Raw genomic sequence first — 260,845 nt, forward strand, 5'->3', positions numbered from 1 at the left:
TTGGAGCACCCGTCCCCTCCATGTTGTATTTATGAAAAATGCAGGCAGCTCCATCCCAGCAGCTGCTCAGCCGGGGCTGAGCTCATTTCGTTTAATATTCCCTTTTTTCGCCTCTCAGAGTTTTATATTATTCAAAGTGAATTTGGCAGCCTTTGAAGAGGTGCTCAAAGCTTCTCCGCTTTTTTTAAAAGGGAGGGAGGAAAGAAGGGAAAATCCCCCCTCCCAAAGCCCCTCTCCCTGCTTTCCTCCTTTCCCAAGACTTAAGAAGTTTCCACATTCTCAGGGTGGGAGGGGGAGAGGGATGGAGAAATATGATATTTAACCCAAAAGGAAAATCTCTTTCCCCATGAGCAACTTTTGAGCTTTATTTCCTCAAGGGAGAAGTGGACATTTATTTATTTGATTCCATTTACGAATGGCTTCCAGGAAAGCATCTCGAAGTGATTGCACAGTCCGTAAAAGCAATTAAAAACGATTTCAGACAGAAGGAAAATTCCGTATATTAAAAAAAAAGTTTCAAATCCAATGCTGATAAAAATGGGAAAGCCTTGGGGTGGGGTCACCCACCTCTTCCCCAAGCAAAATCATGAGCTATGCTTTTGGTTTTGAACATTATTTGATCCAACAACTATGTTCTGATCCGTGCATTAATTCAGGAAGTACAAATGAGGTCAGCTTCCTTAAAAATGTGGGCTAAACAAATTTATCACCATCTTTCTAAATCTTCAGCTAGCATCCACATGGAAAGAAAGGCGATTCATAGAATAATTGAATTGCAGAGATGGAAAGGATCCTGAGGGTCATCTAGACCAGTGTTTGGTCTCCAGCTGTTTTTGGACTACAACTCCCATCATCCCTAGCTAGCAAGACCAGTGGTCAGGGATGATGGGAATTGTAGTCCAAAAACAGCTGGAGACCAAAGGTTGGGAAACACTGATCTAGACCAACCCTCTGCAATGCAGCCGTCTCAGTTTTACCTCTTTCTCATGACTGGAACACACATGCACTCAAGTGTTTGAGTAATTGAAGTCACCTATTATTGCATGTTTTGGATGCCTCCTTTTTCTCATTCTCCATATCAAGATCTCCCTGGGTATTTTGGTCAGGTCCCCAGTACTGCTTTATAATAATACTAATAATACTAATAAGTTCCATATGGTTAAAGCTCTGGTTTTCCCAGTAGTGATGTATGGAAGTGAGAGCTGAACCATAAAGAAGGCTGATCGCCGAAGAATTGATACTTTTGAATTATGGTGCAGTCGTTAAGAGTCGTCAACAGGCTCATCGCAGCTATCTGCCAATCACCCATTCCCACCACCCTTCTGAGTAATACCCCTCCCCACCTTCTCACTATATAGAAAGGTCCGGTGACTTCTGTTTCAGTGTATCTGAAGAAGTGTGCATGCACACGAAAGCTCATACCTAGAACTAACTCAGTTGGTCTTTAAGGTGCTACTGGAAGGAATTTTTTTATTTTGTTTTGACCATGGCAGACCAACACGGCTACCTATCTGTAACTGGTGCTGGAGGAGACTCTTGAGAGTCCCATGGACTGCAAGAAGATCAAACCTATCCATTCTGAAGGAAATCGGCCCTGAGTGCTCACTGGAAGGACAGATCCTGAAGCTGAGGCTCCAAGACTTTGGCCACCTCATGAGAAGAGAAGACTCCCTGGAAACGACCCTAATGCTGGGAAAGATGGAGGGCACAAGGAGAAGGGGACAACAGAGGACGAGATGGTTGGACAGTGTTCTCGAAGCTACCAGCATGAGTTTGACCAAACTGTGGGAGGCAGTGGAAGACAGGAGTGCCTGGCGTGCTCTGGTCCATGGGGTCATGAAGAGTCGGACACGACTAAACGACTCAACAACAACAACAACAACAACAACAACAACAACACTAATACTAATAATCACGTTTGTCTCCAATAAGCCCCTTTTTCAAAGGAAAACAACCCAAGCAATTTCTTCGCGAGGAATTTTGCACCACTTGGGAAAGAGCAGAACATGTAAGAACATATTAGTGTCCATGCAATCTAGAGTCCCTCTCATCAATATGGAATTCTCTTCCCCTGGAGACAGACTGACACCTGACCCTGAGAGTTTTCCCCTCCGAGAATCAATACGTAACCTTTCTCCTTGTACTGCAGCCTACTAACAAGGAGTAATTCTAGCTCGCTGCATCTTTAACTCGTTTTATTCAACGGTACTATAAGCACATGCTTAAAATGTTTGTTAACAACACCAACAAATCCTCCGAGACCAGGCAGGTTAATAGTTCGAATGCATGCACGAAATATTCCCATTTTACAGGTGGGCAGCTGAAGGTCATGGAGGTTCTGCTGTTCTGAATTCCCGCAGTGAGCGGAAGCCGTGCTGAGCTGCAGCCTGAATTTCATATCCCAGCACTGCATGCTGGTTACGGGAGTATAAGAAAAGCCTGCCCATCTAGTCCAGTGTCCTGCTCTCACAGGGGCCAACTAGTTGCCCCCATTCTGGCAAGCAGGATTCGACCACAAGAGACCTCTCCCCTCCTGGGGTTTCCAGCAACTAGGATTCAGAAGCATGGCTGCCTCCGACTGTGGAGGCAGAACAGAGCCAACCTGGCTTGTAACTCGGGTTGCCAGCTTTGGTCAGGCAAAATATGGGTCAGGTTGGGGGTGAGGGACACACGCAGTCTCATGACACCCAATCCCCTCCTTGTGGAGTAGGGTTCCCCAACGTTAGCTACCTGCCCTCCTCAGACACACACCCAGTCACATAGTCGTTTCCGAGCACAAGTTAAAGTGTTGGTGCTGACCTTGAAAGCCCTAAACGGCCTCGGTCCAGTATATCTGAAGGAGCATCTCCACCCCCATCATTCTACCCAACACTGAGGTCCAGCGCTGAGGGCCTTCTGGCGGTTCCCTCCCTGCGAGAAGCCAAGTTACAGGGAACCAGGCAGGGGGACTTTTCGGTAGTGGCACCCTCCCTGTGGAAAGCCCACCCACCAGATGTCAAAGAGAAGAACAACTACCAGACTTTTAGAAGACATCTGAAGGCAGCCCTGTTCAGGGAAGCTTTTAATGTCTAACAGACCAATGTATTTTAATACTTTGTTGGAAGCCACCCAGAGTGGCTGGGGAAGCCCAGCCAGATGGGCAGGGTATAAATAAATTATTATTATTATTATTATTATTATTATTATTATTATTATTATTATTTAGTCGACCGGTTCCCATGGACAACTTGAGCTGCAGCTCCAGCCTCACAAGCATTCTGGTGTTGGAAGAGACACGAGTGCAGAGGAAGAGGCAGGAGGAGGGAGGAGGAAGGAAGGAAGGGCAAGTCAGGTCAGGTCAGGGTGGCAGAAGGGGCCAAGCAGCAGTGGACCTGCACCATGTTAGACTGGCAGCTGCAGCTGAGGAGCAGCACAAGTGAGAGGGAAGGAAGGAGAGGCGAGGCGAGGGAAGATGAGGTCACTCCTTTCTCTGCTGTTACTTGTGCCAACCTCCTCATCAGCCACACCAACAGCAAAGCAACCGCCATTGTGGGCCGGCCGAGATCAAATACAGGTAAGAAGGCGCCCTGTTTGAAGGCCAAACAGAAAAGAGGACACGTTTGTCCAAGAAAGGGGGTGACCCCATTTTTCTAGGGACGGGTGGCAACCCTATTGGTAGCCGTCAACAGCTTTCTCCTCTGCGAATGTGCCTTGAACCTGTGGTAAGAATGGACTTCTACACAGTGGCGTAGCGTGGGGGTGCAGGGGGGGCCAGCCGCACCGGGCGCAACATTGGGGGGGGCGCTCGTACTCGCAGCTCTCTGCCCCGACCTGGCTCACTCACTCTCTCTCACTGCAGTGCTGGCTGTGCGAATCTGATCCGAGCTGCCGGGTCACCGCCCACTGTGGAGGGGGAGGGTGCCAGGCGTGCGTTGTGGTGAGGAGCGGAAAGAGAGCGAGGGAGGGACTATCTGGGGGAGGGACAGTGCAGCAGCCGCCCAGCGCAGCGCTGAGCGCGGGAGAGAACCACACCCGACCAGCCCAGGCAGCAGCAAGAAGAAGCTGGCAGCGGCGGCAGGTTAGGGGTTAGGGGTGCAAATTACTTGCCTTGCCCCGGGTTAGGGGGCGCAAATTACTTGCCTTGCCCCGGGTGCTGACAACCCACGCTACGCCGCTGCTTCTACACCACCTGTTTGTTGCCCAGGTGAGGGAACACCTTTTAAACAAAACACAGAACCAAGGGAAGAATAGGAAGCATAGCTGTCAAATAGGACCCTGTGGTTGTTCTGATGGAACCGCCAGTTAGGAAGGACTGCTTCGAAGGAAAGCCGTAACAAAGCTTATATACAGGATTCAAACACAGCACACGAAGAGTCGTAAACTTCCAAACATTCTTCTACATACATCAAGAAAGTTTACAGGCTGTGGGATGCAAGCGTGCATGGCTCCATACTGAGAGCTCCATTTGCCCCAAGACATTTGGTCCCAGCTAGCACACTTTGACCCAGTTGCCTTGGCAACCAGACCTTCAGTCGGAGCTGTTGACATGTCATGCCCATATCTTACTTCCCTGTCCCTGGAAGATGTGGAGGAGCTCCAAGGAGAGGCTGGCTTTAAATCCCGGCATTAGCTCAAAACAGACATAGCAGAACTTCCTGGCTGGCCATCTGTGCCACTTTTAGGGTCAGATAAGATTGCGGAAATGGGACACGGGTGGCGCTGTGGGTTAAGCCACAGAGCCTAGAGCTTGCTGATCAGAAGGTTGGAGGTTCGAATCCCCGCGACAGGGTGAGCTCCCGTTGCTCAGTCCTTGCTCCTGCCAACCTAGCAGTTCGAAAGCACCTCAAAGTGCAAGTAGATAAATAGGTACCGCTCCGGCGGGAAGGTAAACGGCGTTTCCGTGCGCTGCTCTGGTTTGCCAGAAGCGGCTTAGTCCTGCTGGCCACATGACCCGAAAGCTGTACGCCGGCTCCCTTGGCCAATAAAGCGAGATGAGCGCCGCAACCCCAGAGTCTGCCATGACTGGACCTAATGGTCAGGGGTCCCTTTACCTAAGATTGCGCAGGAAAGCATGAGGGTTACAAAATGCAGGCACACAGGAGTCATTTATGGTGTTCTTTCTCAAGGCTAAATGCAATTAATACTGAAACACAAAAGCAAAATTTATATCTAAGGTCTAATCAAATATCAAAATTCTACATCAGGTCCATCTGAGTTGGGGGGGGGGCATCACTGCTTACCGTGGCAGTGAGTTCCACAGTTTAACTCTGCGCTGCGGGAGTTGATCACGGGAGGCTGTGTTTTAAGTGCAGCAAAAGGAATGGAAGAGGCATCTTGTTTCCTGTGCAGGTATTGTGGCTTTTGTGACTCAGGTTGGTTTCTTCCTGTGCTGGCTAAACTGGAGGCAGCGTCTGATGTGATATCATGCATTCCCCCCTCTGATCCTTCCAGGTTAGCAATGCGTCTCCAGCCACAGAATGGTCAAATCAGCAACTAGAGAATTGCTGGGAAATCACTTGCAAAAATCCCGGGGGCCGTTGCGGGAACCTGGTTTGCAATTAAGAAAACGATAACTAAAATTAAAATGGCTTTCTTCACCGGGCTGGGTACTCAATAATTAAATAAGAGAGACCTGAACAGGCGGGGGCAGCAAAAGTAAACACGCGCCGCAGAGAAGCCCCACAGCTCAGGGAAACCCACAGAAGCTCTCGGAATAGGTGGATGTGCTGATGAACAAAATGCTCAGCCAAAGGTGCTCTGGCCAAGAGGGAGGCAGGGTGGTTCAGTGGTTAGTGGTTTGTCTGACCTGGGAGAGCAGGATTTGAATCCCCACTCAGCCATGAAGCTGGCTGGGTGAACTTGGGCCAACTACTGCTTCTCTCTCCGCCATACCTACCTCACAAGGTTGTAAGGTAAAGGGCAAAGGGACCCCTGACTGTTAGGTCCAGTCGAGGTCGACTCTGGGGTTGTGGCGCTCATCTCGCTCTCTAGGCCGAGGGAGCCGGCGTACAGCTTCCGGGTCATGTGGCCAGCATGACTAAGCCGCTTCTGGTGAACCAGAGCAGCGCACGGAAACGCCGTTTACCTACCCGCCAGAGCGGTACCTATTTATCTACTTGCACTTTGACGTGCTTTCAAACTGCTAGGTTGGCAGGAGCAGGGAACAAGCAATGGGAGCTCACCCTGTCGCGGGGATTAGAACCGCCGACCTTCTGATTGGCAAGTCCTAGGCTCTGTGGTTTAACCCACAGCGCCACCCGCGTCCCCACAAGGTTGTAGTGAGGATGAAATGGGGAGGAAGAGAAGCACATACACCACACTGAGCCTCCTTGGAGGAAAAGGTGGTGTGCAAATGTCATAATGAACCAACAAATGGTGGAAAGAGGGGCGGGTGTCTTTTAAACCAAAATGGCAATCCCAGAGACTTGACTGAAAGCAATGCTATTTCAAGAATAGGTACCCAGAGGTAACATAGTGCAAATTTTGGGGTTTCTTTGATGTTCTTGTTGTTTTTAAATGAAATGCAGAGTTTCAGACTCTCACATACACGGATAAACTCTGCAAGAACATGACCCTAAACCTGTTAGATAATTAAATGTGTGCATGCTTTCAGGAAAGTGTTGTCCGTGCAATTAAAATACAAAACAGTATGAAAAATCAATAAATAGGAGGTAACAGTTGCTGGCTCCGTCCCCCTGCAGTGCTGGACTGATAAGACCCAGATTCGAATCCTGGTTTATGCGCAAAGCTTCCTGGGTGACTCTGAGCAACTTGTTGTCTCTCAGCAGAGCCTACCCCACAGGCCTCTTGTGAGGATACAACAACCTTGGTGTGTTTGTGCACGGGGAGATTCATGTGCGCTGCTTTGAGTTCAGTGCATTAGCAAAAGAGTTAGAAGACATGCCTGGAGGAATGGCTCACAGATAATGGAGGGGAAATACGGACCGAAGGGATGGCGGACTCAGCGTCGCAGCAGCAAGAGAGGGAGCGAAAGTCCAGGAAGGGCGCAGACCAGAGGTGGTTAATAAGGACTTGCTTAATTAAATAAATGTTTCGTTTTGAATAATTCCAGCCGAATCTTTACAGGCAGCGGCAAACTTTGTTAGCAACTTCTTCCTATTATTAAAGTGCTCCATCTTCCATTTTATTTGCAGCGGATGTGTCACACGCATCGACCGGGTCCGCGCTTGGTTATTTTCCATGCATAGCCTCTTCTGGAAGGAAAAAAAGCAGAAGGGAGGTTGATTTGCCCACCTAGCCAGAGCACACCAGGCAGCGAGGGGTGGTGATGGCGCCGGGAAAATGCTTTCCAAATATAGCTGACAGAGCCGGGTTGATTTTATGCAACCATTGACAAGCTGCACAGAGCTACCTCTGCATGACCTTTCGCCGCTTCGCTCAGGCTGAGGATCTCAGTGGGAGACGGTGGGTGAACTTTTAAACTGTGGCGGAGCTGTTGCGAGGAGCACAGTGGGGTCAAGACCCCTGCTCCATCTCACTCGGGCTCTACACGGCTTTGAGCATCAGTCCCTCTGGGGGGTTCAGGCAGGAGAAGCTTTTCCCTCGCCTGTTGAACCTCGGCCTGTTTGCATGCAAAGCCTGCGCTCTACCGCCAAGCACCACGCAAGGCTGGCTCTCTCTCATCCGCTCTGCTCCGCAGGAAGTTCTCTGCCCTGGCTGCCCAGAGGATTCTGCCAACGGCACGGCAAGTTGCTAAGGAGATTCTTGCCGAACTGCTGCTGGAGGTTTTCCCTGGGCTTGTCGATAGCAGGCCGGCCGCAGCGCTCTCCAAACAGCTTTCCCTTCGCCGTGCCAAGCTCTGAGCGTGTCCACATGAATCGCTTTTGGATGCAGCCGCTGCTCTCTGGGAGTCAAATCTCTTCTCCTCAAGTTAATACCTGACTCTAAATCCTACACAACCCACGTATTTCAATTTTCCAGACCAGCAAGCGCAGGAGCATGGCTCCGGAGAAGGGTTGGATGACTTCCCCAAACTTTCTGCCAGTCGTCGGGGAGAGCGTCAGCAAGCCCCCGTCCTGGAAAGTGGGCATCTGGAACAAGCACCTGTCTTTTGCAGGCAGGGCTGGGCAATTGCAAGCCGTGTTTACCCGGGAATGTTGTCTCTTGCAAGCCCCATCGGAGGGAACGGAGCCCCAAGTATGAGGCTGTGCACTTTCCCTTGGGATCAAGGAGCCGCATGATGGTACATTCCCAGTGGGCTGGAACCACAATTTTCATAGAATCCCAGAGATGGAAGGAACATCAAGGATCATCTAGTCCAGCCCCTGGCAATGCAGGAATCTCAGCTAAAGCATCCAAGACAGATGGCCATCCAACCTCTGCTTAAAAATGTGGGAATGTTCAGGGATGCAGGAGAAGATATGTTTGATTATAGCCTTTCCAACTTGTGTCAACAAGTTCACAATTTAGCAGAGTAACATTCCCCCTTTTAAACTCACAGCAGATGCGTTAGCTCAGGCTCACTAAAGCCTCTATAATAACTGTTCTGGTATTTTCCCCTTATTCCCTCATAAAAGATAAGACATGACACAGTCTTCTATAAAAGTATAAAGAGAGTTTACTCACATTCTGTTCACAATCAGATCTCAGAAGGCAGACTTAGCTTAGAAAAGTAACATACACCTGGAAACTATCTCATAAGGAGACAGTCCCTTTGTCCTCTCTGGGCTGGAAGTCAAGACAGCATCTTTGGCTAAGCAGATGTTGCTTCTTCGATGCATGTAGTCAAAGAGAGAGAGAGATGGCTGCCCTGTGCTTTTGTCGTTACCTGCACAGGTGAGGCCACGCCCACCTCTAGTCACATGCAAAGGAAGTTTGTCCCAGCCCAGAAGGAAACAGGAAGTTTACCTGCTGGCTGGACAAACATTCCTCCCCATGTGTAAACATGTTCACTCTAGGAATGTTGTACTTGACTGCTCTTGTGTTTCACATCCCATAAAAAACCCACAAGGAAGGAACAGAGTCCAGCACCTCCCGAGGGAGGCTATTCCGCTCTTGAACAGTTCTTACTGTCAAAAAGTTCTTCCTGATGTTTAGTCGGAATCTCCTTTCTTTTAACTTGAAGCCATTGGTCTGAGACCTACCCTTCAGAGCAGGGCAGATTCTATTTTCACAGAATCATAGAATTGTGAAGGACACAAAGGCTCACCTAGTCCAGCCTCCTGATACAGAAAACTCATACAGTGTCAAATCTCAGGGGCGCATTTATTTTCGTATGAAGGCAGATCTGAACATTTATATAGATTTATTCAACAGCATTCATCTACTGAGGACTCTCCAAGCATCCCTATTTTCCAAGGATGCCCCTGATTTAGAGAAGCCGTCCCGATTTCTGATTTGATCGCAGAATGTCCCACTTTCCCTTAGGCTGTCCCTGTTTCCATTGGAGAAATGTTGGAGGGTATGGAGTTATCTGACCCCCGAGCCATCTGAAGGCAATCCTGTATAGGGAAGGGGTTTTTTTATGTTTATAATGTTTTATTATGTTGGAAGCTGCCCACAGTGGCTGGGGCAACCCAGTAAGATGTGTGGGGTATAAATAGTAAAATTGTCATTATGGAATGGGGGTGTCCCTGTTTTTATTGGAGAACTGTTGGAGGGTATGGTACTAATCATCAATGCCTCTAAGCCAGCCTTTCTCAACCTGTGGGTCCCCAGATGTTGTTGAACTACAACTCCCATCACCCCTAGCTAGCAAGGCCACAGCTCAGGGATGATGGGAGTTGTAGTCCAACAACATCTGGGGACCCACAGGTTGAGAACTGCTGCAGTGGTCTACAAAAAATACAAAACATACATTAAAACTACAAAAAAAACCCAACACCCAGCCATTTAAATAAAGTTAGGCTAAAAATAAAATCAGCTGTTTTGAAAAAAAAAATCTGAAATCCCCTGTGAAATGTTACTTAAACAGAAAGTTTTTAGCAGGGGCTGAAAACACGGCAGAGGCGCCTCCCTAATTCCAATGGGCAGGGAGTTCCAAAGTGCAGAAACCAACACCTGGAAGGACTTATTCCTCGCAAGCACAAAACGAGAATTATGCGTCACTTGCAAATGTGTCGGTTCTGCAGAAGCACAGGCACCAGTCTCTAAACAGTTGTTCCCATTGCACAGCTTTGGGGCAGGAGGTGCCTGGTGAAGCTGGTCCTCCTGCAAAGGTGATGGAACGGACTTCTTGCTTCCTCTCTCCCTGATGGAATGGCTGCCCGCAGGTAACAAACGGAAGAGATCGGATGGAGCTGGTTTGGGGCAGCAGAGGCAATGGAGGGAGCTCTGGTTGCTTGGGAATGCAAGCAGCGAGGTCCGTAGCTGCCCTGCTGCTTGTAGACCACCCAGATGCACTGGCTTGGCCACTAAGGGGAACAGGAATCCAGACTGAGTAGGGCTTTGGCTCCAAGTTAATTGCAGGGATCCAGATCCACTCCTGTGTAGGGCTGCGATATGCAATACGTCCGTCAAAAAGTGGCGTCCAAGCAAATGGCAGCCCATATCTGCTGCCGTCTTGAGATCTTGCAAACAAACAAACCCTCAACAACTTTTGTGTCCGGATTTTGACTCTTTGAAATCTGTCAACCCTACCCCTCCTTTTTCATGGACACGCTCCAAAACCGGATTTTGTAAGCTCCGGAATGGGAGCTCAAAACCTCCCCAAACATCAGCCCAGCCCACCACCGACCGCAACCTTCACACCGCCCTGCAGATAAATATGTTCTGTTTAAGCATGAGGGGTTTATGACTTAAAGGTCAAGCAGGTGTTTCTGGCTGTCAAGTTTTCATCATGACAGCTTAGCGGATGGCGTGCGAAGTGAGGCCTTGAGACACAGAGGATCGCATTGTACCTGTCAAGGCCAAAACAATAATAGTAATAAAATTTATTTGAGGTCCAGATCAAACGTGCGCGGCATTCTCCAAGCTACTGAACCCCAATTTCTGCTTCGTTTTCTCCATGCAATTTAGATGGTGTGGAGCTGTGCTCAATGGTACACCATCAAGTTCCCCGATAGTCCTGTCCTCCCACCCTATGCAATCCACATCTTAGGTGCTTGTTTAAGAGGAGATACCTGCTGAGAACATGTGGGATTTCAGAGACTTCCGGGTTAGCGCCTCCGGCAATGGTGGAATTCCTCCGATCGGGAGGAACTTGCTCCGTGGAATTCAGGGTCTGGCCACCACGGTGAAGGCAGAGACCCACTAAAAATCATGGGCGGGAGAAGCCTGTGAACGTGAGATTCGGCTGGCACCTTTTGCGCCTCCCCTATTCGCGGGGAGACCCGGTTTCGGGGATCCGGAGCGATGTGGGGTGAGCGGCGTGGTGCTTCAAATTGACTGCTTCTTTCACGGAGTGAAGCCACATTGCTGTTGTCGGAGAGCGCTGACTTTTTCCTGTGGACAATTTGATTCTAAACAACTACCCGTGAGTAGAACAGAAAATTGGATTTTTAAACGTCTTAATTTGGCACCGAAACGGGGAGGTTTCAAACAGGAAGTCCGCCTTCCCCTTTTGTAAAGAGATTGAAGCAAAGAATTTGCAAGCTAAAGTCTTGGAAAGTCCTATGTAAAGGATTAAACTTCCATCGGCTAAAATCATTAAACCCCCCTTGGAGGCAGGAGAAGAGGGGTAAGCCTGCAGGAGAGAGTGAAGAAAGTTGGATTACCACCGCTCTGAACCTGGAAACCGACTGCTAGTAAGATTGACGTTTTCGGGAAAGTTCATTGACTGTGACAGGTAGTTAAATAAGAGAAATACACTGTTTCCATTGTCTCCTGCGTTTAAAAAGGAGTAAAAGTAGCTGAAAATTGAAACTAATTTTACTGCTTGAACTGTGCTTAAAAGGATTGATACAAACAGAAATTGTTTCCCTCTAGAGGGAGCCTTTGAAATTGTTACAAGAGTTGGGCTGGTGGAATCCCCAGCTGCAAGAGAAAACCATGAGATTGACCTTGAATCACTTGAGAATGTCGACAGAAGAAGCTTTAGTGATTGCACTATGCAAGATAAGTCAGTCATTGGAACAGCTCCATAAGAAGATGGATGTGATGAATATTAAAATTGATATTTTGGAACAAAAAGTGACTAATTTGGGACAACAAGTGAACATCTACACACAAACTATTCAGGAACCGATACAGGAATCTACTCTGACATGCCAAATGGTGGAGAAAGCGAGGGAGAAAGTTGTGGTTGTTGAACCTAAAGTATCACAAGTGGAGAGGGAGAGAGCCCCAGCCTTACAGAGGCAATTTGATGACTACAAGTTGTTGCCCTCTATGATTGAATTCAGAGAAAGTCAGATTGGAACCCTGCTTGGACTGGAGAAGGAAAGTTGGATAGATTATCTCATGCAGGGATTTATTGACCTTTGGGATCTGGACCTGGGTCAGAAGGAAATGGGAGTTGTGGAGACCTTCAGATTTGGAGGGATTTTGAAACACGTCCTGAAATATCTTTTGGATTTTAGTTTTAACCATGGAGATGTGGATGACATGTCAAGAAGGAATAAAAACATTGCTAGGTTGGAGCTCCCCTGAGACCTACTTTTCAGCATCAAAGAAAGGAAATTAAGAACAAAATCAGCAGAAGACAAAGTAAAGTGTATGTATAAATATGAAGAAGACTTGCAGAAGGGACCTGGAAAAGAGTTAAGAGCCTCAGACAGAAGATCACCAGGTTGGAATTGACGGAAATGACTGGCAGAATCCGAGACCAGGGAGAAGAGACGGTGGAAGAAGATTGGAAAAAGTTTAAAGTTTATTTATAGAAATATGGTAAAATTAATGAGTGCTAGAAAAATGTTGGAATGAAATTATATGGCTTTAGTAGAAGTGTTATAAGGAGTTAAGCATAAATAAGTATTATAGTATTAATGGAAAATAAGGTTAAAATAAGTTATGATATTTATATGACAGAAAATAGTGAAAGATGGAAAGGAATTGCTGAAACAATTAATAGAAGTGGAATACAAAAAGGGAGGTGAGAGGAAGTCGATGAAACAAGGGAATGAAAGATAAGGCATTGAAATGGTATGATGTATGTCTTTTAAATTGTTTTTGTTCTGTTTTGTTTAGTTTAATGCGTTAATGTTGTGTGGTGTATTGTTTATATATTATATTGTATTGTTTTTTCTTTCTTCTGTTTTTCCTTCTTTTTTCTCCTTTCCTTTTTCTTCTTGTTTGTAAGGTTTAAAAGCAATAAATATTATTTTTTTTAAAAAGAGAACATGTGGGATTTCTCTGTGATTAGGGAAACCTAGTTGTGCACAGAGACATGAGGGGAAATGGATCAATATGATCAGGTGGGAGTTGCACGTGCTCAAGACTGTGCCGTGTTGGGGTTGTGCCAAAGCATTCGCAGAAAGTTAGGTTTTGTGCAAAGATTTGCACTCAATCGTGGACTGGGAACAGGGATCATGATCAGATCATGCCGGACTGATTTCCTGGCCCGTTGCTGGATTCCAGGGTACCGCCTGTCTCCACCAGTGCCTTCCCATATGTGAAGACCTTGATAACAGCATAAGAGGATCCTGCTGGATCCCTGTGGCAAACCTGAATGCAGGATTTGAGCACCTGTGGTTTCCAGCAACTGGCATTTGGAAGCATTTCTGCCTCCGACTGTGGAAGCAGAGTGTCAGAGAACTGCCATCAGCTCAGAGGCGAGAGGTGGAAGGGCAGTTGTGCTACAGGGAGCCCCCAAAGATCTGGTGAAGCAGTTCTTCCTCTGGAGAGGAGGGAAGCCCCACCTTCAGTGGGGAGGGGGCGCAGGGATCAGAAGATGCTAGGGAGAGCCCCAACACTGAGCCCGAGCATAGCGGAGGGGAGGCAAGTCCCCCTTTGCCAACTCTGCGCAGTAGGTTTGCGCGCAGAGAGGAGAAGGATGGGGGTCACACGACTGTTATGTTGGGGAAGGTATAAGGTCCGCCCACTCCCAGATTCTGCCAGCGACTGAGCAGACATGGACTTGCGACGCTCTGCGCTGTAAATAGCTTTGTACAGTTAATAAAGCCTGGAAAAGACAGGTTGGAGTCTTGCTTCTTTGCTCTCGAGTAATCACATCAGCATATAACAGCGAGCATAGCCATTCTGGCTAGAATCCATCAACTGCCCTCTCTTCCATGAATGTATCTAATCCCTGATCTTGAAGCACAGCCGGTCGCAACTGGGGAAAGGGCCTTCTCAGTGGTGGCACCCCAGCTCTGAAATGCTGTATCCTGGGAGGCTCGCCAGGCATGTTGTCATTTCACTTCCAGGAAAAAGCACTGGAAAACAACACAGGCCTTTAATGCAATGATCTACTGTATTTTGGGTTGAGTGCCTGGGTTTTGCATGACTTCACCGCTTTTTGCATTTTAAAAAATTCATTCCCCCCTCCTCCCGTGTTTTTGTAAGCCACCCTGGGAACGGCAAATGAAGAATGGGGGCATGCATCCCTGGAAGAAAGGAAGAAAGATCAGATGTTTGAGAAGGGTCGTGTTGGAGTTCCAGGCAAAATAAGCAGCAATGGAAAATCTTTTCGAGAGAGCTTCAGGCGGCTTAGAGTGCCGCGAACGGCAATGGAAAGGCAGGTTCGGGGAATATTTTTGGAATACCAACAGTGCAGCAGACATCCAGCCTCACCAAGCGGAGCCCCCGCCCCCCGCCCCCCCAAGCATGCTGCTCAAAGTTTAAGACTGCAGAGGGCATGTGGGAAGGAGCAGCTCCCCAAAGCCCCGTCTGGGGAGTTGGTTAACATGTCACAATCCCAGGCAAAGTTATTTTTAAGTACTGTAAATCTCCCGCTATTATTTCTCTGGCTTGATGTAGTGAGCCATGTCATTTGGAAAGGAAATACATAACAGTATATTAAAGAAATCATGGATCTTCTCATTCATGTTTAAAACAAATTTATTACAATGTAAGAAAGCCTGAATAGCGCAAATTTATTATGATGATTTAAGGCCCCGAGCACTCGAGCTAAGAAGGCCTCCCGATAAATAATTTTTCCTTTGGAAAAACACAGCAAATTAATATAGTTTACCATTTTCCAAAGTTATATATACAAAAGTGAACAGTCTTAAATCAATATAGCTCCGGGTAAGTTTACTGCACCCTCAGCAGGCAGCTCAGACATGCGTCCCAGCGATCGGGGGGAAGGAGGGAGGAGAGGATGTCCCTCCCTCTCTGGGCAAAACTAGCTGCCATGTTAAATGTGGCACAATCTCTCATGAGACAGAGAATTGGAGAGTTAGAAGAGATTCCGAATGGTCACTGCACTGCAGATGACAACCCAACCTCTGCTTAAAAACCTCCCATTCTATTAACAGCGGAATGCTTCTTTCAAGTCAAATTTCAGCATCAGGAGAAGACCCTGTGGGCATCAAGAAGGACATCTGTCTCTGCATGTTTGATAGTGCAATGGTCGCCCTTGAGAGGTTGTGGAGTCTCCTTCCTTGGAGGTTTTTAAGCAGAGGTTGGACGGCTATCTATAATGGATGCTTTAGCTGAGATTCCTGCATTGCGGGGGGTTTACTAGATGACTCTTGGCTTCCCTTCCAACTCTACAATTCCATGATTCTATGTGTGCCTGCAGGCACCAGGATGATCTATGACGATGACCATTACCTCAAAGGAGACATGGCAGGTGCTGGAAGCATCAGGGCCACTATCTTAAAACCAAGGCTAGTCCTACAAATGACTGCGTTAACAGGACTGTCATCAGCAGCTGGAGAGGATCAAGGTAAAGGTAAAGGGACCCCTGACCATTAGTTCCAGTCGCGGACGACTCTGGGGTTGCAGCGCTCATCTCGCTTTATTGGCCGAGGGAGCCGGAGTACAGCTTCCGGGTCATGTGGCCAGCATGACTGAGCCGCTTCTGGCGAACCAGAGCAGCGCATGGAAACGCCATTTACCTTCCCACCGGAGCAGTACCTATTTATCTACTTGCACTTTGATGTGCTTTCAAAATTGCTAGGTTGACAGGAGGAGGGACTGAGCAACGGGAGCTCACCCCGTCACAGGGAATCGAACCGCCGACCTTCTGACTGGCAAGCCCTAGGCTCTGTGGTTTAGATCACAGTGCCACCCGTGTCCCAGAGAGGACCAAAAAACCTTCCAAAGGAGAGGATCTCCCAAGGGTATCTCTGCTCCATGAGGGTCTCCTGATGGCTCAATCCTTGGAAGAATTCCTAGAATCATAGCTATCGTCAAGTAATGATGAGGGTGCATTTGTGAACCGGCCCTAATTCACAACATTGCCTCCGGCGTTTTCTTGTCCTGTCACTCGGGAAAGCCGGCTGCTTTGCAATCCCATTTAGGCAGCTTCCCCCACGCGTTTACACCCTCCTGCTCTTTCACTTTGAAGGACCCTTAACTTTATCAGGCTATCATCTGCTGCTTGGACAGATATAACACACAAAACTGAGATGGGCTTTGAATGCTTGCATCGCAAGAAAAGCAACTTTTGCCTCCGGCGTTTCCAACGTTGCTCGGCCCAGTGCGTTGTTTGGTGTGTTTGTCAGTTGGGGGCCCAACAAAGAAGATGAAACATTTTCTTTCTTTTTTTAAGAGTACCTGCCAACTTTCCTCTGCCTGGACGTGTGTGCTTCGACACAAAGGGAAGGGGAGAAACATCCAGAAATTCCGCACGACATGCCAACTCACATAACGAGGCGAGAAATAAAGAAACGAGACAGATAAGAAAGGGGGAAATCCACCTTGATAATTTATTAAATTAAAACATTGCATGTGTTTATTTTTAAAGATCCAATCAAGTTTCAGGTAGTACTTACCAAACATAACCCAAGAAGTATTTTGGAGGGTGGGTGGGGAGGGGTGATTGTTTTTACAGATCCATTTCTTACAAAGTGCACATGTGTGTTGGGGGGAGACAAAGACGAGAACAACAACAACAACAACAACAGGCCATTGTGGCAGAAGCAAAACTCAATGCATGAAGAGCCGGACAGCGCAAGAATAGCTGCTCCAGGACCATTCTGATTCTACCCAGCAAGGTTTACGTGGAGTAAATCTTGGACAGAGTCCTCCCCCTTGCACTTTGCTGTCTCTGGTTGATGCTTTCAGCTACAGGAACTAAACTGCACAGGGACAGCACATAGCTGTCAACGTTTCCCTTTTTTTAAGGGAAATTCCCTTATTCCAAAAAGGATTCCTCGCAAGAAAAGGGCAAAGTTGACAGCTATGCAGCACTATGAGACTTCCTGGGCTAGTTTAAGTTTCGATTCTCTTCTATTGCTTGAGAAGACAGAAAAAAAACAATTTCCACCCACAACCGCTCATTTTGGTCTTTGACAGTCACTGATCTCCCCCCACCCGGTTTACCTCTGAAGCTGTAAATATTTTTTTAATAACTTCGGCTTTATAAAGCCTTGTGACAAAATGCCTTTGGCTTCCAGAAAGGATTGCAAGTTGAGCCGAGGATGTACATATGAAGCAGTCGGCGTAGTGAACGTGCAGACACTACGGCGCCTGAATGGGGCATTTTCCATAATGTGCTGTCAATGTGCAGAGTCTCCAAATTATGCTGGGAAATGTGCAGACGGAACACCTCACCTTGCCCAGCCTTCATGCATTATTCCTTGCTTAGCCACATTCACCAACTGACGTCTTGGTGGGTATCCTCACTTATGCAGGTTGTGCAGATTGACTGGACAATGTACAACGTTCCCGGTTGATGCTGCTCACATGTGCACAAAGGCAAGCACTGATTCAGTGTCTCCACTGAATCCCACGAGCTGCCATCTGTACACCAAAATGGCAGCCACCCTAACTGACTGCATGAACTTTTGAACAATTGAATTTGGAGCGCTTGGCCCAACTGTGCAAACAACCCTCTTGGACCCTCCTATTCCTTTTTTAAAATATTTTTTATAAAGTGCCTCAGAGATAGGTTTTTTCCTATGCGTGAATCTTAGCCATTATGGATAAGGGTTTGAAGTTGAACCCTTGACAATGGTCCTTTCAAAAGACATTGATGACCAAGGTACAATTTGACACAAAAATCAACAGCATTAATCCGACCTGTTTATCAAGAGCTTTATCGAAAATCCTAGATTCAATATTAAAAGAGCTTAAATATTGGCACTGGCTAAGAACTGGAGACAAAAAAAATCACTCTGACAAGAGAGAGCTGTGGAATGTAAATCTGAAGGCACCGCTTAAGGTTGATAGTGGCATCTTAAAAAGGCAAGCAGAGGGGCAACCAGGCAAACAAGAGAAGGCTAGAAATTAAAAGGGAAAACGATTGGATTCGTTCCTGAAGAGGGACTGTCTAAAAAGGAGAGGGGGGGAGAGAGAGCTTAGGAAGAAATCCTGTTATTTTATGTTGCATTCGTTCTCCTGTTTTTGGGTAGCTCCTATGTTAATACGAATCGCTGTGCTCAAATGACAGAAATATAATAAAAATGTCATGATCTGAGCTGGAGGGCAGCAATATGCAGCCCTAAAGACCATCTTGCCTAGTGAAACTAGAGACCGTGACTGTTTCTGAGCTGAGGCAGAAATAGCAGCAAAAGCCCGTAAGGTGCCCCGTTCCTGAACGCTAAAGGCCAGCATTCAAGGAATCAAACGATCCACGCATTACTGCGACGCTGGAGGAAGCCCTAAATCTGCAGCATTTTTAAAGAGTTCAGTGTTTCCTACTTGGACCTGTTCGTTTCTTCCTATAGTGCATACCTGATCCTTGGGTCAGTGGAAGAACTTCAGGCTCCCTTCAACTTTGATAAAAGCAGCACACCCAAAAAACTAGAACCTGTGCTAATCCCCATGGGGAACGTCACCTTGTGATCTGATATGGGGTGCTGAGACGTCCCTCCACTTGCAGAATTAAGGCAATGGATAAGGGACCCTCCTGCGAACTTGGGGGGGGGGGGAATAGCAGCTTCCCAGCCCACCTCAAGGACATAAGCAGAGAGGAAGGCAAAGGCCGGAGGAAGAAGGGGAAGAAGGAGCATGTCAGAACTGTCTGCCCTGCCTAAAGCTGTCCGTTTCCCTTTGCAGCACACGCTCTTGCTCCACCTTTGGGCTGCAGAAAGGGGAGTTTCAGAGTCGGGCTTCCATGAATTCATGCCTGTGGCTTCTGTTCTGCTAAAATACGAACGCTGCATGTGATTGTTGATTCCTGCAATCCGCAGCTGTTTCCACTAATCCCGCACATTTCTTTAAATAACTGAACATGCAACTTTTCGGGGGGGGGGGTTAGCATATTTTAAAAACAAAATGAAATAAGATATGGCACAAATGATTAAAGCCAGAAGGAGGAATGCACGTCACATGTGGCAAATGGGATGAATTACTGATTTGTCTTTATTTACAACACCCAGGAATGGGTAGGGGGTTAAAAATAGAAAAAACCGGAGCGGGGGTGACATCAGAGATAACACTCCATGAGCTGGTCTCACCCTGTAGCACTTTTCAGCATGGAGGAGTGGAGAAAAAAAATAGCAGGTTAGGCTATCAAAATGCTTGATTTTGTTCACACAGCTTAGCTGTAAGGGGCATGCTCTCTCAGTAGATATTCTATGTCCAATACACCCTTAAAGAAAAACGGAGAGAGAGGCTTATTTCGTAAGAGATTCATTAACTGAGAAATGTCCATTAGTGTTAAGAGAAGGCTGCCGGTTACCCATCTTCTACCCCCACCCCCGTTAAATGGCACAACACAGAATCTGACAGACGGTGCTGGAAATTCATTAGCTAAATATATAGGGAGCACCCTCAATTTTAACAGGCTACTTGGAAAAAAATGATAAAAGTTGGAATGTGCTTTTGTGTATGAGCAAGCAATGAAGCTCTGGGAAACTGGTTTTCACAGCTAAAAAAATAAATCAATAATGAAATACTAATCCCTTCCACAATGGCATGAATTTCTTTTCCTTTAAAAATTATTACCTTGTAACCGTGCAGAGAAAGAGCCCAGAAATGTCCTGCCTACACTTCGGCCAGTCTGCTTGAAAGGATGCTTTTTAGACATGATTTGGAAATTGGGACAGGGGAACTATCGTGTTAAGTTTTTTCTAAGGGGTGGGGGGAGTTAAGGAGACAATCATTCGTCAATCAAATAATTTAAAAGCAATATCCCGATGTGTAAACATGCCCATGTTAGAAAGGGAAGACAGGTCCTTGGGTCCACCCGGAAGGAAAGGCTGCAACCACTGGGCCCCTCAAATGAAAAATATCTCCTCCAGAATGCGGCTCTCCTCTAGCTCAGCCATGGTCCCATTCATGGCACAAGTCGGGCTCTGGGTCCATCCAGGCTTCCTCCACCTCCTGCTTTGAGGCACAAGCACTTGGCTCTGGTTGCAGCTTTCGCTGGAGTGATGCTGAAGCCCTGGGCTCATTGCTTCCACCAGGTCAAAGAGAGAGGACTCGTACCTGGAAGGAGAGAGGACAGGAGAGACTCTATTAAACACACAATGTTCTTGCGGTCCTAGTAGACCAGAAGTTTAATGTGAGTCAAAAGTGTGACGCATCGGCAAGAAACAGCTAATGCAATTCCAGGCTGCATCAGCACAAGTCTAGTGTCCACATCAAGGGAAGTAATAGTCCCACTCCATTCAGCCTTGGTCAGGCCACACCTAGAATACAGTTCTGGGTGCCACAATAAAAGGAGGTCTGGTCAGGCCAGACCTTACGCCAAAGAATAAACGGACATAAATCGGACATCAGGAATCACAAGACAGAGAAACCAGTAGGAGAACATTTCAATCTCCCAGGACATTCTATACAAGATCTCAAAGTAGCTGTTTTACTACAAAGGAATTTCAGAAATAGACTGGAAAGAGAAGCTGCTGAATTACAACTTATCACCAAACTCAAAACCATGGAAAAACCTGGTCTGAACAAAGACCTTGGATTCTTATCTCATAATAATAATAATAATAATAATAATAATAATAATAATAATAAATTTTATTTATATCCCGCCCTCCCCAGCCGAAGCCGGGCTCAGGGCGGCTAACAACAATCAACAATCAAACAATCAGATATTCACACATTCTAAAAATATTACATTATAAAAATCAATTAAAATCAAATTAATGGCAACTAATTAAGCAAGATTCTAAGCAGGTTGCCAGAGGAGGGAGTCAGGCTGCGCCCTGACCAAAGGCCTGGTGGAACAACTCTGTCTTGCAGGCCCTGCGGAAGGATGTCAGGTCCCGCAGGGCCCTAGTCTCTTGTGACAGAGCGTTCCACCAGATTGGAGCCGCAGCCGAGAAGGCCCTGGCTCTAGTTGAGGCCAGCCTAACCTCTCTGAGGCCTGGGACCTTGAGGATGTTATTATTTGCAGACCGTAGGTTTCTCTGTGGGGCATACCAGGAGAGGCGGTCCCGTAGGTACGAGGGTCCTAGGCCGTATAGGGCTTTAAAGGTTAAAACCAGCACCTTAAACCTGATCCTGTACTCCACCGGGAGCCAGTGCAGCTGGTATAGTACCGGCTGAATGTGATCTCGCAGCGAAGACCCCATAAGGAGTCTCGCCGCGGCATTCTGCACCCGCTGGAGTTTCTGGGTCAGTCTTAAGGGCAGCCCCACGTAGAGCGAGTTACAATAATCCAGTCTGGAGGTGACCGTCGCGTGGATCACAGTGGCTAGGTCAGGGCGAGAGAGGTAAGGAGCCAACTGCTTAGCTTGGCGGAGATGAAAAAATGCCGCCTTTGTTATAGCTGTAATCTGCGCCTCCATAGAGAGGGAGGTATCGAAGATTACACCCAAACTCTTAACGGACGGTGCTGGCACTAATTGCACCCCCGCAAGAGATGGGAGTTGCCCCCTCAATCCCATATCATCCCGCCCCAGCCAGAGGACCTCTGTCTTCGAAGGATTTAACTTCAACCGGCTCCCACGTAACCATCCAGCCACAGCTTCCAGACATCTCGCCAGTGTATCGGGGGCCGAGTCAGGATGGCCATCCATCAACAGATAGAGTTGGGTGTCATCGGCATACTGATGGCAACCCAGCCATTATACATGACAAAGCCATTTTTCACCTTTTCACCCCTTGCTTTTTCCTGTAAGACCTATTGCAGTCGTTAAGAGTCGTCAACAGGCTCATCACAGCTATCTGCCAATCACCCATTCCCACCACCCTTCTGAGTAATACCCCTCCCCACCTTCTCACTATATAGAAGGGTCTGGAAACTTCTGTTTCAGTGTATCTGAAGAAGTGTGCATGCACACGAAAGCTCATACCAAGAACTGACTTAGTTGGTCTTTAAGGTGCTACTGGAAGGAATTTGTTTTGTTTTGACAATAAAAGGAGGATATTGACAAGCTGTAGTGTGTGCAGAGGAGGGTGACCAAGAGTCTGGAAACCAAGGAATGGCTCAGGGAGTTGGGGATGCTTAGCATGGAGAACAGAAGACTGAGATGAGAGCCATCTTCAAATATCTAAAAAGCTGTCAGGTGGAAGATGAAGCAAGCTTGTTTTCTCCTTCTCCAGAGACTAGGGCCTGAACCAATGGATTCAAGTCACAAGAAAGGAGATTCCCACTAAGCATTAGGAAGGACTTTCTGATGCTAAAACATGTCTGATAGTGGAATGGACTCCCTTGGAAGGTGGTGGAATCTCCCTCCTCGGAGGTTTTTAAACAGAGCTTGGGTGGCCAGGGATTTTTTTGCTGCGATTCCGGCATTACAGGGAGTAGCAAGAGATGATCCTTGGGATCTCGTCCGACTCTACAACGATACTATAATTCTAGGAACAAGCATAGAGATGGGTAGAAGTTTGTCAGTAGTCTCAGATATCACTGCCCAATGGAAAGCTGTTACCCCAAAGCTTAACACTTCCAGGCTGCAGAGAAGTGCAAAGATCCACTGAAACTGGCAACAGAAATGGGCAGTAGAAGGCTAGAGAGAGGCACAGCAATGGCTCTGAACACACTTGCATCTCTTAAGGATTCACCTTTGCATGTGAAACTCCAGAAATGACTTCTACTCCAGCCTTAGCCCACCTGCTGCAACTTCCACCAGTGGCAGTCACAGAATACGGCAAAGGCTGCATCATCTCTTCATGCAATTCCATCAGGCACAAACAGTAGTCTGGATGCCATCCTTTCAAACCAAGGATTAGTTTGCGGGGGAAGGGAGAAGAGGAAAAGTCACTTGCAGGCCAAGCGAACACGCCATGCCTGTGTTTCAGCTGCAAGCCAACTTGGAGTTAATTTCTGCTGTAAGTTTATCTAAGTTTTACAGCATTTCAGCTATCGGGAAAATTAAATGATTTGGCAGATTACAAGAGCAGCAAATGCAGCAAAGATTATTTAAAAGACCAGGCATTGGAAATCAGTCTATTTGACATCAGGGCTCTATATGCAAGAAAGCAAACTCGCTCTGCTCAAACGACCTTATCTGATGGAGAGACCTCTCCTTTCGGCTATTTAGTGGTTAATCCCCCGATAATACAGTTTGTCCTGGCCTGTTGAGGTGCCATCAGACAGCATCTGGCTGCAGGCAAGGGAGCTCACCGAGCCAATTTCCTCCATGCTTATTTCTAAGGAAATATTTTTAAAGGGAAACTGCCAACATGCTCTGGCTCCAAAATGGATCTCCCTCAGAATGAAACTTGACCATATATTGAATACAGCAGCTGCTACTGCAGTTAGCACTGTGGCTTTGAAAGGGACCAAGTTGTGAATTTTCTAGCACAAGCCTCTGATTTAGAACAGGATACCTGCTCCTAAATGGGACGCTTGTGGCGCTGTGGGTTAAACCACAGAGCCTAGGACTTGCCGATCAGAAGGTCGGCGGTTCGAATCCCCGCGATGGGATGAGCTCCCGTTGTTCAGTCCCAGCTCCTGCCAACCTAGCAGTTCGAAAGCACGTCAAACTGCAAGTAGATAAATAGGTACCACTCTGGTGGGAAGGTAAACGGCGTTTCCATGCGCTGCTCTGGTTCGCCAGAAGCAGCTTAGTCATGCTGGCCACATGACCCGGAAGCTGTACGTTGGCTCCCTCGGCCAATAAAGCAAGATGAGCGCTGCAACCCCAGAGTTGGTCACCCGCGTCCCTCAACTTTGGGGTAAAATCATATAAAAGCTCAACTACTTGGTTGGCCCTTTGGTCGGTCCCCATGGCCCTTCACTTCATCAAATCTTGCCCTCTTTCAAAAAAAGTTTGGACACTACTAGGGATTGAACCTGCAACCTTTGTGTTAACAGCACCACGCTCTAACCAACAGAGCTATATCTCCTCCCATGGAACTGCTGCTCCACTGGGAAGATGGTGTTGGTCCATGGAGCAAGTCCTACCCAGCTGGCCACGCCCCCCATGTGTGTGAGCCAATTAGATCCTTCCCCCTGCCCTCTTTTGGAAACTGCATTGGCTGGGAGAAATTTTAAAGGACACCAGCCTCTCATACTAAGTTCTGCTCCATGTGCAGCAGGCTGGCTGAGGAGATGATGGGAGAGGAAGAGCAGAAGAGGTTTTTAAATACTGGTATGTGTGTAGGGGATGGGTGGGAAGAAGTCTGCACAGAAACGCTTCAAGCATTTTTCGACAGCTAACCAGTGGAAAACTGCACAAACTTACTATTATGAAAGTGCAACCAGACACATCGTTTGTACATTTATCTGAAACAGCTTCAACTCACAATGAATATATTGATATTTGGGGAATATGACGCTGTATTTTGGATGCATTTCCGTCACTAAGTGTCAGCATAATGTGATGCTTCATGAACACAGTACAATAGTTTTTTATATTTAAAAAAAAACCCCAACCCCTATATTTAGCTGCATTATATTTTCGTCTTGCACCACCTGGCTTAAATAATAAAATGATTTTGCTCCAGTATGCAGAAAACGGCACAATTTCAAGCCAATCTGATATTTGGTGGAGTCAGTAAGAATTCTATCACTAGGCAAAAGTAATGAGATTTATTGGCGTCATAAATGCTCCGGCAGTAAGATATATGTATATTTCCTTAAACAAGCAGTGTCAGATATTATTTGATCATCATGTTCAGCGATATCTTTTCATTTACAGTCTCTGAAAATTTATTCTTCAACCATAAATGTCTAGAAAACACACAGCTCTGGTTCTTTGAAAAGGTGATGGCATTTCAACAAAACGTTCGCGCAATATGGCATCGGAGATTAGTAACTGTAGAGGTTTGCTTTTATTTAAGCGCATGTTCCCAATGAAATAAAAAGGTTTATGTCAGAAATTTGAGTGGAAACATAAAAATAAACCTCCAAGTGATTTATTAGTGGTACACGAATTGCCTTTGGATTCAAGCAGGCTTTCCGACTGATATAATGCCGCTTTGTACTTCTAACACACCTTCAGCTCCCAAGTACTTTACAAACATTAATTACAGATAATAAAACGCTTATGATAGTGTGTGCCGGTTTTACAGAGCAGGAAGCCAAAGCTTTGGTTGCTTAAATCACATGTTTCAGTCAACGGGGATGATTCAAAGCCACAGACGTCCCAGTGTGGAAAGTCTGGGAGAGGAAAGAACATGGCGTGCTCAAAATATGTTTTCTACTCTTCCACCAAATGAAAATCAGGGCAGGGCTTCAAAAGACGGCACCTATCTTGCCACCATCCTCTTTCTGAGATATTTCATAACTGATGTCTTGCTTCATGAGGAAGAGTACAAGTTTTCCCAACATCAAGACCCAATTGTGACTTTGGAAAGAGAGATAGAATGATTAAAGAAGTGAGTTTATAAATAAAATGACACATATGCGAGTCCAGTTTTCAGAGGCTGGTACACAGGCTATTTCATGGCCCATGAAGCCACCAGTATCTCAATTGCCATTATGATTGTGTTGGAATTCTGGAAGCCAAGATTCAAGGCTACTCTGTGGAATTAACCCCTTCATGCACTAATGAGGCTCAAGCATGCTGCTTCTATGAGGCTGGTCATCCCTTCAGCATGTTTCAACCTGCCCTCTTCTTCACACCAGTGGCTGTGATTCAACCCTTGAGAGCTCTTGTGCGGTGTGTCAAGAAGGGGGCATCAAGGTTTAGCTGGAAAGCAGCAAGTGATGTCATCGATATTCGGAGCCAGCTCTTGCATTTAATAAGTAAACAGGTAAAAAACCAAAAGCCAACTGCACTCGTCACTCATTACTTGCTAAATTCTAGTTCCTCACTAAGGTGGTGATTCTGCACCTGGGCTGTGCTAGAGGATCATGTGACTGAATGCTCTCTCTCTCACACACACACACATTTCTCCCTGCACACTGAAAATTAGCATCAAATGGTCCTAACCCTGCCTTCTTTGTGACATGATAATTTTCTATGAGAAAGGATTAAAAGAAAATGTATGGGAAAGCATACTGCTTTACCAGCCTTCGTCAGAACTGGGCCACAGCCTCATAGATACTCACATTTTAACCTTGCTCCTCCCGATTTTTTTAAATTCATAAAATACATCAGCAGAAGTCTAGTGTCCAGATCAAGAGACGTCATAGTCCCACTCTATTCTGCCTTGGTCAGACCACACCTGGAGTCCTGTGTCCAACTGGGCACCACAATACAAGAAGGGCATTGGCAAGCTGGAAGGTGTGCAGAGGAGGGCGACCAAGGGTCGGGAAACCAAGCCTTATGATGAACGGTTGAAGGAGCTGGGTATGTTTAGCGTGGAAAAGAGGAGACTGAGAGGAGATATGATAACCCTCTTCAAATATCTCAAGGGCTGTCACAGGGGAGAGGGAGCATGTGTGTTTTCTCCTGCTCTGGAGAACTCAAACCAATGGCTTCAAGTTACAAGAAAGGAGATTCCGACTAAACATTTGGGAAAACTTTCTGACAGTAAGCGCAGTTCAGCAGTGGAACAGACTCCCATGAGAGGCGGTGGACTCTAACTGAGGTTGGATGGCCATCTGTCATGGATACTTTAGCTGGGATTCCTGCGTGGCAGGGAGTTGGACTAGATGACCATTGGGACACCTTCCAACTCTAAGGTTTTATGAGTCTATTCTATGATAAAATACATGGACAATGACTTGCAGGACTCAACCATGTTTCCCTTCAATGTAAGGCCAGAAGTGAGCCCAGTGAGAGATTCAAAGGCATCAGCTGCAGAACCACCAGGATCTAAACAGCAGCAATCTCTACTTTCCCTTAAAAGTTCCAAAGGGAATTCTTCTATCTGTAGAGGCGCCAGTGCAAAATATACGAGGAATCACCAGCTTTATGGTGTTGTGTACATATTTTTAATATTTGGCAGTGGCAGAGAGAACACAAGAGATGGATATAAGTGTTGGGGGAACCCAAATCCAAGTGCTTTCCTTCCCACAACCAAGATCAATCCTTACGACTCAGTTAAGCACACAGTGCACTATCCCTCCCTTTAGCTCCCAGCATTAACACCCCTCGACACCTGAAGGCTGTTACTGCGCCTCTCCCAATCACTGTTTCGCAGGCTAGACGTATTTTATCGCTCCCCATACATCAACACTTCCTAGCCTGGCGATATCTCCTCTGAGCGGCTGCCTATTTATCATCGCTCCCTTTGGGATTTCAGTGCCCAGAGATGAGGACCAAACTCCCCGCATGCCCTAGAACAGTCTCGGGAATGCACAACTCTGTTCGTGTTCTCTCAATCTCTCTCTCTCTCTCTCTCTCTCTCTCACACACACACACACACACACATACACACACTTTTCTGAGGCCAAACAGCATCAGATTCTTTTGTGGTTGTACAGCATCACAAACTGATGACCAATTTTAATCTATGGCACCACCTGAAGCATAATACATCACAGCCCACTGTAAAACCTGACGTGCAGCTCTCACAGGCTTGCCGCCCGTGGGGTCACTGGCAATAAAACCGAAGCTTGTAACAATGCCATCGGAGACAACTGTCTTTCACAGGCACCGGAGAGGGAAGAGCCAATTTTGATATTAGTGTTGCAGTCTTGTGAACCCGAAAAGGCAGCGTTTGGTGTGGTTACAGGGCAAATGCTTCAACGTGAGAGGCCTTGGCTGAAAAGAGGCTCAGCTCTGCTGGAGCGTTTGGACTAAGGCAGAGAAAGTGATCTGTGCAATAAAGGGATAGTGCAGAAGTTTGCAAAAGAATGAGTGTGCAACACATACTTGGCTGCTCAGTATTAATAAAGGCCATCACCTGCAGCAGCAGCAGCAGCTTCCAACACTTAAAGAAGTTAGCACAAAATCAGATTAAAATGGAAGCACAGGTGATTGGCTCCATCGCTTTGCTGAGCTCAGTCTTGGCTGCTGAAAGGCAGCCCATCCACACCAACACACACAGGTGGTACAATGAGGCAATGATTGGATGTGCCAATGAATGATGTCTTCCATAGCGCCAGGGAACGACCTGATAACAGGTCCCTCAATGAAGCTGTTTGATAAGAGGTTCAGGGCTGACAAAAAAGAGCAGTACTTCTCCAATTCTCTCCAACTCGGGCTGGAATGAAAGGGGGAAGGCGTGTGTAATCTTCAGCCGCTCACCAAAGTGGTACTTTGAAAGAAGAAGCCCAGATGCAAGCTGACAGAACTACATGAATCAAGACAACAAACTCTTGCTTTGTAAATCTTCCAGCACCGCAGCGATGTTTTCTTTCTGCTTATTAGCATGCACTTTGGAGAGCTCTGGGCACCTCTGGATAGGCATTCAATCCCGTTTTCACGGCTGCATTACGGAAACATGCATTTGGCATCAATAATTCAGAAACACTTTGTTTGAAAGTTTAGATTTGGGGAAACACACATGAAGCGCACGCTTTTAAAAACAGATTATGTATCCTAATAATAACCAAGTCACTCTATTTTTAGCGTGATTTGAACAAAAGCATGTGAGATGAAGCTTACACACAGGGAGATATCTAAAACACGATGAGGTTTAGAAGTCTCCATGATCGGTTAAACAACTTCAGGATAGGAGGGAAGGCATGGGATCTAGAAGACCTTCACACAATTACCTATCTCAGAAATCCCTGCCTAGCATATCCAGTAGATCCATATTTGATCCCAATGTATCCATCCGTGCCTCATATTTCCAGGATCCTTCCATTTGTTTTAGGTGAAAAGGTTGCAGAAATTGGATGTGTGTCCTTATGTCCCAAACGCTCTCTCTCCTACTGTGCAGAGTATTCTTCCAGGAAGACAATGATGTTAACTGTTCGCAAATCCTCCCGGGTCTGCGTCTCTTTGCCTCTATATACTTTTGGCTCCTGAATGTGCTGGGCTTTCTCTTGCCCTGGTTCAGTCTCTGCAACTCTTCTCCATGCAACTCCTCTCATTATACTTCCCCCAAATTCTTCCCCCTCCTGAGGCATCCTAGCCTTCACTGTCACATGTTTCCTAGCCCATCCCAACAATCAATTTCCCCCACTACGCCGCAGGGCAGGATCCAAACACAATCTATTGGCTTGAACACAGCCTAGAAGGGTACAATATGCATGCCAAGCTAAGCTCCACGTGCACCTTCTCCATGGCAAAAGATCTAGAAAATAAAAAGAGCCAGCTGGATCAGACCAAAGACTTATCGAATCCAGTATATGGTTACCAGATTTTTTTCAATGAATCCAAGGACACTCTTTTTTTTTCCTTTTTTTTTTTTTTTTTTTTGAAGATGAGTAGCAACAGGGAATCAGTAGCGGGGATGGTGAGGCAAAAGACCCTGGGCCCAAGCACACATGCATATTGTATAAAGGTGCAAAGCCCTTCTTTCGCACCCTGTGAAACAAATGCGCGAAGTTTTTAAAAAACTGGGCAATGGCGTGCCGCCCGCCCGTGACTCCCGAGCCTCCCCCGATCTATCAAAACAAAGGGGGCAGGAGATCTGTACCGCTGGATGTCCCTGGTTCCCCCTCGGCAGTGGCGGAGGCAGCGAGCAGCTCCTGAAACCAGCCAGAGCCAACTGCGCTACCAGTTGCAAATCTGGGGACATTCCGGGGACGAAATTTGTCCGGGGACAGATTTGCAAATTCAGGTACTGTCCCCGGAAACCGGGGACATCTGGTAACCCTGACCCAGTATCCAGTTTGCCAGGGCCCAACCAGATAACTCTAGCACCTACAGGCAGGCGTCTTTGGGTGTAAGGCACAAATTCAGTGCTTTTAAGAAGGCTCCAGCTATAAATGAAATGTCATGGGATACAGGTGGTGGCTGGGGTGGGCGTGGGGGTGGCGCAGTGTGAGTCCCCTGCCATCCAGAACAACTGCAGTACGATTAACAGCGTAAGCTTTTTATCAAACACTCCCTCAAGAGAGAGGAATGCAAAACAAGAACAGGATGTTGGGGGGGGGTCCCCATGTCACCGTCTTCATAAAGCCTATTATCAGCATTCCCGCTGCCCCCCATTTGGGGGGGGGTGGAATAGGAATACATTTGTGGAATATGTATTACTTGCTTTGGACCAACATTTCACGTAGGCTCACCCCAAGCTGGAATGAGAAAGACGCCAACTTCCCAATTGTAAACTTCTATGGTTCTGAAGTTGGAGTGTCAATGCTGCCTGGAGGTTAGTTTCCCCACCCAGCTGCCCCAAAGACCCATTTAATTAGCAAAGAGTCTTAGCTCCACATTTCTGACATACGGAGGCCTCCAAGAAAACATGACTCAAGCCAATCCAAAATGAATGTGACCCTTCCGTGCCCATAGGAAGAGAGAACAAAAGACTGCGAAGGCTGCAGGCCGTGAAATTAAAATGTTCACAGATACAGTGAAGTAACAATGCCATGTTACGGGGGGGGGGGGGAGAGACGTCTTGGAGGTTTAAGTGCACAGCGAGAACGAGAGAAATAATTTATGGGACAAACAGAAGGAAAAATGGAAATTTCTCACTGCGGATTTCTACTCCCAGGGGCTCCTGGAGGGCAGTCCTGGAACTTCATATCCAGGGCAGGATTCCGGAACAGAAAGCCATGTTTGGTCTGTGCTCTGTGACACCTTTTCTCTGAACGCTGCCCCTGCACATGCCAAGGATTTGATCTCCCACAGCTTGGAAAAGTGGGGGCGCCCACATGGTTGACCAACAGTTTTCCAGTGAGTGGAAACATCAACTGAATGCCACCAAGGTGGAAACAACCCATAGAGGATGCGCTGTAAGCCCCCCAGGAGGTGGAGACTTCCCCAGCACCATACAGTGTTTTTAAGCCAGTGTGATAATGAGATAGAAGAAAGCTGCCTAGATCAGTGTTTCCCAACCTTTTTTGGGCAAAGGCACACTTGTTTCATGAAAAAAATCTCGAGGCACACCACCATTAGAAAATGTTTAAAAAATTAACTCTGTGCCTATATTGACTATATATAAAGTAACTCTCTTTAATAGGAATCAAATAAACACAAAGAAAGTATTTTATAATTACTTTATTATGAAATAGTAAGTAAACAGAAATATGAAAAATTATAAAATACTTTATTCAGTGCGCAACCTGGGCCACAGCCCCCCCTTCCTCCCGACCCAAATATTGTCTCTGTCGGGAAGCACTTTAAAATGACTGGCTGATTCCAAAAAGCCCCCCCCCCCTTCCCACCAACAGCAAGCAGATGGGAAATTCCTGGGCCCCCGAAAGCAAGATCGTCCTTCAAACTACACCCCGCCCCGCAATCACCTTGGGTGCAACTTCCGTAATGCTTGTGCAAACCTCCTTTTCCTGGCCGTTTTGCCCGTCTAAACGGCGCGCCTCTCCCCCTCCCGCATCAGTGACACCAGTGACAAAAAGGCAGCCCCTGGAAGCTGGCAGTCATGTTCGGCTCGCTCGCACGCACGCACGGCGGAGGGAGGCAGGCGGGCGGGCGGCTGCCCCCTTTGGCTCCGAGGCAGCTAAGCGCCACCGTCCACCCCCCCCGTCCGTTTCCGTGATCGGAGCCCAAGCATGCGCACGGGGGGGAAGGAGGGCGCGGGGTGGGTGGAGGCGCTTCCCTACTTCTCTCTCTCTCTCTCTCGCTCGCTCTGCTGCTCCTGCCGCCCGGGAAGGAATTATGCACCGCGCGCAGAGATTCCTGCGGGCGGGCGCCGCGATCCACAGACACTCCCCCGCCCAGCTTAAGAACGAGCATGTCCCCCCCCCATATTTTTTTGTTTTGTTTTCTAGGCGTCCGTGCAGATTGCGTTCTCCTCCTCCTCCTCCTCGCACGGAGCCAGAGGGCTCCTCCGCTTCCCAGCCCAGCCTCTTCTCTCCTTTGCAGTTCGACGGGGGGGGGGGGAGATGGCGCCGTGTCCTACTTCAGAGTGAGTGTGTGTGGCCAGCGCCAGCGAGGAGACCCAAGTTAGTCAGAGGCTTTCCGCGGGGCGGAGGCAGAGAGAGAGAGAGAGACACCGAGGAGTGCGCTCTTCCGACGGAGCTCCCGACCCACAAGCAAGGCGGCTCCGGCGTCCCCACAAGCGCACACACAAAACACGCCCGCGGCCAGAGACGCGTCTGCCCGCACAAGCCTTAGTGACTCCCACGGCACACCAGGCAACGTCTCGCGGCACACTAGTGTGCCGCGGAACACCGGTTGGGAAACACTGGCCTAGATGTGCCCCCTACCCCCTCGGAAACAAACAATGCCCCCAACGTCCAGAAACACAAAGTCCTATCAAGACAGAAATAGACATCTAAGGTGCACCAATGCTTTTTCTGGGAAGATGAAGGATTTGGAGAAAATGGCAGAGGGACTACCTCTTGGGACTTATGGAACAGTGAAGTGATTTTGGGCACAAATGAAGGGTCCTGCAAGAGAATTGATATGTTGTAAACTGCTTAAAAGCCTGCTTTGGTATTAAGTGATATAGAAATTGAGCAATAAGATGATGATGATGATGATGATGATGATGATGATGATGATGATGCTGGGAAGTTGCACCTGATGACCTTCTGGATAAAATGCTGCCTGCATGATACAGTGTTTGTCAGCAAACCTCTGGATTCCTACAAATTCCATCATTTAAAAAGGTTTGCTGACAAACACTGTATCATGCAGGCAGCGTTTTATTTCCTCAAGTGAGAAGATCTCTGGGCTAATAAATTGCAGTGCCGCTCATAAGTTATGATGCCGCTGAAATGAGATTGACAGGCACACGCGCCGTCTGCAAAATGCATTTACTGTGTCCAACTGCAGGGGAATGGGATTAGAATGCAGCCCCCAACCCTTTGCCCAAAACAGCGGGAGAAGGGCAGGAAGCGAGTTCCAAACGCAGACAAAGAGAGAACTCCTGGCAATGTGAGGTGTAGGCAGAACTCATCCTGCTGGAAAATCACCCGAAAGAGAGTCGGTCTAACAGTGCAAAGGTCATTTCTGACAAGGCATGTTTTTCACACCCTATTGATCCAAGACAGCACATAAGGGGGAAGAAAACACACCGCTGAAATGTGCCCGTGTTCTGTCTGCTACACATTTAATAAAATCTGCAGGGCTCCGAGCTTATTACATTCTTCAAACTTTTACTCATTTCATCCCAGTGATTTCATTAAGTTAGATGGCGACATCTTTATTAAAAAAATAATCAAAATTGAAATGTTTCAATAAACCCAATTTTGGTTTTAAGTAGTAAAAGATGATTCAATGCAGACGAAGCAAAAATGAAAGTTAAAAAGTACAATAGCATTAGAGTGTTTGAAAACCTCTTCTTTAAAAAAAAAGGAGGAAGAAGACTTTTAAGAAAGCCCCAAAGGAAATAAGGGGCTTTTTGGAGGTTGGTGTTTCTATTCATTGACCCTGCTGAGAAAAAAGAACAAATTTCACACACGCACACACCTTAACAAGTTACTCTTGCTAACTATTCTAGGCATGCATGCATCAAAATCTTGCCAAGTTTATAAGACGGAAAGAAGCAAAGGAGCTGAGGAAAAGAACACAGGTAATTCGGCATCAAGCAGAAACCGCAGGAGCAACAGCAGTGCCAGGAAAACGCATGATATTTGTGCAAATAATAAAATCTGTTCCAAATCCACCCAAATAACCAACTTTCAATCCCTTTCCTTTCAGTCTCAGGGGGCGTGGGGAACCAGCTTGTGTAGTGTTTTGTATTAAATTAGCAAGCACAAAAAATACATCAAGCCACCTTAGTTAATGAGAAAGGGTGAGGAGAGGAGAGGCAAAAGAACAACTATGGTACAGTGGATGTAACACAGTGTTGGAAACACCCAGTTCCGGAGCAGGCATCACGCAGAGACTGCCAAAATGCAACACATAACCACTGCCTCTCTCTATGTGTTATATGGAGAGAGAGAGAGAGAGAGAGAGAGAGAGAGAGAGAGAGAGAGACCCAGTTTGCACGTCAAGGTAAACCACAGTTAATGGCTTACTATGAATGAGCAGATAGATCTTGCTTTGGTTCCTGCTCTAGCACGAGTGAGAGCAAAAATATTTCGGAGAACCAGAACAGCAGCAACCGTCATTAATTCATGCCCCCAAAGCCAAGTCTAGACTGCCCTGTCCTGGTCTCTGATCCATAATTGACTTCTGACTTCTGCTCAATGATTGAAACTAAGACCTTCACGTTGAATCTATGGACTAACATGAACTTGTCTCTACTCATAAACTCTTATCTCTAATGTATTATTGTGTTATACATATCTTCATGAGTTTGTAATCTCTTGTTAGAGATTGTAATCTCTATTTGAGTTTATAATCCTTGTCGGGATACATACTTTTGAATGGATCAGTTTTTTGTTAAAATTGACTTTTGATTAGCGAGTAGGGACCACTCCCACTATTGAAAGTTACATTGGCCTGAGTTCTTGGTGTGCTTTTTTCTTGGTATATTTAATAACAAGAACTCCAACTTAGTTAAAGTCTAGACTGCCAACAGCATGTGCGAAGCCCGCATTTCCTCCAAGGCAACAGAGATTTGGCCTATCCAAGTAGCATAAAGTCTGGCAGAAATGAGGTTGTGAAATGAAGTGTACTATTTAAGGTAGCAGGTGGCGGGGCATACATGTTATGTTCCTCGACGTTAAAACAAAGCTAACCTCTCCACGAACAGAAAGTCATTGCAGCAAAGGAGGCAGCTGGACCTCTGCTAGGACAGCAGCAACCAAGATGGTGCCCTCCAGCTGTTGGGATGAGGATGCTCATCAATCCTGACCGTTGGCCTGTTGGCTTGGGCTGAAGGGAGCTGGACTCCTGACAACATCTGGCCGACAGCACATTTGCTACCCCTATGCAAGTGCGGGGTGTTTTTCTGGGGAGGGGGTATACAATGGAGAGCATTCAAAAATGGTGTACCCCACCTCTGTAGTCTGAAGTAGCATGGGCCACTCCATCCCTTCCTAAATCTGCCACCTCATCCTGCAAAACTAGGAGACAGACAAGGCAACTTATGAAACTGAGACCTGGTTTACACGTTTACATGCATACAGGTAAAGTGTGACTGATGAAACACATGGAATAAGACAGGTATACGGTATACCTGACTACACTGGGGAGTCAAGACTGGCTGCAGTTTTCATTTGCACCCTTTGTAGCAATTGCCAACCAATATTTGACACGACCTGAAATCGCATAGTCTGAGAAATGTACTCATTGGGTGAAAGTTTTGAGCAGGGTGTCAGATTTAGGGGGAAATGGCAGAGGCATCTTGTGGGGGAAATGGATGCTTTCAGCTTAAAGAAAAACGATAATGTGATAAATGGTGTGGGTGGGTGTAGAATGATGCATCAAGACAGCAAAAGATAGGAAGGAATGAAAGCATGGGCAGTTTATTTTTCACACTTGGAACATACACAAGGCGACCCACACCATACCATTCAGTCTAAGGTTTAAAATGTTAACATTGTTCTCTGGATTTCAGACATGCTGCTAGAGGTAAAGGTGAAGGTACCCCTGACCATTAGGTTCAGTCGCGGACAACTCTGGGGTTGCGCGCTCATCTCGCTCTCTAGGCCGAGGGAGCCGGTGTTTGTCCACAGACAGCTTCCGGGTCATGTGGCCAGTATGACTAAGCCGCTTCTGGCAAACCAGTGCAGCACACGGAAACGCCGTTTACCTTCCCGCCAGAGTGGTACCTATTTATCTACTTGCATTTTGACGTGATTTCGAACTGCTAGGTTGGCAGGAGCAGGGACCGAGCAACGGGAGCTCACCCCATAGCGGGGATTCGAACTGCCGACCTTCTGATTGGCAAGTCCTAGGCTCTGTGGTTTAACCCACAGCACCACCCGCGTCCCTGCTGCTAGAGGTAGGTGAGCATTAAACTGTATTGTCTCAAGACCTCAACTAGATCAAGGGCTTGTCCTGTTGAAACAAATATAAAATGAATGACCAGAACTATACTATACTTAAAGTGGGTGGTTGGATGCTTGGCGTCAGTGCAGGGAAAGCAACGTATGGATTTTGCAGGGCACTGCAGATGTGCGTTTTGCAACAACTGATTTGTTCATGTAACAGCTTAATAATAATATTTTCTCAGGTAAGTGCAGTTTCTGCCCCTCTACAATCCTCCAACATGGCTGTTTCATGCACCTTTTATCTTCAGACCTGGAAGTGGAGACAAGGCCCATTTTAGGCCCTTATCCAGGCTCAGCGTAAGAACATGCAGTGATATAAGAGCAACTTTGGGCATGGAAAGAGATATGGGGGCACAACTGAGGGAAAGGGATTGATGTGATTCATAATCTGCTTTAAGAGTCACTGAAGGGGAGTCCCAGAAAAGTAAAAAGCCTGCGACAATTAGGGTGTACGTGCCGAATCCTTTTCCAACGCTGTGTCAAATCACTGCAACAAATGCAAAAGGGGAAACTCTGCTATTTTATTTTATTTTTAAAACATTTTTTAGGCACTGTAGCACTGCTTAAGCCAACAGGAACATGAACAGGGGGGAGAATCATGTAAGATGCTTGTTTCAGACTTGCTGCATTTCTGAGGGGTTAACAAACCACCAGAGTTATCAAGAAAAGGAGTGCAAATGGCCAGTGAACTTAGCCCTAGAGCTCCTTGCTTCTCTTCACTAAGAAACACCCATCCCTGCTCCTTCCACCTTGTCCACCATCTTTTTTTCTGTCCATTAATGTTTCTGGGACCATTCTGCTCCCTGACTCTATCCACTGCTCTATAACTCATTCAACATGCCTTGGTGACAAGACTCCTGGATCCTTCCCCAAGCCCTGTAATAAAATCTGAGAAGTTCTGCATTTGGCGTGTTTTTTTTAAACCCACCACAGGATTAGATACAATTTGGACCTGGGGAAAGTGGCGCGGGAGAATCTCCGAGCCCGACATCGAACAATGCAGCTCTTCCAAAGAAGCAGCCCTAAAAAGAGTTAAGCCAGCTCTCTAATGTGATTTGCACTTTATTTTCCCCGGCTTATTCTTAGTTTCAAAACCGTAATCAACTTATTGTCACACCACTGAGTGACGGAAACCTTGCCAAACTACTTCAAAAATTGACAAGGTTTCAGTTGCACTCAACAATCCCAGAAGACACATCCACTCATTTTAATATAAAATCCTATCAGAGTCGCATAGCTGAATAGCGGAGAAAAAAATGAAAAAAAAAGTTTAAAGGACAAGTAGCTGAAAGAGAGCTCTCCCCTCCCAATTCTCCTTCCAACCACACACCAGCAAAGTTTGGAAAAAGAGATGATCAAAAAGACTCAATGATCCAATGCTAGATTAATGCAAATATCTGCCTGCAAGCAAGTGTACTATTTGATTAAACTGGCATACATCAAGTACAATTAGAAAGGTTATTTATAACTAAGAAATACATAATTCTGTATTTTAATGAGGGTGACAATTACAGCCGACAGTTGCTAATTAACATTAATCCATTTGCACTGGGAGTCAGGGCGTTCCTGGCAGGATTTCACATTCTCGGCAATGGACACAATCCGTTGCGTCAAGCTGGTAATGGTGGGTGGCCCCTGAGATGAGCAAGTTGCCATCTTAAGCACAAAAGACACCTCGCTACACTGTGCCCAATTAATTCCAAAGCCTTCATTGCCCACATGGAACATCATGGCTTCTTTTTGCTGTTGCCTTATAAATGGAGGCTGGATTTTCACGCTCCCTGTAGATTTGTTGAGTTTCAGGTCACATTACAAGGAAAGCGAGAGCCAATTTTATTTCCTAAGCCAGCCATGGGTTTATGAACAGTTCTGAATGGTCCAAAGGAGGTTTGAAGCACTGCTTCCTTCTCTCATTGAAGGAGACCAGGAAATCTCTTGCTGGGAGCGCTCATACCTTAGTGCTTTGTGATTTTCGAAGGGAGCCTTTTCAGAAAAGCTCAAGCTTAGAAAATGCTGCGTGCACACCTTGAACCCATGCTCCAACAACGTGCCAACACTGCATGTGACCACCATCACTCCAGTCCACTCTTGGTTTATTTGACCCTGATTCGAAGGATCAAATGGGGCGAGGTTCAAATACCAGTCTCTGTTACATGTGGAAGTTAATGGTGATGGAAACCTGCAAATGCTGTCTAAAGCAGCGGTTCTCAACCTGTGGGTCCCCAGATGTTGTTGGACTACAACTCCCATCATCCCTGATGATGGCCTTGCTAGCTAGGGGTGATGGGGACCTACAGGTTGAGAAAGGCTGGTCTAAAGGGTGACTCGCATTTTTTCTTGAAACAGCTTCCATGAGGGACAGCACCACCACCATTTCTGATGCGGACTAATTGTATATGGAGTGATTTTAATGGAGAACTAGGCTCCCTTTGAAATGCCAGGCTCATCAGAATAGGACCGTTGGCCCTCCCTGCTTCTCTTGCAAGACATGGATGGTTCAAATTTTATAGTGTTGCAATGCCTGGCTTGCCTTGTGACTGGAAGAACTTGCTCACCCATCTTTGCTCCCGGAAGAATCTGGTGGCAGCTGTAGCCACGAACACCTTCTGTCTATCAGACAAGCTGGCTGCATCTCTGGCCTGGAACAATGATCTGGCAACTTTCATTTATGCCTCGGTAATCTTGTGGACTATGCATGGCTTCCCTTGAGAAGCTTTGACTGGGAGGAAAACAGGGCTGCACACCACAGGACCCCGATCCAATCCCCAGCAACTCCAAGGCTGAGCCAGGAAACACTTCTCCCTGAAATCCTAGGAGCTGCTGTCAGGCAGTGAAAGGACTGACCGGGTACAAGGTAGTTTCCTATGCTTATCTTCTTCCTTTCCAGGCCACCTATTAAGATATAGGTACAGGAAGGAACATTGTGCTCTGGGTTCCATCTTTATATGGAACACCATCAGTGAAAGTCTGGAGAACATAAAAGCAGTCCTTAATGAGAGAGGCCTTTGATGAGTGATAGGGCAACCGCTCTGATCTTCATTCTAGCTTGTTTTAACCTATTTTTTTTTTCCAAAAAACAAAAAACCTGTTTCTGCTCACAGGGCCTGCATTTTATATTGTATTCTGTATCTTTATATTTATTTGGTGTGATTTACGTGGAATTGAGCTACAGGAAAAACAGTACATAAATATGATACATAAATAATGAGGGCACTTATACAGTCAGATGGAGACAATGAAAGGGCAGAAATTCAAAGAGAAAAGCAGAATAAAAATCAAATATTTAAGATGATCTTGGAAGGATGAAGAGGAAACATCAACGGGTGTCCTGAAAACGGCACAAGCAGCAATGGCTTTGTACCATGGAGAGAGGCTTTAGTTAAACATTCAAAGGACATCTTAAATTTAAGAGCAGCTCAGCAGCAGAGGAGCAAACTGTTTGCAGGGCTTGCAGAATCTTTTGCCTTAGAAACTGGAGGCACTGCAAAGGCAGGAGTTTCTCTTTCCCCAGCGAACCCTTTTTGACTTGCAACTTGTCCATCACGTGCTCTCGTTGCAAAGCACCCTTCCACACTAGGACAAATCCAGGCCTCTTTCTCTTTCACCCGCCACCCTACTTAGTGCGAGGGAATAGAGAACTCATTCTGCACTCCCTATGGTGACCGAAGGAACTCACTGCCGGGGATGACTGTGCAAACCTCCCTCAGGGAAGGTAAGTAATCCCATTATTTATGATCTCACTAAGGAAACCCAACCAACAGTTTGAAAACTGCTGGGTTAAGGTGCATGAAAAAGGGTTGGCTGAGTTGTGCCAGTGTGCCACCGTCAGGAAACTACAGGCCATGCCAGCTCCAAATAGGAACTTTAGGTGGTTGGGCATGGCTAGTGGTGTATTTTATTCTCTGCAACTTGAATAAGCTACGAAATAAGTGAAGGCACCATGAACTTGTCTAAATCCAGATCGCAAACTTTTGGAGCTGTTGGGTTGCCCGGCATGAAACTTTTGAATGCAGACCACCCATAGATCTCCGAATAACGGGCAAGGAGTTGGGCTAGTTTGCTTGAAAAATCCAGCACAATACAATCCCTAATTGTCACTCCATTTCCTAGCAAAAGTTACAGGCAGTTTCCCATTTGGGGAACAATCCACCAGGAAGTTCTCCTGTGGGTCTGGACCAGAGATCTTGGGTGCCACTGTCCATTTCTATTGGTTTGTGGCTGTGTATCAACATAAATGAATTCATTTCCACAGGAAACCTTTGAGGAAAAGGGGCCACCAAGAAGCTACTGACCATTTGGGTTTTCTTCCTGAAATGGGATCATGGCACAGGTTAAGGTGGTGGCAGCAAGGGAGGTGTGGACGCTCGGATTTCTACAAAGTACCCTATAATGCACCATTTACAAAGTGCTGTAAATTCCATATTTATTTTGCGAGCGCAAGATAGATAGCTTATTTCTGCATACAGAGGTTGCCGGCTAAAATCAGGATAAGCAGTATTAATGTCCTATGGTCAGTATTATTGAACCTCCAAAGCAATAAACTACGAGTCGATAAATATTACATTTGCAACATAGTTAACATTCTCCTACTGTCTCTGGCACTTATTACACATTGTAACCGCAAGTCTACAATACATTATTCATATTTGGGGTGTCACTGAGTGATGGATTGCTGTAAGAGAGGCTGTCCTTTAAATAAATCAACAAATAAAAATGCAAATGTTAACATTTTCAGCCACAACTTTTCCCCATCTTGAATGGGGGGAATGAAAATTTCACATTATATCGACAGCAAGCAGAGAGAACAATTAACAACCTACACAGTGAATAAGAGAGATTAATTTGCCAATGTCTGCTTTTATCACTCGCATACGGAACTATATTGGACTTTTCATGATGTTAGTTCTCCTAAGGGAAAAAAAGGGGGGGACTTATCTCCTCCCCTATTCAGAACTTAATTCACCATCTTCCCCCTCACAAATCTTTTCTCCTCAAAACGTTTAGAAATTAGATCACCCCTCCCCCTTTAATATTAAAATTTTGACTGAGAAAGGGCACTTCTCCTGAAGTTTCCACTTAACGAAAGATGTCTGAAGAATGCAAGAAGCCATGTCAAAAAGCAGAAAACAGTTCCCCGAGACGACGAAATCTCAAAAGCTGTTGCCGTTCTAGGCACAGCTAATTCATATTTTTATTTACTACAAAGCGTTCAGTTCAAAGGATCCAGCATGATAATATGGCACTGTGGACTTATTCAATATACAGCTCTGGGCATTGCATTTTACATCAAATATTAATTTGTTTAAAAGTCCCCAAATGCACATCTACCTGATCGGAGATGTGCTGGGCAAATCATGCCATTCCTCCTAACAGCCCCCAAACACAAATTTGCACAACGTAATTTGTTTTTCTAAAAACTCCAAAGGATGCAGCCGTTGCGGATCTCTCCGACGATAGTGTCTCTGAGTTATTACTTAATATGTGCGCTACAGGAATGTGCAAGGACGGGCTCTTCATTGCAACGTGAGCCAAGTTGACTGCAAAGATAAAACTTTTGGTCAGGGGGAAGGCAGGCAAACCGCAGGAGGAATCCTGCCACTCCAGGCCCTGGATGCCTGATATTAACCAATCCATTTGGTCTGGGATGGCAAAAGATGATGCGGGGGTCACGGGGGCCAAAAATCGGAGGGGAAGGCAGCAGCTTACTTTTATTCTGTTTCAGTTGTTTGCCCTCATACTCTTAAGCTATTTAAATATGACTTAATACTCCTCAGGAGTGGGACACCAGCAGCTTGACTTCTCCATCCTTGAGGGACACCACTGGCCAGGCCGTGGCAGTGAAGCAGATGTGCCCAGAGGCAAGAGCTGGCAGAAGATGTGCTCCCCATCACTGCCCTATTGTGGCCACTGCGTAGGACCACGACATACTGTATTTTTCACTCTATAAGATGCACCAGACCAGAAGACGCACCTAGTTTTTGGAGGAGGAAAACAAGAAAAAAAATATTCTGAATCCCAGAAGCCAGAGCAGCAAGAGGGATCGCTGCGCAGTGAAAGCAGCAATCCCTCTTGCTGTTCTGGCTTCTGAGATAGCTGCGCAGCCTGCATTCGCTCCATAAGACACACACACACACATTTCTCCTTACTTTTTAGGAGGGAGAAAGTGAGTCTTATAGAGCAAAAAATACGGTAAGTAGTTTGACCAAGATCATTACAAAAGTAACCATAAAAAGTGGCTTGCCACTGTAAAATGAGAAAGTCAACTGTTTAGAACAGGGGTCAGCAAACTTTTTCAGCGGGAGGCTGGTCCACTGTCCCTCAGACCTTGTGGGGGCCGGACTATATTTTGAAGGAAAAAAATGATGCAAGAGCACCACAAGCCCCGGTGGCTGCTTACCTGTGTCTTGCGAGCAGCAGGGGCTAGCAGCGGGGGGTCGATGAGCGGCGTGTGGAAGGGCTCCGGAGAGGGGCTACTTAAAATGGCGGCCGCTCAAGCGCTGCTGCTGCTGCTGGCACTAACAAAGAACAGCCCCCTTCCTCCTCTAGGCAAGGTGGGGAGAAGCCAGGAGGAGGGAGGAAGGAGGTGCTGCCACCGTGTGAGGGAGAGGGAAAGAATGTGTGAGCATGTGATCCATGTGGCGATTCCCGGACCATCCATTGGCTGGATCCAGAAAGCAACTGGGCCTGATCCAGCCTACGGACCTTAGTTTGCCCACCCATGGTTTAGAACAGCATGTGATGGCTGATGGGAGATATAGTTCAAAACATCTAGAGGGTACCAAGTTGGGAAAGGTGACTGAGAAGAAGTTGTAGCTACCGCTTCTCCTTTACCTTCTGGGCAAGATGGCACCACCGTGGTGACAGCTGGAGAAGGGAAGGAGGGAAGAAGAGGCCACTACTGGGAGCTGGACGATGACAGCTCACCCAGGCTGCTCCTTTCTTTTCCATTCCCCGCAGGGCGGTTCAACAGGTACAGCTGACTTCTCACAGATCTGCATCTTTTGCTTTGACATCGCCCTGCCCAGCTCCCTTCAAGTATTCCTGATTTCTGCTTGCCTTCCCAAATCAGTCTCAGGAGAGGAGAGGAAAACGGAAAGAGATTTAGGTAGGTGGGGATGGGGGATTTGTTTCTCCAGAGCCTCTCGCCCCAAAAATTACCAGCAGTGATTACCTGGCCACAGAAAAGTTAAAGAAATGGTGTGTGTGGGGGGGGGGAGGTAACACAGTATGTGCATGCCATAAACACGTGTGAAGCAAACAGACAGAGCAGAAAGTGTCTCTGCACATCTGCTACTGGGAAACTGGTGCTAGTAATACAGGGAGCACTAAGTTGAGAGCACTTTGAGTGATGGAAATCTGCCAGTGGCTGCAGGGACCCAGCACTGGCACCCACCTGTCTTCTCCTCCCTGCCTCCAATGCTTCTTTGATGGCATTTATTTGGTCACTGTGAGACCAGGATTCTGGACCAGATGGTCCATTGGCCTGATCCAGCCCAGGATGCTGGGCAGCCCAGGATACTGTACTGTACAGTGGACGTTTGGGTTGCGAACGTGATCCGTGCGGGACGCATGTTCGCAACCCGTGCCTGCGCATGTTGCGATTCAGCGCTTCTGCGCATGTGCAAAGCGCGATTTAGTGCTTGTGCGCATGGACGACCGCCAAAACTCGGAAGTAACCCATTCTGGTACTTCTGGGTTTCAGCAGTCCACAACCCGAAAAAACACAACCTGAAGCATCTATAACCCAAGCTATGACTGTACAAATTCATTCCTTTTGCTTTGTCCCTCCTCTGTTTGGGAGACCAAGCTCATCTGTCCATCTCCCCAACCTGCTCTTCCCCGACCCCCTCTTGACGGCTTCCCACATGGCCACAGTGAGAACACGATGCTGGAGTAGATTGGCCACTGGCCTGATCCAGCAGGCTCTTCTTACTTTCTTATATTAAGAATCAATTCCTACGAAAGCGAAGGCAGCTTCTGTCGCTGATGCTTGCCAACGCTTTGCATGAAACCTGGCTTGGCTCTACTTGCAAGAAGTTTAAATAGCCAGAAGTAATTACATATACTGCAAACTCAATTGGTTTTCTGCCTGCCGCTCTCCTTCTCCCTCTCCTTCTCCCCCGCCCCACAGCCCTCCTGTTAAGGCTCAAGTTTTGTTCAGCAAGTTTCAGCCCCAAACAAAGCAAACCATTAGGGTTAAACCGTTAACTGTGGATTCTAACAAACATGCTGACAGATCTTTAACTTTAGTGGCACACCAGCAGCTATAATTCTCCATATTGATTAATTTAGTTAGTTAAACCTGCAATCTAAGCTTATAACCCATTCAGTGATAAATTGAGACTGACCTGCTGCCCAAGCAGGTTTCGTGGATGAAGAATAGGATTGGGTTTAGGTCTCCCACAGAAATACTTGTCCATTTACCATTTTCAATTAGAGAAGCCCATGAGTAAGGGAAAGCAAAACAAGGCTCTTTAACCTGGTCAATTATACTAACACGCTGCACCAAAAGGGACGGTGGGAGGGGCGAGAAGGGAGAAAGAAAAAGCACACTCAAAGGGAAGGCAGAGAAGATTCGGGAAGAGCAGGCACCACACTGGACAATCATTTATTGTTGTTATTATTATTTAGCACAAGATGTAGAAAGGTCTGAAACCAATTTAAACACAAGAATGTAGCTGGACAGGATAGCAGGCCATGAGGTCATCAGCTGGGCTCTGAATTCCTCCAGGTCTCTCTGCCCCTGGCCGAGAAAGTAGGAATGAGTTCAAGGGTAAGACAGAAGCTCACCGCTCAACTTTTACCTGCTACGAAGCAAAAACCAAAAACAAACCTCTCTCCTTCATCATCAGCACCAATACCAGAGTAATCTACCCAGCCAGGAGAAGACGGTGGAGAAAAGCTCTGTGTCCTGGCCACATATGTTTTCAGGACTGCAGCACAGTGTGTTCCCTCTCCTGATGGGGGATGACCAAGGTGGACAGACAGAAGGAGAAAAGCACACTGGTACTCAAGACCCCAGAAGGATCCTGCCTACTCAGCCTGCCTATATATGGGTAGACATTAGGAGCTATGGTGACATATTTTGTGTTGAAATGAATGTTTCAAATCTAGCACAGTCTCCTAGTCTATGGCAGGGGTCAGGAATGCCACATTTGGCCCACCACCATTTTTGCCATGCCAGGGAATGCTGCGACTGGGCCCAAAAGGGGTTGCATAGCCCCTTGCAAGGTGCTTTGAAGACCCAGCTATCAGCAGGTGTGGGGGGCTTCAAAGTGCAGCGTTGGGCTTTCTGCAAGCACCAAGGATCGGCTGGTTGTCAGCACTTCAAGAAAGCTTTGCACAGCTGAAACCCGGGCAAGCTACAACCAGATTGTCAAGCAGGCATCACATCAGGGAAGTTTTTCAGAAAATGAATGGCCACAATGGATCCTGATACAAGCATGAAGAGAAAGCCAGTCCATGAACAGTCAAGGACTAGGGGGACTCCCTTGCTATAGTATTCAGTTTGGCACCAATGTATGCAGCCAAAAGGGACAAATCGGAAAGCGTTCCCAGCCTACAGGCCTCTTTGGATCTAGGTTGGCGAAACAACCTTTTGCATTGTTCATGAAGGAAGGAGTTGCGAATTCTCCAGAAGATACTTACCCTTTCAATCACCCTCTTGATCAAGGAAAAAGTAAGTTTCTGTTGTACAAGTTTGTCAGTCAGAGCCTTTAACCTACTCCTAAAATGCTTGAGTGCTCAGCCATTCTGTGCAAACACTGGATGGGATGACTGAACAGGTAGAGACATTCCACTACTGAACCCCTTTACAATCTATGTTAACATGCTCTGTTTTAAGTCTTCTTTCACAAGACAGAATCCAGCAATATCCAAAGTCAATAGGCTGTGCATTAAAAACACTAACAGGGAAGCTGATTTTGTAAAGGCGGGGGGGATTTTCAGATACAGTGGTGCCCCGCAAGACGAATGCCTCACAAGACGGAAAACCCGCTAGACGAAAGGGTTTTCCGTTTTGGAGGTGCTTCGCAAAACGAATTTCCTATGGGCTTGCTTCGCAAGACGAAAATGTCTTGCGAGTTCCTGCAGGGTTTTTTTCCTCCCCCCCCCTTTTTCTAAGCCGCTAAGCCACTTATCTGCTTATCTGATAAGCCGATAAGCCACTAAAAGCCGCTAATAGCGCTAATAGCACTAATCCGCTAAGCCGTCAATGGGCTTGCTTCACAAGACGAAAAAACCGCTAGACGAAGAGACTCGCGGAACGGATTAATTTCGTCTTGTGAGGCACCACTGTACTACAAAACTTGAATCCATTTTGGCCCAATGCGAGGGCCCAGCACAGTATGGTTTAAAAATGGGCTCTGGAACAGTTGCTCACATTTTTTGCATGAGTTCCTGAACTCTCCCAGTAGTTAAGTTTTTCAGAAGCCTGCACCTTAAGAGAACAGGCCCCTCTCAATGGTGGTGGCCACATGTATGGAACTCCTTGGCATGTATCAATTCAATTGACACCTGCTTCAATGGCTTTAAGGAACCAGGTTACACACCCCTGAATTACCTTGTCAGCCATAAGCAGAGTCCAGTGTTACATGTGCACCAATGCTGAACAGGATTTGAAACCAGGGTTTAAAATAACCATGCAAACCCCAGTCTAGGAGGAAAGACAGTTGGGTTGGGCAGATGTAATGGTGAGCCATGATTTGAAACTGGCAAGTGATTTATGTCCAAAGAGAAAGTGAAGGATGGAGCACCATCTCCCTAGTCTGTTTCCAGATTTGCAAAGAGGCAGAATAACATAGCAAACACACTGGGTCAAAGGGTCCCTGCTCCAAACTGGAAGTGCCCACATCTCTTGCCATCAGCACCCCCCATTTTAAGCTGACCATTTGATGTCCAAAGCTAGGATTCGTTTTCAAACCGGGCTGAGATTTTCATATAATACATTCTCAGCGTTGAGAAGACCAAAGTAAAGGCAATTGCTGTTATTAACCTTATTAGCCCAGAAGAAAAACAACTCTGCTTTTATCCTTCTGTAGTTCTTCACAAGAGCAATATTGCCATTTAAGGTTTCTGAAGGTGACTTATCAGAACTGCTGACTTAATGTGATTTTGTTGCTTGCCGTTAAACAGCAAAATAACATTTGTATAAAATGGCTTAAAAGAAACACATCATGATAAAATGTGGTGCAATTTGGTGGGAGCGAGGGCAATGACACTGGGAGGATTAAAAAACTTAAAGTGGACTTTGAAGGGAAAGAAAGGTCTAAACACAGTGAACACCATCCCTTTAAATTATTTACAAATGTATTAAATGTGTCAGGACTTATAACTTAAAAATACTTTCCCCCTCTCAGGCTCTAAGTAAAAATTAAAGCATTAGAACTTGGCATATTCCTGCATTTCTTATTCTAACAAGCAATTTAAGGCTTACTATAAATGTCACAGGATATGGCAGTTCTAAGTTTATATTATCCAGCTTGAGCAAAACATGAAATATCACAGAAACTCAGCTGCTTCCCCTCGTATCTGGGCGAATTTGATGGTTGCGTCTGAGGAATCTTAAACCAGAGATTACCAGTCATCTTACCGTGAGGTGTCATGCTGGATTGGGGAGGTGGCCGCAGTTACAAGCTCTTTTCTGCTGCCTGTCAGTCCGGGAGATGTAGCCGCATCCTTCCGGGAGGCTGAACTCATCCCTGCAGAACACGATGGAAGACAATTACAATGGGCGTTAGAGGCCGAAAAAGTTCTGGACAGCCTTTCTTGCATTATTTCAGAACGCAGGGCCCAAGTGCCGTGCTACTCCTCAGGGAACTTTCTATATGGTGAATCGGCAGCCAAAGGAGTCGTTACTGTTGACAGGTATGGAGTGGAATATATATTTTCAGGGCCGCCTGGAGTCATAATTGCATAATACACCACCCACAACAGACTTTGTGTCAGCACTGTGGTTTTAGCAAGTGACGGGCTCCCATCCCCTAGTGATCATCCGGCCAATCCTCGCAAACATCACCCCCAGATCACCAGCATTCTCCGGAAACCAGCAGAGAATTCTCAGTGCTATTTTAAATATGCACAGTTATTCTCAAAAGCACAAAGAACTGTCTCCTCTACATTCTGCTTTTATTCTGAGGCAGACTCATTTCTTTTGCAATGCCAAAGCCTCGTATTAGCTGGACATCTGCAGCGTAGAAACCAATCTTGAAATCAACCCACAGGGAAAATGAATGGAGGAAAGGGCCACTTTCTTTGAGAAGCATATTGTGTATACAGAAGACTAGAAGACGTTAGAATCTGTTCACAAAGCACATATAGAAAACATGTGAAATAAGGCAATAACTTGCCTAGAAATGGGTCTGAAAGAGATGTTTTCTCTGGGAACCAGGTTTGTACATACTTAATTTGGACGCTTTAATTAAGAGCTGTGGTACATCACAGTAAAAGCTGGGCTCTCGGGAGAGGGAATGAGCGAAAAGGGCCTTGCTCAGAACTAGCTGGAGATGTTCGGGATTGGACCTTCTTCAGGGTCACATCTTTCCCTCCTCCCCCTTTTTTGGAGGGGGAGGAGAGGCCAGAATTATTTTCCTTATTAGTGAGATTGTGGGGAAGTCTGAGCACATTTTTTTGCATGCAGAATGTCCAAAGTCAATCCCTGGTATTTTTCTAAGTAGGGTGAGGAAAAGCTCCTGGCCAAAGCCGTCCAGAGTTTCAGATGTAAATGTAAATACTGATCTAGGCGGAACAATGGTCTGCCTCAGAATTACACAGTTTCTTATGATTTGTGGACCAGCTGTCTTTGACATTCTCAATGCTGTTATCAATAGTTGGTGGAGTTCCCGAGGCAACTACAATGACTTGGAAGAGAATTAAGCTAGGCATCAAGGGACTGAAGTTATTTCATTTCAATAGTTTGATTATAATCTCCAGATGACAACTCTAGGACAATACTCTCTAAAGCAGTGGTTTCTAACTGGGGGTCCATGTAACTCACCCAGCGGGGCTGCGGCAACATTCACATAATGAATACTTCCAAAGAGATATCATTTTTTTCAAAAGTAGGGTGTCTGTGGATTGGCTTTTGAAAAACAGGGGGTCTGCATTAAAGAGCTAATTGGGAACCACTGCTCTAAAGCATAATTGTGCAAATCCTTTCTCCTGTTGCTTCTGGTTATGAAGTTTAAACTTGAATTTGAAGCTGGTTGCCACAACAGAGGACCAAGAAAGGAAACACCTCAGCCTAACTTTAACCTAAATAGCTTCCATGCAAAGCCTTCCTAGAAATTAATAAGAGTACCTAGTTTTCTGGTCATGAAATGTGCTGCAACAGATAAATGTAAACAGCATCCACAAATATAAAGGAGCTGGACCAGTTCCATCATTTGCAAATGATTCCCCATTAAGGAGGGTGCAAAGGCATTGCATCATACTGGCAAAGTGGTCTTGCTGTTTGGGAGTGCCTTACAAGACTGGAGTTTTGATTTTTTTAAGCAAAAACTGGTGGGCAGCCAACACATGGGATAGTTTAAAGTAGGCTTTGATGTCCTACTCCTGTAGACAGTGCAGGAAATGGGACTTTCTACTAAAGCGGCTGGTTCCACGTGGTAGTGGCAAGAGTAAAGTGGTCACCAAAGTGTGCAAACTGCCCCTTAAAGGGTGGTGGGATGACCTAGGGGGTGCTAAAGAGGTAAAGGGGCAGCAGGGGGTGTTAGGAAGCAAAGGTGTGGCGGGGGGGGGGGTTGGGCCCTGGAACTGTAAATGACCAGACTTTGAAAAGCTGGTGTTACTGGATTAAGTTCACCATTTAAAAAAAAATTAATTAAACTAAATAGTTTTAATTGGAGTTTGAACAAATGTGCAATTAATTGTTAACATTTTGAATTTTACTGTGTTATTATCTTCCTTAGTGGGTCGTGCAAACAGCTCTTCTGAATAATGCCTTTTATAGTTTGGGGAAGGGGGCACAGGGGATGAGATTATGGAAACACAGGAGCAGTGGCCAAAAAAGCTCAGGGGCTTCTGCTCTAGTAAATTAAAGGAGCCCTGGTGTACTAAGCACACGCAGCCCGAGGAGGACAAACAGCCAGCGGTTGAATCCTTTATTGACAAAGCGTTCACTTACAGTCGCTTCTAAGGTGCACAGAACATGCAGAAACGCTTCTGGAGACTTAAGGAGCTGGCATCATGTCCCCAGACTGGTGTTCCGAGCAGCAGCGTGACCACGCCTCTACCCAAAATTAAGTACCTTCATCTGATGGAGCACGCACAAGCAACCTTTGACTTCCCCTACACAGAAGATGCCACTGAGCCTGTCTTTTTAAGCCCTTCCTGGTCCTGGGAGTATAGCGGGGAAGGGGATTCTACTGGACCCTCATCTCAGGCATCGCCTCCTCCTCCAGCCCTGGCTCCTGGCTCATTGGAGGCACGAAACCCCATAAATCGCTGGTCCCTTCCTGTGGATCAGCCTTGGGTCCCGCGGCCTCCACCACACAAACCTTGGAGACCTGCTAGTCCTGGGCATTTGGGGAGACCCAATCTTAAAAAGCATAGACATCACCTTGCCAACAAAGGTCCATATAGTTAAAGCTATGTTTTTTCCAGTAGTGATGTATGGAAGTGAGAGCTGGACCATAAAGAAGGCTGATCGCCAAAGAATTGATGCTTTTGAATTATGGTGCTGGAGGAGAATCAAGAGTCCCATGGACTGCAAGAAGATCAAACCTCTCCATTCTGAAGGAAATCAGCCCTGAGTGCTCACTGGAAGGACAGATCCTGAAGCTGAGGCTCCAAGACTTTGGCCACCTCATGAGAAGAGAAGACTCCCTGGAAAAGACCCTGATGTTGGGAAAGATGGAGGGCACAAGGAGAAGGGGACGACAGAGGAAGAGATGATGGGACAGTGTTCTCGAAGCTACGGACATGAGTTTGACCAAACTGCGGGAGGCAGTGGAAGACAAGAGTGCCTGGTGTGCTCTGGTCCATGGGGTCACGATGAGTCGGACACGACTAAATGACTAAACAACAACAACAAACCAAGTTCTTCTGAAGTTAAGAGAAGCTGTGCAACTGCAGTGCCCTGTGCTCTGAGCAGAGCCTTCAATGGCCAGCATCCTAATGCAGGTGAGGGAGGCAATCTGTTAATTACTACAAATCACTTGACTGCCAAGCCAGCGCTTATCAGCCTGTAATTTCCCCCCACCAAATTGCTAAAAAAAGAGAGAAAAACCTGCAGAGAAACAAAGAGGGGAGCATGGAGAGCCAGAAGACAGGGCCAAACTCCTCAAGGCGTTTTTCATTCTCGGGGAAGCCCACAGAAGAGTCCTAAGAACAATGGGGGAAGTGGGCATCAATTCTATTATGAGGCATTTAAAGGAAGAAGGGGAGGGTGGGAAAAAGAAAGAAATGAAATAATGATGGTTTAAAAAAAAAGAAAAGGAAAGGGAAAGGGAAAAAAGGGCAAAAGAAAAAAGAAAAAAAGAAATCCATCAGTGAAAATTGCCCCTGAAAACTTCACAGAATTGTAACGGCTTTCTCTCGCTTAAATTGATTGGTGTAGCAACGTTATGAGATGACTATTAGAATTCATTGCGCGCCACAGAAAGAGCTGAAATGTCAGCAGACTATACAGCAAAAGTAATGGGTCCTGAACTCCTGTTAGTCAAAAATGATTTTGTTTCAAATTAGAAATTGATTTCTTTTGGACACAAGCCCTTTGCCGGCTTCCAACTTTTGTAGCTGAGCCTTGGAAGAGATTAACCTCACCCTCTGTTCGGGTCCCCCTCTGATGATACCCTTTCAAAAGTTTCTTCGCCGCGAATGCTTTTTTAATGCGGACGCGGTCTTAACCAATAACACAGGTTGTTTGTTCCTAGGAGAGCTGAACCACATTCTGCCTTTCTTTTTATTTTTCTGCTGACACAAATCGCAAACTCGTTGACAAGTTTAAAAGGAAAGGAAAGGAAAGAGAGAGAGGAAAGGGGGGGGGGCAAAGCCAGCTCATAAGCGAAGCAAAGATTATGTTAGGCTCTGCAGCCAAGCACAAGACTGCTCCAATTTCTTTCCCCTTTGCTTCGAAAGAAAGAGTGCTTTGGCCCACTCCTTAAGTGGACACACTAAGTGAAGAGCAGAACAGATGTGGGCTATAAAGGAGTCCTTGGGCTAGAAAATTTCTGGCAGTAGAGGGAGATTGCATCATGAAAAGCCAGACATGCACGCCGATTTCTTTTTGCTGGAAATTAAAGCAAATCTCCTATCCCCACCAGGCAACCATTTTCTGTACTTTTGTACTACTGGGCCAGCACGGCAACTATTAAGTTTTCAATCAGATTCCTTCCTGCCCTATCTCAAGGGCTCATGGAAGGATACATGCTATTCCTAATACCTATTTATTTCATTTATGAATCGCTTCCTATGGAGAGGGTCATGGGTTCATTGGGAAGAGGATTTCTGCACTGCAGGGGGTTGGGACTAGTTGACCCTTCCAACTCTACAATTCTGTGATTCTATTTCGGAACTATTTCACAATCAAGAACATGGATGATAATAACATCCACAATAAAATACATATTAACAATTTTGTATATAGATTCATGGATAGCTCAGCTGGTAAGAGCATGGTGCTGATAACACCAAGGCTGCAGGTTCGATCCCCGTAATGGACAGCTGCATTGCAGGGGGGTTGGACTAGATGACCCTCAGGGTCCCTTCCAACTCTATGATCCCAAAACCATTAACACGATTTCATATATAAAAACAATTGAGACAATTTTTAATGACCTTTGTGTTGATGTGTGCATTTTATGAATTGTTACCGAGGATGAAGGGAGGGATATAAATAAAACTAACAATGACAATGACGATCTCTGTTCATTTTACCCTGACATTCACCTGTGCAGAAGACAAAATAAAAAAATTCCTTCCAGTAGCACCTTAAAGACCAACTGAGTTAGTTCTAGGTATGAGCTTTCGTGTGCATGCACACTTCTTCATACCTAGAACTAACTCAGTTGGTCTTTAAGGTGCTACTGGAAGGAATTTTTTTATTTTGTTTTGACCATGGCAGACCAACACGGCTACCTATCTGTAACTGTGCAGAAGAATGATATTAAAAGGTAGATTAAGGCTCACTCTGAGATTACTGGGCCAGCTGCTGAGAAGACTGACTCAGAAGCTCTTAACGTTTATGACATAACTGAACTGTTAGTTAAAAGATAGCAAAGGAAGGAAGCACAGCAACACAATTTAGTTATGGAAGCCACAGGTAAAGTCCGAGCAAGCTCAGGATTGAGGGAAATTAAGAAGGAAAGTTTAATACTCTCTTAGCCATGGCTGTGGCAAGAAATCACCTATCTGAACCGGCTTTGTTTTTGGCATTTCAAGAGAACACTCCCCGCGGCAGCTATTTACAGAAGCTGTGCATGTAAAATGCATTCACACAGAGAACAATTTGACTGTGCCAACCCAGCCATGGGCATGGCAAATTTGGGGTGGCAGGTGGCAGGATGGCTACTCACCCTGAAAAAAAACCTCCTATCCAGTGGGAGGAGCATCTTGTTAACTTAATGTCCTACAGTCCACTCTGGCAAATATTATGCTCACTCAATGGATGTGGTGGGTGGATGTGTGCTTATTAATAGAATAATAATCTTCTAAGTTACTACATGGAACCTGGAACTTCATGTTGAAGACATCACATGGTGCCAGGTATGAAATACATTGTGAGAAAGTAGTATGGAATTTTTGAGGGCTCTGCATCCTTTATTTCTTACATGGGACAACTGAGGAATGGAAGATGGTGAAGTTTAAAACAGCTAAGTTTTTTCGTTCAGTGTCTCTACCTTTTCGCTGGGCTCATACATTGGCAGAAGTCTGAGTAAAGCAGGAATGGAGGGGCACTGAGAACTGTTTCAAAACAAAACATCCAACAAGCCAGTTTTAACAAGGAGAAATAGCAGAGATGCGTATAGCCCAGAAGTTAACACCACAAAGCTAACACAACAGAGCTTTTTCCAAATCCCTTCTCGCTGTACTGAAGCCTTGTTTTAAAGTGCAACTCTCCTCAAACACCTGCCCATTGTTTAAAATCACCGATTCCTCCCTCCACACCTGCTTTATTCAAACCTCTGCTGTTATTTAAAACCATTATTTCCCTATCCTGTTGTGCAGCTCCCTCTGTTTTTACTCCCCTCCCATGCCCTACTTCAAGCAAACCCAGGATTGGGATGCAGCACTAAAAAATCCTGCATGATGACAGCCTTACATTTCTATGTATATAGGAAGATATGTTGTGTGTACATGTTATTTTGTAATCTGCTTAAGTTACTGTTTCAATTATGAAACTGCATGTAAATATATTAAATAAAGCAGGAGCAACAAAGACAGTAGAGGATGTGGTGAAGGTTTGCTGGTTGGTGCGGGTGACTTGCCCTTTGGGGATATCGGGGTGCACCTCACCTCTTCTCGGTCTGACAGTCTCCTTCTTTGTGTGCACTCCAAAGCATTCATCGTCTGCATGGGCACTGAAGCCAACACTTTTCTTCCCTCCGCTGCTTCCTGGTGTGTTGCAGCCTCTCCCAGAAGCTGACGTTTTTGAAAGGCAATCTTCACAGCTGAGCTTCGGAGAACTGGAAGAGGGGAAAAGAATATGGGTGTCACATTTCGGTCTTCTCCCTCACTTTCTTTCAAGCTAACAGTATATTAGCATATAAAAGCATTAAAATATATTTGACCCACCAAAACAGCTTCCTTATCTTCCAGACAAAAGAAGCCTGACTCCCTCCTTGGCAATCTTTACAAAACTTTAGTTTATGGTTGCCATCAATTGTGATTTTAATTAATTTTTATAATGTTTTTATAATGTTGCACTGTTTTAGTGTTGTTAGCCGCCCTGAGCCCGGCTTTGGCCGGGGAGGGCGGGATATGAATAAATTTTATTATTATTATTATTATTATTATTATTATTATTATTATTATTATTAAGTGCCGCAAGACCAGAAAATTTACTTGTACACACTCTTGAATACCTGGATGCTATTTTTACCTTCCAGAGGCAACCAGGTGAATGGCTACTTGCAGGCCTCTTCAAAGTACTTAGCTCCTGTTATTTGTTTATTTTTGTTATTATTATTTTTTGGGGGGGGGGTTATTTTGTACTCCTGCAAGCCTTTGGGTTCCTGTGAGCATGCTGATAGCTCCCCTCTTCTTTCTCAGTGACCTTGTTTTGGTGACAAACCCATCAACAGTCAGTGGCTAAGTTCACTATTAAAAGGAGAGACAAGACTTCCAAGATCATACTGCTAGAACGTACCATGTAGACCAACACCTGCCCTAACTTCAGGTGTGATGCACAGGAATAATGAGTATGCCCCCCTCCTTGAGATTACTCTAAGATATGGGGCTGAATAGGTATCCCAGTTGTCTCCTGGGAAAACGTAAAAAGCGTTTCCAGTGCAATGAAAAGATTGGAGGAGCTCTCTTTCACCCAGGAGTTTCAGCACAATTAGCATCGTTTAAAAGATATTTAAGAAGCCAGTCGTTATTTGGGTGCCTTCTGGGTTTCCAGGGTAAAGATTTAATTAGAATTGATAGCCCTGTTTTCTGAAGAGGGCGACCTTTGACTTGCAAAATTAGTGGGAGGAAGTTACTTTGCTGGAACACTCAAATGGCTTCTCTTGACAAGCCAAGGTTACCTCTAGGATGGAATATTACTTTCAGGGTTGAGTAGCACTGCAAGTGCCAGAGAGAGGGAAAAAATTAAATTGCTAATTTTAAAGGACAGGATGGAAAAGAAATAAAAAAAATGTACAGCATAGCAAGCTCTGCTAACAAGGCCTTGGGGTCTGACCCTTCAGCTCTTAATGCAAGTGAAAGCCTGAAAAGACCAGGAGTTAAGAAAGAGAAGGATTAATATTGAGTAAGGATTTCAAGGGCGTCAACGCTGTAATGCCTCAAAACGAGAAGTCTTTTGCTGAAACAGTAGGCTGATGAAAGCTCTTTCAACACAGCCACCAGCCTTTTCCAATCTAGGTTATGCGTCGACTGGAACAGAGTCAGGCCATGTTTCCACCCCACCCAGTTAGCAGTGAAGGGTGTCTATCACTTTGGGGAATCCTTTGGTCAGTTTTATTTTCCCACCTCTCTCCTTTCTTTTAAGCACCTCTTCAAAGCTCACTTTTTCTTTTCTTTTTTCCTTTTTTAAAATAATATTTATTAAGATTTTGGAAATTACAAAAAGAAAAAAGAAAAAAGAACATACAAAGACATAAACAAAAACACTACATAAAACATTAAATGAACAAGACAAAACAAACGTAATTAAAAACACTTCCAATATTTTCAATCCTAACTTTCATACGCTTGTTTCATTGACTTCCTCACACCTCCCTTTTTGTATTCCACTTCAATTAACTGTTTCAGCAAATCCTTTCCATCTTCATCTATTTTCTATCTTATAGTTAATTTTAACATAGAATATTTTAAATCTTATTCCCCATTAAATCTAATATACCTATTTACACTTAACCTCTTACAACATTTCCCAAAAAAATTCCATTCCAAGATTTTTCTATCCCTCATTAAATTTTACAAAATTTCCCTATATAGACTTTAAATTTTCCAATCTTCTTCACCGTCTCCTCTTCCTGGTCTCGGCCTCTGCCAGTCCTTTCCCAAAGCTCACTTTTTCCACGTGAGCTTTGGCTCATCCTCCAAATTATCAGTCCCGAATGAAACCAACCAAAGGTTAAGCATGCATAACAGCATCCCTCCCTCCTTCTGTTGCACCCCACTATCAGCTTAGCTTGCAAGGAGATGGAGGGGGGCATTCCCCCCCCCTGTGTAACTTTGTCAGGTGCCAGGAGCCTGAAGGAACTTATCTCAGTTGTATACATCCTATTGCTCTCTGTGCTCAAGGCGGCTTATGACGAAAGTAAAAAACCAAGTTTTAAACCAAGTCATGCTAGCCCACCGAAAGCTGCTAGCATCACTCTTGCTCACATGCACAGTCAGGGCTGGTCCAAGGCATTTCAGCTCCTGAGGCTGAATCAAAAAATGCGCTCCCACCACCAGGAAAGAAGAGGGGAGAGAAGTTCTATTTCAGGGATAAGCAGGGTAGAAACAAGATCCATAATGGGGGAGAGGGGATGGGAGAAGAACAGCAGTGCCTCCTATTAAATGAGAGGCTGCTGTAGAGGCAACATGTGGACAGGTCTGCGAAGGATGTGCCCTATAGCTGCCACTGGTACGGCTGCTGCAGCAGCAGCAGGCGATTCGTTCCTTGGAGGCCAGATCTGCCGCCCCTGTGGATCCTGCCGCCCAAAGCAGTCGCCTCACCTTGCCTCAAGGGCAGGCCAGTTCGGTGACACAGGACCAAACTCAGTGCGAAGACAAGCCTCCAAATGCAAGCACGCACATTCAAGGCTACATAACGGTGGCTAGTGAAAGTCTGAATAGCCTTGGGGCTGCGAAAGTAGTGCTAAATTTCCCCTTTCCCCTCCACGTGACCCAGAATCTGTGGAGTGCCCCACCCCGGCTGCTATTTACCTAACAAAAACGATGGATGTAGAAATAATAGAATCCTAGAAATGTAGATCTGGAAGGGGCCACGGGGGCCATCAAGCCCAACCTTCTGCAAGGCAGGAATCTTTTGTCCAACAAAAGTTGTGGCTTGAACCCACAACTCTGGCATTAAGAGTCTCATGCTTTACCAACATTTATTACAATCGCACAACTAACATTACTGTGTCTCGTTTCGCCTGCAGTCATTCCCTGATTGCCAAAAGATTAGAATGGCCCCCTGTTCCTCCTACTCTATCCCTACTCAGGTCTACATCTTCATAGGACTGGGAGCTTCCTATAGATTTTGTAACTACAGTACAGTGGTACCTCGGGTTAAGAACTTAATTCGTTCCGGAGGTCTGTTCTTAACTTGAAACTGTTCTTAACCTGAGCTACCACTTTAGCTAATGGGGCCTCCTGCTGCCGTCGCGCCGCCGGAGCACGATATCTGTTCTCATCCTGAAGCAAAGTTCTTAACCCAAGGTACTATTTCTGGGTTAGTGGAGTCTGTAACCTGAAGCATCTGTAACCTGAAGCGTCTGTAACCCGAGGTACCACTGTATATGGAAACTGACAGCGAAAATGGATTCTATGTGCCCTAATAGGGGCCAAGACACTGATACTGGTGAATCCCCCTTGATCAATGGCTTGGCAGCATTAGCAGCATTTGAACGTACAGCTTATAGACACAGACTGTAACCTGAAGCATATGTAACCTGAGGTACCACTGTATCAGTTTATTGTAGCTGGCTGAGAACACGCTCTAAGGTATGTTTGACCCAGCCACACAGTATGTTCCCTGCTCTCTGTTCCAAAGAGTTGCGCTGGTTGAAGATCTCGGGGAGCTTTTTCCCAGTCAGAATTTTGTCTAAACACTGAGTTGCATGAACCAACTGTCTTGAGAACATAAGGGGGTTTCCTTCCCTACAGCGGTTCCACTCGTGATCACTGCCAGGAAGGCATTTAACATTTCTAGTTGTAATGGAGCCGCTGAACAATATGCCAACGAGTTAAAGACATGGGGCAACCCTATGGGGAAAATGCAGGAAGAGAGACTCAAATATGAAACGATTCTCCACCACCACAATATTCACCTAAACGTTGTCCATGCAAGATGGGCCACCCGCAATTTGGCTTACTTTAGCTCCCCAATGCCAGGGATCCCCCCCCCCCCTTTTGAGCTGGAGTGGGAAATTTCAAAATGCCATTCAGGACCCACCGAACACTTGCTGGGATTTGCTTTCTTTAAGAAGTAGTGGGGCGGGGAGAGGGGGGCGAGAAGTGGGGGAGAAACGTTAACCTTTTGTTTTATTGAATTAAAATGCCACGGAAATGCTGATGTAGTCTTCAGAGACTAAAATACTTTTACCAAGAAGAATAGCTGTCATTTATTAGACACAAAGAACAATCGCTTGATAGGATGCTTTCTGACAAAAAGCAGATTGGTATTCTCGTCATAGAAAAAGGCATTGTGGGGGGAGGGGGGGGAGAGAGAGAAAACCCAGCACAGACCTCTGAGACTTGAATAATTTAAAGCCGCATTTGGTGCAATTTGAATTTTTCTTTAGGGAGGCAAAGTTAAATACCTTTAATTTGTTCTAATTATTTCAAATTTGCAAGTTAATTATGGCTGATCATTAAATAACAAAAAGGACTATCATCTCCATAGAGTTTTACCTCCTACCCTCTGCATTACTTAAGCTCGATTTTAGTATGCATGAATTAACTTTCTAAATAATCGCACGGTTTGACTAAATGGCTCAGTAAAATGAGCTCTGATCCTCAGAATAAGCATTAATGGACATTAAGGAAGGCTACTGGGACCCATGTTGCTTACATTATAAGTATTTTTAATGGGGTCTTATTTACTAATCTTTATATACTGCTCAAGTTAGGGCACTAATACGGCTTCATTAGTCTGCTTTAGCGGAGGGGGGAAAATGTCACTTCTTCAAAACACTAAAACCAATGTCTGCTCAGAGGTAGCTAAATTCATTTTTAAATTAAGTCAAGTCAAGTATGATGAAATTTAACTTGTTTGAGAACAGCATAGCCTGATGAATCAATTCGGCATAATGGCAGCCCTGGCCCACAGAAGGAATTTTACGGGACTAGCGATGTGCTAAGCTAACCAAGCAGTGAGAAGGATGCTTCTCTTCCCCCTGGCCACAGAGCAACACTTACCACCAACACCCAAAAGCTCCTGCCGGGCTCCTGCTCAGCATTCAGCACTCGGCTGGCTGCTTCCCGGCCATGAATTCTGAATTTGGAGACTCACCTTTCACTGAACCCTGATCTAGTCATACATTTTGCAGGGCTGATCAGAGGTATCCAGAGAACATTAAGCCAGCAAAGCGTTTGGAAGCCGACAAGCGCAAGGGCAGCAACAGAGGCCCTCCAATATTGATTATTCAACAGATGGCCGGTGCAGTTTTAGCCTTCTGCACCCCAGCTGAGACCGCAGGCTTGGGAGCTTAACCACCGACAAACTGACAGATTGCCTTGCTTGGGCTCACCTCCCGGTCTTAATTGGCTGCACCGTGATGTTTCCGGTCATCAAATGCTGTCAGGTGTGATGGCTGCAGAGGCTCAGGTTCCGTCCCCCCGCCCTCTTTTTGAAAGTATAAGCAACTATGCTGAAATAGATGTCCAGTGATTCATCCGGGGATGACAGATTAAGTCCCCATAAACTGAAGAATTGCTTGCCACTCTGCCCTTCCTGAACATCTCTCTCTGCTAAGCTGAAAAGGAGCCGAAACCTGGCGGAAGAATTCCAGGGATGAGTCTGCACGCCTAAATTTGAGTGCCGACTTTCCGCAGAACTCAAGCCTTTACCCCAAGGGGAGACCATGGGTTGAGCAGCATGAGGGTGGGTTTCAGCTGGTCCTCAGACAGGAGAGGCCCCATGAGACCTTTGCAGAGGGAGGCCATCAGTTTTCATGCACGGATGCAGGCCTTTGCAGAGTTTGTAGACTACAGGTAGAGAGCATTCTCCACTAGTCCCAAATCTTTTCACTCTGGGGTGGGGAAGCAGAACCACCACCACTGAACTCTTTTCCCAAAGAGGAGACAATGCACTACACGTTCAGAGTCATTCTGCTTCATGGAAACTGAAAACAAGAGGGATTGCAGAAGCAGTTGACTACAACCTTTTCGCTTCTATTTGCCCACTCAGAACCACCCAGTCGTCGTCAAAGCTACCCTTTTTCCTGGAGGGGAAAAGCCCCCGAGATGGTGGTGAAGGAAAAGCGTTAGGCAGACCCTCCCACTGTTGGACCTCTAGTCCCTATTTCGGCCTCATGTGGCTGCTTTGTATCATTTTTTTAGAAATTGCTAGGAGTAAAGTTAGACTAATGGAACTGTCTGCCACATTTGTCATGGTTTTGAGACCTGGTCTATGATTACGTTCCCAGGAGGTAGATCAGGGGTCGGCAGGGTTTACCTTGCTTGGGCCGGATCACTCCCATGGAGATTCTCCATGGGGCGGCCCAGCACAGCACAACACCGGAAATCGCGTCTCTGCATGTCCACGGCCTCGGAAATCGCTTCTGCGCATGCCCAGACACCAAAAATCACGCCTGAGCAGAAGTGATTTTTGGTGTCTTGGCATGCGCAGAAGTGTTTTCCGGAGCCATGGACATGTGCAGAAGCTGTTTCCGGAGCCATGGAAGAGAGTCCCTGTGCCGCGCTGGTTTAGCGCAATGCGCCGGGACTTGCCAAGTGGGTGGTTCGGTTCTGGGGCGGCTCATGGGCCAGTTAAATGGCCTCCGTGGGTCGCTTTGGCCCATGGGCCACACGTTGCCGACCCCTGCGGTAGATGATCCACTGCTATAAAGCAGCTAACTTGGTTAGCTACAAAGGACACTATTGGTGGAGCTAAATAACTGAAAGAGGACACTTATGAACAAAGCATAATCAGGATTCAAAATCATGTGAGAAGTCTCCACAAATTTAGGGGGTTTTCTACTTCAGAACTCTGCCTGCCAGCTTCTTGGAGGGGGAGAGGGTAACAACACCAGAAGGAATGGGGCTTGTGCAAGTCACAGAATCCTAGAATTGTAGTGTTGGGAGGGACCACGAGGGTCATCTTGTCCACCCCCCTGCAATGCAGGAATCTTTCGCCCAACATGGGAATCGAACCCATGACTCAAACCCACGATTAAAAGTCTTCTGCTCTACCAGAATAGAACTGTGAATGGAAAGGGGATGCTTGAACAGGGATTCAGTTGAGTCCTGCAAAGAAGGCACCAACAAAGCACCAATGCAGAACCTAAACAGAGGCACCTGTATAAAATCTGCGCACAGGAGAACAACTCGCAGCACAGCTGGAACTGGAAGGGAATAGATTCTTGTAGTACTAGGTCGGGAGACTGCACTCAGGATGGGACTCCTCCCCAGAACAAACAAGGTGAGGGACCACATTAAGAAAACTACTAGATGCAGGCACCTCTTTCTCCCAGGACCAAGCCCTGTCCTGCGACATCAGCAATGGCAGAAATGACACAGGCAGAGATGCACAATGTCTCTTGTAGCATGCAGGTTGTGTGTTGAGAAATGATCTCCTAGAGAAGCTAAGTGCACCTTGGGAAACAGTTCACAAACAACAAGTAGATGGGGCTACTCATCAGTATGCGGATGATACCCAGCTCTACCTCTCTTTTAAATCAGAACCAGTGAAGGCGGTGAAGGTCCTGTGTGAGTGTCTGGAGGCGGTTGGAGGATGGATGGCGGCTAACAGATTGAGGTTGAATCCTGACAAGACAGAAGTACTGTTTTGGGGGGACAGGAGGCGGGCAGGTGTGGAGGATTCCCTGGTCCTGAATGGGGTAACTGTGCCCCTGAAGGATCAGGTGCGCAGCCTGGGAGTCATTTTGGACTCACAGCTGTCCATGGAGGCACAGGTCAAATCTGTGTCCAGGGCAGCTGTTTACCAGCTCTATCTGGTACGTAGGCTGAGACCCTATCTGCCTGCGGACTGTCTCGCCAGAGTGGTGCATGCTCTGGTTATCTCCCGCTTGGACTACTGCAATGCACTCTACGTGGGGCTACCTTTGAAGGTGACTCGGAAACTACAACTAATCCAGAATGCAGCAGCTAGACTGGTGACTGGGGGCGGCCGCCGAGACCATATAACACCGGTCTTGAAAGACCTACATTGGCTCCCAGTACGTTTCCGAGCACAATTCAAAGTGTTGGTGCTGACCTTTAAAGCCCTAAACGGCCTCGGTCCAGTATACCTGAAGGAGCGTCTCCACCCCCATCATTCTGCCCGGACGCTGAGGTCCAACGCCGAGGGCCTTCTGGCGGTTCCCTCATTGCGAGAAGCAAAGCTACAGGGAACCAGGCAGAGGGCCTTCTCGGTGGTGGCGCCCGCCCTGTGGAACGCCCTTCCAGCAGATGTCAAAGCGATAAACAACTACCTGACATTCCATAGACATCTTAAGGCAGCCCTGTTCAGGGAAGTTTTTAACGTGTGATATTTTACTGTATTTTTGCTTTCTATGGAAGCCGCCCAGAGTGGCTGGGGAGGCCCAGCCAGATGGGCGGGGTATAAATAATAATTTTTTATTATTATTATTATTATTACTTCCCTATTCATCCCGATATTTCCTTTTGCAAATCTGTCATTCGCCCTGGCTTAGTCTTCACTGAGGGAGGATAACCCAGATTGCGTATTGGGGTGCAACATGACTGAACGCTCCTCAATGGGGGAGACAACCCTCACACATAGGAAACTGGATGACAGGAAGATGACAGGCCCTGAAGCTCTCTCCCTGATATGCTAGCTTTCTATGTGCAAGGACTTTTTTTAAAAAAATAAGGAAGTAACATTCCAACAGGTGGACACTCAGTCGAGCTCTGAAGCGGCACAGCCCAGACATGTGTTTGCTTCCAACTCTGCGAGGCCTCGGCTCAGGTTGCTCTGTGTGTTTGCTTATCGGCGGCATCTGGCTGAGAAACCGGCACGCTAAGCTTACGTGTGGCTTGCAGAGCAGAACTGGCCCCTCTGCCTCTTTCGCAACCCACGCACGTAGTCAAAAGCCTTCGCCAGCACACCCCTTGAAGAAATAAGGAATTAAACGGGTCTTTAAACTGACACCAGCGTATCCTCTCCGAAGCCTCGTTCCTAATTTTGCTGCAGTAAATAAATAAATAATGGTGTGCTTTGATCCTCCCCTTTGCAAATTCCGGCCTTAATTGGCTGCTCTAATAAACAGCAAAATGATTAGAAATTATCCTCTCCCCCCCTTCCCCACCCATGGAAAATAAGTCTCAGTCGGTAAAGAGAGCGGGCGAGCGATGGGCTGGGGTGGGGGACCTCCCCCGGCTTAGAGCTCTGCAGAGATTCATGTTGAAGTCAGGCCTGGCAAGCTTTAAGCGGGACAATATGCCAGGAATCTGCACGTGGCCTTTCGTACAGAGCGGAGTAGGGCAGCTGTCGCTCCAGCGAGCAGGGCTGTCAGCCTTCACAAAAGAAAGCCATGTAAATGCCAAGTCACAGGTATAAAAACAATCCTTCAAATGCAGCGCCCACGTATCTGGAAAAACCTGCCTGGCTCTTGGTGAGCGAAAACACTGAAAGGATTGACAGAACATCCTCTTCCAAACAAAGTTTCTGACCTAAATCCCAACTTCTGAAGCTGTTTCAGCGGCCCCCGCTCTCGTTCTCTAGGATGCTGCTGCGTTATTTTGGGGTGGGGTGGGGGGAACGCAGCTCATAAGAACAAGGAGCACTTTTGAGCAGGCATTTTAAAGGTCCAGATTTAACAGTTTCATGGGCCGTCCAAAGGGCTATGCTTCCTGAAAGTGGCCTCATTTGGACACAATGCTAAACCACAGTTAGAACAATGAGGACTAGCTGCTTTGAGCCTTGGATTTGTGCTCACACGCCTTCCCCTCTGCCCCCTGGCAGAGCATACGTCACACAAATATTGAAAATATTGAGGGCCCATTCTGGATCTTTTACAAAAGCTGGATTTTTGTGGTATAAGAAAAAGTGGTTCTTTGGGTTCATTATTCTGGAACCCTAGCTGAATGACCCTGTCATGTGGCTACATGCCAAAAAAGAAACTTAAAAAATAGCAACTATACCCACAATAAATGGTTCTGTAAACTGCCCTGACGGGGTGGTATGTAAATTCAATAAATAAATAAAATAAGTGCAGACAGACCCTTATCCGTGTGGAACCAACTCAGTTTCTAGGGCTCCAGAAGATGCAAGCAATTTATACTGCAGAACATTCAAAGTACTCCTGACATTTGCAGTTTCATGCAAGGCTTCGAAGCGCAGTCTCAACGAGACCACCAGCAATGAGCAATACAAAACAGAAATGGAAGTCTCCCATCTTAATTTCCAAAGTACTTTCAAAAGCCTTGCTTCACACAGGAGTCCATATATGAGGCTCCACGTACTGAGAAGCTACTGGGTGACTGTAGCAGCTGGCTATTCTGATAGCTACTGGACAATGAAGAGAGCCAAAGGCCTTTCAGTGCCACCACCAGCTGCCTGATAGGCTGATGTCCCTCCAGGAACACAGTTGCTTTTGACTGCTCCAAGTCCAAGAAGCCAAATACGGCAACCAGGGCGAAGGCATGGAGCCAGTCAAAGGTATTTAGGGAGGTTTGGAAGGGGACTCTCCATAGGTGGGTGCAGCATCTGCCAACCCCCCTGGTTGCTAAAGCCACTTGAGGTTCCTTCGCTACATGGAGCCATGTTCACAGACTTCTATCTGAACCCCAGTTTGACACTACATACTGAATATGGAAGAGGAGTGTGACTGGCTGCTGAAAGACAACTAGGAGGGAGGAGAAGCTGATCAGAGCCAAGCAAGGAGATGAACAGGGCATGGGTGCAGTTATTTCAGAGAATCTCACCAGGAAAGTTTGAAGAAAGTTGGCTGGAAAGTGGAGGAAAGGGAGCAGCAGCGCTTCCCCCTCAACTCAGAAGCCCATATAACAAAGAGGGAATGTAACTGTGCCAACACCAAAGTTTCCCCTTCAAGGAAGAAAAATAAGGAGCTCCTTTTTAGCAAGATTAAGGTTGAGCTGTTGGCTAGACAACCAAGATTATGTTTCAGAGAGACTGTTGTACGAGAGACAAAGCGGAGCGATGGATTTAAAAGTCATTGGCATAGAGATGATAGCTGAATCTGTTCAGGTGGATGAGGCTACCCAGGGGATAAGGCAGTGAAGACCTTTGAGCAAATCAAGACCAGCCTAAATCCCTTCTCTGAACGGGCTGGAATTGTTACAAACACACACACACACACACACACCTGCCAAGAGGAGATCTTGCAAAACACACACCCATAAGTACACTGTCTCTCCATAAAATCTAAAGATCATACGGCTTCTAAAATTAGGACGCCTGCTAAATGAAAGTTAACCCGAACAATAACTTTAGCTAAACTCTAGGTCACAAGGACTGAATATAATGAGATGAAGAATATGAAAAGGCCATTCATAATGAAATTCATCACACTACGAATGCCATGCTTAGCTGCCTTATAACGTATAATTAATGATCCTATAAAAATCCAGCACTCCAGACTCTTCCTGCTGCCCACAGAGCCGTTCTTGATGCTGGGCAGGGAGGAAGAGCAGCTGCTGCCACAAACGCTGCCCTCTGAGAAGCATTAGCGGGGTGCCCCCCTCCCCTCCACGTTTGTCCATCAGCTGCCATGGACCCATTTCCATAACTTGCTGAGCTTTGGGGACCCTTATCCAAAAACCAGCGTTCGCAGCTGGCCAGGGAAGATGACAGGCTGTGCACATCGGGAGCATGGGATCAAACAAGCTTGCTATTAGTGCTGATGGCAAACCATCTCTGCAGCAGCTACAGCCTGAGCGAGTGGGCAAGGGCCCAACAGCTTTGCCCTAGGCAAGAGAGGTCTGCAACTGCCAACCTTTGGGCCAAATGCAATGCGCGCCCATCAGGTAGCTGCCCCTCATCTGCCCACTGGAGAACGACCAGTTCAGAAGAAGCAGAGGTCGAGGCAAGGCGAGGTTGTGAATCTTCAGCTAAGCAATCTGTGAATCTGTGCAGGCTGAGCAAGTTGCAAAGTTCATCCTAGCCTGAGTCTGTTCCCCAACAAAATGACCCAAAGTGGGGTTGGGTTGGAGCACAGAAGCAGACCCACAGCTGCATCCCAAGTCTTGCTGGTTTGTGCTGCTGCCCAGGGCAGAAGGTGTGAGTTTTTCACTATGTCTAGAGCTGGCGATAGATAAGGTTCAGGGGATCTGTGGGGATCTAGAGTCAGGGGATCCAAAATTGATGGCAACCCTCCCCCACCTTAGAAGGACACTCAGGGTGTATTGTTCCATGGTTCATGGGAAAGCCAACCTGCTATGGAGAGAGATTTTTGAGCCCTCTGCCTTCCTTACTAGGCTCTAGGAAGGCACCCATGTTGCGGAACCCTTCAAGGGAGATCGAGCCAGGCTCTCTGCTGAAACCTCCCGGCTATCTGTAAAAAGCCCCCCTTTCTGCTAAGCCTTTGACAATCCTCAGAATTAAGTTTTGACAACTCTGGATCTATTTTTGGATATTTTACTGGTGCCATATGCTGCTTGTTGGCTTGTTATCAGCAATTACTATATTATATTTCAACTATCACACTGTATTTTATTTATAACATTTTATGGCTGTTTTTAATAAGCTTCAAGCCAGCTTGAAGGATATATCTATGGACTGGTTTTTGTGCTTTGGTATTTTTGATACCTGGCCAATGATTTTTTTCTCCTTTACTTTTAGGCTATTGTTGTAGAGGGAATTGGTATTTTATGAGAATCTACATTCTATTATGTGTTATCTTATTAAACTTGTGTTACTATAACTGCTTTGGTTTTCATGTTATCCGTTGGCATTTGTGTTCTATGTTGGAAACCACCCGGTAGTCTTTTGACAAAGGGTGGTATATAAACAAATAAACAAACAGGCAAAAATAAAAAATATATATAAATGAAGAAGAGGGTTGACAGAAATGTGTCAGTGATGGAGACAGCAACTGGCGTTCCACTTTTCCTTTGTTACTACTACAGTCATACCTTGGAAGTCGAATGGAATCCATTCCGGAAGTCCGTTTGACTTCCAAAGTGTTTGAAAACAAAAGCACAGCTTCCTGCAGCCAACTGGAAGCTGCGAAAGCACCACCAGACGTTCAGCTTCGAAAAGAACGTTCAAAAACCAGAACAGTCACTTCCAGGTTTCGATCGTTCGGGAGCCGAAACATTCAAGATCTAGGCTGTTTGAATACAAGGTATGACTGTATGCATTTCTATAGAGCGTTTATGTCCCCCCCCCAAAAAAAAAATATATTCACATAATCTTGGTGAAATCTTTGCAATCACCCTACACAATGTCATTGATGGGGAACCTGCAGCCTCCCAGGTGCAATTCCCATCATCTCTGAGCACTGGTCACACTTTGCTGGAACTGGAGATGGGCTCCAGGGCATTTGGATGGTCACAAATGCCCTGTCTGTGTTGTAAGGTGAGCCAGTATTATTGTCATCCCCAGAAATTAGGCAGAGCCTGAGTGTGACTAGCCTAACAAAACAACAACAACAACAACAACAACAACAACCCCACAACCTGGTGAGTTTATGGCAGAGGTGAAATTTTAACCAGGGACCTCCTGATACACAATTCAGTCTCTCAGCCACTTCTCCCTAAACCTCACCCCCATTTACAAGGCCTTTAATAGCAGAAAAATAAACTGTTTGAAGATCCATCTTGTTTTACATCACCACTCCCAGCTGATCCGATATAACAAACGGGTAGTCCATTCCTCCATCAAAAAAAAAAAAGAGAGAGAGAGGAAAAAAGCCTTATCCCTCGTGAAGCCGTGGTGCTCAGATTCAAGGTTAAAGGATTAAGGCCCAAAGCATTGCATTCCAAAGGAAAGCAAGCCAAACATCAAAAGAAACACAAAAATCAATCCTCTTCACCATGGGAGCAGTGTGAAGAACAAATCATCCAAGCTGAATCTAACATTTTCTCTGTGTGGCTCTGGGAAAAAAATTAGCACTCTTGTAAGCTTAATGGACAGTTTGGAAAAGGCATGGCACCAATGGAAAGCTGCTGAGCTCAATTCAAAGCACCAAGGCACTCCAGGAAAGATCCCTGCAGGAGTAACCTGGGTCAAAAATGGTAGGTGGGGCACACTGGAAAATAAAATTAAACAACCACTCCAGCCTAAGTAGCTTTGGGTGCACCCAAAGTCTTCGAGAGGAGCCTTTGAAGTCTCTGTATCTGCAAGTGGCTGGGCATTGCCTTGCACACAGCACTTCATGTCCTGGAGCACAGTTGTGATCAAGGTGGCAAAAAGAGGAAAACGCGGAGCTGATGGTCTAGTGAAGGACAGACACAGTGGGAGAGGGAGGCTTTGTTCATTCCGCTGAATATTTTAAAGACACCTCTGACTCGGCCCCAGACACACTGACCAGATGTCTGGAAGCTGTGGCTGGATGGTTACGTGGGAGCCAGTTGAAGTTAAATCCTTCGAAGACAGAGGTCCTCTGGCTGGGACGGGGCGATATGGGATTGAGGGGGCAACTCCCATCTCTTGCGGGGGTGCAATTAGTGCCAGCATCGTCCGTTAAGAGTTTGGGTGTAATCTTTGATACCTCCGTCTCTATGGAGGTGCAGATTACAGCTATAACAAAGGCGGCATTTTTTCATCTCGGCCAAGCTAAGCAGCTGGCTCCTTACCTCTCTCACCCTGACCTAGCCACTGTGATCCACGCGACGGTCACCTCCAGACTGGATTATTGTAACTCGCTCTATGTGGGGCTGCCCTTGAGACTGACCCAGAAACTCCAGCGGGTGCAGAATGCCGCGGCGAGACTCCTTACGGGGTCTTCGCTGCGAGATCACATTCATCCGGTACTATACCAGCTGCACTGGCTCCCGGTGGAGTACAGGATCACGTTTAAGGTGCTGGTTTTAACCTTTAAAGCCCTATACGGCCTAGGACCCTCGTAACTACGGGACCGCCTCTCCTGGTATGTCCCACAGAGGAACTTACGGTCTGCAAATAAAAACATCTTGAAGATCCCAGGCCACAGAGAGGTTAGGCTGGCCTCAACTAGAGCCAGGGCCTTTTCGGCCGCGGCTCCAATCTGGTGGAACGCTCTGTCACAAGAGACTAGGGCCCTGAGGGACTTGACATCTTTCCGCAGGGCCTGCAAGACAGAGCTGTTCCACCAGGCCTTTTGTCAGGGTGCAGGCTGACCCCCCTCCTCTGGCAACCTGCACAGAATTTTGCTTATTGGTTGCCATAAATTTGATTTTAATTAATTTTTATAATGAAATGTTTTTAGAATCGTTGGATTATTTTGATTGTTGTTAGCCGCCCTGAGCCCAGCTTCGGCTGGGGAGGGCGGGATATAAATAAAATTTATTATTATTATTTATTATTTGTTGAAAGCAGCCTTGCTCCCGAGCAGGGAAACAAGAATTAAATGAGCACGACAAGTCGTAGGTGAGAATCAAGAGCAATCGGTTTCATTCAAGACGCGGGTTCTTCCTGCCCAAAATCTAAACACAAGCAGCAACATGCTCCAGTTGGTTCAGGCAATCATAATGTTAAGGTGCCCATGAGGGCAAGCTTGCCATCCTCTAAGATTTCAGGGACATGCTAAAGCAAGGATAGATAGAGAACATCAGGTCCAGGGGCCTAATATGACCCTCCAAATCTCTCTCACTTGGATAATTCCTTATGCTATTTTGCTTTGGTCAGACCACACCTGGTATACTGTGTCCAGTTCTGGGCACCGCAATTTAAAAAGGATGTTGACAAGCTGGAAGGTGCACAGAGGAGAGAGACCAAGATGATCAAGGGTCTGGAAACCAAGCCTGATGAGGAACAGTTGAAGGAGCTGGGTATGTTTAACCTGGAAAACAGGAGACTAAGAGGAGATATGAGAGCCATCTTCAAATATCTGAAGGGCTGTCACATGGAAGAGGGAGCAAGCTCGTTTTCTCCTGCTCTGGAGGGTAGGACACAAAGCAATGGCTTCAAGTTGCAACAAAGGAGATTCCGACTAAACACCAGGAAGAATTGATAATAAGAGTTATTAGACAGCAGAATGGTCACCCTCGGGAGGTTGTGGACTCTCCTTCCTTGGAAGTTTTCAAGCAGAGGTTGGATGGCCATCTGTCATGGCTGCTTTAGCTGAGATACCTGCATCGAAAGGGGTTGGACTTGATGACCCCTGGGGTCCCTTCCAAGTCTGTGATTTTAGGAACCTTCCCAAGACCTCACCATCCCTCAAGTGCTTTTGCTTGGCTGCGAAGCATCCTTGAACTCTGATGAAGCTTCTTGCTTGAGCTGGTGCAGGACAGAGAGGGCAGTGTGAGTGCTGGTAGAAGCAAGCCAAGTGTACCAAGGTAAAAGTCACTTTAAATGCTCTGCTCCCCTTTGTCTCTGGCCTCGCCCATCACTGGCATGTTGTCCTCGTGAAGTTGCACAAAAGGGAAAGTGGCCCTTTAGCTGGAAATGGTGCCAGAGGATGGGTGAACGGAGGCATTGGGTGAACTGCCTGGTGGGATCTCTCCAGCCCTATCTGATCAGGCCAAGAAGACAGTGGCTGATCCAAGTTTCAGCACCAATGCTCAAGAAGCAAAGGCAGAGGTCTTGCTATTAGGGTCTTCTTCGATCTTCACCTTCAAACAGGTCAGACCTTGCTACATGGATGAGCAATCTGGTTACCGTCAACGTTGATTGCTGCAGCCTTAAAAACCTTGCCCAAATTGGGCAAACTTGCCAGAAGATGCAGTCATATTACCTATGTAATATGCTCACTCCCCTTTTAGCTGGGTGACCAGCTGCAGAGGTTACTGTGTACACAGGTTGCTACAGGATTGGTAACTAAAGGTCTGACTCTGACTCCCAAGGAACTGAAGTGGGCCCACTTGAGAATTTGAAAAGAGTCCATCCCAGATTGCAAATAATGCTAGATTGGAAGAAAGCAGTTCCACATAAGGCTTTGAAGAGCAAATGCCTCCCTTTGCTAAAGGCCGCCAGTTGCTGAGCCTATTTGTGGCTGTAATGGGATAAATCCACTATATAGACATCTGTTATGCAACAATGGGCAATGGCATCCATCTGTTGCAGAGATACAGCACTTATTGACAAGTCAGATTTGTATCTACCGATAAGTCAGCATTTGCACTTTTGTGCAGATCTGTTAAGGGACATTTCATTGACCAAATAAGTGGCTCCCACTCTGTTTTTCTCCTCTCCAAAAGCTACAAGCATCAACATAAACCAATCTGGCACCGGCAAGTATGCCGGGCTGTTAGAAGAGATAGTGACAAGCGGGTTAGCTAAAATTTCTGCTTAACTAAAGAAGGGGAGAAAGGAAAAAGCCTGCAAACAATTTGCAAAAGGGGTTCATTTGAGGCTGTCAAAATGCCAGTTTAAAACCGCTGAGAAGGAAGTCAGGGAAGGGGGAGCGCAAGCAAGTTGCACTCAAGTAAATTCATGAAGCCAACGAGGTGGTTCAAGGTGTTATTAAATTCACCTCCAGAGACAACACACAAGAGTAGAGTTTGGCGGCCTCAGCTGAATGCTGGCACAACTGGCAGCTACTTCTCAAGAGACCCAGAGCCGAAATAGCAGGATTTGATGTGTGTCATGATTGAAAAGAATTGACAGGTGGCCCCGAGAGTAAAATAGCAGAGCCACAAGGTGGAACTGCATATGGAATATTGGGGGGAGGATCTCCAGCCCAGGGGAGAAGGGGGGGGGCTGCTGCTCAGGAAGGTTGGGGGGTATATTTCCACCTCTGGGGAAAGCAAGAGGAGCTGCAGGTAGGCATCCATTTGCATTTGACAGCCTTGATTAAATTAGGAAACAAAAGGTAGAGTAAAGTGAGTATAAAATACACACCCTCTAAAGTTCAGCTATAAAAGAACTGCCGATAATGTGTTTTTAACAAGCAGCAGAAATAATTCCCTCTGCCACCAGCATCACCACACCCTCTTCTCTTACCAGACATTCAGAACAGCTATACCATAAACAAAATCTGAAAGATCCGACATCCCTTCCCAGAATAATCACCATAACAACGCACATTCAAAGAGAGGGAAAGTGCTATGAAATTCTGCAATTGACATTTCCAGCTAACTAAAAATATCAGAGGGGAAATCACACTCCGGAGTGAGATGGAGCCTCAATATACCCAAAATGAGAACATTTAGGTGGTGCAAATAATCGGGGGGGGGGGAGAGAGAGAGAAGGAACTCCTCTAAGAAGAACAATTATGCATGGGAAGGGTCCCTCAACATAGCACAGTTCCAGCAGAAAAACTAGGCTATAGAAAGGAGTTCCTGGTTGACAAAACACTGTTCTCAGTGTGGCAGTAGGTCCCACTGAGCACAGTTGGCATAATATCCTATTCCTATGCAATGTGCTTTGAGGGACAGCCTCGCATGGACATAGGAGAGGAAAAGACACATTTTCCTTATGCTTTGTTTAGTTGTGAGATGTGCACACCTGTGCTGGGGACAGCAGGGGCATAGGTGCAGTCTAAAACTTAAGGGAAGCACAACACAATTTGTCTCATTCACAAAATAAATGGTGGAGCATTTTTCATTTGTTTTTGAAGATGTGGCGGTCTTTAAAGAGGTGCAGAAGGAAAGCATCTCAGTCTCCAAAGTTTCTAAAGCGGCAAACTATCAAAAGTAGCATGTTAAAAAGAGGCTGCAAAATGGGGCCGGCACAAATTATCGTTAGAGATTTCTTCCCCTGCTCCCGGTCCAGAGACCATTCTACACTCCCCAGGATAAGTAGAAATAGCGCCATCTCTGAGTGGCTCCAAGTTAGATGGGAAGTTTAGGACCAGCCAACCCCTTTCACTCTCTCCCTTCCAAAGGCAGCGCCTGCAGAAGTAAGAGTGAGTACTGATACCCACGTTGCAATGCCGAGTATCTCTTTCAGCAGATATCAACTCCCAAAAGCTGCAGTGATGAATACTATGCTTTGAACATCCAAATAAGGATAGCTACAATGATTGCATAGGAAATCTCCGGATCTAGGGAGGAGAAAAAGTGTGGGATACCAGTAGTTGGAGGAGAATGCTGCACAGAGAAGGGGGTTCATGATGCACACTAAGCCGAGCTGTGCGCGATCAGTTTCACAGTGACCCAGTAATCTCCACACTTGCGTAAAGATTTAAATCCAAGACACTCCAAATTATACAGTGTATTTTATACCTCACAGGTACTAGGTGACCCACCCTGGGGAAGGAAGCTTTCCTAGAGTCAAACATGGCAATCAGCTGTGCAAAAAAAACTGAAGAAGCATGTAAAATCTCATTGACTACCCAAGGAAATTCAATAGGGGTGAACATGGCTTGTACAGAATAAGCCCTTCTCCCCCGCCCCATGGCTTCTACCCCTATTGACATGACCAAGCATGAGGTGTGCAGCCAAGGTCTTTGGGTCCGAGGAAGAATGGGAATATCACAAGGCTGAGATCTCTGAAGTGCGAGACGTAATTATGCACCATTTCATTATTAGCACAGCCTCTGCCTGCGTGGTACTCAGGTAAACAGCTGACCTCTTCTCCCACCCCGTTTTTTCCTTCCCGGTGCAGAGGTATTCATATTCAAAAATCAAGATAAAGAGTAGATTGCCTGGGGGAAAATCACCTCTCCCAGATGTCAGGAGTGTGCACAAAAGCAGGTTCTGGGTGTATTGATCTTACTGAATACTCACAGAGTGGGTTCTTCAGCACGTAGCAGACCATCTGCATCGGGGAGATGGATTTTTCCTTTTTTAAAGACTTACAATGTGGTTCTGCTTTAGACAACATTTTCAAGGGCCTCTTGCACCAGGGCCTTTCAGGGCAAGTGCATAAGGACGAACAGGCACAGGCCATTAGCAGCTGCAGTTTCTGTGATGTGGGGTGGTAGAAAGTTTCCTTCTGGTAAGAAGTGTTGGCCACTCCACAGCTCCCCCGCCACCAGCGCCCTTTGCCATGCAAGAATAGAACCCAACAGTGCTCATGGGATTTGGCCTCAAGAGAACTAAAGCTTTTGAAAAGAGTTTTTAGCTCATACAGTTGTGGAAAAAGTCCTGTTGATATTATGGGCAGCAAATGTGGATGTTGGTGGGGTGTTAGGCACTATGATGGCCGTAGTGGAACACAGGACTAAACTCTGATCTGTGACCTGATCTAGCAAGGCTGCTCCTGATCTTTATATCCATTAATTTCGTCTGCCATTCTTCTTTAGGTCGGAATTTCTTCTTGCTTCCATCTCTGGGCTAACAATACTCTTGCTGCTGTTGTTGCATATAAGAACAGTTTGACATCTTGTCTATTAATGTCTTGGCCTATAATACCAAGTAAAAATGCTTCTGCTTTTTTAAAGAATGTGTATTTCAACATCCTTTTCATCTCATTATATATCATTAAAAGGGCTAATGGCCAGGAAATACATTTCTGGCATAGGTCTTCAAAGTCAACAGATGGACCCTGAGCTAAGAAGTTCGGAGAGACAGTACTTTAGTGGTAAAAGATGCTTTTCATGCCCTCCTTTGGCAGCAGAGGAGGAGAAAGATCTCTGCCCCGAGACTCTGAGCTGCTGCCAGTCAAGACATCACAGAACTGAGCTAAATGGATCGATGCCTCTGAATGAGGCATTTCTTCAAACTCTGAGAAATGCAGAAGAACTATTCCTCAAAAGCTGGGGTGGAAGACCTTTTTCAGCCCAAGGCCTGCACTTCCTACTAGGCAACCTTCCAGGAACCACATGCCAGTGGTGGGAGGAGCATCTTCATAAGTGGGAGGCCATGAGTGTAGATTTTACCTTTGCACAGTAGGCTAGTGTATATATACACCACCCACCCTACCTTACTGTTCTCCATCCCAGCAAGGAAGAGATATCAAAGGAGGTTCAAGGACACGTGCCAGTCAGGTAAAAATACTTAAGGAGGGTGAAAAGTATGGGTGACCTGGGAAGACGTTTGAGGGACACATTTGGCCCCTGGATGTGGGGTTCCCCACTTATGCTGTAAGGCAGCTTTCCTCAACTTTGTGCCCCCCAAATGGCCATACTGGCTGTGGCAGATGGGTTTTGTAGTCCAAAATGTCTGGAAGGCAGCAGGTTAGGAAAGGCTTTGCTCTAAGGATTGCTAACCTGGTTGCATCAAGGAAAGAAGCAGCCTTCCAAATCATTATCTGCCCCAATCTCCCTGTCAGATACTCAGACACAGATGGAATGGGCAACATTGATTAAAGCCTCTGTTAACTGGAGAAAGAACAAAATGATCCCATGGCAAAAGTAAATGAAGAAGATCAAATGGGTGGGGCAGGTCTCAGCTTTTGCAAACAAACTGCTTGAAGTGAAACTGAAATCGGACTTGCCCGCAGAAGTCTTCCTCTGGGTAGCTTGAGGTTGAATCCTGACAAGACAGAAGTACTGTTTTGCAGGGACAGGAGGCGGGTGGGTGTGGAGGACTCCCTGGTCCAGAATGGGGTAACTGTGCCCCTGAAAGACCAGGTGCACAGCCTGGGAGTCATTTTGGACTCACAGCTGTCCATGGAGGCGCAGGTCAATTCTGTGTCCAGGGCAGCTGTTTACCAGCTCCATCTGGTACACAGGCTGAGACCCGATCTGACCGCAGACTGTCTCGCCAGAGTGGTGCATGCTCTAGTTATCTCCCGCTTGGACTACTGCAATGCACTCTATGTGGGGCTACCTTTGAAGGTGACCCGGAAACTGCAATTAATCCTGAATGCGGCGGCTAGACTGGTGACTGAGAGTGGCCGCCAAGACCACATGACACTGGTCTTGAAAGACCTACATTGGCTCCCTGTACGTTTCCTAGCACAATTCAAAATGTTGGTGCTGACCTTTAAAGCCCTAAACAGCCTCGGCCCAGTATACCTGAAGGAGCGTCTCCACCCCCATCGTTCTGCCCAGACACTGAGGTCCAGCGCCAAGGGCCTTCTGGCAGTTCCCTCACTGTGAGAAGCCAAGTTACAGGGAACCAGGCAGAGGGCCTTTTCGGTAGTGGCGCCCTCCCTGTGGAATGCCCTCCCACCAGATGTCAAAGAGAAGAACAACTACCAGACTTTTAGAAGACATCTGAAGGCAGCCCTGTTTAGGGAAGCTTTTAATGTTTGATGCATGACTGTATTTTAATATTCTGTTGGAAGCCACCCAGAGTGGCTGGGGAAGCCTAGCCAGATGGGCGGGGTATAAATATTATTATTATTATTATTATTATTATTATTATTATTATTATTATTAAGCTTTAAAAAGATGCTCTCCAAGAGGCAATGAGATGCCTCTCGCCACACAAAGGCCATTTTAGCTTCCAAATGCTGAGCCCCACCACCCTCCGCACCTGCCTGCCTCAGGGGTCCCCAGTGAGAGGCCTGCATGTTCTTGGGACCTTTCCTCTTGCCCTTGTGCACATCGCCCGGCAGGCACGTCCCCTTGCCTGCTATTTTCCCCACAGATAATAGAAAATAAATTGCAATTAGATTTGGTAATTGTAGATAATTAAGTCAAAATGAGCAGTTAATTATAAAAAAAAAATATGTTTTTCGGGTGTTGATTGTATCATTTATTTTCTTTCGAAACTCTAATGTCTCGCTTGAGCAAGTTTAATATTTTGAATACTTTTAACCCTTTTTTTTTTTTAAAAAAAGCAAAACAAAGAACAGCACAAACAAAAAAATTCCTCCTTTTAAGTGGAGCCTTGCTTAGCTGAGAATTAACATTCAAGTTTTTACCCCAGGAGTTCATGTCAACCAGAAGGTAGAGATAACTTCTTTTCTTGATTATTTCTGTGTTTTGTTTTTCAAATAGCAAAAAAAGAAAGAAAAGTCTTTGGCATTTCAATGACACAGTCCAGCTGCACAGCATCATTCTCCAGCCCCTATAATCACATGCACCCTTTTCAGAGACTGAAGCAAACATCACTTCCATATTCAAATGCATAAAGGAGACAAATGGACTTGTCGTCTTAGCCTCCTCTGGCTTTACATTAGATTAAATTATTTAGGGCGCATTCATCTGGTAACCTTTGCAGAACTGATGAATGAATACAGGAAGCAAACTTTCCGATGTCTTGCTGCCAAACTTCACGACCGGCTGGCACAGAGACTCGGGAATGCGCAATTGCACACTAATGCTATAAGATTACTGCATGTCTCCATCAGAAAAGTGAGACATAAAGATGGACAGACAATCACACAGAATCCCTAAGTCTTGTTTCTCTCACAACCTATGTTATCTCTCCCTTCTCGATATAGGAGGGCTGTTGCCACTAACAAAAGACCTGCAGATGCTGAAAGTAGATTCGCTAGAAGAGTGGGAACATTTGATACTTGTGTTTTCTAAGTATTACATACAGGTAACTTGCAGATTATGTGCATTTAACTGCATGCGACAATTTAAAAATAAATATATAAAAAGGGTGGAAAGGAGATGGGCATCTGGAGTATTCTAACCACTCTATAAGACGCACCGACCATAAGACGCACCTAGTTTTTAGAGGTGCTATGATGCTCATGTACTGCTTGCGGGCTTCCCACAGGCATCAAGCTGGCCACTGTCTGGCCACTGTCTCCATGCAGCACCCCTTCAGCGAAGCGGGAGGAGGAACAAAAGGGGCTCCGTTCCTCCTCCTGCTTTGCAGGAGAGGGGCTTCGCGTCTCCCTTTCTGCACAGCGTCTCTCCTGCGAAGCACTATTCGCTCCATAAGACGCACTCACATTTCCCCTTACTTTTTAGCAGGAATAAAGTGTGTCTTACGCAGCGAAAAATACGGTATATGCGATTTTGGTTTTATGCGCTATCCCCAGAATGCAGCCTCCATGTACGTTGAGGTTACTGTACTGTGTTTTGGACAAAATCAAACACAGATAAGTCCGTTTATGGTCACCTCTATGATGAAGCGACACATTATCTATCTGCACAGGGAAGATTTCCTGCATGAGAAAGGAGGAAATCCCTATCCGTAAGGAACAGGAAAGCTAACACATCCAATTGTGGAACTGAGTTTCTAAGCAGTTTTGATCATTGGTCAGACAAGGGTCACCAATGGAAACTGAAGGCACTACCTTCAAGACAAGGAAGCAAAGTCAGACATGCAGGTCTGAACACAGCACTAAAAAGCCAAGTTCAGTACAACTGGCTTTGTTTCGAAGGCAAAATGATGGTGTGGGCAGTACACGCTGATGCATGTTTACTCAGAAGCAAACCGAATTGCGTTCAATCCAGCCCTCCACCTGCCCGGAGAATCGAGACCTTTGCGGGGGGTCGTCCCTCAGCCCAGTCTCGAAGCCCAAACTTGGAAGGGAACTTTTCCCTGCATTTGTTGCTGCAGCAAATGTCGAGGTAGCCCTCGAGGGATGATTCAGAGATCAATGCTGGCTACAATCAGAGCCCCAGAACTGGAGAAGCATAGTGTTCAAACACAGAAAGAGAACATTGAAAACCTTGGCTATGAAAGCACATGACACCCAATGAGAAAAACACAGTGAGTGCTGCCCAGTGATTGCTCCTGTCTCTCCCAGTGCAGGCACTTGTTATAAGGAGTTCCGCATTTGCATTAATTAACGGAGAGATAGGCAGACCCTGTGCAACTCTGCCCATCCTAGGGTAGGGCTCAAGGAGGCGCCCTCTGTCCCCCCCCCCCATGATTATTAGTACTTCTGTACAGAACTCTGCTTCCGCACTTGAAGAACTACAGACCTGGGTCAAACTAGAAAGGTTGCTAGGGGACACTTTTTCAGAGCACCTCTGCTGAATTTCAACTCCAGTGTCACTCTGTTTGCTGCCTGTTTTGGGGCCCCCTCTCCCTCCTGGCTTTGTGCCATGTGAACCACTTTCAAACCTCTCTCTTAAGCTTGCCGTCTCCAATGAATGTCTGTTTCAAACCTTGCCTTGGTTGGTTTCCTGGCTTCTTTGATGCCCTGGCCTGATCCTGCTTCGCCTCTGAGCTTCATCTGAGAGCCCCTAAGTGACTGCCTTTAATGCAGGCTCCCAAGGTCTACTTTCAAGGACAGAAGCCCAGGTCCAGGTCTCTGCACCCGCCACCCCACAGTCTTTATTGACTATATTGTCATCCCATGATGTTACTTCCATTCTTTTTGGCTTGAAGCATTTAATCCGAGAGAAGGGAGGAAGAGGTGAAAGAAAATATGTTTTTTAGCATTCTGTAAAGCCCTTTAGACAAATCATAAAATATACTGACACATGAAAGTGCTTAACAGAGGAGCACAAGACCAAGGTATTACCTGAGGCCCCCACAAGTGCCATTCATCACTGGGGCCAAGCCGCCTGGTCTCATCAGCACTTCATCAATGAGCAGTTCTTCCGAATTAGGAGGCTGGCCTTTAAACCTGGGGTGGGGAGAGAAGAGCCACATATCACGGTAAACATGCACGGTGCTGAGCAGCCAAACCTTCGCCCCTTCTCTTCCTTTCCCCCTTTACACAACAAGTAAATTAAACACTTAAACTGCAATCCTACCCACACTTAACTGGAAGTAAGTGCCCTTGACGTCAACAGGACTTATGTTTGAATAGACACGCCTAGGCATGAGCCATCGGCCTCCAAGCCAAAAAACCCCCTAGATTTATTAGAATCCTGCATTATTTTCTATGGAGGGGGCAGTTCCACGAATACTCCTTGATGCAGTCACAAAACAGTGGTGCCAGGTACTGAGGTCAAAAGCAGTGCTGTGTGCTTGCCCACCAGATCTCTCAACTGCTCAAGGAGTCACTGGATGAGGGCATCGGAAGCGGGCTTTTGAATTCTGAATTTGCGATCAGCGAGTTCCGCAAATGTATTGCCAGTTGGGCAAACTTGCAAAGAATGTCTGCTCCATTCATACCGCAACATTCCAGACAGAAGAATGGTTTTGTTTCCATCCCTCCACCTTTTGATAAATTTAACCCAGAAAAGAAAATACCATTTTTTAATAGAAATAGCAATTTATGGAACGTGCAACTGAGGTCACAAATAGGTTAGATGGCTTTAAAGAGGGTAAGATGATTTAGGTAAGAACGTGTTGAACTTGCCATTATTAACTAGAACATGGGTGGGCAAACTAAGGTTCTAAATCCGGCCCGCAGATGGTCTGGGAATCAGCGTGTTTTTACATGAGTAGAAAGTGTTCTTTTATTTAAAATGCATCTCTGGGTTTGTTTGTTTTTTAAAAAAGGAAGGAGAACTATTGACTTCATGTCTTGTGTGTTGTGGGCATCTCAGAGGCACCTGGCTGGCCAGTGTGGAAAACAGGGTGCTGAACTATGTGGATTTTTAGTCCAATTCAGCTACAAGGCTCTTCTTCCGACACCATTACTCAGCGGCATAGCGTGGGTTGTCAGCACCCGGGGTAAGGCAAGTAATTTGCACCCCCTAACCCAGGGCCAGGCAAGTAATTTGCGCCCCCTAACCTGGGGCAAGGCAAGTAATTTGCACCCTAACCCCTAACCTGCCGCCGCTGCCAGCTTCTTCTTGCTGCTGCCTGGGCTGGTCGGATGTGGTTCTCTCCCACGCTCAGCGCTGCGCTGGGCGGCCGCTGCACTGTCCCTCCCCCAGATAGTCCCTCCCTCGCTCTCTCTCTGCTCCGCACCGCAACGCACGCCTGGCACCCTCCCCCTCCACAGTGGGCGGCGACCCGGCAGCTCGGATCAGATACGCACAGCCAGCACTGTGAGAGAGAGTGAGTGAGCCAGGTAGGGGCAGAAAGCTGTGAGCGCCCCCCCCCCATGTTGCGCCCGGTGTGGCTGGCACCCCCTGCACCCCCCACGCTACGCCACTGCCATTACTGCTATCATGGGGGATGGCAGCTGTGCTCTCGTTTCTTTAGGGTTTATGCTTGTGCAATGGAACTTTCCCCAGCTCCTTGCCCCACACCTTCCCAAATCTGCTCTGGAAACCCACAACAGATTTAGGGGGAGGAGAGGGGGGACAGTTTCGTTGTGCAAGTGGCAGCACTACTCTGGATACAAGCCTCTGTTTACAACTAGCTAGCTAGCACACACACAAACAGAGAGCATCGAGACAAGCTGGAGAGCTGGGTTTTGCCAAAAGGAAAAGAAAAATGTTGCGTTTCTCAGCTAGTCTCTGCAGGCATTTAGGTTGTATTGGTGCACTTTAGTGGGGCTGAAAGTCGTGACTGCCTAGCAAAACCTTAAAAGAAAAAGAAAAAAGTTTTCATGCCTCCAAAGATGGAGGTTGTATTTAGCTATCATGGCTAATACTGTTGAGAGACCCATCTATCCTCCATGAACTTAAATTAATCAATACATGGGAAGGAGCAGAGCGGAGACAGTAAAGGATGCCTCTGGTCTTCCTTTTGCAGCTTTTCTGCCAACCAGCACTTTACAGAACGTGCAATCTTCTCAGCAGAAGCTGGATGCAGCAGATGTGAGGATACACAATAAGAAAAGCGTAATTGCAGAGGCATTTAAGAGTCCCGTCGTTGGGCAGTGGATGCCCCACAGAGCACTCCAAGAACGACTTTCAAAACAACAACATTGCCTCGCACAGACTTCAGGCCTTCCTTTTCTTCCTCCATTAGCAGGAACATATGCATGGATTAAAGATATTTGATCATTAAAAATCCATCTGCTCCTACTTAGTTCTTCACCTTTGTTTGTGACCCCAGTAGTCTTCTAAAGTACACAGCTCTGATTGCCTCTGATCAAACAGGCATTTTAACAGCCAAAGCAACACAGCTTGCTTTTGAACAGCATCTTACAGACAAAAGAAGAGATCAGGGAGGGAACCTTGGGAGCTACTCTGTCCTTGCTGGCCATTGACACTGAATGGGACCTCATTCTGAGCTTTTATGTATTTATTGGTGTCTGGAGTCTCCTCTCCTCTGCTGCTCCCCCCTCCCAAGTTAATTTTGGGAAAGGGAAGAGGGCAAAGTGCCCTTTCAGGCAGTCTCCTCTACATGGTTATACTTGCATGGAGGAAAAGAGCAGGGCTGTGTCCTTTGGCCCTGCCTAGTTCATCTAGCTGCAGGAGACTCTTGAGAGTCCCATGGACTGCAAGAAGATCAAACCTCTCCATTCTGAAGGAAATCAGCCCTGAGTGCTCACTGGAAGGACAGATCCTGAAGCTGAGGCTCCAAGACTTTGGCCACCTCATGAGAAGAGAAGACTCCTTGGAAAAGACCCTGATGTTGGGAAAGATGGAGGGCACAAGGAGAAGGGGATGACGGAGGACGAGATGGTGGGACAGTGTTCTCGAAGCTACCAGAATGAGTTTGACCAAACTGCGGGAGGCAGCGGAAGACAGGAGTGCCTGGCGTGCTCTGGTCCAGGGGGTCACAAAGAGTCGGACACGACTAAATGACAACAACAAGTTCATCTAGCAAGTACACTACTCTGTGGAAGAGATCCCTAAATAGGCTTAAACTCAAGAGTGGTCTGATTTCAGTTCCAAATGGGTTTAGGGGTGTGGGGAAAGAGATGCTCCATTTTTTGCATGATGCCCAGTCATGAAAACATAGACAGCTACTGCAGAGGGAGTCGTGAAAAGAGCCACTGAAGTAGCTGGAGATGTAGGTTTGTGTGTGTGTGTGTGTGTGTGTGTGTGTGTGTGTGTGTGTATGGCAAACCCACAGTCAGATCCCTGCTTAGCTATGAAAAATAACTGGTCAGGCTTGGCCAAGTCACCTTTTACTCCAACCTGAGACTAGAACAAACTCTTTGAAGGAATTCAACAGATAACTCTGCAGATGGAGAAATCAAAGGACGGGTCATGTCATATTAAATGGCATGGGAGACTCCTCAGCTCAGCAGTAATGAATATGTTTTGATTGCAGAAGGTCATAGAATCAAAGAAATGTAGAGTTGGAAGGGAGCCCGAGGGTCATCTAGTCTAACCCCCTGCAATGAAGGAATCTCAATTAAAGCATCCATGACAGATGGCCATCCAACCTCTGCTTCAAAATCTCCAAGGAAGGAGAGTCCACAAACTCCCAAGGAAGACCATACCACTGCCAAACAGCTCTTACTGCCAGTTCCTCCAAGTGTTTAGTTAGAATCTTGTAATTTGAAGCCATCGGTTTGAGTCCTACCCTCCAGAGCAGGAGAAAACATCCTCTATGTGACAATCCTTGATATAATGTGAGGTCCCAGCACCTCACATTAAAGAAACTAAGATGAGTTGAGAAAGACTTTTCTTGGCCTGTGTCTAGAGAACGAGAGGCTGAGTATTGTTTCGCTTCCCACAAGGCTTCTGAAGGTGGGACAAATGGTGAGAATCAGCAAAGCCTGCACAATTTATCTTATTTGCAAATTTTGTATCCTGCCCTTCCTCATGAAATGAGCACGGGGCAGGCCACAAAACTACTAAAAGTGACCAAAAGAATAATTAAAACCTCTAAGACCCACAATCCATTTTTTATACGACATCCCCCACTATCTGTCAATCTCAATATAAAGTTACTGCTGAATATTCATAGGCCTGCTTATTTATGGCTTATTTTCACCTGGTATTGAAAAGGAACCATTCTCAACACCTGCCTAACATCAAGGGGAAGATCATTCTACGGTCAGAGGGCCACCACCAAGAAGGCCCTATTACACATCGCTGTAGCCCAGATTTATTTTTTTGCAACAACCAAAAGGGCCTCCTCAGTGGATTGGGACAGTAGAAGATAAATGGCTACAAGTCCACACACACACACACACACACACACAGGACTTGCAGGAGGCAAGGAGATGGTGACAATTACAATGTCTGGCTTGTAAAGGAAGTCAAAAGTGGTGGACCTCTGCGAACATAATTTGTCTTAAAGATCTCAAGTTTGTGTTTAAAGTAAGGGGACACACTATGAAGTTCACAACACTATTTCTCCTTGGTTTTTGAGATTTATTGCCATTGTACCTCTCCATCCTCCAAAACAAAATTCTATGCTAGACTGTTATGGAGATAAGCTTGAAAAATACGATGGTTCCATGTCTTGAAGTCTCAGAGGCCTCAGTACAACCAAGCTTCCAAAACACATGAATTACAAGCTTATCTCACACAAAAAGTAAAGAAAAGGAAGGAAGCCATCGAATGCAGGTTATTTTGTGATGAGATGGTATGGAAGACGGTTTTGGTACCTCTTTGAAATCAAAACCTCCCTTGAGGAAATGCTATAATACTCGAAACACATTGGGCAATAAATAATCTTCTAGCACCTCTGAGATTCCTTCCCCTTTCTGCCTCACACTCAAGTACCCAACTCAAGAGTAGCTCTGTGCTGTAAGTGGCAATTGTGTTTGCTGTGGGCGTGCTGGTGTTTTCTGCCGCAAATGCTTAAAGTGTGAATGACAGATGTGCGTCCTTCAACATCCATATACATGCACTGGGAAACCACAACACAAATCAGGGCTCTCAGGTGAGGGTACGCAGGTGTTTAGGCATGCATGCCTGTCATTCACATCTTAAGAATTTGCTGTGGGGAAAACCAGTATAACATCAGCATACCCACAGCAAATGTAACTACTACATAAAACGTGGAACCTCTCCGAATAACTCAGGCAGAGATTAGAAATCATGTCAGGTCAGAGCCAGCTGGGTACATGGTGTGAAGTTCAATCCACAAGTCAGTTGTCTACCCCTGCTCTCTACAGGGCACCTAAAAGTCACCCACCCACCTTTCCCAATTGATATCTACTTGCACACCCGGATCGCTTCTATGCTTCCCCAGTACAACTCCCAGCTTCCATGTTTCAACTAGCTTTGAACTGCCTTCAATCTTTTTCATGCTTAATAGTAGTGATGGGGCAAACAGAAGGAAACAACTGCTAAAGTCTGCCTTAAATGGCTGAAGCAACTCTCTGAGACCTTGCAGTTGGGCATAGGATGTTTGCTTATGGGCACCAGAGAGTGGGAGTTCGCTGAAGTACAGCGACATCCTCTTTTTAGATCAGCAGCATTAATCCCCCACGCAGAACGAGCCTGATGGAGCTCAGAATCTCGAAGAGGCTCGCAATGCATTGTATTCCTCAATGCCATCATTGCAAATGCTAAACTACCACAGTATCTGAGCCATTTGCAATGTAGCTTTAACCAAATTGTTCCCATGACACCGCAGATGTTTAAGGCAGCTCACACATCTAATGTCTTTTGGTAAATTAGAAAGCTTGTTGTGTTTTATGAGTTCTTCTGTGGCCTGAAGAGGAGTTTAAGAAATGCTCATCTAACCCAGCACCAGATATCAGCCTAAGAAAGATGTCAACAGACCTACCCACCTTCCGTAAACCCCGACAGAACTCAAGCAGAAGCCCCATTTCTGATACTCCTCCCCAAACTTACCGATTGTAGTCAAGCCTGGATTGGTGGAGCTGCTGTTGCTGAAGCAGCAGTTTTGCCTCCTGCTTGGCTAACAGATTCTGAAGGCGTTCTTTCTCGATTTCCAGCTCCATCTTCTGAAGCAGCAGCTGCTTCCTCCTTTCTTCCGACAACCTCTTACCATGCTCCATTTCTTTTGGTCTCAAGTCCGTGCTGCCGTTCAGTCCAGGAGTATGCGACGGGCACGAGCAACACGCAAAGAATTCACAATGTGGTCCGGGGTGCATTTTTGGAACGTGGCAGCCCTCTTGGAAAGAACCCTGATCCGAGCTGCCCGGTTTCTTGTGGAAAGAGCAAGTCTGAAGGGGACAGCTGTTTCTCCTCTGCTCCGCGGCAGGAGTTGCTTTCTTGTGGGGAGGCAACTTTTGCCTCGTTGGCGAGACCACGTTGTTGCACTTACCATGCAACCCATTGCCCATCATGAACTCGTTCCGCTCTTCTTGCCGATGACCCTGGGCTGCAGCTCGATGAGTATGACTGTTCCTGCAAGACTGAGACACAGGCATGTGGGCAGGACTTCCACGTGCCATTCTGTTGTTCTTGTATAAGGCCTGTGACCGAGCAATGCTAAGGTAGGATCCATCCAGTTCCGAAGATGACAGGGGTTGACAAAGGCTTCTATGGTTGGACATCTACAAGGCAAAAACAAAAACCAACCCACTTTAATTTTTAAAAATTCCATTTAAAATATGTTTAATTGTTTCTATTCTAGTTCTCATCGCTGGCTCACAGCGTTGAAAACTTGTACCAGCACCAGTAAACTTGCAGCAGTTTGATGATCGACACCTAACGCAACTCAACAGAAAATGGGTTTCAAGTGGAAGAGAGGAATATGCTATCAAATCTGCAATTTAATTCCGTCTACACAGGTACAATAAATATGAAAACCACTGCCTGCAGGATTTGGGGCATAAACAAGGTACTTCAGCCTATCAAGGAGTTGCGAGTATCTAGGGTTACATAAAATCAACTTGAAGTGTGGCAAAAAAACATTAAATGTTAATGTCTGAAAATGTTTAATTTTGAATACAGAGCCAAGAAATCCATTCAGCCACTATAAATACTGTCTGATTGGCCATTACACAGCAGGGGATTTGATGTAAAACATTTCACCTTGCGCTGAATGGGATATTACTTACTGTTGGAAATTTGATGAGAGTTTTTGAAATATCCTTACAGAAACACTGATAAAGAACTAGACCACTTCCTGTAAAATACAGTTCTACATCAAAAGCTGTCATTCAACTACAAAACACGTTTAAATCCTACCACATAAGTGATTTCTTTTTCCAATTAAGTTGGGCTGGTGATGAGAGACTGATAAAACTCCGGAGCTAGAAAGACACGTTAATTTGCATTTGTTGACCCAATCCAAAATGTGGGGAGCGGAGGCGACCCGACTGGGCCCATAGTTCATGTATGTTAACGGGCACTAAAAATCCCAAATATGTACCACAGAGCACTCTTGCACCATAGTTCACTGAAGTTAAACAACGGCATTGGATGAGCCATCCCCAAGGCTTGCAATAGATGCTCAAAGCGCTCTTTAAATCTGAGCATTTATTTCAGGAACAATATTGGACCAAAACTGTTTCAGACTGGATTTGTTTAAGAAATTTCCCAACCTTTAAGTGTGTTTAAGCACAGAATCTAAGGTCTACAAAGACAGCAAGAATGTTTTGATGGAGAGTATGGACAGGAAAACCTTAAGGTGGCCTGAGCAGTTTAAGGCCCCTTTTTCAGATTTGTAGCATTTCCTTTGTCCAATGAGCTCAGGGCATAGGTTTCTATCTCCGCCACCCCCAATAACCGTGGGAGATAGATCACCAGGGTCTTTATGGATGAAGGTGGTTTTGAATATGGGCCCATTTCAGTCTCCATCTGTAGCCTAGGCTTGTTTTATGGCTTACTACTCAGGGTTTGCCTGGGGTGAGACAAACCATGAGTCTGGGTTCAAACTCATTGCTAAGTCAAACCATGGCTTGGTTCACAGCAGCAGGGAGACCAGAGGAGGAGGAACACTGTTTTCTCTTTATGCTAAAGGCGTGGTTTGGCTCAGCATTGGGTGCTGTGGTCTAAAACACTGAGCCTCTTGGGCTTGCCAATCAGAAGGTTGATGGTTCGAATCCCTATGACGGGGTGAGCTCCCGTTGCTCTGTCCCAGCTCCTGCCACCCTAGCAGTTTGAAAGCAGGCCAGTGCAAGTAGATAAACAGGTACTGCAGCAATGGGAAGGTAAACGGCGTTTCCATGCGCTCTGGTTTCCGTTGCGCCAGAAGTGGTTTAGTCCTGGAAAGCTGTCTGTGGACAAACTCTGGCTCCCTTGGCCTGAAAACGAGATGAGCGCCGCTACCCCATAGTCACCTTTGACTGGACTTGACCGTTCAGGGGTCCTTTACCTTTTTATATATATATCTAGTCCCGCACTAGGGACGCGGGTGGTGCTGTGGGTTAAACCACAGAGCCTAGGACTTGCTGATCAGAAGGTCAGTGGTTCGAATCCCTGCGACGCGGTGAGCTCCCGTTGCTTGGTCCCTGCTCCTGCCAACCTAGCAGTTCGAAAGCATGTCAAAGTGCAAGTAGATAAATAGGTACCGCTCTGGCAGGAAGGTAAACGGCGTTTCCGTGCGCTGCTCTGGTTCGCCAGAAGTGGCTTAGTCATGCTGGCCTCATGACCCGGAAGCTGTACGCCGGCTCCCTCGGCCAATAAAGCGAGATGAGTGCCGCAACCCCAGAGTCGGCCACGACTGGACCTAATGGTAAGGGCCCCTTTACCTTTACCTAGTCCCGCTCTGTCTGCTCTGACTGGTACTCCAGGATTCCAAGCAGAGGCCTTTATGTTCACTTGCTGTGAATTGAAGATGCTTGAATTGAATTGAGATTGAACACGGTGCACTCTGTGCACAGCGTGTTTGTCCCACCAAGGAGCTCTGGCTCTCTCCGGGATGCTTTGCCAAGAAGTCGAAAATCGCAAGAAGCTCCTATTAAGTGCAGCTCCTATGCTACAGCATGTAGCCGGGCACTCGGTCCAAACTCCACATTTTTGGCAAGTGTCGGAGAAAGTCAAGAATAAACTATTACTTATTTCTCAAGCACTATTCAAAGTCTAAGGTAGCCTTGCCTGCCTTTATCCTCCTCTCCAAGGGAAGCATTTTTGTTACCCCTCATCGCCAGGTGCATTTCTGACACTGTGCAACAGGCTGCTGTTAAGCTATCAAGATAGTTATGCCAATCTTTTGTTGAAAGAGTTATTAGGAAAGAATTTACTTAGAAGAATATGCAGAATTAAAACTTAAGTGAAAGATATCTGGCATTCAGACTCATTCCTTTTATTGCCCAATCTTTTACTGAAATCTCCATTACAAAAAAAAAAGTCTAAGATTAATCATTACAAAGCACCTAGATGGGACAGAGATTGCCGATATTAATACCCCAAGATAAATAAGGCAGATAACCATGTAAAAAGGTTAGTTGCCTATTTTCTTAGCAGGAGATAAAGTGCCATTGTTGCTCATGAATGATGTATGATGATGATTGCTGTATTTCAAGTGTGCCATACAAAAAAGAAAGGCAAGGGGGGTGAGACAAGGAGAAGGTAATAGTAAGAACGCTGCATTGTTCTCGTTTAGCACAGAGCGATCGGCAGGAGTGAAGACGTGTGGCTTGCAAGGAATCTCTTCCGGCAACAGAGAACGAATCTCTGCCAAAGCGAAATCCACAGCTTATGTGATGGGTGCCTGCTTTCTGCCTGCTTTAAAATAATTATTGTAAGAGCAATACGCTGCCATTAATTGCTTTAACCTCCTATGCTAAGGATATTTCCAACAGAGGCCCAAGGGTGCAAGACACCCCTTTTCAAAATGGCTTCTGAGGTGACACTGAGAACGATTTTCAACTTAGGTTATTGTTGTTTTTTTACAAACTTTATTGAAAAATTTAAAAACAGTTATCAAACACAAAGGGTTGTCTTCCAAGACAAATGTTAAGTCTTGCATGCAAACATCCACACGGCATCAAAACAGACTTGCAGAATCTTTTATATTACAATTTTAGTTCTTATCCACAGGGTACACATCAAACTAAAGCATTAAAATAGTTTCCCCATAGTGGCTGCTGTAACGGAGGGCGGGGGGGAGAGAGATTAATAAACAATATAAATTGAGACCATATGGAGATAAAATCATATTTCTTGTAGGTGCTATATCCACACATATTGGGTCCCAGTTTCCGTAGTGGGAGGAGGTGCTTTTTCCTAATGGGAAGCAAGTATTTGTGTCGCTGTTCACATAAGAAAGAAGATCAATTCTTTACGCTTGGCATTTGGATTGATACCGTTTCCCATCAACAACAGGGCTAACATTAAATTGGGTACAAGATGACAGTGGAAAAAATCAAGCCCAGAAATCTTAAAAACAACGGACACTCCCATCACATATATGGGAAGGTGCCTTTAAGGGTGAGACAACACTTGAAAGATGCAGGGGCCAACTTATGTTTTAGGAAACAAACTCCTGCCTAAGAATTACTATACTCATTCCTCTTCAAATCAGTTACTTGCCTTGACTCTTGATGCTCAGTGAGCATTATTGGCTACTCTGGGGGGAAAAGAAAACCTCTGCAGCGCTCTGGGCATTCATTTGTGTTGCCCATGACCTGGAAAGGCCTCCATACCTTAAGAGCCCTCTAACCCAAGGGCCTCAAAATACAATAGGTGTTTGAAAGGTCCCAGAACCCAAGTTTTGGATTTGCTTAGCTCTTCTCATCCCATCCTAATGCTCACCTGCACCTCTCTCTTTGCACACACACCTGGGTCCTCTCTGTTTCACAGAAACCAGGAAAGAGACAGAGGTGTCCTCTTTACGTACAAGGCTGGGGTGGGGGGGGCGAACCATGCAACTCCACAATTTCTTCATGCTGCAGATTTGAAAGATAGGGCAGCAGACACTTGCTTTCGCACAAGGTTTCAGATGTGGCATGAGTTTCTCCCGGGAGGCCTGTGCATGAAGCAAGAATGCCCCCTCTTCCAGACTTGTGGGACATCAGGACATCACAGGAGAGGGGCTGGGGTCTCTCGGTGCAGCATCCTGCTCTCCTCGTGACGGAAAGGCTAGCTTGGTGTGCTCCTTAAGCGCCGCTGGGTATGCTTCGTTATTAGAGGCTTGGTACTGTAGCTTGGGAATATTTCAGAAGACATGGCCACCTTTCCAACCGGGAAGGCGGTATAAAGTTGGCATTAAGCAAGCCTATGCGGATAGGAAAGTCCTGTACTTCTGTGATAGAGCATCTGCTTTTCATGCAAAGGCTCCGAGTTCAATGCCAAACGTCTCCAGGTAGGGTCACCCTTGAAATTCCAGAGAGGAGCTCTCTGCATAATACTGAAATAGGTGGACCGGTGCTATGACTCCATATAAAGGCAGTTTCCTACCGTATATACTTGAGTATAAGCCGACTTTTTCAGCACATTTTTAATGCTGAAAAAGCCCTGCTAAGCTTATACTCGAGTGAGGCGAGTGGCGGAGGGATGAGCGGCCTGAAGGGAGCCCTTTTTCACTGCTGGTCCCACCGCCGCTGCCCGCCTCTCGCAAGGGCAGGCACAGGAGCTGAGGTTGGGAGAGGCACTGCGCTGTGTCTCTCACAACCACAGCTCCTATGCCTGCTCTTGCGAGTGGCAGCGGCAGCGGCGGAGGGACGAGCAGCCCAGAAGCAGCCCAAAAGGGCTGCTTGTTCTTCCTCCGCCGGTGCCACTACCACCAGGTTTGTGATGTGGTGAACTGGCTTATCTTCGAGTCAATAGGTTTTCCCAGATTTTTATGCTAAAATTAGGTTCTTCGGCTTATATCCGGGTCGGCTTATACTCGAGTATATACGGTATGTTGCCTCGGGAGAGGCAAACGAAAGGAGGGCTCCCTCTCTGAGAGCACAATGATGCGCATGCAGCGATACCAACCTCAAGTGCCACATGGAAAACCAGACCGCTGATGTTTTGCCTTTCCTGTCAGCCATGGCACAGACCTCTCTCACACAACAAAAACATTCCCTTGACAGTGCTTGGTGCAGAAATTAGAATTCAGCGTGTTGCCGGCTTTATCAACATGCAACGACGACGGAAATAAATAAAAAAATAACGGAGCGGCTCTGACTTCAATTTCACCTCCCCACCACTCCTGCCCTTTGTTTTACAGAGGGCTCGGCGGTGCAAGACCTAGATAAATATTTCAGAAACAATACTATTTGTGAGCAGATCAGGTTGCCGCCATTTCCCAGTGCATTTGGAGTTCACGCAAAAGAAGGGCAGGAGAACGACGGGCTGCATTGCTAAGTCCGGGGGCCTGTGAGCGCCGAGCCGTCGGCTGGCTGATCGGGAATGCAAAATGCAACAGCTGCAAGCTAATCTTTGCCAAAGCCCCATCCCGAATAAATGGAGTGCATTCTCCCCAGCGCAATTAACTCACACACTCTGGCAGCTTTCTGCTCGAAGATCATCAAGGTAGATTACCTTCCAGCATATGAACTAAATACTTACAGGTGTTATATCATCCGTTATTACTTACAAACTTCTGCATTTAACAAGACATCCAGGCAAATGAATGATCTCATTTATGAATTATTTATTAGCGTTTCACAGCATGCTCCTGGCGTCATCCATGGCCTTTTCCAGGTCATATGACACCAATTAGAGCTGAATTTTAAATTATTCAATAATCTGAACTCTCTTGTCATTTAACATATAGATATCAATGCAGTAAACAAGTTAAGTCTAATGGGCCCCGGAGGTTTGCATCGCCCCCCCCTTTTCCTAACCTGCACCTCCCCACCCCAGTTCCCCTCCCGCCCATCAGCCGCAGAGGCTTTGCTCCACCGTCGGAATAAGAAAAACAACAGAATGCAGCAAACACACACATTTGCAAGGTTTTAATATCAGTTATTTCGGCCTGCCTTAGGGATTTCATATCGCCACTTACAAGCACTGAATTTAAAATGCGTAAGTCTTTAGCTGCCAGCTTCTTCTTTAAAAAACAAAAACCCAAAAAGCATCTTAAAAGGGTATATCTGGGATAAATTGCACCGAAAGGTTTACCCAATTTAAAATGAAGCAAAAGAGTGATAGAAAGCACGGAGTGTTGTTTAAAAGCTAGACCCTTTCACCCCTGCTGGAGGGGGGGAAATGCCAACATTTCTTCTTTGAGAAACAATACAGGTTTTGGGGGAAATTATAGTCCTTGCTGTTGTGTACTCAAGGAGACAGGTGCACAACATGTCTTCAGTCATGAGCTGCAATATTTTAAATTCATGAACTTTCTCATAAGGTGGAGGTGCTCAGACTGTCACAGTCTGCTTTACCTGAAGCCAGAAAGCTACTAGGTTTGACATGCCCATCCACAGGCAAATAGCTCACAAGGCTTGGGCCGATGCACCGTCCTCTCAAATATATAGACAAAGCTACCGTGGAGCAGATCAGACCATTAAGTCAGGGTACGGTCTCCTCTAAACGGAAGCACCACATCTTTCTGGCAGAATTCTTTTCATTAAACTCAGGCTGCTTTCTTAAAATGGAGACACCAGGGATCCTACCTGCAAACACACATAATACTCGTTCCGCATTTGTAAAAACTCAATCACCTAGTGTGGCAGCATCTGCACTTTGGAACTCCCTGCCTATTGAGAGCAAGCAAGCACCTTCATTAATAAATAATGATGATGATGATGATGATGATGATGATAATAATAATAATAATAATAACAACAACTTTTATTTGTATCCTGTCCTCCCAGGCCAAAACCAGGCTCAGGGCGGCTAACTTCAAATATATAACTTTGGTATAAAATCAAACAATAATTAAATTACCTCCTAAAAACAAGTCAGGATCAAATTAAAATCTAATTATTATTATTATTATTTTTATAATATTTTTATTAAGTTTATGAAATACAGAAAAAAGAGATAAAGACAGAAATAGAAAATACAGTAGAGAAATTACAAATTTCCATAATCCTTTTTTCCAGCACATCTATTGGACTTCCCCACATCCTCCAAACCCTGCATTCTCTGTAATACAAAACATCAGCAATTTGTTAACTTATTTCAAAGCTTATTGTATCTTTCATTTTATCATGTTGCCTAATTTCAAAACTGTTGTAACCCAAATCTTATATGTTTTAGCTTAAACATAATAAAGTTATTTCATTATTCCACCTCTGACTTCTTGTACCTTAATTTCCATTTCATTAATTTACCGATGCTGAAGCTAGAATTTCTAGAAAGTGCATTTTTTAACATTCATACAACTTGTAATGTTTTTTCAAATAGTCTTTAAATTTTTCCCAGTCCTCCTCGATTGTTTCTTCTCCCAAGTCTCGGATTCTGCCAGTCATTTCGGCCAGTTCCATATAGTCCATCAACTGCGTCTGCCATTCCTCCAGCGTGGGTAAATCTTGTGTCTTCCAATGCTTAGCAATCAGGACCCTTGCTGCTGTGGTAGCATACATAAAAAAAATTCTATCTTTCTTAAGTACTCTCTGGTCTACAATGCCCAGAAGAAAGGCCTCCGGTTTCTTAGGTAAGGTAAATCTAAGTACCTTTTTTAGTTCATTATGAATCATCTCCCAAAAGGCCTTCACTTTCGGGCAAGTCCACCAGAGATGGAAGAATGTCCCTTCTGCCTCTTTACATTTCCAACATTTATTGTCAGACAGGTGATATATCTTACAAATTAAAATCTAATTAGATGGCTTTCCGCAGGATTAGAGTTGGGAACAGGCCCAACTGTTTACGCTGTTCTTATATGGGCCAGTGAGAATGCTGGGGGGCTTCTTTCATACTTGTTCTTATACAAAAAGAGAAGGGGAGTCAGACTGAGCCCTGACCAAAGGCCTGCAGGGCCCTGATCTCTTGTGGCAGAGCGTTCCACCAGATCGGGGCCAAGGCCAAAAAGGACCTGGATCGAGGCCAGCCTAATCTCCCCGAGGCCTGGGATCTCCAAGATGTTGTTATTTGCAGACCGTAAGGTCCTCCATGGGGCATACCAGGAGAGGCGGTCCCGTAGGTATGAGTGTCCTAGGCTGTATAGGGCTTTAAATGTTAAAACCAGCACCTTAAACCTGATCCTGTACTCCACCGGGAGCCAACGCAGCTGGTATAGCACTGGATGAATGTGATCCTGTGGCGAAGACCCCATAAGGAGTCTCACCACAGCATTCTGCACCCGCTGAGTGTTCATTGCATTCTTTCCAGTGCCAGCTTAAAAAAATTCCCCACTTTAACCCCAACTAGGAGGGGCCTTGCTCCCTAGTCACACCCCTTTGATACCCAACCAATCACAGCACTCAGCAAGAGATCGTCTCCTGGAGGTCCCATCCCATCTGTTTCAGACCAACAGGAAATGCGTCTTCTAGGTGGTGGCACCTCCCCACTTGCAATGCCCTTTTGTTGCATATCTGACAAGCCTTATCTCTACTGTCTTTTTGGAGCCTATGTAATACCTTTTTTTAAAAAAAGAAGCCTTTTAAGAGGAGATGCTTGCCCCAGAGTGCATCCACATTGGATTTGGAGCTGTTAACCTGCTCACTGCTTTTGGGAAGTTTCATGGAGAGTGATTCGTTGACGAAGAGAGAGAGAGAACAAAAATTCATGAATTACAGTTTTCCTTTAGAGAGGAAAACCTATTTAGACAGAGGTGCTCAGAAAAGAGCAGAGTAAGATTTTGGTAATATTTGCATATAATGGTTCATATTCCTCTTCACTGAGCCCCATACTTTTGCTCTTGCCTCGTTTTTCTCAGCCTGAACAGAACAGCTCAAAAACAACTGTTTGTGTGAATGTAGCTTAAGATGTAAGGAAGACAGAAGATCTGTCTGGGAGGGCAGAAGACAGGGAACAGCACCCAAACACCAGGGCTGACACTTTTGCCTTTACCATTTCGTCTTGCTGATTTTGTCCGGTTAGGGACGCTGCTCCACTCCAACTGATAAGCGCTATTTGCTTACCCTTCCCAATGTTATGTCATCTAATGGTCCCATCTGCTCCCTTCATCTCTCCGTGCGCATTTTGGGCTCAGAACTTGCAATAAGCTGGATATTCTTTGGCATGTTCCTCTCCTGACCTCACAGCTACCTTTCTATTAAGTTCTGGTTGATATTTATTTGGGGCCTGGGAAGTGGGTAGTGAAGACAGAAATGGAATAAGCACAGGGAGCTTGAAGCTTGTTTGTGTCTTCCATTAATAGTTCATCATCTCAACTAAACGGATTTGAGTGAGTTTCCTCCCGATTCTGAAATGCCTGCAAAGCTCCTCTAATGCTGAGCGCTACTGGCAAACTAATTTGCATTCATTCCTTCAAAGGGGGCAATTCCCCAGCTACTACCGATGCCACAACCAACACAGACTCCTTGGTTTTTAGTCATTCTGTGTTTTCCTTTGGATTGTTCAAAGCATTTTTCCAGAAGTTGTTTTGGTCTTTTATTCTTCACACGCCTGGTGCAGTGCATGGTTGCCCAGACAAGAGTTTGCCACAGCAAACCAGCTGGTCTCCAAGGCACACAGCAGCTATATCATTTTGTTGATACAAACACACACAGCTGCTCTTCTGGAATTTGTGTTTCCTTCATTTTTCCTGCACATCAGAATGACTTGGATTGTCCCCCTTTAGCATCTTCAAGGGATCCTTTCCTTGGTCCACAGGAGCTGAGCTGTCAACTAGCTGCTAACAGCAATTAAACAAACTCGCAGTGGATTTAATGCAAGTTTCATCACATCTTGGCCTCGGCATTTCCAGTTACCCCTCACTGTTACACTTCTGTACTTTCTTTAACATCATTTCCCAGATAGCAATTTCAGAACACATTTAAAAGCGAACCTACAAACATTTTTGCAACAGATCAGAATGATGCTTCCTATGGTCTAACAAGAAAAGAAGGTTGAGATCAGAGCAAAGATGTCTAGCTTTAAAGAAAGCAAGACTCAGAAAACATTATTTTCTCAACATATTTCACTAGAAAACAAAGGGAGGAGGGCAACCAAGTCTAACTAGCAGTGTGCCATTTCACAAGCGTCACACATTAGGGATCTGATCATGTAGCTGAATTTCTCCACACATTTTCCTCCTACACGTTCAAAGCTTAGTAACACTCCTGAGCTCTTTTGATAGAAATTAAAAAGTTTTTGTAACAGGTGGGAATTACACTTGGAGAAGTGGGTCAATGGAACAGAGCATTCGTTAACACTCCAAGAAGAGAATACCCCTGGCTGTAGACTCTTCACACTCCCTCTTCGTGCATTGGAGATGCTGGATTCAGAGAAGCTTAAGATATGGGGCAGCATATCCCTGTGCCAAAAGAAGCACAGAAATAGGGACTCTTGGCTTCCAGGAACTCGAGAAGACTGGCAACCTCAATTTGCACCCCAGAAACTGCAGCAATGCCCATCTAGGGTCAAAGAGGAAAAGCACACTAGCAATGTCACAGATCATTTTACGTTACTACAGCACACCAACATTTGCAACTACGTTTAATAAATTTGGTTGATATGACAGGGCTGGTATTTAGTGCCTCTGTGATCTGAGAGTTTGTAGTTCAGGCAATGGCCATTTCGCATGGCGGTTCCGTTCCTGGCCCCTGTGTATCACACCCTGCCCACCTTCTTCCCTCGTCCGGGTCCATAAGGACCCACGCCATAGCTGTCAACTTTTCCCTTTTCTTGCGAGGAATCCTATTCGGAATAAGGGAATTTCCCTTTAAAAAAGGGAAACGTAGACAGCTATGACCCACGCGCCAACAATCACACGTCATTTGGACATGCCTAAAATGGTTGCTGCCTATAGATATTACTTCTAATAGATATTATTGCTGGAAGATCAAGAACCCTTTTGAGAGAGCATCGTCCCTTCTTTCTAGAGCGAAGTGTAACGGCATCACGTTAGTGCGCATGCAAGCCTGAACGGCACTCCACTGCTGAGACTTAAGGAGTTAGCTACTGATACTTGGAAAAAGAGATGCAAGCACACCTCAAGTTGGTGTCCATTTCCCAGTTCCGTTCTCAGTGGCAGATGGCAAGCACTGAAAGAATGCTGTCAAAAAGATAACTGAACTTGCTCAAATGCGAGGCATCCCCTGCAGACCCTTTTTGGCTATAGATCTAGCATGTCTTTGCTGAAAAAGAATCAGAGTCAGAAGCTGTGCCAAAAAGACCAAAGGCTTTAAAAAAGCATCACCATATGCAAGAGAGATTGTTTTAGCGAAACAGGTAAATGAGGAAGGATATTTCCATAACAGAGGCATCCCGCAAAGCTGAAGAATTCCCCGGCTCTCTAGCAAAGGTGGCCCCAAGTGAGTAGACTCAAGCAGGGCAATGTCCTTGCAGAAGAGCATTTGGATTTTGCTAATGATCCAGGTCCCTGGGTGATAATTCATAAAAAAATATAAGAGCAAGCAGCAATTTTCATGTCACTGCCCTTTTGATCCTACATTTGTAGGGAGCATTCCTGAGGCTAGCTAGCGGCGCCCCCGTGGCTCTGGTGGGATGACCTCTAGTCTGCCCCTCAAATGACAATCATGCCAAGAAATGACAACAAGGACTGCAGAGAGGTCGACCTGTCAGTGTGGCGCTTGAAAGGCAGCCTGGCTCATCGTGATCATGACCTGACAAAAAAGTTACACAGAAGTTTCGGCTTTTGAAATAGGTGAGTGTGTCTCTTTTCTGATGCATTCTCATGATGGTCAATAATATCAAGCAGGCCCAAGAATCCAGGGGACACATAAGCAACATGCAGCAACTCCACACTGTTTATGCCAGCCTATTTGCTGCATTGTGTTCAGGATTTGTGCATAAAAATGGGAACTAATTTTTGAGATTTAAGAGAGGGTCCCCAGTTGCTTCTCCCACTGCAGGAAGCTGAAAGCTTAAACCCACGGGCCCCATTTGGGGCAGGGAGAGGTTCATCTACACTCAGATACGTTAGCGGTTTTTTAAAAACACACATGAGTTTTAGAGAAGTATTTGATGTGGTTACTTTTTATATTTTATAGCAGTCAACAGTTAAGGTGCTCCTGAGAAATAATAGCACCCCTCCTAAAAATGAAGAGCGAGTTAGCCAAGCCTACCTAGGAAGAAGGGTCCCATGGACTGCAAGAAGATCAGACCTCTCCATTCTGAAGGAAACCAGCCCTGAGTGCTCACTGGAAGAACAGATCGTGAAGCTGAGGCTCCAAGACTTTGGCCACCTCATGAGAAGAGAAGACTCCCTGGAAAAGCCCCTGATGTTGGGAAAGATGGAGGGCACAAGGAGAAGGGGGCGACAGAGGACGAGATGGTGGGACAGTGTTCTCGAAGCTACCAACATGAGTTTGACCAAACTGCGGGAGGCAGTGGAAGACAGGAGTGCCTGGCGTGCTCTGGTCCAGGGGGTCATGAAGAGTCGGACACGACTAAATGACTAAACAAACAAAAAACCTAGGAAGATAGTTCCCTAGAGAAGACTTTTGGGTAAAGAACCACTGATTTCAATTCAGGTGCAAGGCAAATGACAGAGAACATAGAGGGGTCCCTCGGATAAGCAGAGCCTAAGCTAGCCTTCCCCAGCCTTCCCCAAGCCCTCCAGATGTTTTTGACTGCAGCTCCCTTCTGTTGCAGACACCATGGTCAATGGTGATGGGAGTTATATTCTAAAGCATCTGGAGAACACATAGATTGAGCTTGAGAAATTACAAATAAAACCAGTGATTTGTGTGGGGCAGGGGAGACGGGTTGACTTCAGTTAGTGCTAGGTCTGCAATCTCACAGCAACTTTCTAGAACATTTGTCGTTTCCAAATCCTCTTCAGAAGCAGCTCCACGGATAATACACCGCTGAAGTTCAACCCAGATGTTGTTGCAGATCATAGTAGTCAGATCTCTGCTGCCAGGAAAGTATTCAACTGGTTTGTCATGTGTAGTTGGGAAAAGACACTTCCAGCCCCAGGTGGCACCTAAGAATCAAACAGTCCTCAAGTATCTCCTGATCTGCAGAGATGATGTTCCAGAGAAAAGCAGCCTCTCACCAACTCATGGACCACATTTTTCCAAGCCTGGTCCCCTTCAGGTGTTGTTGGACTCCATTTCCCATCATGCCCACTGCATTTCCCACTGGTCAGGTTGTTAAGGGTGTCACCAGACCTGCTAGTGCATCTATATACACACGCTCACATGAATCTTGTACTATTTTGAGGATCTATACTGGAAATGATTCCATGCCACAGATGTAATTGAAATGGACACAATTACTCTGTAATTAGATTTAAGAGCCTTTGAAAACAAATTATACGGGACATGCAAAATGTTTGCCCATTTCATTTTTGGGCCAAAAACGGAGGTATCCAAAGGCCAAAAAAAATCCCACACAATCCCTTAACATTCTGGGCTTTTGACCCCACCATTTCCCCATTCTCTGCCACTGCTATTTCAGCACCATTTCCCCTTCAAACTTCTGAGCCTTTTTCTTTCTTGTTTAATCACATAGAGGGCTCCAGCCAACTGGAATTAGATATCATAATGGCACTTAGGAGTGTATCAGATTTTGCTACACGGCAGTGTTACTCAGGCAAACAAAGCCAACCGAGAGGAAGGGCAATACCTCAGTCGTATCTGTGATCCTGGAAAACAGGGTTACCAATTGCTTTCACTCTGCATGGGCTAAAACACATGCCCACTTTAAAGACAATCCATATCACCAAAGGATCGCCAGAAGGATCATCTTCAAAAAGTTGTTTGAGAAGTGCCCTCCCCCAAGTGCTTGATCCTCACTTTAGATTTTTTTTTGGGCGGGGGGAAGTGTATGCTTTTGTCACATTCACTTGATGGGTAATTATGGGTCTGGAACTTTGGTATTATTTTGTTTGCCAAATTTCTCCAAGCTGAACTTCAAACTGAGCTCTGACAAGCCTTAGTGACTGGAGAGTCAACTAATTAACATCACTCTGGGATATTTAAAGCCCTTTGAGCTATTTAATAATTATATATATATAAACTGATCAGTGAGCAAAGCTACAGTCTTGAAAACAATGGCTTTAAAATAAGACACAGAAACGTTAAAAAGAACAGCAAAAGAAGCCTTGGGTGTGAAGCAGTTATTTCATCATAAAATGCCATCAGAACACAGCAGCTTTTTTCCTTAATGTCTTGTGCTCACTCCCTTCTGAGGAAGGAACAGCTAGTTGTGTGGTAGCCACACTCAACCTCAGGCTGTAGCCAAGATACGGCAAAGACATCCAATCTTCTCAGTTTCTACTCTGTGATGCTTGATAAGATTAATAGTTTCCTGCTGCTGTGGCATTTCCTGGAGTAATGTGAACTTGCAAATTTATAAGGATGAGTACAACATGAAGCTCTCTTGGAAAAGGGCAGGCACTAAGTGACACTCACTTGGGATAATTCTTTGAATCCGTCACAAGCATCAGCAAGTGAGTGGCTCTGTTTTCAGCTTTGCCTGTGTCAAAAACATATCCAGGTGAATGGCTATTCCATAATTCGATTGCCTAATGCTAACCCTCCTTCAGGAGACACCTGAATTAATGAGTGCAGATTGAGGGGGTGGGGGGAAGAGAAGATAAATCTCAATGGGGACTGGTTTTCTTATTTTGTATGCTGTATGCCACCTTGATATGCTTTATTAAAGTGAGTATTATAAATATTTAAATAAATAAAATAGCTAAATATTAAGCTAAGGAAGCTTTCAAAAGTTCAGTGAGGGAGGAGTGACAAAATATAACCAGATTCTCTAAAGATGGTCTGTGCTGCTGGGCAGAGAGACTCAAAGTGAGTAGATCCCATATAGCACTTCTGGGCTCCACCAAAACAGTAGCCAGCAACTAGTCCAGAAATTTTTATCAAAAACCACACAGAGATATTGTCAGCATCGCCCTTGAGCCAGTGCACCAACTGGACTCATGCACTTCAACCCCGACTGGGCTAGGCGAGCTGGGTAGCACTGCCAGCGACCACCTTTCTCACAGGGACAGGTCACCGTGCTGTGGACTCACAGCTTAGAGCTGAGAGCACCGGATTCACTTGCACAATAATACAGTCGTTGCGCAGCATAGTTTTGCAGAGTCTTGCAGAGTATAAACCACTCGGAGAGCAGCTCTGTAGAATATCTTCCTTTTATTCTATAGCTACAACTATGATACAAAACTATATGCAGAGCTAAAAGATCTAAGCATAAATCAATGCTACACTGAGAGTCTGCAGCTGCTCTTAGCAACAACCTTATCTCTAGACACGTTCTCTAACACACACTCTCTCTCCGATACACTGACTGACTCACTCGCTGACTGATTCACTCACTGACTAAGTAGAAAGCAGAACATTGCTCCTCCTCTCTGTAGAATCAGCAGGCTCCTCAGGAGATTCTTGGATATGGGAGGGGTGAAATCTTCTCAGATATGTTGCTCTAGTAAGCGGTACAGTCGTACCTTGGATCCCGAACGCCCTAAAACTCGGGTGTTTTGGCTCCCGAAGGCTGCAAACCTGGAAGTGATTGTTCCAGTTTGCAAACGTTCTTTTGGAACCCAAAAGTCCGCCGGGGCTTCCACAGCTTCTGATTGGCTGCAGGAACTTCCTGCAGCCAATCAGAAGCCGTGATTTGATTTCCCAACGTTTTGGAAGTCAAACGGACTTCTGGAACAGATTCCGTTTGACTTCCAAGGTGCGACTGTATTGAAATTTTGTTAAATAAATTAAACCACAAAATAAACTGTGAACATGGAAGGCGAAAAAGAAAATATTAAGCAGGCATAGTTGGAAACCTGGCTAGCTATAAAGAAAAAGTCTGCAGTACAATGGGACAACCATTAAGATACAAAGTCAGAAGGCATGGCTTGGTGGTATCTTTAGAACCACAACTCTTTTAATAAAGATCTACCCAGGAGCCAACAGCAAGGTCAACCAACAATTTACCTAAAAAACACAAGACCCTGCAAGCTGTTGTTCACACCTGGGAAGCCAGCTATGCAAATAGCTTTTTCCTTCCATTCAGCACACAGCAGACAAATGACTATGGTACAATGTGGGCTACTTATCTTCCCAGGACTCCAATTGCAGGCAAGGAGAAATCCTGTGCAGTGCCTTTAAACAATAAGGCTTCAGGAGAATACAGGCTCTAACAAAAAATAAAAATAAAAAGTGGACCTCTAGATCTAGCAGGAACATAGTGATATATTTTAACGGGCCTGTTTGTGGCATTGCTGCTGCAGTCCTTTTACACACACTGTCGCTGCACTATTTAAAACAGGCAGTCCTAAGATATCTTAACCATAATGATGGTTTCCTGGCAATAACTCACCACGAAAAATCACTTGCGGTCATGGTGAACACCACAATGAAGCAATCAACTCAACTCGCAGTGCAGCAGTGGAACCAAGAGAAGCAAAATTCCACTGCAAGGGCTATCACGAAATGGACTGAAGATAAAACTGCCAACACCACAGTGGCTTTCTATAAAATCTATGATGTGGCTGCCTTTGGAATACTGGGGAGAGTTCTGGCCACAAGTTCTCAAGAAGAAGGGGGGGGGGGGAACGACCACAGAGCTGGAAAAGGTTTAGGAAAGGAAAATCAAAATAATCAAGGAGTTGAAGCATCTAGGCAGCCTTTCTCAACCTGTGGGGCCCCAGATGTTGTTGGACTACAACTCCCATCACCCCTAGCTAGCAAGGCCAGAGCTCAGGGATGATGGGAGTTGTAGTCCAACAACATCTGGAGACCCACAGGTTGAGAACCACTGATCTAGAGGGTGTGCGACAGCATCTGTTCTGAGTTCGGGGAAAATAAAGGCAGGGGAAAGGTGAAAGGAGTGGGAAAAGTGATGAGAGATAAGTACTTGCATACTTATATCATCAATGGCACTAGAAATCAAAGTCATCCAATTGCACTGATGGGTAGTAAATATATGACCAGCAAAAGAAAGTGGTACTCCACAAGACATAGTTAATGTATAGAGTGAATTATCAGAAAAAGTGGAAAGGGCTTTAGAAGGGGATCAGACTAACTCACGGAATTAGGTCTATGGCTCGCTATGGACTACTGCCAGCTAAGCACAATTTCCTGGTTCAGAGGCAGAGTGTCACTATGTACCCATTGCTGGAGAGAGGAGGCAAGAGTACAATTATTAAGAGGTTGTTGCAATGCGTTGCACATGGGGCTTCCCTTGAAGGCAGTATGCCAACTTCAGCAGCTGCAGAATTCAGTAGCGAGGTTACTAACAGGGTTCCAGACATTCAGAACAAATCATGTAGGTCCTTGTTCGTTTTCACTTCTGCCAGTCTTTAGCCAGACCAAGTCAAGGTAATAATCTATGAATCCTTCTGTGCCTTGGAACCCAGTACTTGTAGTCCGCCTTTTCCCATATGAGTCTATTCAGGCTTTGAGTTCATCTCTGAAGGCCCTCTTCAGTTCCCCTCTCCTCCACCAGAAGTGAAGAGGATGGTGTACCACCCACTCCTGGCTGTCTATAGAGGACTCGACCCAGAGAAGGTCTCCTGGCGCCTTCTGTGCAGAACTCAGCAGTTCTTCAGAACACTTTGGCAGTTTTATTAAGCAGTGACAGTTTTAAGCATGTGAGAGTTAACATCTTCCCCCTGCTGTTGTTTATTTGGATTGCTAGCCTGATGGGGAAGTTTGTTTCCTACAGCTTTGTATAACGGGGGTGGATAATTTATGCTCTTATATAATTGTGTCCATTGATTTTTAATTACAGCTTCTATCCTGTATATTGTTCTTTGGTTTGTTTGTTTTTGTTATTTTATTATTTTGTTTTCGTTTTTTGTGGGTTTTTTGGCCACTGGTCCCAGCACCTCCTGGCAAATAGAAGGGGAAGAAATAGAGGCAGTGAGTGATTTTACTTTCTTGGGCTCCATGATCACTGCAGATGGTGACAGCAGTCATGAAATTAAAAGATGCCTGCTTCTTGGGAGGAAAGCAATGACAAACCTAGACAGCATCTTAAAAAGCAGAGACATCACCTTTCCAACAAATGTCCGGATAGTTAAAGCTATGGTTTTCCCAGTAGTGATGTATGGAAGTGAGAGCTGGACCATAAAGAAGGCTGATCGCCGAAGAATTGATGCTTTTGAATTATGGTTTTGGAGGAGACTCTTGAGAGTCCCATGGACTGCAAGAAGATCAAACCTATCCATTCTGAAGGAAATCAGCCCTGAGTGCTCACAGGAAGGACAGATCCTGAAGCTGAGGCTCCAATACTTTGGCCACCTCATGAGAAGAGAAGACTCCCTGGAAAAGACCCTGATGTTGGGAAAGATGGAGGGCACAAGGAGAAGGGGACGACAGAGGATGAGATGGTTGGACAGTGTTCTCAAAGCTACCAGCATGAATTTGACCAAACTGCGGGAGGCAGTGGGAGACAGGAGTGCCTGGCGTGCTCTGGTGCATGGGGTCACAAAGAGTAAGACACGACTAAACAACTAAACAACATCAATCCTGTATATTTGGGAAACAAGTACCACTCCTCCACTAATCCCTTTGCTCACCAACCCAACCTATTGCCTCACCACCTCACCAAACCCCACAATCCACTAACCCCTTAGATCTTCCCCCTTCCCACCTCATGCCATTGCTGAAGCCAAGCGGGATGAAGAGTCAGCCCGGAAGCAGGAGCACTGCAAGGAGGCCAGAACTGGTGGTTGGTCAGCCTGGAGTTCTGCCACTACTGCCTTAACCTGGCTCACTCTTAATAATAATAATTTTTTATTTATACCCCGCCCATCTGGCTGAGTTTCCCCAGCCGCTCTGGGCAGCTTCCAATCGAGTGTTAAAAACAATAGAGCATTAAATATTAAAAACTTCCCTAAACAGGGATGCCTTCAGATGTCTTTTAAAGATAAGATAGCTGCTTATTTCCTTCATATCTGACGGGAGGACGTTCCACAGGGCGGGCGCCACTACCGAGAAGGCCCTCTGTCTGGTTCCCTGTAACCTCACTTCTCGCAATGATGGAACCGCCAGAAGGCCCTCGGTGCTGGATCTCAGCGTCCAGGCTGAATGATGGGGGTAGAGACGCTCCTTCAGGTATACAGGAATGAGGCCGTTTAGGGCGTTAAAGGTCAGCACCCACACTCTGAATTGTGCTCGGAAATGTACTGGGAGCCAATGCAGATCTCTCAGGACCGGTGTTATGTGGTCCTGGCGGCCACTCCCAGTCACCAGTCTAGCTGCCACATTCTGGATTAATTGGAATTTCCGGGTCACCTTCAAAGGTAGCCCCACAGAGAGCGCATTGCAGTAGTCCAAGCGGGAGATAACTAGAGCATGCACCACTCTGGCAAGTGCATGCTTATCTTAAGTGGTGGCAGATTACCAGACTGGCTGGCCACTTTTGTCTTTGCTGTGCTGCTCTTCTGACCAGGCCAACTCTTCACCCTAATCAGTGAGAGCAGCAGAAGCAGCAGATCCCCAAACTGGCCAGGGAAGAAGAAGTTGACCAGTAGCAGTGCCAGCTTGACTGGGGCTCTGGGTCAGAGAGGCAGGGGAGTCAAATGGAACAGGGTGGGCATGGAGGGGCTCCTGCCGTCTTTTCTGGCTCTCCCCTTCGCAGCTTCCTTGGCCAGCCATTCACTGCTTCTCACCATGCTGTAGTTCACAGCGCCACCTGTCTGTGGCAGAGCAAACTACAGAGTAATGACACTGTTACATTCTTATTATATGTATTATTGTACATTCTTCTGATTAAGCCATTCCAACGCACTTTGCGCTCAGGTTCTGCTTATATGCATCTGGCTGACTAGATTATTTAAATTAATATTTCTGTGGGCCTTCAACTTCCCTCAAGCTTGCCAGGGCCTCCACCTTCTATGTGGGTGTTTCTATTCCGGCTACATAACAATGGGCACTCTCTCCCAACTATGAGAAATAAAATTGAAGATAATGCTCAAACGCAACTTTTTCCTTGAAGAAAATTTTTTAAAACCCCCATTTTTGCACAGTGCACGTGAATTTAAACATTTGTGAACCTGGGCAGTAACCAGGTCATAGCTGAACATAGGCTTGGCGGTGTTTTCCTAAGATTTAACGCTACCTGTTAACTACCCTGAATAAACCAATTAGTGCAGAGAAGATGTTATGGTTTGACAGGATGTTAAAGTGTGCAGAGCCTCAGCCTACTCTAGACAAAATATGGTTAAGGGTAAGGTAAAGGGATCCCTGACCATTAGGTCCAGTCGCAAACGACTCTGGGGTTGCGGTGCTCATCTCACTTTTTTGGCCGAGGGAGCCGGCGTACAGTTTCTGGGTCATGTGGCCAGCATGACTAAGCCGCTTCTGGTGAACCAGAGCAGCGCACAGAAACGCCATTTACCTTCCCGCTGGAGCAGTACCTATTTATCTACTTGTACTTTGACGTGCTTTCGAACTGTTAGGTTGGCAGGAAAAATATGGTTACATCTTTTCAAATTGACCAGGTCATGACAAGGCTGTGATTTTAGCACCAACGAAACTCAGGAGAAAATTGGGGTCCATCTACATTAAAAAGAAACTAATTTTAACCAAAAGAGCATCCCCTGAAAGGGGTGCATACTTTATAAGCTGAGACATTTTACATGAGTGAGCAAGCAAGGAAGCAAGCATCCTCCCTGGTTCCTTTGTTTTAAAAGGACACCTCAATGAAAACAAGCTCGGTTTCTTTCTTGAGTTCACCTGCACCTGCTGCTTATTTCTCACCTGAAGTCATAATTCCCCCTTTGACATCATAATCATTTTCACAGCCACCAATTGAGATGTCACAAACCAGAGGATTACAGCCGGGTGGGAAAATAAGCAGCAGGAGCAGATGAACTCTTAAGAAACAAAGAACTTGTTTTCATGCAAATGCCCTCCTGAACAAGAGAAGAACAAAGAGAGGGAAAGCTGAGCAAACACCACATATCAAAAAGCAGCAGCTTCTTCCAAATAAAGTCTGTCACAGAGGTTTTCCCCGTGAGGAACTACATGAGGTTGCAAGGCTGCCTGCAAAATTGGAACTACTCAGAATAGAAGCAGCCATTGTTATCTGCCTGGATTTCTAGGAACATATACAGGTGAAACTCGAAAAATTAGAATATCGTGGAAAAGTTCATTTATTTCAGTAATTCAACTTAAAAGGTGAAACTAATATATGAGATAGACTCATGACATGCAAAGCGAGATTTGTCAAGCCTTTATTTGTTATAATTGAGGCTTTCCCTCCTTATGGAGGGTCTCATTGATGGCTTTCTGCACAACTGTCAGGTCAGCCCTTCCCCATGATTGTGCTTCCTACTGAACCAGACTGAGAGACCTTTTAAAGGCTCAGGAACCCATTGCAGGTTTTATGGATTGAATAGCTACTACACCTTTTCACAATGTTCTAATATTCTGAGATTGTTAATTTTGGGTTTTCATCAGCTGTACGCCATGATCATCACAATTATAACAAATAAAGGCTTGACATATCTCGCTTTGCATGTCATGAGTTTCTCTCATATATTTTAAGTTGAATTACTGAAATAAATGAACTTTTCCACGATATTCTATTTTTTCGAGTTTCACCTGTATATACTGTATATATTGCCTGTAATGTAAAAGGCTCCATCGTGACATTTACACACCTCTATACAGGTATTCACGGCAGTAGACGTGCTTCTCCACACATCCTGCCCAGCTTGTTCTCACAACAACCCTGTGAGGTAGGTAATGCAATTACATCTTCAAAGCTTCAGGTGTGGTCAAAGGGAAAGTTTGAAGCACCAAAAGGGGCAGGAATGGGAACTTTCCTTGCAGCGCTGCATAATTATAAAAATACAGTGGTGCCTCGCAAGACGAAATTAATCCGTTCCGCGAGTCTCTTCATCTAGCGGTTTTTTCGTCTTGCGAAGCAAGCCCATTGACGGCTTAGTGGATTAGCGCTATTAGCGCTATCAGCGGCTTAGAAAAAGGGGGGGAGGAAAAAAACCCCGCAGGAACTCGCAAGACATTTTCGTCTTGCTAAGCAAGCCCATAGGAAATTCGTTTTGCGAAGCACCTCCAAAACGGAAAACCCTTTCGTCTAGCGGGTTTTCCGTCTTGCGAGGCATTCGTCTTGCGGGGCACCACTGTACAACGTAAGCTTTAAAAAAAAGGGCTGACATTTTACCAAATAAAACCAATTTCATTTCTCGGGTCAAACCCTGCCATTTCAGTGGGACAGAAATTCTCCTAAACGGAATTTGTGAAATCATTCGCCTTTTAAAAAGTTTGCCTGGTACTACCAATGTAGCCACCTGCTTCTTTTTCTTCATGGAGAAGACATACTGGCAGCCCAAGGATCAGGGCTCATATAGTGAATGGGGTGATGTCATCATGCTACAAAGTCAATCAGATTTGGCTACATGATGGCTATCACTAACAGGGAATTAGAACACTGCATCTTGGATCCGTGGCATGGATGGCCACAGCCAACCAGGAAACACATAAGACTGAAATGATGCCAAAACGCTGTCTGACAGATTTGCTTATGTGAAGGCAGCTGTTACGGCAGGTATGGTCAGCTGACGAAGAGTCAGAACACAGTTAATAGGCTGGTGTGGTTTTTTTTGCTAGTAGTGCTAAATAATCTTTTAACAAACATAGCAGTTTTAGCACTGCTGAACACATTGAACAAAGAACTGGGTAGTCTCAGCAAAACCTCTCAGAAGGATGATCACTGAGGGCCGATTCAGAAACAATTTCAACCACGACAGCGCAGTCCTGTTTACTCAGAGGTAAATCCCATTGTGTCCAAGGGGTCACTCCTGGATTGTCGAGTATGGAATTGCCACCTGAATGTTACTCCTGTGTAGGGCAGGGGTAGGCAACCTAAGGCCCGGGGGCCGGATCCAGCCCAATTGCCTTCTCAATCCAGCCCACGGACGGTCTGGGAACAGTGTGTTTTTACATGAGTAGAATGTGTGCTTTTATTTAAAATGCATCTCTGGGTTATTTGTGGGCCATAGGAATTTGTTTATTTTTTTCCTCAAAATACAGTCCGGACCACCACAAGGTTTGAGGGACAGTGGACCGGCCCCCTGCTGAAAGAGTTTGCTGACCCCTGGTGTAGGGAATCCATACAAAGAGGTGGAAGACCAACAGACTGTCCAGTTAATTTCAGCACATTCTTAGTTAGTCATCACTGCCCACACCAACCGCACCGGAAAGTCTTGGTCACACTGTGACATGCTTTTTTTCTCCCCAGCAAGCACACAAGTTCTTATTTCTTATTTCATGGCCTGAATTTCAGAGGTGCTAAGTACTCTGAGGTTTCATCAAAGTCAGTGGGAGCAGTGGGTGATCAACAACCCTGGCATAGAATCCGCTAATGCCAATTATCTGCAACTTTACATCAGAAAAGGCATTTCTAAATTGATCATTAAAAATGCAGTCTGGCTGGTGAATTAAATGTCAGGTTCTGGCCAGATATGAATTAAAATTGCTGTTGAAATTCAAAGCACAAAGGGATCCTTAACATAAAAGTCAAATGCAACTTCAGCTAGATGGGCTGTCCCTGAAGCAGTTCTGTAAAGCAACGGAAAAGCAAGTGCAGATACCACCACAGCCGCTTGATACACTCCAGAAGCACTGAGCCTTGGGGTTGTCGCTACAAGGCCTGGCTACAGAATCCATGAAGCCGGGATAACAACTCTTTGGTCTCTGTTTGTTCTTGTCCCTGGCTAGCAACAAGAGTAAGCAGTTTCCTTACTGGATCAAACCAACCCTGGCACTCTGTTTCCTGCAGTGATACCAGATGCCTCTGGGAAGGTCATCGGCACAAAGGCTAAACTCTCCAGTGTCTGCATCTGAATTCAGAGTGGGGGGAAAGGTCCCATTAAGTGAGCATGGTTACGGTAGTTGGCAACAGAACTATCCTCCTTCCTGTGGGCATTTTAAGAGGACAACGAAGGGTTAAAGATTGGGACCTCACTCCACACAAGCTTACTGGCAATCCCACATGATACCCTCTCTCCTCACCCCTTTGGCTCTGCGAAGAGAGACCACAGTGAGCCAACCACTGCAAGTTAGCGCAGTCTTGCCATGCCTGCCCTTCTGTATAGTGGTACCTCGGGATGCGAATGGGATCCGTTCCGGAGCCCTGTTCACATCCTGAACAGAACGTAAGATGTGACAGCGCGTCTGCACATGTGCGGGTTGCGTTTTGCCCCTTCCACACATGCCCCTTCCACACATGCGTTTTGCCCCTTCCACACATGCCCCTTCCACACATGCACGTGATGACCATCTGTGCATGCGCGAGCGTCGAAACCTGGAAGTAACACGCTCTGTTGCTTCCGAGTCGCCACGGAGCACAACCCAAAAATACTTATGCTGAAGCATATTTATCCTGAGGTATAACTGTATGGGGACGTGGGTGGCGCTGTGGGTTAAACCACAGAGCCAAGGACTTGCCAATCAGAAGGTTGGCGGTTCGAATCCCCGTGACAGAGTGAGCTCCCGTTCCTCGGTCCCTGCTCCTGCCAACCTAGCAGTTCGAAAGCACGTCAAAGTGCAAGTAGATAAATAGGTACCACTCTGGCGGGAAGGTAAACGGTGTTTCCGTGCGCTGCTCTGGTTCGCCAGAAGTGGCTTAGTCATGCTGGCCACGTGACCCGGAAGCTGTACGCCGGCTCCCTCAGCCAATAAAGCGAGATGAGCGCCGCAACCCCAGAGTCGGTCACGACTGGACCTAATGGTCAGGGGTCCCTTTACCTTTACCTTATGACTTCCTGCAGGCAAAGACGAGCAGGGAAGCAGTCTGAGGCTGGAATGTGATGGACTATGCCAAGTTGCCAAAATTAACTGTGAAAATTCGGAACCAGCAAGACCAGACTTTCCTGAAAGATTGGAAGAAATTTACGATACATTTGAAAGACAATTGTAATCAATTGACATCACTTGTAGGGTGGCAAGAAGTATTATAAGGAGAATTATATGAATTATTGCGAAAAAGGACTAAGAAGTAGTTTATTTAGGATTTGGATTTTATAGCAATAACTTCTTAAAATAAAATGCAAAATCAGAAAGAAAGTTAGAAAACCATTAGTCGAGGTGGATGGAAGTCCTAGGCTGTGATAGCCAAAGGTTTGTTATACTGTATAAGATGGGCTGTTATGTTTGGAAAACATGTGTAAAAACCAATAAAAATTATATTTAAAAAAAGAATGTGTATTTATTTCATAAAGCAAGCAAACAGACAAAAACTCAGAGGTTGGGTTCTTCATTTTGCACAAATAAAAAAACCGGAATAAAGTGAGGAAACACCCCCCCCCCAAAAAAAAATAACCACAATCATGGGTTTATGATTCTTTTATCCTGTGCCAATTATAGTTTGTAGTAGCCAGCAATCAGAATATGCATAGTGTTTGTAGAGGACTTATCCTCACAGCACAATGCACTGCCTTCATGCCTCATACTGAAAGATCATAGAATTATACAGTGGTGCCTCGCAAGACGGAAAACCCGCTAGACGAAAGGGTTTTCCGTTTTGGAGGCGCTTCGCAAAACGAATTTCCCTATGGGCTTGCTTCGCAAGACAAAATGTCTTGCGAGTTTTTCCGACTTTCCCCCCCTTCCCCCCCTTTTTCTAAGCCACTAAGCCGCTTATCCGCTAAGCTGATAAGCCGCTAAAAGCCGCTAAAAGCCGCTAAACCGCTAATAGCGCTAATCCGCTAAGCCGCTAATAGGGATGCTTCGCAAGACGAAAAAACCGCTAGACGAAGAGAATCGTGGAACGGATTCTTTTCGTCTTGCGAGGCACCACTGTAGAACTGTAGAGTTGGAAGGGACCCCAAGGATCATCTAGTTCAACCCCCTGCTTTGCAGGAATCACAGCTAGATCGTACATGACAGATGGCCATCCAACCTCTACTTAAAAACCTCCAAGGAAGGAGAGTTCACTACCTCCCAAGGCAGACAGTTGCACTGGCAAACAGCTCTTACTGTCATAAAGTTCTTCCTGATGTTTGGTCAGGATATCCTTTCTCGTAACTTGAAAGCCATTAGTTCAAGTCCTAGCCCCCCCCCCCCCCAGAGCAAGAGAAAACAAGCATGTTCCCTCTTCCATGTGACAGCCTTTGAGATATTTGAAGATGGCTATAATATATCCTGTCTCCTCTTAACAGCTCCTTCAACCGTTCTTCATGAGGCTTGGCTTCCAGACCCTTGATCATCTTTGTTGCCCTCCTCTGCGCACCTTCCAGCTTGTCAACATCCTTCCTGAGGGATGTGGTGCTCCTTAGTAATGGTACGGAAGAAGACAAGTGCATAGAGAAATGGTCTGCAACTCCTGTCCCCTGGGCATTCACCAAAGCCTGACAACAACAACTTGGAGAAATGGATCCTCCAATTTAGACCAACACTGAAATTTAAAATAAGATCGCTAGAAAATGCTAAACATTAGCTGAACTCCAGAATTTTGGTATAGCTAAATTTAATTTTGATTTTGATTTTTTAAAAATTCAATTTAATGTATTGTTACCAGCCCAGAGGTTTTGTGGAGTCAACCCAGTGATTTTTAGAGGGCACCCTTTGAAGCTGCCCCCAACACACCAGCTGCAACATCACACTGGCCTGGGAGAGGCGCTAAACATTTTCCCCTTTCAGAATTCTTGCTACAACTATGAGCTCCCCTTAGGCCACCAACAGAAGAAGAAAATTAATGGTGCCAACTTTACCTATTTTGTATCTTAGACACCATAAACTAATAAGTAAGAGAAGAAAGCATTTATCAATTGATACAATTAATTGATGAATTCATTAATTGCAGATTAAAAGTGGGGGTTTAATTGGATCTTAAATTAGAGCTCACCAAAAAGGGCATTCTCTGATGGTACTGCTGTTGATCTATGTGCATCTCTTGATTCAGACGGTGTGTTTAATGTGATTCTCCAAAGGATTAAGTGATTTGTCTTTGCTATTTAGTCAAGACAACTCTATCCCCACACTATACAATGTAATTTTTCAACAAAGAAGCCAAGAGTACTTTCCAACTTCTAAATAAAACTTGTCATTTCCAACTTTTCATTAAACATTGTTGTCTTCAAGAGTACAAGGACCACATGAGCAAAAGGTTTCTTCATACATGCGTATTTAAGTCAATGCAGGATTCACATGTTGCCAAAACTCTGTTTCCTTATTAGCTCATCCCAACACCCACCCCCTTACAAGTAATATGTCTAAAAGTGTCACAGCCATCCTAAATAAACATAATGCATATTTCCAGTCAGGTTACAGTAGAGATGGATCATCTGTCAATTCTGGTTTCTTCCATTTGTCATTTTTCTAGCCTTAAGTTCAGTTCACACACCATTCCCACATCAGCTAAGACCTTTTTTAAAAGGAAAAAATGTCCACATGAAAATTCATATACATTTGTGTATGCATTTCGCCTAAAACATATATTTCTGTAAACAATTTCCCCTACCACAATGCATTTTTCTATATTCTTTTCACTAATTATTGCCCACCCTTTTCCAGAATACAGTCGCACCTTGGTTCTCAAACACCTTGGTACTCGTACGTTTTGGCTCCCGAACACTGCAAACCCGCAAGTAAGTGTTCCAGTTTGCGAACCTTTTTTGGAAGCCAAATATCCAAAGCTCCTGCAGCCAATCGGCTGCTGTGTCTTGGTTTTCAAACGGTTTGGGGAGTCAAACGGATTAAGTTCAAGAACCAAGGTACCACTGTATACCCTTTTTTTGTACACATCTTTTGTTTGGAGAACTGCTTCACAAAATTCAGAAAAGTTCAGATTCCAAAGAGATAGCTGTGCTTCAGTTTGCATATTGTTCCGAGAAGTGCAAATTAGGTAGCTTTGCCTTCAGACGTGAGCAATGAATTTCTCCTTTATCCCTAGGTTATAGGTATGCAAATCCAATCAACTGATACTAGTTTCAGTGCTTTGCCTAATTTACCTCAAACTGCACAACCTGGTTCTTTTAGCACAGAGTCCTTAATGTCTGCTTATAAGGAGAAAATTAAAAACGCTATCTTGCAATTCCATTGTGCAAGGACACAGGAAATGTATCTAGGTTTTCAGCATCAGTGGCGTGAGTGCAATTCAGCCACAGCCGTCTGTGATCTGAAATTTCTGCATTTCTCACTTTAAAGAAGTGCCTCCTATCTCTTGAAGGAAGAGGAGAGCTCAGGGTTAGGCAGGGAGAGATCTTCTCTGCAATTGTACAACCTATCTCCCATGAAGCACAAATCCCTCCCCTTATGAAAACTGATTGCTAAGCAAGAGCTTTAAATAAAGTTTGGAAGCAAAGGCTCTGAGGTTCTCGCTCCTGATTTCTGAAATGAGAGGTCAACTCTATTACCCCTCGGATGCTTGACTTTCTGAAATTCCTTAAAAGGCGGCACTTGCTTGCTATTTTAGCGCATGCCCTTCATGTAGCCAGACATACAGAGCCAGCGGTGCCGTCCATCATGGATGCTTTCGTCGAGATTCCTGCATCGGAGGGGGTTGGTCTAAATGTCCCTTGGGGGATCCCTTCCAACTTTACAATTCTATGATCTCTTCAGCTGCCACCCAAAGCTTTGTATTTTCTAATTCGCCAGTTACAACAAGACTTTGCTAACGGGAACGCAGGCTCCACCTGCTTCAGAGAGGCTTCAATTTGCTGCATTTCCAAAGTGATACAGCATAAGTAAACACACAGTTTAGAGAATAACGGCAGCCCTGCCCATTGGGAATTTTTGCATTACTGGAAGATAATGCCTTCCCCCTGCACCCATCCCTCACACCGGCTTGAGTTAGACATTAAAGCAAGCAACGTCTCATACCATGTACCAGTGGGGATTAAAAAAAAACACAAACCCACAGAGATTCATTTTTTAGTTGCTTGTCCCAACATGCGAAGACAATATGTATTTATTTCAGTTCATCAAGAACACCTAGTCAGAACACTAGGAGCCCAGCATTTCATATGGAAATGCGGATGTGTTCTGCCACATCAATATCTCCATCTGAATTTTGCTCCCAGGATGTGCAAACAATTGCTGTCAGCAGGATAACAGAACGATTCACACTGGAGAGCTCCCTTTTCAGAACTGCTATATACTAACACCAATTCTTGTTTCCAGTTCATTACTATCTGCATGCTGCTGATCAGAACCTGTGCAGGTTGGTGGACAGAGCTGGCCCCGTGTCCAGGAGGGGACTTGGGTTCAAGAGGCGCTCTTGCCACAGATTCATTCATAGTGTGGCTCTGAATGCACACTAAGTCTGCCTCGGTCCCCATTCTGCAAAATGGTAATTCTAGTTAGCTGCCAAACAGCTTGCAGAAACAAAAGAAAAGCACACAAAGAGACTGATAAGGGAAAAATATTTCAGAGCATTTGGCAAGCCAGAATTATAATTCAAATTTAAATGATAAATATAAATGGGAGCATGTCAAGTTCCATATTAGATGAGATTCTCAGATGTACAGTACACATACATTTCAATATAAATAAATACATACATAAAACCAACTTGCTTATGATTCATGCAACATCAGATCTACTTAATTTTCCCCACAATTGTCCTCCACCTTTCCTCCAGGGATCTAAGAGTGGACAGTGGACACAGAGTTCTCATTTTATTCTCACAACTCTTCCACATATTGACAGGCCAAGAGATAATAAACTGCCCACAGAATCCCCCAAGATACTTTCTTTTTCATATTTGTGAGTTGGCTAAGAAGACTCAGGTGCCTCCACAATCCTACGCAGTCTGATTTCACCTACAAAATCCCTGGTTTTAAACAATGAGACCAGATCAAAAGCTTTCAAAATTAAAATTTAAAAAATGGTATAATCAGCATCCAATTACGCCAAGGTATGATAGTTTCTTAATGTCTTCAACCCATTAAAAGATATTCTGGGCAGCTGCCAAAACAGATTCCTGCAAATAGCATGATTTGCTCAAATCATTTTCTAAACAACAAAATATTGTCAACACTCACAAAACCAAGAGAGCAGAAAAAAACCCAAGCCCACAATTTTGGAACATTAATTCATTTTTGCATTGGGGATGGTTTAACGGCAAAATTAGATGCCAATGTGAATGTACTGAAGGAGAGGAAAGTTGAAATGAGGAAAGAAACTCTCCTCAGTTGAAAACCTTGGATGGTGGAATGTTAATAACCTAAGCAAGAAACAACAGAGCATATTCATAATATATGTTTTCTACATGCTGTAAAAAAAATCATAGAGATCATTGTACTCAGCAGGGTTTTACGACATTTTTGGCCGAGATTCGTGATTAGGATGATTACATAAACTGTTTATTACTTGTTTCAGTCTGCGGAGCACAAAAGATCCTCAAACTCTTCATTTGTATTGGGGTGTAGAGAGGACTGACAACTCACTGAAGGCTGAAAATGTGCACTAAAACAAGGCCTCTGAGGAAACTGTGGCATTTTATTTTCTGCTTTGCAAGGGTAAGAGAAAGGAGGCATGCTTTTCTGCAAAGCAGTTAGCACAGAAAAGTTTTTCCAATCCTGGAATTTTTGAAAGGTGGAAGGGCGAACAGAACATACACATGCCAATCACGTGCAACGCTTCTCAGTCAATGTCGCATGGGTCTTCGCTTAAGACATGCAGAATTCTCCGCGTGCGCATGGAGAAAAGGAGCAGACAATGACAATGGCAACTGGATTTTCATGTTTCCCCAAGTCTCAAACAGAAGCAATCAAAATGAATTCATCTCAATGCCTGTGATGGCCAAAGCGTAGCTGTGCACTGTCTGGCGGTTCAAATTAATGGCGAGGAAAGAGATCGCATCAATCAGATTTGCCAAGGAAGACTGGCACAACTTCAATCGAATCTGACGGAGTTCAGTTCTTGCCAAAATGATGGGCCAAGCCTCGGGCTGAAATGTTCTGATTATTCATAATGACATTACAGTCCAGAGCCTTTGATTAATTCAGGATCCAGATATTTCTGCTACTGCAACAGAAGCACCTTGCTCAGCAATGCATCTCCCCTCACGATGCCATCATTAACAGAATGCCATTCTTCAAGCAACCATTGTTTCCACGGTGGCTGCTACAGGGTGCTTAATGGCATAAAAACCCACGTTATGCTTACTCTTCTAACAATTTGCTTTACTAGGCACAGCACACCAAAAAAAAAAAAAGGTAAATAAAACTAAAATGTTCAACAACTTGGCTGCCTGGGATTGTGCTAAATGAGCCTTCTTCAACACAAAGGAAAAGCATTTGTCTCAATTGTTACAAACAATGTTATCTTTCGACACTTTCCAGAAACCTTCCCCAGACCACCGGGCGGTGGGTTTCTGTCACAGAACAGCCCCGTTTGCAAATAGAGCTCGCCACAATTAATAGCTTTAAGAGAAAAGGGAGAAAATCTGGTCTTCTTACCAAGATATGCAGACAGAAGGAAATTCATTAAGACACAATCTTTCCAATAGGCATAGACCTAAATCTCATTAAAAAGCCACCGTCCCTGTTCAGTTAGAATAGCCCAGTGACAGAAAGGAGAGGGAGAATGAGAACGAAGGAGGAAGAAATATACAGGACCTGAACAGAAGAGGCTATAACCATTTGTGCTGGGGCTGCGACATTTAGTCAATTCATTCATAAATTCATCAATTACAAAAAAGCTGCCTCTGGTTGATCAGGCAGCAGTTTTAATGGAAAGATGAGTTTTGAGGCAAGTATGTCTAAAAAGCCTTAGCCAACCCCTACCTCTCATAAATAGGAAGAAATACCCTTCTAGGATGGCGCCAGCTGGGGCACATTCAAGCATCATCTGAAAACAAAGAAAGCGCCAACATCTTCTGATTTCTGCAGGCTTTCCTCTAGCTGAGCAATGCACAGACCAGGCTGTATCTAACAAAGCCATCCTGTTAGATACAATGGGACTTCCTTTCCTCCATTGCCCTTCCCGAACAGATTTGAGGGGGTGCAGGGAGAGGAGAGCCCTGCTGTGTAGGTGGAACTCCTTGTACCAATGTGATGACTTCTTTGGATGCAGCTGTAGTGTTCAGGTACGCTTTACATGCAAAGGACTGAGAACCTGAGACCAGAAGGATGCATTTACCCAGGGCATCTTGATTTCAAACCCTTCCCTGCTTCTCTGCAAGTACCAGAAACATGCTTCTAGTGCCAAAATGTGCTTCCACCACCACCCTCAGCTCCAACCAACTAACCCACATCACTGACAGGCCCAAGATCTTACCCCAAGGCAGAAGATTGCTGCATTTTTGCCTATATTTTCTCAGCTAAATAAGATTCAAAGGGAACTGGAAATGTCTACATGTGACAGACCTCCACAACCAACTCCCATGGAAGTTGGATCTTTTTATCAGGTTAATCAGAAAGAATGGAAGGAGGGGTAAAAGTACGATGTTATGATGTCACTGCAGAAAGGAGGTGAATTCAGCATTTGGGGTGAGGGCAATTTTCAGTGACATTCAGTGGAATTCAACATGGAGATTCTGCATTTCCAGTATTACGTTCAATGTGAGTTTCAGCCTAAGACTCAGGGACCAGGCATACTGTGCGGTTTCAAAGACTGAGTCTCTTTGCCTAGAAAAACAGTAAAATGGAGCAGAGGTAAAATGTTGACTAAATACAGTTAGTTTCATCTACAACCCAAGCCCAGGTCTTCCAATGACTCTAGAGAGCAGAGTTTGTCGGAAACCAAACTGCATGTGTTAACACATTTCACAATTACATTTTCATCAGCATCTAGGATGCCAGAATCGCTTATGGGAGCAATTCCCTGACTGAAATATAAAGCATATCTTAGCATGCCCCCTTGCTGGTAGATTATTGTAGAGAGAAATTCCATGAGGAAGGATGCAAAATGACGACGACTGCACACGGGAGGCAGAAAACGGATGCGGTAGGGTGGAGCAAGCAACTGAAAGTTGCATTCATCCTGAGCTCAAGGCTGGGAGGGAACTAAACTTTGTCAGCCTCACGCACCTTCTGCCACAGGTGGGTACAAAGAGGCCAAGCCAAAGACTCAAGGGAGACCAGGTGTGTGCATGCACGTCTTACAAGAGCTGCATTGTTCAGGAGAATCCCAAGGGGTCTGTCTCATTACTTCATGCAATCTTACACTCCCTGCTGAGGTTAGAAGAGAATGGAGATCTCCTCCTTTGAGCTCCAAGTTTACATACACAGCCCAGAATGCCCACAGGAGCAGCAAGAGAAAATGCAAAAGAAAACTGCAAAGGAGGGAAATCAACGACCCTTTTCTTCTTCAGGCTAAACTCATCCAGTTCCATCAACTTTTTCTCATAGCACTTGGCTTTTTCCATACCCTTGACCATCTTTGTTGCTCTACTCTCAACCGTTTCATTTTGTCCACATCCCTCTCAAAGTGCAGAACTGGACAAAATCCCCCAGATGAGATCCGACTACTGCACTGAAGTATAACTACAGTCGTACCTCAGAAGTCGGACAGGATCCCTTCCGGAAGTCTGTCTGACTTCTGAAACGTTTGACTTCTAAAGTGCGGCTTCTGATTGGCTGCAGGAAGCTCAGGCAGCCAATCGAAAGCCGTGGAAGCCCCGTCGGACATTCGGCTTCCAAAAGAACATTTGAAAACCAGAACACTCACTTCCAGTTTTCAATCGTTCGTGAGCTGAAACGTTAGACTCCCAAACCATTCGGGAGCCGAGGTACGGCTGTTTTACTTCTCATGACTTGGAAATTATGGGAGGAATTCAGTGTAGCAGTATGTGGCATTTCAGCTTGCTAGAATGAACCACTCCCAGCTCCTTCCCCTGTGCTCTGGTCTGGGGTTTCTCCCAACCTCCCAAACCAATTTCAAGGAGGGAAGGAGGCAGAGAGGGGAGAAACTCCTGTTGTATCACTGGAAGTCCTAGGGTGGCCTTCCACTAGTGGGACTACCTACCTGAATCCTGCCCCTCCAGTTCTTTTAATGCAGCCTAAAATTGCAATAGCCTCCTCCTCCCCCCATCTAAGACAGAGGAATCTGGGGTGAGAGGACTAAATGTGGCCCTCAAGTCCTCTCCGTCTGGCCCTTGGAACTCTCCCCTGGCCTGGCTTTGCACCCAGAGTGTTTTCACCTGGCTGGAATGTGCCCTTGAACTTTGATCATGTCTCTTGCTTGCTTGCCTGGATAGGGAGGGGTATTTGAGTGTGTGTCGAAACCAGCCTATCACACAAAGGTAACCTACAGATTTGCTGCTCCACACCCATGGACCTGCCCACTACTGCTATATTGTGGTTGGGGAGTTGCACAGAAAGGAATGCTACCCTAGGGTCCAAAAAAGTTCCCTGGTCTAAGTCCTCAATAAATAAGTTAAGGAGTACTGGCCCCAGCACAGAGCGCTGAAGCACTGCACCTGAAACCTCCTTCCAGTTGGTTGAGGAATAGCTAATGAACACTTTTGGGGCATGGTTTTCCAACCACTTTTGAATCCACCTGACAGCATTGCCCTCTAGCCTCCATTTAACTAGACGGCACACCAAAAAATATCACAAATAAGTTCTCATCTTCCTTAATGAGATGAATTTCAGAAAATCGCTCTTCCAATCCTCTTACCTTCTCTTTTAATGGTGCAGCCAGCTTACAATTGCTGCAGGTGCAGTCTGAGAGGACTTCAGGCATGAACACAAGCAAAGCATTCATGCTTCAGGTCATAACCACAGAGCCCTCGTAGGCTTCTGTAGAGGTTCTGCCTTTGCTTCTTCATAGCTTCACACTGCTGGAAGGTTGCTGGGCTCCGGCGGATGGAAGCCAATGAGGCAATTTGGCACACACCAAAAGGACACATGCCTCTTGACCCATGGGTATATAAAGCAGTGAATGCCCTGATCAGCTAGGGTTGCCTTACTCTGGGGATCAAAAACCCGGACACACACCCCACCATACCGAATCTCCTTCGCTTGCCCCCTCCCTACCGCTAACCCCTTCCTCACCTGCCTGTTACCCCCTTCTTCCCTCCCTTCTCTTACCTTTGCCGTCTTTGGCCTCTTGCCCACAATGGGAGGCTGAGTGGCCCCGGGAAGATCACACAAGGTCTGGTAGCCACCAGGACTGGCACAGGGCCTAGCGCAGCCCCAAGGCCACGTAAGGCCTGGGGGCAGCCAGGAACAACACCAAGCCTAGTGTGACCCCCAGCAGGTCACTCCAGGACACCTGATTCCTGCTTCCTGTTCTAGTGTACAGCACCTTCTGAGAATGCATGTGCCCCACAAAAAAGCCAAAAACATAAAAATAACCTCCCCCAAACCCAGACATTTAATCCAAAATGCAAAAATCCACCTGGGCGGTGGGGCTGGCCCCCCAAAACCAGACGTCTGGCAACCTTACGCATGGCAATCCAGGGTCTTTCTTCAGCAGAGACTGCTGGGAGGGAGTGCAGAGAAGATGCTATCTCCAAGTTCAGTGCTACTTACTGGCCTGTTCAGAGCATGGGGCGGGGAGAAGCCAAAGCGCCAATCAGCTTGCAGTGATCTCCAGCGAGGCAAGACAAATTTCAGTAAGCTTATTGAAATTGTCTTGCATCACTGGAGATCACTGCAAGCTGATTGGCGCTTAGGTTTGTCCCCGCCCCATGCTCTGAACATGCTGAACGCATCCATACAAACAGGATACGGCCAGTTATTTCCACCCCAGAGAGTACTCAAAGGTATGCAGTACCGGCAGCTCTTTTTGTTGTTGTTGAAAAGCGTGGCATTTACAGTAACAACTTAATGGTGAGTACGGCATCTATTTTTCTAGGGGGGGGGGGAAGCACTGGCATACAGCTCTGAAACCTTGCACCCTATTGGCATGGGAGTGTTTCGAAGCCAATCAGTGTAACTGCAGTTGGAGCGTATCTGCGCAGAAGTGAATGCCATGGCTCCGAGGCAAGCAACGTGACATACAGAGAGCTGCTAAAAAAGCAGAGAGATCCAAACCCTACAGATGAATGTGCAAGAGGAGTTTGGGGAGCCATTTCCTTTGTGACAGCCCCCATGCAGAACCCTCGACTTCCTTGCAAGATGCAAGAGATTGAAAGTGTCACGTTCCACCATCAGAAAGACAAACTGACTCGCAATTCCAGGAAGTTGCCCCCTTTGCAAAAAGCCTTGCAGACCTCTGACAAGTTGCTCATCAAGGCAGTCGGCGTCGCTCTTGAGATGATCAACATGCTGTTGATGTCGAACCAAACTCAACTCAGAGGCAAAGCCTTCCATTTCCTATGTTAAGGTTCTAATCCATAAACCTTCATCATAACCGGCATTTTTTAATAATAATAAAAAAATCCCAACCTGAATGGAGAGATAATGATACACAATATGAAGACAGCCAATCAGCTGGCTACCCCCCTCCCCAACAATATTCCAACAATCAGCCCCAGCTGCAGGCCAATTAAACTCAACAGTTCACAGGTGTTCATAGAAATGACTAACACAAAAGAAAGTCTTACTTCAAAAATGTTATATTTAAAAGCTTCGAGGTGGAACCAAGAAAGATAAAAGCCAGAATTAAGTTTATTGCCACCCAGTGCTTCACTCTGAAGCAGGTTTCAAGCAAGGCCTCCCCCTGGTATTAAAAGTTTGATGAACATCTGCATTTAAAATATAGGAAATTGGAACACGTGAAGAGTTTTTGAAAAATGCTGGTTGCAGTATCAGATCAGCTCCGTAGACATTCACTTATTTTTATAGGTGTGTGGCAATATACTAAAATATATTTGCAAAGTGGGCAAAAGATGGCATGATCTAAGTCAACACTGCATGTTAGATTGCTGGCAGTGGCACTTCTGTAAATATTGTTGGTGCTCATTCCCCAACCATAATTCTCATTTCCCAAAATAACAATTTCTTTAAATTTTAATGAGAACAAAACCATACTAGGATCACATGGCACACTCTTCAATTCTTATTAAAAAAAGCGAGATGGGGGGAAAGGGGGATGAACATGGGCCCTTTGACAACTCTCAAGGTCCTCTTAAGCCCTCGGTTGACAGAAATTCTCCAGCAAATGAATTCTCGTCTCCTCTCTCTGTAGACTAGCAAACAAAAGTATCTGTAAAAACGAATCTCTTTGCGGTCCTATAGCAGAATATGTATACAAATTAACATCCAAATGTCTTTAATTCCCATGATGTGTCTATTAAGCAGCAATTCTCCAAAAGGCTGTTTAGCTATCCAAACAGCAGCCTAAAATTATCATCTTTATAAGCTCCCCATAACTTATTGCTCAGCTCCTATGAAAAGTCATTAATATTGGACTCTCTCTAGCTTAGTCTCACAGGAGATATTCTGCAAAGGGATGCAATAAAACTGCGATTTCTGCCATCATTTCATTAAAAATCCTTGTTAAATTTCTAGCTGAACAGTGTACATAATATGAAAAAATATTCAGGGTGCTTATTAACTATGCTGCTCCTTATGATATGAACTTTTAAAAGAATAATGAAGACTATTTCTAACCTGTAAGAATATTGTTCATTTTCATTGCTATTAAATTTTAATCGGGGCATTGTTTAAAAATGTTTAAGTTTCATTACATTTCAATGTCTCCTGGAATGAAAGAAAGGCAATGAATTCAGCAGCCACAACGCTTGTCACTCATACATCTCCCCTGCTGACATCTCAATATTATGGGCATTCTGTGTTCGTGGGGCTCAACTTCCCATATGTACCAGATTACATTTTTCCTGGTTTATGCTTGCATAAACGTTTGAGTAATTTGGACCAGAAAAGAAATGGAGCCAGAGAATACTACTCTTCCCCACTAGAAATCCAAAAGTGTTTATCACATGTAGAGGGGATATCTATGGGGAAGGGAGGGTGGTATATTCTACAGGCTTGTGATATTAAGACCAACCTATATTACAATCCTCTGTGGAAATATATGCAGCTGGCAGGACATGTAGCGTTGACTGTAAGGAAACAGACATTCTTCAGCATAAGAAATACACTGGGTATGAGAGTGAAAATATAGGAATAATTTGTGAGATGTTTTGGAGGATTTTTAACACTTGCTGAGGTTTTGAAGCAGGCATAGGCAAACTTGGCCCTCCAGATGTTTTGAGACTACAATTCCCATCATCCCTGACCACTGGTCCTGTTAGCTAGGGATGATGGGAGTTGTAGTACCAAAACACCTGGAGGGCCGAGTTTGCCTATGCCTGTTTTTAAGGGTTGTGTGTGTGTGTGTGTGTGTGTGTGTGTGTGTGTGAGATGCTCCTTATGATATGAACATATGTGTGCACATATCTATATATATACACACATACACACGTATATGTACACATTTAGCTAGCATGCATGCCAACATGTGTGGACATGAGGAATATGATGGGGTAAATGAATTTTAAGTACAGTGGTACCTCAGGTTAAGTACTTAATTCGTTCCGGAGGTCCATTCTTAACCTGAAACTGTTCTTAACCTGAAGCACCACTTTAGCTAATGGGGCCTCCTGCTGCCGCCGCGCCACCGCTGCACAATTTCTGTTCTCATCCTGAAGCAAAGTTCTTAACCTGAAGCACTATTTCTGGGTTAGCAGAGTGTGTAACCTTAAGCGTATGTAACCTGAAGCATATGTAACCCGAGATACCACTGTAACAGCAACATTCTCTCTCCCCCATTGTACATAATTAAGAATAAGCACTCTCCTTTCAAACGAGGTACAAAAGTGGAAATAAGAAGAAAAGAATTCCTGCAACAACTGCATAGATCCAAATGGTGGATTGGATATTCCTTGTACTTGTACAAATGGCACTGACCAAGAGGAATGGGATGGGACATTCCTGAGGGAGAAGAAGGAGGAGGAGAAGAGATGGATTTGATATCCCGTCTTTCACTCCCTTTAAGGAGTCTCAAAGCGGCTCACATTCTCCTTTCCCTTCCTCCCCCACAACAAACACTCTGTGAGGTGAGTGGGGCTGAGAGACTTCAGAGAAGTGTGACTAGCCCAAGGTCACCCAGCAGCTGCATGTGGAGAAGCAGAGACGCGAACCCGGTTCACCAGATTACGAGCCTAACACTCTTAACCACTACACCACACTGGCTCTCAGAAGCTGAAAACCCTTCACTCCTACAACAGTATGAGAATCTTATGGTTGTCGTATGATGGGAACATATCAGGAGGTAAGCAAGCCAAAGTTCAGGAGCCAGAGCAGTGTTGCCCAAACTTTCTATATCCAATATACTTTTTTATAGATATAAAAAAATCTCCCCCTAGAATGAAGGGCAAGCATAGTCTCTGCATCTATTAAATACCCCGGTCCACATTGCCTCCCAAAGCTCACACCTTTACTTTTAGTTACAGATAGGTAGCCGTGTTGGTCTGCCATAGTCAAAACAAAATAAAAAAATTCCTTCCAGTAGCACCTTAAAGACCAACTAAGTTAGTTCTAGGTATGAGCTTTCGTGTGCATGCACACTTCTTCAGATACACTGAAACAGAAGTCACCAGACCCTTCTATATAGTGAGAAGGTGGGGAGGGGTATTACTCAGAAGGGTGGTGGGAATGGGTGATTGGCAGATAGCTGTGATGAGCCTGTTGACGACTCTTAACGACTGCAATGGGTCTTACAGGAAAAAGCAAGGGTGAGAAGGTGAAAAATGGCTTTGTCATGTATGAGATAAGAATCCAATGTCTTTAAGAGTCGTCAACAGGCTCATCACAGCTATCTGCCAATCACCCATTCCCACCACCCTTCTGAGTAATACCCCTCCCCACCTTCTCACTATATAGAAGGGTCTGGTGACTTCTGTTTCAGTGTATCTGAAGAAGTGTGCATGCACACGAAAGCTCATACCTAGAACTAACTTAGTTGGTCTTTAAGGTGCTACTGGAAGGAATTTTTTTATTTTGTTTTGACCTTTACTTTTACACAGTCAGCGGGGGATCAGAGATAGGACTGTGTTTGCTAGACCAATAAGATTCCCCTGGATTCCCCCAGCTTAATATGGGCTACACTAAGGGATTCTGGTGCAATCCTACTTGTCCACTCGCAGAGAACCAGGGAATCAAGGTTTTAAGGGGCTCCTCCGCTCTGGCAAGTGTAGTGTGGTGGATGCACTCAACCTTTTCACAGCACTTTTATTGTGGTCTAGCTCACAGTTAGTGAAAACCAGAGAATAGCTCAATACTGCACACCAACGTTTCCTTCCTCAGCACTGGCACACTTAAAGCCACTGAAATCAGTCCTAAGAAATGTATGTTCTTGTGGGCACAAAGATGGCTGAAATGCAAATGGATGTGCTAATGTGTGTTACTCTGAGTGCACACAGCAAACAACTTCCCAAAGCATTTTCATAGAATCATAGAGCTGAAAGGGACCCAAAGATCATCTGGTTCAACCCCCGCAATTCACACACATACAAACACACACACACACACACACACACACACACACACACACACCTTATATATTCTATGTATGAAACATCTGGCATTCTAAGGTTTGGATCTTCAGCTGCTCCTGGTGGCTACCAAAAGCCTTGAGCCCATTACATAAACATGCTCTGATCATAGTGTATACTGGAACTGATTTCCATGTTTATGACACTGCCCATCGTGCACCTATGTGTATGTGGGAAACACAACAACTGAACTTGAGTCCTCAGCACAGCTGGTTCTCCATGCAAACATATTCTCACACCAAATAGTACCCTAGAGGTTCTGTTTTCAAGCAAAACCCATACCACAAGTGTTCTGCATAAATCACAACTTAAACTTATTATTTACGTGTTGCATTTCTAAGTCCTAGAAGTTTTGTAAGAACACCGCAGACACAAACACTCAAATCGACCAAACACAAAATTGTAGACAGAGATTCAACAGAAACAGTTTCACTTGGAGGTCTTTTCTTTTCTGCCGAGTTATAAATGCCACTGTTACATTACATACTGCTCAATTCACCCCCACCCATGCAAAAGGTTTCATACCAAGACTGTATTGATTTAAGCCAGTTTCATTATTACTAATGCTCTGCTTAATTTTAAAGACAACACGATATTGAGCAGAATAATGCCCTGCATTAATAAACTTTCCCTTGAAATGGCTAGCAGATTTATTGCATTTGGTTGTTCAAATAAACACCAAGATCACTTTCCATAAATCATCATCTGCCTAAAAAGGCAGCCAGCATGGAACTTGATAGAGAAAGAGAGAAAGAAAATTTATTAAAAAGTGTGTGAAATCTCATTGTAAATGTTAACTGATGCATTTTAATCAGGTACAACATGCCTGGATCGGTTGTGCTGCCCGACCTCGTCTCAGTGAAAATAAAACCAAAAGTCCCCTCATCCACCAGAAGGCTGTTGCACCTGTCACCGATCGCAATGCGATAGTACGCAGTATTGCTACAGCTAAGGTGGTACTATTGTGTTTTAAAGGAAGAAGAAATGTAAAGCATGGAAATAAATATGATCTTCATCCACGACTAAAAATGGCCATTCCACTTGAAATAATTATAGCATCCTCCTAACGAAAACAGGCAACAAAAATGCTCACCTAAAATCAATGTCATATGCTTTTTTTAAATGTGAAAGCTCCTATGATTCTGATAGACTCTTTAGCGTGTTTGGAACCAGTTCAAATGAGCAGAAGTTCTAACTGGGCGCCTTTCTTATTTAAGACATATTTTAAAATTCATTCCAAAAGGGAAACTTCCAAAGTGAGATCCTAGACAAAACTGTGTGGCTGGTGAAGACAAAACAAAACGAAAAAAACCAGGACCTTTCGAGTGGTGGGCCCACATTAAATGATGTCATCCCTGCAGAGATGAGTCTGGCCTCATCAATGCCTGATTTTAAGCACGGACTGGAGAGGGAACAGACAGACAAAACAAAAGACACGTCTCTTATGAAAATGCTCATATTGATCTGGGAGCAAATTAAAGGGAATACATTCTGAAAGGTCTATTATGCAGGATAGGTATCCAATGTCCTGAGCACATGAACTCCGGTCTTAAGAGCCTAAGAGGAGATCTCAGGCTCATCTAATCCAGCCGTCTGTTTTCGACAGAGACCAGATACTTAACTTCTGCTATGAAGACAACAGACTTCCCCCTCCTGGCATCCTCAAGTCGCTTGTTCCCCAGAACCTGATATTCAGAGAAACACTGTCTGAACCTGGAGGTTGCTATTAGGCACTGTGGGCTAACAGCCACTGATAGACCTTTCCTCCAGGAATTTGTGTAACTCCCTTTGGGCGCCATCTAAGCCAGTAACCATTTCCCTAACTTGTAGCAAGGAATTCCATCATGTCAGATGATTGGAATAGGTGACTGGACGTGTTCCTTCTCATTCTAAAAGAGATTGAAACTGAAGAACCCACTGCTAAGGGATTACAAGCAGCACAGCGTCCAATTTCCTTTCCTAATGGAGTCCAGAAAAGAAATACACCCTGGGATTTGCTCTCTCATCTACAATTGCATCAATTATCTTCAAAATGATTCAGGTTTCTGAGGACAGTCCTCTGTACGCCCATCTCCTTTTACCAGCCATTTATTCCCTTCTCCCTTCAGTGGGAGCTGCCAGCACATGCTCAGCACCAATGCATGGGGCTAAAACAGGTTCTCCTTTCATTCCTCCAAGAGCTGGTGCTTTGTAAACAGAAAGCAAGGAACACTCTCTCTGCTTGTGGGAGAAGCACAGTCCTCCTCGAACTAGCAGGACAAGCAATGAACTTGTCCATGAGCCAACAGTGTGACGCGGCAGCTAAAAAAGCCAATGCAATTCTGGGCTGCATCAATAGGAGTATAGCATCTAGATCAAGGGAAGTAATAGTGCCACTGTATTCTGCTCTGGTCAGACCTCACCTGGAGTACTGTGTCCAGTTCTGGGCACCACAGTTCAAGAAGGACACTGACAAACTGGAACGTGTCCAGAGGAGGGCAACCAAAATGGTCAAAGGCCTGGAAACGATGCCTTATGAGGAACGGCTAAGGGAGCTGAGCATGTTTAGCCTGGAGAAGAGGAGGTTAAGGGGTGATATGATAGCCATGTTCAAATATATAAAAGGATGTCACATAGAGGAGGGAGAAAGCTTGTTTTCTGCTGCTCCAGAGAAGCGGACACAGAGCAATGGATCCAAACTACAAGAAAGAAGATTCCACCTAAACATTAGGAAGAACTTCCTGACAGTAAGAGCTGTTTGACAGTGGAATTTGCTGCCAAGGAGTGTGGTGGAGTCTCCTTCTTTGGAGGTCTTTAAGCAGAGGCTTGACAACCATATGTCAGGAGTGCTCTGATGGTGTTTCCTGCTTGGCAGGGGGTTGGACTCGATGGCCCTTGTGGTCTCTTCCAACTCTATGATTCTATGATTCTATGAACTTAATAAACAGACGCCCGAGAAGTCTACTCTACATGCCATTTCTACCTTCCCAAGTTCAGCGAGATAGGGGACCAAATACAAAAAGGAGGCAGCGTGGCGCCATTAGGATGAAGACGGGGAGGACAAAGGTTAAGGCCACCTCTCCCTGTAACAGTCCCAGTTTGGATTGGAGGAGGGCACGTCCTCTATTCATTTATTTTTTATTTGCATGTAGCTTCTCTGCAGAAAACTTGGCCTAATTCAATTATATCCAGGCCTCTCAATAAGCTTTTAAAGCAGCGGTTCTCAACCTGTGGGGTCCCCAGATGTTGTTGGACTACAACTCCCATCGTCCCTGAGCTCTGGCCTTGCTAGCTAGGGCTGATGGGAGTTGTAGTTCAACAACATCTGGGGACCCACAGGTTGAGAAAAGCTGTTTTAAAGGGTAGATGAGGCACAATGAACCACATAACAGACAGGTGGTTCCCATTACCACAGTCCCACAGTAACGACAATGGATGAAGCAGAAACCTTCAGCAGCGAATGCGTATTCTTCAACCTCACTGCATGCTTTTTTTTCTTTTTTTTTCTTTTTTTTCTTTTTTTTCTTTTTTTTTTTTTTGAGTGGGGTTTGGTTGAAAAATGGGTCAGCCACTGAGATCAACCAAAACATCAAGCACTGAGATTCTAAGTTTAATCAACCCACATAAAAGCCAAAATTGGGTGGTTCTTCATTCAAGGGGAAAGACAAGCATGGAAACTTTGTAGCAACCAATCACCTGCTCAAAATTATTATTATTATTATTATACTACACAAAAATACATATCATAGTAACAAACAAAAACAATATTCCCCCTTTAAAAAGTTTAAAAGGCAAAAGTTTGTTTAATTGGTCAAAGGCCTGGGACAAGAAGACTGTTTCTGCTTGGTGCTTAAAGGTACGCAACATTGCTTAAGGAAATGTAATGTTTCCATTTCACAAAGACCTGGTTATAAAAGCTTTCACACATGCAATATTTAAAAGCACGCATCACCTCCGAGCATGTGTCCAGAATGTTTTGTGGTGCTAAGTCACAGTAATGGCTATCTGTTTATAGGTCAGAAGAGCAGTAAATTATTCCAAGGGAAAACAGTAAAAGGCTGCATTGTAGCCAGCTGTGCTTTTAACAGGTTATTGTGAAAAGCACAAGGATGCAGGGGAAATGTCCAGGTTTTGTAGCTATTGCCTCAGCCAGTGTTCGCTTGCATAAAGATGTCACTTTTAAACATTTAAAAGTCAAATTGTCTGGAGAATACGTTCGTATAAAATTTATTTTCAGAAACTGATATTTAGCCTGCTGCTATCAGACTTGATTGCTGTGCAATGTTTAAGTGTTAGGCAAATTCCTACAGGTTTGAAAATAGAGACTAACATTGTAGATTCCATACTCAGATGTGTCGTTAGGAAGAGACTGAAATGGAAATTCTTACACTTTAAGAACAACTCAGAGGCTGGTTGTGGCGGCTGCTCTTCCTGTTCTTTCAGTTCCAATGCATTATAATAATTTATTTTGGCATGAGTGAGCAGAGGTGAAGGGAAGGTCCTCAGAAGAACAGAATAAGAACATAAGAACAGCCCTGCTGGATCACGCCAGTGGCCCAATCCAGACAAGCATCCTGTTTTCAAAGTGACTAACCAGATGCCCAGGGGAAGCCCTCAAGGAAGATCTTGCAGATAAGACATATGGAGTTTGTCTTGAGACCCTAAAGCTGGAGAGGAAAACCTGTGGTCCTCCAGATGTTGCTGAACAAGAACCCCCATCATCCCTGAGCACTGGTCATACTGGCTGGGGTTGATGGGAGTTCAAAGAACATCTGGAGGACCACTGTTTCCCCACAAGTGCTCCTCAGATAACGAAAGCCCGCTTAAAAAGCGTCAGAGGGCAGATGAGACTACAGTCATACCTTATGTTACATCCGCTTCATGTTACCTTCTTTCAGGTTACGTCCTGCAGCGACCCAGAAGTACCAGAAAGGGTTACTTCTGGGTTTTGCCGCTCGCACATGTGCAGAAGTGCAAAATGACATCACAGGCATGCGCAGAAGTGGTGAATTGCAACCCGCACGTGCCCAGATGCGCCGCTGCGGGTTGCACTCTTTTCATGTTGCAAACGGGCCTCCGGAACGGAACGCATTCACAACCAGAGATACCACTGTACTGGAATTGGAAGAAACCACGGCATAACAACTGCAGATACTCTTGGGTGAAGCCCATGTCAATCTGTGTTCAGGCCTAGTTATCAACGACTTGGATGATGGACTCAAGGGCATCCTGATCAAATTTGCAGATGACACCAAACTGGGAGGGGTGGCTAACACCCCAGAGGACAGGATCACACTTCAAAACGACCTTGACAGATTAGAGAACTGGGCCAAAACAAACAAGATGAATTTTAACAGGGAGAAATGTAAAGTATTGCACTTGGGCCAAAAAAATGAGAGGCACAAATACAAGATGGGTGACACCTGGCTTGAGAGCAGTACATGTGAAAAGGATCTAGGAGTCTTGGTTGACCACAAACTTGACATGAGCCAACAGTGTGACGCGGCAGCTAAAAAAGCCAATGCAATTCTGGGCTGCATCAATAGGAGTATAGCATCTAGATCAAGGGAAGTAATAGTGCCACTGTATTCTGCTCTGGTCAGACCTCACCTGGAGTACTGTGTCCAGTTCTGGGCACCACAGTTCAAGAAGGACACTGACAAACTGGAACGTGTCCAGAGGAGGGCAACCAAAATGGTCAAAGGCCTGGAAACGATGCCTTATGAGGAACGGCTAAGGGAGCTGGGCATGTTTAGCCTGGAGAAGAGGAGGTTAAGGGGTGATATGATAGCCATGTTCAAATATATAAAAGGATGTCACATAGAGGAGGGAGAAAGGTTGTTTTCTGCTGCTCCAGAGAAGCGGACCCGGAGCAATGGTTCCAAACTACAAGAAAAAAGATTCCACCTAAACATTAGGAGGAACTTCCTGACAGTAAGAGCTGTTTGACAGTGGAATTTGCTGCCAAGGAGTGTGGTGGAGTCTCCTTCTTTGGAGGTCTTTAAGCAGAGGCTTGACAACCATATGTCAGGAGTGCTCTGATGGTGTTTCCTGCTTGGCAGGGGGTTGGACTCGATGGCCCTTGTGGTCTCTTCCAACTCTATGATTCTATGATTCAGTCTTGGCTGCTCTGATGGTTGACCTTTATCAGGAGAAGGACAAGGGGAAGTACGGAGCTGTTATTCTTACTTGATCTCTCAGCAGCTTTTCGAAGCCGTTAACCGTGGTCTCCTTCTGAGCCAACTTAGTGGGATGGGTAACAGAAGCACTGTTTTACAGTGGTTAGTTTTAAAGAACAACATTGGGTGATTGTCTTTTGGACCCCAGCAACGTGCTATGGGGATGCCACAGGGCATCAACCGGTTCCATGTGCTTTTTAACATTTATACAAAGCCATTAAGTGAAGTCATTAGGAAATTCGGGATAAGATGCCATCAGTATATTGGGGGTACATACTTCTATAACATCTGAATCATGAGAGTCTGCAAGACCTGGACAAATGCTTGGGACTGGTAATGGGTTGGCAAGATGGAGGCATTGTGGGGGGTGGTTCCTAAGTCTGGGACATTGGTCAATTGCCGGCTTTGGGTGGGGTCGTGCACGCCTGAATGAGCAGGTTCATACTCTGAAAGTGCTCCTGGATCCATCTCTGTCACTAGAGGCCCAGGAGACCTTAGTGGATTGGTGTGCCTTCTACCAGCTTCATCTGCTAAAACAACTGCAGCCATTTCAGGCCTCAGATAGTCTGATCACTGTAGTCCATGCACTGGTAAACTCCAGGCAGGATTACTGCAACGGGCTCTATGTGGGGCTGCTGCTGAGGTTGGCCCAGAAGCTGGTACAAAATGTGGCAGCTCAACACTGGGACAGAATATCGCCAATGCGTTACTCCACTGTTGAAAGAACTACAGTGGCTGCCAAGGAGCTACTGGGCTAAATTCAAGCCACATAAATTCCTACACAGCTTGGGGCCAGGATACCTGAAAGATCATGTCACCTCCTATGCATCCAGTTGGTCACTGGGCTCTGCAGGCGAGGGCTTCCTGCAGATACCGTCTTATCAAGAGGTCTGTTCCACACAATGTGGAACGTTGGGCATTTAGTGTTATGCCACCTTCCCTTTTGAATTCCCTTCCCTTGAAGATCAGACAGGCACCATCTCTATTGGTGTACTGAAGACCTTCTTCATTCTATTGAACTATCTCGGTCTGAATTGGTACTGGAAATATTGAAAAGACTTTCAAAAGAAAGATTTTTCCAGGGTAATTAGTGTGACTTGCTTACTTCCAAGGACAGAGCGTTCAAGTGGCAGAAAGACTGCCAATGGCCGGGATCTGATTTACACGCAGAGAGATCCAAGACCCTGCCATATTTGGAATTGGGATCAGTTGGCAATCCTCTGGTATATTTCCCCTTCCCTGGGTCTGCGTGCCAGAGAACTATTTGCAGGTGGCTAATGGTAAAGGATAACCAGACTGCCTTATCCTATTTATGTCAAGAATATGTGTCATGCTGTGGACAGCAAGACAAATCAGGGTTTAATTAGCTCAGTCAATTCCTTCAGTATTATCCTTTCAGTCTACATTGAGTTATTAAAGCCATGGAAATACAACACTACCGAGACAGCAATGATGGAAGTAAGATGTCAGAAGCTTATTAACTGGAGTTTGAGGATGCAGCTGCAAAACAGACAAACTATGATAAATACAAATTGGCTAAATGGTAATCCATACCGTTGCCTTACGTTTTTTAAGCATGCTTACAAACAAGCTCTGTTGCCTCATATACCACTGGTCAAGAGTGGGTTAGCGGCTACTTAAATAGCAGGCAGTATGGTGGGAGCTTCAAGTATGAACAAGGAGTCTTGATGCAAAAAAACAACAACAAACCACTGTTGGGATCTCAGCCTCTATTCACAAGTGAAACCAACTTAACATGTATCACTGCTTTTACTTGCATTTATCCCTCGGTAACTTTGCCTTCGTTCTTCTCCTATTGCCTAATGTAGACTCTGTTCTTTGCGACACAGGCCTATCTTTTGTTTTGCTGCAATCAGCATGTATACTGACACAATATTTATAAGAAGAAAGATAATAACTTATTTAAAGAAGGACAGTGTCACAGAAAATTTAAAGGCTATCCTGTTATGGATTTTATGTACTGTATATGGGGAAAACCCAACAACACTTGAGACACACACACACACACACACACACACTCCAGTTATTCACCCAGCTTCACTCAAAACAGAATCTGAAAGTCACAATTAAACACAGCAGAACCTTAAGCAAAATCACATGGAAATTCAAAATTTGGGGGGGAGGGCAGTCCACAGTGGGGATGGGGTCACCTTTCTATAGAGTCCAACATCTGCCTCTGACCATAATCAGAAGCAGGTGTCTTTAGTGGAAGAGCAGAACAAAGAGCACATGAAAAGATTTGGACTCACTCCATTTTTAGCAACTTTTTACCACTAAGCTAAAGAACTTTACAATGAAAAGAGTATCACACACTCACACCCATTTAGCAGACATAAAGACGGATGCTCACAAAAGGAATGGTGACAGTCAGCTTTACAACAGTCACATAATCTGGAAATCTCATATACGGCTTCTGCTTATTAGTTGGATAGATAACAGGATGCCTGCAATGTACATATAGAAATACTCCTCTCAGAGCCCAGCTGGGCTGGCAAATCTCGATCAGGTGGTTGAGTGTCCCTTTTATACAGGATCCTCTCCAGTGAAATAGCCCCATTTGCGATTACCCTCTGATCTCAGGATGAAACTTGAAATGGATTGAGGCACCCATCCACGTATGCAAGGAAACGTGCAATTTTGCAAAGCAGATGCTCAAAACAAGTACCCCAAGGACTAAATTATATTTGAAGGATTGTTTGGTGCTGTTTAGAGCTCCACGTCTGGATGGGGCGGGGGGGGGGGGAGGTTCACTCCTCAAGGTAGTTTGGAAGAAAGCTGATACCGATTGATATCTTGGCAAAAGCTGGTTTCTCAGGTTTGATTAAAACCAAACATCCAAAAACAATCACATATGGGATTCAAGAGCTCTGTAGTCTCCAGTAACCCTCCTGTCTGGTGGTGACTTCCAGTTTTCATAGAATCTTAGAGTCATCTAGTCCAACCCGCTGCAATGCAGGAATCTCAGCTAAAACATCCATGACAGATGGCCATCCAACCTCTGCTTTAAAGCCTCCAGGAAGAAGAGTCCATCACCTCCCGTGGGAGTCTGTTCCACTGCTGAACAGCTCTTACTATCAGAAAGGTTTTCTGTATGTTTAGTTGGAATCTCCTTTCTTGTAACTTGAAGCCACTGGTTCAAGTCCTACCCTCAAGAGCAAGAGAAAACAAACATGTTCCATGTGACAGCCCATAAGATATTTGAAGATAGCTATCTAATCTCCTCTGTCTCCTCTTTTCCATGCTAAACAGATCCAGCTCCTTCAAGCGCACTCCTCGTACGCTCCTCATATGTTTATCCTTTCCATCTGAAATGAAGGGCCATTGTACAGCAGTAGACCACGTGCTTTGAGTACAGAAGGTCCCAGATCCAGATCCAACCCTTGGTACCTCTGGATAGGGATGGGACAGACTCCCTTCCTGAAACCTTCCAGACCAGGCACCCCCAAACTTGGCCCTCCTGATGTTTTGGGACTACAATTCCCATCATACGACAAATGATATATTTATTGTCACTATCCCATACAGAACAATGAAACTGAAAGTCTACATAAAACATTCAAAAACCCCTAAAAACTCTGAAACCCCATTTTAAAATACAATATACTATAGAGACTCCTTATGCTGCGTTTAGAACCAGAATTGCATTTGTGTAGAAACTGTTTTTCAGGTGGCGAGTCCTGGTCTTTATAACCCTATACCTTCTTCCAGAAGGCAGAAGCTGAAAGAGATCATTTCCGGGGTGCGTACCATCTTGTGCTATCTCTGCAGCTTTCTTATGGCACCTGACAGCATAGATTTGATCTAAGGTGGGAAGAGTGTACCCAATTATTCTCTCCGCAGTCTTTACAACCCTGGACAGCGTTGTTTTTTCCCTGGCCGTGCAGCTCCCAAACCACACACAGAGACCAGAAGTTAATACACTCTCCACAGTACAATGGTAAAATGCCATCAACAGGTCCTTTGAGAGATTGTTTTTCCGGAGGATTCTCGGAAAATATAACCTCTGCTGTGCTCTCTTCATCAGGTCTTTGCTGTTTTCTCCCCAGGTTAGGTCATCCCTGACCACTGGTCCTGTTAGCTAGGGATGATGGGAGTTGTAGTCCCAAAACAGCTGGAGGGCCAAGTTTGGCCATGCCTGTTCCAGACAATACTGAGCTAGATGGGTCAGTGGTCTAACTCAGCAAAAGGCAGCCTCCTATGTTCCTGGGGCAGCTTGTTCTCTTCGAACTCTGGCCTTTGCACCCCTATAGAGTCCCATGGAGAAAGGCTCCTCCTAAGCCTCTAGCCAACTCCTGCATCCTTCAAAAGTACTAGTCCATGATTCAAAAATAAACCTACTACATTTTGGAGAGTGCAGAACTGCTCCGCTAGCTTTTCCTATTTCCACTTCAGCCACGAACAATTGCCAACAAACCCAAAAGACAAGGGATTTGCAGATGTAGTGAACATTAAAAGTAAGAAACCAAAGTGCCGCCAGCTGTACTCACAAACAAACGGATTAATGTGAAAAAGGGGTGGCCTGGCAAATAATTTTGCCCTTCCTGCCACGGGAGAGGTTCAAAACAGCCCCCGTGCAGAGGTTCATTCGGCAATGGAGCAAAGAAGCACAGGTCCTCTAAGTTGCAAAGCATTTCCACAATTTCTCGCCAAAATAAATTGGATTCTTTCCACTGTTTGAGATGGCAGCGAAGCAAGGACTGTATAATTAGGTCAGAGCTGATTACCTAGAACAAGGGCAATTTTCTTTACATCCAAGTAAAGCTTCATGAAAAGCAGCAAAGAAAGTGCATTTGGGAGTAGCTGAGAGACTGTCTAAAATCTTTCTTGATGAAAGCGATTTAACTACATTTTAATATAGATGGTATTTTCTATTAATGTCAGGGCAGAAACTTATTGCTCCACATATCTCATCACAAGGGCTATCTCTGCATCTGTCTGAGTCAACTTCAGTGACCACTTCAATATTCACTTTACAATTAATGCTGCTTTTTTATGGCTCGCTAGAAAGTAAACCAATTTCAGCCCAGCTCCTCAGTATTGAATTTATTATAAAAAGTTATGTACTTAAAACTCCTATAATGAAACCAGAGGCATCATGAGATATTAACCTAGAGTTAATGCTGAGAAAGCCGGTTTGAATAATTCAATTCATGTCACCTTAAGTATCTTTTCAAATGGAATTAACTTTATCTCACACACAAAAAAGGAAGCGCCACGTTCCAGCTACTGATTATTGACTCCACGAGGGCTCCGTCTTAAATCATCACGGCACCATTTTCCCCAGTAAGTTTGTGGGGCTCTTGCCAAGACAGATGCTCAGGATGGAACGCCAGGCTGTCAGCCGAGGGCCGCTGGGACTCCACCCTCCGAGAAAAGGTTCTTCCGCATTCCAGAGACGAACCAGTGGAGCTGAACCAAGAGCTTGCTGGATTCACAGTTTGGACGGGATGAAGGGTTCCTGCAAAGTTTTTTCTCAATGTCAGTGCCTCTAACAATATCAGGCACTGTTTTCGTCATCGTTCAGATGGCTTTAAAAGAAGAATTTGACATTCATGGATCCATTAAGGATGGCAACATGGTACTGAGCTATTAGATGAATCTGCACCATGAAAACCCAGCTGGCCACAAGCCTTGTGTCCCTGGCAGACCAGAGTGGTATGTAGTCACAGAAAAGAAAGTTTTTGGGGAAATAACAGCACCAAGAACAGGATGAGAAAGCAGACAATTCTGGTTACAAAGAAGAATCATATCCAGAAACTGCAGAAATATATCACTGTAGATTATACTGAGCTAAAGGAATAACACCACTTCCTACGTTCATATGCCACAGAAACCTAGTGCGCTCTGTGTTCGTTTATTCTCTCTTAGAACTGAGATTATCCACTGCATTTGGAAGTTGGGAGAATGTGGAAGAAGGAAGGAATTGGACAGTGTCGCAAATCTGGGAAGAGATGTCGAACCAGGACTGATAGCAGCCTCTACCTTTTCAAAGTCTGCCATTCGCCAAAGTATTGCAGAAGAGCTCAGCTGTATTCTTCAGTGTTAAAAAGCCACCAGTCCACTCATTCATGGATCCAATGAAATCAGGTCGTAAAGCAATACAGTGGTACCTTGCAAGACGAATGCCTCGTAAGACAAAAAACGCGCAAGACGAAAGGGTTTTTTGTTTTTTGAGTTGCTTCGCAAGACGATTTCCCTATGGGCTTGTTTCGCAAGACGAAAACGTCTTGCGAGTTTGTTTCCTTTTGCTTACAACCTTTAATACCCAGGGAATCCGCGCTCCGCAAGACGAAACAATCGCAAGACGAAACAACTCGCAGAATGAATTAATTTCGTCTTGCGAGGCACCACTGTACCAGTGAGACAAACACCCCCAAGGTACCACAGCACTTGCAGTCTTTGCTGCTGCAAATAACATGGGTTGATTCACACATGCATGCCCCTGAGGTCCTAAGATTACTGTTCTTCTGCAACAACAGAGAAAACTCTTGCACAAGACTCTGAAGCACCACAGAGCCTTTTGAAACTGAAATTCTGACTTGGGTACAGTCGATGCTCCAAAAGCTTTAGCAACATGACTTGTTTTATTCAGGGAAACAACTACTGCAAGAGTGAGACCATACACTTTTGACTAAACTCACCTTATGCCATTCTTCTCCCAAAGGGGGGGGGACATTTAAAAGTATATTTTTATATGATGTTCACATCACAGTAAATCTCCTCTGTATGCCTCCATAAAGCTGTTGGAGAACAAAGACTAAGACCCTTGCCTGAAGTGACACCCAAATTGCAGAACTTCCGTTCTGGATGTAGGCACCTGACATTTTTTTACTATCTTTTAGGCACCATGCAAAGTCTGTCCCATGTTTAATGGCAGGTGTAACTGCCCCCTGGCTGGTTCCACCTCCACACTAGTCTTGGGAATGGTGCTCCCCAAACTCCAAGAGCTGTTGGGGGCTCCTGCTGGCTCCAGAGGACATACACATAGAGGACATACTAGGCTTTCCCGCGGCAGCTGCTTTATCTTAAAAAGCAGGTAGGGCAGCAAGCATCCAACAGAAAGAGAGCTGGGATGGAGGGGTGTTGGTTCTTGTAGAAAAGGTCCTTCCCATTCACTGCAGCACTGCAGTGGTGAGACGGAGGAGGACAAAGAAAGAGAGCCCTGAAGCCCAGCTGCCTTTTGAGGAGAGGAGAAGACAGCCAACAGAGTATCAGAAGGGCAAACAGTCCAGCCAGGTCTTTCAAGAAGGGTGTGACAATAAAACTGATGGAGACTATCTGTCAGGAGGCTTAGAAGGAATATCTGGGTAGGTTCATTCCAGGGAGAATGGGGTTCCTCCCTCCTTCATTGCTGTGCTCTTAGTTTGTAACTGGACTTAAACTTAAACTGGACTTAAAGTCCAGAGCTTATAACCAGCTCCAGTACTTTTTGCTGGTTCAGTACCCTGCCCCCTGCAGGGGCTGCCATCTGCATTCAGGAGCTAGGGCTGCAAATGTGCCCCACTGGCCCAAAAAGGCTGGCGGCCCTTGGACTTGGCAGAAGTTCTACGCCACAGGGGGTGCGGAGCAGTCCATAGGTCCTAGCTCAATAGGAAAAGCCAGATCTCTTTCTGCCTGGCAGTCACCAGCACCTCCTCTGTTCTATGTGGCATTTCTGGCGGAGCTGGGATATGTTACCCTGGTCAGCGGCCTTTATGGAAGGTGGTCCCTCCCTGTTCTCACCACACCCTTCAACAGTTGAACTGCTGTTTTATAGTTGCTGGATCAGTGCTCTTTCATCTTCTGTTTTAATCTATTGTTGTGGTTTTTTATGTTTTTTCCATTGTTTGATATGATATGCTCTCTTATTGGGCTTGGTTCCAGGAAGAAGGCGGGGAGGCAAAACGAAACGTACTTTGTGTGTTGGAAAGCAAAGCACACTATGATCAATGGTTTCACTGTGCTGCTGATCCAGAGAGGCCTTTCAGCTGGGATTTCTCCCCTCTAGGCCCCACGAGAAGGGAAGGGAAGGGTGCCTGGAGGACTCACCACCTTTAGGGAAGCACAGCAGATTTAAATGCTCCAACTTTTGCCGTTGGAGCCCTATGGCTGCAGGTGCCATTTCAATAGGATGACGAATAGCAACCATCCAAAATGAAACAATGCTGTTGGAAGGGATGAGGCACTTACCTGCTGCTCCTTCTGCTTGGCAGCCTCAAGCTCCGAAAGAGAGTATGTGAGTTTTTCTTGTTGCTCCGATAGATACTTCTGATAAAGGCTCAAAAGTTCCTGGCACTCTCTGTATTGCTGCTGCAGAGGTGAGATAGCAAGTTAAGGACAAAAACATTTCTCATGGATGAGGGAGTGGGAAGGAGGGGGGGGGAGAGAAATGAAGTCAAACACATTATTCTGTGCAAATCTGATTTAGCTGTCCAGGTAAGAAATCAGAGCAAAATACATGAGCCATACAGCAAGAAGATGGACTCTTTCAGAATGTCTAGAGAGAATAAGTTATAACTACATAAACAAAATATTCATCTCCTTTCATCTAGATTCCTGACTAAATGCAAGAACCCTGCTACATGGGCCAAATATTACTGAGTTTTGCCTTGCAATTTGGGCCATGTAGAGATTGCCTTAATTTATACAAATCCTCCCTCTACAGGGCTTTGCACAACATGCTCATTCTCCCACAAGCCACCAGTTTCTGGTGCCCAATCTTCCCATGCCTCCAACACACAACATTGGGTGTTTGCCTGGTCAAATAATGAACAATCTTTTAAGCATTCCCTTTAAACAAAAAACAAGATGATGTAATCATCAGCATCCTAGACAATTCAGCATCCTAGACAAACAAAACTAGACAATTGTTCTTGTGAAGCAATTAAATTAACTTTCAATGAAATTATCGGAACCTTTAACAATATGTTTCTACAAATGTGAATGGTGAATGGGCCGTTCTCCCTACTGGCTTTTATCCCAGAAAACCAGGATCCAATGTTACCTTTTTAAAAAACGATGAAATTAAAAACAGGAAGTAAAGTAATAGCAATTAACAACAGAGTAGACAGCAAGCCCATTTTTAAGGACAGTTGTGCTAGGGAGGCAGCAAGCCAATTCTTTTTTTTCTCTTTTCCCCCCATTTTATTTATTTATTAACATTCTTATATTACATCAGTAAACATTGTCATATTACGTTACAGAACTTACTATAATATAATTTCCAACATGCATACAAAAATTATATGCAAATTTTATATACCTAAAAAGAAAATGAAACAAAAAAGAAAGAAAGAACAAAGAAAGCCAATTCTACAGTCAACATCAACACCTTGTTTTGTGTAAAAAAACAAGATGTGAGTCATGGGCAATCCTAGGCTATTTGTGTTCAGAGGTGCCTGCTGTTATAGCAGGGGACCAGCAGGAGATGTTTTGCTACTCTGTTAGGTTTGCACCCAATTCCTGTAGGACCGGGGGTTTGGGGGAGTAATTCCCGCTCCTTGTGAACAAATGCCACCATAACAAAACGCTAAAAGGCAAGTTGGTACCTACACAGTGGCACTCTGTTTCATGGGATACTGACCAGGCAATTGGCCAGGGTGCCAATCCTCCCAGAATAACTCTTTTTTGGCCTGCCACATGTGCAGAGCAGACAATTCCATCAGGGAAATGTGCCAAAATTCTGACTACTGACAGCACTCCCTCAACTATACATACTCCCATCCAATATTTAAGATCATATTATATTCAGACTTTGTAAACTACACTGGCTCCCAGTTTCTTTCCGGGCCTAATTCAAAGTGCTGGTTCTGACCGCTAAAGCCCTCCATGGCTCAAGACCAGGGTAGGTGAAGGATCGCTTGTCATCAGAAGCTCTTTTACAGGTGTCTCTGCCATTGGTCCAGCAGGTTAATACGTAGCAGAACCTTTTCGGTGCTGGCACCCTGACTTTGGAATGTTCTCCCCAAACAAATGCACCAGGCGCCTAATTTATTGTTATTCCAATGCCAGGCAAAGACCTTTTTAGTCTCCCATGCTTCTAATCTATGCTGATTTGTTCCATCCTGACTTAGGTCTTACATTCTTACAATGCTTCTACAAATCTGCTGTTTTTATTCTAAGGCATGTTACCCCCTCCTTAGTTTTATTGTAACTTATCATGAAAATGTGATTGAACAGTGGGGGTATAAATGGCAACGAACTGTTCAGACATTTCTGCCACCATCTTGGCTGCTCTCTGATTCGCAGAAAGTGGATGCAAAGTGCGGGATGGGTGGGACATCATAATTCAACAAAAGAAAGCAAGGGAGACTGGAGACGGAGACAGAGACGGTGGTGATAAAAACAGGCAGAATGAGCTCAGAGATGCAAACGAGGTAAGTATGGATGATTTATTCAACAGCGGCCGGCATGGTCATCAATTTGCCTGACTACAATCCCAAACGCAAAGCCTTTCGCAAACTCCCCATGGCTCATATGCAGGCGCAGCCTGGCAGGCCTTTCAGAGACCGACGACAAGTTTTGGACAGTGATCTAGAGACGCAGCAAACTGTGGCATTTGCAAGGATATTAGCAAAAGCGCCCTGCCTTGCTTGCAGCATTGAAATTCCAGGAGGAGATGAATCGGCTCTTCACCTGTCACTGTGCGATTCCGTCCCTTGCTCATTTAACATGGTAAACCATTTCCTTAGCGTCCCCCCCCCCCACTTTCCCCTCCCCAACTCTCGGCTTTTAATTATGCATACAGACAGGGCGAGGGCTCGCTGTCCAGAGTCCTCCAAATAAAGGCTTTAACAAGATGCCACTGGCAAGGGAGCAAAAACACACACACACCCTTTCTAGCCCGCAAACAGCACAGACTTGCTTTAACTTTTTCCTACGATCCAAGTAGTGTGTGTGTGTACTGTTGAAAATGGTGCCCGAGTTTACCCATCATGTAAACTATTTGTTATTTTAAATAGGACACACACACACTGTTCAGTTTCCAAAGGAGCTCAAGGTTACTCACAACACCGCCATCACACACCCCAAAACTCACATTAAAATACATAACAATCCCCAATAAAATCACTGATGTTAACGTCAAATCTAAGGCCCCATAAACGAATACTGAAACAGTCATGAAAGCCAGGGCTTTTTTTCAGCTGGAACTTGCTGGAACTGAGTTCTGGCACCTCTTAGGTGGGCGCCATTGCCATTCTAAGAGAAAGAGGGAGGTGTTCATGGTGAATCCTGGCCACCTCTTTTTCTAGAAAAATGGCACTGATGCAAGCCAAGCATCAACAAAAAGAACTACATAGGTTAGGAGCTTATTATGCTTTGTTGTCAACCCTAAAATGGCTAAGAGTTGGCTCAACCAAGTTTTCAGGAGGCAAGCGAATAAATCAGAGATCAAGAAGTAACTTGTTGTCTGAGATGGTCACACAAATGCCATTTTTAGGCGCTACAGTGGTTGTAATCAACTGCCCTTCTCCTTCTTCTGCTCACATCCACTGCACTGGCACCTCTTCTGGGTTCCTGCCCCTCCTTATCACAAGATATACGACAAGACCAGCCTGGGCTGTCCAATACCCACAGCCAGAGAAGCTTGTCAAAACAGCAGGCACATGGTCCCCTTATTCTGCAGCTGCCTGGGTTGGCAACCTCTAGCTTGTGTCTATGCACCGAACCAAACAGTGCTTTCATACATACAGAAATCCAGCAAAGCAGGTAACTACAGAAGAAGGGAGCCGTTCAACTGAAGTTGGAGGGCTTCTTTCTGGGTGCTCAAGAAGGGCAGAGAGGCTTGCTAGGAGGTGGCAAAAACCTATGGCTACCTAGATTTCAGGTGTCACCCTCATCCCCTTCCCAAGTGCACACTTGCTTCCCCATGTGCAGTCTGACAATGCAAGGAACGGATGGGAAAATCCCATACTTCTTGTAGTCTAGGGAGACGGGGGAGAGACACAGATATGGCCAATAGGGCCCTCCCCTTCTTGCCCTCCATAAAAAATAGGCTCCTTTAAAAAAAAAAAAAAGAACTTCTATTGGTGCCAATGGAAGCATACTTCAATGGCGGGGGGGGGGGAGTTTAAACTCATGTTGGGAGAGTTAACTTTTCCCTTCTCCTGCCCTGCAACATTCATCAACACCAACACCATAACAAAATGGGTTGGAAAAAGCCCTGTCGGCTTCGGCAGGTCTGTTTTCAAGCCCAGTTGCTGTGCAGGGAGCAATCTTTGTGTAGGTCTCTAGCAGGGGGGAAATGGGCTAGCATAATCTTCAAACTGCCCCAATGCTTTCACCCAAGCATAAGTGTTGTGGGACACGGGTGGCGCTGTGGGTTAAACCACAGAGCCTAGGACTTGCCGATCAGAAGGTGGGCAGTTCGAATCCCCGCGACAGGGTGAGCTCCCGTTGCTCGGTCCCTGCTCCTGCCAACCTAGCAGTTCGAAAGCACAAAGTACAAGTAGATAAATAGGTACCACTCCAGTGGGAAGGTAAACGGTGTTTCCGTGTGCTGTTCTGGTTTGCCAGAAGCGGCTTGGTCATGCTGGCCACATGTCCTGGAAGCTGTACACCGGCTCCCTCAGCCAATAAAGCGAGATGAGCGCCACAACCCCAGAGTCGGTTCCTTTACCTTTAAGTGTAGTGGGGTGGTGGAAGAGGTGAACACAGGAGTGTGTTGATGGGTGGGTGGCCTCATCTAGTTTATGTATTGCTCCCACCAACACTGCTGGACCCCAGGCCCAAAATGTGGCCCCCAGAATATGGATGAAAGAAACTCCCCACCTCTGTTGTGGACGTTTCCTCTTCCTGGCTTATTTCCTCCAAAAAATGTGGCAAGGAAACCCCAAAAGGGTTTTCCATTTGATCCAAGTGGGCACACCTGGGAACCTCCTTGAAATCAGTCCGAAAAAGTGAGCCCTTCCAAACGCCTTTGCTTGGCTTGAAACAAAAGGATGGCACAAGCAAGGTTTTAAAAAAGCTAATTGCATTTCTGAGCCAACAGACGTGGAGCTCAGGCAGTTTTATAGTTCAGTGTGTTTTGTCGCTGCACACACACACACACACAAAGTCTGAAATGATTTGTGGTGGTCTCCCGAGTCTTTGCCAGTGATGATGTATATAAAAGGAATTTTTATGCCAGCTGTAACCATCAGTAGTAATGTTTATAGTAGGTGAACATATTAGCCTGGACGCAGGGCATGAATTTTACTCTTGAAAAAGCCTGTTCGTTTATACAGCGCAAGAGTTAAATGTCTGCATCTGAAGACAAATGGCAGGAAAATTCATTTAAATCTGAGTTGCGTGGCAAAATATAAGAAGCAGCCAATCTCATGATTATCAAACTCTTGCTGCTCATTCTACCCGCTCAGCTTTTGAGCACCTCCCACATGCACAAGGAACAATTGTGTTCCTTGAGTTCATTGTTACTTAGTTAGGGGGTCCTTCCCACTAGGACAAGAAAAACCAACAGGACTGACTGCTGCTTTGCTTTTTGCACCTCCATATCACACCAGAGAAATTACAAAAGCATCCTATACAGCAGAGAAGGCCTTGTGCAGGAATTATTTCATTAGACCTTGCACTTCCAACATTTTTCCTGATTTTTTTTTAGTATTTTTAAAGAAATGCAACAGATTTTACTCTGTACAGTATTGCTCTCCTTTGCTTCCCCTAGAAAATTTACTGTATATTTTCCAGGGGGAAAGCAGCATTTCCATTACGTCCCACCAAAATCACCACAAATAAAGCAACTTGACAAAAGCAGAAGTGAAACGCGGGAAGTTAACTTGTGAGATCTTCCTAGCCATTGATTGGGTAGTTATGATATCACAGAACGCTTAGAAACATTCCAACAGTTATAAGGAGATTTAACTTGAGTGATGAGCGGCAAAGAAGTGAGATGGCAGCATTACTGCAACGACGATCACAGATCAGGCAGAGTCTGCAGATGGCCTGGGATAAGTGTAGCAGGGTAACCAACACAGAGATAGCAATGCAGAAACATAACTGCATTATTTGGGGAGGGGGTGTAACACAGAGTGATGTCATATGTTCCCAAAGCATTGTATCATGGCAGCTTTCATAACTCTGGAATAAATGTCTAGTTCACTAGAGGGTATATTCTCAAACTCAATATGAGTAACTAAGCGTGCTTCAGATGGGAGAGTCAGTGGAAATAAACAGCCAGAAGCTTTTGTTGCTCATAACAAGAGAAGCTGACCTAGCTTGGAAGCTCTGATTGTGGGAGACAGGGAGGGGGCTTGTCAGATTACCCATAATTTCAATTACAGATAGGTAGCCGTGTTGGTCTGCCATAGTCAAAACAAAACAAATTCCTTCCAGTAGCACCTTAAAGACCAACTAAGTCAGTTCTTGGTATGAGCTTTCGTGTGCATGCACACTTCTTCAGATACCTAATTTCAATCTTAGGGATGCTCAGGAGATCCGTGTAAATTTGGCTAGGCTTCTTGCAGTTGTCTTCTTAGTGCCAATGGCTATTGAACATGATGGCCAACACACTTCTGGACAGAGAAGGATTTAAACCTGGTTCTCCCATGTCCAAACCCATCAAAATATCTGATGCACCGTGATAGCTTCTGCCAAATGCAAAAGGTTTTTCTCTTTTCAACGGTCTAGGCTTAGTACTCCAAGAATTCACTTGTCCAATAATGACAAAACACATCCTCCAAGCAACAATATACATTATTAAGAGTTTTACTTTTTCCAAATTTGTGGAAGAGTTTTCATGCAAGCTGTCGCGAAATACATAAACAGAGAGCAAACCTGGGTTTAAATGATGCACAAGCTCTGAGAAGCTCCCATCACTTCCCTAGACTAGGCAGTCCCAAACATCACACACCACCTGGCACATGCTGTGTGCACTTTCGGAAGCCCAGAAACAATGACCACGGGGGTGCCTGCCTGAATTATGGCTGAGGAAAAGGGTAAAGCCAAGCAACTTCCCTGCGGAGTTTATTAGCTAAAATCTGAAGGTGCGGCAAAGACAGAAAGTAATAAAATGTTTTATGAACAACTTTACTTCTCGTGTTCTAATACTGCAGAGCTTATGTGGACTATTTAGCTCAAGCAAGCGAAGGACCTGCTAGGAAACTTCCCACAAGGCCCTTCTTTAATAAAGAAAAGGTTCTGCTCAAGCTGTGAACTCCAGGAAAGTCAATGTCCTCTGGAGAATTGGGGTGTTCAGCAAAGCGGGCTGCAGAAACATAAAAGGAGAGGCGCAAGGCAGAAATGTATCCCATTTCTGTCCAGCGAGAAGCTAGGAACTGGAGATTTGAATAGCTTAATGCTAGCAAGCAGTTAGCCAGTCAATTAAACCAAGGTGCAAGTGTGAAAAGAGAAGGGAAAAGGTCACCACGCCTGCAGAAGTTAAGCCACTCACTTCTGTTTGAAGTGTTGTCATTCTATTGTTGAAAAGTATAGCTTTCATATAAAGGAATGGCTAATACATTCCCATTGTGTTTGAAAGGAAATTAAATTTACATTCTTTGGGAATATGGTATCATAATTAGTTCATGACTTGATTACACTTTGAAGTGAGCTGGGATGGCACACGGTGCATACTAATGAGCCACGCGGAGGTTACCTGCCTTAAAGAAAAAAGGCACCAGCACTCCAAACAAAGGGAAAGATTCCCAGCTTTCAGCTGGTGCAGCTAGGATATCAAATTCAAATGTTTTCTGCTCCCATCTGGCATCAATAAGGCCACAGGAACTTAAAGATGCAGCCTCCTAATCAGCTGAATGAGTTGTTTGGAAAACTAATCCCTCCATCTCCACCCATACCACCTGCACAGTAGTTGCTAAAATTGATTTTAAAAGCAATGAAAAACACTAAGCTCCTTACATCGGTCAAAATTGCCGATATGATTTATTTCCACAAACAAGATGGAAATTTCATGAACTACCGAAGGGAGATTTACATGCCATTGCTCCTTTAGCAACCTGAATTTGTTTGCCAAGATGATGTTGAAAATAACATATTTAAACCACCACCAAAAACACAGAGGGCAGTAGAGAATCGCAAGATTGCAGAGACTGCTTCCAAACCAAATTACTGAAGGAAAATTCAAATTAGTCACTGCAACCTATTCACTTTTGCAGGAAGGCAAAATGGTTGTTCAAGCCTTCTTCTTTTTTTAACTGTGCCCAGGTTTCCAAAGAAAACTCTTGAATCCCTGGAATGGCTGTACCAAACTCTGGTCACCATTTCTCATGGTTTTGCTTGACACTGCCAAAGCCACCTCCCTTTCCTTAATGTTCCTTACAAAAGTGTTTGCTTTTGCATTAACTCACCCTCACTCAAAATCACCCTCTATTGCCTTTATTTGCCAACAGGGGCACAATCATGTCATCAATCCTGTGTACCTGCACCCACTGCAACCTGCGTCCACTGCAACCTGCGTCCACTGCAACCTGCGTCCACTGCATCCAGGTGGACTGGCCACCTGTCATGGATGCTTTAGTTGAGGTTCTTGCATCGCGGGGGTTGGACTAGATGACCCTCGGATCCCTTCCAACTCTGCAATTCTATGATGCTGTGACTTTGCTCATTAATATCTAGGGACAGCATCGCATGAGACACGCAGTCGTGAATTCCCAATAACTCCCTAGGATCACCCAGAGGAAAGAGTGGTGCTAAACATATTGATGACACTACACTCCAAACTTCCTGGCGCATCTCCAGGGCTTCATATGGATGTCAAATATCATGGGGAACAAGATGGAATCCTGTGGAAACCCCCAGAGTATCTCAGGATGTGAGCAACATCACAGGAAGGGTGCTTTGAGGATGAGGGTGAAACTGAGACGCTCCCTTGTTATATTTGCTGTTATATTTGTTGTTATATTTATTTGTTGTTATAGTTCTAGTATGGGAACATGTGTTTTTTGTATGTTATTTTATTTGTGATTGTTTTGCTATGTTATTATAGAGTTGTTTTGTGGTGTAAGCTGCTTTGAGCATCGTCTCTCTCTCTCTCTCTCTCTCTCTGTGTGTGTGTGTGTGTGTGTAAAAGTGGCATCCAAATAGAATGAATGAATGAACTCCTATGGTGCCAAATAATAGCCTCACGTAACTATTTTCTGGAAATGGCCTTGGAAGTAGCAGTGGAGCCACTGAAGCACAATGCCCCCGACACCTACTTCCCTGAAATGCTCCAGAATTGTCAACAGCATGGGTAGGCAAACTAAGGCCCGGGGGCTGGATCCAGCCCAATCACCTTCTAAATCCGGCCCATGGACGGTCTGGAAATCAGCGTGTTTTTACATGAGTAGAATGTGTGCTTTTATTTAAAATGCATCTCTGGGTGATTTGTGGGGCCTGCCTGGTGTTTTTACATGAGTAGACTGTGCGCTTTTATTTAGAAGGAATTCTGATGGGAAAGTTTGCTGACCCCTGGTCAACAGTATCGAAAGTCATCAAAAGATCAAGGAGAGTGAGCAGGCCTGAATCTGGACTTCTGAGCTGGAGTTTTCTGGAACCAGAAGAGAATAATGCAACAAGAATAATAATGGGACCCTCTTGTAAGAACGCTTCTGGTTAGTAGGGACATCTGGGGCTGGCCCTGAGGGCAGTACGTTCTCCCACTCCATATCCCTGGCCTCATTTCCCAAAATGCAGAAGTGGGGGGCTTCCCTCCCAACATTTGCAATGTCCCAAAGATCGCCACCTCCCCAGCTCTTCTGATATACCTTAAATTCACAGTCCCTGTTCTGTTTAGCAACATGGAGAGCAACATGGATATGGTGATATTTTCCTTGCTGCCCTGGGGCTTGGCTGACTGCAGGTTGTCCACCTAGGCTGAATAGCAACAGTTGTTCAGAAAGCTAAAAGGCAGAAACAGAGGAATGCAGACTCAGCAAGGACGGATGCAGACAGAAGATGGCTGATTTTCTCTCTCACGCAGGATCACACCCCAGTTGCAGAACACAGGTTTTGGGCGTACAAGATCCCATGTTCAATCCTTGGCAGCTCCGCCTAAGAAGCATCTCAGGCAACTGGTGCTGAGAAAAAAGCTTTTTCCCTTTGGCTCTGAACAGCCACTGCCAGTTAGAGAATACAGAATTGGCCAGAACAGGTAATGGCTTGACTCTTTGCAAGTCAGCCTCATACATACACAGGCAACAGCTAAGTTGCTTGTATATAACACAGAAAGAAACTGAGTCGCAATTTCCAATCATTTTGACACAATATTTAGTTGGACCTTGGAAGACGGAAGAGAACAGAAAGCACTGTTTCTGTACATTTAACCAGAGTTCTTTAAATTCAAGCTGAGTTGAGCTCTAGGTGCTGCAGTGATGATTAGAAGGGTATGGTGGTCCCAAGACTTGCTGGTTACCAATGGCAAGACTTTGCTCTCTGTTTACATTCTGCACAGGTTAAGGTCCTCCAGAGCCTGACTGAGAAAGTCAGCGCAAACTACACCTGGGCCTATAGAGATGCTCTTGCAAAATCCGTCTTGGCTTTGGGTGCTTCCATTGGCTCACCTGCCAGTAATCAAAGCTCCTCCAACAAGGATCAGTCAGGGGCCCTTGGAGTGGTGGGGATGTGCTGCCTTCATCATTGAACAGGATACAAGTTTTCCTAACGATATAGGATTTGTGGGAGAAAACTTGTTCCATTTGCAATGCACACACACAAAGTAAACTCAACCCAAGCTATAGCAAGTGCAGGGGGGTGGGGGTGGCACAGAGAGAAGTAAGCGAGAGGCTAAATCTTCCAAACACAAAGAAATAGGTGTACTACCTCCCCCCTCCCCTTTACATTTTTAAAGTGCAAGATTAAAACAAATATAGAGAACGCTGCATAATTTAGCTGTCATTTTCTATCAAATTGCTCATAATTGTAACCATAAAATGATAATATTCTACCATATGTGCATCTGCAAAGCTGACAAAAGCATTGGTCAGTGCCATGGAGACAAAATATGGACCGAAGGCTCCCCTTAGTGGCCGCTGTGGGGGATATCACGGCAGCCCAACATTCCTGATGGCCCTCAGCAGAAGGAGTCTTAAATGTGCAGGGAGAGAACCTGAAATGGTTGCTTTGACATAAGCTGCATCTTCAGACAGACTTTCCAAGCAGAATAATCAACAGTGACTCTATAGGCACACGACTTCTACACTGGCCAGTTCACTTCTGGGTCGTTTGCACACCACTCCTCACGCGCAGGCACTAAGTCAGGATTTAGTCTCCCAAATTTATTCCTAGGCACCCCATTAATTTGAACAGATTGTTCACCCCAGGAACCTGTGCTTACTGAGATATGTTCCTGCCGTGAATTTCTGCTCAGTGGTGTTGATGGTGATCCACTTTTTCTAACTGGTGGATCAGTCCATTTTGGTTCTTTTTGACTCCAGCTTGAACTGGTTTCCATTAGAACAAAAAACGAGGCTCTGTACCGCTGAAATTAAAGGAGGCACTTCAGGAAGACGGACGGGTGCATAGCATGGGTGGAAGTCATGGAGGCAGAAATAGTGAGAGAGGAAGTCACACATTGCTTACTAAGAAGAGGCAAGGGAGGACGGAGGCTGAAGCCCTTCCCCTCACTTGCCCCTACATTTCAGCCAGCCCTTCAGCGTGGGCTTCCTTCACTTTGTGCAACTTGCCTTGCTAGGGCAAAGTAGGCAGTGTGAATGCTCCTCAACTCAGTCCAGTCCTTTCCTTGAGAGCAGAGCTCTCTTCTCTCACCCAGTTCAGACAGCTGACCATGAGAAGACAATACCTGTCTTTGAATACAAAAAGCAGCATACTCTGAGGCTGTGATTTGGCCATGCTGGCACTACAAACTGCATGCAACCCCAAGGAGAAAGGAGGGTGCACTACTACTGGCAGAAGAAGAAAAGCTGCCTTTTGTATCTAGGCTTCACAGGCCCTCTCTCATCCATCCTTGCAGTTGCTTTGTTGTCAATACAGTTCCTGTTCTGCACATGCTGTATGGAGGTTGACAGAGGAAACCGAGGCCATCCAATGACGCGGTTTGTAGAACAATATCCGAACCCAGATCCACCTCAAAACCATCCGAGACCAACCCATAGGAGCTTTGAGGCAGTTCTTTCTAGGGCTGTTCACACTGAACTAAAACTAGGACTATGAACTATGAAAACTGAGCATACTAGGCATACGGAAATACGTTACCTTTTCCACTTAAGGTGGTAAGGGACCAGAAGACAGAGCAAGCGCCAGGTCTCAACAACCATAGCATGGAGCCATGTTTTGCAGCACAGAAAAAATTACAGCATTGTGGTGGCAATAGAAATGCTAACAGATTTGTTACTCAACTGCTCCCATAGAGCAACTGCTACTTGGCAAATGGCGCAGCTGACCTTCCATTTTTCCTGCTGCTAGACAAACATGGCAAGGTGAAAGAAATTAAGCATAGCACTCCAGCTTTGAGCACTGGAAGTCCTGCTTAATTCCACCAGCATTGCTTTGCTTACCCACACACCCAGAGAGAGAAAAGGGGGAGAGGGAGAGAGAAGGGATAGAATATTCACCTAGATGCTCTCAAGGCTATTTTCACCAGCACGAAAGCAAGATGCCTGCTCTTCAGCCAAGTGAAGGCTGAGGCTCTCGCTTTGAAAAATCCTCTTTGTCTCCAAACACACACCTGCATATTTCTAGATTCACATATTTATCTTTGGAAGTTCTCAGCAGATAATGATACTTCCAATTTACATTAATGGCATTCATCCATGACTATTTGAATTCATCTACCTGGGTTGGTTCTGCAATTTGATGAGAGCATTCACTTAAGAAACGGGGATACAATGGATCTAAGAATTGGCAGCAGTTATGTCTGAAAAAGCCGAAGGATGGACCTCATATCCTGGAAGCCATGGCAATAGAGAACGAGAGGACAGCATCCTTCCCCAACTGGTGCCCTCCACATGTTTCATTTATATATATATTTAAAGTGTTAACAAGAAGGCATCCCATAGCAGGTTATGGGGGAGGGAAACATTACTGTATAATAAAAAGGGAATGGAAATAGAACACTTTTAAAAAACAACAACACAGAAGTAAATCGCCCAAATGCCTAGGTAAATAAATAGGTCTACAGCAGGAACTGAAAACTCACAATAGTTGGCACCAGCCTGATTTGGGAGAGGAGGAAATTCCAGAAATTGAGGGCTTGTCCTGAGAATGTTCTCTCCCACATTGCTGCCAAGACAGTAGCCCCAAGAGATCTCAAATAAAAGGCAGGTCTATATGGCAGAAGACACTTGGCCAGTTATCTAGCTACTTCGGGCTTTGTATGTCAGTATAAGCACCTTAAATCTGGCCTGGCAGCCAGTAAATGCAATGTGTTTTCTATAGGCTGTCCCACACTGCCATGCTACTGCATTGTGCCCCACCTGCAGACCAGCGTCCGAGGCAGCCCTACACAGATAGCATGGCAGCAGTCAAGCCTTGTGGTTACCAATACATGGATCACTATGGCCAGACTCTACCTAGTTCAGGAACGGCCACAGTTGGTGCACCAACCAAAGCTGTCAAAAGGCCAATGGCCATCCTGGTTGGGGCTGATGTGAGCCATAGCACAAAACACATGGAGGACACCAAGTGTGGGGAGGACAGAATAAAGGGACATGTGAAACTGCCTTACACTTAGAGAGTTCACTGATCTGTTTCACCAAGCAATGTTTCCTCTGATAGCAGGTCTTCAAAGCCTCAGGTGGTAGCCCTGCTGCCTAAGATCCTTTAACAGAGATTGAATGTAGAATATTCTACATGAAAAGCACATAGTTTTGCCACTGAGCAAGAAGACTACTAGCAAGTGAGCAGGACAAGAGGGCACTGTGCAGGACTAGTCACACTAGTGTTTGGTTCTCTCTCCTGCCTAGTCACTGCAGGGGAAAGGTTGTGCTATGCATGGTTAGTAAAAAGTGGTACCTCTCTGATGCTATAACCCACTTATTTCTGGGAAGGAACATGGATATACTAAAAACTTGCAACATGAATAAAGTTGGGAAAGGGCCCTGGCATTTGAGGCTTCCTAGATGGAAACTACCATCCTGGTTCTCAATGAATTTATGCACATAAATCTTTCCACATGGACCAAGGAGAAAAAATGAGATTGAAACTAGAGCAGATTCTCTCTCTTTTTCACTTCACTGAGTAGCTGCCTATACTCTTCAACACAGAATCAATTTCTTGCAGGAATTTTGACAGATGTTTGCCAAAGATGATTTTGGTGTAATGTATGACAACAGAAGCCCTTTTGAAGCTATGATAATCAAAACCCTCTCCTTAGAAATAAGAGGCAAGGGTAAGAATCCTTCACCTTAAGCTTGCTGCCCAACCCGCCCACCATCTTGCATTCAGTTACATCTTCTCGCAAGAGACTGCCTTGAAGTCACATCAGCTAATTCGATTCGCCAAAAACTGCAAGCTGAAAAATGAGGAAAGGAGCCCATCAGTGATCAGGGCTCTTCCCTCGCTAAAGAACATCAGCCAATCACCAGCTTATTCACATTTTTGTGCAACCAATTATGACATTCATATTCCGCCTTCCCTCCAGGAAGGTGAAAGGTGTGTATACAGGGTTCCTAAGTGGTCTAGCATCCAAGTACGGGACAGATCTTCTGCAGTGGTGCTGAACAATGTGCCCTTGGCCCTCACTCCCATTAGCCCATGTCATCCAGAACACAGCATGGGCTGCAGAAATGAGCGTGGAGGAAGAAAGCCAAGCCACACTCCAGAGAAGGCAAATGGGACACTACAGTAAGCCTTAGAAAGGATAGTTATATTTGGCAGTCTCTTACAAACACTTACCCCCTGTGTGTGCTTGTATGTATACACACACACACACACCAAAAATTGTAATAGTCTAGGCACATTTTTCATTAGGCTGATGTTATTGCCTCATTTCTAAGCCCTGCACCTAGAAAAGTCTTTCAGATTGAGACAAATCAGACACTCGTACGGTGCAGAGCACAGCTGCTGCTAAACAAGGGTGCCCATACGAGCCAAGAAGTCCTGCCCTTTCAGAGGTACCACAAAGCTAACTGTCTCCGGACTGCTCTCATTAGAACCATCCAGAACGGCATTTGCTTGAGTATGCTGCAATTTCCTCTTTCAAAACGGCAGCTATTTTGACAGCTTTTCTAACCTTATTAGAACACAATCTGTTTACAGCGCTTGTGATGGGGTTGGGAGGGTAGGGAGAGCGCCACAGCGCTGAGACGGGAGTCGAGGTCATACTGACAAATCCTCTGCGGGGGGGGGGGCGCTAGCACTCGCTGCCAACAAGACAGCGAATGCAGAGAGAAAGAAAAAAGCCTCACATTACCATCCCATGTGCCAAACCTAGTTAAGGCCATTTCCCTACTTCCGCCTCTGAAAAAAACCCAGCCTTAAGAATGTGCCAAACCAAAGAACGCCAGTTGTCCTGAATCAAAGCCAGCAAAGAAAAGATTTAATAACAACCTCATTATAAGGTTCATTGTTGTAGGACTATTTAATATACAAGATTAACACATCTTATCGGCCAGTTCCGCCGAAGCCTATTATACCCCTCATTAATACATGCACATTGCTACATCATTTACAATGCCAACTTCTCAAGTAACACTGCATGAAGAGAGGGTGTGGAGGCGGAGGAAGAAGAGGCGGCGGCGGCTGCTGCTGCTGCTGCTGCTGCGAATAAATTGCCTTCTTCCGTACAAAGAGTAGACGCTGAAATGTTCCCTATAACTCAGACTGTCAGACGTCGCTTTGGAGGAACACTTACTTCTCTGTAGAGGGAAACCTGAAGACGGACGACAGCAGCTTCCCTCGGTCTCACCAGGGTTCCTGTCTCCGAGTTATAGCAGGTTGAGAAAGGAAGAGGCAGAACCATTAGCACCGCAGTCCCAAGACATCTTCTGGTTTCCAGCTTTGTTTTGTTTTAACATTTACAAGCTGGCAAATTAAAAAAAAAAAAGGAGAAAAGCGAGACAAGGAGTTCTCTGCCATCGGGAGCCTTCTAAGGTCAGGGTATTCAAACAACTTACTCCGGAGTGGTCAGTTCCATACCATAATGAGTTTGGGAAGACACTGAGCCCAGTGTGCAGAGTCCTTGATGAAAGCAAGGCTAATGAAGAGGCCTGCCAGGTCATATCAAGCCCATCTAATCCTGCACACACTTCCCAACAATGGCCAGACGTCCATTTCCAACAAGCATAGACTGAAGGCAATAGTTGTGCACCACACTTTGTCCTAAACAACTGGCAAACAAACCGGTACACTATCTCTGAAGGTGGCCTATTTGGCCAATATGCGTAGTAACTGAGTGATACAGAATATGACATTTACTTTTGTCTTTTCTGAACTGATGGTCAGTTAATCTACTAGGGTGGTCCCAATTCTACAACTACAAGGGAAAGAGTCCTATACAGTCTCTTGATACCATCTCTGGACAGTAATCATGGTATAGTCATAAAGTATATGTTTAAACCCTAAACCAGGCCCCCTTCTCCAGGCGAACGATTCAAATGCCTAAATGCTCTCACAAATAAAATGCTGTTTATACCTACAGAACTAGGGTGCCACAAAGAAGGTTCTAGACTAGTTTTCACCTGACATTCATGTAAAAAGTAGTTTCATGTTGCAGGGAGGGATGAAGGATCACCAACCCTCAAGCAATCTGAAATGGTTTCTGGTCCAGAAACAGATAAATCACCTGCTGGTCTGTTTAATTATTATTACTACTGTTACTTATTGCATTTGTATACCACCCTATGTCTGTGGATCTCAGGGTGGTTTATAACATAAAATTGCAATATAAAAAAACTCAAAATCAAAAAATCAAAACAAAGACATCTAGCTGGAGGTTGGAAAGAGTAGAAATAGCTTTGGAGATCTGAGGCGAAGCAGAATGGGTGAAGGAGGTAAGGTAAAGGGTAAAGGGACCCCTGACCATTAGGTCCAGTCGTGGACGACTCTGGGGTTGTGGAGTTCATCTCGCTTTATTGGCCAAGGGAGCCGGTGTACAGCTTCCGGGTCATGTGGCCAGCATGACTAAGGCACTTCTGGTGAACCGGAGCAGCGCACGGAAACGCCATTTACCTTCCCGCCGGAGTGGTACCTATTTATCTACTTGCACTTTGACGTGCTTTCGAACTGCTAGGTTGGCAGGAGCAGGGACCGAGCAGTGGGAGCTCACCCCATCGTGGGGATTCGAACCGCCGACCTTCTGATCGGCAAGCCCTAGGCTCTGTGGTTTAACCCACAGCACCACCCATGTCCGTAAAATCTTCCTTATAAAAGTTCAAGTCAACACAAGAGTTTCCCAGATTTCAATGACATTTAGTGCAACTGACTCTGCTTTCTCCTCTTTCTATACAAGAGAAACCACAACGAATGGCACAGGCTACCAGCAAAAGCATATCAAACGGAGATTTAAAAACATCCCAACAGGCACTACAATTTGGTGCCAATAAGTGGAAAGTAACCTGCAAATTCAAATGAGAAAAAGCACAGTACGCAGCTTCATATGTGTCTATTTTAAGTTATCTTAGTAGAAATGCAAAATAAGAGACTGAGGAAGGATGGCAGAAAAGAGCTCAACTCTCTCTCTGCAGGTTTGCAAAGCTCTGGAATCAGCAGGCCGTTTTCATAAGGCACCTCTTTCCACTGCATTTGTTTAGGAGCACAATGAGCGTGCCTCTGAAAATGCCAAGGAAACGTGGGCCCATAAATAATGCTCCATTCCTATTTGCGCCTAACCTAAATATTTATGTAGTAATTTAGCAGTTAAAGATGCAAACTCTTTATTTTAAATGTTACTCTGCATTAAAGGTTAACCACATGACGTGCTTACTATGAGGCTTTTGAATGACATTAAGGCGAGAGCTCGCTTTGGCCAAGCTTCCCGCAAAAAGCGTCAGGAGTTGAAACGAAACCGACACAGGCGAGCCCTCAAATCCACATTCCACAATAATGAATGAGAGTGCCAAGACCTTTCTAAGCTTCCGCAGGCTCTCCAGCTATAGCTTAGACAAAAGCCGGCAGCACCGCAATTTACAAAGTGGTGGCCATCTTCGCCAGGAGGAGGGCTGGGAACACAAACACGTGAAGCAAAGCCTCACTTGCAGTCTGGAGATGGGGCAACGCGAGGGGGTCTCTGAGCCAAAATGAGCGTCCCTCGACAAGAGCTGCGAGCCCTTTCTGTACCTTCCAGCACAAAGAGGAAACCCTGCATTCCACTTGCAGAATCAAGAGTATGGCTGTTCACTGTCTAGGTTTGTTGGACTGGAATTCAGGTGGAAGGGAAATGACAAACTGACTGCCACATCCAAAACTATACTACCAGAATGAAAACTGAGCAGAAGCAAATCCCAGAACTGGAGGAGCTGTTATGACCCAAATCACAGGATCTTGCCTGACCCATGTAACATAAAATGTCTTGTTGGCCACAATGGGAAAAAGAAAGCTGGACGAGGTGGATTTCTACTCTAATTGAAGAGGGTTCTTCTGTAGCTCAATGATTTTCAAATGTCTACAATGAGAAAAATTTCCTCTTTTTTTTCTTTTTTCTTTATTTTGTCCCTCATCCCCGTACTGCTTGTCTCCCTTGGTGAAAACCCCACAAATCTCAGAGTATTTCTGGGGCATATTGTAAAGAACACACAATCGGGAGTAAGCCAAAATCTGCTTCGCTGTTGCCTTGACGAGATACATGTGTGCTCTACAACACAGGTCTCCTAGTGGTGGGTCAGGACCTATAGCAGGTCACAGCCTAATCCAAGGTGTCTTCCAACAGGAGCACTGCCACCATGCAAATATATGGTAAAAGGTTAAGAAATGGGTCCCCAAACACACGTTTGGATTAAAAGTGGGTCCTGGGTCTGAAAAAGTTGGAAATACCTGCTCTAGAACCTCCCATTCTTGGGCAAGGTGATTGAGCGAGTGGTTGCTGAACAACTCCAGGCACGCCTGGAAGAAGCGGACCATTTGGATCCCTTCCAGTCGGGATTCAGGCCTCATCATGGGACTGAAACTGCCTTGGTCGCACTGATTGATGATCTCCGGCGGGCTAGGGACAAAGGTGAGAGCTGTTTCCTAGTTCTGCTGGATCTCTCAGCGGCGTTTGATACCATCGACCATGACATCCTTCTGGACCGTCTTGAGGGGCTGGGAGCTGGGGGCACTGTCATACAGTGGTTCCGCTCCTTCCTCCTGGGCCGTGTTCAGAAAGTGGTGGTGGGGGATGAGTGTTCAGACCCCTGGCCGCTCACTTGTGGGGTGCCTCAGGGTTCTGTCCTCTCCCCCATGCTTTTCAACATCTACATGCAGCCGCTGGGAGCGATCATCAGGAGGTTTGGGCTGGGTGTTCATCAGTATGCAGATGATACCCAGCTCTACCTCTCTTTTAAATCAGAACCAGTGAAGGCAGTAAAGGTCCTGTGTGAGTGTCTGGAGGCGGTTGGAGGATGGATGGCGGCTAACAGATTGAGGTTGAATCCTGACAAGACAGAAGTACTGTTTTTGGGGGACAGGAGGCGGGCAGGTGTGGAGGATTCCCTGGTCCTGAATGCGGTAACTGTGCCCCTGAAGGACCAGGTGCGCAGCCTGGGAGTCATTTTGGACTCACAGCTGTCCATGGAGGCACAGGTCAAATCTGTATCCAGGGCAGCTGTTTACCAGCTCCATCTGGTACGTAGGCTGAGACCCTATCTGCCTGCGGACTGTCTCGCCAGAGTGGTACATGCTCTGGTTATCTCCCGCTTGGACTACTGCAATGCGCTCTACGTGGGGCTACCTTTGAAGGTGACCCGGAAACTACAACTAATACAGAATGCGGCAGCTAGACTGGTGACTGGGAGCGGCCGCCGAGACCATATAACACCGGTCTTGAAAGACCTACATTGGCTCCCAGTACGTTTCCGAGCACAATTCAAAGTGTTGGTGCTGACCTTTAAAGCCCTAAATGGCCTCGGTCCAGTATATCTGAAGGAGCGTCTCCTCCCCCATCGTTCTGCCCGGACACTGAGGTCCAGCTCCGAGGGCCTTCTGGCGGTTCCCTCACTGCGAGAGGCCAAGTTGCAGGGAACCAGGCAGAGGGCCATCTCGGTGGTGGCGCCCGCCCTGTGGAATGCCCTCCCATCGGATGTCAAGGCGATGGACAACTACCTGACATTCAGAAGACATCTGAAGGCAGCCCTGTTCAGGGAAGTTTTTAATATGTGACATTTTAGTGTGTTTTTTATCTCTGTTGGAAGCCGCCCAGAGTGGCTGGGGAGACCCAGCCAGATGGGCGGGGTACAAATAATAAATTATTATTATTATTATTATTAGAACACCCCTAGAAGCTGTGCCACTACAGGGAGTGACAGGCCCACCATCTTTCAAAGAAATCTGATAATGACTGAGGAACCCTTTGAGGAACTGCTGGGTTCCTTGAGTCACAGTCTGAAAGCAAGGGAAGATTCCCTTCTCCTTTTCTACCCTGAAATGGATTTATAGCACCTAATGCAACTGTGGCAAAGGCTTCTCCATGTGTCCTTGGAAAACCCCAAGGAACGCAGCAGATGCTGTCCTTTTTCAAACCAGCTTATCTCTTTGTCAAACTGCTCCTACAGTGAGTACAGGTTCACACCACCAGCCTGTATCTTCTTGCTCGGTCCCCTGCAGAGCTGCTGAGCAAAGTGGTCCTTCTTTTAAAAAGGGGGGGAAATGGTAAGCATCAACGTGCTCCCTTTGCCACCGCGGCATCCTTACCTAAAATACAGGAGTTTTCAATCTATGTCACAGCAAGCCTCTCTGGGCCAACAGACAACTAGTTTGAGCTTTCCTAGAGTGTCACAAAGGCAAAGCAAAGATTCATAGTGCATATTCTGCAGTTTTATTTAAAGTAAAGATGGGGAACCCTACAGATGTTGCCATACCTTGCCTCCCATTGACCCTACACCATCGGCCATGCCAGCTGGTGCTGATGGGCTTTGAAATCCTTATTCCCATAAGGGAATAAACCACATATTAGCTTCTTCCACTTTTCCATAGCAAATACAGCTTCATGAGGGAATGTGTTAATTTTCACTTCTTCTGTGAGAGGGGGAGATGAAGCATTCATTCTTACTGATGGGATCTGTTTAAGTTTGTAAGCATAAGCAAACTTTCCAGGCTGAGGAAACCCGTTTGCAAATATTTGTGCTCTGAGAACCACCATTCACTTGGATTTTATTTTCCTCCAGTCCAACTGTATGAAGGACACTCAAGGCAAGGCTTAAGTGCAAACAGTGACCTTTCCAAATGCAATCAAAATTCATCTTGGGGTTATGCAGAGGGAAATGAAGAGCACTATAGCCTATTCGGTAAAATAGGGTACAGCACAGTAGAATAGAAACTGGCCCTCTACACCACTTTTTGCATTTTTACCCACCAGACAAGCAATGCAATAGGAGTAAGAAGTACTTTTGCAGGTGGAGGAGGTTGCTTTGGCACGGGCCAGTACAGAAAATTCTGAATCAGATTTTTTTCCCCCCAGAAAATTTTCTAGGTAGTTTGCATCAGCTAATTTGCATTATAAAATGTTCTGATGCCCTGGAGAGTGATCTAATTTAGCATGTTTATTTTACTTGTATTTAGCAAACAAAGCTAAAAATGCTGAAACTGCCAAGCTTGCCCAGTATTGTACTTGCAATTGGCACCCATCCATTGTTTCTAATGAACTCACAAAATGGGGACAAAAAAATCTTCATGGAAAAAATAAAGCACTGGGAAAATGAATTTATTTATCTATTTATCTATCTGTTTTCTATACTGCCCTTCATTTGAGGATCACTGGGCATTTTACAATATAAAAACACACAAAAAATATGTAATGTATGTTGCATACCCCATCAGTAGTTGTAGTAATGTGATGTTCTCATTGCCAAAGACGGGACACTTTTTAAAAACAGGATGCTGGCTTCTCTCTTTGGCAGCAAGAAACTGCTCAGATGCCAACATCAATGAAATCTATGAATAAGAGGGGATGGAGACAATGAATTTCTTGTTAACTTTATTTCTTGCCCAATCGAAGACTTTCAGGATGGCGAAAACAATAAAGAAAGTTGCAGAAGTTAGGGAGACAAATAAATTAACTGGATCTGTACAACTGGTAAAGAATCCTCAAAATCTCAGATTCATGTTTTCTTGTGTTTCTACCCCCAGAGGGGTTTCCATGCTAGTCTCTAGTAGCAAAAATAATCAACAATCGAAATTTAGCACAGCACTATGGCAATCATTCCATCAGCGCAAGCATTCCAGCTTTGCAGGCAGAACAATTCCCACTTTCCTTCCTCCATGCACTGATCTGGGGCTTTTCCCGATCCCCGTGCAAATTGTAGGGAACACAGTGTGAGGACATGGGGGAACCGCGCTAGTAGAAGTTGCACTGCAGTGGGCTAGATTAGATTTCCCTTTGGGTCCCTTCCAGCTCCACAATTCTATGATTCTGAGTCTTTGCATTGAATCCTGGCCATTGAGCTGCATCTCATGTAGTCGGCTTGTGTCCACAAAAGCTTATGCCATAATAAATTGTTTAATCTTTAAGATGCCATAAGAATTAGAATTAGTAGATTGGTTAGAATACTGACAGGCCTTCATGGGTGCAGAGATGTCGGAAAACATGAAGACAGAGCCTGTGAATGGACCAAGGGATTCATTGAGGCGAATTACGCACTGTGGCATGTTAAAAGTTCACAGCCATGGTCCATGCCAATCTTGCCGGTGACTTCTGTGGGGATTTTTCCAAAGTGGCTGTTGCAGCAATCCACGTGCCCTGTTGAAACTAGCCCTAAGTACTTATTAAAGGTAAAGGTAAAGGGACCCCTGATCACTAGGTCCAGTTGTAACCGACTCTGGGGTTGCGGCGCTCATCTCGCTTTATTGGCCGAGGGAGCAGGCATACAGCTTCTGGGTAATGTGGCCAGCATGACTAAGCCGCTTCTGGTGAACCAGAGCAGTGCACAGAAACGCCGTTTACCTTCCCGCCGGAGCAGTACCTATTTATCTACTTGCACTTTGACGTGCTTTTGAACTGCTAGGTTGGCAGGAGCAGGGACTGAGCAATGGGAGCTCACCCCATTGTGGGGATTTGAACCGCCAACCTTCTGATCGGCAAGCCCTAGGCTCTGTGGTTTAACCCACAGCGCCACCCGCGTTCAAAGTACTTATTAATTGCATCTAAATATATTCTTCCCTTGTTACTTTAGCTTCTCTCCACTCTTCTTCTTCTCCATTTCCTCATGTCTCCTCTCAAGTCGAGATTGGACAGAGACTCCCCCCTCCCCCCCAAAAAGCCCCATCCATCCATAGAGAAGAGTAAAAAAAAGAAGAATAAATAAAAAGCTAGGGTGTGGGTGGGTGGGTGAGACACATCAGCTTTTTCTCCTTCTTCTTCTTTTTTTTTTTTTTTACTGTTCTCTTATTTTACACCCCTTCATCACAAACAGGTTAGGATAAAAAAGAGAGAGAATATACCTTAGTTAAGCTCAGGGTTTTTTCTATAGCTACGGCAAAAGCAAATATTCCTTTTGACACCATATCCCCAGGTGCTTATAAGGCAAAGTGCTTTATTGCACCTCTTGCTCTGGGAGAAGAGAAAATGAAGCATGAAATAAGAAATATGCTTGCAGAACAATATTCATTGGACACTGATAAGGCTGTACAGAAGCAGGGAGGAAAAAGGATTCCATTTCTCCCTCTTCTCCCCCCCCCCCCCCGCAAAAAAAAATCCAAGCACACACTTCGTGCAGTTTTTGCCAATGGTTCACCAACATATTTCTCTTGGCTTCCCTTGCACATCACCTTCCTGGGTGCCAAAGTTGTGTGGATCTTACCAAACCCATCCAGCAGAACATTTTTACACCTGTTCTCCTGCTCAGCAATTTTCCAAGCTGGAGAATTCTTCTTTCCCTGTTGCTTAGCTCTACCAAGCTGGCCAGTCAGAGGTAATTGCAAATGTAGCTGATAGTCTTAAAAGCTCCTTTTTTATTTTTATTTTTAAAGTATTTTATAAAGAAACCCAACTGTGCCTTGCATGAAGATTAACTGCTCTTTCTGCAGGCAGCACAAAAGGAGCCTTGAATTGGGTGAGGAAGCCAGAGGAAGCCCAGATACACCTACACAGAACAAGCATGGTCCTCCATAAAGCCATTTTCTTTCTCCAGTTAATAAGGTTAATCAAACCTCATTTCAGACACCGCAGGCCAGCCATCACTAGCCAAATATTAAGGCATAGACGCAGGCAGTTTTAAAACTTCTAGTTTTCCTTGGAGTTGATAAACAAGGGCAACAGTCTCTCCGCTTCTGATTCCTATTATTTTCAGGTAGACAAGCTAGCCAACTTCCAAACCATCTTCTAATTTGAGGGACTAACCAACTTTGTTGCAGGAATGCCCTGACACTATGGGCAAGGGGACCTAGCTCAATGGGGATAGATCCAGGCCGTCCCCCTGCATCTTCAGCTAAAGGATCTTCCTGTTTGATCTGTCACAACCCCTCCTTATCCAGAACCCTGGAGAGCCAGTGGCTGGGAGCTCCTGGGTGCCCTTGCTTGTGGACTTGCAAAAACATCTGGTTGCTCTTGAAAAAGAAATGCTTGAACCTTACTATGGAAGGCAGTTCTTGTGCCCTTGCTAGGTAGGAGGGACCTGGCTCAGTACAGAACCGCCTTCTCTACTGCAGCCCAATAACAATTGACACAACTTGTTTTAGTTGCCCAAAACTAAAATGTTCAAAGAGATGGTGTGAGTTCAAAGAAAAAGCCCAGCCTGAGCTAACTAAAAGCCCCGAAGTTCACTCAGGATAGCATTCATTTAGTACAGTTGTACCTTGGTTCTCAAACGGATTAGTTGTCGAACAAATCGGCTCCCGAACACTGCAAAACCGGAAGTGTTCCGGTTTGCCAATGTTTTTGGGAAGCCGAACGTCCGACGCGGCTTCCACTTAAGTGCAGGAAGCTCCTGCAGTCAATCAGAAGCTGTGCCTTGGTTTTTGAACGGTTTCGGGAGTCGAACGGATTCCCAGAACGGATTAAGTTCGAGAACCAAGGTACCACAGTAAAGATGTTGCTGCACATCCCCTTTCCGGAGGGATTAGCTATTTGTCCAGCCTGACAGTGCCTCCTTCCCCAGCTGGGCGGAGGAGACATCTAAGTAATGTTTTAACTTCAGGTACAAGAGTGGATCTGGTATCAGGCACATGGTACTGTGCCATAACTGCGCTGCCCATCCCAAGACCAACAGAAGCAGAATAAATCATGCCAATTAAGGGGGGAATTCTGCCTGCCTCCTCAATTTATACAGGTTGCAGAAGTGGGGTTTTCTTTCCACAGAATTTGGGTATATAGATTTTTGATTTTTTTAAAAAAAGATTTGAAATATGTGGGGGAGAAATGATTTTGAAGTTACATGCAAAGTCAAAGCTTGAAAGAAAATCCAAGTCACCAGGAGATGTTCTTTTTTTAAAAAAAAAAGGGGGGGGATGTCTTACAGAGAAAGGTTTGCGTGACTTCCTTCATTTGGATTTAAATTAAGGATTCTTGATTGAAAAGAGCTGTAATTGAGTCAAATCTCAACAGATGCCTTAAGTTCTGCATTTAGCATCCAAGAAAGGCATCTGATGCTCAGCAGGCAACTTGCATATCCTATGGGGAAAGCCAGCTATGAAGGCACCATCAAGGGGTCATTGAATTGTTCGTGCCCCTTAAGGCAGCAACTCAAGAGCCTCCGTCTCTATGCAAGGGAAGCCGGCAGTCTCACACCCTCTCAAACTTGAGGAGCTACTAATCCCCACCCTGTGATGCTTTTGCACACTTTCTGGTCCCCAGGGCAAATACTCAGGATGACAGTGATCCTGCCCACCCCACCCCCTTCTCCCTCACTCAAGAGATCTGCGCACAAGTCTTTGCCTCCCCTGTTACAAATGGAGGACAGAAGGACAACACAGTATTGTTTGCATTAGAGTTGGCAATCTAATAAGAAGCCACAACGCCTGGGAAAAAAAATAGGGAAAGGTTTAAATCTTTTATTAGTGATTTGCTTGAATAATACATCAGACTTGCTCTAATGCAATAGACCATGCGAGATACCCAGGGATTTGCCAGGGACTCGCTAGTCAAGAGAGGTTTCATGTAAAAAACCCATACCAAAAAAAGATATAAGTTATAAAAGGAGCCCAGAGATAATCTCAGTAATTTCAGGGCATTTATTACCTACCGTTACAGCACATCCCTGACAGTAGTGATGGCTGAAGCACTGGGAATATACAGTACAAACAAAGAAATGCCTCAAAATTGCTGAGCTTATCTGAAATTATTCTCTCTTTTATTGGCTGGTGGGGGAAGGGATGCTTGCATCTGTACCTTCAGTCTCCTTCAACTCTGCTTTAGTCTCATTCCAGGAGGCAGGCAGCCCCTTCTCCAGTGGGAACAAAGTCAAAAGCTCGATTCATATTTTAAATCAAAAGGGACAGAAATTTATGATGCTAACACAGTTGATAAAGCCTCAAATGTCAAAGCATCAGCTAATTAGCAGAGGGACAGTCAGCACAGGGGGTATGCGATGCCTTCACCTGTCTCACACAAGGAAACAGGGAAGATGTATTGCTGTTTATCCCTTGAACCATCATGGCTAAGCTATCTTAAGGAGGCCCAGTTTGAAATTATGAATCCATTTGGTAATGCAAAAATCCAGGATTCTAAGCCATGTTGGCACGTAAAAAAAACTCCGCAATTCTTATTACTGGGAGAACCAAAATGTCACAAATCACTGGAAGCTTTCAAGTCCTCCAGAACTCTTCGTCTCAGGGGGAGGGGAGTTGGCTGGTGTAGAAATCTGCACTGAGTCACAGCCCTAAGATGCAACGCAGATGGAAGCTAGCACATATTCCAATGAGGCTCCACTATGCAGGTTTCAGGCCACACCTAGGAATTCTGGGATGAACAATGGTTGGTTCCCCATTCTTGAACTATAATATCCAGCTGTTGCCCAGACCCACTCTTCAACCTAGGCGAAACACCAAGATTCTATAGTTGGTGGTAAGCAGAAGTAAACCATGTAGTTTTGATATTCACAAAGCTGTAGACTAATTTTAGATGGTGTGCTGGGTAGAGAAAAATGTCAACAGAAACCTAATTGCAATGTTTTGTACATGGGGCCACCTATTAAAATGGTCTGGAAACTGCAGTTGGTCAAAAGCAGAGCCCCAAAAATTATTAACTGGAACTGGGCAGTTTGGCCATGTTATGCCAGTGGCTTCTCAGCTGCACTGGCTCTCAGTTTGCAGGCCCAATTTAAAGAGCTGGTTCTAACCATTAAAGCCTGCTTTGATCCTGTTTCCCTAAGAGGCAGCCACCTCGGGTACCTGCCAAGGCCTTAAGATCCTGTCCACAGCTGCCTAACAAATTGAAGCATCTTTTCTGCTCATTAAACACATTAACATAAACACATTTATTTACTGCATATATACAGTACACCATCCTTCTGCCAGGGCACCAAAATGGTTTACAATTTTAAAATTCTTATATATATATGATATTTAATGTAAAATTGGTCTGGGTGGGGGGTGCAGCCAAGTGGAGAAGGCCCTGGTGTTGCCTTTGTCTGCATCCTTCATTCCCTTCTTTCTTCTCATGGAGCTCCTTGGCCTGGGTTGAGCTTTGCCTCATGACTTTGCCTTTCAACTTCATTTTTACCAATCCCCTCTGCTTGGGAAAGCCTCCTCTCTTGAAGTCAAATGTGACCATGTTGGATTTTTCTTAGCAATTGCATATATGTTGGATTTGGTAGCACTATGGGACGCTGTTCCCAACTGGTCCAACAACGCTTGCATCTCATGCTAGGTCCTGGGCACCACTTAAGATTTACTCCAGGGTTATTAGCCCTCTGCTTGTGGTTCAATGACCAACGGTTTTATGTCATTAAATACATCTGGAATCAAAGAATCATAGAACTGTAGAGTTGGAAGGGACCCTGAGGGTCATCTAGGCCCACCCCCTGCAAGACAGGAATTTCAGCTCTTTCTCACGACTGGAACACGCACTCAAGTCTATCTGAGCGTAGTTGAAGTCACTCATTACTGCATGTTTTAGATGCCTCTCCTTTATCTCATTTTCCATATCAAGATCTCCCTGGGTATTTTGGTCAGGTCCTCAGTACTGCATTATTGAATAATGAAGTAATTCACTACCCACGATTCTGTGGTGGAGCCTCTCCCTTTGGGGGTTTCTAGATTGCTGGACTCTGTGCCCTTTTTGACATTCAAAGCAACACCATTGTACACCATCCCCGTTTTTCCTACAGAGTATGTATCCCGAGATAAACATGTCCCACTGGCTCAGTTCACCAGGATTCAATTATGCCCACCATATCTGTGCTCTCCAAGCACTCCAGCTTGCCCATCTTGGCTTGCAGTTTTCTAGCATTAGCATATAAACACCTATCCACTGTTTCTCTCTCCAAATGTCTTTGGCGTGGACATGTAACACTACAGTGCTAAGGCCCCTTTGAATTGCTACTGAAAGCCCCTGCATACTCAGTGCTTACGTCTACCTCTCATTTGGACCACCATAAATATTCTCTCACACATCCCTGGGGTGTTATTCGCTCCAAACCTGATGCTCCATGGTGCTCTCAGCTTTCCACCAGCAGTCAGTTTGAAAGCTGCTCTGCCACCTTTCTGATTTTAATTCTGGTTACATCCTGGCTCCAATGGAGCCTGTGCCTCTTCTACAGGCTCAGCTTGTCCCCAAAATGTTCCCCAGTGCCTAACAAATCCAAACCATGATCTCACCCATACAGTGAGACTACTCAGCTGTATCTGCCTAGCTACTCCTGCACACAAAACAAGTAGCATTTCAGAGAAAGCTACCTTTCTCGGTCCTGGCTCTCAACCTTCTACCTAGGACCTAAAATCACTTCCAGAGAGGCACACAACATTTTGCCATGTCACAGGTGCCAAGATACAACATGACCATTGACTATTGACTCCTCTCAAGTAGTATCTAGACATGTGTTGTGACACTTCCTTCTCAGCTTCTCCAAACCAGGAACCTAAGCCTCAAGGGAACAAATTTGCTCCCTGTGCAATGCAATAGGTAGACCACACAGCCCTGTTGTCTTTCTATCTAGTGTTGGACACATAGCAAAAAAAAAAAAGTCCAAAAGCAAGCAGGCTTCTTCTCTTTTTAAGTTCTTCCATCTCAATTGTGCCATGCGCTCCTCCTCTGCAGTTTACAATTGCTATTGGTGTGCTTGTTCTAGCGGCCACCTTTTTTATTATATTGTGCATGCACACACATATATCCATACATACGCACAACGTTGCAAAGGAAGCTGGCGACTATTCACAGTGTAGTGATGGATACATTGAGGTATAACAGTACAGTCTTTTGCCAACCAGCTAAGGGAAAAGACAGACCCAGCTCAACATTTTAATGAGTGATGCTTACCACCACCTACCCCAGGTAGCTTATGAACCCACCGAAACATGGTATGGACCTAGCAGCACCCCAAGCCCTAATTCTTTCAGTCCAAGCTGGAGCTGATTCTGTTCTGCACATCTGAAAACTTAACCACACACTATATATTTTATCATTCTTTTTCCTCTCCTCATCCCCTGATTTCCCCTACTTGTTCTTTCAAGGGCATTCCCATTAGGAACAAACAGTGTTCTCTCCATTCTCCCCCTTTAAAGCACAGGAAAGATAATCATATCAAGAGAAACTTATTACTGTTTTCAAATTGTCTCTGCCTCTCAGCAGGCACACTCTCCAGGCAACAGTTTTGCCGCTACATTAGGACTAATTTTTCTCCCCCTCCAAATGACATTTTGTACTGTGGGTACAGGAGGGAAAAGAGATGAGAGATTTGCAGTCTGGGCTGCAGATGAACCCTCACAAACAAAAACGCAAAACAGGAGAGCTCAGCCCTCTTTGGCCCAGAATAAAAAGGTTCCGCTTAGAAGAAAAATGTTTCCCAGCGTGAAACAGGTGTGTGCGCCTGTATATTCAAACACAATATCCATTTCATGAAGTAGGGTGAAGCCCCTGCTCCTCTCTGGACCTGGATTCATCTTTCCAATTTTTCCTGGCGACCCAAAACGCATCTAGAGAAAGAAATATCTCTCATATCTATTGGGATGGGCAGAGCACACACTGTATGATGCTGCCATCTCGTGTCCAAACCTTTCAATAGCAGAGCTCCAGCTGCAGGAAGCGTTGGCTATTGTCTTTTGAAAAATTCAGATTTTGTCGTAGGATTTGCAAGTCCTCCATCCCCCCTGATCTCGGCCATCTGTTTTCTGTCAGGTTAAAGCAGGAGTGGGGAACCTGTGAACCTCTGTATGTGGTTGGATTCCATTAGCCCTAAGCTAACACAGCCAATGGCCAGGGGTGGTGAGATTTGGGTCACTCTAGGGTTAAAGTTTTAGCCTTTTTAAATCAACCTTTCACAAAAATGACTTGAGATCAAGGCCAATAGAAGTCTGTGCCTTCATATTAATTTGCACCAGACTGAAAAATCTGTATTGTGGCACTGCTAGCAAAGCCCTTACAGAAAGAGGCAGGGTGGCGGCAGCCAAGCCAAGGTTTTAGTGCTTGATCTTCAATACAAGCCCATAGTCCCACCGAGTTCACTGGGGTTTAAGCAGATATAGTTATGCTGGACTGCAGTCTTGATTCCATTAGAATGACAAATGGGCTTCTAGATTATATTATTCTATGCTATTTGTTAAGAAATGTGCAGCGATCAAAAAAGCACATTGCTGCCAGCCACAAATCATGTCAACCATGAGAAGATAATGTCCTCTGATAAGCCACTAAAGGTACATAAATGCAATAAATAAATAAATAATCCACTAAAGAAAGCATTTGTGCATTACTGTAGGGTACACACATTGCTTTTAAAAGAGGAATCATTCCCAAATGAGGCTTCTGGGGGCATGGGAGGAGAGAAAGGATTACTTAAGATTAGAACTACTTTAAAAGTTTTGTCTCTGAAAAGAGTGATGCTGTGAAATCTGTTCAGCTTCTGTTATCCTAGTCTGCACTTCATAATTTGCGTTTTTATTCTATAAATGTGCTTTGATTTGGCAAAAGCGGCGCACAGACAAGCAAAACCACATGCTGGTTCTCCAGTCTAACAGGCCAGAACATCTCTGGCTGAAAGGCACGCCGGCGTTGCCAGGAAAACAGACAAGTTATCACAACCAGACAACTGCACAGAGGCTGCTGAACGCACAAAGGAAATTCAACTGCCAAGATGCAGCCGAAGGGAAACGTGTGGCACACAGCACAAGCTCTCCACTGTTCAACCAAAGTCAGCCTTCCTAGAGCTTAAGCCCATTGCTATGCATGAACCTATTTTGAGTTCACAGGGTGCATACTTCCCCGGGCTTCCGCTGCCCTTGCCCAGCACAAAGATCCCACCCGACTCCTCAAGTGCTCGTAAAATGCAGACAATGTGAGGGGAGACAGAACGGTTTTCTTTGTCTCTGTGTTGGTTCCCCCCCCCCCGAAAAACCCCCAGAAACATGGGGGTGTCTCTCCCTTTACAGAAAGCAAAAGCAGCAAAGCACTTTATAGGCCTTCCACAAAAGCCTGAAATCAAGGCAGCGGAGTTCTGTGCTCACGTCATATAGGAATCAGTGGGCTGGGCAGAGGGCAACCATAAACACTACTAATGAGAGACAAATACCTGGACTTTTGGGGAAGCATGCACAGGACTGGGTGTGTAGGTCAGCAAGCTCTCAACCGGGACATTCATAGTTAAAAAAAAACCCTAGCTCTACCATTAGTTCACTGGGCAAGCAGCCACCTTGCCTATCTGCACTGTAGGGTTGATAATACTGACCCTCCTTACAGGACTACAATGAAGAATTCTTGAAAATGTAGATGAAGCTACTTTAATACAGACAAGGACCTAGCACACAAGAAGGGGAAAGACCCACAGCACAGTGGTAGGGTAATGGCCTTTTGTATGCAGAAGGTACCTGGTTCATTCCCTAGTACAGTGGTACCTCAAGTTACATACGCTTCAGGTTACATACGCTTCAGGTTACATACTCCGCTAACCCAGAAATAGTGCTTCAGGTTAAGAACTTTGCTTCAGGTTGAGAACAGAAATTGTGCTCCAGTGGCGCGGCAGCAGCAGGAGGCCCCATTAGCTAAAGTGGTGCTTCAGGTTAAGAACAGTTTCAGGTTAAGTACAGACCTCCGGAACGAATTAAGTACTTAACCCGAGGTACCACTGTTTCTGCAGGTAGGGCAGGGAAAGGCCCCTCCTTTCAGAAACCCTGGAGAGCTGACCACGAGATTCAAAACTAAAATACCTCTGAAGGCCATATTTCTGGACCCCAATCAGTCTCACTCTTCTTCTTTTGGATATTCATTAAAGTAAGAGGAATTCTAGTTATTGCCATTCCATTTTTTGTCTTTGCTGACAAACCTTTAACATGCTCTCATTTCTTGTACGTTAGCACCACTGCTTCAAGTAGACTTGTGTCCAGTTCTGGGCACCACAGTTCAAGAAGGACACGGACAAACTGGAACGTGTCCAAAGGAGGGCAACCAAAATGGTCAAAGGCCTGGAAACGATGCCTTATGAAGAACGGCTAAGGGAGCTGGGCATGTTTAGCCTGGAGAAGAGGAGGTTAAGGGGTGATATGATAGCCATGTTCAAATATATAAAAGGATGTCACATAGAGGAGGGAGAAAGGTTGTTTTCTGCTGCTCCAGAGAAGCGGACACGGAGAACTTCCTGACAGTAAGAGCTGTTCGACAGTGGAATTTGCTGCCAAGGAGTGTGGTGGAGTCTCCTTTTTTGGAGGTCTTTAAGCAGAGGCTTGACAACCATATGTCAGGAGTGCTCTGATGGTGTTTCCTGCTTGGCAGGGGGTTGGACTCGATGGCCCTTGTGGTCTCTTCCAACTCTATGATTCTATGATTCTATGATTCTAGACACAGCAATATATTTTTTTCAGGCACTAACCTACAACAAACTGTTGCCCGGGTCCAACAGAAAGAGCTCCCCTCACTCTTCTATGCCAAATAAAAGTTTTCTTACTGACAGCTCACCATCCATTTAGAAAGAAATCTGTCTAAATTCAGTTTAACGCATCTCCACTAGGCAATAACCAGCCAGGATGTTATGCCTTGTCTGAATGAAAGATTTCTTTAAAACATCACAGCCTATAGACTCAAACAGATGTTTAAACTGAAGTGGAATAAGATCCTGCTTCAAACGACAAGATTTGATTTTCTGGATTCCCTTCGGTTATGCGAAGAATCAGCGTCCAGTACATAAACCTACTTACAGAAAATATCTTACTGCTCCAGAGAGAGATTAAAGCTGGTGCTGGGAGGGCGGGGGGAGTCCAGGAAATCAAAAGACAAAAGCTAGGGAGAACATCTGTACCAATATTCATAAAATCATGTTAGACGGGTTAATACAACAGAGGCATCTGGAGAATTTATGGACCTAAACACGATTAAGAAAAAGAGAAGAACGAACTCAGAATACCTGCTGGGCCTATGAGAAGGAGAAGGGAATTGTCTTTATATTTATTGAGGTGTAGGGCTAAAGTACAGGAGAACAGCAAAAATATGAGAGCCTAATGTGGTTTCCAATAGCAATGTCAGTGGGAAAAATGTCTTTGTAAGATAGAAAGTGGAAAAGATTTAAAAGGAAACAAGCTGCTGCCGACAGCATCTTGTCTAAAGTGGAATGAGAATGAGCTTTCCTTCCCACCTCTCAGGCCGAAATGCATTGCTCCAACCACACAGTCAGGAACACAAAATGCTGCTTCCAAATTCCTGAAGGATGTGCATGCCTCCTCTCGACTCTCTTTTGTTCCAGTGCACAAAGGGAACTGGCATAAGGAATTCGCATGTATATAATATCTAGAATTCGAGAGAAGTCAGTCCTTCAACAGCAGGGCTGAGGAGCAGAGTCAAAGCCCAGGTTTTACAACATACTCCTTTAAAAAATGGAATGTGGTTTGCTGTGATAGCTGAATTAAACTGGTAAGCAAGGGGGGGGGGACATGAGTTAGGTGCAGGTTTCTGCTAACCCTGGTTTGGTGTGATGTCCAAACAAACAAGCCAATATCATGCTCTGCATCCAGAGGTTGCTGCATCACAGATATAGGAAGTAAGCTAACAAGTGCGCTGAGATGATGGAAATCCAACCCAGCCAAACTGGGATCTGGAATAAGATTAAATTAATTGAAATATCACTCAAGCTAAAGGAGCGAAAATGAAATTAACATTATGAAAAACAGGGGATTCAGTATCGGGTTGACATTTTGTATTCTTGCTGAAAAGTTCTGATTTATTTTTAAAGGCTAGGGGCGCTGATTACTAGTGGTGGTGGGGTACCAAGCAAGAGACCATGAGCTGGGAACAAAGGGGAGATATTTACCTTCCCGCCGGAGCGGTACCTATTTATCTACTTGCACTTTGATGTGTTTTTGAACTGCTAGGTTGTCAGGAGCAGGGACTAAGCAACGGGAGCTCACCCTGTCGCGGGGATTCAAACCGCTGACCTTCAGATCAGCAAGTCCTAGGCTCTGTGGTTTAACCCACAGCGCCACCTGCGTCCCGAACTTGATGATATACTATCCTTGATGATATACTATCCTAAATAGGTCCTGGCACAATGCAGGGTGGAATGTCTCCAAGGGACAGCATCCACCGAGGTGAAATGCATCACAGCATCTGTAAGAATATCTGCTACATCCTTCCACAATGAGAGGCTCGTTCTTCCAGGGAAGAGACAGCAAATGAAAAGCTATTAGTGGCTTGCTTAGAACTTGTTCAGCATGAAGAAAAAGAAGGAGGAACCATAAGTCATAAGATACATGAATGGTTGCCATAAGGAAAATGGAGGCACATAGCTTTCTTCATCTAAGGAATAAAACTGCTGCTTTGAGTTATTTGGGATGGACACCAGGAAGTTTTTAAGAGATGGGGCAATAAATCAAAAGTCCTCCTAAGAATCAGCACAGAATCCAGAAGGCAGATTTCTGCTAATTCCAACCAAAGGTCTTTAAGCAGAGGCTTGACAACCATATGTCAGGAGTGCTCTGATGGTGTTTCCTGCTTGGCAGGGGGTTGGACTAGATGGCCCTTGTGGTCTCTTCCAACTCTATGATTCTATTCTATTCTATGATTCTATTCAAAGCTTTTCTGCAAATTCCAACTGAACTGCTAATTCCAATTGCATCACTTACGTATATTATAGGATCCTTACCTGAAAAAAAGTCCAAATAGTACCAGCATCTAATTGACATTTTACATTCAGGCTTTGGAGATGAAAGTTTCTGGCTTTACCCTAAGACAAAGGCCTCTCTCTCTCTCTCTCTCTATATATATATATATAGTAGAGGCTGCAAAGAGGGTAAACAGGGTGTATGTGAAAGGGTCTTTTGCACGAGTTTGCAGCCATTTGGGCTGGAAAGCTCCCCAGAGTTTGGGCAAGTTTGCTGAGGAATACTGCAGCTCTTTTGTTCCACTAGGTTTTCCCTAGAGTTCCCTGGCACCTTCAAAATCATGTATAGGGGGCATTTGCTTAGCTCTGTCCGAGCTGTAATTAAAACTGCAACTTAAACTAAATGGACAAATAGTTAACACTCTAAGAAAAGGGAGTTAACAGCAATTCCAAAGAGTTTTAAACAAATTAAAATTTGCTTTTTTAAAAACTAGCTTTTCGGAAATATTTGTATCACTTGGGACAAAGTCTGAAAAGTTATGTGACATATCAAGTTTCTTTGATAGGAGAGACTAATAACCCAAGCAAAGTTACATAATATAAAAATGGAAATAAAATTTAATATCTATAATTTCATGTTTATGTATGCTTGTCCAGATCACAAAAAAGTGATAGCAAAACCTAAATCAATATGACCTGCAAAGCTGGGATATTAACCAATGAAATGTCTATTTTCAGACTGGTCCCAGGGAAATTATTACAACTAGTTACAGAAATTAAAGATGTGTGAAGGTGCCTTCTGATAAGCTCAGGATTATTGCCATAAAATATATTTGCAGAATATAAATTATTGTATGTTCTCAGGTGTTCCAATGAGATATTCTAAGGAGGCTTCTTTCAAAACATTTAACACTTATTCCGTCGCTTTTGAGGCAATAATGTTAGGGTTGTCAGCTTTATTGACAGACATCAAAAAGCTAAGGAGAATTAAACATGTAAGACTTAATCCTGTATCACTGCTTCAGTGTAGAACAAAACTGCAAAAATGAACATTTGAAGAGCTGCAGAGCACATACTGTATCTTTTACAGCATTTTATCTTAAAGATGAATATAATAAACGAGTTATTTCGGGGACTGAGACGGATGTTCTCCAGCCAACTTTTTTTTTTCAGAAGGAAAGGGTTTGCAGGTGGCAGAAACATTTCCCATATCAACACACACACACACACACACACACACACACACACCCCAAAAAAGCTTGCCATTTTTATACAGGTTTGCTGCTGTTCACAGCCCCACTTGACTACAGCTTCTGTATGAAAAATAGCCCTGCTTCTTAGTAACAGTGACATCACACAGCTAGATTTGGCAGTGCTAGATGGCCCCAAAATGTTAAAAGCCGCTTGGGGTCTTAGCAGGCTTGCTGTCAACAGGGAAACACGCTGAGAAAAAAATGGAACGCTTACTCCAGAGGCAGCTTCCGTACTGGAGAGGAGAACCTCAAACTGCTTCTAAAACCAGGCAAAGTTTTGAGTTCCGTAACTCTGGTATCCTGCATCTCTAACAGTTAACCAGTGGATTTTAAGATGCAGAGTTTCCCCCCTGCAGCAAATCAACCATGGCTGATGAAACTAGGGAAAACATGCATGCTATTGTATAATGAATCTGAAATTTGAAACATAGGTGTTCAAACTGTGACACGGACACAGCCAATGTTAGTATCTACGTTAATAAGCTGCTTACAACTTGGGCTACAGAATCCTAAGGGTTGTTTTGCTCAAGTGCTGGGCGTCTTATCTGTGCCCTGAGATTGGAGCGGGGGGGGGGGGTGAAGGCTCCTTGTTGAGGTATGGTTCACTTTGTGGCAATACAGGAGCCTTTCCCTAGAGCAGCCTTTCTCAACCTGTGGGTCCTCAGATGTTGTTGGACTAGAACTCCCATCATCCCTGAGCTCTGACCTTGCTAGCTAGGGGTGATGGGAGTTGTAGTTCAACATCATCTGGGGACCCACAGGTTGAGAAAGGCTGCCCTAGAGCATAGCCCCAACTGTGGGAACTCCTTTTGCCTGGAAGCACAGAAAGCAGCAACATGACTGGGCATCCGATTCCAGGTTAAGATACTTTCACCCATGCTTTTGGTGGAATGGGTGTTATTCTGAACTGCTCCTGCATTTCTTCATGGTTATGGAATAATGACAGTTGCGTTGTAGATGTTGCAATTTTCAGAGAATAGCAGAGTTGCAAGGGATCTAGTCCACCCCCTGCAACGAAAGAATGATTTTCACTGCTTTAATGACTTCTTCCGCTTAGTATTTTGTAAACTGCCCTCAAATCTGCAACTGATGAGGTGTGGTTTTAAAATCAAGTAAATAAATTAAATACTAATATTGTGCTATAGCAGGGCTAGCTACGTCTCAGGATCTAGGGCAGAATATGGCCTTCCTAGCTTCTCTATATGGCCTTAGGAATTCATCCTGGGCCACACCATTTGCCAGCCTTCCTCCAAACCCTCCTCAAGTGCTGAGCTGTGGCAATGCCTTTCTGCTCGTCTGGATGCAATGTGTGTGAGCTTGGGTGTACAAACAGATGCACACATCTCTCTGACTTCTGCATGTCTGTAAGGCAACTTACTATAGAAAGGTAAGAGTCACACACTTTTGCATCTGGTTCAGCCCACATGTAGCATCCAGCCCTGGTAATGTTGTCCCCCTCCTAGCATGCAGCACTCAGGCAGAAAAATGCAGCCCACCCCCGAGACAGAGTGTGTGCATTTCAACAAAGTAAGCTCTGGAAGGGGAAGCAGAGAGGCACTGGGTCACCTGAACTCACCTGCTGGTCAAGGCAAGGTCTGAAATGAGGGTTTTCTGGTTCAGGGCTCGCCATCTTAACCGCTGCACCTCAACAGCTGCAAACATGATGAACCTATCGGAGATGCTTACGCCTTGCATAAATCACCTGTTTTGGCTAAACATGCGCCATTCATAGGGGTTTAATCTAGCAAAAACTAAAAGCCATAGAAACCAGACAACCAATACATACAAGTTTGCTCATTACCCTTCATGTCCCACTCTGCTGAGGAAAAGCATATTGACTTTAACTCTGTTCCTTACTTGATGTCAAAACCCGGAACCATTCCAAACTTCGTTACCCCTTAATATGATTTTAAGCAAGCCCTTTGATGCCATTTTAACATAAATTTGGATAAGTATGCCTGTTTATTGGATTCTTTTTACGATCAGGCCATAAAGCCTGGTTCATACAGTATCTTCATCTCTAATGATATTTGTCTAATTAGGAGATCATTAAAGAACTGTGCTCAGTAAGATAAGGCTGCCATATGGATACATTTAAGCAATGTAGTGATGGAAACTTGAAAGAGAAATCCAAGATAGGATAGTCTAAATTGCATATGGATAAATCTTGAATTAACAGTACCTTTGATTTGGAAGATTGTCAGTCATTTGCAAACCTAAATTGATTTAATTAACGCTAAGTGTGAGAAGCACATGACCTCTGAAGCATTTCTGTGAGATCTGTAGTCACACAAAAAGGAAAAAAGCACCCAACCTGCAGTCACACAAAGAGCTAGTATAGTGTGGAGGCTTAAAGCTCCAACTTCACACTCATTTACCCGGAAGTAAGACTCACTGAACTCAAAGGGACTTACTTCTGAGTAGACACTTGGATAAGCAGAAAGGGTTCATTCCTAAGCACTTACTAGGGAAAAGTCCCTCTGGATACAGTATGAGTTACTTCTGGAGTAAACATACAAAGGCCTCTCCTTCCTTGGAGGTTTTTAAGCAGAGGTTGGATGGCCATCTGTCAGGGATGCTTTAGCTGAGATTCCTGCATTGCAGGGGGTCAGACTAGATGATCCTAGGGTCCCTTCCAGCTCTACAATTCTATGATTCTATCATCTGCAAACCAGCAAAGTTCCCATTTTCAAATATGCCGGTTCATGAGGTCACAAAGTATCTTGGGTAAAGCCACAACCTTGGACAATCTGTGCTATTGGGCTGATAAGGCTGACCTACTTTGTGACCCTAATGTTAAAAAAAATTACAATGTAAGCAAAATTGTTGAATGCAATCCAAACCATGACATACAACCCAAGAAGGGAACAGAACCACCGTGGAACAGCGCAGGACCAGAGCAAACAAGAATCCACAGATTTGTGTTTTCAAAACTTATCTCAGGGTTTTAAAAGACTGAAGATTGATATGATAGCTAAACGGTAAGTTCAGAATCAACATGCCTCTAAACACCGGGTGCTGGGAACAATGCAAGAGATTACGGTATGTTTGTCTCTTTTTCCCCAAAGACATATGGCTAGCCTCTGTTAGGACAAGAGAGTGGAACAAAACAGAACCTTCAGTGTGAACCAGCAGGTCAGACCTTACATTCTAATAACCCAGGAAGCACCAATGGCTTTTACTTAATGCTCAGAGTTTAATAGTTGTTGTTGCTGTTCTTTGCTAAACTGAATACAGAGGTGGCTGCTGCTACCCTCCCTGGTCTCCAGCTATTTGCGCACTTTTAATATCATGTGCAACTAAGGAGGAAAAGGGAACTTGTTACGTGTATGTGTGACGTGTGGGTGGGTGTTGTGCCTACTTTTAAACCTCTCGCTGTACAAGTAAATCCGTAATTGCTTGACTCAATTTCTGCAACAGCCACAACTCCATTTTGCAGACCAGGTTCACCTGGGGTAAAATCCAGTGAGGCACTCCCTGCAGGAGGAGCAGATTTACCGAACTCCTCACCGCAGGAGTAATCCCATATCCCTATCTGGCTGCTGCAGTGTGCTTCCCAGGACACCAGTCCAGGAAGGGATGAAAACTTGTACATACACAGTTCATGCTCTAGCATTCAAAGCTGAGACCAAATGGAGAATTGCGGCTGGGAACCAACCCCATTGTTCCCAACTCACATGATCGAGGCAAAGCGTGAATAAACAGGGAAATGGTTTGAACTGCTCTGACATACATCGTCTCCTTTCGGCTTCTTCCATCTTGCTGTGGAATGCAGCAGATGGGCTCCACTCCTCAGAATGGCCTAGGCAGGCGAAAAGCTAAGGTAAAGGTAAAGGGACCCCTGACCATTAGGTCCAGTCGTGACCGACTCTGGGGTTGCAGCGCTCATCTCGCTTTATTGGCCGAGGGAGCCAGCGTACAGCTTCCGGGTCATGTGGCCAGCATGACTAAGCCGCTTCTGGCAAACCAGAGCAGCACACGGAAACGCCGTTTTCCTTCCCGCCGGAGCGGTACCTATTTATCTACTTGCACTTTGATGTGCTTTCGAACTGCTAGGTGGGCAGGAGCTGAGACCGAGCAACGGGAGCTCACCCCATCGCGGGGATTCAAACCGCCAACCTTCTGATCGGCAAGTCCTAGGCTCTGTGGTTTAACCCACAGCACCACCTGACAAAAGGCTACCAATCACTAATTTTGCCTTCTACCCAACACTAATATCCCAACTGTAGAAAAGGAATTGAGTGGCAATATTTAATAAAGAGTTAAATAACCTTCCCATAAGCCCAGTTTTGTGATATCTTCCCATTTCCATGACAAAAGTGCATCATTATTTCAACTGAAGCCTTCTCCCTTTTTTTCCGAGCCCCACAAGAAAAATACAAAGCTGATTCCACTTTCTACAAGTTAATTCAGACCATAGGGAAGAACCCTAAATGCCTACAATACACAATTAAAGAAGCCCCCAAACCTTCAAGCTCCATCACGTGTGAGAAGAGGCAACAAGAATTTCCAATTGAGCAGCAGTTTTAGTGCTCACTTTTTATTGTGCTGGAGGATTTAAGGGAGCACAGTAGGAAACTTGGTATACAATACATTGAAAGCTACTGCACTAGCAATCCAAGTCTATTACTGCCAAATTAGCTGCATTTCGAACATCTGTTTAAAACTTTGGGATGACACCAAATGAAATAAAGCCATTCACGCACGACAGCAAGTGCTTTGGAAATTCAGGGAGAAGAGTGGTGATTAGCTGTAAAGTTTGCCAAACACACAGTTCAATAGCACTAACTCCTCTGTATTGCTGCATTCAATGGCTAGCAAAGACACCCCAACTACGCCAGCACTAGTCCCTCGGGAAAGTAATGTGTGGGGTTTAAACTACTCTGCACAAATGCTCATGGTGGCACAATGGATAAATTCAACCTAATATCTGGCATAATTATTGACTGCCTGAAGTTATCCCACAGACACATGGACAAGTTGCAAATGAACTACAGTAGCAATCCACTTCAGGGGTAATCCCAGTAACTGGACCCAAAAGAGAACCGCATCAAGAGGCATATTATCCCCCTCCAAAATAAGCAGCTTCAATACATAGCATGATACACTTCTCTGTTTTATTCTGATGTACATACCTATGTTTTTGATGTATATACAAATGAAATCCAGTAATCAATATACAGCATTCCAAAACCTGGCAGAGTTGCAGAGTCCAAAGAAACAGACTGCCCAAAACAGGGCCACTGAGGTGCGGATAATACACACACACACACACACACACACACACACACACAAGAAAAAATGGTCTGATTCATCTTGGAAACCATAAATACCTCTTCTTACTAAACCATACATTCTGTTTAGATAAACAACCAATTTTCTCAGCGGTATTTAACTTTTATGGGGCACTCAACTGTTTTGAATAGGAAAATACATCCCAGCCACTGGCAGGCTGTTTCCTTTACACCTTTCCAATCACTCACCTAAAGGCTTCCAATCTATCTCTGTTTCGGGTCCATCAGCTGGACTTTTTGCCTTCCTTTAAATACCTCCACTCACTGTATTTCATGTACAGATTAGTAAAAACACATCCACACCTCCGGCATGGGAGTGTCGTACGGAGAACAGTGATGAAGAGTGCAAGCCTCCCAGGTCCATACCCACAACCAATACAGTGGTACCTTGGGTTAAGAACTTAATTCGTTCTGGAGGTCTGTTCTTAACCTGAAACTGTTCTTAACCTGAAGCACCACTTTAGCTAATGGGGGCCTCCTGCTACTGCTGCCGTGCCACCGGAGCACGATTTCTGTTCTCATCCTGAAGCAAAGTTCTTAATCTGAAGCACTATTTATGGGTTAGCGGAGTCTGTAACCTGAAGCGTATGTAACCTGTAGCGTATGTAACCCGAGGTACCACTTACAGATAGGTAGCCGTGTTGGTCTGCCATAGTCAAAACAAAATAAAAAAAGTTTCCTTCCAGTAGCACCTTAAAGACCAACTAAGTTAGTTCTTGGTATGAGCTGTATGTGTAGACTATCTTGCCACTCAGAGAACACCTGAGAACCAAGCACAAAATCCACATGAGCCATGTGGATTATGGACAAGAGCAGAGAGCGTGTTTTCCTTCGTAGGCATGTGAAAAGAGCCCTGGTCCTTCTCCAGTGACCTCACTTGTGTCACCGCAGAGAAGTAGGTGTACTTCGTAGCTACAACCAATGAAATATCCTGAGAAGCCAACTGGGTAGACCAAGCCCTCAGGGTTCCCACTCACAGAGGGAGCCAAATGTAGGCTATAGGGCATGCCCTCAACTGGTGGAGAGCCTTGTGGACAGGAAACTCAAGGGACAATGGAGGAGAGAGGACACAGAGCCCCACTCTTCCAATTATCAGTGCTTTAACTCAGAGTTACAGCAAAGTATTCGGAGAACTAACTCTCTTCTCTAGCTATTTACAGTAAAGTTTGAATTTTTATCCCCACAATTCAGCAGCTGCCTTTATCAAACCTAGCTTTTAACAGAGAGGAGTTCTCTTGCATTATGGAAATAGAAGTTTGAGGACACTTAATTTAAAAGCTATTCCAGGCAGACCAGAACTGACAGCGCCCAGAATCTTTACATGATGAACATACGGAAAATCAAGACGCCACAGCGGTAGAGTACATTTCTATTAAAGTTCAAGAACAAAGAGAGGGGGGGTAAATATAAAATAACTCTCCACACGGTTTGCACCAGGAGCTAAGCACTTGTTGGAATGGTCGCTCCTGCTGCTGGTAGTGGATTTGGCAGAGGGTTCAAAATAGGCACCTATTCAGTCTGCTCACGTGATTTTAACATGCGCTCCAGAATTCTTAGAGATTAGTGAAAGAACAAGACCATTAAATTTATGAGCACTCAAAACAGCTTGTCTTCAGAAAACCAATACAACCAGGATGATTGACTCTTCCCACAATCATATACCAAACAAGTGTCAACTTTCATGCTTCACGGAGGCAAGAATTTGAGTTTAAATGCTCAAAATTCCAGAGCTGGGAAACTTACATTAAAACCTTTTTCTGGAAAAATCTCAGGAAGAAAGATTCAATCATCTTCTAGTGAGAAGGAACCCAAAATTCATAGACCAAAGTCACTGTGGAATGTACATCATAATTCTATGGAAGTATAAGAAAGGGTGTGATTTAGGGCAATAATTCAGCTTTTTTTAATATATATAAAAAATGCAAGTTGCTTGCCCTGACAATCTGTGGATATGTGCTTGAAAGTGTGTGGGCAAAGCTCCCTGAAATCTCAGAAGCCATATAGGTGGTCAAAGACCATTTTCAATTGTAGGGAATAGAGTATTCAGTGGCCTGCACAGTTCCCCATGACCAGCAAAACAAAACAAAAAAACAGCAGTTGTGTTGATTTGTTCAATTAGCTTGATATTTACAGGTCATTGCATTCACTTCCTTGGTACAGAATCCACTGACGTATTCTTAGGGCAGTGTACACATAGCCTGGCCTAGACAAAGGAGTGATTTTTTGTATTTCCAAATCAAATTGCAACAAGGAAAGAAGTTTCCTTTCAGTGTCAAGACTTGGTGTGCTATATTCTCAAGTTGCTTGACCTATGACCGTAGAGTTGGCCATTGCCATGACTAAGGCAGGCTACAACCATGCCACATAGCATGGAAACTGGTCTGCTGAGGATTCAAAGATTGTGCTGAGCTAATTGAGAGCTAGTTCCAGCCCTCACAACACAAAGCTAACTTCTACCAAGTCAGACCATCAGTACATCTATCCTGGTATTGACTCCTTTGCCTGGAGCACCACTCAAGGGTCTGACGCAGAAGTCATTCCCATTGCCTGCTAACTAAACCCTTCTAGCCAGACACAGCTGAACCTGGGACCTTCTGCATGCAAAGCACATGCGCCACCACTGAGCTAAGATTAATGGTGTCTTGAAAGGGCTTCACAAAGCCAGCTTTTATGACAGGTTATTTATGTGCTAAATAACCACAAATACTTCAACCAGAAAATCCAAGTTCTTTTAGATGAAAGAAGCATGCCACCTAGACAAACTTGTATAAATATACTTCACTTACCAAGTTATCACTCTAGGAGCCAACGCACACTTACCAGCTTGCCTGCCAATGGTCTACTTTGTGAGATGTATGAAGCACACCTCGGCTATGCAAACATATGTTGAAATGAATCCCCTACAGGACTTCTAAAGAACATATTGTAGAATTGACACTAACTACCTTGGTGTTCACTCATTCCTACCCACCTTTCCTGTGATAAGATACCAAAGAGCAAAATATTCACCCACCAAGGAAAGCAACTCCAACACATGAGTTCTGTTCTTTGTCAGGAAGTGTGCCAGATCATATTCCTCCTTTTCCATTACTGAAATCAAACACAATTAAGTTGCACAGGTGCTGCTGAACACACAAATTGGACAGCAGTCCCTTATCACTTGGCCACGCACAGCATTCACCGTAACTTCCAGAGCCCCAACAGAATTTCCCTTCCAGTTACAAAATGCAGACCGTTCCGTATCCAAGACCACAGCACATCCAGCAACATAATTTTCACTCACCTCTCCATGTCCCCTTAAAACATTAAGCATGTGATAGGATATTTCCTAGGGAGCACCCGTCCACCAGGAATGAAACTATCTTGGCACAGCTGAGGAAAGCTATCTGGCTGGGCTATACAAAACGAGGACAGACTTAGCAGGTCAGTTGATGCCCTTGGCTTGAGTTAGATATCTCAGATAGCAGCAGCAGTCACCTTGGCTGGACAATCAGGCTTCTGAATCCAAATCTTTTGGCAAGGTTAAATTTGTAGTGTGGAAGCCTCGTCCAACATGCCAGCTGCCTTCTCTTCCTGCACCTGCGTACGCCCAGGCAAGAGGAGGCCCCCGGACAGCTAGCTCTTCCTTACATTCTCCTGGCTCGTCAACATTCACATTTGAATAGGCCGAAATTGTTTTATTCTTAGTCCTCAAAATGCAACCTTCAGACTGCTCACATTTAAATCACATTGGTATTTAAGCTGTCACACTTGCGCTGCCGGGCACCGCGGAGTCCCACCTGAACATTTCTGTTCCAGTACCTGTCGCATGGCACCAGTGATATTCAGTTTAAGGTTAAAGGAATGATTTAAAGGATGTTAACATTTATCATTCCTCACCATTTTATTGCAACATATATAAAAACCAGAAGGCATGCCTACAAATCCAGTCTACTCTCCAGGATCTCAGGAACAAACAGATAACCTGTAGGTTTTGCTTTTCTTTATACACCCCAATGACTCCCTTTGTTCCCCAAAGTTTTATGTGGCATAAGGTAACAGTAAGGATTGCCAAATGACAGCACATCATCTTCTTTTTTACAAAATATTATTTTAAGTTGGAAATAAAGTACAAGGCAATTAATGCCTTTGCCATGGAAGATTGTAACAACTACAAGCAATTCCAAAAGTAGTTATTTGATTTGCTGCCCCACAGAGTGAAGAACTCCAAGTTTGCTTTGAGGAAGGTCCTGCCAAAAAAAGAAAAGCCATTTGCAGCGGAAATCTCAGCAGGTCTGCCGATACAGTATTTTAAAAGATGAATTCCCAAAGGCAGCAGTATGAACTTGGGTGCACAGCATTCTCACAAACATAAGGTGCTAGGATGGGAAACACTTTAGAGCCACCCCTTCCTGCTTTGTTGCAACTTAGCGCGCTAACATTTTCTCTTTTCCAAACATGCCATGGATATTCTAAGGGAAGCTGAAGATTTAAGCCATTAGCACCATGTGAGTACAGAGAATAGCACTGGGCTTGGATTTAGGTTCTGCCTCTGACATGAAGGCAAGTCTATATCCTCCAGCCACAAACCCTATGTGTAAGTAAAGGTAAAGGGATCCCTGACCATTAGGTCCAGTCATGACCGATTCTGGGGTTGCGGCGCTCATCTTGCTTTATTGGCCAAGGGAGCCGGCGTACAGCTTCCAGGTCATGTGGCCAGCATGACTAAGCAGCTTCTGGCAAACCAGAGCAGCGCACAGAAACGCCGTTTACCTTCCTGCTGGAGCGGTACCTATTTATCTACTTACACTTTGCTGTGCTTTCGAACTGCTAGGTTGGCAGGAGCAGGGACTGAGCACAGGATTGTTGGGAGGGCAAACACAGTAAATATATGCTGCATAAAAAACAACAGTAGCCTTTCCTCCTCTTTGACATATCAAGCTAATCTGAGAGCATTCTATAACTCCCTTCAGTCCTCCATTCTATTGCTTCCTCTATTTCTTTGTCCTCTTATTCTCTCCTTCTTTCTTCTTTCTTGTCTCTTTCTCCTTATCTCCATGCCCTTTCAATCTCTTCCCACCTTCCTTTCTCCCACCTTATTTCCCCCCTCTTTCTTTTCCTCTCTCCCCTCACATCCCACTTTAGTATTACTCTCCCTTTCCCAACCTTCCCCCCTCCCTTTTCTTTTGTCTACTGCTCAGCAGAACCTGAAACTCAGCCAGGAAGGATGATTTTAAGCCCATTTCTGGAGCTGCTGTGCACCCCCCTCCCCTTAATTTGGAGGGTGGCCCATCCAAGGCTTGCAAATGATTATTTGACTTGATCACATAAGTTCTATACTGCTATATATATATATATATATATATATATATATATATATATATCTAAGAGTTGGACACAAAAAACAACCCTGAAGCAAGAACAGGCATCTTAAACAAAATATTACAAAAATACTGTTACATATAAAAATGTTGCATTTCTACAAAGTTATTAATATAAATAAATCAGTATCAATTCATTTTCATTCTGACACACCCTCCCTCTCAGCCTCCAGGTTCTCACTGGGGTCCAAATATTGGGTTGCAAGCCCCCCCCCCCCGAGATAAAATAAGGGGTCCTAAAGGGACGGAAGAGAGTTCAGTGCTGGGGGAGGAAAAGCGGATGATTGCTGCTGCACCAAAGCAGCCAACCTGCCACTTCCTCTGAGATTGCAAATTGTGTTGCTGGATCATTAACCTAGAACCCACAATCATGGAGCTTCAGAATGACTGTGTTTGGTTTCAGAACTCTCATGCAAGGGATGGGCATGGGAAGAGGGAAAAACTCCAACCTCCACTGCCTCCTCCTGAAGCCCTCTGCTTTTCTCAAAGCAATACCACAAACCTCAGGGAAGGGCCAGGGTCCAGCCCAACTGCCATTCTTCAAAAAACGACTTCCCACTCTCGCATCAGGCAGCAGCATCCCAATGCATATTAGCTGCCCCTCAAGAAGCTAAAGCAATTAAATGCCACCAAGACAAGACAAATTTCAATACACCACCAGTTCATATTAAAAATGAGCCCTGGGTCTGATAGGGCGGAAAAGGACCAGAACACATCAAAGAATTTATCATGACGTTCTCCTGCTTTGGCTTTTGACTTGTCTAACTCCAAGGGGCAAGTCCTTTGACTTTCTTCCTTGCATGTGTGTGTGTGTGTGTGTGTGTGTGCGTGCACACACACACACGTGCACACACACAGGGTCAGGGCTCTGGCATCATCTTATCCAGAGCTTCAATGCTGCCAAACAGCTACCTTGCTTCATTTCATCACTTCTGATAAATCTGCTGACCTCTCCATATAGCGGCTTGCTTTATACCCTTCCAAAAATTATCGTGCAAAGAAAAATAATTCTCTCTGTAGAGACTCTCCTCCATGGGGGAAGAAAGGTTGCATCTCACGCTCCTGCGAGGAAAGTAGGTGTCAGAACATTTCAGAGCAGCGGCTGAGGTCAGGACTGGAGTTTTTTTACTTCTCACAGCTATTTGGAGTGACACAAACTACATCTAAAAAGTGCCAAGAGGAGTTTTTTTTTTATTATTTAAAAAAAAAATCCTTTGCAGTTTGGGGAGGCAAAGCATCTCTGATTTGTATATTAAAGCACAAACATCTGTCCTACTGATGATATTCTAGGGAAGCACATTAGCATAAAATTTAACGATGTCAAATAAGTGGATGTGAAATAGGGACTGCGTAAAGCCACTATTTCCAAGCTTGACAGAAACATCACTGTTTAGAAATGCAAATGAAACCATTATGTTCAATAATTATATGAAAATATGAACAGTTCAGCATGTTTTCCAGCCCTGATGGCGGTTAATGGGATGTACGCTTATGTAAATAACTACTATTAAAGCTAATGCTGAAAAAAACTAATAAATTCACACTAAAGCAACTGATTTAGTACGCTTTTAAAGCCCAGCAGTGCTCACTTATTAGGAAGGAGTGCATTCTTATGTTTAGAACTCATCACTGTTACAAGTCACTGCAACTCCATCAATTACCCGGCATTAATGAAAATGGGACACATACAAAAAAAAAATTATTGCCTCTCAGCAGTTTTCCTTAAAGACAAAATACAGAGGTATTACTGCCATGGGGCCTGGAGGGGAACTCATCAGCAACATAATCTTTATTGCTACAACTGCACTTCCTGCATTTTAACCCAGGGGTATTTCTCCTGTCCCAAAAAGAGCTATGCTTTCCATGAAATTTATAACGCACCTGCATTTCAAAGGGAAGCTCTGAAAACTTAGGAGTCACTTCTCTAACATAAAATAGAGACCTGCTCCAAGCAAAGCGTAACCCAGACACCAAGCTAAGGTGCCAAGGGCAACAGGCTGGGATGTTGAACCTGACCAAATCCACATAAAGACTGTATGTTTTGGTCTGGCCACTTCAATTCCCTTCAGAACAATCATGAACCTTGGGGTCTTTCCCATGCTTGGAGTTGGAACCCAAAAGATGACCAAAAAATAAGCGTGATCAGTGATGGAAAGTTGGCCTACTACTCATCTTCAAACTGTCCTTCCAAACATCACTGGAAGGGTGGGTTGCAACAAGCCTCTTGTCATTTTTAATATTGCAACCCAAATGGAAACTTATGAGAGAAGTCCAAACTTGGCACTTCTATTGTGATGATGAGGGCCATTTTCCATCCAACACCACGCTCAGAGAATTCAGCGTGACACTCTGCCACAGCAGAATTCACTCAAGCAAAAACTGTATGCAAGAGATGTTCACCCAAGCGCTGGGGAAAGGAGATTCACAAATTCCTGAGCTCCAGGTTAGGACCCTCTCCTTAACCCTTGGCTTGCCCATAGGTATGGTTTTCAGTTTGGTGGCTTCGTTGTCTCAAGACCAAATTCTCTGTCCCATGCTAAATTAATCCCTGGATGTATAACTCATCTCATTCCTCTACCCCAGATTTTTGTTTTTTGCAATGCTGCCCTGTGCAGAGTAGCTAATCTGCTGCTCAGGGTAATTCCTCCTTCTGTTTGAACAGAGTCCTTAAAGCTGAGTAGCTTCTGTTGTTGTTGGAACTATGCTGTCAAAGGTCTAGGAGCATTCAATAAAGGCACAGCTCTGGCAGAACCTGCATGTGGGGAGGAAATAATCAAGCTGTCCATCATCGTTTTAGGGCGAGTATCCTTCCAAAGGAAGAATTGGTAAAGATGACACACATAATAAACTGATAGCAAAGTCTAGACTTTTTTAAAGGCTTCCAACAAAATGAGACAACCATAGGATCTTCTTGATTATGATCTCCAGTTCAGTTTTTTAAAGATACTCATAATCTTGAAGAGACAATCCAACCTAAAGTAAAGAACTTTAGCACCTCTGGATCTCCATCTTGGTTTTTGAGGAGTGACATACAAAAATAAGTTTCACATTTAGCTTATCTACATCAGATTTTATTTATAATCTGGGAGGATCTGCCCAACTGTGTAATTCTACCCTCTCTGTTCTGAGATTAGGGGAGAAAGTAGCACTTAAAAAACAAATACTAGATCAGGACTCATGCCACATTGAACTGCTTATTCCTTCAGGGACATGGTGACCGGGTTGCCAACTAGGAGTTTAGCTATAAACAGAACTTGAGCAGCCACCGGGCCTGGTTCACACACTATCATAAACTGCAGGTACAAACTATGGTGTGCTGTGAACAAAGAGCATACTGGTACTCACTGCTCAAATTGCACCAACCCCACTCCTCCCTTTGAAAGAACCAAACCAGAGGATTAGCTTAGCACTGCATGTGAACTAGCACGCATGGTTAGTTTCTCTCCAAACACACCATGAGAGGAAGCCAAGAACAAACCTTTTTTGGACAGAACCCAACCACAAGGGCTAGTTCACACATAATGTTAAGCCAACAAACTTTTTTTCCTCCTGTGTCAGAAAAGGGAAGGGGGGGAGAGCATGATTTGAGCAGCAGGCATGGTAAGCCACAGCTCGTTTGGAATTATGGCTTACTAGGACATGCAAACCGAGCAATTTCAGCAGCAACCAAAATTAGACTACAAGACAGCAGCAAAGTTGTTGTGCCTATGACAATACTGCAGAGCTGTGTTATGGGATTGCTGAAGTTTCAAGGCAACTGGAAACATATGATATTGTCATGGTCTTCAAGGAATTAGCAAAATTGAAACAAATATGAAATGGAGGACACTTAAGATGTGAAGGATCTTAGGCAAAACAGTTTCAACAACAAAAAATCATAATACTAATTTTCTAACATGCAGCTACTCACCACAGCAAAAATTCTATAGACAGTAGAACACACTCATGTTTCCTGAACCCAGCCAGGCAAAAGCAAGAGTCTGAGAAAGGTCTGCAAAAGTGCATCACTTTGGGGAAAGGTATGAAGGGATGTCGCGGGCCAAAGAATTATTTAACTGACCCTTCCCTATACCCCAAATCAAGCCAGTTCAGAGGACTGAAACTATGGGACTGAAACTATGACAGTCAACTTTGCAATGGGAAAACACAAAACTCGTCACCCTGCAAAATTTCCTACATTTAGCTTAAAAGGAGGATTGATGGTAGGGGACTGTGGAGGAAGAGATGGGAAGGACATTGAAGAACTTGCCAACAAAAGGAGGAGACATTTTTTAGAAAAGGACAGATGGCAGATTGGGAGATGACAACACCCAGTGAGCAGAAAAGCCAGAAACATCAAGTCTAGGGCAGGTTCAGTAGAGGGAGAAAGCAAAACAAGCCATTCCAACTCAGTTGAGCTTTCTGAACATATCCCAACCTTCCAAAAACCAGAAGCCTGACAAAAGAGCTAGCACTACATTGCAAAAAAGTGTGCCATTCCTCTTACTGAGAAGAGGATGTGCTGGAGCTTGATGTGAGAGTCAATACAAGATTCTAGATATGCATGCTTGCAAATTGGCAAAATATTGCTGATGTTTCAAAGCTGAGACTCTGATACCTCCATCTTTGAGTTGGCCTCCCTCCTTTACCCTCTTCTCCTCCTGTGAACTTTCTATTCTTCTGTTTTCTCTATTATTTTTCTTTGAGCCAGCTTTCATCAAGTTGGAGGTCTATCCTCCTTTGAACTTACACAACCTCTTTTTCCTGTCTTTGGAGGAAGCCATCGCTTTTAGTGGATGTTGACTGTGAGATGAATGGCATTTTTAACAATATAAAAGGAAGAAAATGTAGAAATCCAATAAATATCTGAATTTCAAAACCATGTACTTGGTTGAATCCTATTAAAATGGATAGTATGGGATGCAGAGTTCCTTGCTTGGGTTCTTAAACTTACTCTACTTTTTTATCCAGAGTTGGCCCTGTGAAGTCACAGCAGACAGCTCAGGTCACGACAAATGTACAACCTGAAGGAAGCACAAAAGGCCAGACAAGAAGCCATTGAGACACCAAGCAGGTGGTGGAAGCTAATTTGTTCACCACTGCATGGTTACAATCACTGTGATAAATGGCTTGCAAAAAAAAAGGATACCAATTGCTTTCACCAAATAAATCCTTTTATCCAAAAGGGAAGAGAAGGGATAAAAAAGTGTTCTGCCATCTGAATCACCGAAACTACTTTACAAGTGAAGGCCATTCTAAGGTTAAAAACAGTAAGACAAATTTGCTGCTGATTAATAATAAAGCCATTCATTTTATTCTTCAAATCTAAAGTAATTACAAGCCAGAGTATGGCAAATGGATTTAGCTGAAGCCATTATTACGTCAGGAAAATCCTTTAAAGAAGAACAGTCATTTAAAAGACTAAACTGAATAATGAACTCTCCTGAACAACAATTATTATGAGATTGATTTATTGAAAGTGCATTTAATCATGCAAGAAATGTTTAAAACTTTGCAAAACAGTTCAGTAAGGCAGCAACGCCAATCACGGGGCTGGCCCAACGTGCTCATTACTGCCGAGGGGGCAGGAGAGACAGGGGAATTCATTTCGGTAGGAGCAATAAAGTATATCAATTTCTCTGAATCCACATTTCTAGTCAATTTGCTACAGTGCAGGCTCCAGCAATTAATGATCTCATTTACCACTTGTGCCTCCATTTAGGAGACCTCAATCTTGGCCTTCTCTTGGGTCCAAGTGTCAGCAAGCAGACCATAACTCAGAAATGCAACCCGTGTGCACAGAACATCCACAACGCCAGGCAGGGCCCACTGTAAAATTATCACTGCGGTGTCTGTTTCCACACAGCAAGTTGCATGTTCAAAGCAGTTCGCTCGCTGCGTGGACAGGGGAATCTGCCACATGCAGCCTGAAACCTTTTGAGAGTTGGAACTCATCCATTTCTAAATGAGCACTAAACAATTTCTTAAACTAATGAGGGAACACTATATTACTGAGACTCCCCAGAAAGTATTTCTGTATCAGGGAGCCAGTGCAGACAATCTTTGAGCAAGGAACAACTTGTTCAGAGAAATCACAGCTAGGCTATTATTTCTTTTTTCTCTCCCCGGCCTCCCAAAAATCTGGACTGGCTATTCATTTATGTGCTTAATTTTTAACTTGCCCCACCCCAGTAGCTCTGAGTAGGCCGCATTACTTAAGATGTAAATACAAACTTATTGAAAACGTACCCCATAGGAAACAGTATGTATTTAAACAGTAGTTTGATTTATATAGTGATTTTGGATTCCCCACACCCAATATAATCCTTGCAACAACTCTCAAAAGGCAAGTCAACATTAGTGGTGTGTGTCTTGTCTTCGACTACCCAGCAAGTCCACGCTGAGCTAGCATTTTAACCTGGTACTTCTCAGCTCTTAGCCATTATGCACCACCCACGATCAGCTGTTTAGCCAAGCCCCTAAAAGCCAGAGCAGACAATAAAGGATTCTTAGCCCAGAAAATCCTCCAGCTCACACTTCGGGTGGTTGGAGAGCCACCTGGTCCAATTTGCCCCACTACAAGAACTCACAAAATCTGCCTCTAACTCAATTAACACTGGGTGCCACAAGCAAAGGAAGACTCCGCGCCAGAAGTGCCTGCAATCCAGGAAAGAATTCAAACTTCCATAAGCAGTGGCAATGCAAGAGGAGTGATGCCTCTGCAAAAAACTGTGGGTCTTGGCAACTGTCACAGACAGGGCTAAGGATTTAATAGGGGCCAGAGTCACTGCCTGGACATGAAAGTTTGGCAGGGTGCCGCTCTGCATGACAAGACAGCCCATTCGGGATTGCCATGAGCTTCTGTGCTGACACCGCTTTGAGGTTTAATCCCACAGAGCTGGCATTAGGGGCAAAATGTCATTCTTTAAGGACACCCTGTTAATCGTAGCTTCCACAACCACGAGCAACCCAATCTGCCTTTGTTCTCATAAGTGTCCAGTATTTCAAGGGACAAACTAAACCAAGTGAATTAAGACCGAAAGTGTCTTCAAGAGCATTTCTGAGCTTTGATAAATTTAAACACTTAGCATTATTTTAATGCCGGTCTTCCTTGATGTTAGTTTAGGAGTTCATAAAAATTTCAAGGCATGTGTTATTTACCCAACAGCCCTTGACTACGCCTTCTACATTTAACAAGTTGCTAAATACATATATTATTTAACTGATGCCACCATTATGGTTGAGCATATAAATATTCAGGCAGTTTTTAATAAGCTGAGCTTTTATCCATTAGGCCATAATGACTGTTTGGAAACCTTTACTAGTGGGGAGCCAAGATGCTCACTATGGGCACCATCTTCAAAGGCTGGGTACTCAGGAATTATCAGCGCTTTTTCTCCATTCTTCAACTAACCGTATCTTTCCAGAGAAAAGAGAGTGAATTGGTTCAGAACTACACAATACATTCCTTACCCATAATTTGTGAAGCCTAGTTTTGGCAGCTGAAAGGCCCAATGTGCACACAGTCCACAAAGGTAAGATTAACAAATATTACATTCCTTTCCCTTCACAATTATTACATGGTGATATTCAGAGCCATGTGGCAAACAGTGACCTCAGTTCACATGCAACTTTAAACCACACTTTTAAAATAAACTATGGTTTAAGGCACACTAGCAATTTGCCCCTGTGGTATGTGGGAAAGGGAACCCAGTCTCATGGCTTGCTTCCTCCAGCCTGGCTCCATTCATGGTTTGTTTGGAGAGAAACAAACCATGAGCCCATGTTCACACATCCAGCTTGTACCTTCACCCACCTGACACAGTCAGGAGCAAAGGAGGAGCAAAGGGCTGGTGTGAATTAAGCCATTGTTTTAACACATATTGCAAAACAGGGCATTCAGGAACCTGAACCAGAACAGTACATTAAATACCTCGACCAGCAATACTGATACAAGGATATTCTCAGATTACTTGTGTTCCGTGTGCCAGAAGAGCCAAATTCTGAGCCATGTGGCAAGACTACAAATGTGTGTTTCACCCTTTGTAGAGACACAAGGCTATGAAGTACTGGCAGTGACTATAACCGGGTGCTAAGCCGCTACCAAAACTATCAATCATGCATCTGCCTGGCTAACTAAGAGATGGAAGTTGGTATGCAATTTCAGATCATTAATGTCCAGCCAGGCCAAGCACAGCACTGCATGCCAACTCAAGCTAATGGTTGCTCTACGCTATTGGAAGGTAAATTTCCCAAACTGGAGAACCCACCAGAAATGTTCACAAACACATATTCAAATTTAATTTCTGCGTGGAGACTTTTTAAATATATTTTTGTAAATACTAGGATTCTCAAGAGTTCCACAAATGCTACGGACTGCAGGAAAAAGAACTCTGGGTATGAGAGCAGCCCTGCCCGACTGCAAAGGAACTGCATGTAGCTTGTAAGCCTCTCGTCTCTGCCTTAGGCCATTAAAGAGACGATCAAAGGCATGATTGACAAAGGTCATAACACAAAGACAAGGACCATTTTAAGCACATTGCCATCAGCAAGCAAACACACACAGCCACCTGCATAGCATTACATGGGATCCTGAAATAACCAACTCAAGACTCTGTATCTGTTCATGGCCCCTTCTGAAAACTCATTCCACACTTCAAGATGGTGGGTAAGGTAATAAAGAATGCCAGAATTATTTCTTTGTTTATGAAATGAGCATTGTTCATCATAATCTTCCTGTTTTTTTTCTGATCACTGCTGATGTTTTTTTCTTTTACATTTGTGTTATTGAAATGTGCTTTTATAACTTACTGTACATCACTCTGAGTGTCTTGTATGAAAAACTAACGAATGTGTTTTATAAATATAAAAGTAAAGGGACCCCTGACCATTAGGTCCAGTCGTGACCAACTCTGGGGTTGCGGCGCTCATCTCACTTTATTGGCCGAGGGAGCTGGCGTACAGCTTCCGGGTCATGTGGCCAGCATGACCAAGCTGCTTCTGGTGAACCAGAGCAGCGCACGGAAACGCTGTTTTACCTTCCTGCCAGAGCGGTACCTATTTATCTACTTGCACTTTGATGTGCTTTCGAACTGCTAGGTTGGCAGGAGCAGGGACCGAGCAACAGGAGCTCACCCCGTCGCGGGGATTCAAATCGCCGACCTTCTGATCGGCAAGTCCTAGGCTCTGTGGTTTAACCCACAGTGCCACCCGCGTCCCTTTTATAAATATACAGCATAGCTAAAGTGATTGTCATAAAATAGACACAGCATGCACCCATATACACACCAACTTAAGTCTCTCTTGTGACCATCAGCAACAGTCACACACCTCGGTTTTGAATACATGTGCACGCGCAAACACCACCGAAACCTAAAGTGCATAACTCTCTTACCCATTCATGAAGAGCATTCCCAGGCACCTCGAGCCCCTAAAAGGAACAGACTATGCTTACAAATCTTATATGCTCAAAGCTGTTCATTTGTTCCATTATCTTCAGAAGTCAAGAGCCGAGACTGGTTCAACACAATGTCCCACTAAGGCTAAGATGACAGAAATTACTTAGAAGTGGGGACAGCACAGCACAACCATCACAAGCCATGAACTTCCCTTACAATTGTTTGCAATCTTGATTAAAACTGAATCTGCTTCATCTACACTCCCCTGGCTATGCTGACCGGCTGCAACCTTCTCTGACGTCAGTGGAGAAATATTCTTTGCATCAGAACTTGGCTTCTGAAGTTCCTCTTTACTTACCTTCATGGGGTTGTAGCCATTGTCAGTCATGCTCAGAGTCATCTAAATCGAGAGGCAATACCAATTTAGGTCCATTGATTTCAATGGGTCTAGTCAGAGAAAAACTCAGCTGGGCACAACCCAATATTCCTCAGAAATATTATATATCACTCCTCTAAGAGAGCCTATTAAAATTATCCCAAGGCTATAGGAAAATAGTTACTGACACAAATGCGCTCCAACTGTACCGTATACAGTTCTTTCTTTGGCAAGACCTGTCCACAAAATCCCCTTCTACCTGACAATGATATAGTGGGGTAACCCTTTCTCTCTAGCTCGTTAATGATTTCCCTAGTTATTTTCACCCCCAACCAATGCTACCATACAGCAAACAATGCCAAATCACCACAATTTTTTCAACTAACCCTGAGGGTGGAAGATAGAAGCTCGCATTTAAAAATATGCAAGCATAACATCAGCACACAACAATAGACTATCGAAGATATGGTACCCCAATTGCAGTAGAACCAGATGGCCCCTAGTGTCAACACCAACTCTTACGATTCTGTGAATTGTTCCAATTCTATGAACTGTTAGGGGCTTTTTCAGCCATTAAAATAAATGCTTCTGGCTACTTCTGGGGTGCCCAGTGTAAAGAAACGAAGTCAGGAAGTGTGTGTTCATGAAAGAAATGCACCTTGGAAACTGCCTGCACTCCCCCAGATTTCTAACACAAATTTAAGAGCTTCATAAAAGTGTCAGGGAGCGGGAGGCGCATCACCTATGTGTCCATCCCATATTTGTTTTAAGCATGTCCCAAACAGATGCCTTCCCACATTCCAACACAGCACCAAGTTTCCTCCCCTTCTTTGCAGAAGACCAAGCATTTGTATTCCAGATTGATAAGTCATTTACACAGTTCCTTGGCCACTGAGCAGACTTCAAGAGAACTGAAATTAACTGATCAGAGGTATGTGAAGGATTTTGAATCATTCATGTATGATGGATAAGTGTTCGCGTAGTTAAAATTATATTGTTTTAAATTATGTCCTTGTTTTATGTTTCTAGTTTTTATAGAGTTTTATGTAGTGTAAAATCGCATGTATTAACCTTCTGCCATCTTTGCCAGACTTCTCCTGAAAGAAGTATTTATGCTCGAATAGTCTCTCGCCAATAAAGGTAAAAACAAAAACCCAAAGGGATATATTTCCTTCTCGATAGCTCAGTAGCACTCATTAGCATTAATGGAAGTTACGCATGCAGAAATGCGCCAAAGGAGAAAGAATGCCCCCCGGAGTGTGCATCCCACCTCACATCCATAAGCATATGCAAAACTTGATGCCTAGAACACTGCGCCGCTGAAGGAACGAAAGACACTATGAACACAGCAAATAAGTACGAAATTTCAAACTCTGTTCTAAAAGCTAATACCCAATCACACAGTTAAATAAATAAATAAATAATATATTATTTATACCCTGCCCATCTGGCTGGGCCTCCCCAGCCACTTTGGGTGGCTTCCAACAAAACATTAAAATACCATAATATATCAAACATTGAAAGCTTCCCTAAACAGGGCTGCCTTCAGATGTCTTCTAAAAGTCTGGTAGTTGTTGTTCTCTTTGACATCTCGTGGGAGGGTGTTCCACAGGGTGGGTGCCACTACCGAGAAGTCCCTCTGCCTGGTTCCCTATAACTTCGCTACTCGTAGTGAGGGAGCCACCAGAAAGCCCTCGGCACTGGACCTCAGTGTCCGGGTAGAATGATGGGGGTGGAGACGCTCCTTCAGGTATACTGGGCAGAGGCCGTTTAGGGCTTTAAAGGTCAGCACCAACACTTTTAATTGTGCTCAGAAACCTACTGGGAGCCAATGTAGGTCTTTCAAGACCGGTGTTATGTGGTCTCTGCGGCCGCCCCCAGTCACCAGTCTAGCTGCCGCATTCTGGATTAGTTGTAGTTTCTGGGTCACCTTCAAAGGTAGCCCCACGTAGAGTGCATTGCAATAGTCCAAGCGGGAGATAACCAGAGCATGCACCACTCCGGCGAGACAGTCCGCGGGCAGGTAGGGTCTCAGCCTGCGTACCAGATGGAGCTGGTAGACAGCTGCCCTGGACACAGAATTCACCTGCACCTCTATGGACAGCTGTGAGTCCAAAATGGGGGGCTGCAATGGGGCAGCAGGTGTTTTGCCCTCTCATCAAATAATTCTACAAGCAATGGTCTCTCTACTGGGGGATATTTGTTTGTTTGAAGCTGTGTGTGTGGTCAATGCAACATTATAATTCCGAGAATAGGCATTGTCAACGCAAGTAATATACCCTAGAACAGGGGTGTCAAACTCAAATTCATCAGGGGCCGCATCAGCAGTTTGGTCACCCTCAAAGGGCCGGTTGTATCTGTAGGACTATGTGTAAAGTGGAGGTTTCCTGTGTAGAACAGCCGGCGCCGCTAGAGGGCAGATGTTCTCTGGCTTGTAGGCTGCCGCGCATGCGCTGAAGAGGCGGCTTTCTTGTGTCAAAAAAAAAAGTGAGAATAAAAGGTGAAGGCTGGCAGCCGCCAGCGGCTACACGGGCCACATGATGAGGTCTGGTGGGCCGGATTCGGGCCGCGGGCCTTGTGTTTGACACCCGTGCCCTAGAAGAATAGCTGTTTAACTGGAATGAGAGGATCAAGCCAATGGCCCATCTAGTAGCCAAACAGATCCCTGTGGGGAATCAACAGGCTGGACCTCAGCACAAGAACACTCTCCCCTCTTGAGGTTTCCAGGAACTGGTATTCAGAAGCATCACTGCCTTCTTCTCTGCAAGGTGCGGGGATTTTCCTTACTCACACCTTGCAGTGGGGAGGGGGGAAAGGAGAGAGAATTACAAGTGTGATATTTCCATTAACTTTTGAATAAGGCAGGTGCATGTGGCATCACTGGGAGGGCTGTGTTGTTTCTGAATCCTTCAGGAGCTGCTGCCCCGCCTGTCCCATCAGGTGATATCCCAGAACAAGCTATAGAGTTGGAACCAATGAACTTCGCAGGCCAAGCAACAAGCTGTCTAGGGGGGTCGGGGGTGGCAGTGGGAGATTCCCAGCTTCCTGCTTGTACACTATGGTCTACCAAGGATACCTGAACAATGTTCTGCTTTACTCACTGCCCCTACCCTTCCCAAATCCCACCCCACATTTTCTACAGAAGCACACGCAGCAAGCCCTACATTTGCACCCAATCTGGCTGCAAGGTGGGAAATGACACTGTGCCATTTGGTACCCCACCCCCCTGCCCAGGTACCTCTTGTTCTGTTTTTCACTCCGCGATCAAACCATCAGTCAGTCAGTCAAACTGACAGATTAGCATTAGCACTCTTAGCTCTGGTTAAGAAATGAACCCACAGTGGTAGTTCAGACACTCCTGTCTGCCAAGGGCCTGGGTCAATGCCTGACCAGCATCCTCTTTTTTTTCCTTTTTAATTTGGGCATGCGCACCCTACCCTACCCGAGATCACTGTCTGTTGCAGTCCCCAGCAATTTTATTTTGAATCATTCAGCCCAAGTCGTCTCACTGTTGTGCAAGTCTTGTAACAGATGACTATGTTGGAATTTCAAATACCGTAATCCTGTTTGTTTCAATGGGGTTTTCAGAGATAAAGGGAGGAATTCAGTCATGCTAAGGCAATCATTCCATCAGGGCAACCAACACCCCGCCTTCTCCTCCCTGCCCCCTGCATGCTGCTCTGGAGGTTCTCCTACCCGCCACAGAACCAACTTCAGGGGGCATGAAGGAAGGAGAGGGGAGAAAGGCCTGTTGTGCAAGCAGAAGTCCTTGAACACAGTTTCTACTGAGGAGAGTCATTAGTTGAACCCTGCCCAGTGGTTTTGGTGACTGAGGACCCTTCTGCCTATTCAATGTTTTCCAAAAAGGAGAGGCAGGCCACCTCAAAGCCCACCTTGCATTGATCTGATCGTGTGCCATTTGCTCCAGGTGAGGACCATGCCAGGGCCACCATTCCAGGCACCCAGCAACATCCAGGTACACAATGCAGGCAAAGTGCGGGGTGATATCTCTGGAAGCCTGCATTAGCCATCCGTGAAACTGCTGGAGCAAGATTAAGCAAGAGAGGTGGGAGGGAGAAGTCTATATTTTACTAACGCACAAATTCTGTTTCGTTGTTTTTAAGTTGACAAATATCTATTTCACAGCAAAGCAACATCCTGGGAACAGCTGGGTGGCACTTTCAAGCTCAAATGAGCCAGAAGTGCATGCTGGCAAGTCACCTCCGATTGCTTCTGAATGGCAGCACATGGAGATTTATGCCCGGCTATAAATTAGGACAATTATTTCTCTCCGGTTTGCTTTTTATTCCAGGCAGCAACTCTGTGTTTTACTCCCCCCCACCCCCCACCCCGCTCTTAAATAAAAAAAGGATATCTTCCCTTTCTTTGATGATGAGTTCGTTCTGTTCCTCAAGTTGTCTGATCTTCTTCTCAAATGACTCCTGCTCAGCTTTCAGGCGCTCCTCTGTCACCTCTTTTTCCTCACTCACCCTGAAAGAATGAAAGAACACACACGCTATCAGACAAATATTATGCATGAACACAAGCGGGGAAAGCTTCTGATCAGGGCCAGCCTTAGGCATCGGGGCAACTTCTTCCCCCACCCACCCCAATCTCGCTCCGAAACATCGGGGGGGAGGGAGAAATGTGTGGATAGATTTACTACTGCTGCTTCTGCTCATTTACATAGCTCCTGTCATCAACAGAGCAGCCGATTCCTTTTATTGCTTTCAATCTCACCAGCCGCCATACAAAGTGAGTCATTATTATTGCTGTTTTACCAATGGGGAATGAAGGCTGAGAAAGTGACTTGACCAAGACCAAACACTGAGCCCACTGGCAGAGGTGGGACTTGCTTTGACTGAGGAGCAAAAGTCTCAGGGTCTTATCTGCTGGTGGAGCGTATCATTTCCAGCGGCAGGTGGAGAATCAAATGTCTGAAAGTTTCCCACCTCATAAAATACCGTATTTTTCACTCTATAAGACGCACCTGACCATAAGACACACCTAGTTTTTAGAGGAGGAAAACAAGAAAAAAAATATTCTGAATCAAATGTTGTTGAAGAGGAAGGAGGAGGGAGGATCAGGCTAAGGAGCCGCCGGTCCGTCCGCCCCTTTGGGGAAACTGGATCTGCTGACCACCTAGCAGCGTTGTCCCTGCTGGGGGGATCGGAGGAGGCGGGCGAGACGAAGCAACACTCTTCAGCGAAGCGGGAGGAGGAAAGGAAGGGAGCCTTTATGGAGCCCCTTCCTTTCCTCCTCCTGCTTCGCTGAAGAGGCGCTGCACCGCTCTGCTGAAGCCAGCAGAGCAAGAGGGAGAGCTGCTCAGCGCCTCTTGGTCTGCTGGCTCCCCAGCAAAGCAGGATGAGGGACGGAAGGGGCTCCATAAGGGCTCCCTTCCGTCCCTCATCGTGCATCGCTGTGAAGCCATCACAACAGGAGGCGCTGCGCAGCTCTCCCTCTTGCTCTGCTGGCTTCAGCGATAGCTGCGCACCCTGCATTCGCTCCATAAGATGCAGACACGTTTCCCCTTACTTTTTCGGAGGAAAAAGTGCATCTTATAGAGCGAAAAATACGGTACTCTCTACACCAGCCTCCACCAACCTGGTGCTCTCCAGTTGTTTTGGACTATGACTATGAGTTGCAGCCTAAAATACCTAGTGAGCACCAAGCTGGTGAAGGATGGTCCACGTTACATATCACGGAGGAAGCTCTAGGCAACGTTTGGTCCCACACCTGGCCCAAGGGTAAACCTCTTGCTCTGTCTGCAGATCTCCCTCTCCATTTCCTCCCTCACCTGTAGAGAGGGGGTTCTGCAAACTCTGCTGCTCCCTGACTCTTTCCCCCAGGGACCAGAGGATTGTGTCCTTAAGGATCGTAACTGTGGTGCTGCTTTATTTTGTGATCTCAGCTTTTTTATAAACCCAAGTGTTGATAACGTGCTGTCAAATATTTAAACTGATGTTACTGGGGGAGGGAGGGAGGTTCTTCTGTGTATGAAATGAAAATCCCCCAACACTGATAAACTGGCTGAGGATACCATGAAAAGCCATGTTGGCGATCAGACTGACAAACAAAGGAATGTGAAATATAATAAGCAAGAAAACAAATCTGTGTCTTTTTCATGAGCTGTTATGAGCCTCAAAACCAGATACCGACAGGTGTCTGTATATAAGGCACAGCCTTGGCTTCCGCTACTAACATCTACCTCCTCTGCATCTAGTACTATACCAATGTGTGCTGCCACAACTCTAGCTCATTTGCACAACTGGAGAAAGTGTTCCTCCAAATGCTGTGGGGGGGGGATGGGAGCAGCATCACAGTGTGTGGGGGGGGGGCCAGGGAGTGTGTGTGTGTGTGTGTGTCTGGCCAGGGAGGGGGGCAGCCCTTGCAAAGAAGATAAGCCTTAGAAGATACAATTACTCACAGGTGACCAAAAAGACAGCATAGAAAATGGATACACATGCTTTGTCAGATTATGTCAGATTTATGTCAAGGCCTATTCAAGACCTGCTGGAGATTACTGTGTACTTTAGTGCTTTATGCCTCATGGTGGAAATGCCAAAAATGATTTCTGGGTCTGTCAGGAAGGAAATCACTGGAAGCTAAACAAAAACTTTGGCTCACTTGCTGTACTTCCACTTCCGATTCATCTCCCCAGAACATATTGTTCTACATGTTACTTGCTACAGTATGACAGGAACACAAGCATGATGCAACTTACTTGCGTTATCCTTTGGAAAAACTAGTGGTTTTCATTTTATTATTTCAACGGTGCACTGTACTTGTTTTAAATGGTATATTTTTGTAACCCACCCTGGAACCATTTGGGGAAGAGTGAGCTATAAATGCAAATAATTAATGAGCAAATAAGTAAAGGCTTAGGGCACTATTCAACTACCGTGTTGCATCAATACAAGGATTTCCATGTGTACAATGGTACAGTGGTGCCCCGCAAGAAGAAAGCCTCGCAAGACAGAAAACCCGCTAGACGGAAGGGTTTTCCGTTTTGGAGGCGCTTCACAAAACGAATTTCCCTATGGGCTTGCTTCGCAAGACGAAATGTCTTGCGAGTTCCTGCGGGTTCCCCCCCTTTTTTTCCCCTTTTCCTAAGCCGCTAAGCCGCTTATCAGCTGATCCGCTAAAAGCCGCTAAACCGCTAATAGCGCTAATCCGCTAAGCTGTCAATGGGCTTGCTTCGCAAGACGAAAAAACCGCTATACGAAGAGCCTCACGGAATGGATTAATTTCGTCTTGCGAGGCACCACTGTATTTTCTTCCCCCGACGCATATTCCACAATCTGCCCAAATCTGCTCCAGAGGGTTGTGGAGCATGAGGAGAGGGAGGAAATATTCTGAAATCCTTGCACTGACCGAACAAGAGATTTAACGCTATACTGGATTCCTCCCAAGGTGAGCAGAGCTCAGTTGAGGTCACCAGGTCAGGTTAACATAAAATGAGTCCTTGCTATCAAACGAAAAGACCATCTCATCCAATGACCTGTTTCCTGCAATTGTCAACCATTAAGTATGACTACACACCCCTGCTGCTATTATCACCAGCTAGCATTAAGAGAAAGAATACCACTGCCACAACCTCCTCCCTCAGCAAAAACATACAAAATGCGGCTTGGGGTCAAATTAATTTGTCCATCAGTTTGTGTATTTATTTATTCATTTATTGAATTTGTATATTGCCCTTCATCCAAAGATCAAAAGGCGGCTTACAACATAAAAATGCAAAATGAGAAAACAAAATGCGTAACAGAAAAGACAAAAGCAAACCAATAACCCTCCTGCAAACACATTTAAAAAGAAATAGATCGGTTAATCAGCCAAAGGCCTGGTTACAGAGAAACAGTTCTGCCTGTTTTTCGCCTGTGGCAAAACTTATTTTTCAAACGCAAGTCCCTAGACATCGGGTTCCCCCATCATTTAGAAAGCCCCAAACAAGAGCAGGTGTGAGAAGAGGCTCGTTTCCACTCATTAACAGTGAGCCAACTCCAAATTCTTAAGTAGCACGCGAAAGCAGAATTCTCTTAATTAAGGATTTGAAAGAGTAACAGGAAAGGTCTCCTGCTAAGAAAAACCGATACCTGGCAAAACAAAAGCTGGTGAAAGCTTTGCACAATGATATGAAAGGCGTCATAGAGAAGACATTATGTTTCAACATTTAGACCCCTGCGTTTCTTATCAGGGTGCAGGCTCAATATTTCCTTAAGAAGCTTTCTTGAACAGATACACACTGGAGATTCACAACATTTGAACCTTGGTTTGGAAAATGGCTAAGGGAAAGAAGTCCTGGCCTGTGCGGGGCTAACATCTAGCTCAGAGCTTTCTAAACGGTCTGTCGCAACACATTAGTGTGTCGGGCACAGTGTGTAGATGTGTTGTGTGAATGCCCCCTCCTCCTGGGGCTGGAAAGGGGTTAGTATAACCTCCGGTTTGCTAGTAAAACTGAATTACTGTGCCATGAAATGGTGCATGTCTTAAAAGTGTGTCGTGAACACGAAATTTGTAATGCTCTGATCTAGCCATAGCTGTCAACGTTTCCCTTTTTTTAAGGGAAATTCCCTTATTCTGAATAGGATTCCTCACAAGAAAAGGGAAAAGTTGACAGCTATGAATCTAGCTGCTTCAACAGACAACTGAAGACCAGGAGACTCAGCTACAGAATGGAACTTTGGTTGGAACATCAGAGCTGCCCAGAGTGGCTGGGGAAACCCAACCAGTTGGGCGGGGTATAAATATTTATTATTATTATTATTATTATTATTATTATTATTATTATTATTGGAGAACAAGAAGGGGAAACCTATGTATACCTTTGCCCTGCTGTTGTGACTTTTGTATCACTGTCTATTTTATTGTGTTTAAAAATATATTGTAAGCCACCTTGAGCACTTTGGTTAGTAGGCAAGGTATAAATAAACACTCCATTAATTAATTAATTAATTAATAAGCAAGCAGCTCCACACAGGAGCTTCTGCATAGGCCAGCAAGTGCACAAGGTGAACAATACAGGACTGGCCTGCTTGCTCTGCAAAGTGGATGGTGTGTTACAGGAATGAGAAGAAAACAACAGTCATGCTAAGCTGCTGGGTAAGAACTCAGCAGAGGCTGGATGGCCACATGTCATGGATGCTTCAGTTGAGATTTCTGCATTGGAGGGGGTTGGAATAGATGACCCTCAAGGTCCCTTCCAACTCTATCATTCTATAATTCAGACTAGACAGACCTCCGAATTGACACAGCAAGGCAAGCAGGTTATTTTCTTAAACACCACTAGTGACATTAAAGAAGGATTATTTGGTTATCTGTATGGAAATGAGGCAGGTAGACTGTTATACAGGACAGTCTACCAGGAGCATCAATCTTGAAAGAATTGCACTGGCTGCTAAAATAATACAGGGCCAAATCCAAGGTGCTTAAGATGACTTATAAAGCCCTATGACAACTTCGGACCTGGAAACCTCAAGAAGTGTTGCCTCTTGTTCATTTGTATCTTCCGGGAAGGCTCTGTTGCTGAAATTTGCTATGCAGCAACACAGGGGAAGAGCCTTTTTGGTGGTGGTGCCCCAATTGTGCAGTTGCCTCCCTTCTGAGTAACAGTTGACACCAACACATATCAGTTTTCATTTGCACCTGACTGATTAGTGGATATTAGTCCGTTTTGTTATTCTGGCATGGTTTGATCTTTCTTGCCTGATATTTATAATGTGTTGTTTCAGTTTTAATGTCCCCTGCCCTGGGACTGCCTTTGGCAATACAGGGCAAGATAAAAGGAAAAGCAACAAATTGATCAAGTGACGAACCAAGGTGTAAAACAACTCCTGCTGATCAAAGCATTAGTCTAAGAAATCAGAGTATGGCAGTCAATCTACAATGCACGGTTCAAAACAGAAAAAAGGAGTATTCCTACTCTGTTTTGTTATTAGGAATTACACCAGTGCTGGTTAATAGTAATGGGGGGAAAGAACCCTTCCATCTTTTCCAAAGAGAGAAGAAAATTATGGCAAGCATTAAAAGAGTGGAGGTGAAAGAAACTAAAGCTTAACTCCCTCATTACGGTGAAGAGGTCTTTTTAATTATATCCATTAAAATATGATTAGGTTTAAAAATAAAAGGAAAACCAAGTATAAGAGAGTGTTACGCTCATTTTACTTTTCAGAATTAATGTTGCTGCAACTTTCTATTTTTCTTCCAAGAAATGGAAGGTAGAATTATCAAGCTGGCCCGGGGGGGGGGGGGGGAGGGACTCAGAGCATCCAAGACTTAAAAAGAATCTTGTTCTTAAATGAGTTAATGTATGTATACAGAGGAGATAAAAAAAAAAGCTTTTCTTAGAAAACAAGGGGGAAAGTATATATATTTATTTAAATGAGGATTTTTTTTAATACCTTAACATCTCTTCAAAAAATAACCCAGTTTGAAATAAATTTAACGCCAACATAAATGCTAATGATTACACTTATGATCTTTTACAACGGAACCACAACCATCTTGGACCCTCTGCCCAGTTCTGACATAACAAACCATGGTTTGCCATTTTGTGAACAAGCGGCTGACTTGCATGCATTCCCGCAACCCTTCTTCACACACTAAGGAACAAACTCAGAAGCCTGCAGGACCAGGTTTGATATCCTGTAAACAAACTACAGTATGCACAACACATGTTTTGCCACAGTTGGTTTTCAGAGTTCACTACTGGACAAAATATGGTTTATTGCAAATGAAAGCATCTGACAAGGGCATCATCTCAAGGACAAACAGAGAAGGATTGAAGTGGGTCAACTCTTAGTGGTTGCTCCCTGTGGTTCATTCTGCTGGAGATAAAAAGATAAGATATGCCAAACTCGGCTAGGCCTCAAGTCCAACCAGGCTAGATCTCAGTCTGTGATAGCTATCAGCCAATTATCCCCAAAAATACACAGATAGAGGACAATGAAAATACAATTCCCCCATTGTTCCCAGCATGACTTGGTTCTCATCATGACTATTAGGTGACCAACAGACATAGCCTCATATTACTGTTTGTCCAACTGTTTCGCTTAGCAATTTTTATCATAAGCCTCTTTGTGAGGGAATGCTCAAAAACACAGGGGTAGAAAGTAATTATAATCTCCTCTCCCATAACTTCACCCAGTTCATTCTCAGTACCCAAATATCACATTCTGCCCACAAGCTATACAGTAGGAAACACAAACAAATATGCAAAGACATGCAAACCTTGTTTTCCTTGTTTTCCATTCTTACATTAATAGGAGAGCAGTGATCACAGACTCATGGGAAGAACAAGAACCTCATAATGACTCAAAGGAGGTTAAAGCTTTTCAACAAGAAACAACCAAAGGTAACTGAACATCCGAATTGTAGGATGATGCTATATAAAATGACAAATCTGGATAACAATACAGTGGTGCCCCGCAAGACGAATGCCTCGCAAGACGGAAAACTCGCTAGACGAAAGAGTTTTCCGTTTTGGAGGTGCTTCGCAAAACGAATTTCCTATGGGCTTGCTTCGCAAGACGAAAATGTCTTGCAAGTTCCTGCGGGTTTTTTTTTCTTTTTCCCCCCTTTTTCTAAGCCGCTAAGCCGCTTATCTGCTTATCCACTAAGCCGATAAGCCGCTAAAAGCCGCTAAACCGCTAATAGCGCTAAGCCGCTAAGCCGTCAATGGACTTGCTTCGCAAGACGAAAAAACCGCTAGACGAAGAGCCTCGCGGAACGGATTCTTTTCGTCTTGCGAGGCACCACTGTACATGTTATCCCCAACTGACTCCAGCTTCAAGGCCTCAGGAGAACTGCTACATGTTGAGCTTAAACTAGGAAAATGATGAATTGTGCATAATTGAAGAAGACAGTGGGATTGGCTGAGAAGCAGGGAGCTAGAAAAGTATGTGCAAGGCTTATTAGTGCTGCTTCCGGACACTAGACAGCCAACATACAGCCCACCTTGTTTAATCCTTCAATCGATTCCAACAGCACATGTTCCAGCCTTTTACCACAGCTTAGATGGCAGAAAGACTATCTAGAGTGCACCTGCAAAGCCAGTACTAGGCAGCTGGATTATTAAAGGGGCAGTGCAAGTCACAGCCACACAAACAGCAGCAAGGAGGCCTTTGCTGTTGCCCCCAATTTGTGTTCAGCAGTGAACCAAAGACAGGCTTGGCTGAAGTGGATGGCCATAGGAAACGACACTCCTGCAGTCTTGTAAGCTTACATACAGCGGCATAACTGATGTCTCTATCCCTGACCTTCTTGCCAGTTGGTCAGGAAGATACATAACAATTCACTCCTCCTCAGGAAGCTAGGTTGCAACAATGGCAGTGGGATAATTAATAAGCAGAAGGGCACCACGAGCAGGTTTTGAAATCCTGAAGTCTCCGCTTTAAGATTCTTGTGCCAGGTTCCTTCAACCAACTGGGAATCCCGTAGAACTGAAAATACAAACTCGACAGAGCAATGGCACTTTCAGGATGAGTCAGGCAACCTCAAGTCAGATCACCTGCACACTCACAAGTGTGCACACTCACAGTTTCAGGAGCAGTCCAGCAGGTGCCAAGAGAACGAACTGGTGACTATCTTTCTAATTAATTCTAATTATTTAGAACACTTATTTCAGAAAGTTAGAATATTGCTTTTATATGTGTTTAGAATTGTGAGTGTATGCTGCTGCACTTTGTTGTTAAAACTATCTTTATAATAAATTCCTTATTTTTTATATTATTTCCATGTAGACCCACCTTTGTCATTTGAGAGGGTTCAGATACACACATTAAGGACAGCACTCAGTGTGACTCCCACTAAATATCCTTTTGGAGGGAGTGTGCTCTCAGGACCACATGGGTGCAGGTTTCACACAAAGCCTCCAAACACACATGTCTATCAGGCCCCATGTTAGCATGTCACAATCCAAAGCAAGAACTTGTAGGTGCTTGGGGGGGAAACAGCAAAGTGAGATAGAGCACAATTTTTCAGGCCATCCATGACACAAGGAGGACAACTTTTGGAGAAAACCCTTTGAAGACCTTCCTTAAACAGCAGCAGTATCTCGCAACAGAGGCAGACAACTGCTCCATGCCTTACTTGATCATACCTGTGCCAGCAAGGAGTGGTAATACAGTGGTACCTCGGGTTACAGACGCTTCGGGTTACAGACGCTTCAGGTTACAGACTCCGCTAACCCAGAAATAGTACCTCAGGTTAAGAACTTTGCTTCAGGATGAGAACAGAAATCGCGCAGTGGCAGCGGGAGGCCCCATTAGGTAAAGTGGTACCTCAGGTTAAGAACAGTTTCATGTTAAGAATGGACCTGCAGAACGAATTAAGTTCTTTTTTTTTTTTTTTTATAAATATTTATTAAGGTTTTTTTTAAAATATAAATGCACACATAAAACAATCTTACTTTTATAACAACAAATTCTTCACTTCTTTGGACTCCCTCACGTCCCCCTCTCCCATTTACATCATTAAAAAAAAAAATTTTCCAAACAAATTATCAGCTTGTTTACAATCTCATGTCCACACATTCCAATATGATTTAACACTTTTTCCAATAAAATTTTTATATTTTCTTTAGTCTCACTTATCATCAAATTTAAATCTAGTTTAGTGGTGGCCAGTTTTTTATAATCTAGCATCCTTCTTAACATTCAAACAAATTACAATGTTTTTGTAAATACATCTTGAATTTCTCCCAGTCTTCCTCCATCTTTTCTTCTCCCAGGTCTCGGATTCTGCCAGTCATCTCGGCCAGTTGCATATAGTCCATCAGCTGCATCTGCCACTCTTCCAGTGTGGGTAAATCTTGAGTTTTCCAATTTTTTGCGATGAGAATCCTTGCTGCCGTTGTTGCATACATGAAAAATGTTCGATCCTTCTTTAACACCTTCTGGCCGACAATACCCAGAAGGAAGGCCTCTGGTTTCAGAACGAATTAAGTTCTTAACCCGAGGTACCACTGTATGCTTTTAATAAACATGAACGCTTAAATTTCATAACAGTAATTGGAAAGAGAGTCTCATCCTAAACCTGATGCATTATCAGACAGTTTATCCTCACCTTGCAAGCTCCTTAATTAAGTTTGCTATGCGCCTCTTGTCTTCAGGACATAAATCCTTTAGAGAAGCACTCTTCATTCCTCCTTTGTCAGGGACCTGAAAATTAAAATCAGCATTTTAAAAAGCAATCATTAACATGGAAGAAGTGTTTCTGAATCTACAATAAAAGTATTTCAAGCACCAGAGGCTGCATATTCAGCCCCAGATGAATTAAGAACTGAAGAGAACACAAGTTTTTAAACAATAAAAAATCAACCAGTAGGATAATTTCCCAAATTGTGTGCTGGAGGATTCGCCATTAAATTGTGCTTCTAAAGATAAGCTCCAGCTGGAAGGAAAAGTTCGAAAGGGGGTGGGGGAAGGAGAGTGCAGCCAATTTACCCATTCTGTAATCCTTATTAATGATTTTATTTATTAATTGGTTGACAATGCAGTTGTTTCAGGAGAAAAAGATTGCTCTGCCCAAGGTGCTATTGAGAAAAGTGTACAAAAGTCAACCCATGAATATATCATATAACTATCAATACAATATGATGTGTGAATGTTAAAGGCAACCTTGTTAAATGCAAGTCATAATAATAGGAGGGAAATTGTTTATCATTGCAATAAATACTATTCAAGATTTAAAATGCTTGAATTTTTCCCCTCTGTGGTTATTTCAGAATTCGGCATTTAGTTCACATTCAATCCAGTGCAGTTCACAATTCAACATGCATTCCACGGCTCGGTCAAAGCTGATGCTGCTCAAAGACTTAAAAGGAGCTCCAAAACCCTCACAGTCAATAGAACTAATGTGCCTGCCATATCAACCCCACTTTGCTACTGTGCAGGGACCAAAGGAAACTGCAAACCTCAGGTTACTACAGCAATGAAAATGTCACTGCCAGGGCTTTGGTCATCCTCCCTTACTGTAAGAACTGGCCAACTTTGCACTCCTTGTCCGCCAGAGGGCATTTCATGCTACATAAATGCACAGTTCCCTTCAGCTCTCTGCATGCATGTAACAGCTAAGTCTTGAATTTCCACAGCTAATACAATGTGCACCTTCAGAGAGCTGAGTTGGGAGTCTTCCATTATATTCTCAATTTCAGTTGTGTAATAGCACCTTTCTTCAGCACCTTTCTCCACAGCAGCAGAACAAAAATACAGAGAATGAGCTAGAAATTACTGGACTACGCAGAGATGAAATCCAAGAGTAATTAATGACTAATGCTTGAACAAAACGGTGGTTTAGAGCTCAGGAAGGATCTTTGCAGAGAAGGTCCCAATGTACAACCTGCCACACCTTGCACAATCACACCAGTTGCTGCCGCTACCGCTAACTTGCTGGAGCAAACTCAACAAAGCCTAAATTTAAAAACTGTTTCAACACAAACACATACATACACAACACAGACATGCATATAAGCATGGGTATTCCTTAGATCCCAGCCCTTGTCTAGGCATTTGTGTCTCTGCTTTGTGCATGAGTTAAAAACAACCATCCATTTCTCTGGTGACGTGACAACAACTCAACCCTCTTATAACTAGTATAGGGTGATCCCACAGCACAGGGCCCCAGCCCCATAGCTGTACTCTTGCTAGGACAAGAAGAGCTCAACAAGGTTGCAGCAGCAGTAGTTCTCCATCCTGCTGCATCCATTTTGTACAAGAAGGGGAGAAGGGTACTTCTTCAGTCAGCCTTACAAATATGTCAAAAAGTTACTAGCCTGCAATATTTGTTTTGCCCCCTCCTCCAAAGTCAGCATGGAAACACAAGAAAAAGTGCCTTCTTCCATGATGGATGGTGGAGGAGAGACACTCTGATAGTCCACTGTGTTTTTTTGTGCTGATTCTGGATGAGATAAGACTACTCTTCCTTTACAGCTAGCCAAGAAATCAAGTGAGCTGGCTGCTCAGTCACCTGCATGAAAATCCTGGTTGCCTGTGGCTACTAGGCAAGTTGTCAAATACAAGGCAGTCTTCAGTTATTTTAGAACCCATCCCTTTCGCCTTTTGAGTCTTTGAACACATGGATGTCTCCATCCCCTTAGGTGCCACTTTAAATTGGCCAAAGGCTAACAACACAATGCTTTTTTTCCCTCTGAAGAGCTTGCCATTTCTTGCCAACAGAGGCTTGTGGGAAAGATCACAAAGAATGAACAAAGGGGGTGTATCTCTTCTATTTGATGCCTCTTCAAGAGCATGACTAGGAGTTGTGGCTAGACATTACCAAGAAAACATGCCCTTCTGGGTTCAGCTACTTCTTTCAAAGAAGTCTTCAAAAGCTAATAAAATTATTATTTTAAGCCCTCTTTGAAATGGATAGAAGCGATCAACCTGTATCGAGTGATGTTTCTCACAACCCCAGGCATTAAAAGAGCTTCATTCAAACCTTTTGATTTGTGTTTAATTTAAACAAGCTTTTCACTCAAAGCACTTCAAGTTAACAGCTGCAGGTTACATCTGCGAAAACTTTCTCCACACTTCTCAAAAAAGGATGACTAGTTCCAAAGGCAACAGCTCACTCCCTACATTCACACCAAATAGATGCTCTCCCATTACGTTTCAGAGAAGCACCCATTGCAGGTACCCTGAGTCAAGTAATTTCTGCAGCACGTATCCTTGGTGGACACTATGCATAGTGCTTTTAAAGAAGCAGCTTTTTCAAAATCATGAAAAACATGAAGGAAAGCCTGGTTTGCAGAACAGGACTATCCCAAAACATACTGGGGAACACTGCACTCCCAACGATATTCACTATTTCACCAGCATGAAATATATGACTGGCAGATTATCTGCCTAGGTATCAAGAGGAAGTCATACTTTTTTTTAAAAAAGGCACATTGAGAGAACACATTTAAGTCTTAACAAGCTGTGGGGAAAGGGAGGGCACTCCCTGAAAGCCGGTGGCAGCAACCAAACAGCTAAGCAGGGGCGAAATGGTGGAGATATAGCATGCAATAAGGAGATCGTCTGAAGAGAGAGGGGAGAAACAAATCTCATCTCAGCCACAAATTCAGCTGGCAACCTTCAAAACACACGTCTCAAACCCCACTCCATTTACAATATCGGGACTAATACATACAGGGTTGTTGTAAAGTTTGCAATATTACACGCACAGCTCTGCACTGTATGTTGTGTAAGTGCTGTAAATGTAAGTGATGCATTACTCCGAATCCGGCCCGCCAGACCTCGTCATGTGGCCCGTGTAGCCGCCGCCGGCCACCAGCCTTCACCTTTTATTCTGGCTTTTTTTTTTTTTTTTTTTTTTTTTTTACACAAGAAAGCCGCCTCTTCAGCGCATGCGCGGCAGCCTACAAGCGTCTGCCCTCTAGCGGCGCCGGCCGTTCTACACAGGAAACCTCCACTTTACATGCATTCAGGAAACCTCCACTTGTTTTTATATTGAGCACATGCCATCCTGTGATGTGACAGATCCAACGGCTGCCTGAACCCTTCTCTCCTGTACTTTAAGTACATATGATGTATGTGGGGGGGAGGGGGGGTCTGCTTATTAGGGGGGGTCTGCTTATTATTCTGCTGATGCGGCCCCCGATGAATTTGAGTTTGACACCCCTGCAATAAACTCTCAGAAAGAATCCCGCACGAGAACGGAGAAGATACAGGCAAAAAATTCACCACAGTTCCTGCACTTACTCTCCAGGAAGGTCTGCCTGGTGACAACATTAACAACCTTTCAGCACCAGGCTAATGGGGAGGGGATTTCGTGGATGCCACAAGAACTACAACTGGTGACCCCAGATGTACCTCCTTCTCCTTCTCCTTGGAGTTGGATGAAATGGGATTATAATGCTTACTGCTGTTTCGGTATTTATTTTTGTCAGCCTCGTTTGTGCAGGTTCTCGTTGCTATTTGCTTGTGTTCCTTTGGTGGTGAGTAAAGTTGGGGTTAAACTGAAGAAAGTAGGAAAAACCACTGGGCCAGTAAGATACAATCTAAATCAAATCCCTTATGAATACACAGTGGAAGTGAGGAACAGGTTTAAGGATTTAGATTTGCTGGACAGAGTGCCTGAAGAACTATGGATGGAGGCTCGTAACATTATACAGGAGGCAGCAACGAAAACCATCCCAATGAAAAGGAAATGCAAGAAAGCAAAGTGGCTGTCCAATGAGGCCTTACAAATAGCAGGGGAGAGAAGGCAAGCAAAATGCAAGGGAGATAGTGAAAGGTACAGGAAACTGAATGCAGATTTCCAAAGAATAGCAAGGAGAGACAAGAAGGCCTTCTTAAATGAGCAATGCAAAGAAATAGAGGAAAACAACAGAATGGGAAGAACCAGAGATCTGTTCAAGAAAATTGGAGATATGAAAGGAACATTTCGTTCAAAGATTACCATAATAAAGGACAAAAGTGGTAAGGACCTAACAGAAGCAGAAGACATCAAGAAGAGGTGGCAAGAATACACAGAGGAATTACACCCCAGGTAGTGTGGTTGCTGACCTTGAGCCAGACATCCCGGAGAGTGAAGTCAAATGGGCCTTAGAAAGCACTGCAAATAACAAGGCCAGTGGAAGTGATGGTATTCCAGCTGAACTATTTAAAATTTTAAAAGATGATGCTGTTAAGGTGCTACACTCAATATGCCAGCAAGTTTGGAAAACTCAGCAGTGGCCACAGGATTGGAGAAGATCAGTCTACATCCCAATCCCAAAGAAGGGCAGTGCTAAAGAATGCTCCAAGTACCGCACAATTGCACTCATTTCACACGCTAGCAAGGTTATGCTTAAAATTCTACAAGGCAGGCTCAAGCAGCATGTGGACCGAGAACTCCCAGAAGTGCAAGCTGGATTTAGAAGAGGCAGAGGAACCAGAGACCAAATTGCAAACATGCGCTGGATTATGGAGAAAGCTAGAGAGTTCCAGAAAGACATCTACTTCTGCTTCATTGACTACGCAAAAGCCTTTGACTGTGTCGACCACAGCAAACTATGGCAAGTTCTTAAAGAAATGGGAGTGCCTGATCACCTCATCTGTCTCCTGAGAAATCTCTATGTGGGACAAGAAGCTACAGTTAGAACTGGATATGGAACAACTGATTGGTTCAAAATTGGGAAAGGAGTACGGCAAGGCTGTATATTGTCTCCCTGCTTATTTAACTTATATGCAGAATTCATCATGCGAAAGGCTGGGCTGGATGAATCCCTAGCCGGAATTAAGATTGCTGGAAGAAATATCAACAACCTCAGGTATGCAGATGACACAACCTTGATGGCAGAAAGTGAGGAGGAATTAAAAAACCTTTTATTGAGGGTGAAAGAGGAGAGCGCAAAATATGGTCTGAAGCTCAACATCAAAAAAACAAAGATCATGGCCACTGGTCCCATCACCTCCTGGCAAATAGAAGGGGAAGAAATGGAGGCAGTGAGTGGTTTTACTTTCTTGGGCTCCATGATCACTGCAGATGGTGACAGCAGCCACGAAATTAAGAGACGCCTGCTTCTTGGGAGGAAAGCAATGACAAACCTAGACAGCATTTTAAAAAGTAGAGATATCACCTTGCCAACAAAGGTCCGTATAGTAAAAGCTATGGTTTTCCCAGTAGTGATGTATGGAAGTGAAAGCTGGACCATAAAGAAGGCTGATCACCAAAGAATTGATGCTTTTGAATTATGGTGCTGGAGGAGACTCTTGAGAGTCCCATGGACTGCAAGAAGATCAAACGTATCCATTCTTAAGGAAATCAGCCCTGAGTGCTCACTGGAAGGACAGATCGTGAAGCTGAGGCTCCAATACTGTGGCCACCTCATGAGAAGAGAAGACTCCCTGGAAAAGACCCTGATGTTGGGAAAGATGGAGGGCACAAGGAGAAGTGGACGACAGAGGACGAGATGGTTGGATAGTGTCTTTGAAGCTACCAACATGAGTCTGACCAAACTGCAGGAGACAGTGGAAGACAGAAGTGCCTGGCGTGCTCTGGTCCATGGGGTCACGAAGAGTCGGACACGACAGAACGACTAAACAACAACAACAACAAAGTTGGGGTTGGCCTAGGGCATGGGTAGGCAAACTAAGGCCCAGGGGCCGGATCCAGCCCAATCGCCTTCTAGTGTTTTTACATGAGTAGAATGTGCCCTTTTATTTAAAATGCATCTCTGGGTTATTTGTGGGGCATAGGAATTCATTCATTTTTTTCCTTCAAAATATAGTCTGGCCCCACACAAGGTCTGAGGGACAGTGGACTGGCCCCCTGCTGAAAAAGTTTGCTGACCCCTGGCCTAGGGTGTTGTTGCTTGTTTGTGATTGGCTGTGGTGAACTTTGTTTTCATGTGTGAGTGGGGTGGGTGGATGTTTTTGAATCAGGTTAGCAATATTGATTCATATGCTGTCAGTGGATTCTCGTCATTGTCTTGTTGGGCTGTGATATGATAAAGGGGAGCCATACCGGGGTAAAGGCATCTTCTTCTATTTGTCCCTTAGAGAGACATGTTACAGATAAAATACCTGATTCACACCCTCAACCCTTGGGATAGGGTGGGAAACAAAACAATAAAAATAAATTGAAATATCAGTTCTTTTCTGAAATAGTGCTGTACTTTTCGTTTGCACCACCCAATCAAATCACATCTTGATTTATGACTCAGCTACACCAGCCCAGCTGGGCAGCAATTGGGCAACAGTTCTTCTTTGGAAACAAGGGCTTTCACACTTTCCAATTTGCCCTGTAAGGCAGATCAGCCTCAGGGAAAAGAAGAACTAGATGACTAATTGGTTTAGTTGCTCCAGGTTTTTAAACTAATATATACTATGTTATTATAATCATCATCACTGGAGGGGGTGAGCTAACATGTAATATTCTCTTTCTGTGATCCCTGCTTTGTTGTTTTATAACTCACTATTGCTTCTTTAGACAGAGGCCCATTAGTCATAGCTATAAATTCAATAAAGGCAGCGTAAGGATGCACTTTTACAGCAGCTCCTATACAACTGAAGTTTACGTCTTCCACTTTAGTGACACTGTAATGTATTCAAAAGGAGCACTGCTCACACTGAAGCCATAAACTGCTGTTGTCTGAGGGGACGATCTTTAACTCTCCGCCTCAATCTCTCACACAGCCATGGTTTTGCCCACAAGGTGAAGGCAGTTCTGATAACTTGAAATGCTCTTTGCAAAAACATTCTGCTAGAGGGATGGTAACTTGCTGGGTAGAGTACATGGCTGGCACAAAGAAGGGGCGAGGCTTAATCCAAAGTAGTTGTGTTCTATGTTATAAATCCAGCACTGCTGCTTGTTTCTTTTTGTTTTCCAAAATATTTCTTATTAGCAAAACACACACGTGTGTGTGTGTGTGTGTGTGTTGCAAGCAACTTTTTATTCTGAAACTGTTGCCCAGAGAAAAAGGTTTGAGAACCACTGCCCTAGAGAGCCACAGCTGGTGGAAGATAGCAGCCTTGGTGAACCAATGTCTGGCCCAATAAAGGGAAGCTTCTCAACAGAGAATGTGGAAGCTGATCACTGAAGAAGCTTGTCTTTGCCCCAAAGAGAAGAGAGACCTGCTGGGAGGAGGCAGCAAATCTCCAAAGAGAAGCACTGGGACACCTTGCCAGCCAATCTACCGCCCCCCGCCCCCCCCCCGTTGCCTTCCAGCCCCAAATAAGAGGAGCAAGAGGACATGCCTCTTTTTGATAAATCCCTTGCAGCTGCCTGCTCATGCTGAAAGGCAGCTCATCTGTCACAACACGATACACAGCTGCAAGAACAGGCAATGACAGAGGTGTATCCAGAGTTTTGACTCCCTAAAATAAGCTTTTAATCCTTAGGCACTGTGACAGGAACTGGTCCTACTTGCTCCATTCTGGCCCCAGGCTTGCAAGCGTTAATCTAGCCACAGTTACAAATGCTAAAGTAAATTTTTAGATGCCTGGACAAGGAAGATTTTTCAAGGCCTACACAATTACTTTATCTTTGCACCTTGAATGCCACAATGATTGCACACAAAAAGAAGAGGGGAAAGGCTTCTAAGCCAGATACAAACAGCCACTTTTCAGCTGTGTGAGAATAAGAAGAGAGCAAGGGAGGCAGAAAAAGTCTGCATCAAAAGTCTGTATCCAATTGGACTGCCATCGCTGCCACCATCCAAGACCACGTTTACATTATATCTCATTTGTTTCAGTATTTTAACACTGTAAACTGCCCTGGGTGCCTTGGTAGAAAGGCAGAACATAAATGTCATAAATAAATAAAACATTAAGTAAACTTCACATTGTCATCCTCCACAGGTTTACTCTGTCCTGCTGAGTTGAACGGACTTCCAGGTTACCTCTGCCACAGATTGCAGCCTCAAGAGTTCTGGTTTCATTTGCCCTTCTCTGTACTAACCTGCTGCCCAGGTGATTGGCCTGTGCTTTTCCAGGCATCCATTGGAGCAGGAGCAGCAGCTGCAGGCACCTTTGCCTTCACTTCCGCTTTCTGACCTTTCAGCAGGTGTCTTGCTCTAAAATTCCTTTCTGTGGAAATTCCTAGAGATTGAACAGACAAGATCAGGAAAACTTCCAACTTGTTCTTACAAAGCACCTCCCACACTGAAGCTTCCCACAAAAAAGAGGAAATGAAAACAGCACCCTCCCCCACCCCCCAAAAAAGCTTAAGCAGCAGCCCAGCCCAATGAAAAACTCTTAATGAACAAAAACAAACCAGCCCAGACTTGAGAAGGCCGAAGGATAACCCTGCCCAACACCAAGAACCCTGCACCTTGGACTTACTCTTCCCGTCAGGAGACAGGGGCCGGATGCTTGGTTCAAAGAGTCCTGCATGGTTACACCATAGACCAAAGATTAATTGTCTTTTTATAGACCCCAGTTATCACATCAGCTGCCTGACTATTCTCAACATTTTTATAAGAATAAGCTCAATTATTTTGTACACCAAACAGATTTTTAATGGCTTTGGAGGTACTTGATAAAATTTTATAATTCCATGAGCAACTAGCTTATCCTTCTCCCTACCATTTCTTTTACAATTATGAAGTTGACAATCACAACACAGAGCCAAAGACCAGGGAGAGGAGTAGAGAGGAGGACAAGACTAATTTTTGCTGCCTTGTTCCTATACTCTTCACAAGGCAATTAGAGAAAGTTCCCTTACTTCTGTCATTTGGGGCTGGAACATCCTATAGTATGTAAACATAAAGGTAAAGGGACCCCTGACCATTAGGTCCAGTCGTGGCCGACTCTGGGGCTGCGGCGCTCATCTCGTTTTATTGGCTGAGGGAGCCAACGTACAGCTTCCGGGTCATGTGGCCAGCATGACTAAGCCGCTTCTGGCAAACCAGAACAGCGCACAGAAACGCCGTTTACCTTCCCGCCGGAGCAGTACCTATTTATCTACTTGCACTTTGACGTGCTTTTGAACTGCTAGGTGGCAGGAGCTGGGACCGAGCAACGGGAGCTCACCCCGTCGCAGGGATTCGAACTGCCGACCTTCTGATCGGCAAGTCCTAGGCTCTGTGGTTTAAACCACAGCACCACCCGCGTCCCCCTGTAGTATGTAATTCATTACATATCAATGTGGGGTGGCTGCTTTGGCATAGCCAAGCTTCCCTCTGGCTTTGAAGGGCCCAGCCAGCACCCAAGAAGTGGGTGGGTGGCAGCAATCAGCACGATACAAAGAGACTGCAAGCTGATCAACCAGGGCTGATCTACTGAATCATCTACCTGCAGAAGAGAACTTCTTGGATATGAAACATGGAGAAAATTAAGGCATAGAAAATTCATCTACCTTCAAGAGCCATATGTTTCTTGACATGGCACTAACTTCAACTTCTAAGGGTCAATACAGAGAACACATTTTCACACAAACAGAAACCGTCTCTGGGGCTGACAAAAAATATGTATCATCACAGCAGAAAGCACGTTGGAGTTGCTGTCAGCTGGGTTAAGCTGTTGAAATTATCCAGGGAATTTTTTTCTTTTCTTTTTTCAGTAAAAACAGTCAGAATATAAAAGCAGGTCAAAGCAGGCCAACAAAACTCTGTCTCACCTTCTCTGATACCTCTAAGTAAGGAAGGGCCAATTGGGAGTTGGCTAGGCAGGCAAATGAAACTCAGAGCCCAGCTCTAATTCATCAGGAAGTCAGTGCATACAGTGAAATTATTCGGAGTTTGATCTATATACTCCCAGGGTAGGGCCAGAAGAAACATGATGCCACCACCTTTGGGAAACTGAGCAGGTCTAGGTCTGGTTAGTGCTGGGTGGGAGACTGCCTGAGAACCACAGGTGCATGTACGCTACCTTGGGCTCCATGATGGAAGAGAAGGTTAAATGTAAGTAAATAAACATGTAAAAATGAGCAGCTAGAGATCAAATGTTGCTAAATGACAGCTTTAAGCCATTTCTCTAGCTCTAGGAGGAGCACCTAAAGGCTGGCTGCCAACCTGTGAAAATGAGATGATGGTGCCTAAAAGCACGCCATGATTTTTCCAGCCCCCCTAAAGGACCTGAAACAGTTGTATCCCTAAGTTATCATTTGAACTCTTTTACTTCTAGCTCTCTCCCCAAAGTTACAAACAGAACCCCAATCTTATTTTATAACCCGTTGCTCCAAAGTTGCCAAGATAAGAGTGCATGTGCCGTATGCACAGAATGAATCCGAATCAGGTCCTGGCCCAATTCACTACTCAACAAGTCAGGTTAAATTTGGCAACCATTCAAAGATCCTACCTGGGACATAGACAGGTGGCTGCTCTTCGTCAGAAACTGAATGCAATTTCATTCAAGGAAAGAAAGGGCAAAAAGTTTGTTCCATTCTACATTTTACACTCTGAAAATATTATACAGTGGTACCTTGGTTTACAACCATAATCTGTTCTGGAGGTCCATTAGTAAACCAAAACAAGTTGTAACTTAAGGCACGCTTTCGCCAATGGGGCTTCCCCAAAAAATTGTGTGAAATCCAAAAAAAATAGGTTGTATTTCAAAAAAAGTTGGCAAACCGGGACACACACTTCCGGCTTTGATGTTGTCAGAGCTGCCCAAAGTCCCAGCTCACAGAGGACCAACGCCAGGTCGCTGTTATATACAAAAGTCTTTATTGAAGTTCAGTCTCTGTTTCAAAACCGTGGTGCGCAGCTCTACGTCCTAAACCCTAGACCGCCGAAGCTCCGTCCGAATCTCCTCCCCTCTGACACCAGTTTAAGACTCTAGACCTGCTCCACCTCTTCCTCTGCTCTCTCCTCCTCTGGGTCCTCCTGTCTGCTGGGGCATTCCCCTTTCTGGACTCTTCTGACGCTGAGTCCCCTGACTCCTCCCCCTGCCTCCGGCGGGCTTTAGGACCTGGTTCCCAATCCGGGTTCTCTGCTGTCCCGCGCGCCTGTACATTTGAACTTGGCTCTCGCGCCAACCCAGTGACCTTCCTCCTGACCGTTACACTGCTTCTGTCACTACTGCCCTCTTCCGGGAGGCTAGCTGGACCTGACCTCCCCTCCGTTCCCTGACTCTCCGATGGAGGCGTGGTCAGCCCTGACTCATCTTCTCTCCCTGCTGGGGGAGACGCTGGCCCCGATATCTGGGACTCTTCCCCCCCACTACGCTCTGGTGGGGAAGCTGGTCCTGATCTCCAACTGCTGCTCTGGGAGTCCCCACTGGCCCCTTGCTTCTGGAGTGTCCCCTTTTGGACCCCCCTTGCCCTGGCCACCGGCGCCCCCTTCTGTGAATCTTCTGATTCGCTGGAGAGGCGCATGGAATCTCTCGGGCCACTGTCATCTTCTCCTACGCTGCCCTCAGATTCTTCCCCTTCGCTCTCCATTTCCTCTCTTCCCTGTGCCTCTGCTCCTGAGCCCCTGACAGATGTGTTTCTATTCCAAAATGTACACAAACCAGACTGTTTGGAAACCAAGGTACCACTGTAGTCTGAAAAATCTTCTGCATCAAAATAGAAAGTTCAGAAGCAGCAGACAACTGACCAGGAGTCTACCAAAGCAGACATTTCTGTAAATCCACTTTGTTATTACTCTTAAATAGACCTCATTTAAAAGGTTGTCTTTTATTAAAGACCCTGTAACTAGCTCAATCACAGAGATAATGAGCCACATTTATTTGTATTAGCCTTGATTATAAAAGCAACTCCTGGAGGCAATACATTCAATGCATGCTCCTCAGACTCTGATTATGGACACAGAGAGACTAAGCTTTACACGCACACATTTTTTTAAAAGTTTTCTAGGGCTCTTACAAGCAGGTACTTGTATCTGATGATCAGGAGAGAAATCTGGGTGAACTGCACCCACAAGACCATAACCTGGGACCCTTCCCTGTTGTACCATCCAGACTGCCATCAGACTGCATATCTTTAGCAGTCATCTATCAACTCATGGTGGATTCAATTAAGTTAACAACAGCCCATTGCCAAGTACTGGCAGCAAGTTACATCCAAGAAGTTGTTCTCTGCACATCATCTCTTCTAGATGCTGAAAGGAAGTTCTTACTCTGCCCCAGTGGGCCAGAGGGGAGCAACCAAATGGAGACTAAAATCCATTTGGAAAGATTTGGTGTAAATACATCAGCCAATGACCTATGTATGCAAATTAGTTCATAAACGATGTGAGCATAATAATACCAAACAGAAATCAACAACAAATTATATATAAATGAATTCTGGGGAAGAGGACTGTATATCTGAATAATGAGAGAAAGGAACAATATATGCAGATAATGATTACATGGAAAACAAAATAGCATGTTTATGCAATTACTTGCATATACTGTTCCTTATAAGGTACACTGCTCCCTTCCTCATGATTCATTTACATACAATATGCTGTTGATCTCTCTTTGATCTCTTTATACTCACATCGTTCATGAACTAAAATGCATTCACTTATTTTCTGCCAATATGTTTAAAATTATGTTTTTGAAATAAATTTTAGCTTCTTGGGACCACTTACTCTCATCCACCCCGGCAGATTAGAGTCTCATTTTCTCATCAGTTACATGCACCCAGAATGTGACCATATAGTGTTACCGTAAGCTTCTCATCTAACTCTTTTAAGCTGGAGGTGCAAGATGTGTACCCCTCCCTCAGAGCCTTAAAGATATTAGAATCATAGAACTGCAGAGTTGGAAGGAATCCTAAGGGTCATCTAGCCCAGCCCCCTGAAATGCAGGAAAATGAAGGTGGCCCTTATGAGGATCAAACCTGCTGCAACCTTGGCATTATCAGCACCACGCTCTAACCAACCGAGCTGCCTAGTGCAGGATAGCCTTCTTTTACAGAACTGTGATGCAAAGTCTCTAAAACCACTAACTTTGCCTCTGGGAGCCAGGAGGTCTGAGCCTCCAAGTATGAAATGTTGGTGGCCGGGACCCTCAGTGGATTCTGCTGCCAGTGGGACACCTAATTCTGCAATTCTGCTGCCAAGGATAGAAAGGACGCTAGGAGGGAGTGACAAATAGGCTATGGGTCTGTTTTGCAGGGTCACGAGGCATGGGGTCACTTGGTGAAGGGGAGAGGCTATGGAGGAAGGCGATATCATAAACAGGACACGTCCCCCTTCTTTTGCAGAACTGTGATGCAAAGTCTCTAAAACCACTAACTTTGCCTCTGGGAGCCAGGAGGTCTGAGCCTCCATTTCTAGCTCTATATCTATGACAATTTGGTGGCCAGGACTCTCAGTCGTTTCTGCTGCCAGTGGGACACCTAATTTTGCTGCCAAGGATGGAAAGGGCGCTAGGAGGGAGTGACAAATAGGCTATGGGTCTGTTTTGCAGGTCACCAGCTATGGGGTCACTTGGTGAAGGGGAGAGGCTATGGGGGCAGGCGATATCATAAACAGGACACGTCCCCCAAGGCATACAGAAACCTCAAGGGCCATGAAATCAATATACGTCTCCCCTCCACCAGCCCCATCTTCCCCATGACGGCAGACAGCAAAGTTACCAAAACTTCAGCTGCAGCAGCTCAAAGTTTACGGGGAAAGCCGGAAGCCCCGAGTTCAAGTCTCCGCTCAGCGCGACTATTAGGGTTGCTAATCTGTGCACGGAATGGAGACTTCGAAGGAGCTATGGGGGAATTTAACATACTAGCAGCAGCACTTGTACTACAACACGCAGCAGCCCTGTTTCGCCCTCTCTCCTTCCCTCAAGCGACGCTCCCCGGCCCCTCACCACAGCCCCGCAGAGGGGGGCGAGGGGCGAGAGAGAGAGAGCGAGGCTGGCCGGCCCAGGTCGAGTGGGACGCCTAATTCTGGTGCCAAGGATGGAAAGGACGCTAGGAGGGAGTGACGAACAGGCTATGGGTCTGTTTTGCAGGGTCAGGAGACACTGGGTCACTTGGTGAAGGGAAGAGGCTATGGAGGCATAAACAGGACACCTCAAGGGCCATGCAATATACCTGTTGTCTCCCCTCCAGCAGCCCCGTCTTCCCCATGACGGCAGCCACCCAAGTTTCCAAAACTTCCCCCAAAGGGAACCACAAACAAGAGCTGAAATCAGCTGCTGCAGCAGCTCAGAGTTGACGGGGGAAGCCGGAAGCCCCGAGTTCAAGTCTCCGCTCAGCGCGACTATTAGGGTTGCTAATCTGTGCACGGAATGGAGACTTCGAAGGAGCTATGGGGGAATTTAACATACTAGCAGCAGCACTTGTACTACAACACGCAGCAGCCCTGTTTCGCGCTCTCTCCTTCCCTCCGGCGACGCTCCCCGGCCCCTCACCACAGCCCCGCAGAGGGGGGCGAGGGGCGAGAGAGAGAGAGAGAGAGAGAGCCAGGCTGGCCGGCCCAGGTCCCCCCGCCCCGGGAGTGGGGGCTTCCCCGTCCCCCCCGGGCCTGGCTCCGCGCTCGGCGGGGCGTCTCTCCTGAGGCAACGGAGGCGGCTCTCTGCACATGCTCAGGAACCCCGGCAGCCTTGGCCCCCGTTCATCACCGGCCCGCCGTCAAATGAGCCCTCCCCCCCCCCCGCTTTTCCTTCTCCTCCCGCCCCGCCCCCCCCCCGCGAGCCCCTCCTGAGGGAAGGATACGGTCCTTACTCCAACAAGCAGCTGCTTCCGGCCCCGGCCCCGCGGCCACATCCGCCATCTTGAAACAACCGCCACTCCCAGCGTCCCCCCGCCCTGCCACGCCCCCCACGCCCGACTCTGACCTCCCATTGGCTTACGGAACCCGGGCTTTGCCCAGATACGGCGCAAGTGACGCGCTGTCGTAGGAGCCGGCCAATGGGGAGGACTCGGAACGGACGGGGGGGGGGAGAAAGGGAGGAGGAGGTGAAGCCGGCTCTCCCATTGCCTTCTGGGAGTCGTAGTGCCTGCTCCCCATTCCTTCCCCCTACAGAACGGCCGCCGAATGGAACTGAATGAAACGGAGGACTGCGATTCCCGAAAGCCACCGCGGCGGGGCTTCTGAGCTACGGGTCGCGTGAAGGGGCAAAACGCGCTCACCTGGTCCTGCCGCCTCCCCCTTTGGCTGTTGGTACAGGTGTGCAGGTGCAGGTGAAGGGGCTGATGCGGGAGGGAGGAGGAGGCCGAGGATGGAGGAGAAGGCCCTGCGCAGCGTGAGCAGCTCCAGCAGCACCAAGCCCTACCTGGAGAAGCTCACCCTGGGGGTGACCCGCATCCTAGGTAAGGCGGAGGTGGCATCCCTGGTTGCCATGGAAACGGCCGAGGGATGGAGCCGCAAAGAGCCTTTCTTCCCTCTCTTGCTCATTGCATGGCGCTTTCCCCTCAAATCAGCCCTGTGAGGGAGGCCAGGATAACCTATATTTTCCTATATTTTCCCTCAAAACAGCCCTGTGAGGGAGGCCAGGCTGACCTATATTTTCCTATATTTTTCCTCACAACAGCCCTGGGAGGGAGGCCAGGATAACCTATATTTTCCTATATTTTCCCTCAAAACAGCCCTGTGAGGGAGGCCAGGCTGTCCTATATTTTCCTATATTTTTCCTCACAACAGCCCTGGGAGGGAGGCCAGGCTGTCCTATATTTTCCTATATTTTCCCTCAAAACAGCCCTGGGAGGGAGGCCAGGCTGACCTATATTTTCCTATATTTTCCCTCACAACAGCCCTGTGAGGGAGGCCAGGCTGACCTATATTTTCCTATATTTTCCCTCACAACAGCCCTGTGAGGGAGGCCAGGCTGACCTATATTTTCCTATATTTTCCCTCACAACAGCCCTGGGAGGGAGGCCAGGCTGACCTATATTTTCCTATATTTTCCCTCACAACAGCCCTGGGAGGGAGGCCAGGCTGACCTATATTTTCCTATATTTTCCCTCAAAACAGCCCTGTGAGGGAGGCCAGGCTGACCTATATTTTCCTATATTTTTCCTCAAAACAGCCCTGGGAGGGAGGCCAGGCTGACCTATATTTTCCTATATTTTTCCTCAAAACAGCCCTGGGAGGGAGGCCAGGCTGACCTATATTTTCCTATATTTTCCCTCAAAACAGCCCTGTGAGGGAGGCCAGGCTGTCCTATATTTTCCCTCAAAACAGCCCTGTGAGGGAGGCCAGGCTGACCTATATTTTCCTATATTTTTCCTCAAAACAGCCCTGTGAGGGAGGCCAGGCTGACCTATATTTTTCCTATATTTTTCCTCACAACAGCCCTGGGAGGGAGGCCAGGCTGACCTATATTTTCCTATATTTTTCCTCACAACAGCCCTGTGAGGGAGGCCAGGCTGTCCTATATTTTCCTATATTTTCCCTCAAAACAGCCCTGGGAGGGAGGCCAGGCTGACCTATATTTTCCTATATTTTTCCTCACAACAGCCCTGGGAGGGAGGCCAGGCTGACCTATATTTTCCTATATTTTCCCTCAAAACAGCCCTGTGAGGGAGGCCAGGCTGACCTATATTTTCCTATATTTTTCCTCACAACAGCCCTGTGAGGGAGGCCAGGCTGACCTATATTTTCCTATATTTTTCCTCAAAACAGCCCTGGGAGGGAGGCCAGGCTGACCTATATTTTCCTATATTTTTCCTCACAACAGCCCTGTGAGGGAGGCCAGGCTGACCTATATTTTCCTATATTTTTCCTCACAACAGCCCTGTGAGGGAGGCCAGGCTGTCCTATATTTTCCTATATTTTTCCTCAAAACAGCCCTGTGAGGGAGGCCAGGCTGACCTATATTTTCCTATATTTTTCCTCACAACAGCCCTGTGAGGGAGGCCAGGCTGACCTATATTTTTCCTCAAAACAGCCCTGGGAGGGAGGCCAGGCTGACCTATATTTTCCTATATTTTTCCTCACAACAGCCCTGGGAGGGAGGCCAGGCTGTCCTATATTTTCCCTCAAAACAGCCCTGGGAGGGAGGCCAGGCTGTCCTATATTTTCCCTCAAAACAGCCCTGTGAGGGAGGCCAGGCTGACCTATATTTTCCCTCAAAACAGCCCTGGGAGGGAGGCCAGGCTGACCTATATTTTCCTATATTTTTCCTCACAACAGCCCTGGGAGGGAGGCCAGGCTGACCTATATTTTTCCTATATTTTTCCTCACAACAGCCCTGTGAGGGAGGCCAGGCTGACCTATATTTTCCTATATTTTTCCTCACAACAGCCCTGGGAGGGAGGCCAGGCTGACCTATATTTTCCTATATTTTTCCTCACAACAGCCCTGGGAGGGAGGCCAGGCTGACCTATATTTTTCCTATATTTTTCCTCACAACAGCCCTGTGAGGGAGGCCAGGCTGACCTATATTTTCCTATATTTTTCCTCACAACAGCCCTGGGAGGGAGGCCAGGCTGACCTATATTTTCCTATATTTTTCCTCACAACAGCCCTGGGAGGGAGGCCAGGCTGACCTATATTTTTCCTATATTTTTCCTCACAACAGCCCTGTGAGGGAGGCCAGGCTGACCTATATTTTCCTATATTTTTCCTCACAACAGCCCTGGGAGGGAGGCCAGGCTGACCTATATTTTCCTATATTTTTCCTCACAACAGCCCTGGGAGGGAGGCCAGGCTGACCTATATTTTTCCTATATTTTTCCTCACAACAGCCCTGTGAGGGAGGCCAGGCTGACCTATATTTTCCTATATTTTCCCTCACAACAGCCCTGGGAGGGAGGCCAGGCTGTCCTATATTTTCCTATATTTTCCCTCAAAACAACCCTGTGAGGTAATTTCTTCTCCCCTCCCCCACCTTCCCCAACCTCCTTTCCCTCAAGACTTTTCCTTCTGGTTTTCCCTTTCCTGTTTTGTGGGGCCCATTGCAGTTGGACCCCCTCCTAAAGTGGCTCTCTGCTATCAAGCTAGCTTCCTTCCGGGCTTGAGAATCTCCGCAGCCAGTTAATTCCTCGCAGCCTAACCTGCCTCCCAGGGTCGTTGTGATGACAAAATGTGGGAGAAGATAATGACATTCAGAATCTTGCGCTCCTCTGAGCAAAAGTGGGAAATAAATGCATGAACAAAAATGTGTCAGGGCTACTTATTTTATTGCATTTTTATTGCACGTTTACCTCCAAGGAGCCCAGTGTGGCATAGATGGTTCTCGCCCTCCTCATTTAATCACCAAAACAACACTGTGAGGTAGGTTAGACAGGCACTGACTGACACCCACCCACCGCCAGTCACCTAGTGAACTTCATGGCCAAGTGGGGATTCGAACTCTGGTCTCCCAAGTCTCAGCCAACACTCTAGCCACTGCACCACACTGCCTCTCCTTTGACCTTGCTATGGCATAAAATCCTGCCTGGACCATCTCATGTTTTGGACCTGACCTTCAGAACACTTGCCCCCCCAAATAAGTTACCTTTGCTTGGAGGAAAAATACCTGCTCCGTTTTCCTCTTTTTAAAGGACTGCCTTCTCCAAAGTGTACATGGCTCTTTTAATAGTGTAATCTTCTGTTCTGCCCTTGGGATATTTCTAATCTAACATCCAGGCTTTTAAGACAGAATTTCCCGTTTGATCTAGGATTTGGTTCAGGCCCCTTCTGAACCTGCCGCTCACTTATCCCTCGAAACCTTTGTGCAACCTCCGTCCCCCGTCCTGCCTGTCTTCCCTTTGATCTCAGGAGAACCAAATTTATTCTGTTTATAATTTGCCGGCTTGTTAAATGCTCCCGTGGCAGTGGTGCGGAGGAGGAAGGCCCCGCTGGATGACTGGCCCTTTCCATAAAGGAGATCTGTATTTTCGTATTAAGGCTGGAACTAAATGATTTTAGGCGTGAACCCCAGAATAGAGCACCGGAGACTGTTTTGCAGGGAGCCCAGGGGGATGAACTAAATGACCTAACAGGATTTCCCCCATCTTTTACCTTTGATGCTTCAAAGGGCTCCCTAAGGGTGGGGCCGCCTATCTGTCCTCTTCTATTTTCCATGCAGGAACCTAAGATCTGCCTGCTTGATAGCTTCCAAACACCTTGTGCTGTGCAGCGACTTTCTTCCTCTAATTCCGTCTTCCCCCAAACCAGTGACCTCTGGGAGATTTGGAGCTGATGGAAGCTGTAATGCAGTGGTGTTATGGACTGGCTGGATGCAGAGAAGTGGTGGGAGGCACAAGCTGGGGAACCCCCAAGGGAACCCCCAGGGGAAGAAGGCTCTTGGAATCAGAAACAAAGAAAAGCCCTCAACTACTAGGACCCAAATTATCTCAGGGCCTTCCTGATTCCTGGTTCTTCAAGCACTGAGAATCTCTGGTGCTTCCCAGCACCCCCAGTTTCATCTAGTCTTCACTCGGGATGTACCCTTTAGTGTGACAAGCCAAGCCCTGTGGAACTCCCTGCTACTAGAGGTTTGTCAGGGACCAGCCCTCCCTTCCTTCAGAGATCTTTGGAAAGCTTTGTTTGGTTGTACATTTACAAACTCTGTGAGAGGTGTGAGCTTGCTTTTGTCGTGTAATGTTACTGATATTAGGTGTAATTTGAGACAAACATGTGCCTATCAGCAGAAAGAAAGCTTTCTCTTTTCTGATGTTATATATTTGTTAGAGTTCAAAATCCCTCTTCGCAACAACAGGTCATGGAGAACTGTAGAATAATAGCCAATGCTCCTGAAAAGAAGCATGCATGCAGTTTCTGGCAATATTCCCAAAAATTATTTTTATACTATACTGAAATGTTTAAATGTTTTTTTATTTTCCCCACCACACTTGCCATTCTCCCCTGCCACCCCCTTTGAGAAACACTACTCTCAGGGGTGTTGGACATGTCCCCACCAATTATTCTCTCTCTGTTAAATTGGGCTATAATGATGAACTGAAGAATCAGGGGAATCTCACCTGCTGTTGGGTCCTGCTTTGAAGAGCACCCTCCGTGTGTGCGACGCACCCTTCCTCTTGATGCTGCCGCTCTGATAGCTGTTAGTTTAGGAGGCACGAGTTTTCAGGGCATGTAATCCAGGGCAGCAGAGAACCGGACATAGCGATGACATCAGGCAGCAGGCAGGCAGCTCAAGAAGAGGAGCAATGCAAACCTGGACAGAGCTGGCTCTGCGAATGCAAAGTTATAGATGCAGCAGGGCAAGGGGTCAGTCTTGACATAGGCCGACAAGAATGCTGAGGGGGAGAGATGATAGGGCTCTCAGGCAACAGCTGGATACTGCAGGCCTGTTTCTGTCCATCGGGGCCAAGCAAAGTATAGGAGAAAGACAAATGTTGGAAGCAGTATAACGGACAAGAGGGCCAGCTGCACATCAAGGCTTGTTTGTTTATTAAATTTGTACACTGCCCTACACAACATAAAACCACAGTATGAAAAGCACAAAATACAAGTTAGAAATAAAAACAAGAAGAACAAACCAATAACAACCTCTCTTGTTTGCAGGCTAGCACACTCCACAAAGCAAGGATGCCCTCCAGATGTTGGGAAAGGATTGTAGTTTAATGGTAGAACATCTGCATTACATGCAGAAAGTCCCAGGTTCAATCTCCATCTTTTGCAGGTAGAGAGCTTCCCTGCCTGAAACCCTGGAGAGCATCTGAACCCTGGAGACAATGGTGAACTAGGTGGCCCAACAGTCTGGTTGAACATAAGGCAGCTTCCCATGTCCCAGTGTTGCAGTACTCCAACTCCCATTTCTGCACATATAGAATCCTAGCTGCTATTGTTACATACAGAAACAACTTTAACTAATTATAACTGAGCGCAGGTCACCACAACCAAAAACTGCAGTATCTAGCTCACCTTGCAATGATAAACCCTAAATTGAGACAAGACAATTTAAGGGAAATTCACCAGAAACTATTCACTTTGGTTATTGTTAGTGGCTGCGTACATGCCATAACATTACAGCACATGACCCCCCCTCCCCCCCAAGAATCATGGGAACTGTAGTTTAAACTTAAACACAGTGCTATAGGTCCCAATGCAACACATGACTGGCTTATCCTAGAGATCACTGCATGCAAAAACTTGCAGTGCCAGAAGTTGTTGAGCCTAATATTTACCTTGGAATCCCAACCATCTCTGCCCAGGACAATGTAAGACACCCTGGACTCAGTCATTCAATCAGTTACGTTGAGACTCAGTTAAATTGTCCTGTACCCTAGGGCCCCTCTTTTCAAGTTTGTCTAGATCACGGAGCACCAGTTGGTGGAACTGTGTGATAGATGGGTTGGAATTAGGTGGAATGAAGGAAGATTCGGGTTTAAATTGCTATAAAGGCTGATCATTAGATCCAAACATATCACGTAGCTTGACATTGTGCATGAGCTTTTACACACTTTCTGCTGTGGTGCGAAAGGCATTATAACGAGGCTTGGGCACAAAACCCAGTCCTAGCTGTAAGACCTGTTCTTCCTCCGATGTTGAGGTGCGGGATGAGTTGTAGACTATTAATATCTCTTCCTTTGCAGGGTACGTCTGCCCCCTTGAAAATCCTGTTTATCGTCTCTGAATCTGTTTCTGGAGTAAAGGATGTAAAGTGGAATATCGTTCATCTATGGCCGACTGCGATGTGATGCTAAGAGTCACTAGCAGACCTGGTTACGTTAAAAGATCTGGGTCTAGAGTCAGGCTAGCTACTTATCCAGACCTCATGGCGAGTTCTTTTTGCTGAGTTGCTCTTCAGGTGCCCTTATGTCCAAAGGGGATCCAAGTGAGCTAACCAACCAGCGGGCCATTTCCCCTCTTGCAGGATGGCTTTCTTCTTAAAGAAGAAGAAAAAAGGTTCATCAGAAGTTTATCCAGTTAATTTACAAGAGAGTGTCGCCCAGGACCCTGCTGTCCAAAGAACATACCAACTCTTGCCAGTGCTGGTGAAGCCTCCTCAAGCCCGTGCAGAGGCCTGGAGGAAGAACCAAGTCCAGCCAGTTGTTTTCCCTGAGTTACTACAGCACCAGGCCAGTACAGTTCAGCGGGTCAGCAGCAGACCAGACGAAAAGCATTCTGGGCCAGTGTTCCCAGGTGAGTAGGCAGAACCAGATCCCTTTCGGGTTCCTCTTTTCAAGGCCTGCATCATACGAGGCTGGTGTCTCTCTTGGTTTCCTTTTATCTCTGGGCACAAGCCCCACCTACCCCATCCCTGAATAAACATAGTTTAGAGGTCCTGGGCCCTAAGGAAGTCAGGTTATCCTCTACCAGGGCCAGGGCCTTCTCAGTGATGGCTGTGACCTGATAGAATGCTCTGTCCCATGAGACCAGGGCCCTGCAGGATTTAACCTCCTTCCGCAGGGCCCGTAAGACAGAGCTATTCTGCCTTGCTTTCAATTTGAACTGATCTTTTATTCCCCTTCCTTCCCTCCCTCTCCCCTTTTTATGAAGATTACCTGCTCTGGGATCCCACAGCTAATTCTCCCCTGGTCTCCTCACTGGCCCAAGTAGGACTAATTTAGCCAGCTAGCCCTGGTGATCATCTAATGTTTATTGGATGGATTTCCCCCCTAAATTGATTTTTGAATTCTGAATTTATTGTTATTCATGTTTCATACTGTATTTTATGCTTTTTTGTTGTTGTTGCATAAATCAAGTGTTTTAATTTTGTTGTTAGCCGCCCTGAGCCCAGTTTTCTGAACCAGGAAGAGCGGGGTATAAATAAAAAAAATATTATTATTATTATAGCATGTCCATGGCTACAGCCTGCACCAATAAAATCACGCATCCACTGTTGCGTGGGGCCACAGCGGCGCAAAAATGTGGTTACAAAGCACGGATCCACATGGATCCTCAGGATTTTTGCATTGGGATACTCCAAACTCACCGTCAAATCACATGTCACAGCATGAACCACAAAAATCATATATCCACTGTTTCATTCAGAACATTTTTTTTTTCTTGTTTTCCTCCTCTAAAAACTAGGTGCATCTTATGGAGCGAAAGATACAGTTTTAGTTTGGCATTTGTGTTCCCTTTTAATAAGAATAATAAGTGCTGGGGAGGCCAGAGATTCACACTGTGGCCTGAAATAACAAGGTGGAGCCGGTAGTCTTCCCAGAGCTGGTACAGCGCCAGACCAGCACCCTTCAGCCAGTCAACAGAAGGCCACACTCCAGGCAGCAGCAGCACTTGCCCCTGCTGAAAACGAAGAGCCCCAAGGATTCTGGGCCAGTGTTCCCAGGTGAGTAGGCAGAACCAGATCCCTTTCGGGTTCCCCATGGCAAGGCCTGCGTCATACAAGGCTGGGGTCTCTCTTGGTTTCCTTGATCTCTGGGCACAATTCCCACCCACTGCACACCTCCTTTTTAAAGAGACGTGTAACATGGAGCAGGGACTTCTGGGGGGCTGGCCCTCTTCTGCATTGCTGAGGATTGGACTAGGTGGCCCCGCAGGTCCCTTCAGATGCTACAGTTCTATGATCCCTGTTCAGATACGGCATGCATCCACTCATCGCAACAGTCAAGAAGCCCTCTGACAAAGAACTTGCCCTGTTTTTTCGTGTATAAGATGAGGTTTTTGTGGAGTATGGTGGTTAAAAGGTTAACCCCTAGTGGTGTCCTGTATCTGGGGGTGGAGCTTCGTTCGGGAAGCTGCGTCAGTTCTTTGTCTGTAAGTTACTTTCAGTTTTTACACTGTGAGACACAGAGCGTGTGTTTTGTGCTCCGGCACAGAGAATGTCTCCACGTTCTGATGGATTTATTGCTTGTAAATAAACGCTGTTAAAGAGAGAACAGCTTGTGGACTCTTCCTTACTCTTTCTCATACGGAGGCAACGCTGCGACTCTGCATACTGCTTAAGGTAGCTCCTGACTAAAGCCTGCGCTGAGAAACACAGCAGAAGTGGAACTTATTGAAATATTTGGTCAGGTAGCAGGTTTTAAATTAAATAAACATAAGACAAAGGTGTTGGAAAAAAATCTTACGGTGGGGGAAAAAGACAGTTTTCAAAGAGAAACTGGTTTGGAAATTACTAAAAAGGTAAAATATCTGGGGGTGAATTTAACATCTAAGAATGTGAATCTATTTAAAGATAATTATGAGAAATGCTGGGCCGAAGTGAAGAAAGATTTCGATATATGGTCAAGATTGAGACTCTCCTTGTTAGGCCGAATTGCTGTTATCAAGATGAATGTATTGCCGAGATTGTTGTTTCTGTTCCAGACATTGCAAATTCTAGATAAGATGGACTGTTTCAAGAAGTGGCAGAAAGATATATCTAAATTTGTCTGGCAGGGCAAAAAACCCAGAATAAAATTTAAGATTTTGACTGATGCAAAGGATAGAGGGGGCTTTGCCCTGCCGGACTTAAAACTTTACTATGAAGCAGCAGCTTTTTGCTGGCTGAAACCATGGCTACTTCTTGAGAATACAGACATTCTGGACCTGGAAGGTTATGATAATAGTTTTGGTTGGCATGCATATTTATGGTACGATAAGGTAAAGGTACATAGAAATTTTAAAAACCATATTGTTAGGAAAGCATTGTATAATGTATGGAATCGATATAAAGATTTGTTTGAAAGTAAAACCCCCAGGTGGTTGTCACCAATGGAAGCCAAGGCGGTAAAAAGACTGAATATGGATACAGATTGGCCAAAATATTGTGAGATTATAGAATACGATGGTGAAAAGTTGAAACTACAGAGTTTTGAGAAATTGAAACCTAAAGTCCGAGATTGGTTACATTATTACCAGATCAATGAAACTTTTAAGCAGGACAGAAAACTAGGATTTCAGAAGGAGAGGTCAAAGTTAGAAACAGAATTGCTAGAACCCAATACTAAGAACTTGTCTAGAATGTATAATCTGCTGCTAAAATGGAACACACAGGATGAAACGGTTAAATCAGCTATGATTAAGTGGGCACAGGATATTGGTCATGATATTATGTTTGCTGACTGGGAGCAGTTATGGACCACAGGTATTAAATTTACGGCATGTAGTGCCTTGAAAGAGAACATAATGAAAATGATCTATAGGTGGTACATGACCCCAGTCAAGCTTGCAAAGATATATCATTTGCCCAATAACAATTGTTGGAAGTGCAATGAATGTGAAGGAACTTTTTATCACCTTTGGTGGACCTGCCCAAAGATTAAGGCCTACTGGGAAATGATCTATAATGAAATTAAGAAAATCCTTAAGTGGACATTTGTAAAGAAACCGGAGGCTTTTCTCCTGGGCATGGTCGGCCAATTGGTACCAAAGAAAGATAGGACCTTTTTTATGTATGCAACAACAGCAGCAAGAATCCTTTTGGCGAAGTATTGGAAGACTAAAGAATTACCTACTCTGGAAGAATGGCAGATCAAGGTGACTGAATTTATGGGACTGGCAGAGATGACCGGCAGAATCCGTGACCAGAGGAAAGAGACAGTGGAGGAGGACTGGAAAAAATTTAAAATCTATCTTAAAAATTGTTGTAAAATTTCGGAATGTTAAGATGTCAAGGGATTGGATACAAAGAATTACAGCTATAAATTGAAATTTATAAAATAGAATTTTTTTTTTTAAAGAGAATTAAATATAAAAATGGGATGAAGAATTGCTAAAAATTTTAAAATATGGATGCAGTGAAGGGGAGGTTTGGGGAAGTCGTGTTATGTTTATTTGTTTTTTGTTTATGTTGTAAAATCAATAAAAATTATTTTTTTAAAAAAAAAAAAAGAGAGAGAAACACAGCAGAAGTTTTGCGCAGAGGGAGTGTACTGGACACGCAGTTATTCACAGGTTATGGGGAGTAACATTTCTTTTGCCGGGTGTGAGAAGAGACCACAAGGAAAGAGGCCAGCTTTGAACTCCTGCCTGAGAAGGGGGCAGTCCTGAGTTCGCTGGTGAAGCAAGAGCTTGCAGCAGACTACGTCTTCAGAGGACCAGCTGGCAGAAGCATGAGTAAAGCTTATAAGCCCCGAGGGAAGATGGCACAGGCTCAAGAGGCTTTTAACGTGCCCTTTGGGAAGCTAACTGGCCCCAACTGGGATGAGTGGTCCGTCAGAATGAAGTACTGGCTGCTGGGAGAACAGCTCTGGTCTTGCATGCATCCCCCACTACCTCAAGCTGCTGGGAAAGCTAGTGAGGCTATGCTGGTCCCGGGGGGTTACCGTGTGGCATGGTATGTGTCAGGTCCTGGGTTGAGGGTCTGGAGGCTGTCTGTCAAGGGTGAAGCGGGGTCCAAAGCAAGAAGCTGGGTGTGGTCAGGAACTCCAGAAGAGCAGGTCAGAGTGCTGGCAGGAACAGGTTTCCAGCGATGGTGCTCCCACAACCTGGGACTGGGACTGGGCTGACTGGCCATTATCTCCTCTGGGGCCTAAGGCGGTCCCAGCCTACAGGTGACTCGCCTCTCCTGGCCTTAAGGCGAGCACTCCTCCTGAGAGAACTTAGTTCCCTCCGCCTCTCTGCCCTGAGCCTCTGCAGCTCAGGAGAGGCTGGAGGGTGACTGGACCCAGAGGCAGACTCAGCTTCCCCTGACAGGGCTGGGAGAGGAGCACCTGCAGGCAACAGGTCCTCAATCACCTCCGGAACCAGAGTGGATTCATCTGGTGTCTGCTCCTGAGGATCTGGCACAGGTGCGGGCCCTTCAGATTCAAGCCCCTGCCCTGGCTCAGCCGGTCCTGGAGGCGGGCGGGGACTCCTGTGCAGGCTGGGATTCTTCAGGTTCAGCCTCTGAATCAGATTCCCAGGCCATCACAGAGACAGACGTGGCTGCAGCTCTGGAAAAGGAGCAGTGGGTGCTGGGCATACTAAAAGCAAGTGTGGATGCTTGGCTTTTGCCTCATGTAGAGGGCATTAAGGAGTCCCGGGTCGCTTGGCAGGCACTGGAGAAGGCGTTTGTAGCCACAGTGGGAGCCAAAGACCGAGAGGGGACTGTGAGCCCAGTGTGGGCTGAAAGGAGCCCAGCAAGGGCTGAAGGCAACGTTCCTGGAAGCTGTTCCTATGCTTCAACACATCTGTGCGATGAACAGGGAGAGAGGCAGAGAGCTGGGAGGAAAGCAGTGGCAAGCTGTTCCTCAGGAAGCTGGGCACCCAGGAATGGGGGTGCAGACAGCAGCTGTAAGAGCTCTGTTAAAGCCAAAGTCTCCAAGAGTTGTTTTCGCCGTGAGAGCTGTTCTGCAGAGGCTCGGGAATGCAAGGTCAGCCAGCAGAGAAAGCAGATAAGCGACGGTTCTCAGACAGCGAAGCTTGAGAACACCGGCAGAGGCCCTAGTGGGGGCGGAAGTGTTTCCATGGCAACGTTGGAACGTCAACAATCAGCCGCTCTCTCTTTTATCTTGGACAATGGAGCGACTCACACTCTAGTGCCATCTGGTGGGCTTCTTCAAAATTGCAAGTCTGTGACAAGTGGACGTTATGTGTCATTGGCTGATGGATCAAAGAGACAGTTAACTGAGACTGGCATGTTGTATTGTTCTTTTCTAGATCAAGAAGTCCAAGCTTTTGTGGTTCCTGAGATTGCCAACTGTCTTTTAAGTGTGTCCGCTCTTGTAGCTGATGGCTTCAGTGTAAAGTTTGCAAATAACGTGTTCTTTTTTCAGGGATGGGAAGAAGCTATACAGTACTGAGTGCAAAGATAGGCTGTTCATGGTGGAGATGCCTATTGCTAATGTTGCTGTTGCTGAACCCTCTGAAGAGGCACAAGTGCAGTGCGCAAATGTGCCACCACACAATGGTTGTGTACATCTTTGGCACAGGAGATTTTCCCACACAGGGTGGTCCTACGTTAAAAAGGCCCCAGAAAATACTGAGGGGTGTAAGTTTAAGAGATGTGACAAGTTCTTAGATTGCAGAGCCTTTAAACAATCTAAAGTAACCACATGCACATATCCTAGATCCACTAGAACAGGGATCTGCAACCTTTAAGACAAAAAGAGCCACTTGGACCCGTTTCCGAAGGAAAAACACTGGGAGCTGCAAAACCATTGTGACATTTAAAACAAATATATCTCCGGAGCCGCGATCTGACAGCGGGTGGGAAGGTGACGTCGGGATGGTGTGTGACTAACGCATGCACCGCCCCCATGCGACGCCATAGCCAGTACAGCGCCCGCCACAGTGGGGAGTGTCGGAGCACGCAATGCGCCTCCTCCCCTCGCTAGTATCCACCCCAGAGCCGCGGCAAAGGTGTAAAAGAGCCACATGCGGCTCCGGAGCCGCGGGTTGCAGATCCCTGCACTAGAAAGACCCGCAGGCCCTTTGAGCTAGTCCATGCAGATTTGTGTGGCCCCATGCAGGTAGCGTCTTTGGGTTCATCCAAACACGTTCTGTCGCTGATCGATGATTTTTTGAAAAACTCATGGATTTTTACAATCCGACACAAGAGTGAGGCTGCTGCGTTGATGAAAGATTGGATCACAGCAGTAGAGTTAAGATTTTCCACGAGATTGGTGTCCTTCCAAAGTGATAGAGGGGCAGAATTCACTGGGTCTGCGCTGCAGAATTTTTTCTGACAGAAGGAAATTAGTCACAGGCTAACAGCACTGCACAGTCCTCAACAGAATGGTGTTGCTGAGCATAAGAACAGGACACTGCAAGAGGCTGCGGCTGCCATGCTGTTTGACACAGGCCTGCCACAGCGCTTTTGGGCCGAGAGTTATAAATGTGCGGCCTTTGTACAGAACAGTGTTCAATGCAAGTGTAGGGGACACACCCTATTTTCTGCTGCACGGTAAGAAGCCCAAGGTGGATTTCTTGCATGTTTTTGGCTGTGAGGCATGGGTCCTCATTCCAAAGGACAATCGCAGAAAGGATGAACCAAGAGAAGATTATCTTTGTAGGGTATGAACCTAGGTCCAAGGCTTGGCATTTCGCATATCCAAGTGGCAATCAGTCTCAGCTGCTTATTAGCAGTAGTGCTGAGTTCTGTGAGCAAAGTGGATGGAAACGCCTGCATGGGAACCCAGATGTTCTTTCAGAGCAGTTTGACTCAGATGAGGAAGAATTTAAGTTCAGTGCGCTTTCTGAGGTTTGCAGAGAGCTGGAGTTCAAGAGATCTGCGGGCAGAACTGTTTGCCTGTCGTTTACGAAGACATTCAGCCTTGCCTCAAATTGGCAGAATCTGGGCAATTTAAGGCCAGGACCAAGCATCTAGACATTCATTTCCAGAATGTGTGTCAGAGTGTTCAAGAGGGATTAGTTGCGCTGAAATACTGTCCCTCAGCCAAGAACCTCGCTAATGGTTTTACAAAACCATTGAACTTCCAGCGTCATGGTGAGTTCTGTGAAGGTCTGTGTTTGGGGTAAGCTGTATTGCTTGTTTCCTTCCAGATGCAGGGCAAGAGGGGGTGTGGAGTATGGTGGTTAAAGGGTTAACCCCTAGTGGTGTCCTGTATCTGGGGGTGGAGCTTCATTCGGGAAGCTGCGTCAGTTCTTTGTGAGTGACTTTCAGCTTTTACGCTGAGAGATGCTGACACACAGCGTGTTTTGTGCTCCGGCACAGAGAACGTCTCCAAGTTCTGATGGATTTATTGCTTGTAAATAAATGCTGTTAAAGAGAGAACAGCTTGCGGACTCTTGCTTACTCTTTCCCACACGGAGGCAACACTGTGACTCTTCATACTGCTTAAGGTAGCACCCGACTAAAGCCTGCGCTGAGAAACACAGCAGAAGTTTTGCGCAGAGGGAGTGTACTGGACACACAGTTATTCAGTTTTCTACCCCAAAAATCATGTGTCAGATTGGGGTTCCTCTTATACATGGGTAGTGCTGAGGGGGGACAGGCGGTTGGTTGTAGCCTCCAGGAGGAGATTTCCAGCAGTGATTTCTTTGCTGTGGAAAGGGCTGTTGTTGATTGGCTGCTGCTGTGGCAATCAGGCAGTGCAATTTGATTAATGGCTACCCCCCCCTTAAAAAAAAAGCTCAACAACAACCCTGGGCAATCCCCCCCCCTCTCAAAAAAAGCTTAACAAGTCTTGGCAATTTCCCCCTATTTTCTAAATATTGAGTACCCAAAAATAGGGGGCGTCTTATACACAGGGACATGTTATACTCGGAAAAATACAGTACCTTTCCCTCTCATCCGCCTTATTTACTCCTCTCTCTCTCTCTCTCTCTCTCTCTCTCTCTATCTCTCTCTTAAGAACTCTCAGATGAAAACTTCGGGCAATTGTTGATGGGTAGGAAGATGCTGGGAGGAAGAACATTCAGAGAAACTTTGGAGATGATGGATGAGAGGGAAATTTTAGACACCATCCTCCAACACCCCCATCCACTTCCCCAGATGTGTGTGATGCAGGTTGGTTGATTGAACTCATGAGCTTTCCCCTGTTTGTTATGAAGAGATATACTTAAATTATGGGGTTGCTAAAATGCATATACAGTACCTATAAAGATGCGACTGTCCAACGAGGCCTTACAAATAGGGGGGGAGAGAAGGCAAGCAAAATGTGAGCTGAACTATTTAAAATGTTAAGATATGATGCTGTTATGGTTCTACACTCAATATGCCAGCAAGTTTGGAAAACTCAGCTGTGGCCAGAGGATTGGCGATCAGTCTACTTCCCAATCCGAAAGAAGGGCAGTGCCAAAGACTGCTCCAACTACCGCACAATTGCGCTCATTTCACACACAAGGTTATGCTTAAAATTCTACAAGGCAGGCGGACCGAGAACTCCCAGAAGTGCAAGCTGGATTTCAAAGAGGCAGAGGAACCAGAGACCAAATTCCAAATACGTGCTGCATTATGGAGAAAGCTAGAGAGTTCCAGAAAGACATCTCTTTCTGCTTCATTGACTACGCAAAAGCCTTTGACTGTGTCGACCACAGCAAACTATGGCAAGTTCTTAAAGAAATGCGAGTGCCTGATCACCTCATCTGTCTTCTGAGAAATCTCTATGTGGGACAAGAAGCTACAGTTAGAACAGGATATGGAAGTACTGATTGGTTCAAAATTGAGACTGTATATTGTCTCCCTGCTTATTTAACTTGTATGCAGAATTCATAATGCGAAAGGCTGGACTGGATGAATCCCAAGCCAAAATTGAGATTGCCGGAAGAAATATCAACAACCTCAGATATGCAGATGACACAACCTTGATGGCAGAAAGTGAGGAGGAATTAAAAGAACCTTTTAATGAAGGTGAAAGAGGAGAGTGCAAAATATGGTCTGAAGCTCAACATCAAAAAAACTAAGACCATGGCCACTGGTCCCATCACCTCCTGGCAAACAGAAGGGCAAGAAATGGAGGCAGTGACAGATTTTACTTTCTTGGGTTCCATGATCACTGCAGATGGTGACAGCAGTCACAAAATTAAAAGACACCTGCTTCTTGGGAGGAAAGCAATGACAAACCTAGACAGCATCTGAAAAAGCAGAGATATCACCTTGCCAACAAAGGTCCGTATAGTTAAAGCTATAGTTTTCCCAGTAGTGAAAACTTTTATTTAAAAGATGCTTGGAGATTTAAGCATCCTATAAAAAGGATTTCACCCACTTTTCAGAACCGAACCAATCTGCCAGTAGCATAGATACGCTATGGATTTTGAAAGAAATAGTGTGGAGAATAGTGGTAATATAATCAAAAACAATTTTTAACCACAACTCCATGATGTTGACATTAAAAGATGACAGATAGGGGGCCCCACCCTTAGGGAGCCCTTTGAAGCATCAAAGGTAAAAGATGAGGGAAATCCTGTTAGGTCATTTAGTTCACCCCCCTGGGCTCCCTGCAGAACAGTCTCCAGTGCTCTCTCTCCTAGGGTTCACGCCTAAAATCATTTTGTTCCAGCCTTAATACAAAAATACAGATCTCCTTTATGGAAAGGGCCAGTCATCCAGCGGGGAAAGTAGCAGGTATTTTTCCTCCAAGCAAAGGTAGCTTAGTTTTTTTGGGGGGGAGCAAGTGTCCCGAAGGTCAGGTCCAAAACATGAGACGGTCCAGGCAGCATTTCATGCCATAGCAGGTTCAAAGGAGAGGCAGTGTGGTGCAGTGGCTAGTGTTGACTGAGACTTGGGAGACCAGAGTTCGAATCCCCACTTGGCCATGAAGTTCGCTAGGTGACCAGGCAGGGGGTGAGTGTCAGTCAGTGCCTGTCAGTCTAACCTACCTCACAGTGTTGTTGTGGTGATTAAATGAGGAGGGAGAGAACCATCTATGCCACACTGGGCTCCTTGGAGGAAAACTTGCAATAAAATAAGTAGCCCTGGGACATTTTTGTTCATTACAGTGGTGCCTCGCAAGACGAAATTAATCCGTTCCGTGAGGTTCTTCGTATAGCGGTTTTTTCGTCTTGCGAAGCAAGCCCATTGACAGCTTAGCGGATTAGCGCTATTAGCGGTTTAGCGGCTTTTAGCGGATCCGCTGATAAGCGGCTTATCAGCGGATCAGCTGATAAGCGGCTTAGGGCTTAGGAAAAGGGGGGGGAAGGGGGGAAACCCGCAGGAACTCGCAAGACATTTTCGTCTTGCGAAGCAAACCCATAGGGAAATTTGTTTTGCGAAGCACCTCCAAAACGGAAAACCCTTTCGTCTAGCGGGTTTTCCGTCTTGCGAGGCGTTCGACTTGCGGGGCACCACTGTACATTGATATCCCACCTTTGCTCTGAGGAGCCCAAGATGGTCACATCATTATCTTCTCCCACATTTTGTCATCACAACGACCCTGTGAGGCCAGTTAGGCTGAGAGGAAATAACTGGCTGCGGAGATTCTCATTATGGAATGGGGCATCCCTGTTTTCATCAGAGAAATGTTGGAGGGTATGTGGCTGCAGCATCTGCCTTCTCATCTCCCTGTGTCTGTATCTGTGGCATCAGCATCAGCCAGCCGCAGCCACCAGCTTGCCCTTGCCTTCTCCATCACAGATGTCTTCTAAGACATTTTGTCACTATTGTCTATGTGCAGCACAGCCGCAAACAGAGGCCCAGCAACACTGCCACATCCACAGTTATGCTATGGAGCTCACTGCCACAAGACGCACAGCTGGCCACTAGCTTGGATGGCTTTAATATAAGATTGGACAAATTCATGGAGGGTGGCTCTGCTCCGCCTCCATAGTTGGAATATATATAAAAAACAAAAAGCATTGCCCAATAGCAACTTAGAGACCAGCTAGTTTTTTCTTGGTATGAGTTTTCGTGTGCATGCACACTTCTTCAGATATGCATGCACATGAAAGCTCATACCAAGAACAAACCTAGTTGGTCTCTAAGGTGCTAGTGGACAATTTTTTAATAATAATAATAAATTTTATTTATATCCCGCCCTCCCCAGCCGAAGCCGGGCTCAGGGTGGCTAACAACAATAAAACAGCACAACACTCTAAAATCATTCATTATAAAATTAAGTCAAATCAAACCGATGGCAACCATTGGGCCAGAGCTCCGCGAAGATTGCCAAATATTTTTTCTATTTCTACTACGTCAGACCAACACGGCTACCTACCTGAATCTAGATCCATAGTTGGAGGCAGCAATGCTTCTGAATACGACTTACAGGAAACCACAGGAGGGTTCCAATTTAACAACTGGATGAATATTTTTTGGATTGATTTTTTTAAATGGCATTTGTTAGATTTGCAAAGGTTAAATGCTTTTTTTAAAAAAAATTGTCCTTTTTTATCTTTAATTTTACTCTTGTGTATAAATATTATATTGAGTTGCATTGTCAAGTCAACCTTTTGGGACTGTACACTAATGTGCAAAGCATGGGTAATAAACAAGATGAGCTTGAGCTCTTGGTACAGCAAACTAAATATGACATAATAGGCATCACTGAAACCTGGTGGGATAAGTCCCACGACTGGAATGTAATAATGGAGGGATACAATCTATTTCAGAGAAACAGACCAGACAAGAAAGGAGGAGGAGTGGCGTTATATGTCAGGGATGTGTATACCTGTGAAGAGATCCAAGATTTAGAACCTCAAAGCCAAAGTGAGAGCATTTGGGTCAAAATTAAGGGAGAGAAGAATAACAGGGACCTCATTGTGAGAGTTTACTATAGATCCCCAAGCCAAACAGAGGACATAGATGATGCCTTCCTGGAACAGATGGCCAAGCATGCAAAAGGAAGGGAGATAGTAGTAATGGGGGACTTCAATTACCCGGATATTTGCTGGATGTCAAACTCAGCCAAGAGCATAAGGTCAAACAGATTCCTCACTGGCCTTGCAGACAACTTCGTTGTCCAGAAAGTGGGAGAAGCAACAAGAGGAACAGCCATTTTAGACCTGGTCCTAACCAATGTTGATGACCTGGTTAGTGGGGTAGAAGTGGAAGGATCATTAGGTGCGAGTGATCATGCTCTTCTGAAGTTTACTATACAGCGGAAAGGAGCAGCCAAGCATACTAGGACTCAATTTCTTGACTTTAAGAAAGCCGACTTCATAAAACTTAGGGAAGTGCTGGGTGAGATCCCATGGACAGTAATACTAAAAGGAAAGGGAGTTCATGATGGCTGGGAGTTTGTTAAGAGGGAGATAGTAAAAGCACAACTTCAGGCAATACCAATGAGACGGAAACATGGAAGGTGCCTAAAGAAGCCAGGGTGGCTATCTAAAGAACTTTTAACTGAGTTAAGATTAAAAAAGGATGTGTACAAAAAATGGAAAAGGGGGGAAACCACCAAAGAGGAATTCAAACAAATAGCCAGCACGTGTAGACACAAAGTCAGAAAAGCTAAAGCACAGAATGAACTCAGGCTTGCTAGAGAGGTTAAAAGCAACAAAAAAGGCTTTTATGGGTATGTTCATAGCAAAAGGAAGAACAAAGAAACAGTGGGGTCACTCAGAGGAGAAGCTGGTGAAATGCAAACAGGGGACACAGAAAGGGCTGAACTCCTCAATGCCTTCTTTGCCTCAGTCTTCTCCGATAAAGAAAACAATGCCCGACCTGAAGAATTTGGAGCAAATGATTCAGCAGAGGAAACACAGCCCAGAATAACTAAGGAGATAGTACAAGAATACTTGGCTAGTCTATACCAGGGAAGATTCTGGAGCAGATCATTAAGCAAACAGTCTGTGAGCACCTAGAAAGGAATACTGTGATCACCAATAGTCAGCATGGATTTCTGAAAAATAAGTCATGTCAGACTAACCTGATCTCGTTTTTTGACAGAATTACAAGCCTGGTAGATGAAGGGAACGCAGTGGATGTAGCCTACCTTGATTTCAGCAAGGCATTTGACAAGGTGCCCCATGATATTCTTGTAAAGAAGCTGGTAAAATGCGGTCTTGACTATGCTACCACTCAGTGGATTTGTAACTGGCTGACTGACCGAACCCAAAGGGTGCTCATCAATGGTTCCTCTTCATCCTGGAGAAGAGTGACTAGTGGGGTGCCACAGGGTTCTGTCTTGGGCCCGGTCTTATTCAACATCTTTATCAACGACTTGGATGATGGACTCAAGGGCATCCTGATCAAATTTGCAGATGACACCAAACTGGGAGGGGTGGCTAACACCCCAGAGGGCAGGATCACACTTCAAAACGACCTTGACATATTAGAGAACTGGGCCAAAACAAACAAGATGAATTTTAATAGGGAGAAATGTAAAGTATTGCACTTGGGCAAAAAAAATGAGAGGCACAAATACAAGATGGGTGACACCTGGCTTGAGAGCAGTACATGTGAAAAGGGTCTAGGAGTCTTGGTTGACCACAAACTTGACATGAGCCAACAGTGTGACGCGGCAGCTAAAAAAGCCAATGCAATTCTGAGCTGCATCAATAGGAGTATTGCATCTAGATCAAGGGAAGTAATAGTGCCACTGTATTCTGCTCTGGTCAGACCTCACTTGGAGTACTGTGAGATATCGATCTTCCAACTCGATCTATTAGGCGTGACCACTGATTAGTTTACGATCTCAATCAGCCGTTTACAGCGTCCAGCACACTTCCTTCTGCGCTGCGCAATAAATTCTGCTTCGCCCAGTCACGCCTTAGCAGAGTAGCATACAGCGGTGTAAAGCTGTCAGTTTCTTCAGACAAACATACAAAGACAGGTCTGTCTATTTACAGCTCTTTATTGGTAGATTTCTCAGAAAAACTGTCCATCACTGCTTGCAGCCATGGTAAACATGTCTCTCTCTCTCAAACACACAGAGAGAACAGGAAGTACAGGAAACAAGCTCCTCCTTAGCTTCTAAAGCTGACGTCAGAAAGTGACGCACACCTCGGAACACTTAACCAGTTAAGTTCTGAACTCTCACACCCCCTCTTGCGTTGCTTTCTGACAAGACCTGTGGAACATCTTCAGCAACACCCTGTGAGATCAATCCCTTCCCCAATGCCTTGTGCCCTCCCTTGGAGTACCTGTTAGGCATCTGTGGAATCACCTCACAACTCTCAGAATCGCACTGTGCGAAACTTACCCACGCACCTGTGGCCTGGTACCTCTCAGGTGGAATACCCTTGGTTGTGCGACTAGATCGCCTAGGCACAAACTCTGGTGTTTCCTCTGGCTCACTGTCACCAGCAGGTGTGACCTCTGCATCACGGGATTCCCCCTCTGACTTAAAGCATCTTCGAATCCTCTCCATTACACTCACAGGAGAACTAGGCTCACTCTTGGGCTGTCCTTTTCTAACAACTCGTGGAGACGCCCCATCCTGCTCCTGACCCTGGTCAGTGACCTGATCGTCATCAGCAGACTCAGCCTCTCCTTCCTCCTCATCAGAACTGTCCTCTGGATCAGAGAGACATTCTGAAAGAACATCACGCTGTGCAGAAATCTTTGGCCTTTCATCCTGCTCAAAGAACTCAGCGTGTTTACTGATCAGCACCTTACTCTGATCACCTGACGGGTAAGCAAACCTCCATGCACGAGCTTCTGGCTCATACCCACAGAAGATCATTTTCTGGACTTTGGCTCCATCTGGCCCTTGCAAAGCCTTAGGCACAGGGACAACCGCAGGAGATCCAAACTTGCGCAGAAAGTGAACCTGGGGTTTTCTGCCATTCAACAAAGAATACGGTGTGTCACCTACTAGTGAGTTGTAGACACGATTCCAGGTGAAACACACATACCTAGTTGCCTCCAGCCAAAACCTTGGAGGTAACCTAGCTTCTGTCAGCATCACCTGTGCAGCCTTAACCAGAGCTTTACTTCTAAGCTCTGCTACCACCCCTTGCTGGGGAGAAGTAACTGTGTGACGTATCCCTCTCTTGTGAAAGAACTGCTGCAAAGCAGAACCAGTGTACCTAGCATTTCTGTCACTGACGATTGTCTTCACCTTGGTGGAGAACCTCTGTTCTACCTCCTCAACCCAGCTCCTGATCAGCTGTGCTGCATCCTCCCTGGATTTGAGACCATGAGTCCAGGTGTTCTGCGAAAAATCATCCTGAATCGTTAACAGATACCTGGCCCCCCCTAGACTCTGTTCCTTGACAGGATTGAACAGATCTATGTGTACTAGCTCAAAAGGTTTAGTGGTTACCCGTTCCACCTTTGGGTAACTGCACCCTTTCACCTTCGCCTGCTTGCAAGTGGCGCAATTAACGGCACTTTTACAATTTTTAATTTTACATCCTTTGGTAACCTCGGGTAAAACCTGCAAATCCTCTACAGGACTATGAATGGTCCTCTGATGCCATGCGCAAACACATTGAACATGAGTGGGAATTGTAGCACGCTGCACCTGTGCTCTCTCAACCTTCCCCTCACCCCCAAGAGACGTTTTAAGAATGAAAAGATCATTCTGCCCCTTCTTAACCTTGGCAAGTACCCTCTCCCCTTTGGAGATTGTGCAGACATCATCCTGAAAACAAACCTGGAACCCTTTTTTCAACAAATAAGGCACAGATAACAAACAGTGATGCACCCCTGGAATGACACAAAACTCCATCTGTTCCTGCAAAACAGAAAGATAAACATTAGCAAACTTAGAAATTTTAGTTCTTTGTCCATTTGCAAACTTAACAGTCTGTCCCTCTGGAACTGCCGTGCAATTCCACATCTCGACTGCAGGGGTCTCTGGAACCATGTTGCGGTTAGCTGCAGAGTCAATAACAAAACTAAGCTCCACACAGCTGTCTTCAAACAAAGCCATGCTAGCAGTTACTTGATAAGACTCTTCCTGTTGTTTACTACGACGTCCACCTGCACGTCTTCCTGTCTGGCCAGGCTTGTTGCCATGGAAACCCGGCTGGTTCCCATGTGAAGTGTCCTTGGCAACATCCTGCCTCGGCTCTGTGCTCCGGTGGGGGCAATTGCGACGCAAATGGTCTGGTGAATTACAGATGTAGCAACGACGAACAAACAAGGCCTGGACCGTGCATTCCGCTGGCCTGGCTCCGCCCTTACTCCCAGAGCTCCCGGTGCCAGCTTTGCCCTCTTTCTGGCGTCGTAATTCTTCATCCTGCAAACGTCCTGCCACGTAATTCAGAGTCAAATTCTGGGGATCCATTGACTCCAGAGTTAGACACAGATTGTCATAACTCTTGTCCAGAGAGCTGAGCAGAATGTACACCTTCAGCTCCTCTGAAAAGTTGACTTGTAACAGTCTCAGCTGATTAAAAACAGCTATCATATCAGTTACGTGCTTTCTGATGCTATCCCCAGGACGTAACTTCATCTCAAACAAGCGTCTGGTGGTGTGTATCTTTGCCCCAGCAGTGGTTGTGGTGCACCCTTTCCAACGCTTGATAGGCTTCACACGCATTCTCCAGCCCCTCTACCAAAGGCAGCTGTGAGCCATCCAAGCTCTTGTTGCATTTTCTGCTGGCTATCTTCCCAGCTAAGGGGTGCTAGTGGCTCCCTCTGGCTTGCTTCCCAAAGCCCATGGACCAGGAACCAGCCCCTTATTCTTCTGCTCCAGGTTGCCCAACTTTTTAAAGTGAGCTTTTCCACCGGTATATCCTGGCTCTCTGCCATCTTCTCCCGTTCTCCCAAGGTGCCCCACAAGCTGTACTCACTCTGTACCAGCTGATTCCGGCTCTCCCTTCAGTGGAGGAACGATTTCAGCTGCTCTCAGCGTTTAGCTCTGTCTCTCAGCAGCTCTCTTGCCTCTCAGAAGCAGGCAAAAACTCCCTCTGCTTTCCGGCATCAGGCTAGACTCACGGAACGCAGCTTCCAACCTCCGGCCAGCTTCCGTGCCGACTTCAAAGCATTCCAGTGGCTCAAAGCCGACTGCTTTACGAGCGTTGACTGACCTCCATAACCTGTGAGATATCGATCTTCCAACTCGATCTATTAGGCGTGACCACTGATTAGTTTACGATCTCAATCAGCCGTTTACAGCGTCCAGCACACTTCCTTCTGCGCTGCGCAATAAATTCTGCTTCGCCCAGTCACGCCTTAGCAGAGTAGCATACAGCGGTGTAAAGCTGTCAGTTTCTTCAGACAAACATACAAAGACAGGTCTGTCTATTTACAGCTCTTTATTGGTAGATTTCTCAGAAAAACTGTCCATCACTGCTTGCAGCCATGGTAAACATGTCTCTCTCTCTCAAACACACAGAGAGAACAGGAAGTACAGGAAACAAGCTCCTCCTTAGCTTCTAAAGCTGACGTCAGAAAGTGACACACACCTCGGAACACTTAACCGGTTAAGTTCTGAACTCTCACAAGTACTGTGTCCAGTTCTGGGCACCACAGTTCAAGAAGGACATGGACAAACTGGAACGTGTCCAGAGGGCGGCAACCAAAATGGTCAAAGGCCTGGAAACGATGCCTTATGAAGAACGGCTAAGGGAGCTGGGCATGTTTAGCCTGGAGAAGAGGAGGTTAAGGGGTGATATGATAGCCATGTTCAAATATATAAAAGGATGTCACATAGAGGAGGGAGAAAGGTTGTTTTCTGCTGCTCCAGAGAAGCGGACACAGGGCAATGGCTCCAAACTACAAGATAAAAGATTCCACCTAAACATTAGGAAGAACTTCCTGACAGTAAGAGCTGTTTGACAGTGGAATTTGCTGCCAAGGAGTGTGGTGGAGTCTCCTTCTTTGGAGGTCTTTAAGCAGAGGCTTGACAACCATATGTCAGGAGTGCTCTGATGGTGTTTCCTGCTTGGCAGGGGGTTGGACTCGATGGCCCTTGTGGTCTCTTCCAACTCTATGATTCTATGACTGTTAAAAGAGGAAATTCCCTTTAATATAGTCCCGATTCTTGTAGAGGAAAGGAACACCATGTAGAGTGCGTTTTGAGGCTCTTACCGGTCAGCAGTAACAAATAGAGACAAAAACAATATTAAAGCAAGGCGGCAATTAAGCCTGATCGTTTATTGCAAATAAAAGATCTGTCGCATCAGGGTCCCTGCTCAGCGGAGGAGCAACCCGAACAAAAGAAAACTCAGACATTTATACCTTTCATTTTCCATACAGAAGAATGAGCAAGTGGAAAAAAACAGAGGACGTCAGACTAGGTGCTGCATAAGGGATTTACAGGTAAATCAGAAGGGCAAATAGTTGTTAATGGTAGCATTTGTGGATACTTGATTTCTATGGTATAGACAGTGTATACAAAAGGATTTAGGCAGATTCCTGTTTTTCCCATGTTTATTGATGGCTATATATTGTTTGTTTTTCTGATTTTGCAGGACGACTTTGAGTGATGCCTGGAGCAGATCGATAAGAGAGGAAATGAAGACAGGATTTTGGGTGTTTCCCAGTACTTTGCATATATAAGTGTGATTGTGTAGCCTTGGTTTGAATAAAGTCATTCAACTTGTGAATTGGTGTGTGTGTGTACTGTAGACTTTGTAGATGGCACTGTGTAGCCACGGACAACAATGACATTTCTTATTAGTATAAAGGAGCTTCCTGAAGCCAATAGGAAGCCGTGGCTGCCATCCAGAAGTCAGTCCCCATGCGGAGGAACTGGTGCAGTGTATCGGTTTAGCTCCACGTGGGGACTGACTGCAGTGAATAGGAAGCCGTTGCTGCCCGCTTGGTCAGTCCCCGTGCCAAGCTAAACCGCACCTCCGACCAATTTTCAAACAGGCACGTGCCTTCATACGCCGCCCTGACGCCAAGGAAAGAGCAATTGGGATGGCCTTCTTCACTGAGGTGAGAGTCAGAAACGGAGAACGCCTGCAGGCGCTCCTGCTTTGAAACAACTGCACCCAGGCAGGCAAGGAAAGCAGAGGGTGTAAGAAGGTCTCCTGCGCCACCATGGATGGCTGGCAGGCCTGCCCTCTGCCTGAGGCAGCAATTTCTACAGGCCTTAGATAAGAGCTGAGGGCAGTATGCATTAACTAACTCCTTGCGCTTTGCTCCCCCTTTCTTCCCACCCTGGGGGGGCCTGCCCTCTGCCTGCCCCTCAGAGCCAGCATGGCACACAGGGCTGGGCTTTGGCGGCCACAGCCTCGCCTCTCCTCCTCACCTGCTTTCCAGCAGCCTCTACAACAGCCTTTCCCAACCTGTGGGTCCTCAGATGTCGTTGGACTACAACTCCCATCATCCCTAGCTAGCAAGGCCAGAGCTCAGGGATGATGGGAGTTGTAGTCCAACAACATCTGGGGACCCACAGGTTGAGAACCGCTGCTCTACCAGCTGCCCAAGGGGGGAGGCCAGCAGCAGTGGCTACGGAGATGCCATGGAGGGGCAACGACAGGCCCCCTCACAGCCGCCACCGTCATTGGGGACCAGCTCTGGCTCATACTCCTCCCCGAGCTCGGTGGCGGCAGCTCTGGCAGGGAAAACAGGGACATTCCGGGATTAAATGAGAAGCCGTTTGGTTTTCATAATTCCGGGGCTGTCCCTGGAAAATCAGGACAAACTTGGAGGGTATGGGGTAGTGAACTTTGATTTTCATGGCACTTTCTTTGGCTTTGCATCCCATCAAGTGTTTTCTTTCTCAGCTCCTTTTTCACCGGGAGATTGCAGCAGAGAGAACATTGTGGACACTCTCCAAGAGTGGCTGGTGGCACCCAACGCCCTGATGCAGATGGGCGGCCTGCGAGGACTAAGCCACATTCTACAACACCCGCTGGCGGCAAGAAATTGGTGGCAGGGGGCACATTATGAAGCGGTGTACAAATTAATCTAACAGCGCTTTGCCTTTCAATGAGCCAGTTGAAAGGAGATTTCCTTGTTCTGCTGCAGCCTTATTCTCAGGTGCAGACCAGCATAGGCAGGAAGCTGCCTTAAAGAGAGTCAGGCCAATGGTCTGGCTATCTCAGGGTTGCCTATACTGGTGAGCAGCAGAAAGACTAATCGGTTGCCTTTCTGTCTACTCCCGTCCCCAGGTGTCAAGATACAACCAGAAACTGCCAGCAACCTTAAGGGAGCTCACAGAGCTGCTGAGGAGCACCAGGCCCGAACATTGGGAGACAGCAGCCGTATTGATAGGTGATTGAAAACAAAGCTCTTAAGATGAAAGGGGGTTTTAGGGCATGAGCCAGAAGTGGGATTTCAGCTGGAAAACCTGGAGGCTGAGAGGCAGGGATGCAACTCCATGTGTCATGCACTGCCTGACTCTGTCCAAAGGAGAGCGCTAAAGGGAGGCTGCACCCAGAAAGTAGTTTTACTCTGCCTCTCTCCATCAGGCTTGAGGACGCCTGACGCCCTAGAAAGGACTGCTGCTGCTGCTGCCACTGTCACCCAGGACTGCGTGCCAGGAGCCTGAGGCCCTGCCCTGCCTCTCTCCACCTGGCTTGGGGGGGGGGGCGCTGACAGGCTTCACAAGGACTGCGGCTGCTACTCGGCAGAGAGGGCTCCTCTTTTTAATAGTTTTTAAATTATATTTTATCTGTGGCCTTTTAAATTGTGCTTTTTTGGTATGTTCTTTTGTTTGTGTGTTTCTTTCTCTGTTGGGGGTGGGTGGGTGTTGGGTTGTGGATAGGTATAGTTTTGATCTTAAGGGGAGAGGGTCAGGGCTGACTGGGAGTGGGCCCAAGCCAACAGAATGGGGCATGTTCCACGGGGGGGTGGGGTGTCCTGGGACATCCGATCTCAGTTAACATGGGCAGCAGGAAGAGTTACGCTGTCCACACCATGTCATTACTGAGGAGGCAGGTTTAGTCATTGTTTGAAGACTATCCCTGCCTCCGGGTCTGATCTTCACCAGAAGGATACTGGAATCAGCAAGGGAGACCCACATGACTTTAAGGTGCTGCTTTGCAATGTCAGGAAGACCTTGTTTGGGTCCAGCTTGTTCACGAAGGAATCGGCCTCCGCAGAGAGCTGCTCCGTGTTGACAGTGGATGAGCTTGTACATGTTGAACCTTGTGGAGAAGGAGAAGGTAAAGTGAGGAGCAGTAAACAGCACTTCCTGCCACCCAGAACTGCCTGCCAAGAGCCTGAGGGCCCTCGTCTCGAAAAGGATGTTGGAAAAAGTTCAGAAAACGGCAACCAAAATTATCAAGGGGGTGGAGTGAATCCCCTATGAAGGAAGGTGGCCAAGGTTAGGACTTTTTGGTCAGGAGAAAAGTCAAGTAAGAGGCAGCACGATAGAAGTTTATGAAGTTTAGCATGGCACAGAGGAAGTGAAGGGAGTCTCTTGTTGGGAGATGCAGGACAGGTAAAAGAAAGGTAAACCAAGGAACTCAAAGGATCCAAAACAAACAAGCATGGCTCAGGAACACAAAGGCCATCCTGACGCAGAGGACTTTAGGCTCCTAGCCCTGTCTGTCAAATTGTCCGTCTGGTAACTATCAAAATTGGTGATAAAAAAGATGTTGCACACGGCAGAGAAGGAAGGTGAGCGATGGAAGGGTGGGGTTGTCTCCAGGCCTGTCTCCTGGCTTGCTATCTGCCAGCCGTGGGACTGGAGGCCTCAGACAGGAATCCCGCTAGATGGGCTAAGGGACAAAAGAGGGTCTGCTTGGGATGGAGCAGATCCCTAATTCAATCCCTGGATGACCTGCTAAATTATTATTATTACCCTTTGCAAGGCTTTCTTGGCATAGAGCTGCAGAAGCGATATCGCACCACAGCATGGTAATATCATAAAGTCATGTTGCATGGTGTATCTGAGGGAAGAATCATGCTTCAGTGTCAGAGTGTGTGCGTTGGGTGCAGAGTTCAATCCCTGGGGATCTCCAAGTGGGGCTGAGAACAGCAGCTGCCCCCCAAATCCTGGAGAGTCAGTGTCCAAATGCCTCTCTGGGAAAGTGGGAGTGATGCAGAACAGAGCAAGGGAATGGAAGGATTCATTCAGAGGGGAGAGCATTTATGTCACATGCAAATCCCCCTGGTATCTTCAAGGAGGACTGGGAGAGACCCCCCGCTAGTCACCTGAAGCCCTGGAGAGCAGCAGCCAGTCAGTGTAGAGGTGGTGCGGCATAGTGGTAAGAGCAGTGTTTCTCAAACTTGGGTCCAGACAACAGCTGGGGACCCAAGTTTGAGACACACTGGATTAGAAGGTCGGTTTAGGGCCTGGGAAGCTGGGGTTCAAATTCTAGTTTGGCCATGAAGCTCACTGGGTGACCTTGGGCCAAACACTCTCTCAGCCTGACCTCCTTCGCAGGGCTTTTGTGAATGCAGAATGGGGAGGAGTGGCAGACCCTAGGAAAAGGGACGGGCCATTTGTCATTCTCTCCCCTTAGCCGGGGGGCTGATGCCGTAGCTGGTGAAGGCATACTGCCAATGCAGCAGCCCCAGGTGGCGATCAGGCGCCAGGTGAAAACGTTTCTCTTCAACCAAGCCTTTGGCTGATTGATCTCCAATACCTTTCTAAATGCTGGGTGAGGGGATGTTTGCTTTTCTTCTTTTTATTATGTATATATAGATATAGTAATTTTATGTAGTGAACCGCCCTGAGATCTGTGGATGAAGGGCAGTATACAAATTTTAATAATATTATTAGCAGCAGCAGCAACAAAGCATAGCTTGCTCTTGAGGAAAACTTCCATCACAGGCCATCATAGACAACAGCCTTTGTCAACCTGGTGCCTTCCAGATGTTCTGGACTACAAAGCCCATCACTCTCAGCCAGCACAATGGTATGGTGCTAGGAAGAGAAGTCCAAAACATCTCCCACAAAGACAAAAGCTAACGGGGGTTTGCAGATGGGGCTGATTAATGAAGACAGCTCTTGGGCTGCTGGTATCACACAACATACCCAGCTTGGTGTTCTTGTACACGAGGCAGACCTTCCCATTCCCTCCGCACGGGTCCAGCTCAAACACCAGGCTCCGCGAGTCCAAGTGAGGTTTCTCCGGCTGACCACTGTTACCTTTGGGGAGAAAGAAAAGGCTGAGCAAGGCATGTAGGCATTCTCATCGGGTGCAGGGCAAGGAATACTCAAACCAGGCAGAGCTTGGGAAGCTGGGCATCGGTGGAGATTGTGTATATGGAAACTTTTGGTGGGGTAGCGGGAGGTGCGGAGAGATGGACCGAGGTCTCCCATGGACAAAGGGGTGAGGTGGGGCAGTACCCTCTTCATCGTCGGTGTCCTCCAAGTCAGCCAGCATGGGGGCATTGGGCAAGGCATAGATGGGTGATGCTCTGACTTGGTTTAGCTAGGAGATGCTGTTGATGGTCATCGAGCCAAGCGGCATTGGGTTGTCTGGAAGAAAGGCAGCCATTACTAAGTTGCTGGCATGGATGCCACAATTCGGTAGGTGCACAGAAGGCTCACAGAACATGGTGCCCTTTGGCTCACAGAACGTGGTGCCCTTTGAAGAATCTCAGCTTGCTTGCTTGCTTTTTGCTCACATTCTTCATGAACTAAAATCCATTCACTTATCTTCTGCCAATACGTTTGAAATACATTTTAGCTTCTTGGGCCCACTTACTCTCATCTACCAGGTTCAGATTAGAGATCTTACTTTTGGAGCCTTAAAGACATTAGAATCACAGAACTGCAGAGCTGGAAGGAATCCTAAGGGTCATCTAGCCCAGCCCCCTAAAATGCAGGAAAATGAAGGTGGCCCTTATAAGGATCAAACCTGTAACCTTGGCATTATCAGCACCACACTCTAACCAACCAAGGTAACTAGTGCAGGATGGTCGCCTTTTGTAGAACTGCGATATGAGGTCTCCAAGATCCAACTCACATTGCCTCTGGGAGCCTGGAGGTCTGGGCCTCCATTTCTAGCTTGATACAGAAGTATAACAATTTCTTGCTGCGAGTGGGACGCCTAATTCTGGTGCCAAGGATGGAAAGGACGCTAGGAGGGAGTGACGAACAGGCTATGGGTCTGTTTTGCAGGGTCAGGAGACACTGGGTCACTTGGTGAAGGGAAGAGGCTATGGAGGCATAAACAGGACACCTCAAGGGCCATGCAATATACCTGTTGTCTCCCCTCCAGCAGCCCCGTCTTCCCCATGACGGCAGCCACCCAAGTTTCCAAAACTTCCCCCAAAGGGAACCACAAACAAGAGCTGAAATCAGCTGCTGCAGCAGCTCAGAGTTGACGGGGGAAGCCGGAAGCCCCGAGTTCAAGTCTCCGCTCAGCGCGACTATTAGGGTTGCTAATCTGTGCACGGAATGGAGACTTCGAAGGAGCTATGGGGGAATTTAACATACTAGCACTTGTACTACAACACGCAGCAGCCCTGTTTCGCGCTCTCTCCTTCCCTCCGGCGACGCTCCCCGGCCCCTCACCACAGCCCCGCAGAGGGGGGCGAGGGGCGAGAGAGAGAGAGAGAGAGAGAGCCAGGCTGGCCGGCCCAGGTCCCCCCGCCCCGGGAGTGGGGGCTTCCCCCGTCCCCCCCCCCCCCGGGCCTGGCTCCGCGCTCGGCGGGGCGTCTCTCCTGAGGCAACGGAGGCGGCTCTCTGCACATGCTCAGGAACCCGGCAGCCTTGGCCCCCGTTCATCACCGGCCCGCCGTCAAATGAGCCCTCCCCCCCCCGCTTTTCCTTCTCCTCCCGCCCCGCCCCCCCCCCCCGCGAGCCCCTCCTGAGGTAAAAAGACGGTCCTGACTCCACATCCGCCACCTCGAAGCAACCGCCAACTCCAACGTCTCTCCGCCCAGCCACGCCCCCCGCGAGCGCGACTCTCGGCTCCCATTGGCTGACGGGGAACGGGCTTCGCCCAGATACAGATCGGAGGAGCCGGCCAATGGGGAGGACTCGGAACGGGGTGGGGGGGAAAGGGAGGAGGAGGTGAAGCCGGCTCTCCCATTGCCTTCTGGGAGTCGTAGTGCCTGCTCTCCGTTCCTCCCCCTACAAGGACGGCCATCGAAAGGAACTGAATGAAACGGAGGACTGCGATTCCCGAAAGCCACCGCGGCGGGGCTTCTGAGCTACGGGTCGCGTGAAGGGGCAAAACGCGCTCACCTGGTCCTGCCGCCCCCCCCCTTTGGCTGTTGGTACAGGTGTGCAGGTGCAGGTGGTCAGGGGCTGATGCGGGAGGGAGGAGGAGGCAGAGGATGGAGGAGAAGGCCCTGCGCAGCCTGAGCAGCTCCAGCAGCTCCAAGCCCTACCTGGAGAAGCTCACCCTGGGGGTGACCCGCATCCTAGGTAAGGCGGAGGCGGAGGTGGCATCCCTGGTTGCCATGGAAACGGCCGAGGGATGGAGCCGCAAAGAGCCTTTCTTCCCTCTCTTGCTCATTGCATGGCGCTTCCCCCTCAAAACAGTCCTGTGAGGGAGGCCAGGCTGAGGGGCAGGGACTGCCCACCAACCACCCCAAATTTCTAAATTCCTTTTTATCTCTTTCCCGGTTTTCCAATAATGATCTTTAAATATATTAACATTCTTAATCTGTTTTGGTAGTTGGTTTGTATTATTCTGTCTTTAATTGATCTTGAATTAAAAATTACCAAACAGTCTCCTGGCAATTTCCTAATCTTTGCAAAAATCGGATTTAACGTGATAAATACTGTCAATTGAACCATCCAGCTCCTCCTCCTATGTTCCTAACCATTCAGACAATGTGTTAATTAAATACTGTTTTACATTCTCCTCCTCTTCCTCTGGGACTCCTCTAAAAAGTAAAATCATCTCCCGCTGCTTCATTTCCTAAGCCACTATTGCATCCCAGCTTGCTTCCTGAGTGGCACAGACAGGTATGAGGTTAAGATTAAACTGGCCAGGAAAACACAAGGGTGTTTCAAAGAGGAACTGTTTCAATCAATCAACCATTCAATCAAGAGGTCCTGAATATTCTGAACCTTAATTTGGAGCAGACTGACAATGCATAGTCAAATTGACAGATATTACTGAGAATGATTGAAGCACGTAGCTGTCTCAAGACCCCTTCCCAGCCCCAAATGTTTTCTTTTCCTTTTTTTTCTTGAAGGAAGGTCCCCCTGCCCGTTAGGCTATACTATGTGTATGCAGGCATGTGTAAGGGATGCTACCCTTCTGAGTGTGATCAGCTCTCCATTGGATGGAGGGGACAGGGGAGAGAAAATCAT

At 45.5% G+C, this 260,845-nt stretch overlaps 2 protein-coding genes and 3 long non-coding RNA genes across 10 annotated transcripts; 3 read left to right on the forward strand and 2 right to left on the reverse strand.

Moving 5' to 3' along the window:
- Positions 1 to 19,760: 19,760 nt before the first annotated feature.
- KIAA1328 lies at positions 19,761 to 233,008 on the reverse strand. Of its 6 annotated transcripts, XM_081881499.1 has the most exons (11): positions 227,384 to 227,492; positions 223,093 to 223,128; positions 220,754 to 220,893; positions 212,432 to 212,526; positions 202,743 to 202,858; positions 141,711 to 141,838; positions 85,972 to 86,639; positions 79,938 to 80,042; positions 54,575 to 54,744; positions 47,712 to 47,820; positions 19,761 to 20,361 (listed from the first exon to the last, which is right to left on the reverse strand). In XM_081881499.1, exons 1-11 carry the CDS (start codon positions 227,439 to 227,441, stop codon positions 20,151 to 20,153), a joined length of 1,836 nt encoding a protein of 611 aa, XP_081737625.1. In that variant the 5' UTR covers positions 227,442 to 227,492; the 3' UTR covers positions 19,761 to 20,150. The 6 variants fall into 6 exon arrangements, with proteins under 6 accessions (XP_081737625.1, XP_081737628.1, XP_081737626.1 ...); XM_081881502.1 differs by lacking the exons at positions 223,093 to 223,128; positions 227,384 to 227,492 and adding an exon at positions 232,577 to 233,008; XM_081881500.1 differs by lacking the exon at positions 223,093 to 223,128 and having other exon boundaries at positions 227,384 to 227,488.
- LOC309352874 lies at positions 227,610 to 243,036 on the forward strand. The gene is made up of 4 exons (XR_014161430.1): positions 227,610 to 227,980; positions 234,152 to 234,701; positions 235,593 to 235,851; positions 242,744 to 243,036. It is a non-coding gene; the product is annotated as an uncharacterized lncRNA (long non-coding RNA).
- A 2,811-nt stretch (positions 243,037 to 245,847) lies between these two features.
- On the forward strand, positions 245,848 to 253,271 carry LOC309352871. Its single transcript, XR_014161427.1, has 2 exons — positions 245,848 to 246,296; positions 252,679 to 253,271. It is a non-coding gene; the product is annotated as an uncharacterized lncRNA (long non-coding RNA).
- A 121-nt stretch (positions 253,272 to 253,392) lies between these two features.
- On the forward strand, positions 253,393 to 255,320 carry LOC309352875. Its single transcript, XR_014161431.1, has 2 exons — positions 253,393 to 253,460; positions 253,508 to 255,320. It is a non-coding gene; the product is annotated as an uncharacterized lncRNA (long non-coding RNA).
- Positions 255,321 to 255,322: 2 nt separating this feature from the next.
- Positions 255,323 to 257,991, reverse strand: LOC309352856 (tubulin polyglutamylase complex subunit 2-like). The gene is made up of 3 exons (XM_081881736.1): positions 257,918 to 257,991; positions 257,603 to 257,716; positions 255,323 to 255,764 (listed from the first exon to the last, which is right to left on the reverse strand). Exons 1-3 carry the CDS (start codon positions 257,952 to 257,954, stop codon positions 255,601 to 255,603), a joined length of 315 nt encoding a protein of 104 aa, XP_081737862.1. The 5' UTR covers positions 257,955 to 257,991; the 3' UTR covers positions 255,323 to 255,600.
- Between the last annotated feature and the right edge of the window lie 2,854 nt (positions 257,992 to 260,845).

This window comes from Podarcis erhardii (assembly GCF_964252035.2).
Source record: "Podarcis erhardii genome assembly, chromosome: 11".
In the NCBI taxonomy this organism is placed as follows: domain Eukaryota; kingdom Metazoa; phylum Chordata; class Lepidosauria; order Squamata; family Lacertidae; genus Podarcis; species Podarcis erhardii.

Coding starts and splice junctions, on each gene's coding strand:
- KIAA1328 (XM_081881499.1), bottom strand. CDS start 227,441: ATGGCGGATGTGGCCGCGGGGCCGGGGCCGGAAGCAGCTGCTTGTTGG. Junction 212,527..220,753: donor GCCAATCACCTGGGCAGCAG/GTTAGTACAGAG, acceptor TTTAATTTTCAG/GTCCCTGACAAAGGAGGAAT. Junction 86,640..141,710: donor CCAAGCAGAAGGAGCAGCAG/GTAAGTGCCTCA, acceptor TTTGCCTTGTAG/ATGTCCAACCATAGAAGCCT.
- LOC309352856 (XM_081881736.1), bottom strand. CDS start 257,954: ATGCTGGCTGACTTGGAGGACACCGACGATGAAGAGG. Junction 257,717..257,917: donor GGACACCGACGATGAAGAGG/GTACTGCCCCAC, acceptor TTCTCCCCAAAG/GTAACAGTGGTCAGCCGGAG. Junction 255,765..257,602: donor GTACAAGAACACCAAGCTGG/GTATGTTGTGTG, acceptor CTTCTCCACAAG/GTTCAACATGTACAAGCTCA.